Source organism: Tinamus guttatus, unplaced genomic scaffold (assembly GCF_059628265.1).
Source record: "Tinamus guttatus ecotype Peru unplaced genomic scaffold, ASM5962826v1 Tinamus_guttatus_pri_ptg000451l, whole genome shotgun sequence".
NCBI lineage: Eukaryota > Metazoa > Chordata > Aves > Tinamiformes > Tinamidae > Tinamus > Tinamus guttatus.
The window spans coordinates 3,119,075-3,407,432 of NW_028288985.1; the positions used below are offsets into that span (position 1 = coordinate 3,119,075).

Sequence of the window (288,358 nt, forward strand, 5' to 3'; positions counted from 1 at the left end):
CCAGGTGTTTCAGGGGTAGCAGAGCTGAGGCCTTTGCTGCTGTGACTTGTCCCATAGACACTGGGGTAGAAATAAGCAGTGTTCTGTGTTAGCAAAGATGCTAATTCAACTCAAGTCCAAAAAGAGTCTTCCGTGGAGCACGTCCTGTGGTCTGGCATAAGCAGGTAACCCATGATAGTGAATGCATAACGTTCTGAAGATGCACTGCATATGAGTATTCAGTGGACCAGGCTCACTTTTTAGAATCATTGACTTCTTACGATTGTTTTTGTACAACTCTATTGTAAAATCCATAAAGCAACAACTTCATTTTATTTCATCTTTATAAAACAAAAGCCTCCTATGCGAGCATTATTTCCTTTTGTTTTCAGTATTTAGGTTCTGATATGGAAGAATTTCATGGGAGAACAGTGCACGATGATGACAGCTGTCAGGTGATTCCAGTGTTGCCTCACGTGATGGTGATGTTGATTCCTGGACAGACGTTGCCTCTTCAGCTTTTTCACCCTCAAGAGGTTAGCATGGTGCGGAATTTAATTCAGAAAGACAGAACATTTGCTGTTCTTGCATACAGGTAAAATACACGAGTGGATTTACTGCTGGTATGGAACATGTATTTTTAGTGCTGATTTCTTTTGGACCCTAGATCAAAAGCAGATAGTTGCGTCCATTTTGTGGTATATAACAAAAGTTGAGGTTTGAAACTGTTAGACAAACTTCCAACGCGCAGTGAAAGGGATGTTGGGCAGCTGCATGACAGCATCAGAAAACCATTCCTTTTGTGTAGAGAAACAGTAAGTGTTGACTTGCTTTCCTTGTTCACACATCCTCTTGATTTCAGTAACTGTTTGAGTGCACTTCTGTACTTTGCTTTAAGAAAAAGCCTCAACTTGAAATACAAAAAATGAGATGTCTTGCTATGAGGACTTCATTGTCTTAAACATATATACTTGTGTATAATTTAACAAGCATAGATAACTGTTTAACATCAGAGTTGAGAGAAATGAGCTGATAGAACTGCAGAGAAAATAAAGGGTAATCTGTACCAAAAGAGGCTGGTAATGTTCTTCCTTTCTACCCCAGTTTACTACAGTTTAATTATGTGAAATATGGGAGCAGCTGTTTTTAGAAAGTCAATCTAAAGAGTTCTAGCACTTTCAGTGACTACATTTCAAATACATTTTTGATCCCTGTATTCCTAGAATCTCACTTCTACATGCTAAAATAAAACCAAATCTTCATCTTCAACAAAATAGAACTTACTTGTAAACAGGAGAAATAATGGTTGCAGTCAGTTTGAAGGTATTTAACCCAGTTTACTTTTTCAAATTGACTAAACATGGACAATTGGTGTAGGCAGAAAAACAAGTGAAATCTGAATGAACAGGGTTATTTGGAGCATAGGTAACCTGTTTTTTTTTTTTATTATTATTATTCTATTTTGCTTTAGTAATGCACGTGAAAGGGAAGCACATTTTGGAACAACAGCAGAAATATATGCATACCGAGAAGAGCAGGAATTTGGAATTGAAACTGTCAAAGTGAAAGCAATAGGGAGACAAAGGTTCAAGGTGCTTGAAATCAGACCTCAGTCAGATGGGTAAGAAAATAATTTAATTTTGCATGTTGCATATCCTGTCCTATCAGCACTTTGCATAGTAGACTGCTAAAATGTATAATACTTAATATCTTTCTGAAAATTCTGCCTTTTGTTGTTTTCACCAAGGCATTTACATTGTACTGCTTGTGAATCTACACTTTCAGTTGAACAAATGTTTAATTGGTATACTAATTATACAGTTGACCAGCAGCTCCTCTGGTTATTAAGGATTTCTGACATTTGCTCTTCTAAGACTCATATTTTAGTTGTTAGTAACTTTTCTCTAGAATTTTCTAAAGAATGTCTTCAAATGGTGTGATTTGGTGTGTGTGTGTGAGAAAACATTTGTCAGAATGAATATGTTTCTGAATAAGGCAGGAGAAAATTGTTGATTTGTGTCAAAAATTGGGAAGTTTTCTTTTAGACTCTTTCACATCCCATTTTCAATCCTGATGCGGAATGAGAGGAAGCTCCTTTATTAAGTTTATGCCTTCAACTATCTTTGTGAAAAGCCTCCCTGATACTGGCCAGATTCTGTGCCTCTGACAAACTGTAACTTGCATTTCTTTCCAGAGATGGTCTGCACTGGGCATGTACAACTTGAGCTGAGCGTGTTTATGTGCAGCTGCAGCTCTGAGCTGCTGCAGGCAAGGGGATGACACTGGAACTGTGAAAAATAAGCTTGTCCTTTTTTGTACTTTGCGAGATCTTTATCTACTGAGCCTCAGCAGTATGCAGAGGATTCAGCTGCATGGTTCAAGTACAGAAAGGATGTCATGGGGCCCCAGAGGGGTGGTGTTTTTCACAGGAAGCATTAGAAAAGTGGAGAACCGGAGACTGGTAATAATGGCAAGGAAACAAGTTACTTCTGAATTATTTTTCTTCATGAAGCTTTTCTGGTTTTTGGAGGCTAAGAGAGAGAGAGAGAACCTGAACTGGAACAGAAGTTGAAATGAGCTCATACTAAATATTGTTCAGGCTATCAAAGGCAGCTATGCCCACAGTGATAAAAGAGGGTTAGCTCTGAGATCCTTTTGAAATGGATGCTCCCTGGCTGGTGGCTGCACTAACACCCCTAGACAAAAGCATTCCAGCTTCAGTGTGGGAGCTCTTCTAAATATGAGGCATCCAAACCTCACCTGCTATTTCATCTTCCTTCTCCTGCACTGCATTTGTAATCCATGCAAGTGCTGATGAGGAGCACACAGCAATTGCATAATTCCATGTTCCCTTCTGTCGGCTGTTCTGTGCTGTGTTGCCCTTCGTTCTCTAGTGCTGGGGCAGAAAAAAAGTCTGGAAGGGATAAGAAAATAGACTGTGCATTGGTATCTAGATGGGCTTTGGTTTGCAAGGAGTAAATAAAATAAATCGACCTTCATACATGATGAGTGTAAGATGAACATAGTGTTCATGTTGAATGTGAACAGAGGAGGAGGGGAAATTTTTTCAGTATTTGTCCTTTTAGGGATTTAAATCTTTAGTATTATGTAGCAAAGATTTTTATAGTCTGTGAAGCAGACAGCTTATATATACATAAATTCCTGTTTGTCTCTCCATCCTGTTGCCCCCAGTAACCTTATGAACTTCTTGGCCTCTTTCAGCCATGTTTGACAAAACAAGATCTCAAAGATGATTAAGCTTCTACAGGGCTCATGAAAATTCATGATCGGGTCCATGGAGGAGATTAATTTAGTCTTGGAAAGACTTTCTCTGGACTTAGCTAATACTCTGGTGTGCTGCTAGTCAGTCTGGATATGTGTGGGCTGACTGGCCAGCACAAACTTGTAGCTCAAAACCAGGCACAGTATGTTCTGCTGTCACCAGCCTGTAACGAGGAGACACAGAAGGGATGCTGCTGCTGTAGAAACAGGGGAAGAAGAGAGGTTTTAAGGGGTGTTGTTAAAGGTAGGATTTTTTTACTGCCTGACTCAGTTGGCTTCCTTTTGGTGTCTTTTCCTGAGATTATTTTGCCACAAATAATAAATTCTGTTTTTTGTTTTTTAAGCACTGTTGCAGTTTTGTACACACTTACCTTCTGCAAGTCTTACCTCTTCCATTCTGACCCAGCTCTCACTGTTCACTGCTACTTATGGGCAGCTGCCACTTCTCCTCTTACTGGTTGGCAGTTCTTTTCATGCGCTTCTTACAGCAACCGCTGTCTCCAGTCAGCTTCAGTAGTAGACTTCTGCCTTGCTCCAAGCCCCCTTTCCATCTTCCAGTGTGATGCCAGTGATATGGAAGAATTTGCTAGGGGAGGCCATTACCCAGCCTCCAGGTAACTGGTGCCCTTGTCCATTATGAAAGTGAGCATGACCTTTAACAGTTAAGGATACATTTTGTCTCTGGTCATCAGGAGCTCAGCAGTCTGAACTTAGCATTTTCTTGTGTTTTAAAAACATGCAGCTAAAGAAATGAGGAATACCTGTGTTACTTTGCTATTCTTCACCATCTAACCCCTTGGTTGCATGTGACATTCTGAATTTTACAGCTGAGAAAAGCTATTGTCTGAACACAAGATGGCAGTGTTTGGATAACTACAGTAGCAGTGGCATTGTTTTTGAGAATTCAGTGTCTACAACAGTGAGATGTACTTTGCGTTTGTTCTGCTGTTAAAACATTTTATTATGACACTTTTGCATCTGCAGGCTGGGAAAGGTCACTCTTAAACAGCATGTTTGCAAGTTTCATTCACAAGTGTGGATTTTTAAATGTTTGAAGGCAGGTGGGATTTAGTTTCTAATCGAGGCAGACTGTTTTTTTTGGAATACATTAAAATACTCAACTTTCAAATATTAGACCTCTTGTGGGCCTTAAGATCTTATGATAGTGTGATTTCCAGGAGATTTAATGTAACTTTGAGGATACGTTCTACTTAGAAATATGTTTTCTACACTTAGACTGAAAATAGCTGTTTGTTTTCTATTACGATAGTGCCAAATGAAACTCTGCCAGTTGAACTTTCAAGCCATAATTAGCTATTAAAAAAGAACAAAGAAAAACAAGTCACATGAAGTAATTATCACAGACCAAAGTATTTTATTTTAGTTTTCTTTACAACGTGGTTATTCAGCTAAACATATACTTAGAAGTAAATCTGAAGGTTTTCACTCACTTGAGTAATCCTGTATGGGTTTTGGTACTTATGTATGTACTGCCTGGGTTGGGAAGCTCCTTGTCAGTAGACCTTGGAATCCCTGTGGATACTCTGTGCTTCTGTACCAACCTGCTTTACAGAACCTCCTGTCCTAGTAGTGATTAGTCAAGTTGAATCTCTTTAGTGTTCTTAGTATGCTTTGGAGACGTGAGCAGATGTTCTTCAGTTTGTCCCGAGGAAATGATCCTCTCTGCAGGTTATTAGACATTCTCCAGACTCCTGTCCTAGCAAACTAATTTTCTATCAGTGAGCTGTTTCAGGAGCCTGGTAGTGTAGCAGTTCGGTTCCACTTTTGTCCGTACGTTGGAGACGACATAAAAATCATGTTATGTTCTCTCTGTAAAAATAAAGCATTCGTGTAGAGACCCTGGTTCCGGTTTTCCTACTGCTTTTGTTAGGTGCTTTGAATACAAGTGTCACTGGTCTAGCAGACGTTTTGATAAAGAAGGAATGCCACCAATCTTCATAGCAAAAAAAAAGTTTGTCATCATTCTTGGTGTTTCTAATTACCATGTGCTTATGGCAAAGTGCAAATTTCTTATTTATAGTAAGTTAACATAGTTTAGTGACAAACTGCTTTCTGCTTTCTGGGGGCAATTGCTGGTTTCTGTCAATAAGGGTGGCTGTTTCAAAGCCCTGGTCTCAAGGCAATGTTAACTGATAGTTGTTTCATGGTCTGACTCAGGGTTTTTGATTTTTTTTTTTTTTTTTCTTCTAACTTTCTAGTGGAGATGCAGATTCTTTTGTAACGTGTTTTTTAATCCAACAGATGATAAGTTTGCCTTTCTGTGCTGCCTTACGAGTATTCCTCAGATACCTAGAAGTTGAGAGAGCACGTGCTGAAAGACATAGGCTGTGGTAATCATTCTAGTAGCAACCCAGAAGATCATCCTACTTTGGCAGTTAAGGCAAGTGGCGTAGGGAGATTCGCTTTCTGAGCACAGTGGCTTTCTATCAAAAGACAAATTACTCCCTCCTAGGCCTGCTAGGCTCTTTTTCTTCTTTCCGTATCTAAAATAATGCAAGAAGCTTACCAAAGATGTGACATCTGCCCTGACACTTTTATCAGTGGTGTCTTTGGAAGATATCAGACGTATGGGCAGAGGGGGAGAGTAGATCTCCCTCTGTCTTCACAGACATGTGATGGACAGTGACTTCTTCCACCACTCTTCTTCCCTACTCCATCTTTACTTCCCATTTTTTCAATTTTTTATGAATAGGTACTGGAATCCTCCTTTTTTGCCTAAAAGGAAAGGTGTGTAAATGCCTCTCTTGGATTTTAAATGTTTAAAGGCTTTCAGAATGCTATTTGAGACGCAGAATGGTTTTCATGTTACTATTTGGCTTCCAAGTGATACTGAGAATATTTTAGAGTTGTCTTAGCTCAGTGTTGTAGCTCATCTGTATCATCAAGATTTGTAAATGTTATTGTTACCAGGAGATTGTGAAATTAAGAGAAGTCTTGAAGTTGCAGTTTGGTTACAAAATAAATTAGGAAAGAGGTTAGCATCTAACCAGACTTTTTAGAGCCAAATTGGAATCCATATTGGCAAAAGTACAGCCGTCTCTTGAAGACCTAAAATAATGACCTGTCATATCAACCAGCTGTAGCCAAGACATTGAACATGAGATTGTGAATTTTTGCATCACAGCAAGACACCAGTTTCACAGTCTGCAGGTATGACTGAGAACAGCTGATCTGTAATCAGTCTAGAGGTATTCCTTAAAATGTATTCTTGCCTCTTCATTAATAGAAAATTAGAGAGGTGGTGTAAGAACAACTTTCCTTTCCACTTCTGTTATTGGTAGTTCTAGAAGCATAGTCACATACTTGAGAATTCTGTAGGGTTGCATGTGGGATTCAAAGTTACAGAATTATTGCTCAAAATCAGCATTCTGGGTGGTGTTCAGAACATAGAAACACTTCCCAGCATTTCTTTAAAGCAAGTTCATGCAAGTTACATTAGGGAAAGTGACCAGGGCTCGTGGGTGAGTGCCCTAAGTATCAGTGATTCAGTCAGTGTTTGAGTAGACTTAGTGATTTGTGAGCCTGATGAAGTAAGAAATGCCTGAAATTTTGCCCCAAGGAAAATGAAACCCAGGCATTTTAAATTCAGTGGTTGGGCTAATTAATTCTGATTAATTCTGTTATTTGCAAGAGTCATCTGTTAAGCATCCTACACTGTAAAAGCATTTACATAACTGCAGCCTTGTTTAGTGAAGTTTCCAAGGCTTTCTGACCTGAAACTAGTGCTATTATGAGTTTGGTTGTCAGAACCCCACAAGCTGGCAGTGAGGGCTGTTAGCATGAGCTTGTGGGCACGTTGTTTGCAGAGGGTTGAGAATACCAGGGCTTCTATAGACTGGGTTAATAGCTGTTGCCAGCAAGAATTTTAGTGTCTTGGCACATGGGCATTGCATGCATCTATAGTGAATACGAAGAGAGTGTGCTTCAAAGATCTCTGGCTACTGCAAAAAAAATCATTTTCAGTGTTAATCCTGCCTGTAAGTACACTTGCAAATTTATAAAGAGGTGTCTTAATATTTCAGGATTTCTGATTCATGATAACTGTTGAAAATGTAAACTCTTTCTTACTAGAGACAGCAGCTACTTGACTATGTGGAGTAGGTGACCTGGTTGATACTAAGAGATTAATAAACGATCAGAGTCTCTATCCTGTTTCTGCTGATTCTGAACTCAGGCTAGGCACATAAGCTTTTGTAGCTTGATGATAGCAAACTGCACTTCAGCCAGTTGTCCTTTCTGGGGGTTTGATATGTGTTAACTGGGTATTAGCTTAATACCAAAAGCAACTCGAAGAGACAAAAATCTAAAAATACAGTGCTGAGATATCAGAATATTCTGCTGTGCAGCCACTGCCTATCTGTCTTTAATTCTTTCTGCCACAATCCCAACTGATAACCTGTCTCCTAAAATATAGAGACAGCACATTGTACCCCATGGAAAAGGAAGTTAACTGTGAGAGGAAAAAACAGCCAAGTGCTTTAGGCTGAAGAAGTTAAACCAGTGATTCCTTTTAAAATTCTGTGTGCCAGTGCAAAAATACTTGGTATTGGTAAATAGATCATCCTGATTTTTAAAGGAGAATGAAAAGTAAGGCTGAAGAGTCTTTAATGTTCCTACCTTCATCTCAGGTCAGCACAAAGGCTTTCAGAATTTAGCCAGTGTCATGAGATATTCCGTATATTACAATAGTATTTGTTTTATTACAAATATACTGTATGTTTCCTGAGGTAATTTGATTTATGTTAGTACAGTTGTAAAATCTGATGAAATGGGTTCCTGTTTGAATTCCGTATCACCATGTAGCAGCTTGATCTATTGCATATGCCCATGTTTTTATAAGCAGTAAAATCCATTTTCGAAACTCGTGTGTGTGTACATCTCTCTCCTTTTTTTGTTCTTCCTTTTTTTCCGCTTTATCAGAATCCAACAGGCTAAAGTACAAATCCTTCCTGAACGGGTGCTGCCTTCAACAATGTCAGCAGTGCAGCTGCAATCTCTCAACCGATGCCACATATTTCCTTCTTCAAAACCTGCATCACGGAAGGACCGAGCTGTACATCAGTGGTGGCAGAAATATCAAAAGGTCAGAAGCTAATTGTGTTTTTTATTTTTTATTTTTGATGGTATTTCAAAAATCGATATAAAATTCCATCTGTGCATCTTTAGAGGAAGATGAACAAACTGGGATGCTAAGATGTCAGCTTCCTGCTTTTGCTGGAGTTTGTGAGATTTTTTTTGTCTGTTGCAGGTAACTGAGAAGCAAACATTTTGTTTTATGAGTTCTACTAGATTTTAATTACAGTATTTTTACTTTTTAGAGAATCAAATTGTGCATGTATATCTTACAAAACTAGTTGTAAGGTATAATGACTAAACAGGAAAATTAGAGCTGTTCTACTGTAGTTGCATGTCTTTTTCCTTTCTGAATGTGTTTATTTGGGAATATTAGTGTTTTTAAGACCAGTGAGGTTATAATGTTTGCAGATATTTATGTTGTCAGTTAAACAAACAGACTGGGAAGGCTAAAAATCTGGGTTTTAGAAAATAAATAATCTTCAGTAAATCATCAGTAAAAGATAGTCATGAGACCGTCAAAGTATTTTTATATATATAAAAACATATATCTTTATTTTTGTTTGTGTGTGTATGTATATGTGAGAGAGAGAGAGATTAAACATTATGGTTACCCAACGGTAATTGTTCAGCTCTGAGAAGTACCTTCTGGAACTCCTAACTTGTTTATATATCATTGATATTTTTAGTTAAGTTTTTAACAGATCTGTTCCCCATTTAAAAAGTGTCATTGTATGCCTTTTGAATTCATATACGTCGGCTTAAAATACCTGATCTGTCTCATTAATCTCCTTATTTTACTTATTCATTCATTTGACCAAATTGATATGAAATAACATAATCACCTTACATAATGGATGATTTTCTGTAGTTGTTGAAATAGCGACAGTTGATGGAAACTAAAGAATAGATGTGCTATTTAATACTGCTTGAATATGTGAACTGTCTAAATTTGAGATGGATGCTCTTTTGAAAGGCATAATATCTTATTATTAAACATAAATGTCCTTTTACTGCTGAGAGAGCTTTTGTGAGAAAATCTGTATGTTGTCTGTCTTACACTCTATGTATTTGCAAAGTGCTTTGGAAGCCTCCTGTGGAAGTTCCAGTTCTGATGGTGATGATGTGTTATGTCTTTAAAGAGTTGGATATCTTCTTGGTTTTATTATTTGAACAAGATCTGTGGGTAATGCCTGCCATATTTAAGAAATAAAAATGTGTTTTGGTTTTAGAGGAAGTTTCACTGTGCAAGTTTGACGTCTTGGCCTCCCTGGCTCTACTCTTTATATGACGCTGTAAGTTCATACTAAATATTACCAAGTAATCTACAATTAATTTTGTATGTTTTCGTACAAAACAAGAAATCTTTAATTTAATGGGATAGAAGGTTGTATTTTAAACAAGAGCATAGTTTTTAGTTTACTGCTAAAAGAACAGGAGAGGTTCTTCCTCTGTATAGCTGGTATAGGTGGGTAGAGGTATAGGTGTATAGGGTGGATAGAGGGGTGGATAACAGAGATTTGGGTCCTTACTGTGTCGTCTCAGAACAAAAACTTGCTCCAACTCTAGAGTTGTTTTGCTTTTAAAAAATGGTATTTATATACATACATATATATATATATATATATATATGTATGTATGCATGCAAAAGAAAGCAATTGGTGTAAGAGAGGGAGAAGTATGGAGAAGGCTAGTCCTGCTCTGGTTCACACTGTCCTGGCATTTGAACACTTGTCTGCTTATCTCAGGTGAGAATTATGACTGCCTAGCTGTTAGTTGAATCTGGCCTATTTCCCACCTTGTTTTGCATTTAGCTTAAAATACATGAATATGAGGTGAATATGTAGTTACTATAAGTTTTAAGAGCACCTAGGGCAAATAGCTTACTCTACATTTTGCTTCCTTTTTTTGTTTTTAACAAAACAGAAATACCTATGTATTTAAATAAGGCTTTTCTTCTAACAAAAGGAAACCTTGATGGAAAGAGTCAAGAGGCAGCTACACGAATGGGATGAAAATCTTAAAGATGAATCTCTGCCAACAAACCCAATAGGTATGATGTTCTTTATCTTGTGAACTTAAATTTGATTAAGAAAAGAAAAAGAACAGGTCTCCTTTTTTTAAAACAAACAAACAAAAAAAAAAACACACACAAGGCTTATTTTGTTGGTAATTCATCCCTCACTCCCAGTTTCCAATAAATTTTAATGTCTGATTTCAGCCAGATTTGACAAAAGGAAGATATATCTCTTGGAAGTCATGCAGTTCATCTGAGTTTTACGAAACATGTAGGAGAAACAGAGTCTATTGTGCTTTCTGTAGGGAGGAATACAAAGTAAATGCTTCATAAGAAAATGAACCAAAAGCATACTGGATTTTTATTATTATTAAATGAGTCCAAGTGGTTTTGCTTATGTAATCTCTTGGTGCTTACCTCTCATTACCCTTGATAAGGCATGAGAGCATTCATGAGGGAACATGGCCTCAGTAACCGGATCACAATAAAGTTTTACGTTTCAATCTGTAACTGAGTATAAGCAGTAGTTTTGATTTCTCTCTCGCATTCTAACGGGCCTGGTACTTCTTCATTTCTAGATTTTTCTTACAGAGTTGCTGCCTGCCTGCCTATTGATGATGCATTACGTATACAGTTGCTAAAAATAGGTAGTGCTGTCCAGAGACTCCGATGTGAATTAGATATTATGAACAAAGTGAGTATTTTCCTTACCTGCCGCTTACTTTGAATAGCTCTTACTGAAAAATGTGAGTGATTACAATAATTTATAACGAAAATGTTTAAAATTTGTCTATAATAGTTTTAGAGCATGAATTTGGGAATTGTTTTATTTTTTCCTTCCTCCTTTTTTTTTTTTCTGGAAATATAATGTTGCGACTAGATTTCATGTTTAACTGCAAGCAAGAAAATTAAAATAATATTTGCTTTTGTTAGAAACTGTGTTTCAACATCTTACTGCACTGTCGTAGCCAAGAGATGGTGCTAGAAGTCTTATGGAGCCTGTACTAATGTTTTAAAAATAAGGATGCCACACTGCCAGTATAATACAAAACAATCGAGTAGCATTGTACCACGAAAAATTGTGAATTTCATAGCTCATTTCTACAAAGATTTATTTTTTGCTATTGAGTATACATCTAAATAAATATTAGGCAAAATGACTTTTAATAAGACATGTATTGACTTGTTAAGTCTCTTTATGCTGATTTAAAATTTGTCTTGTCTTCCTTGAATGTTCTTCCCAAGACTCTGTAACACTCTAAATTTAGAATATTAAAATTTTATTTTCACATGGTAACATTTCTCTAAAATAAATATAGTATTACACATTGTAAATCTGATGCAATTAAGTACCAATCAATCTCCTGTTGAATAAATCTCTTCTAGGAGCAGCATTTGCTATAACATCTTGCAGCATTTCCAGTAGTGGATCAGATTGCTGCTCCCTATTTCAATTTTCAGTATGTGCTATTTGAATGGACAGATGAATGTTGCCTCAGCCCAGTCCTAGAGGGTCGTGTATTTATATCTGCAACCCTAACTGACTGTCACCTTGCTGGTTGACAGTTGCTGCTGGTTGTTGGGGATACCCCAGTCCTGCCTGGTGCTGGTGTTGTGCTTTTTTTGTTGGAGGTTTGGCAAGCCTGTGTCTGGGGAGAAGAGAGCTGGGGATTCTGTTTGATGCTTTCTCCTCTTCCCAGAGCTCTTGCACAAAAATTCCAGACGGGGATGTGCAGAGAAAAGGAGAGAGAAAAGAACTTCTCTTTCAAATTGATAAAAACAGGTGTTTTCACATGAGCATTTGTAAGCATGTTAAATTTCATTGTCATTTCACTGCTCCAAGAGCTGGGAAAAAAATAAAATTCAGATACTTCGCAGAACTGTGGCTGATCAGTATATTATGTATTTCATAATATATATTTATTATATATATATTCATATATATTTCATAAATCTCAAGGAGACCGGAACAGTTAAATTACTCTTATAAAATTTAAGGTAAAGTTGATTTTAGTCCACAACTTTTCTTTCTCTGGAAGTGTTAAAGAAGTGTTTTCTGCATCAACATGTAGTATTGTGTAAATGTTTGTTACAGTATTTAGGGAAATGTTTAGTGTAAGAATGGTAAGTACATTATATTTTAGGGAGTTTATCAACATTTAATGTGAACAAATCCACTCTTAAAAAAAAGTAAGGGGTGCTCTGGCATTCCTTTAAAATTCCTTACTTTTAGAGGAATGTGTGTCGCTCACAGGTATAACACTTCATGAATTCTGCTTGCAAGTGCTAATTGTAGTAACCAGATTTGGAAACAGAGGGATAGAATTAAGTCGCTGCCTAAATTGGATTCTGAGAGGGATATGTGAACATAAGATCACAGTCTGCAATAAGGGTGATTAAAGTGAGAGAGCAGAGATTGTAGGCATTAAAGGTCACTGCTGGGAGAGGAAGGCCAGCTGAGCTTTAGGATGGCAAGTAAAGCAAATTGGCCTATGATTAATAGTATCTGTGCACAGCACAGCACTTTTTCTTCCTTCGATCGCAAAGATCCGTAGTGAGTGTGTTGAAACTGGGGGGCAGAACCAGAGCAACCCACAAGGAAAGGAGCTGGAGGAAGCTGAAACTCAGCAACCAGAGAAGCAGAATGGAGGGAAAGAAAGGCTGGCAAATACCTGTGTAGCATCACAGTAACAGGGTAGGAGGCAGAACTCGGGAAGAATCAGGAGCACAAGCTGTGATTTATTTGAATTTTTAAAAGGAAATGTGCTCACGCAGGGATTTTTCCAAGTAAAGATCCCTGAAGCAGCATTTTCTTCCAAGATAAGGTGGATCCTTGACAGAATTTCACATGCATTATCCCTAAAAAGAGGTAGAACTATTGTACCTCCTAAGAATGTACAGTTAAGTATTCTACCAAGCTCACTTAAATATGTATTTTCTGGGTAATGTCAGTGATGATCTTTCCTACTTTCTAGAAATTGTAGGAGATAAATTTGTGTCTTATAATTCTTAAGAGAAAGATTAATACATGTTACTTAATTTTCCTGAGGAAATAAGTCACTGATGTACACTACAGAATTCCCAAACTTCAGAAGTTTCGTAAAATCATAATGATTGCATTTGTACTCATCCATCTTTTTTTCTGTTTTGTCTTAGAAGACCAACAGCTTTTAGTTTCCGAATTAGCTTTTAAAGACCTTACAAAGTTGATTCATTTATTATAGTTGTTTAATCCATACCTCTTGTTTTTGTGAATCCTTAAAAAATAATTGTAAATAAAAACTGTGTTTTTCTTTTAGAGAACAATTCATACTTAAATAAATACATAAAAAGTATGCTTTAGTATCAACAGAAGAAGTAAGTGACTACTGAACAGATTGGAAAAGGAATTGATAGAAAGTCTATTCTGAGAGAAGGAAAGAAATTTTTATTATTTGCCACTGTGCTGACAAGTGTCTGAAAATGAATGAAATTATCCTCTTTTTTTCTTTTCCAGTGTACATCTCTCTGCTGTAAGCAATGCCAAGATACAGAAATAACAACCAAGAATGAAATATTCAGGTGCGTTTAATGCTCTTGATCCTTGGGAGGTTCTTGATCAGAACTGTTGACACAGCAAACCAGATTAAGCTAGGATAGAGGTATTGCAATTTCCATGCTTTCATAAAATCTAAATACACATTTATATGGAATTTTCTTTATAAAACAAGTTTGTTTATTTAAGCTTTTTTTTTTTTGATAAAAAAGTTAGTAAATCCAAACATAACCCAAACCACATATATTGCAGTAGAAGTTAGTGTGAAAGGCTGTGTTTTGTCACCGAGTCCATGTTTCCGCTGAAGAGTTATGCACTGTTGTGGTGAGTTTTAGAATGTAAGAAGTTTGTTAGACATAAAATTCGGGTTCTTCTGAATTTGATTCAGAAATAATAGCAAAGAAAAAAAAATCATGCTGAACAGGGTGTTCCAACTTTCTATATGTCTGCAAGCTTGGACAGCAGATTAACATGTACTGATTGTGTGACTCCCAGAATACTGTTATATGAGGAAATTGGCTGTTTTTGTCCCTAAGCCTTCTGATCCCTCTCTTAATATGAGGTTATATGATTTAGTTCTAGCAGCTGTTCTGGGCAGTGTGTTCCCATGATATATTGGACCTATACAATATCCTCCATGTTAACCCGTGATAAGACGATTCGTTTTCCAAAAGATTGCTATTTCTGGCAGGCTTGTCCCCGTTTTCATCTTGAATAACTAAAATCTGGCCATCGCCTGTGTCAGTGTGAAGGTGAAAAGATGCCTTGGCTTAAGAAAGCAAGACTCCCCACAGTTTTCCTTATCAGAGTGATCAGGCCTGATGGAGTCATTAAAACTTGTTTCTTAACTTCTCCTTAAACAGTGGATTCCAGAAACCACAATTTCTCCTGCATTAATATAGTATATGTCAGCAAATGAACGAAGAGAAGTTAGTCTGGTAAATGCACGTTTTTCCTATATTAAAATCAGATTTAAGAGTAGGAATAGAGAGACTGTGCTTGTTTTTATTGGAAGCTGCTTGAATTCAGCTTGAGTTTCTTCCTGGAGCTCCCTCAGCAGTGTCGTTTCCGTGTCGCAGTTTGTCGCTGTGCGGCCCCATGGCCGCGTACGTGAATCCGCACGGATACATCCACGAAACCCTGACGGTCTACAAAGCCTGCAACCTGAACCTCAGCGGCCGACCATCCACAGAGCACAGCTGGTTTCCTGGGTAATGCCATTAAAAGAAACCTCAGTGGTAAACGACAGAAACTTAGCTGTAAAAGTATTCCTGCAACTGTAGAGTAATAAATAGATACATTTTGAAACATACACAGTCATTGAGCGCACATGAAAAAATTGAAAGTTACTGTAGACCTTCCGTTAGTACAAAATAAAATAGAAGATTGAGGTAAAACTTGCAGAATTTCCCTTGAATCTCTTAAATCTGTGAAAGCTTTAAGATTTCAAATCACAATCTGGCACCTGAAAACTATACAGAGGATGCCAATTCTCTTAGAGTTTTTTTATATTTATATAATTCACTACTCAGTTTTCATGCAGCTTTTTTTGATCAGAAAGTATTTTAAGTGCACACAGAAAAGTAATGCATAAATGCAGTTATCCTACTGAAATATCTTTTAGATCCATAACCTGACTTTCTGTTACATTTGTTTAAAATTGTTAATATTTTATTTAACTTAACTTTGATTTTAAATAGTCTTGCTGTCTGACACAATAGCAGAATTGTAAAGATATAAAAGTCTGCCTAATAATGAAAAATCTGGCATCAAAATGTCACCATCTCTGGTTGCTAAATTTTAGGTTTTGACTAGTTAAGAACGCTTCAGGCACACCTCTAAAATTTGTATATTTAATCTCTAAAAAAAATCTGAAATGTCAAATTAAATTATATTTGAATTATAGTTTCACAAAAATATTCCTTGAATATATTTATCACAGCGTTTATATTTTATATTGTCTTTTTTGTTGTTGTTCTAATGTCAGGAATTATTCTTCTGTCACACTTTACTTGCCTGTATCAGTCTGTTTGCTCTGTCCTGGTCTCTTTGCAAGCGACCAGTTCTCTCCTTACGGGTGAAGCGGTAGGTGGCTCAATGCGTGTCCGAGGTTCTTGGCTCTGCCTCCACTCGTGTGTCCTCGTGCTGGAGTGGGTTTGCCTGGACGACCCCGCAGTGCTCAGGGATGAGGCGAAGGTCAGCAGGGTGTCTGGCATCTGCCATAAGAAATGCCACGTTTAAAGACTCCCTGAAGAAAACCTGTGCCCTGTAATATCTGGAGCCCATTTGTCTTGTCCTTAAATTTCCTTAGTCCTTTTCTTCTTTAGGGTTGTTTTTTTTGGCTGAATTTTTTAGAAATCTGCAGGGTTTGTAGGTGGGAACTGGACCCCTGTCCAGCTTGTCCACCAGAAGCTGTGGTGTTCCCATCCCAGTGGCCAAGCAAACGGTGTTCTAGGGTTTACAAGATGTCATCGTGTATAAGGTGACGTGAACCCCTCGTTTTGTTTCCTCTAGGTACGCGTGGACTATAGCCCAGTGCCGAATCTGCGGGAACCACATGGGCTGGAAGTTCACAGCTACCAAGAAGGAGATGTCCCCTCAGAAGTTCTGGGGACTGACGCGCTCTGCTCTCCTGCCCCGGATCCCAGAGGGAGAGGACGAATCAGGCCACGACAGATCGCCGCTGCTCTGCTTGTAACCTCCTCAGCTGCTCTGAAACGAGCCGGGGTCTGTCTCTCGCACCCCTCTGCTCAGTTCTGCTTCTGATGCTTATTTTAAAAAACGAGATCCGCCCCCCACACGAAAAGCAAACAGCCAAGCAAGCAGGCATGGCCCCGTTCAGGCTCAGTATGCACACATTGCTGTTGTTTGAGACACACTGGGAATTGCAGGTTGAACCTTTGGAGAGGCAGCTTGGCACAGGAGGTAGCGTGAGACACCAGGAGGGGCGTCTCGCTCATCGGGACAGGCTTGACTCTGAACTTGCCACTTCCATGTGTGATTTAGGAAGGTATTTACTGCTGCTGATCTACAGTGAAAGAAGGGCAGGGGGACTAAAATTACAGTTAAGGTATGATTTATGCAATTTCTGGGTGATGATAAATCCCAGCCGTTCACTGGAATGTTTTCCCACAGTACCCTTAGTGGTGATGCAGAGAATCCATTTCTAACTGTGTGTACTGCTTCCAGTTTTATGCCCGTGCTGATTCTCAAGTATTCACTGAACGACCATCAAAGAAAGCAAAGGCTGAAATCTCTATTCCAAGGGGTATGGTCCTGATGGCAGAAGCAAGGGCTTTCTGCTGCCCGCAGCCAGAGCACTTCCATCACACAATTCCCTTTGGAAGGAAGCTCAGATGAGGTGTTCGGTCCTTGTCACCTGATGTACTTGGCATGTTTGCCTTTAGCTATCTTTTAATTTTTTAATTATTTAAACTAAATACACAGGTTGATCCCAGTACATAAGCTCTATTGTCATTGCCTGTTAATGTGTTTGCAGTAACTTTTCAAATGAGTTCTGTAAAGCCTCGTTTGCTGTGCGGCTGCCCAAGGTTGTGTGAAGTACTCTAAAATAACTGACTGCAGACTTCTCACCGCTACATAGCTTGGCAAGGTGGAGGCAACATCACCTTTACTATTCCTTTTTTCTTTCACACTTTTCATATCATAAGGTGAAATGTTGTGTTGTTACCACACTCACCTGGCAAATGGCAAAAGTTACTAAATAAAGCAGTAATAAAGGGCATTGGGGTGTTGTTTTAGCCCCCGAGGTGCTGTCTGTGCTGCAGAAAGGGGTGCCAAAAGGGGGCAGCCTTTGCTGCTAATTTTTTCTCCTCTGAATGTACTTTGCTAGAAGCTGAAGACAACAGATTTCTGCTGTATGTGTGTGTCCATACATACTTTTTTTTCTCCCTCTTTTGATGCTTTTTCATTCAGTCTGTTTCTCCACTTAAGTCTTTGAGAACTCGTGTTGTTAGAATGCCACAAAAAACACTTCAGACAAACGACTTCTTGCTCCATCCCTTCCTCATGCGAGCATCAAATGTGCTGTAGCAGGGACAGGTTTATGCAGTGAAAGGCTGAACTGGAGCATCTCTTAAAAGACAAGTAGGTGATTTAAATGGTAATGTGGTGTCTGTTGAAAGCTGAAGAAGATGCAGGTGTGAGAGGAGGCTAGAAGCTGAAAGGCTGTTTGGATACTTGTCTGTTAGATGCATAGAAACGAATGATTGTGCAACTCAGGTTTAGTTCTTTGGAGCCTTCTACCTCTGTGCTTCTGTGATAACTGCTGTTCCCTCCGTAGGCATCTTCACCACGTGTTTAATTTTGTGTGCAGTGCTCGGACTTGCCAGTGCGCTGTGAAAAGCAATACTTCTTTTAATATAATTCTGAACATGCAGAGGGTGAACGATGGCTCCTTTTCTGAAATAAAACACTCTGTATTTTGTTTATTTTTCTCTAATAAGCTTTCAGAAGACTAAGCTGATACGCAGTAGTGTGGAAGAGTGAGAGACTGTGAAACTGTAACCACTGGACGTGTTTGTGGGGCTCCCCCTCGCTCCTTGCACACGCTCATGTGCCTGCAGACACCCAACGCGGCTTGGTTGCAACTTGGTTTGTTTTCCCCCAAGATTTAGACACAAGTTCAGGTGTAGTTTGACGTTCCTCCCCTTTCCATTCATCTTACACGTTCTCTGAGGGTAGGGTGAGTGATCTGAATGTTTTCTCAGCTATCGCTGAACCTTGAGGTGTTCTGGGTTTTGGCCAGGTCTCTCAGATTGCTTTGATTAAAACTGATGTTATGGTGACGATATTTGAACACAAAATAGGCATATTTTTGTTATTGTGTACATACAGTCAAATGTAAACTAATATAATCAAGTGAGATAAGTCAGAAACGAATTTAATGCTTACTTTAGTGTTGATGATGCTTTTCCCATCTGCCTGATCCTCTGTATCGTGTTTGCCATTACAAAGTTGACGGCACTTTCTGGGTTGAAAAGCGGCGGGATTGGCGGTACCCGGATGCCCTGGAACTTCCCGCTCGGCAGCCGTGGAACAGACCCACGCGACGGGCGGCGGTGGGAAGGGCTCTGGGCATCACTCCGTGTTTCTATTCCTCTTTTTTTAAAGAGAAAACTGCTGGGATTGTTGGCATTGCTGACACGCATGGATAGCAAATGCTTCCACGGGCTGAGGACAAAGGGAACACGGGCAGTTTGTGCAAGTAACTGCTTGGGCTGCAGGTGCAGGCGGAGGTGCCGGTTGCTCCCAGCTCTTTCTCTTTTCCCTGCCCTAATCCCTGTGTCCCTGGGAGCCATGGAAGTTGCACAGACAGGTCTGGGAAGACACGCTTCTAACACACTTTCTAATATTGTACTTTTTTTTTTTTTCTTTTTTAATAATGATGTTATTTTTGTACATACTGCAGTTCTTGTTTTTTTCCCTCGTTATTTTTCCAGGTGTGTTCCAGTGCTCTGTGAAAGCTCTCCCTTTGTCCACCCCTGGAGACGACTTTGCAGAAAAAAACCCTTGATGCTTGCACATGTTTGCTAAGAATAAAACTCAGTCTGTTACCGAACTTATCCGAGCAATTTGTTCGTTTGCCAATTGTTGAGATGGGAAGAAAGGCAAGCTTTATGTTTTTTTTTTTTTCTTTTTTTTTTTGTCTTTTAATTCTGTTAGCTTCAAAAAGCAACATATGTGAAAGGAGCTTCTGCCTCTTGCATGCCGCTTGGGTACCCTTGGTGCCTGGATCTGCCCCGGTTCCAGCCTCATGGGCAAAGTTGCCTCACTGCCTGTTCCGGCCATGGCCAAACGGAGGTGGATTTGGCAAAACAGGATGCACAGAGGCCCTGGGGTTCTTAACACACCCGGAGTCCCTGCGCTGAAGCTGCACTGCTGAGAGCGCCACCGGGATATAAGGAAAGCAGGTGTCAGAGCTTTAAACCCTTGTCCCTCCGCGCGCCACAGGCCGGGCACCCTCAGTCTCGTCACCGCTACCAGCCGCGAGTCGCTATAATCCTCACGTCCCCTTGGAGCCGGGTGACACTTCTGGGAGGGGGCCCGAATCGCCACGGTCTAGCTGGAGCATTCCCCCTATTCCAGGGGGTTGGGGCTGCTTTGCTGACGGCTCATAGGAAAGGGCACCCACATGAATGAGCTCCCTGCCGGAGCGTTGGATACCCAGTGGGATCGCCCCGGGCTTTATTGCATCCATAGGGAATCACACAGGGCTCGAGTGGGTGATTGAAGTGCCGGACTCGGAGAAAGGAAATACGACTGTTAGTGCCCATGGAGAACACGTGGGGCTGAAGGCCACGTACAAAGGTGTATATATGTATACAGGGTGGAGAGACACACACACACACACACATACATGCTGTATGGTTTGTTTAGATCTTTGTATTGTGTGTGCATATATCACACACTATGTGTGATATATATCACACATGCATGGTGGGCATAGGCGGTATAAAAATGGGGGTGTGTATATATATATATACACACACTGTGGACACAAATGTGTCTATACATACATATGTGTGTATACACACCTACACATATATGTGTGTGTGTGTGTGTGTGTGTGTGTGTGTGTATATATGTACACTTAGCGCCCCGGCCCAAAGCTTATACAGGTATATGTTGTTTAGTTCCTGGTATACAGTAAAGTCTCTCTCTCCCACTCCCCCCCCACCATGATGTACATATATACAATTTGGCATACCTAGCCCTATTACCTTGCTGTATATATGAACACACACACACATATATATATGCTATACGGTATGTTTAGCCCTTTGTAGAGAGCAGCTATATGTGTGCATCTACATAAAACATATATGTAGATATTAAAAAAGCGTGTGTATATATGAGTGCATATATATATATATATATACACACATTATACATATTTTGTGTGTGTGTATATATATATATATAAAACATTTTTATATAGATACACACATATATATATGTGTATTATACATATTCATATATACATTTTTATATACATATATATAAAATCCTGGGCTCATTATGGACAAGACCTTCAAGCTCTGCCTGCTAAACCATATCCCTGCCACAGCTACAGGTTTTATACATAAATATATGTAAATGGTATGGTGTCCATATGTATATGCATGTAAATATATATGTGTTCATGTATATAGGGCTATGTGTATGTGTGAACACACACACTTGTATACCCCCCCCCCCCCCACACACCATGCTGTATGTATGCACACATATGCTGTACAGTATGTTTAGCTTGGTGTGTATGCCCATTGGTTTTGTGTGGAGACACCTCTCCCTGCCTCCTGCCACACTCACACACACGTGTGTGTGTGTGCGTGTGTGTGTGCGCGCGCGCACGTGTGTGTATACAGGGAACGTACGTGTTGGGGGGGTGGGTCCCTGTGTGCATATGTATGGATAGCTGTGTATCTATGGTCTGTATGGGGGGATATATATATATATATATATATAAATTTTTATTTTATATATATATATATATATAAAAATGTGTGTGTATGTACATACACCTATTTTGTGTGTATATTTTATATATATATATATATATATATATATATATATAATGTCTACATCAGTGTGTATGTATTTATTAAAAAAAAAAAAAAAAAAAAAAACACACCCACAACTCTGCTCCTTAAGGTTGGCCAAGCCCTTCAAGCTTACCAAGTCTAACCATACAGCTTTAAACACCCTGCCTGCTATACCATGTTCGTCAGTATCACAGTGCTGCAACACTGCTCTTCCTTGTGCATCCTTCCTGGCTTTGGCTGGAGAGAGTGCACTCCTTCTCTCTCTCTCTCACACACACACGTTTGTGTATATATGTAACTATATGCATATATATATATATATATATATATATATAATGTGTTCATGTATGTAACTATATGTATAAGCGTTCATGTATGTGTATTTATGTATATGCATGTGTGTTAACACACTAAGTACATAGTTGTCTGCCAGTCCCTATTCCTACCATGCTGTATATATATATATATATATATATATATATATATATATATATATGTGTGCACACCATATGAGATGTGTGTGTGCGCGTGCATGCATAAAATGTTTATTAAAAATCCTAGAATCATTATGGTTGGACAAGCCCTTCAAGCTCATTGAGTCGAACCTTTAAGGCCATCAACACTCTGCTTGCTAAACCATGTCCCTAAGTGCCACAGCTACAGGTTTCCTCAGCACTGCTCTTCCTTGTGAATGCCAGTGAATCCGTTGGTTTTGTGTGGCCGCACACATATACAGCTACTCATACATGCAAATACATATGTATACATGTACACCTACGTATGTATGTGCGCACGCACACACAGACACACAGAGCTGTATACCAATTCCTATGCTTACCATGCTGCATATATGAACACACACACGCGTATACACACACACACACACACACACACACACACACACACACACTATACAGTAGGTTTAGCTCCTGTTATAGAGCATGTGTGTGACTGTGTACACACACATATATATTAAAAAAAAAAAAAGTGTGTGTGTGTGTGTGTGCATATACACACACATCATATATAATATAAAGTATATATGTATATAATTAATAATTTAAAAAAAAAAAATCCTGGAATCATTATGGTTGGAGAAGCCCATCCAGCTCATCGAGTTCAACATCCTGCCTGTTAACCATGGCCCTATGGGCCTCATCTGCACATTGCCTCAACACTGCGCGGCCTTGGGAATGCCAGTGAATCCCTGTTGGTTTTGTGTGCACACACACACGCGCATGTGTACATACACGCATGTATGTATATACATGTGCATACATGTATACATATATGTGTATATGTAATCACATGTATCTATATGTGTGTGTGTGTGTATATATACATATAGCTCAGTCTAGCACACGTGCTCTACAGTTTCTCTAGGGCTTGCTCTAATGCACATGTGTGTATGCGTGCAGCCCAACCAGCCGCAGAAACCGCCTCTCTGCTCGGCCCTTGTCCCAGGCGGGATCAGCGGCCGAGGCCTCGACCCTTTTAGCGACCCTCTGGGGCAGCCCCTGCGTTTGTGTCTGCGCCAGAGCCTTCCCAGGGCCGGACTGAGCCCAAACCCGGACACGCAGCCATGCTAACGGGTCTGCAGCAGCAGCCACAGCGCCTGCCCCGTCCCCATCCCCAGCCTCGACTCTGCAAAGAGTCTCACAGGAGATCTGGGGACTTTATTTGCACATAAAGGGATAAATACCTGCTTCTTGTCTCAACTACGATTTGCTATTTCCATCATTTGCATCATACGACAAAAATGTTTGTTTGTTCAAACAGACCCTTGTCCCAAACTCAACCTTGTACTGCTTATTTAAAATAACTATTGGTTAAAAAAACTAAGAGGTATTTTAATCTGTATATTTTTACTTTTATTTCTTTCAAATATAGTAAATTAAAATACTGATTCATTACTTGGAAACTTTGACTGTACTAAGATTGTTAAAGGAGCTCTTTGAGCAGACCTGCTACCCCCCGCCGCTCCCCTCAAAACAGCGGTGTCAGCTGTTATGAAGCTTTCTGAACAATTTATTACTTTTTTTCCACAAGCTTTGAACACCATAAAGCTTTACCAGCCTGTGTGCTTAAATGCCACAAAATCCCCCCTCGAAGTAGAGCTGCTCCCTGAAAACAGCTTTGTACAACTCTAAAAGGGAGTTGCTAACATTTTAGCTTCCCTGCAGCAGCTGCTCTTTAGGATATAGTTTTGTTAAATGTTCTTTAAAAGAGAAGTCTATGTTTTAGTACTAGTTTTTTGTTAGTCCCTGTCTTCATCCAATATCAGGAATTTAAAAAAATGTTTGAGGCCGTAATTTAATTGTATAATTAAACAAAACAGTATCATATTTTTGTCAGATTTGTCTTATTAGCAGAGAGAAACGGAATTGTTTTTTCTTTCCTTGTTGTCTTCCCAAACTTGAGCATCTTCAGAGGAATTTATAAAACAGCTGTAGTAATTACTTATATGAAAATACAAAATACTTAATTTCTATGGCATTACAATGCTAGAACTGCCATCTAGTGTTGGCAAGTGACAACTACACTGAGGAACAGGGCAGCAGAATTTTATTTAGTAATTCGTGGATTCATCGGAAAGCTTAAAACTGCTGATACCTATCGAAAGAAGCTATCATTAAGAATCATTTTTTGTTGTTGTTTGATTTTTGTTTTAAAGCAAGCCAGAGCTATTAATACCTACTCATTAAGACGTGTTATCTTCCCCATTAGAACTAGCTGGTCTTCAACCAGACTATGACCATAAGATCACTTAAAACAATCCAGTAGAATTTATTTGATGCTACATGTTAGCAAACATCTTGCTCCTGTTGACTACCTCCTGAACAACGTTACCTAATAAACCCATTCCTCCTATTTTCTAAAATGTTATTGATTTATTTTTTAACCCTGAAGAGTCAAACTTCCCTTTGAACTGAATTCAGAGTGCACTTTTAAGGGTGGTAAGTTTTGGCAGACGAAAATAATAGGCAATTAACACAACTTCTATGTAACCAGGGAAGATGCTCTTCTGAGAGCAGTAAGGATATTATGGACTCCTTCCTGAAATAATCATACTAATTTCAAAAGAAAGGATGAGGAAGATGATTTTTCTAGTGCAGAGAAGTTCTTCCTGGATGCAGCAACATCACAATGAGAGAAAGCCTGGTATCACCTCTACTTGTGCTAGGTGAAGTAGTATTTCTCATCAGAAAAATATCAAAAAGAGGGAGGCTTTTGAGAATTTAGCCAATGGCATTTTACTTCAACGCAAAATTGACACTGCATTTCTACAACTTCTTATGAAGTAGTAAACAGAACCATTTACCGGAGAAGGTCTTTACAACAGGAGCTACTACATTGGTTAACACCTTAACAACATATTTACTGGTACCTTGGGTCTGTTTTGATAAGGCATAAACAATTCTCCATTATTATACAATATTACAGCTTTTTCAGACAACTTAAGAGTTCTTCCTTATCCATGTGGTATCCACTCTTCTTCCATTCTTCCCTCAACTGCTGTAAAGCTGTTCCAATTTCTTTCCCAGAAGAAACTCCCATTTTTCTTAAATCGTGGCCACTGACAGGAAAGGAGGGAATAGTCCATTGCTGTATTTCTCTTAAAAGATCTTCTTCTCCTTGGTATTTTAGAAGCTCACAGATCCTGGAATTTGTATTAGCTTCCCTAGACTAAAAGAAAATAGGAAGATTCACTATGAAACAGTAGAAAACAGACCTGAGAATTTGTGCTCAGCACTCGGTATTCCCACACCACCTTATGAAGATTAACTGGGCAACGAGTTTGAACTATGAAAGTCAGGGTAGCTTCTGCCTCGTCAGTTTAGAGACCTGCACTAACTTGGAAGCCTGAAGGGATCCTTGGAGACTTCTTGAATTCCAGGTAACAAGTGTAGCCATTTTCCTCAGCCTACAATTGGAGGGGAACAATTACCTTCCTCTGAGGGAGAGACCTTACTGGAGATCGATATCTCTCACCTTCGGTCTCGAGCACTGCAATAAAAGCGCAGAACTTCACTTAAAAACCACTTGAGCTCTGCCCTGGCAGAGCGTTGCAGTTGCCTACGAGCAGTTTTCACAGCCAGCACACACGGCTGCACCCGAGACTGCGCCGCTTCCTCTGCGCTCTTCGAGGCCTGAGATTCCACATAAAGAGCCGCAGTCTCTAGTGAACTAGCTGCTGCCTCAGCCTCATGTTTTCATGCAGGAGCTGGGACACCACAGCAAACTCTCTATCCCAAGGTGTTTTCAGGAAACTTCAATTTCAGAAGATTGAGTTCAGCCTAACTGAAGGAAAAGTAGGCTTTCAAATCCAGTCAGAAAGTTGCTCTGGAATGCAAGGTTCTCAGAACTGCATATGTTTTACACTGAAAAAGCAAGCCGCAGCATGTGTAATGATACTGTTATTTTTTGGCCCCTTTTTCAAAGTAAAGCAAAATTAAGATCCATTACAAATGTAGTTAGCTGCAACTGGTACCATTAATACAGAAAGATGTTCCAGTTCCTATAACAACACTACACTGGGAGCAGTGGTTAATACTTGTCAACAACACTTCACAGCCTTCTGATAAAAATACCATGGTCTTTAGAGATCATGGGTACAACACAAACACATGGGTGCACCCATAAACAAGCCTGCCAATGAAACATCTCTTGAAGGCTCTTTCCTGCCACTAGACATTTTCTTTGGTAATCTGTAAAAGTGCACATTCTTGGTTTACTGTAAGGAACATAGCACAGTGATATGAAATACACTCACATCCATTATGAAGTCCTGATATGGCTTAAGTGGTTCCGGACCCACAGCTTTGGTTAAGTCTTGCCGGTGCTTCACTAGAAAAAGGCCATGGTTCTTCTCCTCTTTTGAGATTTTCAGTCTCAAATCAAGATTGAGGATATCATCCTTTGTCTTTAGCAGTGATGTCAGAACTGTCATTGGTTTTGGACACAGATTTTCAACATTTTTCGCAACTCTGTCAAATTCCTCTAAATTGCCATTAAGTGGTAGTCCTAAACACACAAACATTAAAAACAAAAACACAGCATTACTAATAAGCACAGAAGTTAACAAAAGAAATAACTATTTTATTTACTGGGTGAAACAGACAAGCTTTTATCTTAGCTTGCAATGCTGTAGTTCTGTTTGATTTCCTACTCTTTGTTTCATATATAATCTTCATTTCACTTTACCTATATATTGGGCAACATCAAGCTCATACATAAGTCGAACCAAATGATTTACATGGTTTCCAAGAAGAATTTTCTTCAGTTCCACCCAAATTCTTTCTCCTGATATTCCAGCTAAACCTTTCGCATTTTCTTTAATTGCTTGCAGTGTGCTGGATTCATGATCACCAGGTTTTTCTGCAATTCTTCCATAAAACCTGCCCAAATAAATGCTTTATGTTACTGTTCAGAACAATTATTGCACCTATTGCTGCTTTCCAGAGGGTGACTATTCAGGACAGTGTTAAATGTCCTCACTTAAAATACTAGTGGAAATTTTAAAATATATGAGAAAAGGTCTGTGGCAGAGGAAAAAAAAGCTTTTTTAAAAAAAAACAAGAAATAATACAGATGTAGCATTTGTAAAATCTCTTTGGACGCTTCTGAAAATTAAGTACCAAAATGCTTTTTCAGCAACTAAATATTTTGAAGCATAACACACTATTTCACCTTTCAATAACTATACAACGTTCTTGTCTTCCGACAAGAAAAAGTCAAGTAACGCATGTTTTCAGCATATTCCTGAGGAAAAAGCATTATCTGAATTTCAATTCTATCATCTCTATGAAAGTACTTTCCTGTCCAATCTTTACCTAGAAAAGGCAAAGCCTAGTACCTGAAATATCTTAGGATTCGTAAATAGTCTTCCTGTATTCTCTCACTTGCCTGTCCTACGAATCTAATTTTTTTGTTTTTTAAGTCTTCATATCCATTAAAAAAATCATACAGCATTCCATCCAAACCTAGAAAAAGAAAAAAGAAAACCAGATTAATATAAACTTACATGTCTATATAAGATATTTGAAGGTTAGTTAATAGCAAGCCAAACGAACATGTCTCACAAAATTCAATGCAAGGCCTGGATCTAATTTGTCAGATCTTCCCTCATACCTGTACAGACCTTTCAACAAACAGCAATAAAAAAGAAAATAAAGTGGAAACGGACTGAGATAATCTATTGGCCGAACTTGAAAAATAGTGCTTCATATAAAATTTATTTTTGAAATCATTTACCTAAAAACATGGAATTGACAGTGAGATCTCTCCTTTTCGCATCCTTTTCCCAGTCAGTGGTGAATTCAACCTCTGCATGTCGTCCATCGGTGACAACATCTATTCTAAGAGTAGTTATTTCAAAATTCTGTTCATGGAGCTGCAAATTCCACAGATAGTTATTACAACAAAATAATCAACATACATGAAAACCAACACAGGATTGAAAGAATACCTAATTTTTACATTTATAGGACTTGAACATTAATTATGTGTTTATTTTCACACGGCACAAAAAAATCAAGAATATCATTACCTGAAAATATTTTTTGCATTATTAATATTCTAGAAAGTCTGCAGAAGTCTTCCTTCAGACGATGGAATAAGAGGCAAAACAGAGGAATCAAGACATGGGAATTCAGGAGTAAGAACAGGAAACACTACGATCAACTTCCCCACTTTACATGAAGATAGAAGCACCCTATATTACCTTTTCTAACAAGGTTAAGCAGCATAAAAAGGCCATACAGAGGTATGCTGCATCTTTGAACTATACAAACAACAAAGTAATCGGAAAGCATGATACACTTTAAAAGAAGGTCTTGTTTAAACTGCTGGTGTGATTTTTTGAGGAAGAACAAGCATGCGACCAGTTTTTTAGGGGGTGTACCCTGTGTTCACAGCCACATGGAGCAATCGGACAGACAAGATCCCAGTCAAACCATAGACCAACCCGAGCAGTAATGGTTCCGTGTTTCTCTCCTTTATTATTTATCAGACGAACACCTGCAGACGTGAACATCTCCTTCATCTCTGCTGGTGTGGCAGTAGTTGCAAAATCCACATCTTCTGGTTTTATCCCGCTAAGCAAATCCCTCACGGCACCTCCCGCAATCCTCAGCTCATAGTTCTTCTTCTCAAACAGTTCTGTGAAGGAAATTCATAAAACACCTTCTGAAATCAAAACATGGCAGAATATGCTGTCGACCATAACAGGTTAAGTTCATACAGGTCCTATACATATCATGGTATGCAGTAAGTGGAAAAATGTAGGTGTCTCAGAGCTTCATGGACACAGACCTGGTCCACATCTCCCAAAGGAAAACTGTTTCTCCGACACTAATTCACCTTCCCGATAGCAAAAAATGTGTATGTTTAGGGTAACTGGGCACTGGGTGGCTGGGGTAGTGGAGCATTCCCAGGAGCTAGCAACACGCCAAGGAGTTTACTGGTGCCAGGCCGCGTTTGTGCTGACAGCATCAGAAAACAAACGAACAAAAACCCTGTAAACTTAATTTACGGGGGAGCAGAGGTTTAACACAGAGGGAGACCCACCATTTTTAGGTCACTACTTTAAGGCAACAGGGAGTAAAACCCCCGCCCCCGCACGACAGCCTCGCCCGGGGCTCCCCTCATGCGCCCAACGGCCGCAACGGCCGCCCGCCCCGCGCGCCCAACGGCCGCAACGGCCGCTCACCCGCCACGCCCCGCAGCCCCGGCGTGAAGAGCGCCTGGAACTGAGGCGACTCCAGCTTCATGGCGCCGCGCGCGCGTTGCTGCCGCTGCCGGCGCGGGAGGTGCCGCAGCAGGACCGGGAACCGCAGCCGCCCCGCGCCGCGCACGAGGGGCGCCCCGGCCCACATCGGGGAGGCGGCGGCGCCCGGCGGCCTGCGCGGCGGCGCCCGCCGATGAGCTCACGGCGCTCCGCCCCGGCGCGGAGGAGGAGCGGCAGGCCCGGCCGGCCCCCATGGCCGCCCCGGGGTGCGCCCGCGCCGCCGGGGCCGCGGAGCTGCGGACGGGGCATTTAAAAACTGCAGGAAGAGCTGGTTCCGGCTCGAATCAAAGAACTAGGCTCAACAGCCGCTCCTGCTGCTCGGAGCGCGCGCGTTCCCAGGTTCACGGCCTCGCACTGCAGCTGGAGTGTCACGTTACTGTGTAATTTAGCAGGGTGTTACTCACTTCTGAGCTCGGGAAACATAGGCCACTGATAATCAAGCGTCAGGACATATACATCCGTCTATATATAATATATACACACATGGGTATGTGTATATATACATATATGTCTGCTTGCATATTACATATAATAGGCTTTTTTATATACACACACACGCAAATATGGACATATGTGTATATGTATTATATGTGTGTGTATATACATGTATTTCTTTATGAGGTGTTGGGGAGAGGATTAATTCCTGTGGAAGGTCAGGGCGGGATAACCTGTGGATAGCTTAATACACTGAATCATCAGTTTTATAACAAAAATAAACAGGACAGGGGGTAATGGGCTTTTCCGAGGAAGCTGGAAACTATTCAACTGGATTGGGTCAGTAGTGATCCACCCATGGCTAAGGAAACGAGCCAGCTGCTTTAAAAGGGTTTATATAGCCAGGATGTGTAGAGTTCACTTCAATAGTGGCTGAAATAGAGCAACCTCCCCGGTTAAACCTGACAGACAGTGAACTGGGTCCAGAAGCATCTCTTGTTTGAACATTTGGTTCAAGCTTGCTGGTCTGGTTTGATATATATTTAATATATATATTTATGTGGGGTATGCATCCAAGAACAGCTGACAAGGGAGTCCTGAAGATTTGGTACAGTTCAAGTGTCAGTCCTTCCTTCTTCACAAGTATAATTTAATTGCTGACTAATTCCATCTACTGCACAATCCTCAGGGCTCTGGAGACCTGTTCTCCTGGCACCTCCCCATGTCTGGGAAAGGGTAACTCACAAAACCTGACAATTTTGAAAGAGCAGCGCCTGGAGCAGGAACTCATCCAAATTCCAGTTAAATTGGGAGATTAATCCCCTTTGAAGTCCCAAGCCTAAACAAACCTCCATCTCAGCAAAAAGTGCAGCCTGTTTCTTTAGAACAGAGAAGAAATGCTACACTGAATCTGCCCAGCCTTTCCCACAGTTTTTAGGTAACTAACAAATTGGCACCACGCTGTGCAAAGAAGGAGGGATGCTTGCAAGCACAAAAGGTTTTCCGAGAATGACCTATTCCCTAGAACATCACAGATCTATAATAACACAGAGCCAGACTTGTGTAAAAGATAGGAACATAACCTTTTCTTACTTTCTTTTTCTGTGTTACTGCTGTTCGTTATTAAAAATCCTTCCTCTCCTTTAGAATAAATTTCTTTCTTGCAGGAACATTGCAGAATCTGTATTTAGCAATTCATTCAAAGACATCAGCTACAGAAAAGAGGGCAGGCAAGACCTTATGGGATTACCTCATTTATTTCTGTGCCCTATGGCTGGTTTGACTATGGCTCCTGGTTGTTCCTGGTGTTTGTCTGATGACATCCAGTGCTAGAGTTCTTTTTTAGTCCTCAGGCTGTTTCACACTTTGCTATGCCCGGGGGGGCACTGGGCACTGGGGATTCTAACCTGAACTTTCCTGTCACCACCTATCATTTTTAGTTGTAGCCCAAAGGCTTCTCTTCCGTGTCTTGTTTGCGATCCAGTTCTTGTGAGAGGAGCCAACAGTGAGATTGCAGCAAGGCAGTCGAGGAAGGCCTGCAAAGTCCTCAGTACCTGAGATGTTTGAGACCCAGGTCCCAATTTGCTATGCTCCAGAGTCAAAGTATCCCAAAAACACTGTGAATTGTGGTCTTGTTCAACAGTCCTTGAAGCCCCTGTTATGGACACAAAATTTGTCTCCCTTTTACTTCTGGATATGAAGGGCCAGTTTTATAAAATCCTTACGTGTTCCTGAGCTCTAATCCCTACTTTGCTTGTAATGCTAGTCCTGCTCAAATTGCCCTAGGTTGGGCAGCGTACTAAATACTTGATTATCCCTATTGCCAAACCTATCATGGGAGCCTTGGTCACATTTCTGAAAAGATGTTTTATTATTTCCTTAGTAATATCTTATTTTTAAGACTTTCTAATGGCATTCTTTGCTTTGCAGAATCCTGTATTTTCCCCAAAAAAGGCAGACAGCACCGATGTCCTGTTTCTGTAAGCAAAGTTGTTAGAGGGTCACCAGACCATGTACTGAACCCTCAGTAAGTAAAGTACACTTATTTCTAGCCTAAAGTAAGTTTTAGAATGGAGCCTTCCATCCTGTGGTTAAATCTGTAGTTCCCTTTTTCAATGCATGCTTGTCTAACTTATCATCTGCCATCATTTCTGAAGTACCTACCACATTTGTACTTAAAAGACAGCAGTTGTAAAACAAACCTGCAGGGAGATGACCCAGAGCACAGTTTAGCAAACAGATCAGACTCTTCATGGCACTTTGGAGAACCTGCTGGTAAGCTCCTGGGATATGCGTCGTGTTTGTTTCTGTTGTGTTTTGTGTTGTTTGGAAGCAGCAAAGGTCCCACTTTTCAAAGTCACATTTGCATCGCGCTGGGAAATGCATCTGGAGTCTGCTGCTGACCAGCTAACTCTGCAGCAGGGAGCATGTCAGCTCTAAGTAAGAAAATCATTACCACTTAGAGGCTATTTTCTGTGGTTTAGATTCCTGTTGTCCTTTAAGCAGCAGTATATCCTTTACTTTCTGCTCTTACTTAATGTCTTACCATATCTAACCAAAACATAATCAAGGTTTTTATTTCATCCTGAGGACCCACTCTGTCAACTGTTGCAGAAGAGCTTAATGCTGGTGTAGATTTCTAGTTAGCATCTTTACTTAAATTGCTTTACACTTGCTTTGATTCTGGTTTTAGTACTTTTATCACACAAAATCAGCAAGGTATCACAGACCACCAGGTGTTCTCTTAGTTTGTAGCTCTGGAAATATCTCAGTGCTAACATAGCTATGGAATTACCTATTCCAAAATCCAAGTTTTCAATCTTGGGCTGATAGCAAGAAAAAGTAATGTTTTTAAAAACAAAGAAAAAGAACAAGTGAAAAGATGGAAAACTAACTGCATTGCAGTTTATACCTAATTACAAACAAGCAAACTCCTGCTCAGGAATGTTTAATCTGTATATTTGCATGTTATTAGCCAGCAAAAGTGCCTTCATAAAGCTGACCCTTAGGATCTTTTCAAATGTCCGGAGCAAAGAATGTAGCCAGAAAGAATCAGAATATTTTTGAGAGCAAAGTTAAAAAGTACCTAGGTAGCTCAAACCTCTCTAAAGAAACCAGGGAGAGAAACAGCATTTTAGTTGTGATAAATGTCAGAGCCATCAGCCAATGCACTGAGATTACTCAAGTTAGTGAGAGACATGACTCTTAAGCAGTTCTAAAATGTGAGGGTTTTTTTTAGAAATGTTTTTTAAAGGCACTGAAATGGTTGCTTATAAAAGAAAATCCTTTGAGCAGTAGAACTAACGAAGCTGATTTCCCAAATTCTTGTAGTTGTGCCTGATGTTTTACTTGATTAAAGTGTTGGCTGCAGCTAGGGAATCACAACACTCCCTCTGCTATGCGAGTGGAAAGCTTATTTGGTGAGTTCTTTGGCGAGTTCTTTCTCTTTTTTAAATCCATGTACCTAGTTCACATTAGAAGAACTCAGTGTACTGGAAACTGCTTCTCAGCTGCTGATTTTTGTTGTAGGTGGCCAGCAGGAGAGCTGCAATGAACATGATGGATAATGTTGATAGATAGATAGGAATACAGAGGTGTGTGCATGCATAACAACACGTACGGGCACATCTGCAAATCTTGCAGTTGTGTTCTCCCCACAGGTGGACTAGAGTTATTGCTAGCTTTGAGAAAAGGCTAGTTTTTATTTTCAATGACATGACATTTATATATTTTTACTTTTAAATGGGAAAATAAAAAACCTTATCAATGTATTTCATAGTTTCATCAAGCAAATGAAGGATGTGTAGATTAAATCTAAAAGAACAAACTTTCCATTAATAGCAATGTGATAAGAAATAAATATTCTTGGAGGCATTCTGTAGGCATAAATGTATGCTGTGAACAGTAGTTATCCAATTCAAATGCATTTTGGAAAAAACAAAGATTTCGGTCAAAATGTCTTCCCATAAAGCCACCGTATGTGGAAATGAACCCTGACTCCCCAGGAATAATTAGAAAACCCCAGAGGCTCAGTCAGCCTCATATACATTTTGGTTAGCAAAATGCTAGATAATACAGAATATGAATATAGATAATGAGTGGATTTGGACACTGAGGAACAGTGTGTTTTATAGATTATGCCTCATTTGAATGAACTCAGCATTCATGCACCATTTTTAAAAATAGTTACTCTAAAGCATGAAGTACCCCAACTGTGATCAATTGGATTGTTTCCAGTCCTTGGGTTATTTATTGGCCGTTCAGGAAGAACTGATGGGCTAAAGATGTTTTCTCTACTCATTACCAACTGAAAATACTATTTTTCCATACAAGCAATTGCTGTAGATGCCCTAGGGAGGTAGTGTGATTGGACTGGGAGCATGCATCTCTCCTTTGCAGGAACATTTTGGAAAGCTGCCATTCAGGATCCATGTTGTTTATGTTAGGTTATACATGAATAACAACATACAGATTTTTTTTTCCCCCCAGTACTTTATGAAACAATTTCTAGGAAGCATAGGAACATGCTGTTTTAAAGCATTAAGAATAGCTGGCTATCTAAATTAGGAACAAACAAATTACTTTCTCTTATACCCTATAATTAACACTGGTGAATTGGCTTTCTTTATTAAAACTGATGTTGGAAAGAAAATTCCAGCAAGTAGTCATTTTATGGGGCAGCTAAAAATATGAATACTTCTCTTCTTGGAGCAAATGGGGCTCTGCTGAAAGCAAAAATACCTGAATCCCACTGTTCCTGCCCCTGAGGAGATGCTGTAAGTCCACAACTGCTGCTCCAAACACCCAACGGTATTGAAAAGAGTAGCCTCTTCAAGTGAGTTTCCCAAATTGAAGTGTGGTCAATGCTACTTATGCTAAATTTAGCTATGACAACATGTATTTTGCTGCAAGGGAAGGAGAAGCCTGTGCTCCGCAGAGTGGCAGTTTCATTCCTGATAATGTGGATAGACCTGTACTGTGATGCATGGTCTGTGTGCTTGGGCTTGTGCTCATTTATATCTGTCTGCCTGCGTGCTGTTACGTGGTTAAAATGATGGCATAGCATATATGTTGAGAATACGGCCTTGCTCATTTATTATCTACAGAATATGGCCACCACGAGGATTCTGATCCTCCTTTGGATAACAACGTACATGGTTCAGCCAAGCGTATTTCAAGCTGAAGGAGGTAAGGCAGCTTCTTTCCAACCAATATGTTGCTTTAGTGGGTGACAAAGACCACTCAATATATTAATGAGCTGGGCTATTCTACACAAAAATAAATCCATAAAATGAACTACAAATGACCATACTGTGCAAACCACACTTCCTGGGCTTTCTTGACATTTTCTTGCAAGCATCTCAACAGTGGACATTTCACAGAAAAGGACTTCAAGGACGTTTATGTCAGGGTGTTCTGACAGTTCATGAGACAGTTCTCCTAATGCAAGATACTTGCTTGAAAATTGAGCAAGCAGGCATTTAAGGTAGAAATTAGGGGAGAAAGAAGTGGGGAATTGGCCATATGGTTGATCGGTTCATCAGTCCCTTTTCAATACGGATGCCCGGTGATATCAGTGACTACAAGGAATGAATTGAAAGACTCAAACCTGATCTTTGTAAGCCAATGTAATTCCTCATTGCAACTTGTTGCAAAATATATATATATATATATCTTTAAAGCAATATTTTAGGTAAATGCTTATTTGATGAAGTTCTGTTTGTTATTTAAAAAATAATCTTCAAGATTAGAAGCATTTTATAAGAAGCTACTGAGAGAATATAATATTGAAATTAAATTTGTGATACTTTCCTTCTGTTACTCATTACTGGTTAACAGCTATTGCTGTGAACAATTCAATAATAAAAGTGAAATAGATTATTATCAGTGTTTTTATTTTCTGTCTTTCAGTTCAGGTTTTCCCACCTGTTAATTTCACCCTTACAGTCTCTGCATTAGCAGAAGTATTTTTGCACTGGAAACCAAATCCTAATCAAGAACCAAAAAACTACACTATTAGGTATGATGTGGAAATCATAACTCCTGTGCCTGAAGAGGTAAGTCTAAAGTAAAGCCAATATTCTAGTAATGTTACATTTCTGTTTAGTTAAATATACTGCACCAAAAAAAAAGAGCAGTAGTATTGAGTATTTGAGTATTGGCATACTCAACTAATACTAGAATAAAATATGTTAAGCACAAGATTCGCTTTCACCTATGTTTATAGGTACAGCTCTGCTGGAGCCAGGGTTAGCCCCAGAAATTGTCAGGTTCTGTAACGTTCATTTTGGAGGAGAAGTTGGGTACTGGTATTAAGTAATATTGCTCCCTGATCAAATCAGTGCATTTAATTCAGATTAATACCAGGATATCAGCAAAATATTGCACCATGTTTCATCACAATTATACATTATAGATTTTCTATAAATTTTTCATAAGGATCCTGCTGTCTTAACTGACAAACCCCAAGCACTTCTTGTGCAAATTATTTTTGCTGTCTGACTTTAGACACTTAATGTACTAGCTAAGCTACCTGGCTGGTTTGTCTCTGCTCCTTATGCAGCCAATGGAGACAGCTGGTGGGCTCTCATGGGCTACTTAAAGCACTTAATTCAAGATTTTTCTTTGAATGACTGCGGGACTCCCTCTTTGAGAGCACAGGATGGCTGTGCATCACTTGGGCAGATTAGATTAATAGTGGATGGTATGCACAGCCTTCAAGGCTGCAAGTAACCACCCAATGAAACATTTAGTTTAATGCCTGCCCTTTGTAGATCAGTTTTTGCAAAGCTTTTTTTTTTTTCTTTTTTAATGTCAAGTATGATACAAAAAAGACTCACAGTTTCCGAACAGCTGTTCTCCACAACGGTTTCTCTGCACGCGTTCGGACGTTACTTCTCATTAATGACCTTCAGATGAAAAGTGACTGGGCGAGGGGTGAGCTGAAGCCTCTGCCTGGTAAGTTGGAATAAACTCAGGGCTGAATTTTGGGTTCAGCCCTAATCACAGAACCACAGAATGGTTGAGGTTGGAAGGGACCTCTAGAGATCATCTAGTCCAACCCCCATGCTCCATTAGGGACACCTAGAGCACATGGCAGAGGGTGGCATCCAGGTGGGTTTTGAAGATCTCCAGGGAAGGAGACTCCACAGCCTCTCTGGGCAGCCTGTTCCAGGGCTCTGTCACCCTCTTCCTCACATGGAGGTGGAACTTCTTGTGCTTCAATTTATGCCCATTACCCCCTGTCCTGTCACTGGCCACCACCGAGAAGAGTTTGGCCCCATCCTCCCTACATTCTACCCTAAAGTACTTACACATATTTATCAGATCTCTTCTTAGTCTTCTCTTGTCCAGACTAAACAGGCCCAGCTTGCTTAGTCTTTCCTCATAAGATAGATGCTCCAGTCCCTTAATCATCTTCATTGCTCTAGGCTGGACCCTCTCTAGAAGCTCAATGTCCCTCTTGTCCTGGGGAGCCCTGAACTGCACCCAGTACTCCCAGGTGAGGTACTCTGGTGAGGTGCGGCCTCACCAGAGCTGAGCAGAGGGGCAGGATCCCCTCCCTCGACCTGCTGGCAACGCTTCTCCTGATGCAGCCAGGATCCCATTGGCCTTCTTGGCCATGAGGGCACATTGCTGACTCATGGTTAACTTGCTGCCAATCAGGACTCCCAAATCCCTCTCCGCAGAGCTGCTTTCCAGCAGGTCAATCCCTACTCTGTCCTGGTGCCTGGGGTTATTCCTCCCCAGGTACAGGACCCTGTACTTTCCCTTGTTGAACCCCATGAGGTTCCTCTCTGCCCAACTCTCCAACCTGTGTAGGTCCCTCTGAACGGCAGCACAGCCCTCAGGAGTGTCGGCCACTCCACTCAGTTTGGTATCGTCCACAAACTTGCTGAGGGTGCCCTCTGTGCCCTCGTCCAAGTCATTGACGAACAAAGTGAACAGTACCGGGCCCAGTACTGATCCATGGGGGACAGCACTGTGGACTAGACATGAACAGGTGGGAGGTTTAATACTTAAAAAAGAAAAAAAAAGGAAAAAAAAAAAAAAGGCATTTCCCCCTCTATCAGCAACACTGATTTTACTAAATGAATTAGTCCAGGGCCTTTTTTTTTGATGTGTGAAGCTGGGAATACAATCTGGATATACATGACAGAGAGAACCCTTGTAAAGTTTTCTGGAAGTTCCCTGCTAAAGCCAAGGTAACCTATTTTCATGCGCTCTAGGATATTAAAATATGATGTTGCCTGGAACCACGACGTGTTTATATCGTATGTAGTACCGCTGTGTGAAACGGCAGTACTGACATTACTTGGGAATCTTCTTTAGTCCTGTAACTCATAACACTATCTGATATGGAGGAAGATTAGATAGAATAGACACAGATAAAAAATGGACTATAGACAGTGCATAGATAGGAGATAGATAATAAAAGACTATAATCAAGTGTTTTAGAAATGTCAATTTCTTATGACATGCATAATAAGATTTTTTCCCCTATAATTCCTTGGCTATATAGGTGCTCCAGAGACATCAGTCACTAATTTGTCCTGTTTTAATTACATCAACATTTACAATACTGTTTCTCTCCATTGTACTTGGTTTCCTGGTAAAGGGGCACCAGAAGATACAGAATACTTTCTATTTTACAGGTTAGTGTCTCCTCCTATTTTATTAGCAATGAATTTCTTGAAGAACATCATGTCTCATGGATATTTTTATTTAGGTATAAGACCTACACTGAAGAATGTCAAGATTATATCAAGGACAAGTTGAACAGAAATATTGAGTGCAGATTTCCAAGGACACATATTGATCCTGAAGAGGCTGATGATCTCATTATAATACATATTAATGGATCTAGCAAGTACACTGCAATTAAACCTCTTCAGCAGTTATTTAACCAAAATGCCATTGGTGAGTTAAAATCCTTTTTTTTTTTTTGGTTTTAAATCAAAAAATTCTTTCCCAGAGTGAAAAGGTTGCAGGGAAACGGAAAAAAAAAGAGTTACGGGAAATCGTCCCCTAATTGTTGATCTATTTCTTTGAATGTATTCCATTTTTCAGTAACTTTTCCTGGTTATATCCATCTCTGAAAAGAATATTTTTCTGGATGGTTCTGTCATTAATTTCATGCCTTTGTAAAAAATAATTTGAAAAATACCTCTTTCCTCCTCTGTAATCTAGTTTGCCAAAGCATTCACGTGGACTTTTAAAAGCATTTTGCCTTGTTTATTTTCCCCAATATAGTTATTCCTTCAAAACCCTTATCTTTTCTAACCCAAATGTCAAGTAAATTGAAGCATTAAAACCCTACTAGGAAACAGTATCAAGTTATAAATTGCTCCATTGTTAGTATTTAAACTTTGCTCTATAAATAACTTACTGGTACTGCTTTCATTTTGTAGAGAAAGTGGATGTTCCCAGAAATGTCACGGTATTCTTAGAGCAAAATGATCTCTTGGCCAAGTGGGAAAAGCCAATTTCTTCTTTGCCTAAAGAGTGTTTTGAATATGAATTTTACCTCTGCAACTTGAAGTCAGGTAACAAGCAGGTAATTACTTTTCTTATGCCTGGGTTTTACATAGTGTTCCTCTCTCTGAGTTGACCGTCTTATTTAGCTAGAAGCTTCAGCCTGGTAAAAAGTCTTCAGATTAATGAACATGTCACAATTTAAAATGACTTAAAATCAAACCTGCTATTGCTGACTTTTTGAAACTATGCTCTTCAGTGAAAATTCTGTCCTATTAGTGACTAGGGTTCAGCAAAGACAGAGTCTCATCAAATTTCAAAATCTTTCCCCCTTTTTGGACATCTTTTCTGTCTGCAACAAAACAGAAGGACAGGGACTGGAGTTGCTCAGTTTTACGCACCCGGGTTCATGATGGAAGTAGTATAAACCTGGAGAAAATAGACAGTTCTGCAAATCCAGCATTCAGGGTCTCAGGAGGCATCTGAAAATGAGACATCTTTCAAAACTTTGCCCTGAAGCATGGTTGTGCTAGTAAGGAAATTATACCAACAAAAACACGAGTCTTACTTAAAAGCAAGACCTGATCTTTGCTGTTAATCTAGTAAAGGAGTTAAAGAAAACCTCTCTGCAGTAAACATGATTAGTGTTTTGTTTTTTTTTTAAAAAAAATTTGGTCATAAACAAACTGTACAAAACATTTTTTTTAACAGATAATGAAAGTATCATCAAATGATTTCAGATTAAGAATTGATGTTACCTGTAGATACTCCATACAGATACGAGCTAATCATTACATATGTCGTAAAAGAGGATTTTGGAGCGACTGGAGTGAAATGCTTTATGTTGGTAAGAATCATATGTCTCTGCCTTACAACAAATATTACTACATTGCTAGAAAGTAAATACTGCATGCACGACAAAAGTAACTTCAAGAGAAGAAGGGAAAATATGTATTTGAGGAAGGAAATTTACTTGTTATTGCCAAGGGTGGTTGAGTGTCTGTTCCATTACAAATAAACAAAAAAAAGCATCCCACAAACTTTTGGATGTATAGTACTTCTTTAGATAGTGTTTTGTTTTTACACGTCTATGTTTCCAGAGAATGTTTTAAACTAATTAAAATAACTACCTAAAAACACTTTGAAAGAACAAAATTATCAATGAGCACAAGCAATAAAGGTAACTATTTCTACATGCTACTGTGAACATCTCTATGTCTCTAACACTTCCAAGAAAGACCCAGAAAGGCTCAGAAATCCAAGCTGTAGACCTGGCTGGAAAGCATTAATTGAACTATAAACCAAAGTCCTTCCAAAGGACTGATTAGTCGCCCCAGAAAAGTTCATATTTTCTGGTTTTTTTTTGTATTTTGGAGCATTAGTTCCAGGCAGAGAGAGGGCTGCCACCTCCCCAGCCATTTCAAAGTACCTCTAGCTACAGCCGATTGCTCTGCTTGGTTCATGGTCTGAAACTTTTTTTTTTTAATCCTATAAGTTCTGAAAGAACTCAAAAATTGGCATAGCTTGGCTTGAGATTGTACATGAGGAAATCAACACACCTTTTTTACATGTGCTATTTCTGTGTTTCCATAATTTTACATGTGTTTCCGTGGCAAACACGGTAGAAGTTAATATGAATGGCCATGTAAAGTATTTCTTTACTGGAGCCATATGAACTCTGAAATATGGGAAAAAAACAAGATGGTCTAGTATCTTCTTCATTTTGTATTTCCTGCTTGCTGAACATGTTTTTTTTCTGGAAATAACAGTTTTCTTATCACAGCACATTATCAACTGTTTGTCCTTAGACATCCTCCCTTGTTCTTATCTTTTGAGTTTCTTCACTTCCTGGTTTGCACTAGAGAAGAAGAAGAAGAAAAAAAAGTCTAATACTGTCTCTTGTTTACTGTATTTTCCTTCTTATATGTATCTGTTCACAAGTGAATGTGATTACATCTGCCAGGACTTTGCCTCTTTAGCCCTAGTGCATCCCCTCAACCCTCCCCGCCCGCTTCATGGCACAGGCTACGACTCAGGCTGGCTAAACACATCTTATGAAAACAACTGGGGCCACTTATTAGCCTTGCTCACCTTCCTGGGAAATATTCTGGTAGGTCCAGTCTTAAAGCCATTAGTCCATTTCTGAGCCCTTATCTGGAGTAAAAATATTAGATTGTTCACCCGATAGTAGCAATCCTCTAACTTCATTAAAAATTGAAACACAATTCTGGTTCATTCCTTTGGGATTGAACCCTGTGAAATGTAACCATATGCTGCCAAAATTGGCAGTATAAAAATGCACCTTGATGCTATCCTTTCTCTAGTAAGTTGTTTAGAAGTATTATGGTCAAAGAAAGCTAGATAAAAAAATCATCACCAAAGCCAAGCACGCTGGCAATGGCCATTAACTATGCAAGACACTGGTAGGAATCAAATCTGTGGAAAAATAGTGAATAGCTGCTGCCATGGCTCATGGTTTAGAAATTCCATAAGCCAAGTCTGGGGCTGAGAAGTACCTCACAGCCATCTCTGCTTTCTCAGCACAGCTGAAACATTTGAGGAAACCTCTGTGTCAGAGCAAGCTCTTTGGGAGCTCTCTCTGCTGTGGAGTGTGGCAGTGGCTGAAGAACCTGTAAATATCTCCCTTATGGACTCCACTACTAATGCACAGCAAATGGCAAATACGGAAAATTCATTTTGATGATAAAAATAAAAAAGAAAGGTAGTTTTCTATGCACATTTACTAAAATGTCAAAGACAAGTCTAATTAGTTTTAGAAATTTTAATCTTACTTACAAAGAGTTATTTTGAATGGCTTGTTACAGCTCACTGACACAGTACAGGTTACTGTGCAAGTTGCTGGATTTCAGCAGGTATTTCCACACCTCTCGTTATCTCTGCCGTCAACCTGCTCGAGCAAGTTCATCTCTTCCCTCTGTGGGTCTTTCTTCATTGTTCAGTGTATTACACACAGATCTCTGCCACTGCCAATAAAAGGAGGAACAGCCTTAAGACTCTTCCATTTTTGCTTTGGAAAATGCAGACATTTCCCAGCCTTCATGCTAGGAAACTTAAAATTGATTTATGGGCCTTAAGTGTTTTCCACACCCAAGCCCAATGATCCTCCAGACTTAACACTGCATGTAACAGGGCAGGGTTGACAGTTACACCCCAATTCTTATTTTCTTGTAAGAAAAATGAATCCTGAAAACAATATTAACCATCTAAACCCATCTGTATCTGAAAGGTTAACCGTGCATCGCTTGCGATGGTACAAAGGCCCAGAGCTGATTCACAAAATCATTTGCTTGGGGCGTTTTGCACATTGATCTTGGTGACTGCAGTGCTACTCCAGCAGTCAATGCAGATAGGCTCAGCTCCTCATTTCCAGAAACAAATCTGACCAAAATTGAATATTGTTTTGTCTACAGCACCAATAAACCCAACACTCCTGCCGCTGCCCCATTAATGTCCTTTCAATTACCTAGTAATGGCTGTGATGACATCTTGAAATATAGAACATGCAGTTACCATAAGCACACACAGATGCAGCAACCTTTTGAAAATGCAGTTCAATGTAAATGTTTTCGTTATATGGCATAATGTGGCACAAAATGTTCGTGGTCACTAAGCATGCCTTTTGAAAGTAGAAGCACTGTCCTTGGTAAAAACACGCTTCTGCACACAGGCAGAGGCACTAGAGGAATTCTTTCTGAGGAAATATTCGCAACCAAGCAGCAGGAAAATATGGTGGTTTTAATGTCTGTTTTACAGGCAAGTTTGTTAAGCCAGACAAATCATTCTCTGGCTATAACGAATTAATAGAAATGAAGAACGATTTAATGGAAAACAAACTGTCTGTGTCTAAGATTATAAGCAAACAGTGTTTTTGCTGAGTACCAGATGTGCGTGTGTTGCATAGAATTGTATATCTCAGGGAGTTAACATACCTGATCATGTCATCCTAGCCGTGCTCACAGGCACACTTCAGGGCTTGCTTTCTCCTTCATATTGAATGAAGGAAATCTATTAATAAAAGCACATAGTCAGTGCCATGGAAACAACTCTTGAAGCTGTAAGTTTATTTTCTAATTCTAGATATGAAATGTTCATAGGTTGCTTGTTAAATTGTGATTGCTTGAATATAATCACAGAGACTAGCTGATGAAATCTTTTTTAAAAGTGTGTTTGAAATAATCTGTACTAAAAATATATATAATTTATTTTTTCTTGAAACTCAGGAGAAAACAAACAAGAAAATTCCATAGCCTGGATTCTCACTCTGCTTTGCATGTCCTCATGCTCCATAGCCTTGCTTGTTGCAATAATGTGCAAAATGTAAGTATCGGCGTCCTCCTCCTAATTACAGTCTAAGTACAAGGTGTTGAATAGATGTGGGGTGACATTAAAAGCATTGCTTAATTTCCAGAAAGGGCACTGAGTTTGGTATTCAGGCATAATTATACAAAACCAAAGTACTGAATAAATGATAAGTAGCCTCATTAATTATCAATAATAACATTCAACAAAATTGGTGGGATAAGAAGGTTTTTCTAATTAAACAACAAAATCATATACTGGGGGAGAGACGAACCTGTCAAAAAGCTTTTTGTCCTATTCTCCTTTCCTCAGTTAAATGGATATAGTTGAGCTGGTGATTTCCACACAAGAACTCCATCTTTAGCCCCAGTGAAAACTGCTAAGATCTTTCCTGACTAAAGTTTACAGGCCAATATATTCTCAGTCTTGTCTTCTTCAGCTTGCATGTCTACAGAAAGTCTGTTCCTCCGTAGCCCTTAACAGCAGCAAATGTTTGCTGTATTTATATTCTTAACTATTTATGCAGCTTATTTTTAATGACTACAGTATATGGATGCCAGGTAGTGAAAACAGATGCCATATAGCCAAGCTTCTCAAAATGTTCTGTAAAGAAATCCACATGCTTTGAATTTCTAAAGCAGTTAGTCAGATCTAAAGTGATGAATTAAAGAATCAATTATGTAATTACAAGCTTCTTCCCCAAAACATATAGCAAGCAGCAATTATCAGGTCCACAACATATCAACCCAGCTTCCAGTAATATAAGTGCTGTCCTTGAATCTACTATTTTTTTTATTAATTTATTTAAAGCTTTTAAAATTATTGGCTATAATGATGTGTCCTTAGCTGTTTTCCTTTCCTTACTAAATTTCTGTTATCAAATAAAGGAGATGTCAACATGCTGTATTAGAATAATTGTAATTAAATTTCCCTAAAGTGTCTGGTATCTGTGATAACTGCTCCTAAGTCAATTTAGTTAGCATAGCAGGTCTCAATAAATAATCCTCTTTGGAACAAAATAGACTAACTCTTTACAAGGCACTTATTCGTTATGTGCCTCATTCTAACTCATGCCTAACTAAACAGCCTTGATGGGTTAGTAGAAATCCTCAAACCACTCTTCCTTAGGTCACTGATGCCCCTATGGATTGACCCATCCTTACATCTGTAGGAGCTGACAGCACAAGGGCTCAAGTAATACTGCCAGAACGATACATACAATGTAGGAATTCCATTTTTGCCATTGAATCCATAATTTCATGGATAAAAATCCATAAATGACCTGGAAGACCAAAGCAAACATCCAAGAAACCATCAGAAGTTTCTTTGAACCTTTGTGTGCACTGACATCTTGACTAGGATATGGGTGGTCACTTACTGTCCTAAGATTCACCACGAATTTGGTTATTACACAACTACCCCATGCAAGGAGCCTGTAACAGATAAGGGGGAAGAAAAAGATACACGGGAGGAGTTTGCCCACAAACTAACTCAAAGAAACTGTACTAACACATTTGGAAACTTTATTATATTAGGCAAATTTAAATAAGCCTTTCCAGGTTCAGCTGCTTGATGGTACATTCGTTTCTTCCAGGAGCTTCGCTCTTCCTGGCTGGTATAATTCTCTAGCACCCAAAAGGCTCATTACATACCATCCTTGCCAGAGTGATTAAAATTTTATCTCTCTGTTTTAATGAATCTCATGAACTTGCTATTTTCACTCCACTCTTCCCTGCCCAGTGTCTTTGCACCCTCTTTTCTTGATCCACCCTTTCTCTAATTTGCCCCCCACGTTGGAAGGAGGTGGGAAGTATAAAAAGATGAAACACAGTGCTTGGCCTGCACATTTATTGCAGGCAATAAAAAATAAAAAGTAAAAAAAATAGAACAGGTTCCCTGGATCAGTTTCACTAATACTTTCAGTTTTTACTGCTGTTGAGAATTCATGAAGTGTATCATGTGATCCAAGCCACAGAATCATTTCAAATGGGATATGATTGGAAGGCATTATAAAGAATTTCATTACACCAAAGAGTTCTATAAATTTTTCTGTGTATTTTTTGGTGATTGCAGGCATCAGAGATAGAGACCACTGCTTTGGAAAAATACTACAAGGCAAAGTAGCCCTTTGGGACCATTTGGATTGTCATTTCCCTTAGCTTGCTTGCAGTAGCAGATGGGGATACTGCCTTGGTAACAACCACAGCTGGAAGGTTTCCTAACATACCACTGTCTTTCTGAATGAGCATCTTCTCTATCTCCTTAGGCTGTGTCTTGCAATAACGATTTCTCCTGGAGGGTGAGCCCACAGGAGAATATAGTTAGTAACTTGCTCCCAGCTGCTCTCTGCTTATTTGAAATCAGGACAATCACTCGAGAATATATCATGGAGCCCATACCTGATGGCAGCGCTGGCATCCCAGCCACCAGCAGGTCCCCCCCTCTCTCCTGTATCCCATGCAAGTTCACAGCAGAGCCATCAAACAGCCCCTGTGAGAAAGGCACCTGAAAAATGTCGCAGGGAACGTGACAAAGGGTCACAGGCATGGCCCTAAAGAGGCACTCTAAAATACTCTGAAAATAAACATATTATCAGTCTTGTCTCAGAGAATAGAAAAGGGAAAAGAAAACTTGTTCTTTAACTTACTTCTCTTTGACCCTTTTAATGTCACATTCCACGGAAAAAAATTCCAGAAGGAAAGACACAGCACAACCACTTGAGGCCCAGAAACACTGAGATAAGACATGAAGGTCCCTGGAGGGTCTCCAAAGCCTGAGGGCCCAATCAGAGCCAATAGAAAGGACCATGATCTGGGCAGTGTAGAGGCAAGCTGACCTTTTGAAACTTTGGTTTTTTTTTTGAGACAAATTATTAAATCACTTAACTCCAACTTTGCAGTGCCTGCCAAAAAGAACAGGCTCCTTCTGAGATGACCATTGTAACCAACCCCACCAAGGCCTCACAGCAGAAGCTGGCAGGTGACGGGGCAAACCACCACCAGGAATCCACGCGTGCTCCTTAGCTTGCTTCTGCCTCCCCCCGCGGGCTGTTTGTGCACCCCTCCGGCAGTGTTTCTGTTCCGGGAGTGGCATGCTACTTAGGCTTTTTGCTAACCCAGTAAATAATTTTGGTATGGCTTGATCAAGATCTTTTCATGATAAACAGCACAACTAGGAGCACAATGGTTCCAAACACGATGAAACAAAAGCAGATCTTACTGGTTGTATAACAACAACAACACAGCTTGCAATATTGCTGCTTGAATACAGCGTGCTCACATGGGATTAATGGGATGCAAAAGCCTTAACCATTAGCAGGAAGGCTGAAAAGAGCTGAAATGCTGCCAGCAGGCAGCGCGTGGTTATTCCCAGTCATTCCAGTCCTTTTCCCGGCTGCACAGCACCACGTTAGTGACCTGCTGTGCCAGGTGTGACCCCGCAGCCTGGCCTGCCCTGTGCAGCCAGGGCTCCTTAGATGACTTACAGCTTCCCCAGAATGTGTCTCTACAGCATTCCCCACATCCCCATTCCTTGCTGTGCATCTCAGTCACAAAACCTAGTCCCCAGGTAGATGTGAAGACACCTCATATTTTGCTAGGTCAGATCTATTTAGTGGGGGGTGGCAGAAAGCTTTACTTCCCTGAATAACTGTAGCTAAGCATGGATGTAACCGTGAAGGCAGCAGAGGTTCAGACGCTCAGCCAGGAAGGTTTAGCTCTTAACTCACAATCAGAAAATACTTTGAAGAAACTCTTTTGCAGAGAGGGCATAAGAGAGGGATGAATAATTTTTGTATCTCAATATGAAAGCTATGAAAAGGAATAAGTTAGTAGCAGGAATTTATTTTAGACTCCCTGCTGAGAAGGAATAATAGGATAAAAGAAAACTTGACAGAAATCAAAAAGCTTTCCAAAGAAGAATAGCCATAGCAATGTAAGCATTCAACCAGACATGAACCAGGAGAACTGCCACAAAACAAACACAGCATAGGGGCAGGTCTGACCTCGATGCCAGGCCGAAGGACGGGTGCAGCTCGTACATATTTTACTTCCTGGAAGTCAGACCAGCTACCAGAAATGCTCTGCATGCTAATGCTGGGCTAAATCTTCACTTGGGCAAATTTCCTGTTAAAAACTGGCCTCATTTGGACTTCATGCTATCCAGAGGTAAATTGTAAGCATTGGTGAATTCTAGTGATTGAAATGTGACTTCTGTGCTCTGGAACATATCAATGAAAAGACAATTTTGGCTGGACAAAGACACTTTGCTCTGCAGCACTTCACAGAACACATCTGCATAAATGTTTGAGCTGCACTAAAGACTTTTGGTCAGTGAAGGGATATTTTGAAGCACACTGGTGGCAGAGCTGTTACAGTGCTAGGGGGAGCAGCTGACTGCCAGTCATCTCTTGTCCCCTTCCTGCTTTCCTCAGTGCACGCTTATTTCCAGGATCCAGAGCGGCCTATTCAGCAAAGGCACAACTGCCCAGTCCTCAGGGCATCTCTGTGTTGCCAATATCCACTGCCTCATCTAATCCCCTTGGAACCTGCTGTTCCCATCAGCTTCCAGACACTAATTACTAAGCGACAGTGGAGCACCAGGGGCAAAGGAGTGGGGAAGACAAAGCTTAAAATCTTCCGATTCACTCAGCAATACTAAATTCTTCCCCTGGAAGGGCTAGCTTTTCTCCAGTATCTTGCAGGAGTGAGGAGATGGAGGCCAAACTGATTTTGAGTAAAGTTAATGGCAAAGCAGCCACTGGGATTAAACACGGTGTTTTTTTTTTTTTTTCTGGTAAACTGCAGTTAGAACAATTCTTTCAAATCCCTCCCCTTACTGTTTTTCACAGAAACCACGTATGGAGTAAACTGTTTCCACCAATTCCAACACCCAGAAACAAATTTAAAGATCCCTACCCAAATGGCTATCAGGTAAAAAAAAGCCTTTTATTCACTTTTTTTTTGTTTATTTTTATGAAGAGAAAGAGCACTTGTGTTTGTGTGCTGCCACTTTCCTAGAAGGTTACTGGTCGAGCACGCCACTCGTACTGCTCGAGCTGAGGCTTTGGATTTCCCTTGTTAGTTTAAATAAAGGCTACATTTTCAAATGTATCTGATGCAAAACGTGCCAGACAGGTAACTTGTGGGCGCAAGTAACACAACAAGATGCATAATCATGTGTATGAAGTACATTTAGCTGCTGGATTTGACTGTTTGTGAGGCTGTTCATGCAATCGTGGTAGCTGCAGCTCCCGTCTCTGTTGGGTCTGTGATCACCAACTCTGACAAAATTCCAGGCTGCAGTAGCTCCTCATTTGGCCTTTCTTGCCAGTTGAGCCTTTTGCAGGAATTGAAATGAAAACAACCCGAACCAGGAAAGGTTTCCTCTGGTGTGCTGGGCCGGAGGGAGGATTAAGAGCTGTTGTCTAGAGCTCCTCTAACGTGCAGCGCTCTGGGCGCGCGGTGCTGTCCCTGTATCCCTGCATCCACTGGGAATCCCGCTGTAGTGCCCCTGGCTCGGCTCCTGGAGAGCCACTTTACTCGGTGAAAGCCGACAGTGAGAAAAGCTTCACTCCTGCTGTTAAGCAGGTTTTAAGCCTTATTATGTTTGCTGTTGCTTCCTGATAAATACCTTAGCCTTACAGATAAGATAAAACTCTTCACTGTCTGCTCCCGGGAAATGCTGCTCAGTAACTTGATTCTAATTTGTCTCCTCCGAGTTGAGGTTTGATTATTTTGGTATTGTTATTATTCCATGGCCTGGTCAAGGAAACAGGCTTAAAAGATTATGATACGATGTTTCAGTTTGTTCCAATTAAAGTCATCGGTGTAAAATAACATGACTCAGGTTATCACTAACAAGAATATGAGAAATGGCAAATATTAACATGGCAGCAAAGCAGTATTTAGAAAACATGACCTTACAAAAGGCTGTTTCATATTACAAAAAGCAGCACTGCATTAAATTTAGTCATGTTATCATTAGAGTGCTGGGGCAGGTAGACGATACTGGAAACCCTGGGAGTTTTCTGGCAGCCCCAGAGCAACGGCGGGTGAACTGTCCCTGTGCCCAGCTCTGGGGGCGGCCGCGCTTTCCCAATGGGACCATCCCTGGCCCTTTTACCCTCCCAGCAGGACACCTGCGTCTGGGCCCTGTATTCCTGGGAATAACGGGGCCCCCCAGCACCCTGCTCCCCAGCCACATGGGAGCAGGGGAGGTGGCACCGCTGCACGTCCCAGTACCGCCGCTGAGGTCAACAAGAGGAGCAAAACTTAGGGCAGTTACTTAAGATCATTCACTTCCTAAATTTTTCACGTGCACACGGGGGCCGGCTGAGGAGAGCAGCCTGCCGAGCACTTCCCTGCCCGCCCGCTGGCCTTGCCCGCGCTTCCCGCAGCGCGAGGGCTCCGCGCGGCCCTGCGCTCTCCCCCTCCGCAGCCTCAGGACCCGGCTTCGCAGCTGCTCCCAGCGCTGCCCCCTCCTCCGCTCGCGTTCCCGAGAGGAGCCCGGCCGACATCCCGGCGGCACCGCGGTGGAGATGGGTCCTAGCGAGGGGCAGGAGCCGCCGGGGCTCCCAGGCCACCGCCGCTCGCTTCGCCGCAAAGCAGTGACCTCCTGGGTGACAACTGCAGCCAGAGCTGGAAATCCTGGTGAAAGCCAAGCTCTTCCACTGCATTAAAAATTCATTCTGGGCTCTTACCAAACCTCTTGGCTGATGAGCAGTGAATACCTCTTTCAGTACTAAAATTTGAAATGCCACATTTTGCAAAATATGTCAAAACTGAGGCCTTTGAAGCATTTGTTCCCTAAGCTTTAAAAGATGAGACAGTCAGCAGAGTTTAGTTGGTGACCCTGGGCTACCTCCCTGCTTGCCAGCTAAAGCAGGATCTGCTTTGCAGAGGGCACGCACCTGCACCAGCGAGACGGAGACGGAGCTGGGGAGCTTCACGGAGGATTTCTGCTCCGGCATCGCGGAGGATTCGGTGTTCTGAGGACACGGGAGACCCGTCACGCTCCTCACCCTGGCCCTTGCCAAGGGGGATGGAGGAACTGCTCCCACCAGGTGCCTCGGTGAAGTCATCGCTGCAGGGGGTATCGCACACTCTGCGAGCACTGTGGCTCTCCTGTAAAAACTGTCTTTCCTGGAAAAGAGCTTTTTTTTTTTTTTTTTCTGGCTGGCAGCTTAATTTTGGGGGTGTTGTTTTGTTTTACAAACCTCTAATGACTTCAGCATGTAAAATGTCAAGTGAGATTTTGTGCAGTCTTGTGTGTGGCAGTGCAGTACAGGGCCTGGCAGCGACCGAGATGTGCCAAATATCAGGAAAAGACTAAACCAAGCCGTACAGCATCCCTGTTCTGCCATCCCTGGAGCTGCACTGCTGTGTAAGCTGAGGAGGAGACCTGGAATCCACTGAGGGCCTTCACTTCATGAGACCACAGCGCAAACTCGCAGATCAGCTGAGTAACCTTTGTTGAAATGCCAGTCTTCAGCACAGCTTAACAGAGCACGACCATGTTCCTGTGGTTCCCTAACTTCATTTCTGTTCATTTATAAAGAGAACACTTGATTGCGCTGTGCGAGGACTATGAACAAGGCTGAGCAGGTATCAATTGGATAAAAATCATGTCTGCAGACACTGCTGATGTGCCAGAGGAGTCCAGGTTTCACTGAAGATTGTGCAGTTTTGAGTTGTTATGCAATGTCCTTGCATCCTCTCCCAAAATAAAAAAGGCTCTGTGATAATGCGCAGTTACGCAGCTTGTGATACGCGCTCCTTCATCATTCCCCTTCCAAGTGTTATTTTTAGAGCTGGAAAAAAAATGCAGTTCCATTTCAAGAACATTTGCAAAGGTTTCAGATTAGTTTTGCCAGAGGAAAATTTGCTGTCAGCTGGCGAGGGCTGGAGTCCTGGAGAAGCCCAAAGGCCAGGGCAGGAAGAGATGCTCCTGGGGGCTGGTTGGGCTCAGGCTGCGCTTCTGTCATCTCCACTGCTCCTCACACACGACTTGCCCTTCCCCAAGCCCCCTAAGGGCTCTGGCTCTTGCTTCCTCACTCATCATTCATTTCCATCACTCTTCAATCCAAATCGTTCGGATTCTTAATCCAAAACCTGCCGCAGTGTACGAGGTGGGAGAGGAAAACCCGCCTGAGCTGTCACTCGTCGTGGCTCTGCTCAGGGAGGTGTTTGATGTGCAGGAGCCCTGCGACAGCCAGCAGCAAGTCTGTGTGCAAAATCTACACAACAGCAAGTGGAGAGAGACTCTCCTCCCCGTTCTAAACCCTGAAACTGCAGCCAGACAGTTCCATTATGGGGAATGGCGTGAACGGTAAGAAAGATCTGTGGGGCCCTTGGCAGGTTATTACTTAACGAGAAACTAAACCACCTCCATTGCCTTGTACCGTGTAAAGTTACTTGCTTACATTTTGCTTTTTAAGAAGAAGTAGCACCAAGTTTTCAGGGTGGGGAAATGAGCGTCCCAATTGCAGGACTTCTACAAACCCTGAAGATCTCTTTTTTTTTTTTTTCTTTTATTTTCTGGGCTGTTTAAGTTAGGCTGTTTATGCTGTTGACATGCACTTAATGTCTTGTTATTTTTGTACATTGTCGCCATAGGCAAAACCGCTGAAATATCTCAGTTTGTTGTGCATGGCAAGTTTTCCAGGGGGGCTGGGGCTCTGCAAGAGTTCTGCAGGTTTCTTAGGGTGCCAAATGCAACCTTACAGTAAATTCACAGTGTGAGAACTGGAAAGTCTTCTGGGGAAGACTGTGAGCATTGGTTCTGCAGAGAACTTGTGGGAGTTTATAGCTCTGAAGCACTGACTTTCTGCCCACCTGAGTGCTCACCTGCCTGAGGATGGCGAGACGTAGGGGAGGCTTCTGAGCTGGCTCATTTTCAGCCCATGACTTCCTTGCAGGCTCTGGCAGCAGCGTGCAGCATCTGCAGAACGATGGGAACGGATCACTCGTGCTTCCTGGCATGAGGCACTAACACCTAAGAAAGAAAGGGAAATGGCACCGCTGCGCTCCCTCAGCAGCACCCAGCAAACATCGTTACAGAGCGATCACAGTGGAATTTGCCAAGGAACTTTTGGTGCTCTTAACGGGGCTTTCTGAGATTAAAAAAAGGCTTAGCTGCTACTTCATATTTAATTACAGCTGCTTTCAGGTAGTTCTGGGAACGTATGTCCTTACCTACGCCTGCGGTTCCACCTTAAAGGCACCGAGTTTGAGCCAGGGCTGGTTTCCTTTTGCAACCTGTGCATGATCAACCACGCAAGTTATCGAGTAAACCTGCTTCTTGGAAGCACTTGATTTGGCTGCTGACTGCAAAGCGCTTCTGTTCTTGCAGACTTTCTTTTGCTTTCCCAAAAACCTCCTATCTGAGCTACCTGGTGGTGGGGTTAAACACATTAACAAAGAACAGAAAGAGGAATTTGACCTGAGAGTCAATTGTTTGGAAAGTGCCTAATGTAATGGAGTTCCCAGGTGCTACAGACCAGAAATAATTATAATAAATGAGCCAGTTCTCATCTGGGTAAAATAACATGGCTCCATCAAAATTAATGTAGCTCATTAATGTAGCAATGTTTGTACCTCAAATGTCTCTCCTGCATTTGATTTTAATGGATTTGAGGTGCCCAAATTTAACAGCCTAAAACCAGAATTTCATTAGTAAAATCCTAAAAATGAAACTAGAACAGAATTCATTTATTGTGATGTATTTCATGTATGTCTTGCCTTCAACTATCCTAATAAATACAATTTCTAAATATACTTTCCTGCTAGTGGCTGAAAAGGTACCGTGGAGATTAATGCAGAGATTATTTATTTTGCATTTGAGCTGTATGCTGGGCTATCTGAGAGCATGCAAATGGTCTGTACTTACTGGGAGAAGTAGCCCTACAAACAGGCACTTCAAGGGTGTTTATTTGGGTAGATAGTTGGATTTTTGATTCAAAAGATGTGCGTGTTTAGAAATTGCTCTGCTACCTTGCGTATAAGAAAAATGTATCTGATAAAGTATAACATGAAGAAAAATATAAGCAGCAGTTCATTATTTGGTTCTGTTGCCCCGATTCCTGCCCTGGAACAATGAAATCCGGAGCCCAGCGTCAGGGCTGAGCAGACACCTGCAACCTCCTGCTGCGCCACAGCAGGGAATTGGCTTCCCTGCCCTGTGCCCCAGCCACCCTCTCGGCAGAGCAGGCACGATGGCCCCGGCAGCTCTGGAGCTGCTCTAGGGCTATATTTTCTATAAACGCTTTAAAAGGGCATATAAAAACAACCCAAACATAGTCGATTTGCTGCCATCAGCACGTGTCGAGCAGCTGGCCCGACAGAGGGGACGGGGACAAAGACGAGAGGTCGCGTTCAGGCTGCACGTCAGATTCGGCCTTAGCGAGGCCGGCATCGAGGCAGCCAGCACCGGCACCCCCGGACTCTTGCACAGGACTTACAGGTCTTGTGCCCACCCTGCACAGAAATAATTGCTGAGGGTTTCCCGGTTGAAACCCAGTCCACAAGCCCAGGGCACTCATTGCACTTAGCGCTTTCCTTGTGCTCTTCCAGACAGCAGCTGTTAAAACATCTCCAAGGAGAAACCCTCCTGCTAACCTCTAGAGATCACACTAATAAAGCTGTTTAAATAAATAATAATAATCATCCCCTTTAGGGAGTCAACCCCATCTCCAGCCATTGCTGTACCAAATCCAGCAGGTTTGGTGGCTTTCCCCAAATCCAACAATACTACGAGCTGTCAGCTGGCTGCATCCATCCTCAAAGACCTCAAAAGCAACAAGAAATGGCATTTACCTGGCGTGGACACTGCGCCGGGCTGGATGCTCCTGCTCCTTCCCTTCTTGCCACCTCCAGGCCAAGCCCGGGTCTTTCTATGCAGCTCCGTGGGTTCCAACATTCCTAAGGACCGTGCTGCCATTCCTGAGTTTTTCTTCTTTTTCTGCATCTAAACGAAAAACTAAAGATTCTTGAGCTGTAGAACTTCTGCCCTGACAGATCAGGAAGGCCACGGATCTGCATTAATAAATGGATTTGCCCCAAATTCATCCGCTCCAGCGCTGTTGGGGCAGTTTGGGAAGCAGAACGAGACTAAAGAGCTAAGCAGATTTTTCTGCCCCCGCAGAGTTTCGACCTCAATCCCAGGCGGTGTGTGAAATCTGTCCCTGGGCACAACGGCATGCAGAGGAAAAATGCTCCTTGAAGACAGGTATCTTTACAAATGACAGAATATTTATTACCAATACCTTTAAAAAAAGATTACATCTGCTAGATCACTGATAAATATCATTTACACTGGGGAGAAAACTACATAAGCTTTTTTTGTTCCATTTTTCTTGTTTTTGTGTTTTTTTTTTGTTGTTTTTGTCTTTTTACATAGAAGTAACCATATCAAACTAGGAAAGGAACACAGCTTGAAATACTGACAATATTTCTCTGGTCAACACCCCTGACTTCTACACAAGTGGAATCCTGATTATGAGTTACTGAATAAATATATTTAGAAGGTCTAAAAGTTAATCGTATTATCTGTAAGCAAAAAAGACAAGTTACAGGCAAGTTCAAGCTATCAGGAAAAATAAACCACTGCAGCGCATTTAAACTTGAAAATTGTATAGAAAATTCCATTGCCTTTTACTAGCATTATCCCATCTGAGTAAACTTACAAAATTACCCCATAGTAACAAACAGTCCTTCTCTTAAGAAGAATTATTTTGCTGTGGATATTGTCATTTTCCAGTGTGATCCTATTATGCCTTCCGACTTCTGTGAAAAGTTTCTATAGAAATGTAGACTTCCTAGCACAGAGCTGCTGAGAGACCGTGCCTCCCTGCAGCGGATTTGCAAATCCCTATGAGTCCCTGCACACTTCGTGTGACAGTCCCTAGAAATATGATACAGCTCATCTGATGATCTGGATTCACATCAGACTTCACAAGCATTCCCTAGAGCGGAGTCATGAAGAATCACGAGTTACGTTAAAATGCACATCGAAAATAAGTGAATGTTCAGACGATGAAACCGGCGGTATCGCAATGTCTCAAGAGCTGCTGCGTTTGGACTCCCGTGGTATAAAATCCAGACAAACGGCACCCATTTAGCTGGGATTACACCAGGGCTCTAAAGGTCACAGTCCTGATGTTCAGTTGCTCCAGAACCTGTTGCTTGTGTCACTAGAGGCAGAGATTACGTCTTTGCAGTATTGCCATTCCTACCCAATTTAATGCTAACTATGATAAAGACAAAGCTATTTCAAGACAGTAGAAATGGAACCTTACTGCATGATGTCAAAATATTAGCTACATGTCCACAAATGACCAAAAATCTGTGTACGTTTTTGAGATTACAGTGTTCTTAATCATTAATTCAAACTTGTCTTGCTTAAGTCCTCTAAAGAAAACGTGAATCACCTTGTGTGTTAAAAGCAGTTGATTTAACACAAATATCATAACCCCCATTTAAATACAGCTGCATTAAGAACCGGACTGGAAACAGTTCTGCCCTTACGTCGCCTTGCAAACCTGTACAATACAGCTGCAGCCAGGTTACTAAGAACAGCTTCGAACTCTCAGTCATAAAGGAAAAAATCCCAAACAATATTTTTATGATAATGTTCTCCATAGCATTTTATAGCAGAGGAAAAATTAATATCTACATCATATGTTAACTTTAAAAAATTCTATAAAACACTAAATATATAATAAAAAATATGCATATAAGGACATATGTAAACTGCTTTGGTAACATCATATTACAGATGTTTTCAGTGCATTGCAGAGTTTCCAAGGAAACTTCAGACAAAGCTATATTTGCTTTGAGGAAGTACTGTATAATGCCATTCCTAAAGAAGCATAAACATTTTTCCAGTAGTAAGATGTACTCAGACCACAATATTACTTAGTACTGGGTGTCTTCAAAACAGCTAGCTAAATGTTGCTTATATTATAAACAAGGAGTCCTCGATGTAATTTTTGTCATAAACTGGAGCGGGCTGTGAGCGATATCATTATTGTGCTGATGGCCGACAAGGTGCAGGCGTTGGACGTGGACGAGCCGGCTCCCCTCGCGTAGGCGTCTGCGGAGGAGAGAGAAGCCCCGGTGAGCAGAGCAGAGCAGCGCGTTGCCGCCGCCCGCTCCCGCCTCCTCGGTGTCCTGGGGCCGAGCGCCACGAGGGCGCGGGCAGGAGCAGCGCAGGGGGACGCGGAATGGGGACGGGCAGCCCCGCTCTACTGTTCTAACTGCATGTTTGGGTTTACTTAAATTCCTCTGGCATTGCTGAGGGTATATTCATAATTATGCTACTTCCTGGCCCGCTTGCTGATTTTTTTTTTTACAATTATGCTATACCCAAGCTGTTATTTATGGCCTCAGCCCGGTGTGGTTGGCGTCCTCAAGGAGCCGCATAGACGCTCTGTGTCCCACTGCGTTGAGCCAAACAGGAGCTGGCGTGTGTTCCTGCTCTGCCCTGCTCCCCCGTGCCTGCTGATTAAATTCTTCTGTATGGTTTATACAACCATAATATACATCTGTGTTGGAGATAATTCTGATCTCACCCAGATTTTTTTTTTTTACATTGCTGTAATTTTAATTTTAATGCCATATTCCTGCATTGCAGAGGAGCAGAGGATCCTGATTTAATGCAGTTTATAAACTGCAGCATTATTAATGGAAGATGGGACATAGAGATTTTGCAAAAGCAATGCTGTGTAATAAAATACTCTTTTCTGTTTGTTCTTCTGCACAACCTCATTTCCCTAAATAAATATTTATGCATCCAAAACACAATGGAATATTGCTATGCAGTAGCCTTATAAATTTAGAAGCCCCTGAACACTGTATTTTATATTTTGTTATAGCGAATTGTAGTGAAACACTGTGCTCAAAATATATGGGTATGGAAGTAAGAGAGGGGAAAGAGTCTAAAAAACATACATAGAAATAAAAGCACATTTCATGGCGTAACCTTGATTCAGGATGCAATCTACCTGCTGCTACTGGGCAGGTCTGCACGGGGACTGGCAGGGGCAGACCCGCAGCTCCAATCCCCTGGTTTAGCCCCATTGCTCAATGTGGATGTTGGGAGGAAGGGGGAGCGCGGGCGGCCCTGCTCTTACTGGACATCCTTGGAATGCGGATCTGCTCGCTGCTGCTGCCGTCGCCGCCGTCGCTGAACGGCTTGATCTCGATGATGTAGTCCTCGTCCACGGGCAGCGAGAGCTCCACCGACGTCCTGTTGGTTTCGATTACGGAGGTGCTGCTCTGCCTGTTCCATCTGTACAGGACCTGCAGGAGACAGTAGCACCACGCGCTCACTTCCAAGTTCACTTCCACAGCAGCTTCCCGAGCTCCTGCTGCCCTGATCCTGCCCCACACGCCACAGGATTTACTCTGTGACCACCAGGCTTTGAAGACGTGTTATCCTGAACAGCACCCAAGCAGCTCTCGAGGCATTTCTGGGTGCCCAGCTCTGAGCATGACAGATAAAAAATGGAAGGAGGGAGAACCTCTACCAGAAAATTAGAAAAACAAACAAAATAAGCAGGTTCTGCTATTGCTTACAACCAGAAAATGGTTGGAAATGGATCACGTCCCCACCAGGAGGTGGCTACAACCTCTGAATTCACAGATTCCCCTACAAACACTTTACATCCAGAGTATTTCCTCCCGTCTCTAGCATTAACACTCCTCAGCTTTCATCCTCTGAAAGCAAAGTGCCAAATTTCACTTTTCCTCAGGTTAGAAAGGTTCAAAAGTATCCCACCTCTATTTGGGGTACCTGAGACATCAAATTCAGCGTCTCCTTAGTCCTTACTCATAATTGAGCCCAAATAAATCCTACAGATGATTTAGTCAAAACTACCTGTTACATTTCCTCCAGCTGAGTATTTGATGTAGTGTCAAACTGGTTTCACAGGAAAATATTACTTTTTTAAATTTACCTTTTGTCTTTTTCTAAGATTGGGGAATTCTGCTAATTTAGATTATGACATAAAATACAAGGTTTCCAGGAATAAAAAGACAATGGGCATTATTTTGCTGTGACCTGGGAAGAAATGCTGCTGCATTATTCCAACACTTAGTTTCCTTTTTCAGAAACACAGTCTCCCTCACCCCCTTTAACTCACTTTTTAATTTGCATTTCAAACCTGAAATATGTAGTGAAAAGTTGGTCCAAACTGCTGAGATTCACCTGAGGGTTTGACTGAAACCCCTGAGGAATTGCTTATTTCTGACAATCCAATATAGTGCACCGAAGATAATTACAAGTTAGTGCAGAGATTCAGGAAAGCTGGCAGAGACTCCCAGAAGTGGCACAGCCAGAACTGCACACTGTGAACAATACACGAAGATTGTCCAGGTTCTTCATTGTTTCAAGTTCTGGTGGAAAATGTTGGCACAACTGAATCCTGCAGGCAAGTGCTGACAGTTGCACACTAGTATCTTCTTCAGGCCAAACTAAACCCTTGTGTAAGGTGATAGAGCACAATTCCTCCCAAGATTTCTCTCTAGGTAAATTATACCCTACTAAAGGATAGGTCCCCCTACTAAAATTACTACTAATGAGGATTCTCTTCCCTTATTTTTGGCTTTACTTTCTGAAGAAAATGGAGCTATTAAAAAAGCTTTTTATTTATCTGCAATTATTGAGCCCACCGCAGCGTTTGGAAGATTTCAACAAGAGGCAGGTGCGTCATGAGCATCCGGTAGCCCCTGCGGCTGGAAAGGAGGACGGAAGAGCTGGACAGGACGGATTTGCCACCTCCGTGGCTGAGCCACGGGGCAAGGGTGTTCAGCTGGCAACCCCTGTGGGCTGCTCTCTATTACTAGCGCTTCAACCTGGAAAACTACATCATGAAAAATCACTTAATCTGGTTTTATTTAAAAGCCCCAAGCAGGACTATTGATTCATGGGAGTGTTGGCTGAACAAGAGCCCAAGGACAGCTACAACCTAAGGAGAATTCCTTGCTGGATTGGAGTCAAGACGGTGGCAAGGCATGAAGCAGCCGCCCTCCACACCCAGGACACTCACCTTGTAGCCCTTCACCTCCGATTCGTTATCCAGGGCTTTCACTTGATCCCAGTTCAGTATAATCTTGGAGTCAGACGAATTCCATATGATGTTTCCGGGGGGCTGACTTGGTGCTGTGCCAAAACAGAGGAGACAGGACATTACTAGGGAGCACCATTTCCCTGCCTGAGCCCTCCCAGCACTGGCGGAGCTGCTGCCACCACGGCTGAGCACACACAGAGCCCTACTGCTCTTCAAAGCTAACGTGCTCTTCACTGATCTGTGTCCCCAAGGTCGCAGAGGGGCGACACAACACAGCACTCTCAATGAAAGAGACCTCAGTCACTTGCTCAGCATGCCCGAGAACAGAAGAAAAAAAGCCCTCTTGAACGTTGAGATAAATATTTAATTTTCCTGTCCAGCTGTGATTTCAGCTTTGCATGCTCTGCTTACTTAACACGGGGAAGAGCCCTATGGAAAAAGCTAGTGAACTTTGTGTGCAAAGAACTCAGCTAAAGAAAAGCCTTACAGCTCCTTCAAACTTGGAAGTGCTCAGAAGGGACAAAAAGGGGCTTGTAGGCCCCTCTGAGGCCAGACCCCTCCTTGCCACACAAATACTCACGTGGTTTTCTTGTTGTGACATTGACCGTGGCGCTGGCAGGGCCGGTGCCGGCAGTGTTGTACGCCTTGACCGCCAAGTGATACAGCGCGTTGCCGCGCAAATTGGTGACTTTTGTGGATGTTTGATTACCAACAGTTCTGATTTTTTTGGCGTTTTCTTCCTTCTCATCGTATCTCCAGTATCTAACCTGAAAAAAGAGAGCAGGTTTTGCTTCCTTAGTTCAGTAATGGACAACTTTTAACTGCTAGACCTGGGCACAGCTGCATCACTTTCTTCCAGGCCTCAAGACTGGCCACAAAAGCTCATTTTCCCTCTCAGTTGGCATCCAGAGCCTGACTCAGCCACATCTCTTTATAGTGGCAGCAAGTAAAACACTGTGTCTAAAGTTGCGGAGTTTATCCAGACAGTTAATGTGACCCTAATTACTGCTCAATGGAGAAGGCTGCAAACCCCACGAGGGCAATGTTCTACCTCATCTCTCCAAATCTGGCCATTTTCTCCATCTCTGGGAAGAGCACCATAATTAGAAATGCCAGCTTCTGTCTGTAAATTCAGGGCTTGGTGCTTCTGCTTTCGTTGGAGATGGACGAAAAAGTGACACAACTTATGGACTTCAATTTCCCACTTAACTACGAGGTCCTGCAGCACCTCCAGCCACCACCAGCATCATCCGCATCAGAAGGGAAACCTCCGAATGCTGCAGAGGAGGTGAAGCAAACATTTGGCAAGGCCACCCTGCCTCCTGGACAGGCTTTCGAGTGCCCCTGTCCCTCTTTGTACCCTCAGCAACACAGGATGTGGCCTTGTCCCTCAACAGGAGCAAGGCCACATTTATTTTCTTACCTCATATCCCTGTATCCTTCCTTTATGTGGATTGTCTCGAGGAGAAGTCCAAGAAATTTCGACGTCTGAAGCAGACAGGCTTCTGGCCAAAACACTGCCGGGAGCTCTGGTTGGTTCTGAAGAGAGGGGTTAACAACAAAATTTGAGCTTTCGATCTTACGTTCAGTTAGTCACAAACTTCAAGGGTTTTTCTTCTTACTAGAGGAAAGAGGCAAGCAACCCAAACTAACTTTGCCTTTTCGTAGCGATGTCCTGCCAGCCCCAGGCTGCACTGCCCGTCTCCTCTGCTAACAATGACCAGATGTCATTGCTAACCTCAGCCCAGAACACCACGTGCCACAATTAGGACAAGAGGGAATGTTCTCTCATCAGCGGACATTAATTCACACCAAATCTCAGTTGAATTCTTTTGAGATTACGTATTAGTTCTCCATTAATATCAAAAGATTTCATTATGATTAATGTTATTTTAATGACTATCAAAAGAATTAATCACGGCTTGCCATTTATTATAAATCAGAGCAAGGATTAGGTATCAGAGGAGATGTCGGCGCGGCCATCGAACCCCTTCCGCTGCGGTTAGCACCTGGCACGCTCCGGAAGGCCGTACCTTCCTCGGCCGAGTAGACGACGGTGACGGGGCTGAAGGAGCCCTCGCCCTTGTTGTTGTACACCCCGACCTTCACCTCGTAGGGCGAGAAGGGCGGCAGGCTCTCGTTGCGGAACACGTATCGTGAGGCGTCGGCGGAGGCCACCACGGTCTGCATCCAGCTCACCGTGCCCAAGGGACGGAAGGCCACGACGTAGCCGAAGCCGCCGCCGTTCTGCAGCTCCTCGGGCACCGTCTGCGGGCGCAGAGCACAGAGCAGCCCCGTGAGCCACGCGCGCTCCCCACGGCCGCGCTCCCGGATCTCCGTAAGCATGTGGCTCCACGAGATTGGATGCACTTTCTGAGCGTGCCCAATTTCCTCATCAGCAAGGGAGTCTACAACAGCAGCACGGCTGTTTTGGGGTACTTCAATGACAAAAAGACTGAAGTCTGGGGGGCAGATTCAGCACAGAGCTCCTGCTTTCCAAACATTGCTCCCACATCTTTGGATTCTTATGTGAAGTCCCCAAGAAGACGCTTTGAGCCCCAGGCCATTTAAGAGCAGAATCTGCTTATTTTACTGCAGTATAAATTATATTTTCTGCAAATTATGATTCAAAGTCACGGCTCATGTTCTTCTCATATGTGTTTTTGAAACACACTAAAACGTCTTTAAGAGATGCAGTGGAACTAATTAGTCCAAGGGAGAAGGAAATTTAGCACATTGGGCTGTGTGGTAAGGATAAAAAGCCATTTATAGTTTTTTAATAACCTTAAAAATATCTCTGATGATTCATTCTGTCAGCTTGGTCAACAGTCGTGCTCAGTGGAAGTGTTAGCATGTCTAGTTAAGTTCATTATTTCGCAAGACATGCCAGCTTCACCGCATCATAACATGGAAATGCGAGCAGACAAACGACTATAGTTCTAACCCTGACAGCCCCAAGGAATATTAAACATTTTCCTACTTGTATCTCTTCCTGGGGGTTTTCACCGTCATGATTTTCGCTGAATTTTAATAACAAGGCTATTTTATCATGCCACAGCAGTTTGAAATCTGCATAAGCTGCACTGAGGTCTGTGAGTGGTGGGTGCCACTGGGTGAACAGCTGCCTCTCGACCATGACCCTCCTCATTTTCTCCTTGGTTAGGATGCCACTTACCTCCCAGGTAATGACCAGCTCGGACTTGCTCCCTCCACCTCCGCTGACGTTAGCTGGGGTGACTTCAGGAACTGTAAAAGAAAAAAAAAAAAAAAGATGCAGAACAGTACATAAGCATTGAAAATTTTGATTTTGAAATCAGAAGAGTGTTGAAATGTCACAGATCCTACATACCAGCAGGATTTTTCTCACCTTCTCCTTCCGGGTACCAAAACTGTTATTAGCAAATGACTAATTTGCCATGGCAAATAGAATATTAAAAGTATGTCAATAATAGTATACTAAAACTATGTCAATTAACTTGTGTATTCAGTCACTAATTGTTTAGTTTAAACATTTATCTTTCATAAAAAGGGCTCGTTCATTTTCCTCTGATATTCTGTTCCGCTATGGGCTAACATGGCACAGAGAAGCCCCCTGCGGGGGTTTCCCCCTAACCAAGGCTCATATTCCCAGGCCAACCACACTGAGTTTGTGCCTTGCACTGATTCGCACAGTTCCCATCTCTGAGCAGTGGGTACTGGATGGCACCTCCAAAGACCTGCCCAAGTATCTTTTCCCACACAGAAAGTGATGGTTTTCTGATTCTTCCTATAATTGCCAAGAAGTAGTGGAGTCAAGAGAGCTGATGAGAGGTCCGCAAACCCTACATCATATTCCATCTCATGCGTATGAACCATGCATACAAATAACATGTCACAAGGGAGAAAAATATGGAAATCTCAACTTTCTCCCATGGAAAACATTCTTTAATGGGGACGAACCCTTTGGCCAAGATTTGACCATTTCCCACCACCACTTACGAGCTTCTTCAGTTCTTCTTTTCTCTGATGGTCTGCTTGGTTCTCCGATCCCAATAAGGTTGGCAGCCACTACTCGAAATTCATACTCAACCCAAGGGTTCAAACCCACTACTGTTGCTGTGAATGTCCGCCCATCGATGATCTCTGGAACTAAGAGACAGGAGGTCAATTAAAACCTCCTAACAGATTAAACATCACATATCTCATACCCTTAGAAATGAGGAATTAGCGTAAAGAACTGAATAAGGACCAACAAACCTTTCTCCTTTTTACTGCTTTGTTAACAGCCAAAAAAGTAAAATATGTGGCACTGAAACATGGTGATATCAGGACAGAGATCCCTGCTATTAAAAAATTCCTCCTAAATTGCCACCCTTTTAAAACAAAATGCCAAGACGACAGGCTCCAGTGTTTGTTATTTTTACTGTTATTTTTAAATGTGTTTATCCCTTATTTAATGGGTCCTGGAACCAAATTAACCTATGACAGAAGGAGCAATTACATCATGGGATTTTTCCCTCTATCAAGAAAATAATTCTAGTTAAAGACAGGCCAGATGACATGGCCTGTCCCTGAGGGATGTCTTTATAGACCACAATTACTGCTGTATATCTCCACCATAGCAACAAAAGATAGGAATTCATTCCGTTTTCCCTTAAACATTCATGAGAAAATGAATGAGTAACAGTGCTGACTGGACCCTAAATCTTCAGGTTGCCAAACCTGAATCTAGTTAAAGAGACCAGTGCTCTGCAGTCAATGAAGTTACTTTTCAGCATCTGGGTGCAGAGCCAGTTTTGCTCAGCCCACACAGGTAGGTCCTGATGGATTTGTTTATCTGCAGTGATGAGTGGAGGCCAGGTCAGCTTCTGCTGGGGATTTTGCTGCATTTACCTGTGCTCACTGCTTGCCATCCCACGGAGAAGGGGGTTCTTGCCTGCACAACGTACATGGTGATGGGGCTGTGGTTGTCTGCACCCGGCCTCCAGGACAGCTGCGCTGTGGTGTCAGTGATTTCATCGATGGTCACAGCTTCAGGTGGGCCCGGGGGACCTGGCAGAGGAATTACAGGAGAGCGATGCTCAGAGCTTTGAAGCACAGCAGTGTCCAGCCCTACTGCTCGTCTCACAAGTGCGTGGCTCATGTGCTGGCATCTTCTGCTTCATTGCTCAGGTCCTGCTGACCAGAAAGGCGCTGCGTGACGTATCTGTCTGGGTGATGACCTCCCTTGCATATCACACAACCATTGCCATCAGGACTGGTACTTGAGGAGAAATCTCCCCAGAAGGACAGTTGCACAATAGGTTCTACACTTAGAATTTGTTCTTGCACCTTTGCAGTAACATAAGTCTCACATGCTGGTATTCAGAGAGCAGACATACTTAAATGCTTAAAATACCCTGAAACCTTTCAATATCCAGTCTTCAAAAGAAAGTTTCAGCAGGTCTAGCCAGATTTAATTTCCAAGATGTTAAAATTTTAAGTAGTTTTGCTGGGGCAATGAGAGAATATTCACATAATGCAACCTTATACAGTTAGCTTGTTCGATTCCTCATCCCACATTAGATGAGAGTGTTACACTTGAGCAATGAAATTCCACTGTATCCTTCACAAATTACTCACATTGCTTGGCAGCAGTGGAAATGAACTGTCACTTTCATATTCTGGAATAACTATGGTTATTCCCGGCATTTCAAAATATCCTTGTTAGCAGAGTGCAAGGAAATATTGCTGCATGGACTCCAGAGACAATTCATGCAGACACTATCCTAAAAATCAACCAAAGGGAAAGACTCTCTGGCACCTTCATGCAATTATTACATGAGATAGAGAAGAATTATTGTCTGTGCCTCCATGCCACTGGGTGAGATTACGAGTGTGAGACCTACTGTAGAGCAAAAAAATCATCAAGTTCAGTCACCAGTTTCCCAAGTATTTTGGGGCTGCTAGCAGACATGTGACTGCCACATTAACATGCCATGACAAATGTGACCAAGCACCTGGCTTTTCCCCAAGTGGTGCCAGAGGCAACTACTTCTCTATGTTCTTTTTGATATTCCCTGACATCATGTAAATAATTGATTTTTGTCCAAGACACATAGCATCTAATATGTTCTTACTTTGACATAAGTCAAATTAAAGAAAAAAAAAACTTTTAAAACTGATTATGAAAGTTCTCTTTAGGCAGCTGCTTTCCATCTCCCTCTCTGCCATCACAGCTCACCTCAGGCCGTTTTCTTACAGGTATCACTGATATTTCCTCCTTTTTATACAGCTGGTGACAAGATGCAGCCCAGCTGTCAGCCTCAGGAAGGAAGGGAGCTGCGGGGACCACGGCTGACGTCCCTGCTGCTGCTCTGGGCAGTGACAAGATCAGTAGTTCTGCTGTCACTAACAGTCAGTCTCATGTGAGAATTGACTGTTCCTCCTGCCTGTTTACCAAACTGCTGCTAAGGAAGTTATTAAGCAACGTTCTCATCAGCAGGCTGTTTTGAAATGTTTAGGCAAAAAAACAAATTATTGCATCTGAAACAAGGCTGCGGCAAAACCACAGGAATTGATGCAACGGGGAGCGCGGGCAACACCGGGCAACACAAAGTGGCTCCCCAGCCCATGGCAGGGACCACGGCCAGGCTCTGCTCCATGTATGTTTATTAAAGGACTCAGGATGTGGTTAATTAATTGCATCTCAGCTAATGCCACACTTGCTGATCAACCTCTGTACAGTAATGCTTTGATCTTGAAACACGAGTGACGTCCCTAATTCCTGTTTGTTCTATAAAAGGAGCAGTGCTGCGAGGGAGCGAGGCAGGGAGCTCGCGGGCGCTACCCTGCCGTGCTGCGATGCAGGAAGCTCTCAGCCCGTGCAGGTTTGGCCCTGGAGACATGAACATGCACCAGTACCCGTGCTGTGCGTCTGCTGCGGAGCGTGCATATCTGACAGACACTTTACATGCACTGCTTGAAAACGTGCCATGAACCACGGCACGTACTTAGAGCTCATTTCTTAGATTAATTGCAAGATGCTGGGATTCTAATGAGTATCTCTGAGACCAGGCGTTGCCTTACCAGCCATAGAAGATAGGAAGAAAGCAATTTTATGACAATGGTGACAAAATTCAAATACCTCTTACAATGAGGTCTGCAGCAGCTGATAGCTTGTCCACACTCGTTTGCACCATGCAGACGTATGTCCCGGCATGCTTCAGCTGGATGCTTCTGATCATCAAATCACCAGCTGAATCCTGCTGATAAAGTAGGGAAAAGTGGTTACAATTACTTTTTAATGAGTGCTAAACATCATTATCACATGAAGGACACTGTGACTAATGGATTTATTTTACACTGGCTGATGAAAACATTAGTAATGCAAGCCATGGCCTATTAAAATTATGTGAGTCTGCCTCGAAGATAAGAGCAGTTGCATTTCTAAAATTATGGCTTCTGCAAGGGAAGGGGAAGATGGGTTTGGGTCAGTTAAGCAGTTTCCCCATTAAAATCAATGCAACCAAGCTCACTTAAGGCAGGTTTGCCCCAGTTCCTCCCTTCTCTCTCTGGATATTGGTATTCAGGTGTCTAAGTTCTGCCTCCATCCACTTTGCAAGGGAAAAGCAGTCCAAATTATGAGACATCTGCAAAAGCTTTGCAGCCTTGTATTACAGCCAGCATTTTGATTGCCCGGTGGTTTTGTGCTAAAGATCATGAGAACAGCACTCTCTGAGGAAATCTTGCATCACCTAACAGCGGTAATTTGTTTTCCAAACGCCAAATGCATGTCTGATTAACTGTTGAATAGAACTAATTATGCTTCCGCATGTATAGGAAGCTCAACTCTTCTGAATTTTTTCTCCAGACACAAAGCATTCGATGCAGCAGGCATCTCAGGGTAACCTTGCAACTGTGGCTTTCTGGCTGAGGAATATTAATAAAGTGTGTAAATTTGATCTTTGACGACCAACTGAGCAGAGTCGCTGGGCGCAGCTGCCGCTCCTGGGGTGCGTCCTGGGCAGAAATCCTTAAGTGCACCTTTTAATGATATCAGAGATACCAGCAAGGCTTCTAAATTCCTTTCCTCTCAGCATTAAATTTCCCTCCTGACAAGTAAACATAGACCAGGAGTCTGCCTGAACCCTATCAGGGCATGTGGCTGTGCAGAACAGTCCGCAGAGCGACCTGCGAAGCTGCTCCGTCTCCTCTTGCCGCTGGAAGTTTGATTCCTTCCCTTCTATTTATTGCTCAAAACTTATGCCACAGCAACTTCCAAAACATCTACAACTACTAAAACAGTTGAAAGGATTTGCAATGCAGGTAAAAGCAGGGCAAATCAGATCGGCACCGCAGGTCGTCTGCCTTGGAGCTCTGCAGCGTTAGCAAACGGCCATCATGGGAGCAGCTTTCAAGGAAGGTCACTAACCAACGACAACGTTTCCACATCAGCTTTAACTACAGAGTCTACCGCTAAGGAGTCTCCTGCTAAGTCAGCCAAATCCCTTCTCTTAATAGCCTCTTTCCTGCTACTTACAGCCCCGGCTGTGACTCGCAGTACAAAAGGGGAACGCTCTGGGGACATTGCTTTAGCATTGATACTTACCCCTCCAACTCTTTCAAAGTGATCCCCATCTTTTTCAAAGTCTATCAGGTGTCCATTAAATGACCAGGTAAACATAATATCTAGCGAGTGGTCGTGAGATACCTGGCAAGGCAAGACAATACTTTCGCCAACAGTGACATCCATGCTGAAAGGTGACACCATAACCCGCGTTGGATCTGCAGACAGAAAAAATTAAGAAGAAATAAGAACAAATTCTGTCTTTTTGAGGACAGAAAGATATCTGAGAGCTGAAAATAGCCACCAGCAATCCACCACAAATGCAGCATTGCTATCAAAATGTTAAAAATGTGAAAGGTTTGGCTAAGATGAGCACTCAGAGTTAGGAAGATGCTTATCACAACAGCTGAATTATCACATCTTTGGTTTTACTCAGATATCTCTCAGATCGAACACCTTTGGCACATCTTCCACCATCCTCTTCTAGTCAGCATCCAGATGAGCAGGGAAGAAAGAAAAGGCTAAAAAAGAATCAATCAGATCTGAAAGGCTGGGTTAACATTTCTGGGAGAGCCTAGAGACCAGAGTTTATTGCCATCTCTTCCCCCTTGGGATTGCTTTGCAGTCATACTTGATCCAAAACTCAGGGTTATCAAAAAATCTTTTGTTATCCCTGAATTAAATGCTGCCCTGAGAAAAAAAACTCACAATCTAAAATACCTCAAACTGACGAAGGTGGGTGCATGAAAGGCATGTGTGGTATCTGCTCGTGCCTGGATAGTAAAAGAGCAAACTTGATGGTAAGATTGCTTTTAATTTACTGAAAATTCTGTCTGCTTAGTACACTGGTTTCTGCTTTCACCCAATGGATGTTTTTACATCTTTTAAATAAAACCCGGGTGCTTTTCTGTTAGATGAGGAGGGCCCACACAAGCAATAAGCATAAATAAATGATGTCAACCAAAGCCATAGTTTGTCAACCACTAACCAGGTACTGTGGTGCTCTTACATGAGAGGACCTGGTGAACCACCACTGAGCAAGAGTTTGAGAGGGTAAAGCTGGTGGAAGATCAGAGAAGTTACTGCCCAAAACACAGTATCTACACAAAGCAAAGCAGGTCCCAAAGGCTGAGGCAGTTGGAAAGTTCATCTGCTATAAAATTGGAGCAGGAGGATGTACCAGCTCTCCCCTGGGCTCCCAAACTAAGCCTGTATCCAGGGCTGGAGCTCACGTGGTCCCATTACCACTGCTTTAATTGCCTGTTTTTCATACTGGTATGAACACGACGGTGGCACAGAAAGATGAGCCATGACACAGTGTGCAGACTTCAGCTCCCCATCCCGGGCCATGAATTCCCTTTGCCTCTCAAGTTAACATTTGTCTTTCACTTCTGTTGACAAAAATGCAGTTATTTTTTTCTACAGGGTCTCAGAGGAAATGAAAAGGAGACAAAATATTGCTTAACAATGAGTCCAAAAGTCTGAAAATCATAAACAGATAGATATTTTTGCTTATTCCAAAAGTCCATTTCACATAGCTGTCACAGTAAAATACTACGGGCATTATTCATTCTCTAGGATGTGAAACCAAAATCTCAACTACTTCAGCCAGGGACTATTGGCTGACTGCTAAATTTCCTGCTAAAACAATAAAAATATAGGGGTAAAAAAACATATGCACCAGGCAAAACTATTCACTGAAATTCAGGGAATGTGAAGCTATTCCTACATTTTCAAAGACCTTATCAGAAGTCCACAGAAGGTAGCAGAAAAGATTTCATCACCAACTTCAATAGGCGTCAGCTCAAGTCCTCAGGGACTCGACTGCGTTACCTCGGGCAAGTTTAATTCATTTGTACTTTAGTCTCACTTCTAACAGAACAGAATAATTCGTATTGTGGCCACAGTAGGTGTTATGAGGCCTAGCTAATTAATACAAGTTATTTTAAGCATTTAGCTTTTCTCAGATGAAAAGCAGCACAAATGCAGGTTGCTAAACTAATGTTTGCTGCATTTTCACCTGCCCAAATTGTGCTGATGGGCATCCAAGGAAAAAGCAAAAATCCAAAGGGAAAATCCCTTTCCTGTGCTAGTAACTCCTGGGCTCAACTGCTAGGCAAGAGGGATGGCCGAGGGAAGGGATTTTGGGCTGTCCCCTGTGCACAGGGGCCTTCCTGGGGCTGCACAGACCCTAAAGCAGGGTTGGACTGTCTGTGTCCCATCTGCCTGTTCCTGTGTGTTCCAGCGAGCGTTTTGTCTGTAGGTGTCACTGACAGCTCAGCAAAACAACCGAAGCTCCTTCCGATCCTTCCCTTGTGCCAGCGCTGAAGACCATCGCTCCCTGCCATTCCCATTCCATTCCTGTGCCTCTCTCTAATGTGATATCCAAATGCCCAGCAAAACCCAAGTTACGGCGGTGGCAGCTGGGATGCAGAAGAAAGAGTGGGTTTTGCAGTAACAAACGGTTGAACTGCAACCAGCTTCAGAGATACTGCTCCTGCTGTCAGGCTGAAATGGATGGACTCAAGCATCTCCGAGACTGATCCGAAAAATAAATAATGTCAATATGTCTGATGTTAGTTTGTGAAAGCTGCACATCTAATACTGAAATAGGTGTTTAGACATCTGTCCTGGCCCAGGAGAAGTGAGAGGAGGAAATACTCAGCATTTTGAGAAATTTATCCAGGGTTTATATGTTGAGGAAAACCAAACTCCCTCCCAAACTTTACAGTGCTTTGACAGCCGAACTCTTGTAAGAGAAATTTGACTTTGCAAAGACTTCCCCCACCACTAGCTTCCTCCCCCCACACACCTTGCCCACTTCCCTCTATTCAAGATGTGTTTGCACTTCCATGATGCCAATATTTTGGTTATAGAAGCTAATGGAAATTGTGTGGAGGATTCTCCATGGCAGGTCTGCAGCATATGTTCCTCACCCCATTCTCTTGCCTGAAAAGAGAGAGTATTTGGTAAATTCTCATGGCTGTGGAAGGGAAAATAATGTGCAAATGAACATGGATCTGCTAGCCATGACCTGCAACAGCTGCTTACGGACAGCAGGGGCAAGATTTGATGTTCGATTACTGGCTGCTTCAAACAAGGGGCTAAGGTGACACAAAGTAATGACAAGAACAGGGGCTGTACACAGCCATAGCCTTTTGTTTTTTTTTTAAAAAAAAATTCTGCACTTTTACAGAGGAATGCCCTTAACACCATGATTTTGTATCTCCACTTAGAATGAACAGTGGGAAGAAGGAGAAAAGTGAGAAAAGAAAGTACCTGGCACTGGCAAAAATGAGCAATTCATGAGAAAGGGCATGCGCGGCACTGCTGCAAGTACCATTTCAGTAAGGATTGGTACTAACACTGTACCTAGACCTGTGCTAACAGCTCCGTTATCTGCAGACTTTAAATCAAGGCTCAGTATCTTCTCAGTGGGAATATTTCAGATTAACCTCACGTTACTGGACTCGCACAGCAATCACTGGAAATTGTGCTGCTGTGAGAACAGACTCGCTAGGCACAATCACGTCTTCTAGCCTCAAAATTATGAGAGATCTTCCAGGATGAGATGGGAGAGATAACAAAAATCAATCTTGAAGACAGCATCACGAGTTTGCAACGAGCACCTGAAGAATCAAAGTCATTCAGCCCAATAGATTAATGTTCATATGTATACCAGTTTCTTCCATTTTATTTGGAAATGGGGCATTTACCTCAGACCCTAACGTCAAAAGCATCTGAGGCTTGAAGACTCACCATCAAGCTTTGGAACTCTCAAGGCATCATCAGACACCATGGAAAATGCTGAGAACAGTACAGAAAAGATTAATAACCAGTGGTAAGTAAACTAACATGTGGTATGAATTAGGATAGCAAACTACAGCTATCGCAGTGGGTCGTCTGAGCACTTCATGGGGCATAGCCAAAAGTAATATGAAAAAGAGATGGGGAAGGGCCAAGGCAAAGTCAAGTGGCAAAGCATATCCTGTGATACAGCGTCACAGAAATGAGCTGTGACAATTCCCATGTCTGCTGTCAGGAACAGGTTTGTGGTCTTTCTTGTGCCAGCAAACTTTGCTCTTCCACATGATCAGCTATTACACTCATAGGGACAGGTAACTGATTTTAAAGATTTTCATCTTAAAAGCAAATGCTGCAGCACTCAGAGGACCCTCTTGTTCATAATGTGCCTGATACAACCTCACTGGAAGTGAAGGGGACACCTATCTGTTTGGAGAAGGAAATTCAAGCTTAGGACTAAAGTCACCTTTATGATTTTAGAAATATATGTAGATCATGCTCTTGATCTTTACCACAGGCAGCAGTGATTTTTGGCAACAAAGGCAGTGACATATGGCCAGGTATTTAATAGGGATTAGGGAAAGGAGGGGTGGGAGATGTTGACCTTTCCCAGAAGAGCAGTCATTCTGATTCAGCGACACACTCGGTTTAGTTGGGCATTTAAGATGTGCTAAAATTGCTTTCCTGAAAGAGGATCCTTATCTCACCACTTATTTGGCGTAAATCTTGCCATATCAGAACTACAGTGTTACAGGCTAGGCGTAATTATTTTTAGACAGGTTCCCTTGAGTTGCCTTCTCTTAGGAAGCATCTGTTTTGTCTCACCACAGGCAAGGGCTTTTTGGAGGAATTGTTTTAGTGCTCTTCTCCGTGCCTGCCTTCCCGAGTAACTTGTTCATCGGCTTGCCGATGAACTTGCCGCTTTTAAGGATGGCAGTTTCGTACCCAGCTTCATTTAGCACAGGGCTTCAGCTGAAGAACAAGTTATTAACATATTTCTTAAGCTGACATTGAAGGAGAGCTCCCCACTGATTGAAAACTGTCTAAACTTGATGCAGGAGTCTCCCTCTCAGGAATTAATGCCTCCCACCTCCCAGGGAGGGAGCAGTCAATCGGCGGATTGCATTTCTGCATACCGAAATACGCATGCTTTGTGCAGCTGAATAATAAATGAAGGTTAATTTAAATCTGAAAACACAGTAAGAATAGAATTGCATCAAAGGGTACCGAGGAGGGATATGCCATTATAGCAAATCCAAAGACAAAACATATGAAAATATACCCATTCCACAGAGAACACGAAGTGTGTTTCTTAAATAACAAGAGGACACAATATTTTGTTTTAACCTCCATTTTACCCACTGCAATGCAATCTTATCCAATCAAGCTCTCTCCACACAATTGTGACACAGAAAATCATATATAATGGGATATGGAAATGACAATCCAATCCATCACTCATAGAAATTTGTACTTGTTCTTTATAGCAACATGCAATACTGTCTGATTACACTAAGAAACCCAAACATACCTCCTCTATCTCACTATATTTCACACTAAAATAAAAGACACTTCACTTCAGAGGTGCCTTAAATGAAATCGGTATATTTGACAAACGACCGAACCATTTGTGACACACTTTATAGATAACCTGGTGAATTCGAGGTGTCACCTTTTGTGGGCTATTGATTGAAACTAGCTGATATCCATCTTTTCAAGTATGGAATAATCTACTGCCATTACAAAAATGATGGCCATCTTACAGAGAAGGTTAATCAGATACAGGAGAAATCATATCTAATCTCTGATAAATGACCAGGCACTCAAGGATCAATCAGCGCTGCCCACGCCAGCTGCGTGCGTGCGGCACCGCGCATCCCGCGCGCGGCCACGGAGCAGGTCGCCACGCTGAGCCCCTCAGCTTGCCGACACTGTTGACTTCTGGCATCCTTAAACACATTCTGAATGGTAATGACCTCAAATAAGGAGATTGTTGCTTTAAACATTCACGAAGGCACGGTGCGGTCATAGTAGGATATGCAGGCATTCAGATTTCAAAGTTATAACCAAGCTGGCACAGTCTGCACTTTCAGGGTACAGGATGCATTTTCAGACCTTTCCTATCAGGATTGTCTATGTCTATTATTCAAATCCTCCTCAGCAGACAAGGCGTTAGGAATTCGCGGACATATGAAAACAAAACCCAGAATAAGGCTCATTAAGGGCTGATGCCCCTTCCCAATGCTCCGAATACCAGCAAAACTATGTGCTGGAGCTTCCCGCGTCCGAGCAAAGGAGCCCGAGCGCAGCCATCCTTAATGCCATTCCTAGCGAGTCTTGTAGCTGTCAGGAAAGCCTGGGATAAGCAAACATCCCAGCACAGTGATCTATCACACAGCTCAAGACACATTCAGCTTCCCAAATACTGGGGGGATGGAGCGAGCAGCCAAGGGACAGCCCTTGCTTGTTCTCTCCTCTGATAGACAGAGCTGACCGCATTCAGTTTTGCAGGAGGGTAGACTCTGTTTTCCTCCACCCAGAGAATCTCAACTTGCTCCAGAATAAGAAAGTTTTGCAGACTTCTGACTGCTGGACCTACGGGTCCCAATGGCCCCATCTTAGCAGTGGAGACTGCAGAGACTCCTGCCAAAGCCAGTACTTAAAAGGAAGGGGTAGTTATCAAAAATAAGGGTTATACTGAAATTCCCGCACAAATACTGAATCTACCTACTGTTAATTAAGTTCTGTATTGAACAGCTCTGTATTGGGCAGCTTGAATCTCTGCCAGAGCACAAAGCAACAGGAAAGACCCCCTGAGCACCACACTGGAAGCTGCAGCCATTTGTCATTAGGAGAGATGAGCGCCTCGGTTCTCGACGCGGAGCATCGCTCGCTGCTATCGCAACAGCCGATCTGCTGGTAGGGTTGTCCTACCATCCCTTCAACCCAAGCATTTCTCCAAAGCAGCATCTGCTCCTACTATTTTATAATTAGAACATAATTAGTAGAAGTGCCAGCAAATAGCTCCCATGGAGAAATGAATCTACTGCACAAAAGAAAGATCTCAAATCCCAAGCTATTTACACTCTGCACTAAAAAGAAAGCCAGGCATCGCTCTAGCAGCTCGCTAAATGACAGCCAGGCAACGAGGCACAACTAAGATGTCTTTATACACTGGGAAGGACTGGACATGAGTTAATTTGTGGCTACCCTTGCCTGCTTCCAACAGGCCCATAGGGCAATCAACTACAAAAATAACTCATTTTCTGCCAGTATCAGAAAAATTTTGCCAGCCTGAAGGTCAGTCTCAAAGAGAAAAAGTCAAACTTTTAAATAAACTGAGCAGTTAGAAAATACATTAGTCAAGGGTCAGATCTAATTTTCTTCTATTTAAGAATGCTTTAAAATACAAATAAAGTGAGTATCTAAATAGAATATTATTTCAAATAGAAAAGTCGAAGCCTCTTCAGCCCAACTTGTGGAAATTATATACTGCTAAAAAACACCTGCAAGTTCAAATCAGTTTAAGAAAGGAATTAGATCAGGTTGGCTGCAACCCTCCATAATTTGCTCCCAGACCAGAGGGAAGCAGTGGGGAAGCCAAGGCAGGAGGAGGATTTCTCTCAGCTCCTTTGGGTGCCTACTTGGAAGCGGCATATCCAACACTGCATGCCTGGGAATGGCTCCTGCTAGCGGCACGCACAGCATGGGAGCTGTGCTATTAAATAGTAGTTTGGATTTTTAGAGCTTGAATCACAACCAAATGTGAACAATTAAACAGGATTATACTGGGAAGAGAATTAAATTAGCAACAGAGGGGGAAGAGGGTTTTTCAGAGTAACTCTGCTCTGGGGAGTGAAGGGAAGCAGGAGTGCAAAGTAAAAATTCAGTTCTCCTCCCTTTCTGCCCGTCCTTCAGCAAGTCAGTGAGTCTATGCTGCTTTGTCTTCTCACACCACTGTAAACAGTAGAAATTCTAATTTAGCACTAACTTTAACTTAAAACCTTTAAACTTCTATGTTGCCAAACAAGACTCAAAAGGTTTAAAAAAAAAAAAAAGTGACAATAAGAATAGAATCCAGAAAGCAAGCCTTAAAAAAAGAACAATGACCAACCTACAAAAACTTCCAAAAAAAGTTACAAAAAACTTTCTCTTATTTGAGGAGCAAAATCTGTTTGATTCACAAAGATTTTGTCATATTCCTAGATAACTGGTTTGACTGCTACGGTTCAGAAAACATCTCCACATCTGATATTTAAACCTATTCTCATGAGTTTCTGATATTAAATTCTCTCTACCATCATGATTTGGGCTTAAGACAGAAGACATTAGCCTTCACAGCAATTTTGATGAGATTGCCCATGGTCTTACATGGGTTGTACTGCAAAAGGGGAGAGTCGGGTCCCAGGTATCTCTCTCAGTGCAAGCCCTATCTCACCAGCAAGCTGCAATGCTTGAGCTAAAACCCATCACACCTCACCTTCACCCATGGGTGCTGCTTGCTAAGATCTGCAAATGCATCTCTGGAGGCAAAGAAGTCAACTCACGTGGCAAGAAAGACTATTTCAAACCTCCAAAGTTTGGTGCTGCTAAGCTGCTTCCCAAAATGCTCCTGAGAAAATGTACCAGAAGACCGATACTTCCCCAAGTCGTGTCCCAGATTTCTTCTTTCAATGCTCTTACTTTTTTCCTCCTACTAGCAAAAAAATGTACTCTCTAAACACTTCCCTCTCTCTCTTTGATGTTAAAAACATAGCTTTCGGGCCCATCTGGTTTTAGTCACTATTTCAAGGATATGAAGCTCTGAGGGTAACAGAGTCACTTCCACTCTTACCTTTCCTCTCCCACACTTCATCTTTAAGTCCTTCATCTTTCCCTGAGAACAGAGTCTGGCAGTCATTTTCTCAATGTGGTAATATTTAGATCATTTTCCTCCCGTCTTTAGGGCACAGACTGCATTACTTAGGCAGAGGGAGATGTGGCTCCTGGGAGACCTGCTCCCATCTTCCAAGGCAGGACTGATACCATCTCTCTCCCTTGGTTTGTGGCATTCCTTCACCCCAGGTTTGGAGCGTTTCTGTGAAGCTAATGCGTGGAAGTTCACCCTATTGCCTGTGCTGGACAAACCTTTTCTTCCTTTGGGATGATAAAGATCATGCTCATAATGTTGATGACACGCTCTTGATTACAAGATACCTTCTCAAAGAAGCAAAGAAGGGAAGCGCAGCTATTACATTTGGTCCTCTAAGAATCAAAACAGCTTCATGAAACATTAAAAAACTCAAAGAGACAGATCATCCACTGCCAGAAACTCCAGGTAACACCATTAGGAAAGACAAAGTTGCAAAAACTGAGAACATGACCCCTGATGTCCAGCTGCAATTGGGCTCATTTATTCTTAAGCAGCCAATATGTGTGCTGAGCCAAGAGCACAAACCGTTAACCATCAGAGCCCACCAACACAGAGAAGGTCAATCAGTTCAACTACCTCCAACAGACTTAACCTATCGACCACTTTCCTGCTCGTTCCACGCAGGGTTAGTGCCTCATTGAGATTGTTCTCATCTGACTCTGACTCATCCCGCACAGCTCAGCTGCTCCTCGTTCCCTTAGCTCTCCAAAGCCTAAATTAATTCTTTGCAACTAATAGCTAGGGAAATGGGCAGAAAACATAAGTCAAACAGCTTCCTCTTCTTACGGATTTGTAACTGTCCCCAGCCTGACAGCAATTTCCAGTTAACAAGTCCTGGCTAGTCTTCTTTTGATACAAAATTAACCAAAAGAACTTGTTGCTTATGCTCTATCCAACTGCATGCATAAGCACACACATGTAATCAAACATCGTATTTACTCTGATTAACATACATTACAGAAGCCCTTGATCTATGTTTCATTTTAACTATGGTGAACTTTCGTGTTCAAAACCTGAAAAATACTTTAACCTTTCTGAAATGCATCTTGTTAAACTCAATTGAAGCAAGTTGATGAAAAAGTGTTAATTAACTTACTTTTGTCTCATTGAAAGTGTTTGACCTATAGGTCATCTCCTTTTTCAACTGACGCATGGATTTGAACTTCACTGATGAGCTAAACAACCCAAACCTGTACTGAGGGTAATGCTAAATGAGAACTCCTGAACCAGGAAGTCCAGGAGTTTTTTGAGGAATTATTCTAAGACTTCTTATAGCAGGAGGGATAACAATAATGCAAGGTCAGCAATATAAAATACAGAATGTAGGGTCTGCAATACCTTATTGGTTTAGGAGAGAAAAATGGGAAAGTTTCTCTCTTCCTCTCTCTCTTTTTTTTTTTTTTTAACTCTACAGGGAGGATGGATGTAATAGCTGAACTCTATTTAAAGAGAGTCCTTTTTTCCCACAATTGTGCACCAAACAGAAACACTTACAAACATCAGCCATTTGCTCTTGTCTCAACTTCCTTATTTATCTGTGTAATTATCTGTTTTAAACCACCAATGTGACCGAGAGGTGACTAGGGGCCATGGGGACCAGAGGAGAACAGGGAAGGTCATGGGGTGGGAGGCAGGAGAAGACTATTCTGCACTTACGGTCACCCAGAGCAAACAACTGCCTCTCTCTAAATCAGACTTTGATAAGCAAAGTACCTGGAGAAGCGGCTCTCTGGGAGTCAGTATATTTTTATTTCTGCTTTTAAAAATATAACTCTAATAATGCTGGAGTTAAGTCCAAAATTGGCAAGAGAGATGGGTTAGAGATCTATGCTTTTTAATATCAAGCTCTTCACCAGGAAGGCTTTTATCACATTAATGGCTAAATCACACTGATTGTAACACTGCCGAAATGAGGCAATTAGTAAGGCCTGTGACAGCCCCAGAAAATGAAATGCAGAAAGTTTCCGATGCAAGCCAGATGGATAGCTTCAATATATTTCTTATTGTCTGTTCATGGTAATATGTTCAATTAAACAGAATCAGTACTGCAGAAGACCATTTGAATTGCCTGAAAAAATTAATTGTCTGCTGCAAATTTAATGAAGCTAAACAGTCGTATTATGTTTACAAGTTTTATTTGTTATGATCAGTAAGTGTTTACAAGAAAAAAACTAATCTCCTCCACTCAACCAGCCCCAAGAGCAGCCCACTGCTGTTTTACAGTTTATTTCACCTACATCTTTCTTTGCCGTTTTCCGCTTTTGTCCTTACAAGCTGACCTATTTTTTTGCCCTCCCAAATAGGATGCCGTCAGTTCTCATAGCCTGCTCAGGCTCTAGCTGAGTTAAAAACATCTTCTGGTTGCAAAAAGGCAGCGTCTGGACATGCAGCAAGGCAAAAAAACTAGAAATTATCCTATTAAAATTGGAGAGTATAATTTTAGGTAGGCATGACACAGTTATTGTAGTTTGCAGCTGGAAATAAGCATGCAAGATGCCTGAAGCACTGAAATACTTGTATTTTAAGCACAATATGAACTTATCAGTTGCAAGATGCCAAGGTCCTCTCTCTGCTGGGACACCAGCCATTTCCAGTGGCCATCACCATGTTCTAGTTGGAGGTTTTACCCCCAGGATCAGTGCAGACCTAGCAAACCACCGTGGCAGCTTTGGGGCTGGGCAGTGGGAGGTATGAACAGGGTTCTCAGCTACCACTGTGCCTCTCGTGCAGGCCTTTGGGCCACAATTTTACTTCAGCCTAGTAAGGCATCCCTAGTTGTATCCTAGGAATAATTGGTTTCACTGGAAATAGTCCAATTAGAGCTGAAAATATTCATTTGAAATTTTATAGCCAAAAAAGATTACTGCTTTTATTGTCAAGTGTTAAAATTTAGCATTTGCTACTGATTGTAAGATTTCCAAAGTTAGAAATAAGTTTCATTTCACAAACACAAGAAAACAAGAACTCAAGAATAAATCCCTGCTTTCCCTTTTCTCTTATAAAACCCTGAGCTAGAGATCCTGGATTTGCTCACGTACAGGAACAGCAGCTTGCATGCTAAAATGGACTTTTTCTCTCTGAAATTATTTTAGAACAATGTGGGTCTGATAAGGATTATTCATAGTTTGACTATATATAAAAAGTGTGTCCAGACGCTACTTAAAAAAAACTCTAACCATGATAAAACCTCTTTTGACTTTTGCAGAGCTATTTCAGAGTCTTTGAAAACTGTAGAAAACGTCCCTGACGCCAGCCAAACACGCACTTACACTATCAAACGTAATTCTAAAAAGGCCATAAAATATGGGCAGCCCTAAACCACTAAATGCCTGATCCAGGGCAGGTGGGAAGGAGAACACCTGCATCCCAGGACAGCTGTGCTTGTGAGCAAAGAAGCAGAATATATTTGACAGGGGAACATTCAAGGAGCTATAGAGAGAGTTTCTGGCACTTAAACGGGTCAACAGAGTAAAGTATCTACTGCATTTTTCCCCTAGTTAATGTAAAAAAAAAAAAATCTTAATGGAAGGTTTATGCTTCCCCTGGGGGAAAAGTGATACCCCCTCCAGCACCAGATACAGCCAGTGACTCGGAAGCGGTCGAGTCACAGCTGAAAACAAAGCTGGTAAAATAAATGCTGCTGGACTTACTCATGTTCACTGATTTAAAAAGGACGGGTGCAAGGAGGACAGACCTTCTGCTCATCAACCCCGAGCCTCTGCACGGGCAGGTAGGTCTATTTCCAAAAGCTTCACTTATTTTTGACTAACAGCCAGTGCAGTTGGGGCACTGCAGCTGTTGCAGGCAAGCCCCACATTTGCTGGTCCATGTGGTCAAACATGTAGATTTAAGACCCTGAAGCCAAATCACACACTTAGTCAGCAAACACTACTTGCAGAACTGAACTCTTTCCAAGCCTTTCTACCTAGCATCATGCTCAATCTCTGAAGATGACAAATAGTTATTCCTCATCTTCTAGGGGAACTTATAGTGGTACAAATTCATGGATTTTACCCCATGGATTTAAGGCAAACACAACACATTTTCTGAAGAAGTCTCTGAAAAGTTACCTGACGCAAACCAAAGTTTACGCTCTAATCAATCTTTCCAATTTTAAATGTAATACATCAATTCAGTGTTCACATGAAGGAATAGGCCCAGAATAGAAAATAGGCAATTTCATCGAAAATAATTTGGATCAGTGTGCTGGACAAAATCAAGACCATCAGTCTATTGAAGTGTGAGGAAAAAATAACCTACTGACATTATCCTTGTATTCTTTTCGTGCTCAAAGGCTACAGATACAGCTAGTCTGGATATGTGTAATAAAAACGCTCTTGCTTTGCCTGCCCTGGCACAACAGTACGTCTGAGGCGGGCTAACGGCAGGATGAAAAGTTAAACGTCCATCCCAGTGAAATGGGCAAATAAACAACATCATCAGGCCTTGCCCTCCTCGGAGCCGCAACAGCCCATCCAGAATTGCTGCAATTTTCTGCAAGTCCACGAATTCACGGATTCCCCTCAAAATGGGGGGTGCCGCTTCTGTCTTTGAAAGCTGAGAGCATCTTCGCAACCAAGGGAACATTTAGTCTCAAGTACAGTCAAAACAAGGAAAAAGAGATGGAAAATTTGTATTTATGTACTTCACGTAAATACATGCTGTGTCCTTCCTAGCTCGGAGCACTGCCTGCTGAATTCTTCACTCCCCTTTTAAATTCAATCCTTATAAATTCGATCCTATTTTTTAATTTAAAGGTCAAACCACACACGCAAGTTTGCAAGATTTTGGGTCTCAAAGGCCAGGAAAGTTCTCGATTAGGACTAACCAACACAACAAACCCCGAACATTATCCTACTGGTTTGGAAAACCACCGAGGTTCAACATTTCTGACAACAGCATATTAATAAACAGTCCTATGGGCACCCGTCAGGATTTCGTATTTTTAAGCTGTCTACTCATGCATAATATGAATATTTATTCATCCCTTTCTGGTTGTTTGCCAGAGATTTATTTTAAGCTCCCTGGTTCTGGTGTAACAGCTACTCTCCTCCTCCTCCTCTCTGTTGCCTACACTGTCTTTGACACTGTCAGCATCTCTCCCTGAGAGAGAGAAAAAAAATAATAACAAAAAAAAACACGAAAAAACCAAAACAAAAAAAATAGAGAGAGCCTGCAATGTTAATGGAAGAACACAGAAAGGTTAGGAAGAATATCTTCTGACCTTCACGGTTTCTTACTCAATGGCATATGAATCAGATAAAAAAGAATATAAGCATACTTTAAGGTCAGAAAACTCATCAGCTGATAAATTAGTCTTTTTGTACATCACAAAGTTGAGTTAAAATAAGGTGTTCAGTCATATTTCCATCAAAAGTCCTCTGCGTTTTACTCAGGGCAGAGAAACTCAAGCATTTCAGTATAAAATACAGTGTTTTACACAGTTCATTTGGAGTTCAGAATAGTTTCTGCTCTTTTATACTTTTTATGGGCTAGACTTCGAAATTGCATTTCTCAGTTTGCTGTTAATATCCACATCTTGGGCTTAAGAGTTTATTCTCTGCTTCATGCACTTGTGTCACTCCCATTAATGCTAATGGAATCGTGATAAAACAGAGCACTGAGGGGGAAACCCGTGCTTGCTAATTCTCTGCAGCGCAGAGAAGGGTGCTTTGTAACCCGTGTCATCCCCAAAAGCAGGCATGGCAGCTACCAACTCTTGTATTCCAAGTTTGTGGATACCCCTGGGGTACTAATAATAAGAAAGAATATGCCACGAGTTACAAAAGCATGACTGTTCAATAACAGGAGCGAAATAAGGCAATAAAATGTGATTTTAGCGAATGGCTTTTTTATGGCAGTGGAAGCTGTCCCTGCACTGGAGGTGTCACGGACCCGAATTCAACAGTGGCTGAGAGCAGAGAGGCACAAACCTGCGAGGCTTCATGGCTTTACTTACAGACACACCAACAGCACTGGTATAGTCTTTTTGTCGTGATGCACAGTCCTGCATATACATATCCCAAATATTAAAATAAATTCTGCTCTGAAAAAAAAACCCCTGCTGCTTAATTTGGGCATAACTTGCTGCAATATGCTCCGACCATAAAAGCCACAGATTTAAACTTTTATTGAAATATTTTAAGGTATTCCCTGTACACCACAGAAATAATTGATAGGGAAAGCCTCTAACCGAATGCTATCCATCAATGACAATATGTGGGAGAATTAAAACTGACAGCATTAGAGCTCTGTGATTGATTTATTGCTTTGTAATCAATCTTTCCTGATTTGTTATCCAATATAGGATTTTCCCCAAATAAGAGAGAGATGCAGAGTGATTATAAGTGTAATAATCTATATACTCGTTGCCTACAATAATTCTTCAGACAAAGGACTACTCATATGCGGGGCAAAAATTAATTTAAAGCATTTGTCAGTGTCACTCAGTGTGTTTAACAAATTATTACTTTAAATATCTTTGTCAAACATGAAAGCTTTTACTTTTGAAAAAAGATGTTGATATGGAAGTTCTGAATATACACAAATATATCCTTGGAATTCTTGCTATGTGGAAACTCAATTCTGGATAAGAATTAACAAAATTAAATCAGATTTGTGTGTATTTTAGAAAAGTATGTATTGCAAAAGCATTGTGAAGTTGAACCCCTCATATTATTTTGCAACAAGATGAAACAGATTAAAGAGTTTAGTAGGATTTTTAAAAGAATTATAGAAATTTAAGAATAACACGGATAAATGAACTATTTAAGATAAACACTTATAAAGGACACCAACTCATCTTCACGTATTTTCTCACAGATACACCTTAGGTTTAAGCATGCCCTTTGCAGAACTGCAGTCTGAGTATGCACCAGACTACTTAACTTGGCATCACAATTCCCATATTGCATTCAGAATAATTTTATTTCCACGTGAGAACACATGCAGCAACTTGCTGCAAGTAGTATTATTTAGTGTGACCACGAGTACATTTGTGCCGTGAGCGTTGACACTTAAAGCTCAGCAAATTTGTGATGTACAAGAGAGCCTGACTGCGAAAGACACTTCAGTTCCCATGGGGTCCAGTCACATCAGCATCAAAGAAAAGAGCAGTGGCATGTGCATGGCTTCTGCTGACTCGCTCAGAAATTAAGATGGAGTATCGGTTATATGTAGTAAAATTTGTCATTACCTTTCACAAGCAAACTGCCAGTGCTGCTGGCTGTCCCAAAGTGGTTTGTGGCTATACAGGTATAGCTCCCAGCGTCCGACTTGGTCACGTTGACAATTCGGAGGCTCCCATCATCCAGCACCGTGATCCTGGCAAGACATTAAATATATTTCAAGCTAGTGTAAAATTCTTCTGAGCCGCATTAATTATTTACAGTTTGAACAACAGTCTGCTGACAGTCCGAGGGCGTTTTGTTGACACACATCTCTTCAGACGCAATTCATAAATAGTGGATGCACCGTTTTACATGAGTTGCCTGTGTCTTTACTCGAGGGCAACGTTAATTTACCTGTGAGCAGCTCGCATGGGCTTACCTGGAGCTGCACTTTGATATTCAGTGCTCACCATTCATGTTCAACCCTGGGCTGAATCCTCTCCCCTTCTCCCACACCTCTTGCTCTGGCACTGCCCAGTGCCCATATTCAGGATTTCTTGGTCCTCATGGATAACTCTGTCTCCTATTGCACTTTCTCTCTGCTCTACATGAAGGAAAACTAGGAACAACAATCTGGGTAAAGACCTTAAATAAGGGCTGAGTATTTGACTAGCAGCACCAAAATGCGAGTCCCCTGCACCTGAGTGGCATCGGGCACATCTGCCACCCCTCTCGCGCCGGGTTTGGAACAGCAGCTGGCATGGCAGCTCTGCCAGATCCAAGCTCTTCACAGGTGTCAAGCAGTTCCTGTCACTTTGCATCTCCTCAACGGACTCATTTCCTCATCCAATGATTTGCTCTGTGCAAGTTCAGGCACAGCCTTATTCTCCTGGTTCCTGCTTCAAGCAGTGTCCTATACCAAGTCTTTCTTTTACATTACTTTGTCACAGTTAAAAATAACTGCAACAGAAACAAAAGCATTTTGTTCCAGGTGAAACAAAACATTTTGTTTACATTATTTTCCCCCTTAACTCATTTTTTGGCAAGAAAAAAAATATGTCACATTTAATTTCTGTTTGGGCTGAAGGAATTCTTTTCCCTTCTCCCTGACATTTCTGGTTCAGTGCAGAAGTAATTATTTGCTTGCAACAGGGTCCTTTTCCCTGGCGACAAGGCAGAAGATGCACAGGAGCAGCAAAAGAGCTTGAGTCACCATGAGGATTTTAGGTATTACTCGTTGCAAAACCCTTATATATTCTCAAGGAAAGCCCAGAATCACAAGTGGCATCCGGTCAACATGGGCTTTACACTTGATTATTACGCTCCTAAACAACTGGGATTTTAAGTGCATAAAAATAATCTTAGTCTAGTAGCTTTTTGTGAGCTCCCTGGCTTGGCACTGCAGTGGGAGACACACTTGATGATAACATTGCTGTGCTGATGCCAGCCAGGGAGGAGGGATTAGCCAAGGTCCCATCATGCTAAGAAAACCTAGTTTTCTTAAAGGCAACATAAACACAGGACAGGTCCCTGGAAGGTCACTGAGTTACTTCACTAATTCTTGTTGGATGCAACCACAACACACCATCCCCAACAGCCACCTATTGAGGTCTACTTTAAAACTGCCTCATCTTTAAATGCTCCTGGGGCTCTCCCAGAACCTCTCTAATCCTGTTCTTTGCAGCCTTCTGAATTTCAACCAGAACTAACGCCTGGGGCTCTAAGCCATTTTTCCTGCGTGAGTTATGCCCTCTAGCCTAAACAGCTCATCTCCTTCCCTGCTGCATACGCGGATTCCTCCACAAGAAGGAAACATCCCCCTCTGGACCTCGTTTTGTTCACCACATATTTCTTGCTCCTTTAGTTTGTCCTTGTACAGCAGGTTCTCAGTTTGCTTGCCCATCCTTTAGCCTTGTGTGCATCTCTGCTGCTTTAAATTCCTTTGCCTTCAATAGGGATGGCAGTAAGTGAACAGGATAATAGATGAAGTATCAATAGTGCTTATACCATGGTATTAAAACTTCCTTTTCTGTCCTGTCTGCTCTCTTCACACTAGCAGTTTTTAACCATCCTGTGTCAAGGTATCCTGTAATCAGCCATCTTTGAAACGACCCCAAAATATTTTATGGGAACTCCAGCCCAGCCTCATGTCTTCTAGCAAAATATTTGGTTGCTCATTTGATATCCAGTTTTATAGCACAAGCTGCAGTCTGTCCTTCGATCCATTTCATACCTGCATTGAAAATCTTGTATTAATTCCTGCCTTCTCCTGCTCAGTTATATTTAATTTGACTAATGTGAAAGAAAATGAAGAAGTCCTCCTGCATTCTTAACAGCAATCAAGCTCTGGGCAAGCAGACTGAGAAAAAAGGATGAGAAATTATTTAGCAAACAATACTTGCATGCATGTTACAGCATGAGTGAACATTGCCCTAAGAAGTGCCTATGAGTTTGAGTTTCCTTCCAGCGACAGCACCATTGAGGACAGTACAGGATGCTGTGACAGCAGCCACCCAACCTCGGCTCCAGCTGGGCTATCTGCAGCGGTGCCACAACAGGGAGGCCAGCGAGGACAGGACAGGGACAAAGGTTACATTTCACCTGTCAATAGTAGTGATATTAATAGAAGTTTCGCAGCTGCCTTACAGGTCTCCAAATTGCTGCAGTCAGTAACGTTCACGATTGTAATTTATTTTTTGCAGAAGTCCGGTGCCATATATTTGCTTCTGCAGCAGTTGCTCCAGCTCAATAACTGGAAGAGAGCAGAATATTGCTGCTTGTCCCTTGCCTGCACCACTGTGCTGGCACAGATCAATGTCTGCGTGACATTAAATGGCACTGGGATGCGGGACTTGCCACACTGGCCTCTCATGTGCAGCAGCCGGGACAGCGGCAGCACCAGGAGTTTCCAAAGGGTCACTTATTGCTGTTATAGATTTCAGCTGCTCAGAAACAACAGCACCTTTCTGCAAGCTGAAGGTGCCCTTGGCACATTAAAATTCAAATCAATATACAGGACAACGACAAGCTCAGCAATATGCACTGGCTCGGGGGGAGCACCCGGCCGCGGCGCTGCGCTCACACCGCGCAGCACACGCACTCCCTGAGCCCTCCGACCACCCCGAAAACCCAGGAAAAGTGAGGATCTGATCAAATTATTATTGACTTTTAGAACCTAAAGAAATGGACCATGGAAAGTTTATATAAAATCACATTTTTCTTAAACAATAACTGAATTTTTTTTTTAATCTATATTGTATCTATATAGAGAAATGATATATACACATATATAATAAAAACATAGAAGACATTATATATATATATATATATATATATAAAATAAATACATGGAAGATGCTTTCTGATACTCGGGAAAGGCATAACTTTCAAAGATGAGTTTCTTAAAACTCCTTTACCTGTAATATAGAAGTGGTCCATACAACCAAGATGGAAGTAGTTTTCTTTTTACTATCTTCTTTTCAATATTTAATATGGAAAAGACTATGATACAGGTGGACTTAAAGTATTAAATAATTTCTACTGAATCTTAGTACAAATAAATGTATTTCTGATGTTATTTCAGTATTTTATTTCTGTTGATCTTATTTCTTTCTATTTCTATATGGTTGAAAACTATTTGTTGCAGGATCTTTTCCATGGGTGATGCATTTCAATTATGTCTCTTATCAAGCCAAGATAAAATTCAAATGTTAGTGGGTTTTCTGTCTCTGTGTTTCCAACGCTATTACTGGTTGCCTTCTCAGTTGTCTCCATTTCGATGTGGAATTAGTTTGTGGCAAGCGTGGAATGGATCACTCCAGAGACCTTCTCTCGATGAGGTCAGTAAATCAGCTTTGGGCACATCTCAGGGAGTTAATGCTTTCTCTGTTTTCTAAACTGAAAGCCATACGTGGCTGGCTTTAACATCTGAGCACATGGACATCTTTTAACTCTGATAATGTGTGGCATAGAGCTCAACAGGGGTTGGCATAGAGGTCCCTCAACCCTATCCCCGGAGCTTCTCCAAGAACCTTTCATTCCCTGCTGGCACCTCAGTAAATAATTCCCTGCACATTCCTCTAAGAGACTAGCACTAAAATGCACAGATAACTGGGAAGTTAACTGATTTTTAAAAAAATACATCAGACCATTAAAATCTTACTGTGACTCATTGATTAGGAGCCTTATGGTTATGCAGCTCTTTCTGCTGAAGGTGCTTTTCCACACTGAGTGTTTTGTCCTTTAATTTGGATCCAATGTGTTAGAAGGTAACAAGTAATTATTTTAACACTTTGAAATTTGTTACAGTTAGTTGACAAAGTAGGAACGACTTTCACCGATTTTGCTACTTCACAAATTTTCTTTGTAGACATATCTGCATTAAACAAGAGGAAAGGCTCATTTTAGCCCACTGAAGGATCTCAAACTGCTAATTGGGTTGAAAGCAAACATCCCTTGATCAACCACTTTAAGCAGCTTGGTTGAAAAAGTTCTTTCAAGATACAAAGTTCAAATTAAAAGAAACACTTTCTTCTTCTTCTGAAGTATATTCCCAAAATACTTTCTAATAAGATGCCTAGGAAGACATAAAAGTAAAACCACATTTCCCATATTGCTTGAGAATAACATGTCATGCTGGAAGACACAGCCCTTCAAATCACTACAAACCCAAAATGAGCTATTAACTTTATAGTGGATGTTCCCCGGCACCACTAACCACGACACTGGTGGGAAGAATTAAAAGTGCAACTCTGCTCCCACACAGACTAGTGCAACTGAGCTACTCGTAAGGCAGCATGTAGTCACTCAACGAAATAAAATAAAAGTACCTATTTGGAAAATAAAGATGATATAAGATATCCTTATATAAAGAATCCTTACATAAAGAAAGGTCATCTATTTTAAACACACTGCATCTTTTATAAGAAAGGATTGGTTGGTTTTGGTTGCCAACAGGAGACTTTGTATCCACAGAGACTAGAAACATATTTGAAATTAGGAGATAAAAGGATTGCTTGTTTCTTAAAAGGAAGCTTTGGGTTCTACCCAAGGAAGAGTTGACCTTGTCATTTTTTGATCAAAAATCTTCTGGGGACAAAGGACCTTTAAAAATGCTGAAAACAATTCTCCCTGGCTTTCCCCAGCCACTTTCTGCTGCTGCAGCAGCACATGAGACGAGCTGCAAGGCAAACACTTCCTATCAGGCACCCTGAAGAATTCTGTCCTTCTCAAACTGCTAGGTGCTCAGCTGTGGTGACAGCTTCTCGCTGGCGCTGCAGGACACGAGCCTCGTCGGGCATTTGCTCGCTTGGTGGAAGTCTTGAAAACCGTGATGGGGAAAGATGCACCGAGACATTGTTAGGGAAGAAAAGTACCTATGTGCATGTTGCGTTGAGCCGAGCGGCGCCATCCAAAGGCACCCCAACTAGAGCAGCAGGCACACGGCAGTAGCACGACCACATATGGCAGGGCAGGTGTGTGACACTTGGGGTGACCTTCCTTGGGGACACAGCTCGTGGGTGGCCAAAGAGCCCTCGCATGGCCCACTAGAACCCAATGTCTCTTTGGAGCAAAGCACTCGTAGCTGCAAAGGGACTTCCTTTTTTTTTTTTTTTTTTTCCCTTTCAAATGGTCTTATTAGTACACTACAATGAAACAAGGTACATTGCTTCTTATTTGATAATTTTAGCATTTTAATTTATGAAATACAAGCATAAACTCTACTTGCTTTCACTGTTGATTAAACATAAACATCAGAAATATTTCATGCTTAGCCAAGTGAATATTTTTAATTTTTGTTCCCAGGGAAACAATGCTTAGGATGTCTGATCCTTTTGCTGTTGCGAGGAGAAAAGAAGTCTTAAGAGTGAGCATTTAAATGAATGTCAGCTGGAAGAAACACACACTGAGCGCAATTTCAGATAAAACTCTCATTGATCCCTTCGTGTACAGCCTTTGTGGCAGTAGTTGACGTGGCTATTGAAAAGAGGCAGCGGTGCCAGAGCTCTGCTAAGAGATAATCTGTCTTCCGAGAGAAGGAGAAAAACAGGGTATTTTGGGCTCCACAGTGAACGGGGTGCTGCCCATCCAGCAGCACCCGAGTGGAGGCCAGCCAGACTTCCGGACTGTTGGTATTCCCAACCAGACATTTGCTCTGGCTTTACTCATAACTCGCAGGCAGCAATATCCAGAGCAATTCTCCCCGAACAAGAACTTTGCTCTCCGACACAACTCTACTGTAAATGTAAAATATTCTGGGCAATTGTGTTATTTATCAAATTATTTCTATCTCATGTCTTCGTAGCAGTTTATTACCCTTTTCATAATGCTTCCTGGGCAATGAGGCAAGCGCGGGGATTATTACAATGATCTCGTAAAAGCAGTACTGGCCATTAGGCTATTTCAGGAAAATACAGAGAGATTCAGAAACGCTTGCAGCTCTGAAGGCACAGGCTCTCTACGCCCTCGTCCCCAGGGACACCGAGCCCTGGTCCCCAGCACTGGGTCGTGGTCTACATGTGTGACTACATATAAACAAAGCACAGCAAGGCTAAAGGTAGCAGATTTCAGCACTCGTCCCCACGCTGCAGCCAAGGAGGCAGCTCCCATAGCCAAGACCCATTGGCTTTGGACAACCCACGGCCAAGACCCATTGGCTTTGGACAACCCATGGCCATGCTGCTCCTCTTCCTCCAAAACCCATTGGCTTAGATTTGGACAACCTCCTCCAGCCACCCCTGCCGCAGCACTTGGCCCTAGCTGTCCCCTCTCCATGATTCGCAGAAAAGCCAGACCTCATTTAGAGCCTCAGCCTAAGTCTATTAATCCAGGACATGTCTTTCTTCTGCTGAAAGATGGCACAAGATAAGGCCTTGCTTGTCCATGGCAACTGGCAGATCTCTTAACTGTAAATTCACTGCAATTAGCTTTCAGGTAAGAACTATATTTGCCCACAATAAATGGCTGTTGGATTCTGTTCCATTGAGCAAAACAGCAAAATTCCTGCAAGCTTTGCTGGCAATGGATTTTAAAAGGTGTTACAGAGAAAAGCAATATAAATATTGTTTGAGAGAGAAAAATAAAACTGTTTTTACTCAGATCAGTATTTCTAAGGAAAAAGTAGGGGCCCCTTTTGCAAGCACAAGCTCCACCAAATTCAGTACCTGTTTATACCAGTGGAGAGTATTGCCTTGGAGCCTCCTCACATAAATTTACCTCTCAACCAGCTGTTAATCTGCATTGAAGGAGCAATCCACACAAATAAGTCTGCATTAATGCCGGCAAACACAGAAGTTGTGTTTTGCCATCAGCCTCTCTTTTGCCTGGCAATTTTTAAGACAAGGATGAAACTGATGCAACCTCATCCTGGCGGAGCCGGCTGGCAGAAGGAGAGAGGGGAGCATTTACAGCTATTAAAGATTTCATGTAAATTGTTTAAAGATGCCTTGGGTCATAATTCAAATATATAAATATCTCTAGGTTATCTAAGAACAACAGCTTATCTTTCTTAAGGGAGGCTGATAACAGGGAGAAACAAATGGAAATCAAACACAAATGCTGCTAGGAGCCCTGAAGGAAGAGTGGGGGCTGCAGTGCATTTCAAGTAATAGAAAATCTTTTGTCTCCTGTTTCCGCTCAGCTTTCACAACACACAAAATTAAGTAAATACTCTAAGAAAGACCATGTCGTGAAAATAAATATTTGAGGGAGCAAATTTCAGTACAGCAGGGGAAAGCTCATTTTTATGGCTTTCATTCCTTAGACATGAAGCAATGATATTTGAGCTATATGGGAAGATTTTTTTGAGTCTGGAAGGGTCACACAGTGCAAAAGACTAATTTCTCATTGATTTTTGCAGGGAATGGAGATGACCCCTTCTGGGACAGGGCCTTTTTGCCACCATTCTTCAACCTCGCTGCGTATTTTTGCCGATGGATCTGGCGATCCACCACAAAGCCTCAAAGGCCTGGGGAAGAACGCACCGGAGAATCGCAGTGTCAATCCTAGGAACCAAATGGTGCATGACCACCTCCATCCAGTGTCCCCAATTACTTAGTACACAGAGGGGACAAGTCACCTGCCCACCTAGAACAAGCGCTTTGGAAGTCGGAAGAACCTGGGCTTTAAACAAACCTCCTCTGTGGCTCAGAAACATCATCTTCTTATGCGGGAAAATCCATGCAAGCCCTCGGATTTTCTGTGAATCAGCTGCTGACACAAACCGTTTTTGGAAGGATTCATGAGATTCAAGCTGAAGCACTAAATGCACTCTCAGCTTGTTTGTTCCAGCTGATACCATCTGAATAGGAGCCCAAAGGCACGGTCCTTCAAAGATAAGACATCTTTTCCTCTGGTTTCAACAAAAAAATGCCCATGGTTCAAAGAGAAATTACCCGCTTCACTTGTAATTGACATTAACAGAGATTTGAAAGATTCAAAAGTGAATTTACACCACTTAAAATGATTAAATAATTATCAAAAATATCACTGAGTCTGGTAGAGCCTCAAAAAAGTTCATTAGAAATCCCTTTTTTCCCTTAGACATTTAATTATTTCCTCGGATTTTAAACTCATTACTTGAGTTCCTTAGATGGCAGCCCAAACTGCAAAATCATTATCTCCTTGTTTTTAATTATGAAATGATTCAAGAGAAGAAATATTTGATATGAAATTTTCTTCTTCAAAATATCTTCTACTTTAGAGACATAAAATAAAATGGCATCAAATCTGGAATCTAGGTGATTCTCTAACCCTGCTCAGTTAACATTTCTGTAGAAGCATCTGCTCAAGAAGACAGGGAGAAGGCAGTGCAGTGACAGCTGCGGATTACCAATAACCACCAACTGAGGGAAGCCAAAACCATCAGAAAGGTGGTGAACACAGCAGATGGGCACCTTATATTTGCAGGATTATGCACACAAACCTGCATACAACAGCCCAGGACATGGGCTTCTCCAGGTCCCTGGTCATCAAATCAAGGGGTTACTTTGCTCTTTTCAGGTCTCTTTTGGAGAAAACTGATTAAAAGAAGTTGACGTGGCAGCTGTTTCAGATGCTTCACTGAAGTAGAGCCATCTTGCGCAAACTGTCTCTGAAAACTAAGATGAATGCAGCATTGTCAATTCAAACCTCAAAAAGCTATTTGCAGAGTGTCATTTTTCATTTTGCCCAGGCAGCAGGTAATGAAAAACCAACAAGTTATTGATGATTTGGTTACCTGTCTGCCTTAAAGAAATTGTGCAGGTGCTTTACTTAAGAAAAAAAAAAAAAAAAGGAAAAAGTCAACACAATTAATGCAAAACAATGATAGGGAGCATCCTTTGAGATTCTATTTTCTGCTGAATGTCACTGAGCTGCATGTCGAAAAGCACGTGCTGACTATTCATTTTCCAAGTAATCAGTACAAAAATATGATCATGGTTTGCACATTGGCACCAGACTGGAAAAGATGCGCTGTCTGTCCCATTGCCATTTTCTTTCTGGCTGTTTAAAGCAATTAACTACTAATTAAGGAGTTTGCGGCAATAAATAAGAAGTTGGAATTTATACAACTTTTAGAATTCAAGATGCACTGAAAGGGGCAGAGAAAAACTACTTGCCTTTCATTTCTTGTCTGATTTCACTATTTTTCCTGCTCAAAATGGCACAGTACCAAAGTGAACATACTGTTAAAATCTCAGTTACAGAAACAATTCGCAGACTGAGCGGACTGCAACTCAGCAGTCCTCGTGTGGGGTCCTTAGCATCTCATCTTCCCAGGGGAGAGGAGCTCTGCAAACCACTTACACACGCAGGAGGCGAAAAAATAATTTCAGTGAGACCTTTCTGGCTTTCCTTTACCACCAAATCACTTCAACTCATGCAAACAACTAGAAACTCAGCTAAGTATAGATTTAAAAATTTGGAATAAATTGTCGATGCCTTCATAACTCCGATTGAATATAACTCATTTTACAACCCGTGATGGTTTATAACCCAATGCAACTCACTCATATCAATGGCACACACATTCTGGCTCACACAACTGCGAACAAATACTCCGTAAATCCAGAAATACAAATGAAAAAAGAAAAATTAGGCAGTTTCGGCTAACTATCTCCTTTTGGGGAGCAGTGACTGCCAGTCTGGGCTTTCCCTTTTAGGTTCTCCCTGCTTTTTAGGATAAGGAAGGGGCAGGCCATGATTTTCCAGTTTGGAAAGGCACCAACTCCTGCCAGGGCACGTTGTCTTGGTGATGCTGTGAGGGGTTTGCACCTCTGCTCTCCCTCCTCGTCTCCCATCTGCCCTCCTAAATGTCGCATTTCTGTGCTTTTATTGGTTTTCACTTAAAAAAATGCTCCTGCCTCAAGCAGCATGGCTTTACCTGCGCACGAGCGTGCTTATAGATCACGGAGCTTGTCAAGACCGCACGGTAATGGGACCAACTGGGACAATATCCATGAGGATAGTGAGCGTGCCTGGAGTATCTAGGTCAGCTCTTGCTCTAACAAAGTGCACTATGAGGGTCCTTTTATATAGAAACTTGGTTAATTAAGATAACAGATGTTGCTATTATACAAGTCCTACTGCTTGGCTGTTTAATTGGACACTTTCGTATTCTTTGCTACCAACACAGAACATCATTTGTTTTTCTATGATTTTTCCCTTACAATTAAACTGAATAAACAATGCATGCACTGTGCATTCATAGAAAAGAGACAGCTCTAATGATGCAAGGGCTCAACAAGGATGAGAGAACAGTAATTTGTTTTTCAACTTAGAAGTGCAATTATTTTTCTCTTCTGGACTGAGCACGTATTTGGTAGTAGGCAAACGTGACATCCAAGAGCTTCCAGAGAACATCGGGATTGAAGAGCATAGTACATATACTTCAAATATTCATTATTTCCAGGGACTAGGCGTTTGATTTTGGCATGTACAAGTTCTTAGCGAGTACACAAGGTAAGTGACAACAAGACCCGGAGCCATAAGCAACCAGGAGACTTGGTGGGAAAGGAGAAATACCTGGTTGTGAATGCAAGAACTAGTCACACGAGATCCCGTCATTTGATCCTTCAGACTAAAGGCTCTCAGCTAAACCTGTCAGCAGCATTCTGCGACAGTAATGCCCCAGCAAACCACAGGCATGGCAGATTATTTCCCTGAAAATGAGCTCTCCCGTGCTTGCTGTACATCACTCACGTGCCTTGGAGCAAGGAGCCCAGCAAGAAGGAGCACGGCGGGAAGAAATTATTCCCCAAGAGTAAATGCAATTATTACCAAAGCCCTGCACAGCAAGCAGGGCTGGCAAAGCTCCCGGGGCTGCGCTCGCAAAGCTGCTCTGCAGCAGCAGCGACGACACGGAGCTCTGCACCACTTCAGTCAGGAGTTTGCTTAGGACATCACACCTAAGCAACTGCCCTCGGGGTACGTTACTAACAGGTAGTGCTGCCTGTACAACAAGGTGACAAAACACCCCAGTCTGTTAAGATTACAGCATCAGTCTGAGCTTAATCCTGAAACACACAAGAACATCTAAAATGCCAGGGCTGCAATGCTATTTACATGATAAAACCATAGGAAAATGAAGGGCAATTTAATCATTTTAAAATTCAGAGTGATTTAACTGTTTTTAATTATTTTTAAAATGCTTCTTGCTACCTGGTTCAAAGGAAATTAGAGTTCACTGCCAGGACACTCCTCTAACGCTGAGAGTGCGGGAGCAGCTGGGAGAGAAGGTTATTTTGATTTCAGTTGGCAGCGCTCTGCGTAGCTCTAGGATTTTTCTCTAATCAGGCACAGCCTGATTCTGTCTCCTGGACCCGTAAATCAGAACGAACTATGCAACAGCTAGAGTGACTTCTGAGTTTCACTAGGGCAAGGATGAACTACCTGCACTTACAGCCGAGTACAATCCTCTGCGGGAGCTGCGCTCTAATTATGAAGAAATCAAAAGCTTCCCATAATAAGATCACCTGAAAATAAAGGTTTTAAAACACAAGGTTTAGTAACAAATTTATATAACGCTGTAGCATTAGATGTAATTGAATTATTACGAGAGGATTAAGAAAATCCTGCAGGAACAATCTGCTGCTGTGACTTCCCCTCCTACCACTGCTGATGAATAGTGTATGCAATTTAATGCTAGGAAATAATTAGCACAAATGGGAAAGACGGTGAAACCTAAGATGCTTGATCTGTGACATGCATTAGGAGTTCAGCAGTTTAAAGGAAAGGCTCTCCAATAAGGAAATGACTTGTCTCACTCACACCAGTACTATACAGGGTTGTTGTTAAAGAGGAGCTTTTCCAGAATGACAGGTAACTATAATTGTGGTTTATATTGGTAAAATTACCCTCTGTGGTAAGACTGTGCAAGTCCCTTGGCATCCGGCGCTCCAGAACCTCTATGCTCCCACTAATGATTCAGAACACAGAGATCAGAGGCCAAGCATATTTGGAAATATGAATATAAAAGAACCAAATGGTGATCAAAACCATTATGAAACCTCCCCAAATTTTCTTTCGGATGGAATGATCTGATGCAGCCCCAAAAACACAAGTAGCAGTTCTTATAAGATACCTCAGCCTTGCTATCGTGGAGCTTCCTGCAATGATGCCACTGTTAACGTTACAGAGGGTATCTACAGGACCAACTGTTTCATCCATGTGTGCAATACAAAAAAAGCTGATTTCAGACTTGCTATTTCAGACTCAGTGAGTGCACATCCCTTGCTGGAGATGACACTGTGAAGCCTAGACACTATTTTAACACCAGTATCGGGGCGTGATGATTTTTCACAGGTCCAAGTTTGTCTCAGCAAGCGACCTGCAATCTGCAGAAACACAAGTAGCAGCAGAAAAATCAGTAGCAATTGTCCTTGCACACACAGACTGAGGCCAGTCTCTGCTGAGCAGAAACGTCAACAAGCACACGTCTCTCCCCAAGCTTGGAGGGCTTCTTGTCCAACTGCTTGACCTCCACATCTGCCCCAGCTCTTCAGCTTTTATGCAAAGCAGTGAACATTGAAAGGGTAAAACTATCAATACTCGTGCAGCGTGCAAGTGGGTCCTACCATTATTTTTATAGTATTTTCTCATGATGCAGCCTGAACAGCTTCATGGTGACTATTTTTGCCAGATGTTCCTGCAGAAGAAGGTGTTTTGTGGACTTGAGCTCGGTTTGTCCCACAGGAGATGGTTTCTGGTGACGGCTCGTATGCCCGTGGTGTGCGAGATGGGACTTACTGCATGATTAGCAGACTCGCCTGCTGTTCTGCTGTCAACGGCCACGTCAGCCCGACGAGGCTGCTTGTGCAGGGTCACATTAATAAGAATGAAGACCTTTCCCCTAGACTGTAACAGCCTTTTTGCAAGGAAGTGTGAAGGGAACACCAGGGATAGATAACGAACTCCGTGTCTTTATCCATATAGAAATAGTCTTTATTTCCAGGGCACAATTTGCAATATATCTATATCTTGGCTATAACTGTATCTATATATACTATACCTTCCAGAGTTGGGCTGCTAACATTACTTTGACTCAGTTAGGCCTCCAAGGCAGGATTTCCATTATTATGGAGATGAACTACCTTTAATGACTGCAATAATGTAATTGTACCCCAGGGCGGAATTCCTAATAACATGACTGTATAATTTGCAAGCACCAGCAAGAGATACCTCGAGGGCAGGTTACTCATTAGGGGTGCAGAGCCACTCGCGCAGCCTCCAGAGAGGAATAGGAAACCTAGAGCAACACAGCTCTTTTCTCCACGATAGACTCTGCCTTCTGGGCAAATATCCAACAACACACATCGCTTTGCCTCCTGGACAGCTGTAGCCTCCAGACAGGAATCCTAGCAGCAGAATCTAATGCATGTTATTTCTGTCTCCAGAAAGTCGACCCTGATATTACACTCAAGCCTGAAAAGCCCCAAGAGCAAGGCTCGGGTGATTGCCCCTGTGTAAATCAAGGGAGGACACACATCAGAGCCCAGCACGAGAGCTGACACATTAATGTCATTTTGAAGACCCTCTGGAACGGGGAGACTCTCTACCCTGATTAACCTGCACGTGCCCAAATTTGGTCTGGAAAAGTATTCGGATGTGCAAGAGCTTCTATGAAGCTCAAAGGAACCTTTTAAGGTCAGTCAAGTTGGAGACTTCATTTAAGTAGCTTCACTCACACCTACTGCAAGCTTTAGCTTTCTGCCCTATGTGAAAAGACTCCAGCAACAGGTGTGTTTTTTTTTCTTTTTAATCTCTTTCCATCTTTTTTCACATGTTTCAAGAGATCTTTCCAACAGCAAATGAAGTTGCCCGTTGAAGCCCACACCAAGGATGGCAGCGAGAAACCAGGACCACAGCAATGCAAAGTGGACCAGAAGCCACTCAGCTTCTTCCGTCCCTGCCAATCCAGACATAGAGCTGCTGAAGCCACGCCACAGGACAACAGAATTCCTGAATTCCATGTTTCCTACCATCTCCAGCTGCAGATTCCACAGATGGCACAGCTAATAGCATTGATGAAGAAGACCGAACACACTCACCCACCCGCACGTAAGAGTTAAACAGGCCCAACTGCCACATCCAGCGGGTTCATTAAGACATTTACCCAGATAGGTCTTGCAGGATTAACCCCTAGGGCTGGGCGAGCACAAGATTTCACTCCTGGAGCCCTGATGTGCTCGGCACGAGTGGGAAGGGGAGAGTGGCAGCCAGCCTGCTGCTGCCACCGGGGCAAAAACACTGGGCGTTCCCGAATTGCACATCTGAGCTCACTTGAGGGACCAGTCAATATGTGCCCAACACATATCTAGGCATGGGGAGTAGGATAAGCCCCCAACCACACACACAGTTTAGAAAACTGCATGAAAAATCAATACTTTTTCCCAACTACTGCTTCACCAGGAAAACCAACACATATTTTCTGCCCATGTAAGAGGATCTAGATTGTTTTCCTTCAGATTTCGCATTATTTAACATGTTTTTATCATTGTACCTGCTTCTTGCTTTCATGTCTCAGGTCGTAGCTTAGGTCACCGACTTGCAGTGAATGCAACACCAGGATTTTCTAATGCTCTGCGAGTCAGTAGTTAGCACAGAATAGTGAATTGTGCCTCAAAATGATTTCACGGCATGAGTGCGCCTGGGGATATGCTCCGGTGGGGATTCTGTCAGCTCTGTCTAATGTGACTGTCTCAGCAAGGGGAACTAATATCTCCTGTGCCCAGCTGCCTGCTTCCACAAAGCTTTGAAGAAACCTGTTAATTTTTAGGTGCATCTTTTCCTCTCCTAACTTTTGTGGAAATTGGTCAAAACATCAATAACCAGTTCAAAAGTTACTTGGAAGGATAGACACAGGCAAATAGAACTCCCTAGACTTAAAGCCTGACTGCATTCCCTAGGGAAGACAGGATACAGTAGTTTCCACTCAAGCCAAACTTTAAAGAAGTTTGTGGGTGAAAGAATGGAGCTAGAAAAAAAAAAATCACTTCACAGTCAGCATTACGTAATGGTGATAAAGCAAGAAACAGTTTACTTTTTTTCCTTTCTCAGTTCCTTGCTTAAACAAACTAATCCTTCATCTCCCACCCCTAAATGAAAACGAGAAGAAAAAAAATAAACATTTATATCATGCTTCGGAACTTCAGGGAAAAGAGCAAATTCCAGCTGCAAACTTTGTTATGAGGTCTAGGAGAGTTGGGAACTCCCAGAAGAGACATTCTGAGAATCCCATTTTTTATACTTCCCTCTACTTTCACAATCTTTACCACAAGAACAAGCTATTTTAGTTCTAAAAATCAATGTATTTTGATATATTATAACTTTACCCTTGCACTACTCAGTACCCTGCTGGTAAAAGAAGTTCTGCATAACTTGTCAACAGACTCTTTTTATCCCAAGAGGTAAAGTCACATAGTCCATACACAACAGCTTCTCGAAGGCGGGATGACAGAAGCTATATAAATCACAAATATGTTCATTGTTTTACTTATCTGGCTCCAAATGAACTGCAGCTTTTCACATACTCTATCATCATGCTAAAAATTTCAGGATGCATTATAAGCAGGCAAGCTTGATGGAACAAGACTCAATTTTCCAATATGAAAACCAGACCTGGTTTAAGCTTTTAAAAACAGCAGTTTTCTGTAATTCCTGCCTCTTTGGCCTTTACTAGCAGGACAGGATCTTTTCCATTATCCTGTGGCAATAAAGGGTGTACATTGCATTTGAGAGGGGCTGCAGAGAACGATCCAAGCAAACTCTCCAGTGTTTGTTCTACAGATGTTACCCAAGCCAGGCAGGTAAGATAAACTTCTCTACCCAGCAACAACCAAAATTAGCTCTCCATGCTAATTTAAATGGGATATTCATATTTCTAATGAGGGTCTCTCTTGAATTAAAGAGAAAAAAAAAAAAAAAAAAAAGATTTGGCCAGTCTGGCAAAGTAGTCTCCAAATTAGGCATCATGGCTGCCAAATTAATTACTGGCCCCAAATAACTCCTGTTTGCTGGGACATGGACTAATTTACCAGGGCAGTGTAATTTGCAGTGCAGACTTTCAGGAATATTATCTCCTGGGAAATTTTTCGAAAAACAACAGATATTTCAAGCCATCCAGAGATAAAATATTTGCTTTTTAGAATGTATCTTCATCAGCTTCTTGGCAGAAATACTTTAGAAGCACACAGAGCCTGGGATGAACACACTGGGAGCAGAAATGCACCTCGGCTCCTTGAGATCGAATGCTAGCTGTTTTCACATTTATTTGCAAGTCAATTTTGGAAACCTATTAATGACAAATCTGGCTTTCATTTCTGAAAGCCCCTGGGTTGGCGCAAGCTAATGAAAGAAACGGTTGCTTTAAGACATTACCTTTCATTTTCTCGTAGGATATCTTTTCCTTTCTTCCAAGAATAAGTAGGTCTGGGGGAAGCTTTTGGCTTACACTCTATGATCACTTCACCGCCCACTTTAACAAGAGTTAACTTCTTCACGAGGGTTTTGGAAAAGTCTGGGCTGACAGCTGAAAGAAAGAAAAGCAGGTTAGCATTACCTCCAGAGAAACAAAGTCTAGCTCTTTTAAGCATTCAAATGTTCCAGTTTTACGCCTGTGTAAAAGTGGGAGACCTTGAAGCATCCAGGGCCTGAACAAAGCATGAGAAGGCGGAATGTGAAAAACAGAAAATAATCCTAACACTGACATTGGGATGGGGCATAGGATCTCAGATATCTTGTCCCATCTCTCAGGTCTATGAATCAGAGGTTGCTTGTCTCTGAGCTGGCTGGTTGCCTATGTCCAACCACAGATGCTCCTGGTACTAGAAGAGTTGTTATTTGTACTGTATGCTTACAATTTATACATTATTACTTTTGGAAATAAATTTTATATGATTCTCTGTTCAAAAACACTGTGTAAAATATTTTTGAAAAATCTTGACATTTGCATCTCTGCAAAAAAGTGTTTAGACTGCCTTTTGGGGCCCTTTAGGGGCTTTTTCTATGAGACATGGGCTGCAGGATATGGGCCCTGCTTGGTAAGGGGTGGTGAGTACAGCACTTACTGGGGGATCAGAATTCATGAAATCTGGTGGCAGGAGGAAAATCTAACGTTAAATGTGCAAGATGTTGAAGCACTCAGCCATGGGCTGAATCATCAGTAGAAAACAAGAAAAAATCTACAGGAATTGCAACCAACTGAGGAATTGCACCTCACTGCGGGGGCAGCACAGCTAACGTTCTCACCGCTGCTTTACAAAATGAGGGGTTTCATTATTCTTTTTCCACTCAAGTCTTCCCTCCCCTCCTTTTTTTTTTTTTTTTGGCATTCAGTCTGAAAACTCTTCAAGGCAACGAATGCACCTTCCTCCACGGTTTTAAAATGCCCAGCACAACGGGATCCTGATGTTAGCTGAAGACTCCAGGCAATATAGTTGTTAACAGTGATAGGAGAGAATCATTCTGAGAAAAGCTCTGACTAATTTCCCATTTTTCTTTTTCACTTAATTTTGCTATAAGTCTCATTGCTATTAGTGGTGTTTAATCATATCAAGCGCTAAATTCAGGACCTTTTAAAATAACCATTTTTATACTTAGATCTTTTTAAAAGCCAATAGTTCTCAGCAAGAGCTCAGAATATTGAACTGCTTTGAAAGCGCTGGCAAAATGCAAAACAGAGCTGTTGCTCTTTAAAAACATGCCAAATTAAGTCAGAGAGCCATAGAAATAAATCTATAGCACACCATTCTGGTACTCCTCATGTGACATAGAGAAGCAAAATTACATAACCCAAATGAGAAGCTAGCCAAATATAGTTTATTTGGCAGGCTTTGAAGACTAGGCTCTCTGCATTCTTTGCTTCTGTGCATAAATAAACACAGAATTTTCCCCCTCTCACCTTGATAGCATTGTGAAGGTAGAAACCAAATTCCTTACAAGTGTGCATGCCCTCTTGGTTTGCAGTTATTCTGTATGGGGATTTAATGTGGAATCAGTGTGGAGAGAGGGTGCTACGGTGTGAGCGAGCGGAACGATGGCAGGACTCATCCTACGATGATCTGCAAGGTGCTGTTCTCAAGCATGTGCATTTTCTTCACGTGTCAGAGCAACGTGCATCCGAGTGGGACACTGGCACCAACCGTCTCACTTTGGATGTGCATCTGCTTTGGTGTTTCTTGGCGGGCTTTGCTGCCGCGCTCTCGCTTTGGCCCTCGGGTTTTGCAAGCAGATATGTGAAATTGCTGCTCTGCAGCCGTCCTGCTGCCCGCCCCAGGGCTCAGCCGAGCGCCCTTTCAACTGCAAGCAACAACTACAGCTGAAAGAATGGCTTTGGTCTCTTTCTTGCAGTGGGTAACATTCTGGAGGTCCTCAGAACCTCCAAAATGGTGCAATGAAAGATGCGAAGCCTTTCTCTGCCATGAAGATCTGCCTTCCCAACAAAGACTTGTTTTCATAGGGGTTTTTTAACAGACAGGAAAGGCACCAGTGGGCTTATCTGCATTTCTTTCATACAGTAAACACACCCAATAAGTCTTAGCACTATGAAGCCTAATTTATTGAAGATTATTACACTTTTCCTGAGCAGCAACAATAATATTTTTTCAAATGATTTTTTTTTCTAGGCAGACATCTATGACTATTGATAAAAATGACCATTGTTGAAAACACCATAATTAGAAAACACCTCATGCTTTTTTCTTCAAGATAAAGCAGGGAACAATGCTATTGAGCATTCTCTTTGAAAACAACTAAACCAACACTTTTTAATCACAAACTGCATTCAACCTAAGAAACTACATCTGCATTCTGACAAACATCTGTGTTGGCTCCAGGCCTGTTACTTATAGAAGAGCTTTAAGAGAAGCATTTAGGAGTAAAGCAACTGAATCCCAGAGCTTCTGAGGTGGGTAGGGACCTCTAGAAATCATTTGGACCAAGCTCCTCCTCAAGCAGGGGCAGCTTAGCAGGTTGCCCAAGGCTGTGTCCAGATAAATGTTGAGTATCTCCACGGATGGAGATCCCACAGCCTCCCTGGGCGACTTGCTCCAGCGCTCAGTCATCCTCAACAGTTAAAAAGCATTTTTTCTCATGTTTAAGTGGAATTTCCTGTGGTTGATTGGGCCCATTGCCTCTTGTCCTCTGGCTGGGTACCACGGAGAAGGTCTGGCTCTGTGGTTTCTGCACCACCAGCAGAACAGATGAGGCAGAAGTTGTTTTTCTTGGTGAGAGTGTGGGACTGAAGTGCTGTGATTGTCATTTGAATGGCGAAAAGCCCACTCAAATGGCAGGTCTTCTGACATTTCCTCAAGAGAGTCAGTGTCTGCAGTCAGTAGGGAGGCAGTTACTGTCCAATATGTTTTTGAAATGGGGCAATACTCAGGTTTCTCCATAGCATGTTTCTAATCATCAAGAGATGCACGAGCTTGCCAGCTCTCGGTGCTCAGTTACCTGGATGAATACGAGAAGATGGGATGATGTAAATAAAATCTGTTCTCTGCATAACCGCTTTGTCAAGTTTTCATTTTACGCATCCCTTAAAATAAGCCAAAACCTGTAAAAGATGCTCAAGAGCACTTCTTGTGATACTGCAACTTGGCACAACCAGCTGTGGTTAAGGCTTTGCTGCTTGTAGAAAGTTTGCACTGTTCAGGAAATTAAACTTACCTATGACACTCAGTTCTGCACTGGCAAAAATAACACCGTGTCTGTTTTCTGCTACGCACTGATACATGCCGGCATCTGCCAAGCTCACATTTGTGATTGTAAGTGACCCCTGCTCTATCCGAATTCTCCCCTATAAAACACAAAATGAAATAAGTAAGTAAACCAGGAGCCCCCTCATTGGAGCACACACCCAGCAGGAGTTATGTCATATCATGGTTGATCAAAAATGAAAGAAAAAAAAGAGTAGTAATACAAGGAATTTGCATGCTACAATCTATTTGTCTGTCAACTGAATTTATGTCAGGTCAGATACTAAATGGAAAAAACAATACAGTAGTTTGTAAATGCAATTTAAATTGGAGGATTTTTCCTTGAGTTGATTTAATACCCAAACCATTTAGATTAATATCACCTTCAAGTAGACAAACTTAAATCTGAAAATGCACTTTTTTTCTATGGTGGTGTATCATTGCCAAATGTATTCTTTAAAACATGTTATTAGCATAAATGGCCATTGAGACTACTAAGAATAGTAGTAAGCTGGTCCAGAAAGAAATATTTAAAATCCACTGCAGTTTACTGAAAAAGAATACATGTAATATACTTTAATAATTTAATGATCTTTTTCTTCATATCTGCCACAATCATGATTTAAGTACAAGACCATCTGCTATTGACCAGCATGAAGCAAGTAAAATTAGTGTGTGGAACCAAGGACCATGCTATCATTTGTCAGCCTAAGGATATGGAAGTCATGTTATCAATTTTAATAAGTACAACAAAGTGTTCCCTCCCTCCCTCCCCAGGAGTTTTGCCATTAAAAAAATTATTTATATATATATGTGTGTGATATATATATATATATAAAATACAAAAAGAGCTATTGGCTTTCTACTTGGCTGTAGGGTGGGAATTTAATGTTTGTGCAATCTTTACTAGGGTTTCATCAATCAAGGCAACAAAACGGGGAGTGGGAGGAACGCAGGGCCATGGTTTCGTGGCCTCGGGCTCCACGTGCCTCAGGCACCGCTGCGCGCTGCCCGCGCGCTCACCTGGGCCCGCAGGGGCTCGCCGTCCTTCAGCCAGCTGTAGGAGGGCTTGGGGCGCCCGCTGGCCCGGCATTCCCACTCCGCCGTCTCCTCCATGGCCGCGCGAGCGTCGCTGATCTTCTGGATCCAGCTGGGCTGAGCTGCAAGGCAGAACAGCGAGTTGGAGCCGAGCGCTGCCTTGCTGCCCCGGGGAGCGAGCGGCGACGCTGAGGCCCAGCCCCTGTGGTGAGGGAGGCTTCCTCCTTCCGCGTCCTTCAAAGCTCTCCGCTTTAGCAACCACCTTCAAAAACTGCAATTTACCACCTTCTCCACACTGAAATGAAGGTTAAATTCTGTACTTTAGATTATTTAGCTATACGCACTATTTCAGGTCAAAATCCTACCTTCTCCTCTTTCTAGTTTACAGCCAGTTCTACAAAGTACTGCCATATGCAAGAGAAGTCTGTGAAGTCAACAACTGTATCAACAACATACAACTCTGGAACATTAGAGAACAGGCAGATACTGGAGCTACATTTTGATAGATTTTGGTGAAAACGATCATCACCTGTTCTCAGGCACTTATGATTACATAATTATGTTTTTAGTTGTTTCATGTATATCTTTTTTTTTCCTTTTTAACCATACAGCTGAAGTTTGCAGAGAATATTTCAGCTAAAACTGCTGAGTGTTTCTGAAGACCATACAAAACCCTGAGGTTTTTATAATACCTTCTCAAACCCCATCTGTCCAGATTTATCTCCAATACTTCTCAGAAAGTCCCACGAAAAGACAGTTTTACTGGTCATTTGCCCCATTTTGACATCAGAAAACCTGAGAGACTTGGCAGAAAGCTAGTGCCAGCAGAGGTCTCCAAGAACCTGGTTAAATGCTGTTCCCATATAATCAGATAAAGACACATCTAAGACAACTCAAACAACGACAACAAATTTGTGTCTCCTTTGGATAGGGAGAGGAGTCAGAGAAAGGTCTGAAAGGATAAATTTAAAAATACTCTACAAAAATGGTAAGTTGAGCATAGATTTGGTATGGCTATACCTGAAACTCTGATATTTTAGGTATAGATATTCTAAAATACTCTACAAATACTTTAAGTCCTGTGGACTCTACTGTAAGGCTCTGCCCAGGGTATGGCAGATGCATGCTGAGTCCCGCAGCTCCCGTGGAGAGTATTGCCCTGACCACAATATCTGCAAACAACGAAGCACAGACAAGAGCTACAGAAATTTGCACAGAATCTTAAATATGGCACGGGCAGAGCTCCAAGGGGCTGCCAGGAAAGCACCAGCAGCAGCAGGAGCCTGCAAACGCCGCACGAGCTGCTGAGCACAAGGGGCATGCGGTGCTCACTGCCCTGACTGCCCCTCCTGACCCTGCAATATTTTAAGCTTGTTTATTATCTGTACCTAAGGAGATACGAAAAGAAAAGTGTTTAAACATAGCAGGATGAAAGTCAATTTGTCATTTGGAATAAGAGCCTGAAGGATTGCACTGAACCGCGACTCTCCTTCCTCAGCTGCAGCGGCTCCCCGGCTCAAGGACATGTGCAAATCACCTGCACGTTCCCACAACTTCAGACTCATCATTTGGGATGTAGGCACCCTCCAGAGCCAGCATGACAGCCCAGGACTAAATCCCACCCAAACCCGGCAGAGCCCATTGCTTCCCAGGAACGTCTCCAGCTCTGCTTCTTTTCGGGAGACATCTCTAACTAGGTCAAGCTCTCCTTCCAACAGTTCATTTGTGACACCACCAGGCATGCTCCCCACTTAATCTTGGAGCAATACACCAGGGCTGGTTCATGCAGCAAATCCGCCTGAGCCACCGAAGGAGAGCTGCCATAATATAATGAAATTTGACAGCCCCCCATTGGGGCTCCTAGCAAGGCAGGGGAAAGTGACACAAGATTTCAAGCAGGATAATTAAAAGAATTAAAACAAGGATATAAAACCAGCCCTATGCGACAATATTTTTGGGTACAGCTACATTGCTCAATACGATGACGAGGTCTAATTGGTGACTGGTAGCGCTCTCCTGGAAAAAAGTCCTTCGTGCTACTGCAGTGGGGCTGAGAAAACAGCAAATCTGTTGTGTGATGGGACTGGAAACATTTTGACCTTGCAAGGAAAATTTTGACATTACTGGCTTTGATTGGAAACATCATGAAGGAAAGATGTGTCTGTCAAGAAAGAAAAATACAGAGAAGCTCATAAAGAATTTATGTGAGTTGCAAAAACAATCATATGCTAATTGTACAAAGAGGAAGAGTTTAGAAATATAACGATGACCCATATACCTTTTTTTAAAGAAAGAAATATTTTTCCAAGTTCATGAGAAAAATCTTGAATTCATACTCAGGTGGACAGAAGAAAAAAATGATGGCACAGGTTAGAAAAATATCTTTTAACCTTTTATCACCTGACAGTCTTCACAAATGCAAAGTGGGGCATTTTAGACCAGGTATTAAGAAAGTTTACCCAAACATACTGTTAACTCCTAAAAAAAAAAAAAAAAGAAGTCTAGAATGTGTCTGTATGTGTTGTATAATTTGAAAGGCAAAAGCAGACACTGGAAAGCTGGAGCAGAAATATATCCTAAAAGGCATTTGAAAATGAAATGACACAGCCAATGATGATGCATCACATCAGAAATAAGTAACAAAAACGAAGAATTATGGGAGCAATGTGAAAAATAAAACAGTAATAAATCTGTATCTTTGTATTCCTCTGCGAGTTCAGAACAGCCAAAAAGGCCAAAGCAAATGAGGTTCTAATACATATACAGAATCCAATTCTGTGTTGGTGTATATTGATTTCAGTGCTCCTAAGCCAATTTATAGTGGCTGATGACCTGGCACAGGCTGCGTAATTCATCATTAGGAGGGAAGGCTCGATGACCATTCGTCACGACACCTGCTCAAAGGATGCGGAGATGGGCCCGGACCCCAAAAAAGCCTGAAGACCAGAAAGCCAAGCAGAAGAAACAAGCAAAACAGATTAGGAAAATACACACGTAATTAAAACTCAAGAAAGCAGGCACAGCATAAATTTTGTGCAGATAAGCACACACATCATCCTGGTCCAAACAGGGACCCGTCCCCTGTTCGTTAGCGCTCCTAATGATGGCAGGGACCTGCTTTCCTCGCAGTCACTGATGCTCTAGACGCAGCCACCCTGGGGGGCTGTGATCTGTCTGGGGATTAGGAGTTCCCTTCACAACTTTATTTCTTCACTTTATTTCTAATTTCGCTTCTCCTGGCAAAGAGCTATTTTTACAAAGCAAAATGACAATAATTGGAATCCTTTTTCTGATCCATTTAAAAATTGCTTTCTTTATATGCAGTTTCCCTTGGAAAGGAAAAAGAGGGCAGAAAACCACATGTTTAAGTGGTAGCTAAACAAGAGGTAAATTTACACAATATTTGGAAACCATGCAAGATTGGAGAACATTAAATAAAATTAAGATGGAGATGCTTGAAGGAAAGAACGTAATTGTCAGTGTAGCTACATAGCAGGTAACGAACTGGATTTTCTACTGAGGTATGCAAATTATAATTAATAATATTATATACTCATGCTATTTATGTTAATTTTCTTGTATTTTTATCAGCCCAATGGCTCATTTTGTTTCAAGTGTTTTAAATTTTCCGCAAATGGTTTGTGATGTGAGGCGGAACCGGAGCCGAGGCATACGACTCCCTGACTCACACTTATGCAAATCTCTTTTTTATACCTCAAACAATAATAAAGAGCATAATATGATTTACATTCCAGGTTGTTTTATGCTGGTCTACAGAGTGGCATAAAGCTCTAGCACGCACAAAAAGGCGGCGCCACTGATGAAAGTGGGTCTCTCTTCTCTCTGAAATCAAGGAACTTTATAAAATACTAGTGGGACCTTGATTGGGAACGTGTTTAACCTGACAAACGGCACAGCTGCCTAAACGAGTTCTACTGAATATTTTACAAAACGCTGCAAAGAATCATAATTAGTTACAAACAAGTCTGTTTCTTTGCTAATACAGATGCTGCCATGCCGACAGTTTTAGCAATCATTTCAGCCATAATCTTCTTCTCATCTTGTCTGTGGGAAACAGGCTCTGCAGGGACCTGCCGGTGCAGGAAAGAGGAAGGATGCCTGGGATGACATTGGCCACCTGAGTCTGCACAGGGTCTGCGCTGCGGCATCATGGAGATGATCTCTCTTAGAGAGATTTTTCATCTTTGATTTGGCCGGGAACATAGATCTCAAAACGCATCGTTCTGGCTGCAGCAGCAGCAGGTACCTACAGCCGTGCAGTTCCAGCATGGACTAGGGCCACCGCAGGAACGATGTGCATCCGTCCAGCTTCATGTCTTCCAGGCAAGGAAATGAGAGTTATCAGAGCGTTTCATCTCTTTACAGGGCTGCATTTTCTTCAGTGACGCACGGTCCACACAGAAAAGCCGCTGAAGTGGAGCCGAAGTGGCCACTTTGTGCAGAAAAATTTGTATAAAAAAAAGCAGCACTGCAACTTGCAACAGAGGCACGGCCCGGCGAGCCGGCTGCGCGCCTGCCAGTGCTCAGCCCGCGCTTTGGAAAACCTCGGCCTGGCACCGGCCCACCAAGCAGGATCTCCCTGAATCTCCATCCAAAAGAAGGGTTTCCAGACTCAACACCAAGGAGACAACATCCCCAGAGGTAACAAAAAAGCCTCTCCTTGACACTGTTTTTTCAGAAAGAAAAAACATTTCTTTTCTAAAATTAGCTAGGGAAGGCAATCTTGCTTACTGCACTTCTGCCCAAAACGGCTGTTTCCTTTTCACTTAGGGTATAAATTCTTGCCTCACACAGGGTTCTGAAGTTTAAAATGTACAAGCAGTTAGATTAAAAATAGCAGCAGGACAACAGGGGCTTCTGGAAGGGCGTGTGTTGAAACGCGGATCTCACAGTGCTGCAGCCCAGACCCCCAGCGCAATGAGGAACCCAAAGGCAGAGCAATCGCACTATCCCACTTACAGGTACAATAATCAAGAAAACAGGTATTTGTCACTGTAAATGTATTAACATTAGCACATTTTCTATCGTGTAGAACTATCTATCAAGTAGGACATCCGGCGCTCAGAACATGTGCCGCTGGAAAACACTCTCTCATCAGGGCGCAAGGCACAGAAACCGGAGGAGGAAAGGATCTCTCACATTTAATTAACCTTTCCCGCTGCAACGAGAACATCAAACAACTCCAGTGTTACTGATATGCTAACAGAGGGAAAAAAATAAACATTGATACAAGAACAGAATACAACAAAAATCAACCTTTCCTGACAACCTCCAGGAGCCCTGGAAGACGCTGACAACGGAGGCACGGCTGGGTTATCTGCAGCAAGCAGGCAAATGCGAATTTCATTTTATTTTTCTTCCCCCTTTTTTTTTTGCACTATGCATAGAGGCAGATAACTCCATTTAAAAGAGGAGCACGGTCAGAGGCAGATCATAATCTCCAGGGCGCGCGCTGTGATGGAGCATTTCACTGAGTAATGCAGCAAGTAAGTGACAAGTCTGATTTTCTGTATCAAATCCTCTGGAGTGTTCCCTTCTCCGGACGTGAACCCCTGACCTCCGAAAACAACCTGAAAAGCCTCACCAGCATTACAATTATATTTTAGCAAAGATACAGTATTTCTCAGCTTTACAAAGAAAAACGATTAAAGGAAGATATTTTTGTTCAGCTTGAGCTATTCATATAAAATGTTGGTAGGAAGTTGTTTTCCACAGAAATTTCCAGCACTGCATTAAACTTGAATCCAGTTGCAGAAGGTAGGTTTTAAAAAACAATCCATTTGCAATACTAAATTCTTGCCAAACACAAGTTATCCTTGAAAAATGAGACACTTACAGACTAGGAACTCATCACCATGAAGGTCACAGCAGCGAAGACAAAATTGGAATCTATTATCTTAAAAAATATTAACTGGTACAGGTTACAGGCTAACAGCTCCAAAGTCCCCTGCTCACCTGAGGAAAAGTGGATGCAAAGATAGTTCCCAACCTTACAAGTACTCACTATTCTTTCCATAAAATCCTTAGCTGCTTTGCAGAAATTACCTGTATGTGTGCAAATTGGCAATAGCCATGCTAGTGGCTGTGCTCTAGCAATGGCATCCCGGCTGGTTGCTTAGGCTATAATCCAGCATATGCTCCGGTGGTCGTATAGCAAAGGCTTGATTTGCTGTCTTGTGCAGAAGGCAGTTTCGATGCTGGGATACACAGAACAATATGAAAGAGAACTCTTCTCATCTAGTTTCCACTTGGGAAAAATCGGGACAAAAGTGCAGTTTGTGGTGGCAAGAAACAAAAAATTTGCAATTCTTTTAATATAAAAAAAAAGAAAATATTTTGCTTTGTTCCCAAATTCTCCTCTTTACATAAAAGATTTCACTTTGGTTTTATGGTATTTAACCCTTTTTTATGTTCCCTCATTTTATATTTTAGTAATTTTTAAAGAAAAAACCCTGCTATTTTGAAATGGAACAATCAAAACCCCAGAAGACTAAAACATTTCTCTATAATACATTAGGAGAGGGGAGGTGGCACTGCTCATCCTATTCAAACCAATTTAGTGAAGTGTGTGCTGAAACTTCTTTTTTCAGTAGCAAATTTACTACAAACCAAAAAACATTTTTCCTATCTCTGGCGTTCAACCCAACCTTCCCAGCTAACAGAAGTTGGGCCCTTAAGAACATTCTTAGTAAGGGAAAACACTGAATTTCTCACTGTTGTGTCCAATACAGAATGACATTGCATTGACGGTCCTGAAGCTAATAACATGGTAGCAACAAAACAAATATTCTTGCAATTGTGGGGAGGTCTTCAGAGGCACAAATGTGGGGCCAGTGCATAATCTGTAGCCTTCTCCTCTCCAAAAAACATCAGTCTGAAACTATATACCAAAGCAAAGCCCATCCTTACCTCTAAGGAAACTTTCTGTGCCTCAGCACAGCTCCAACTTGGCTCCTGCCAGCTCAATCCATTTCCCCCAAGCTAATACGATGTGAGAGATGGGGCTGTTTCCAACAGAAGATTGTGGGTGAGCAGACAATTCTATTAGGACTGAGAGGCACCAACACAAGTTTAAAATAGAAGGCCCACAGAGCTGAGGTTTTACATTTATATTGTGCTTGGATCGATGCCTGTGATCCGATCGCATCGGGAGCAATGTGGAGTCTCCAGGTGGGAAGGATTCTGCAGGTTAAATCCTGCCTTCTTCAGCATGGGCAGCAGTTACTGCTGACCCCTCTTGAAAGCAGTCCCGAGCCACATAAAAGCAACTACCATTTATTAACACAACCTGGAAATGATACCTATAGCGTGGGGCAACTACTATGTAATAAATCACAAGCTGCAACAACCATCAAAATGCTGCACCAGAACCAGTTTTACATTTGCTGCTAGAAAGAAGCAAATAAGCTCGTGCTTTCTGCACGTTACCATGCCAATGTCCTTCCAGCAATATATTTGTGTTTTCCAACAGATCGGAGCCTCAATCAATATGCACCATTCAGGCTTTATTTCAAATTACACCCTTTCTGAGAAGTACTGTTTGTAAAGCAAGTAATTTAAAAAATATCCCCCCCAAATGACTTGCTCACAAAATATTTACTGCATATTGCATTTCATGCTATAAAACCCTCTGGATGCAAGCAGTCTGCTTACCATAAAATGTCAGCTGTCCTCGTGCCACGTTCTTCCCTCTCACATTTTCAGCTATGCACTCATAGAGTCCAGCATCTTCCTGCTGAAAATTGGGGATTTCGAGGACTCCACTTGATCTGTGTCTCCTGGCTTTTCGGGGTATTTGCTTCCCATCTGCTCTCCTCCAGCTAATGGTCGGAACTGGGCTAAATGGGAAGAATACGGCAAAATAAGACTCAGAGTAAAAACTGTGTCCTCTTACTGACTACTACCTCATACTTACAGAAGCAGAAAAATAGCTTCCAAGGATAAGTAGACTTTGATCCCGTGAATTCATCCTGCAAAAAGCAAACTCGGGCTCTAGACAAACTGAGGTTTCACTTGGAGATCTGGGCTCTAATCCTGGTCCAGCAGCAAAGCCAACCTCAACTACTGCTTAAGATGAAGTAGACCCTGTGGATCACAGTGACCCTTGCATATCTCCTTGCATTCTCCATATCCTTGGGCTTATCTGGAGTGAAATACATCATGAATCTATTTGGGCCACAGCTTAGGGTCTTATCCTGATGCTTGCCTGATCAACTTGATTCCATTTCATGGCTGAGAATGCTGGAAGCATGGTGAGGCTAAATTCTCGGCCAAGATTCAGGACAGTTTTATTCGAGGTCGTATGTGTGTGTGTATATATAGATAAAATAAATTAAAATACGCATTTATACAGTGGTGCCTCACTCACATAGTGCCAAAAGCAGGAGATGCTACATTATAAACACACTGTTTCCACAATGTTTTAAGTTTGGTAGCTGCTGGTACCAAAGCAATCCATTTTCCTGACAGTCCTGTATGTGCATCTTAACAGTGTTGGAGATACTTACTACAATTGAGACTGACCTGTTTTAAGTGCTCCTTGGAACAGAAGAGACTCACATACATCTTAACAGAGAAAGTCATGACTCTTCTCCTTGAGAGATTAAACTTTGGAGCCAAGTGAGCAAAAGTTCCCACTCCCCAAGTGACAAATGCTAGAAAATATTGCACCTTTTGAGTAAGGTGAGCAATCAGTGCAACCTGTGAATGCCACAATACAACAGGATAAAACTGAGCAAGTGGAGGCAGCGATACTGGATGAGAACTTACTTCCCCAAGGCAAAGCACTCCAGCTTCACTGTTGTTCCTTTCGCGGAGGGAACCGTTTCTGGGAACTGCACCTCTATTTTTGGCTCATACTCTCCCATCACGCCTGTGAATGTAAAATAGATGCTAAGGCTTGGCTGAATTTTTGCAATAAATTCGCAAGTGTTCCTGCACTAATGCGGAGCTGTTCCATACATCATTACTTGCCCAATTAATCCATTCATTTTAAGCACAGCCTGTTGCTAACAGCCATGTACTGTAAGCTCTTTTCCCATTTACTGCCAGAGGAAAATTTGAACCACTACTCCATACCATCTGCCGAAGATTAAAATTTCTTCATGGCTCTGTTACTTTTTGTTTTTGAATATTTGGGATTTTTGCAGGTAACTTGTAAAATAAGGAAAACAATAAGAAGTCAGGTTCACTGCCTTTTAAAAAATGAAATGCGGAACAAATAACCATTAGAAAAAGTTTTAAAAGCATTGGAGCTAATCAAGCTTTCTATTAGCTTCAAGAATTTAGATGCTCAGAGATCATATACTCTTTGGCTAATTTCTTTATCTTTTACTATCCTAGTAAATCATGCTTTGTGGCGGTCTCTTTATGAAATTGTGTTTAAAAATTTGTGCACATAAAAAGGCCATTATACTCATGATAAATTGCTACACTTCTAGTCACTGCGCTGTCTTAAAAGTGGTACATGTAATTCCACCAATAGTGATTACGGGCTAATTGATGACTGCAGTTGAGGCCCTCGGCGCTGCTGGAGCCTTGCCCAGCGAGCTGGCGGCCGCGAGGGCTGCAGCGCTGCCACCCGCACGAAGGCCCGAGCGGCACCGCGCTTCTTATCCGAAAACGCGGTGCCTTTAGAGAGCATCTGGCCACGGGTGCTCTGTGCTGCCCACTGCGGTCCAAAAAGCACTGCGTGATTTGCACTTTTAGAGGTGGCATGAAAAGCCTTTTTGCTTTGCTTTTTTCTCAGTCAGGGACCTTTGCAGCTAAAAGTGCTCGGTATGATGCTCACACCAGATCTATCTTTACTTGCTGACCTCGACATTACCTGCTCTGCTGCAATACGTCACTGTTCCTCAGCACGTGGCTGTCAAATAAGCACTGCTGCCGTGCTCCGTGAGAGCAGCTGCTCCCTCATCCAAAGGAGATGTGTTCGTTAAGGACACTGATACTCTCTCTCCGTACGTGTCCTGGCAAGCATGCTCGCCAGGAACCCCATTCGCCAGCATCCTGGAGTGTCATGCAAAGAACAACTGCAGTATTCCTCAGCTCTCTGCACGTGCACGCTGCAGTCTGCAAGGGCTGCTCATGCCACTTGCCATCAGGCTAAGAGAACTTGCCAACTCTTCGATGTACATATCTGAAGTGCATTGTGGAGAGCTTTACTTTTTGTGGCTACCATTGCAAATCCAAGTTGCACAGATTATTTAAACTGGGCCAGGTGAAATGCATTTGTGGGAGGGAATTTTTAAGATGGACAAAGGAAAGGCATCTTTTTTTCCTAGCTCCTAATGCACTTTGCATGCTATATCCTCATCAGATAAGCTCTGGCTGAGAGGCAGAGCAGGGTGTAATACCAAGTGAGGCGCCTGCCTCCACCTATAGTCCCCCAGAGATTTATGGCCTCCCAGAGAAAAAATAGTCTGGGGAAAAGTAATGGGATAAGAGGCACCTTCTATTTCCACAATATAGCAACAGGAAAGGAAACCTGATTTCTGCCACCAGGAGAATGCACTATCGGTTGCAAAAAGCCACTGCAAATAACATTAGGTGATCTATAACTCAAGAGCTAAGCCATGAAGCACAGGTGAGCAGTGCAATAAGCCCAAGGAATGGGATGTGCTCTGCACACCTGCATCTTTCCCTCCACACAGTACAGCACCAGAGGCTGGTGTTTTGAAGCAAGCAGTGCTTTAAAAAAAAAAAAAAAAAAAAAAAAAGGCATTTTTTCAGAATGATTCCATGCAAGTAAACCTGTGACAAGGGTGGCAGATACTCAACATCAAAAGTCAAAGTGATTCATGACTCAATCTAAAAAAACAACTGCCGTTAAGTTTAAAAAGAAATGCAAAAATCCCCTTGCCCGACTCTCCTAGAGGAGAACAGAGTGTGCGGACTTCAGAAAAAAAAATTAAATTTGGCTGGCAGGGCCAAACTTACTTTAAATTAAACTACAGATTTAGTGTGTTTAGTTTACCAGAGCTGGAAAAGGGGCCACAAGACGATCCCTATGCCAAGAAGGAGGAATTTTGTAAAATGCCCAGGGGTGACAACGGATCATTGCCTGGAATATAGCCCAATACTGGATTTCTATTATTGGAACAAACGTCTTAAAAGTTATCCTTTAAACAGACACTGCACATTAACATGCAAATATACTTTTCTACTCAAAAGGGAGTATGATACAAATCAATTCTCTGTATAAATTTAGAAATTCTCTTTTGGCTTTTTTCTACTTCTTTGTACTATTGCACAGACTACTAAAAATAGCATTAACTCTGCTGGGAAATGCAATCCGTGCTAATAGTTACTGAAACAACAAAGCGCTTTGGTTCACTTTTGGGCTGCATAAAATAAGCAAAACTAGAATCTAAATTCTAAATTCTAAAATGCACTTGGATCCTGAACGTGGATCTCTTGTCCGTGCCTTGGTTCCGCACCTACCGTCGTTCCTGAGCAGCAGCGGCGTGGGCGGCCCCAGCGCGCGGCTGTTGGTCACCGCGTTGGTCACCACGCACGTGTAGTTGCCTGCGTCTGACGCCTCCACCTTGGCGATGTAGAGGTTGCCGGTGTCCTGCGAGACGAAGCGCCGCTGGTCCTGCTGCACGAACGACGGGTACTCGTTGAAGATCCACGCGTAGGTGAGCTCTGCAAACACACGGGGCAAGGCGTGAGTGCCAAAACCGCCTGGCTTTGCCCGGGTCCCATCACTGTGGCTATAGAAACACACTTCCGAGCCTGCACATGGATCCAACACTTCCACCAAACCCCGTGGAAAAAATGAATAACCTTACCACCCTACCACAAGCATTTCACCCTTTCTCCCTTTTTCCATTTCTTTCCTTCCCTGTTGAAGGCTCTTTGGAGGGGGATCCTCCAAGCCACATTATCACACCCTCAGCATTTTATTCCCTTGGAATTCCCCAAACAGTAAAACCCTAAATGAAGTAGCTGCAATATTCTATGTGACTAATTAGATAATATTCCATGTTTTATAACAGCTCTTTGAAAGATATTTGAGCAATAAGAAATGACAGACACATCCATGCCGCAAGTGGTTGCAGAGTTTCTAAGTGAGGTTAATGCAATATAACCCTGTTATATTTGCCTAGGACGAAAGCCCAAACACACTAAAAACACTTGAAGAACTACAAGATTGCTGTAGTTTTCTAAGGGAATGCTAATTATCCTAAAAAGCATTTTCACAGTTAAATACTCTAATGAGTCGTAACTGTAATTGACCTCAACTACCATTAGATACTTTTGAAAATATATTCTGCCCTCATGTCCCACTGTTTACACATATAAGAGGCTGAATGCAGATTGTTGGCTTTTATTTCTTTAACAACAGGATTATAAAATGTCTGCTTCGACTTTTAGGAAGATATGATAATTATGTTTATGTGGGAATATCTAATCATGATATTTACACATGTGCATCGAATTATAAGTAACCTCATGCTGATGTCAAGAGGATACTCAGCACAAACAACGTAGCACTTCTTAGCTAGCTTATTATTTTGTGGAAGTAGTTTTTTTTTTTTTTTTTAATTTACTATTGGTGAACAATTAACTTGAAGTTCCAGAAACATCCAGTGATAGGCAAACAACCATTCCTGCTCTGGAATACCTTTATATATGACTGCATCCTCACACAACAAGTTCATATTAAAACCCCCCAAACTCTCTAATACTACTGTGTTTTGCCTCGAAAGTATAAGGGGGAACTAACCATGATTCCCAATAAAAACACAGGCATGAGCTTGCATAATGTCATTAATAAAGATATTTCAGAATAAGCAAGTTTTTTGACTCTTGTTTTTCTGCCGGAAATTAGTGTTACCTTAATCATTAAGGACCCTCTGATATACAGGGTAAGTATTTTCATTTCTGGTTTATACCCATGTGTTTCTGAGCTGAAAATGCCTTTAGCTTGCAGAGCTCCTGTCTCTTTGCCGGCGAGCAATCGCGAGCTCTGTGCAAACTCCACTTCGTCAGCTCCTCTCTCCTCACTTTTAAGACCTTCCAGCCCTGTCATTATACATCACATTGAGAAGGACACAATCATTTGTATCCTTGACGAGGCTGGAAAGCCTGGACAAGCATGTCACAAAAACAGAAGCACACATGAAGTGTGCAACACAGGGAAGACAGATCATCAGGAGCATGACAAGGTTGGGATCCTGGATTTCTCCACACAGAAGAGTCCAGGCCAGGCAGATCTAAAGTGCCCCATTTTTGGACTGCAAAACTTCAAAACCTTCCCCAAAGCCCTCTTCAAATTATACTAATTTTAGCTACACAAAGTGAGGAACCTCAGGGTCAAAATCTTGAACATAATAAAGAACCGATGTTAAACAGCTCTGCTTTCCCTCCACTGTAGCAACGCAATTTCCCACAAAGATACAACTGCCTGATTCACACAGCCTTAGATATATTATACATTATTGTGATATATTTTAAACTGGCTAATTCTCTATCGTGGGACTTATGAAATGCAGAGTATGAGAAATGAAGCAGACTGGAATATCTAGAAGTGCATTTGCTTGTGTAGCAGCATGTAAATAAATACTGTATCAGACTCACTTTGATTTCCTTAGAGATCTTAGTGCAATATTTATGGCTTTTCAAACTTGACGGATTTCTTTTGATAAGGTTTCACATACTAATTGCTCTGTAAGTGATAGACAGTTCACATCCCATAGACAATTTGTAACCACTCTGTAAACAGACACTTAAAATACAGTCGGAGATGGCTTTTGGTGACTTGGAGTGATTGAAATGTTTACAGAAGTTATCAACAAGGAAACTTGCAGCACAAAGAATGAGGAGCAACAAAACAATTTATGATTCTCAAATTATGCATTAAACTATGCAACCTTGAGGAGCGTATTGCAAACTTCCTTCCAATTTTGGTCCCTTTTCATGCAATTTTACTTAATTTATGACGCTTTTAATTTCCCCTTTAAAAGGCACATGACCAGGCCTCTCCAACACAGAATATTGCACACACATTTCTGAGCCATATCCACAGCTAGAAAAAACAAGCACAGACTCCAGCAGGCCCAGTCCCATGGACAACAGTAACAACCCTGACGTGTCACCCACCACAAAGCTGTCCCTTATACTTCTACACACACCTCGCTGTTCTCGTGGGCCAAATTTTCATGCTATCTCAGGATGTGAAGACTTGGGAGGTAGATCTTCACTTCTGTAATGAGCATCAGAAAGGATGGGAGGACAAGGTGAAGGGTTGTTGGTACGGGATTCACCTGTCATCTCTGTACCTGTGTTGTGGAACCACCCGTCCCATTACCAGATGATAGAATCATAGAACCATTATGGTTGGAAAAGACCTTCAAAATCATGAAGGACACCAAACCCCAATGACTACATGGATCACAGAGTGGTTAAGGTTGGAAGGGATCTCTAGAGATTATCTCGTCCAACCCCTCCCTGCTCCAGCAGGGGCAGCTAGAGCGCATGGCAGAGGGTGGCATCCAGATGGGGTTTGAAGATCTCCAGAGAAGGAGACCGCACAACCTCTCTGGGCAGCCTGTTCCAGGGCTCTGTCACCCTCACAGTAAAGAAGCTCTTCCTCAAATGGAGGTGGAACTTCCTGTACTTCAATTTGTACCCATTACCCGCTGTCCTGTCACTGGCCACCACCGAGGAGAGTTTGGCCCTCTCCTCCACGTATTCTCCCTTCAGGTACTTATACATATTGATCAGATCTCCTCTCAGTCTTCTCTCCTCTAGGCTAAACAGGCCCAGCTCACTCAGTCTTCCCTCATATAATAGATGCTCCAGTGCCTTAATCATCTTTGTTGCTCTACACTGGACCCTCTCTAGAAGTTCCACATCCCCCTTATACTGCGGAGCCCAGTACTCCAGGTGCAGCCTCACCAGAGCTGAGGAGAGGGGCAGGATCCCCTTCCTTGACCTGCTGGCGACACTGCTCCTGATGCAGCCAGGATCCCATTGGTCTTCTTGTCCACAAGGGCACATTGCTGACCCATGGTCAAGCCCTAATCTGTCCTGGTGCCTCCTCAGGTACAGGACCCTGCACTTGTCCTTGTTGAACCTCATGAGGTTCCTCTCTGCCCAACTCTCCAACCTGTGTAGGTCCCTCTGAACGGCAGCACAGCCCTGGGGAGTGTTGGCCACTCCACTCAGTTTGGTATCGTCCACAAACTTGCTGAGGGTGCCCTCTGTGCCCTCGTCCAAGTCACTGACAAACAAAGTGAACAGTACCGGGCCCAGTACTGATCCATGGGGGACAGCACTGGCCACAGACCTTCAACTAGACTGAGCCCCATTTATCACAACCCTCTGAGCTCTGCCATCCAGCCAGTTCTCAATCCACCTCACTGTCCACTCATCTAACCCACATTTCCTGAGCTTCCCCATGAGGATATTATGGGAGACACTGCTGAAAGCCTTGCTAGAGGCTTCTAATGAAGAGGTGCCTTTGTCTATCCAAACCCTTGCTGATGGGTTACACACACACTCCTAGTACAAACACAGCATGACCATTGTTGGAAGTAGGAAAGTTGATTTCTTTTTGCCGAAAGAACGCAAGAATCCATACCCAGGATGCTAGGAATTGCTCTAAGTGTCTAGAGCAATGAAGGCGAGAGGACAAGGATCGGGAAGAGCATGATAGACCTGCTCATCACTTGCACATGGCAAGGAAGCCCATGGAAAAGTCCCGTTGGCCTCGAGCGAGGTGAGATGAAGGTGGAGAGCACATCATGCAGGTGTCACAAGCTGAACGTCAACGGTTTCACTCAACGCAACGGCGCAGAACGGGCGACGAGAGAAGCAGTGCTCTGCTCCCGCATGGGTTCTGTCTGGCAGAGACACCCAGACCTCCTGCCTTTGCATTTCCACATTCTGATTACTTCATTTTTCTTAAGTATTTTATGAAAAACTCCACTGAAGTCCTCCAAATTCAGCTCCCAGAATACTTTCTGCTCAAGCCGAGAAAAACAGTCAAAACAGCACAAATTTTGAACCTTAAATGACACCATGTTGTGAAAAAAAAAAAGTTACTGAAAATTGAACAGAAAATCTACTATGAGTAATTATTATGATTAGACCCTATGATGTGCAAAAATAATACTCGCTGGTATCTTTTTTTGTCACACTATTTTGTCTTCACCTTGCCTTTGCTTTAAAGAACAAGAATTTTTTTTTTACTCTATTTTTTTTAAACTCTCTTCCATAGAGACAGGACTGCCACTTAAAAACGTCTCTGTAGCTATTATGGGAAAAGCCATTAAAACATCATGATTATGGTTACCATAAAACTGAATGGAATAGTGAAATTCTGAAATTAATATTATCAAAAAATGGGGATCATTTATCATTTTTAATAAGAACAGTGTGCTACAATACACTATATTAGTTTTTACAGGCTTTACTGAAAGTTACAGAGATTAATCCAATCATTAATGATTCCTATAATTTATGTATTATTACCTACTATGTCATTCTCAACAAGCTGAGCAGGCGAGAACCGTTATTCAGGGCGAAACAAAAGAACTGCAGCATTTCCTGTAAATTTTGATGTGCAAGAAATATGCTTCATTACACATGGCAAGAAGCAGATAGGAAATTAAAGTTATAGATTAAAAAAAAAAAATTCCTTCAGTCCAAAGCAATGCTAATGATAATTGTAGTAGTACAGCATTTTGGAACAGCAGCAAGCAATTCCGAGGCATTTTGAAATGAAAGGTGGAGTTCAGGCCAATAGGTTAAAAAAAATGACAATTTCAATTCAGATATGGTGAATACTGCTCTGGGATTGAGGCTGCACCATTCTCCATTATGTACTTTCACAAAACTATCATTGCTATTTTATTTTGCAAACACGATTTTATTTTAAATGTGGGAATTGCTCAGGTTTTCCTCTCTGTTTAATTCCATATCTCTGCTTTCACCTGTCACAGATGAGCTGCTTGATGTACAAGGGAGAGCAACAACAAAGTTGTGAAAAAGCATTTTTTTGGGAAAAGCTATTTGCTTCAGCCCCCAGCTACTGCAGCACCACTGAGGCTAGCACTGGTGGTAGCAAGGAAATGAATTCAGCATTATGTTTTTATATGGTTTAGCATTAATACATGTTTCTTGGCCCTCTAAGCATTAACGGGCACTGCATTTTGGGTTTCCAGTAGAAAGGATGAAGCTGCCCCAGCTGCATCTGCTGAGCTCCACGCTTGGACCTGCTCAATGGTTCTTTAGCACTCAGACGCCACGATAATTACTTGCAGTATGAAATGCTGAATGTAGCTCATAACTCCTGCAGCCCCATCAGTTCATCATCCCATACAGCTGGGGCCATGCACACTGCAGGACTACACATGCTGCAGGGCCGTGCATGTTGGGAGCTGGACTCCTCATGTATCAGCTGCAAATGCAGCAACCTCCTCTGCCAGCTCTGGCAGAAGGAGACAGCTTTTTACCCGTCTTCATCATAGCCTGAAATCTCTTTCATCTTTGAAAAGTAGGCTAAGTCTCAGAGCTGTGGAACAGCTTGCCTGCACGAGCACGCAATCAAACTGAGTTGGCAAAATCAATTAATGCATTTATCCCTTTGGAAAATTCCCTGGACTGGAGCCGTGGCATGAGTGACACAGGATGACTCGTGGCTCCACCAGGGCTCCTGCAAGGAGCTGGCCTGGCTCGAGCACACGGGGCCAGGCAGGAGCTGTTGCTGCAGCCCTGGTCCCCCTAACGTGCATCTCACCCTTGAACCAGACACACACCTAAGAATGCTCTGGTGATAGCACTGTTGTATAAACTCCAGAAAGACTCATTTTGCTGAACAGCCTGTCAGCTTGTTTTTTTTTTTTTTTTTTTTTTAAACTCTGATTGCTTGCAATTCTTAGTGTTCAAATTTCTCAAGAGGTGCTAATAGATTATTTTGATAACTTCCGCAAATTCAGGCAATGATAAAGTGTAACTGATGATGTGATGGACATCCTGTGAGTTCATTTGGTATTCTTCTCTTGCTTACTAAATTCTGCTGACTGCTTGTAGGGGACGCTCATAATTTCACAATTTCACTGGGATTTGATTGCTTAATCAACCTCCTTTAGCCCCATGAATAACATTAAAGGAGCTGGAACTAAGGCTTAATGCATGACAACATAGTGTCCGAGTGCAGTGAGAAAGGGAAAACAAAGTATTACCATGGAAATGCGAATCTCCAGCGTTACATACATTCTTTGCCTTACCTGTAACCCTTAAGTTCCCTTCCACCGATCCCAATAGCTTATCTCCAGCTCAGCAGTGCAATCTTTGGCATTTCCTTGAAATTTTTGCATTCTTTCCTAGCTTTATTGCAATAGCAAAACTGCATGAATAATGTAGGGTACACATTAGTTTTGAGCCTAGCCTATGTCATTGCCCAAGCAGTACTTTGAATCAATTTATTTTCTTTTCTTTAATATTTGCAAAAGAATGTAAAAGAATTAACCTGGAAGGAAAAATTACTCAGGAATTCTTCCCCTTGACTCTTTGCTCTGCACTCTCCATCTCACAAGGCTGGTCAGCTAAGCAGCGTCACTGTTTGATGAGAGAAATGCAAGGCATATTTAGGACTTTTGCTTGCAACTCAATTAGTAGCTGTTATGGGAAATATCACTCCCACGTACCATACTCTCTGGAACCAATACAACCAACCAGATCAGAATCCAAAAAGGATTCAGGAGGACTTAAGGCAATAAGCTAAGTGGGGTAATGTCCTTCCAGCAAGGATGCGAGGGGGTGGTGGTGGGCACTTCCCGGGTTCCCTGCCCTGCTCCCCAAGGGACCCACTGCAGAGAGCTCAGCACAGGGGCAATCCCACAGGTTGCAGGTCCTCACTACCTGAGGTCCCATCAATAAGCACCTGTATCTGCTGCATCTCCATTTTCCTGTACGTCTAAAATAGTTAAATATTGGATGGCTGCACATAATTGATCCAGCTTATCTCTCGCAGGCAGAGCCCATGCCCATCGATGAGTGGCTTTGCCAGCTGCTATAGCAACGGCAAACGTTAGTGACGCCGGCACCGTGCCACCGGGATGCTGACAAATCCGCACCGCTTCCCTCGGGGAGGGAGACCAGCAGCAGCCCTCAGTTCCCACCCAACGGAAAATATCATGCGATGGAGAGTCCCGTGTCCCTGCAGTTATCATACACACGTAAACATGTAAACATGCATCGCTATTTCTAAAGCTTCTGAGGCCTTCCTGCCCCCACACCAACCTTGCATATAAGCTGACAGGTCTTGGAAGAAACTGCATTTTTTTGTCAGACAAAGTTCATAAATTGATCTACAAAAATGTATATCTTAGTCAATAGAAACCCCTAGCCCCCCAAACCAACAGTGACGCGAGCCCTGCGCACAATTGTCAAGGAGCTTCAGGAGCTGCTGAAGCAGGGAGCCTCCCCAGGCTGGCATTTCACATCACTCCAGGTCACGCACTTCTGTTATAGCTGAATATAAACCTGCTATAAACGTGAATTTTTGGAGTTAGACTCAATCCAGTGTAACTGCTCCTCAATCAACAGATCTGGGGGGTGATCGAGTTCAGCCCAACCTCAGGGGCAACTTGCACTGGACCCAGGGAGAGCAACGCACTGCAAACGCAGAGATGGATGGGCCGGGGACTCACTGGCACTCGGAAGAAGGGAGTTCAGAATTAAAACTTATGTCCAGCAAGGAACTTGCTGGGAAACTGCCCCACAAAGCCATGCTGGAAGGAAACACCACTTGCACTGGCATAAATGTGTAAACTCTTCCCCTGCACAACTGTGGCTTACGGTGAAATAAAGATTACGGGAACGTCTTACCCAGTCTGCAATGTAGCATGCTATGTGACTGTGTCTAGGCAGCTTCAGAAAGCAGCAGTGCACAAAGCACTCATGAGTGGATAAATAACTATATATTTGCTCTAACCTTTACCTCTCGCAATCATGTAATGCCGCACTTCTGGGAGCCCGGAGTCACGCTCTTGCTCTCCCGCGACACTGAATGAGTCAAGACAATTTCACAGCTTTCCCCACTGAGCAATGTATAGAGCTGTATGATGCTCTCTGCTTCTAAGCTGATGTCAACAAGGAAGATAAGGTAAAAAAGAATACGAGGTTGATGGGGTCCACAGAGCAGCACCAACATCCTCATGGAGAACCAGCTCATTTCACCCACCAGCCAGGGGTGAGCGAGAGAAGATGGGCTAGAACAGAAGGGCTTGCTGCTAATTACTGAGGGCCCAACATCAAACGGCAATAAATACGCTTCAAGCTAGCTATGTATATAAATGACACTTAAACTGATTTTTAGTTCTGCCCTGTGTTTTTGTACTGCAAGATTTAATCATTACTTCTATTTTCCAAGCCTGCAACACATAAAATGCTACACATATCACCTGAAGGAATGATTCAGATTTAATCTGTCAGTTTGTTTTCCTTTTAAAGTCAAGACAGAGTTAGTCTAAAAATCTTTTTTTTTTTGTATGCTTGCTTCAGCAAAGCTAATGGTCCCTGGGCTTGTTTTAAAACATATTTCAATGTGACCTAGTTAATCCTTTAATACCAGCTTTCACTACCTTTGATCAGCCTCTTACTGTAGCTATAAGAGATTAGATCAAACCTTTAAAAAAAACGAAGGTTGGTTGTGCAGAATTTTCTTACTGTAGTACATTAATATTATGAACAACTCCAAGGTTGAAATACCTAGCAAATACGTAAGGGTAGCCTATCCTTCAGGGGAGATCTCTGCCCAGATAGGCATTTGCAGGTACTACTATTTAATGCTGTATGACCCTCGTGTAGTATCTAGTTAGTTTAAAAAAGCCTTTTGGCTTATATATTCCATAGATAAACAATGCTTTGATATACACTGTCTTTAAATGATGTTACATTGCTAGGCTGTAATACTTCTCCTTTTCTCTTCCTTGATGATTAAAATCCCCCCAAACTTCCCATAAGTTGAACTCTTCTACAGTTCTGTTTTATCTCAAAGACAGATTTTTTTTTTCTTTCAAATAAGAGAGAGATTGTGGAATTATTTTCATATAACATTACAGCTGCATATGTGGACATATGTACCAGATAACAGAAAATGTCAAAGCTAAGGTTTTCATAGTAACCATGGTTTTGGGGGTTTTTTTTGGAGAATAAAATAGTACCTCACCAGGAACGCATGATGGTGTAATCAGGATGACTGACTTAAAGGAAGCTGTACATACATCCAGGCATCTGGAGAAACAAATCTGATTGCAGCAGTGGAGCTATATTAATATTGTATCAGTGTCAATAACTTACTTTCTATGATGATGTTCTTAGGAGACTCACGAGTACATCAGGCTCCCCAGCAGCTCTGCTTGAAACAGCCAGGTACAGTTTGGGGATAAGTATTGTGGCAATAGGTTTAGAAGATGACTGAGAGCTAGGCTCCCATCTCCAATTATTTTATAGAGGTATCACAAGATGCCGCAATTTTTGACAACCGCCTGTTGACTGAGCTCTGTCAGATGAGGAATTTCACCCACTGCCCACCACCCTCTGGCTACTCCACTCCTTCCAATACCATTTCCATTGGTGCCTCACAGTGACTGCATCGTAGAGAATGAGCCACATGACGAGTTTGTGGATTGCCCCTTTGCAAACATGTTGCAGGCTGACACTGACAAATGAAAAAAAATCCAGTAATGTCATGTTCCCTGTTATTTCAGTACTTCCAAAGGCTTTATTTGAAAAACAAGCCTCTTCTCTTGGAAGTGGAGGGTGCACTGCAGGTGCAGGCATTCCCACCTTGCTGACAGCAAATGTTATTGCAAATCTTTCTAATTCCATAAAGCTCCAAATTAAAACACATCCTATGTCCTCTGTGTTCCCAACCTGGGGTCTGTCCATCTGACCCCAAAGCGGAGGCACCAGGGAGCTACCAGAGAATATCGCCCACCCAAGTGAGGGAAGAATTTATCTCCCTCCCTTAGCCCCGAGTATGCTGATAAACTCGTACACATACTGAATCAGCATTTTTAAAGAAAAGGATTATGTCAGATTAATTTTAATCTAATCCATTTCTATCTCCTGAGAAGCTTTTTACTTCTTGCTCTTAATAATTTAAACAGTGACTGTAGTGTAATATAAAAAATAAATGACTGGCGATGCACTTCAAAATGGAAGTTACAGCTCCCAGTCACTTCTTATTGAAACAAGGGCTTCATGTGCCTGGGTCTAAGCTGAACGTGCCCTGCTCCTGCCCCTCTCTCCTGTACAAAGTTTCCTGCACCGCTACTGCTGGACGCACAGATACTGGAGCATCACTGCTTAGTGCTGATGCAAAATAGCTCTAGCAAGGGCACCTTTCCTCTTTTTTTTTCCCCCCCCCTCAAATCCCAGGCACCAGGAACAGCTCAGCTGCTCCCATTTCCACCCTGGCCTCTGGGGCGGCTCACGAAAGGCTGCTCAGTGACCCAGTATTTGGGCGAAGAGCTGAGCCAACGAAAGAGCACTTGCCCCCAGCTTAGCAGGGTTTCTGCTTAGTTTCCTGGAGAAATGAAACTTCTACAGCTGTGTTGTCTATCCACCTGTCACAACCTCCAAGCTAAATGAACTTCTCACTAACCTAAAGCAAATCTGAGCAAGCAGTAAAGACATACAAAGACGTTAAGGTAGGAAAGTTCCCCCAGTGTTCATCATAAGATGAAAGAGGACAAGCTGTGACTGCCATAGTAAGGAGAAGGCAGAGATGACAGGGCTCTTCTGCAGTTTCCTGGGCTGAGATGTGAAAATGACTGATAATTTTTTTTTCCTCCCTTCTGTGCTGTTTTACTTGGTTTTGCCACTTTTTTCACCTTCTCCTTATGTTATGCAGCTGGAGCTACTATAAGCAAGTAAGAATACAAGACCTGAATTATGTGCTAGATTAAGAAACAAAACCCTCAAACCATCCAACCCATATTTTGGGCCATCAGCCACACTTATAGCCAAAACATCTGCACTGTTTGCAGTCCATGAAGTGCCCATCATTGCTTAAAAAACAGTAGGGGGAGAAATTGAATGAGAATCCCTGCACTAGTCACTTCTCTGCAGAGCTCAGAGGGGGTCTCTCAGCTCCCCTGCAATCAGGAAAGTGCTTTCTGAAAACACTTCACTACCTACCATGCAGCAGGAACGGCCGAGACTGAGACGAAATCAGAATTGCCATCTCTCCTGTCAAATACCAAAATTTAGTTAGTTCTACTTGATTAAGCTGTGCAGCAGAACTAAAAGTTCTCTGGGCTATCGGAAAAAAAGGCAAAAGAGAACAGGGGAAAAAACCAAAGCTCCAACCTTTAATAGTGCATCTCTTGTGTGAAAAGATGTGGAAAATAATTCCCTGTCAAGACTGCAGCTCCCAGAGATGCACTCTGTGGGGCTAGTTCCAATAGGAGTAACAGCAGGACATTATTGATTGGAGGAAAAAATAGGAAAGAACAAGAGGAAATAAAGGTTGAGGACCAGAAATTGGGAAAATTCAGGTCCCAGGTCATCGGGACTTCTGCGGGGACCCTAGGCATGATGCCAGGAGGAGATGGGTCCTCTGGAAACATCAGCAGGTTTCCATCTGCATCGTAAAGCACTTAGCTACCTCCAAAGGTCAAAGCTTACTGCTTTCTTCCAGAGTTTATGAAGATAAACTAGGAGAAGTGACAATAAATACATTACAGATGTGATGAGCAGCGAAAAGGACAAGCAGAATAAGACTCTTCCACTGGTTCTCTGCATAAATCCATTGCTTCTCCCAGTGCTTGGAAGGCGAAGCTTTCACTCTATGGGATTTTCCCACAGGGGCAGAGGCAAATGTCATGAGAATGTAACTCCTTCTGCAACGATGGGCCAAGCGAAGCCTGACGGAGAGCCCTCCCAAGTGAAATCCGCACTTATCTTCCCAAAGGGGGAACGTCACGTAATTTATTTTAGGGAGGGATTTACAAGCTTGGGTGTTCTCCATGTTTATGGTTGTGCTGCCAATCCCCACAAGGAAAAGCTGCATACGTTTATACAATGGTATTTTTTTAATCTCTAAACTCACAGTGAAAGATTGGGGATATTAGAAGATACTTGAAAACTGTAATAGCTAAATAATTAACTAACCTGCCCTGGACACCAAATAAATCTAGTTAAGGTGGCAGCCACATGACCCAGTTTCCTTAGCTTAAATAACTATTTATTTTATTTTAGAGATAAATTTAAAAGGACAGTGACCTCAGCATATCTTTTATGGAATACAACATATATTCAGAGCCCTGAAAAATACAAATGATTACTTTTTGTTTTTTTGGCAGGATTTTTTTTTTTACTATCTTGCCAAATCTGATTATCTATAGTGGAAAAAGCAAACAAGAGAAGCTAAACTATACCTCCCTCTCAAAAGAAACAATGTTTTGACCAAGAGCTTTAAATTAAATGATGTTTTATATTTTGAAATGATTGTTTCTAAATATACCTAAATGTAATAAAAAGGCTTAAAAAACCCAAAATGGAATGGCACACTTCAGACAACTCAAAGTTATTTGTTGTAGTCTTCTTTTTTTCCCCCTTTTGGCCAGCAAGTCCCCCCCAAATCAATTATTCATACAGCTCTTCTGAAAGGAGACAGCAGATGGTATTGATCTAACAGTGCTTTGAAAATGTAAAGCCATATAGCATTGTTTTTATGGCATCCAAATTAGAGAGCTCATCTCAGAAATGCTGAGCCACCACAACGGGTCTCATCAAAAGAAGGCATGGAAAGCTTGTGATGTTCCTCACCGTCCAGAAAGAGCCACAGTGATGCGAATATCTAATACAAGGAGAGCGTCCAGGCCACAGGTTAACACTAAGCCCCTAAATCTATGCTTTTAGATACATAATTCTTATTTACAGTTCTCAGCTGTCCTCTCCTGTCTGCCATGTCAATAAGGTGATCACTGAAACCTCTGCTTGACCTGCTCCTCTTGCTGCTCTACGTGCACTTTACATGATGTTCCCTTACCATTGTTTTTATTGCCACTGTGGGGCTCAGAGCTAACATGGTCCATCCAAGACCATCCTTAGGCTTTTTAATTAAAAAAAAAAATCCGAAACAGTAGAAATAATGTTGGAAAACCCTATATGTTCAGGGTAGTTATTTCAGGAAAATGCCTACAAGTCAGGTACTTTTCACTACTTCTCTATTTTGTACTGAATTTATACGGATAAGTGAACGCACAGGGAAGGGGGAAAAAAGAAAATTGAAACTTTTTGCAAAGCAGGTGCTGTAAATACCTGCAGGATGGGCATCACAGGCTCCGCCAGTGACAGGGCCAAGAGAAGATGACGTGATAAAAGCAAATGTTTGACTCTGCATCCTGGGTTTTATTCCAGTGGCTTCCTGAGCTCCAGATGAACATTTACCTCCCCAGTTTTCAGCACTCCATCATATCAGCACCCGCATCATTAACAAAATGTAACACCACAATGCACAGAGCTGCCAAAACGGAGCCTCCCTGCTGGAAATGCGCTGCAAGAAATACCCAGTTCTTCTTCATCAAAGGGGAGGAGGTGGGGGAGAAACTGCTAGGCTCATTTGGTGAATCTCCCATCAATATTAACATAAGAATTGTGAAAATACATGGAGATGGCCCAATTATTCTCTGCAATCTGTGTTTAGTCCATTTTGTTATGCTGAAAATACTTGTTAATCATTTGGACTCATTTTTAGGAAGAATTGCTGGTAACATTTAAATAGTGGAGAGCTCTTTATTTAGCATCATTAAGAGAAAAAAAAAAAACTCAACAACTAATGTGTGTGGGCCAAAATAATTCCACTCTTAGCTGCAGCCACTCTTACTGGGTTGAAAAGCTTCCCTTGCTTTTAAGGATGCCTTTTTCGATGCAGAACAAAAACTGAAGTCACAAATTGAAAACCATAGGTAAAGCCCTAATGCAGATGTCTTTCACAGACACTCACAGTCTTCAGCACTGGTCATTAAACGTCCCCAGGCACTTTTTGTGAGGCTGATGAAGTTAGGTTAGCTATTATAACCACATTCCCAAATAAGTAATTGCGTTTTCTCTATCTTAATGCCACTTGCACTTTCAACTAGATACATTATTTTGCGCTCCTAACGTGAATGTTTTTTTCCTGGTGCAGGACAACATTAACTAGTTGCAGCGTTATATCCCAGAGGTGACATATCATGGGCTGGGAAGGAAGGGATCGCCACAGCTTTAGTTTGCAAACACTCCAAGGACCCCTTGGGATGGGAGCTGCTGATGAAACGCTCGGGTTTTCCGACATGCAGTTACTTCCCTGATACCCGATATTCTCGTTTGAATCTCCATCTACCTCGCACTAAACAGGAAGTCACTGCGGCCACGGCAGGGACCATGAGCAAGCAGCTCCTGCGACGTGTCCTGGGCTAAGCGGAATGTCATTCACAGGGCCGAAAAGCATCAGCTTTGCAGTTTTCAGCTGTAAAACTCACCCTTTCCAGGCATTTCTGGATTTGGCAGGAAAGAAAAGAGGAGGAGGAAGGAAAAGAAAAAGAAAAAAAAGATTTGTTTCTACTGAGAAAATTAATTCCCGCAGAACAAGGGGCTCAATCTGAATCAATTGGAACTGTTTTGACTTTCCACTAAATGCTTTATGCAAAACAGAAACAACCACCAGTGTGCTGCAGTCCAGCTCAGTTACAAAACTGCAACAGTACCAATTTAGACTAATTGTGGATCTGGCTTGATATAATTAAGATCATTTTCTAGCTGGAAGAGGGCAGATCGTAGATGGCGGCGGTGCAGGCAGTCACCTCCCATCCAAATGATACAAGGAACTAATTTCCCTTCAGCTTCTGCCTCGCTGGGCACCAGCAAAGCGCGGAGCTCACCGCCACTGGAGGCACTTCCTTGTACCCAGCCTGCAAATGGGAATAAATTCAGCACCTTTCCAAATGTTTTTGTATCACCAGTGAGCACATGCCCACTAAAACATTTCTCTGAATTACTTAAGCAAATGTAACACAGTTTTCAAAGCTCAATTTTATCTCAACAAATTTATCCATGGAAATGTAAACTGGAAAGAAAGGCTGGAATTCACTCTCCTTCCCACTGCTCGCACAGAGTGTGCCCAGATCTTGCTAACACTGCATGGGCTTCTCATGGCTCCCAGAAAAAAAAATAAAATAAAAAAAATAAAGAAAGCTTTGTGGAGGAGGTAAACACAAATTTTCCTGATTTCTGCCCTCTCTGTCTCCTGCTTGCTAGGCCCACTGCATGGGCACTTATCACCATTTTTTGCGACAAATGGCAATAAAATTCCCCAGGTTTCACACATGCACACGTATGAAACAGGGGTAGCTGAAAAGCCAGAGCGCTCTTGGCACTGTAAAAACTCTTCACTGATTTGCATGGCCAGCGGAGGCCTCCCGAAGAGGCTCTATCCCCAGTCAAAGCTTTCAGCGATGTCTCCCTGCGAATACTCAGAATTAAAAGCTCTCTTGATTTGGAAGCGCTCGCAGAGCTCACAGGTCATTACGCTCGCGGACCCGGGGACCTCCAACTCTTCTCTAATTCTGCTGCGTCTCAGCAGCAGCCGCGCGGGGCCGGCGCGGCCGCGTCCTGCCAGCTGCTCGGGGTGGAAGGGGCTCTGCGAGCGCTCGTCTCAGTGCTCTGGGCAGGGAAAGCAGAATCACAGCAAGCCACTTGCTAGGCAATTTTCAAAGCGATGAGCAAGGGCTCCGAGGACAGGCAGACTTCAAAGCAGGGCTGCGGATTCCTCTAAAAGGGAAAATGATCTTAAGGGGGTGAGTGCTTGTCTGCGACTTAAAGAAAGCAGCAAGCTTTTTGTTGGCCTTTATTTCTTTAACTACCATTAATATAAATTTCTTGTTAGCCCCCTCACCTGAGCACCAGAATCAATGACGCTGGCTCTAGTCAGGGAACAGCTTTGATGGATGTTACATGTGTCAGAGGGGAACAAATCACTTCAGGACCTGCAATGGCAGCAGCTATTGCAGTGTGTTCTCTCTGCATGTCCTCGTTAGCTGCTACTTAACAGAAAGGATTATATTTAGAAGCTAGAGAACACCATATATGTCAGTGTTAAAATTCAGGGTTTACAGGAGGATGATATAGGGCTTTGTTATATTTAAAGACAACCTATGAAAGAGACAAATTTACCCCAGATTAGAAGGTGGCAAACACCTCTGATGTCAAGGAGGGCCGACTCCTCTCTCTCTTCCGTTTCTCCCTCTCCTAGGCTCTAAATTCAGCTCGCTGTGTCATTAACTCTCCATCACTTAGGCTAACGAAGGTTAGGACACTTTGCTATTACAAACGCTCAGGGAATACAAAAGTGTGTGACGCAAATGCACTGAACCAGGCAACGTTTGGTTTGGCCTGATCGGAAACTTATAACCCTCGCTGAACCCCACACGATGCTCCATGGGCATTCCTGTGTCTGGAGCACATCCTCCAGATCCCACCTGCTCCAGCACAGCGATTCCTCCACGCTGCACAGTGCAATGCAAAGATCTATGTATGTGGCCCGCAGGTACGGCGTGAGCGCCAGGCAGGGCCACTGCCACGCTACCGTTGCTGACATACACACCATTTCCACTATTATAGTCGGTATAAAACATGGCAGATATAAAGAGAATAATTTAGTGAGGTTTTAAGAGAGGATCAATCATTTTGGGACACAACTATAGTTTACAAGAGCACATGCCCATAAAGCCATTCTAAAAATTCAGAATTCTTCAGTCTGTCTGCTATTACAACTTTCTGTTTCTCCAAAAAAGCCACAAATCTTTCTGAAATGTTAGAGATAACAGTGACTGCTATGAAAAGAGAGGTTGAATCATTTCCTGAACAGAGTCTGTATCTTTGGACATTCAATGAGCCTTGAGCTACAGTCACTATCATTCTGTATTATAATTCTAATGGATTTAAATATATCATCAGACACATAAATGATAATGAAGAATGGGAAGTTTTTAGAGACTTCAGGTAGCAGAGTTTCTCCATCATTCTATCTGGAGCTTCAAGTTATGATTTCCAGAAAGATAGATACAGACATAAACAACAACACAGAAAACAGTGGTGAGCATCTTCCAGATCGCTATGTAATCTGATGGCACATGATTTTCTTCTCTCCCTTGCTTCTCCCTCCCACAAAAAGAGAGGGAAGAACATGCACTACCATTCCAAAAATAAAACTACGTATGAGAGCTGGATAACCAGTAATCAAGTCTGAGTGTACAGGAGACAAACTAATAGTGACGATGAGCATTTGTAAAATTAAAGTAATACAGAAAATAATACACCGAAGTGGCTCTATCAGCAATCTTTCATCTTTTTGTAGAACTCACATAGGCCATTTACAGAATGAGTTCTGAAAGTTCAATGTTGGTCATATCTTCTACGTATGAATGTGTTAGTTTGCACCATTTCACCTCCTAAATGCATACTTGTGTGCATGTGCAAACATGTTCTCTACATCTATATCCAATAGAGGTCTACCACACATTTAGATCGTCAACAGAACCACTTAAAATGAACCATTTTGTCAGGCTGGCCCAATCACAGTGTTCAGCTTTAAAGTTTACCATTTAAAAACTTTCTGAAACATATTCTGAGAATAAAACCCTTGCATATTGCCCAAAATACAGAAAGCATATAGAAGAAAACAGATTTACCTCCAGAATGCGGTGGTGGTCCACAGAGCAGCACCATCCCCTGACCTTGGCGGACTGACACTGTACTTCTTGTCCGTGTTTTGAAGTTTTCAAGATCTGCCAAGAAAGAAAGATTGCATTTAAAGAGAATTGTTCTTTTCTTAATGAGAATGGTTGCCTGTTCATTAGGATTTTGCTGTCAGAGAGATACAAAATGAACATTGACTTGGAAGAGATGCTGGTGGAAATCTGACTGGACTGCACAGAGGAGCAAGATGATGCCTATGGATGCAGAAAACTGGCAGAAGCAGCTACATTCCTCCTTCCTCTCCCTTCCTTTTGCTTTCCTTCAGGGGCTGTGCAGAAATGCATCTCTCTTGCTCCCTCCTTTCATCCTTAGTCTGAGGAACTTGCTGTTGCGACTGGTGTGCCCACACTGGGCCCCAGCTGAGGTGCCACACACTGAGCCACCCTTGAGCTGTACCTGGCACGGCAATTTCTGTTTTTTTTTTTCCTGCTTTTAATACAGCTGAGTCAGTGTTTGGCAATTGCAGACCTACTGTTCAGTATTGTTGGGAACCAAATAAAACACACAGGTGATAAATATTTAACAGAAGGAAGCACTGGGAATGCCATTATAATGTTACAAGGATGAAAGATTAAGGCTTAATTTTCGTGCCTCCTTGAACATGCTTTCCTGGAAGCTGCGGTGTGCGCACAGCCCGTCACAAACCCCAATGCAAGGGCTTCCTCCTGGCCAATTCCCTCACCAGGACTGAACTCGGGAGCAGCCGCTCCTCACCAGAGACATCACTCAAGTTCCCACAACTGAGTGAGCAAGAAACACTAAGAGCTCCCAGTGACTGAGGAGAGAATTGAGAGTATAAAAATGAACGCCCAAAATGCTGGTTTTATTAGTACAGTAGGAAGATTCTCACTACAGGCAAATCTAAAGCAAGAAAAGGTATGAAGAAAAATGTCATCTACTTATGAAATGATCTTGTGGAATAAACAACAAGTGTTGAATGCACAGAGGGATGTAGGTAAAGGGGGCGGAATCGACAGAGCCGAGTAACAGAGAGACCCAGTGGGACTATGCAAGGCCTCCACGAAGCCATCCTCACTCGCACTCGATAAGCAAATACAGCACTGCTGTCTGGGCTTTCCGGACAGGAGAAGTCCGGGAAGGACAACAGGAAGCAGGGTGGGAAGGCGAAACTGCCTCCGAGGCAAAGCGACGTCCAAGGAGCATTCACCTGCACAAGGAGCAGTGGCTGTGCATCGGGAGCTCAGCAGGAACACGGAGCACTCAGACCCTCCGTTAAGAACAAGGAGCAATCTTCCTTCTGAGTGTTCGGAAGGCCTCAGCTGGAGGCCTGTTTTGCCTGGTTTTGGACCATCGGTTAAGGAAGAGGAGGGACCAACTAGAGAGAAAGCACTGGATGGTAATCTGAGCAACTTCAAATTTACATATGAGGCTTACAAGAAGAAGAAAAGTGAACAAATTAGGGTTATTTAGTTTGGAGAAAAGATGTAGGGAAGATGTAACAACTGTCTTCAATGCGGCAAAGTTTGCTGCAAAGAGAAAGGGACAAATATATCCTCTGTGTGGGTGAGATGGGGCTTAATTTGCAACCAGGGAGACTCAGGTCACACATTGGGAATGTTTTTCTGTAACTGTGCAGAGCTGAGCATAAAATTAAGAGTTGTCACCACTGTCATCAAAAACAGGTTAGACAAAAAGCTGTCAAGAATACCAAAGGTGCAGCTATCTCGCCCGGAGGCCGGACCAAATAGCTTATTGCCATTTTCAGCTTTATCTTCTCTGGCACTCCAGCACTTAATGACAGATTGGTGGTGGCTGTTCACTACGATAACACTAAAACCCTGGCTGGCACGTGGTCATAAGTCTGACCTGTACTGGAAACAAAAATGGAAGGCACTAGCATTTTGCTTCATATTTTATCTTAAAAGGTAATTTACTTCATTTAAATTGCAAATGCTCTCATGCAAGAAAGGGTAGAGCTCCCTATGTGTTAGCACAGCAACTTTCCAGGCTCAAGAACTGAAATCACATGAAATGATTGAAATAAAAAAAACATTAAGCATCATGCAAATATACAGATATGATTAGCAACCTTGCAGCACTTGTAGGCGGCTGTCAGTGACATATCATTCAATTATTTGGCCTTCATTTACTGCAGCAGCATTATAACTTAATCAACTACCAATCATTACATTGAGAACTAAGTTATACAGCAAGACTACAAAGGCTTATATCAGTTTTCTACCAGAAACTGGCCTCAGCACTGCATGATACAAATATCCTGTGAATTTTTAATGATTTTAACAACGTATTTAAAGAGGAGGAGTAAAGGCCTAGGCAGGCCTACTTTCTCCTGCACACAGTGCCGATGAGATCACTACCTCCTGATAGACCCATGTTTGGGGAAGAAAACTGCTGAGCACAAAAAGAGAAGAAAACCATTTGCGATCAGGGGGAGGGGAGGTTGGCAATGAAAACGGCCTGGTTTATGTGCAGAAATATCTCCTCAAGGAAACAACACCATCTGTTAAAGTGCCTGCTAACCTCCTGGGGGAGGAGGGAACCAATACGAGTGGTGGGAAGCAAAAACTGTAGAAACTGAGACATGAGACGCTGCGAGCGAAGAGGATCTGCTACAGGAATGAACTGCAAGGGCGAGCAGGGGGTCACCACCTTTGGTGCTTGCCCATCAGGACCACCTTTCTAGAAGATGTGCAAGCACAAGCCACACTTCAGTAGCTGGGCTCAATTAGGGATAAATTGGTGAAAACATGGCGAGTAACAAACAGAGGGTATTGTGTCCATCTTGCGTCAAGGCACCTGAAGCACAGTGCTGGAGGAGAAGGACAGGAGGGCAGCGCGACAGCCCCAGCCTGATGCCACCACGACACCCCAGAGCCCCCGAGACATGCTCGCTGGGACCTGCCAACACAGCACGTGAGAAACCTGACAATAACCACATCATCATCAGCTGTTTTACAGTTCCCCGCAGGGTGCTAAACACTTTATAATAGATAGAAAAGAAAGGTATTTTAAGAGTTTACTGTTAAATGTTAGATATAATGCAACAAGGATTTAATAAACAAAAAGAGAGCACAAGATGAGGCACAGCAATGACTGGAAGTAATAAGATGGGAAGTTCATTAACTTTCATCATGCAGGCATCTTTGTGGCTTAATTAATTTTTTTTAGGGTGGGAATTACTTCAATTAGAATGATCTACCACGGCAGGGATCAAAAATAGAAAGCAGCATACATAAAAATATTATAAATGAAACAAAACATGAGAGGACTGCTAATGCAATTTGAAACTTCTTGCTGGGGCCGCTAGCCCTGCCTGGGCTCGTGGGGAAAGGACACCCATTTGCCTTGGATATTTTTGTGGCTCTAAGGTAATAAATATCTCAGCATTAAGAAATAACTGTTTCTACTGACAAAAAGAAATTACACAGTGTAGCTGATGCAAGGGGGATGCAAAGATGCCCTAACTACTCAGGGCAGCATAAAACTGTATGAAAAAGCCTAGATCACTTGCATGAGCAAAAAGTACATTTTATGCTACAAAAAAGAATAGTGTATTTTTTTTTCAAAAGAAAATCATTTAAATGGCAGCAAAATACTGATTGCCTATGATGACTCTCTCTTCATACATATAAAAAAACATTTTTTGCACATTATTACTAAATGGTTACTTTTTAATAAAATAAAAGGAAAAACAATTAAAAGATACTATATATGATAAAAATATGATGCTATCATTAAAATACAGAAATGAAGAAATCTCTCTCAAGTAGGTACATAAAATCTGCATAAGTTGTTCTCTATGCAAATTTGTATGGCTTTTGAGCTGCAAGAATTGTGCAGTCTTGTTTCATAAGTCGTGATTATTAATGATTGAAAAAGAAAAGAGACGCATCAATTAATAGCTCAGACCAGAATTTTGTTTTAGAACCATGATTTCAAGTAATTAAGATTAGATAGCTGCATGATTGTTACAAAAATATATCTGCATATGCATTTTTGCTCTATTTGAATGTTCTATTTAGCAAGCATTTGTCAAATTGATTAAGACAAATTACCATGGAAGAAAACAGTAACAAATTAACAATTGCGGTGGTTAATATCTTCCAAAAGTTACCGGGAGCACACAGTTCTATGCAAAGGACTCCCCTGAAAAATTAAACAACCTAAAATATTTTATAAGCTACCAGCGCTCTGCTGTACATAAAAGAGAGATTAACAATGTTTTCAGTGGAAACAGGAGGCTGTAACAGGGAGATGCAGCAGAAATGCAGCAGGTCCTGTCTAGTCGCACTTACTCAGGACCTGAGGGCAGGAGCAAGGATGCTCTCCAGACTTGATCTTCTCTACAGAACCAACACAAAATCAGGCTGCACAGACCCCATGGGCATATAAAGCTACACGCACTTAATCTCTGCAAAATTACATTGATTTGTGCCACTGACTCTGTGCCAACAATTGTGTGACCTTGGGAAAGTCATTTAAATTTTCTCTGTTGAAGTTTGCACATCTCTGCGGCTGAACACTTAAACCATCTATCTCAAAAGAGACAGAAACAGCTAACATTTGCACAAAAATCTGACATCGAATGTTGAAAGGCCCTGGATGAGCACCGTGCGTTACTAGCACGGGCATACTAGCACCTGTCCTTTAATATAATGTCCTTTATTGTATTACTAGATTTCTGCGACCTTCATAAAACCTCTGCCTCACCATTTAGTAATAAAACTTATGCTGGTACAAGACAGTGACGCCAGGCTGATCTAGGTGCTTATTCCTCAGAAATATTCAAGAGGGCAGAAGTCACCAGCGGCAGCTGTTCACACACCTAACCTCAGCACCAATCCGTTTTGCGTAGGCTATTGAATCATCTCCTTCCAAAACCTCCACGGTGGCTTAATACAAGTTTAAAAAATGTGAAATGATCCAAAGCCTCTCAAGACTTGGTAGTTTGTCTCAGTAAACGGCATATGGAAATTTTAATCAGAGACATATGGCTTTTCATACTTACAATTATCCAACTTTGGCTGGAGTAATTAAAAATTTCCCCAAGTTTTTAAGTACAAAAATCAGTCTTTATAGCAAGGAAAATTGAATTATAAGCAAAATGGAGTTATAGTTTTTACCTTTTATTAGGGCCTACTTGGGCTTGTACTTTATTTATGAAATTAAAGTAACAAGAAATTGGGTAATTTTTTCTCAATCACTACGTAAGCCTTGCAAAAAAGGCTGCCTGTTGAAAGCAAAATTTCATAGGTTAAATCAAAGTTCCAGCAAGAAAGCAAGCCTCGATTAGCTCCATTCCCTGACTGGTCCTGGGCATCCAGGGCAGCACTCAGCAGGATAATATTTGACCTCTGCTGTGAGGATTTATAAGCGTTTTCACTCATAGCTCCACTGATTGCTGCGTTTTTAAGATCTCAAGCAGAGTGTTTACAGTGCCCGTGTGCAGGTCCACTTGGTTCCTGTTATTGGCTGCAATGTGGAAATAATTCAGTGCTGAACTCGGTGTGCCCTGGAAACACGACCGAAACAAGGAGACTTCCCTTAGGAGGCTGCAAGTCTCAGGTCATTGGTGATTTGACAGAGAAAGTCCTATTTTTATGAAAGCTGAGCTCTGCTTTAGCTCGCTCTCCTTGTTTGCCAGAAGAGCATTTCCATGTTTCTTCTTAAGCTTGCTTATTTTTTTTTTTTCCCCCTAATGCATAACAGATTTTTGGAATCCAGAATGATTTCGTAATTATGCAAGTTCTCAAATTAAGAGAGAAATCTAGATAGAGGAGGGCTATTTTAGAACTACCAAAATGTTGCAGAAAATTACGCGAGCGATAAATGATTCAAATCCATGGTGACAGGTGTCTGCTTGTCCTTTGGAAAGCCAATTTCTGGGACTCTGCCATGTAGAAAACAGCACTGCTGTACATTTGGCTGAATGACACACTGTCAAAAACTCACACACCATTAGTGAGCCCTTTGTCATTACATTTAACATTTTTCCTACTGATTAGGAAAGCAGTGTCAAAGCTATTTTTTAAATCTATTATCCTTATGCTTGTTTAACTGATACGAAAGAATTCCTTTTTTCAATACTCTGCCGAAAACATTCATCCATCAAGCACTTCTTTATACATCACTGAATCTTAATTTCCAAAAGCAAATATGACTAATATTCAGGCATAGAGAAAAAATATTAGTTGCTGCTATACTGCTATATTTTACTTAAAGTCTATCTCTAGAGACTGCTGTAAAGGGAATCTGATGACACATCAGTGCTACTGTTGTAGGGAATGAATGTTAATACCAAGTGGGTAGCAAAGCATAATGCCTATGTCTATCAAAAGTGTCAGATGGTTTGTTCCTTTTACAGAGGGAGCTATTTAATGAACTTCTATAAAGGGTGTATTTGGCGGAAGGAAAATGAAGTGACCATAACCTGGGCACTAGCACCAACTGACAGCAGAGGAGGACTGAAAACAAACCTCAAAGCTGTAAATCCGTCCTCAGTTACTCTTAACAATTAAAGTTTGGGATGGAGCAAATGTGGTTTTGAGTATGACAAAGGGAACCAAGAACAAGAATACAACATATGTAAAACATATATAGTAAAACTCAGATATAACAGATTTCAGGATCAATGAAGAAAGAGCAAGCAAGCTGGCTGTACTGGAAATGTATGATGTTATCCCTAGGCAGGTCCAAAAAGAGCAAAGAAATGTCACCATCCCCCCAGACAAGCACCCAACCACTGTGAAATGTGGGGAATAAAGTAATGACGCAGGGAAAGGGCAGCTACCTCTTTAAGTACGAAAGAAACCTAAAATCCACTTAAGTATATATATTCAGCCAAGAAAACGAAAGTCAATTTTCAATCACCACCTAAAGAGATTTACAGAGCATAATTCTCATACCCTTGATGTAATTTTAAGATGATCCCGGGAGTCTAAAATTTCAAATGATGTTTAAGGTCATGTTTAGTCCTTGAATCAAAGTCAATGGGAATTTTTTGATTAAAGACCACATGATTTCATCTCAAGGGGATTCTGAACAGGCTGGGAATGACATTTTGTTGAATGAAAGCATGGGCCAAGTCTTCCTACTTTCAACTGACTGAAGAACAGGCTATCAAGGCAGGGCTCGTCTGCCGTCTTCCAAATTGCTTCCATCAGATTTGCATTAACTCTGATACAGACAACAGAGAATGCTTTCATATCCTGGACAAAAATACACAAACAGATGGAAAAAGAAGTAATTTGCATCACTGCCCATGGAATAATACGACTTCATTGGATGTAGACTATAAACTATGCTAATTTGGGCCATAAAAAAAGTCTTAAAGATGAGATTCCAGTGCATCTCAATCAATTACAGACTTTAGAGGACATTGCTTTGAAGAAATCATAGCCTGTCTATATGAAGGCAGCCTGAAAGCACTTTAACTGATGACTAGCACCCACAAAAGCATTAGAGCTCTTTGCTCTCGAAGCACTTGACAAGATTTGCCTCCTGATATTTATGGCTCTAATATCTCTAAACACTGTCTCTATAAAACCTGTGCCTGACTTTTTAAAAGCAGGGTTTTATGTCATCCCTTTCACAAATACACAAAGATTAAGTTCTTCTGCCTGTGTCCTTGCTGCTGCGTCAAGCCCACGGAGATGACTGTGTATCCCCAAATAAAAGCTCCTTTGATACAGAGCTTAATAGGATTTTAGTTTAAGAGCTGGTGTTCTAATGAATAATTTTTAGAGTCACTGATTTGAGAAACAGTTTACAAGTCCGGGGATGAGTGCTGTTTAATTTGACCTTTAGAACAGAAATTTCACTGGGATTTCTATTTAATTGAAGAAAAAAAAAAATCTGAGAGGCAAACCTCCTGTCATTCTCACAGCCCATCTCCTCCCCTGGAAATGCTCCGCTTGGACCTTACTTCGGTGCTGTGACCCTGGGCATTGGTTAGTGCCACAGGCAGGATCATGAACTCAACCTGCACCTTTGCCAACACACTGGCCCCAGTCTGGATGTGGGATTCACTCTCATGTGGGACTTTTGTCCTGAAAGCTGAATCAATTTGTGCAATGAGAACAGACGTTCACCTGGAAGACTCGCATGACCTCCAAGGGCTTCATGCTCCTGTCTCTCAGAGCCTCCTGTCATCTCCAACCACAATATCTCTACCTGGCTTCTCATAGGAACATTATGCTTAAACCTTGCCAAGTCTTTCTGACTTGGCAATCCACCCAAACCTGGCTCATTTGCCTACCTGCATGGCTAAAACTGCTCCTCAGGCTTTGCATCTTACCTGGACAGAGGAAGTCTCCTAACACCTGCAACATACGGCACTGTTTTCCCCCCAAATCAAACTATTCTTTTCTGTGAAGTTACCAAAAGCAACAAAAATACCCTCATTGCCTTTGTATTCCACTTGATAAGAATCACACATCTTTCAACAAGAAATATTTCAAAAAGTTTATTTTGAAGCAAGCTTTTTGCTTGAGACAAAATGCTGAAGACTCAGAAAATTTTATTATCTTAATCTAGAAAATCTGGGCAGACATCTTCCCTTGGGTTGGCTTCAATGGAATTACTTCCCTCTCTGTTTTTTTTTTATTTTTTTACTAAAACAATGCATTATTTTGACACTTTACTACCGCACAGCAGACGCCGTAGCAGCCATAGCACAGGGGCTCCAGCCGTGGCGGGCAGCGCTGCGCAGGGCTCTCTCCCACGTGGTGCCCAGGCACGAGCGTGGCTGATACCCTGAGCTCTCTCCTGGACTGCCCTGCCACCCTCCTGACTTTGTGCAACGGAAGGAACGCAAAGGCAGACCCCAGGTCGGGTGAAATGATGCGACACACTCGCTGAGCTGGAATTTCCCAAGAACAATTTCCCTTTTCTTGATGGAAAGGCAAACGGAAAACACCCCACAGAGGTCATGGTCCTCAGAAGTTATCTGGTGACTCTGCTCACCTATGAAAATGTAGATTATCATGCAGCCCGGCACTATGCAGAGGGAGATATTTGTTCATTCTGTTCACAGCTCAGCTCTAATGAGTTATAAAACGTGGTCACATCAGCTACAGACAGGCACACTAGCACGAGACAGTATTTGAAATCCCTGTCCTTTACATGTAGCCACTTACAATTCCCTTCTCTTTCCTTTTCAGAAAGAAAATATGAAACAAAAGAATGAAAAAGCAGCCACTAAGATAAAATTGATGCATATTGGCCTTGCATGCCATCTATAGGAACTGATTCTGCTACAAAAGCGCAGGCAGCCTCCAGTCTTCAGACACACTGTGCGCTGGGCTCAGCAGCTCTGGGAGCCCTGCTGCCTCCCAGACACCTGCAAACATCACCCTGCCACGCAGACAATCTATAATTCCTTCTATATAGGTAAATTGTATTATTCTGTTTGACAGATGAGGGGATTCAGAGCCAAAAGGGGAGATGTTACAAGAAATCATTTTAATAATTGAGAAAATAACAGAGACCTCCTGATCCTGTGCCCAGTTGTCTGTCTGCGGTCCACAGTGGAAAAGTGATTAGAAGTTGCCACAAACAGGAATGTCCACAGCTCCTATGAAACTCTAGGATTGTTGTAAGATTGCTCTGGAAATTATCTACCTACAAAAGAACCAAAAGCTTAGATGTTTCAAAATAATTGGGAAGAGCTTGAGCCTAAAGAAGCCCTAGCTGAAAGCACAGATGTTTGCTGGCTCCGAGGCGCATCGCACCTCGCGTGGACAGCACGGTTCTGCTAATGCTCCTCATGGGAGAGACTGGCTATGATGACAGTGACCAGCATTCAGATTTTAAGGATAAAAGGTAGCTCTCACTACAGGAAATCACAAGGAGAAACTCTGCACAAGACTTTTAATGGGATTTTTAATCACAATTTCAAGACATTAATGGAAGGAGATATCCTTACAAACTCTAAAATTATCTGTAAAACAACAGGGAAAGATTTCTATCAAACGTACAGGTTTTGAGTTGGTCACATCTCATTTTGTCTTTTCAGGAAAATATCAGTCACTCTTCTACTCAATAAGCAGGTTTCCTGCAGGGTCACTGCAATCCTGAAGGTACTGCTTTATGTTTCCAGGCTATTCCATTTATTGTGAAAACAATAACTTAAATTTATGGTGTATTTCCACCTTTTATTTTTGTATCCTTCTATCTGAAGGATGGTCAGAATAAACTGAACATTAGTGATGTGCAGAGGTGAGGTTGTGCTCAGTGAAGATAGCTGGGCTGTATGCTGAGGTAACACCAAAATAAAACTCTAATATCAGCTACGTAGTTATTCATTTGCTATCTACCTGGATTTTCATTTAAGACAAAGTGCTCCAGAATATATTCCATAAATATATTGACACTCAGAGGATAAACACTACTGCTAAGGACGTATTAATAGTCACAACTGACTTCTTTAACATGCTCTTTTTTATTATCCTCTTTTAGTTTTCAAAGAATGGGTCAGATTTCAGTTGAAGTCCGCTGATTCTCTAATACCCTCGTGGCAAACAGCCAAATGGGCCATGAGCAGGAGCTCACTCGGTGGTAATACATGAGCTTGTGAAGGCTTCAGGATTGCAATAAAAGAGAGCAGGAAATTTTGCTGATAAATAGATCAGTAGCAAATTCTGCACCTAACTAAGGGGAGAGCAGGAAAACAAAGACAAAATCTTGATCTCTTCTTAGACGGACTGCAGGAACTTTACGTGGTAGTATTAAGCAGTATTAAGTTAAACAGAGAAAAAGTTGGAATGACTGATTAAGCCTTGTATCAAAAGGTCTTTAAATATACAGATATCTGTTCTATTTTTAAAGTGAAATTGTCCCAAATTTCTGAGATTAGAACCCAAACATTTAGTGTATCATTCAGAAACAACAGGAAAAAAAGGGGGAAATCTTTATATTATTCTGACCTCAACCCGAGCTTTTCATAACCCCTTGCCACAGTTTGGCTCTTTTCCAGAGTTTCTGTCCTGGCTGGTTGCACTAAAGGTTATGGCAATTACTATAGCTAGAATGGCTATTATTAATTAAAGGACGGTGAACAGTGTCTCCGCCCCTTGCCAGATGTTCTCCTGCAGCCCAGCAAAAGGGCTGCTATGGCAAAAATGTCTAAAATTGGAGGTGTTTCCACACTGGCATGCAGGGCGGGCACCCAGGGCTGCTCGCCTAGCCCCACCAGCACCGCACGCAGCTCTGCTCTGCTCTTGAAGAGCCTGCTTATCCCCAAAGAATACACTGTCACTGTATGCTATCACTTATTTTGCATATTAAAGGCAAAATTACTGAATATGGATAGAGACAGGGCAGCAATATCAGCTGCGCACTCCTGTTAGCTGAATCCAGGAGTTCAAAGGCAGTGGAGGCAGCAGCTCACTGCGGCGCAGGGGGGACACTGATGACAGCCACCCGCTGGGATGGGGTTGCCTGGCCTGAGGGCATCCTAAAAATCCTACAAATAAGAGACTTGCGAGACTCTTGCCTGGGCACTGATTATTAACAAATACCCTGCGATGGTTTAAGTAATAATCTGTACACTTTATTTATAACTCTGGCGTGGAAACACGCCCGGTATAAATCCTACATCACTGCTCTTTGTAAGTTCGGGGCCATTCCATCACAGAAGGAACTAGGTTATACATCTGTCTGCTGGTGCACACTCCCCATCGGTCTTACTCATCAAAGAAAAGGAAAAAAGAAGAAAAGGCTGCATGCGACTTAACCTAGTTTTCCAGCCAGGAGAGACCGTGGCAGAGGGGCAGGGTTGGGAGCTGCTTCCTCAGTGGTGAAAACCACATGCTGAACAGACCAGGGATATATAGCAAAGGAGAGAAACATTGGGAATTACCTGCAGGTATTAAAAAAAGAAAATCCAATAAATTAGGTTGTTCTCTATTAAAGAATAGACCTTGTATCATGTCAAACCCAATTGCTGTGAGACCAAACAGAAAGAATGCCTGATTTTGGGTAAGACTTTTGGGCTGTCTGTGGATAGAAATGCTGTTTTTCCTAGCTGGGGAAAAAGGGACTCTGTTTGTGCTCAGCAGGAAGGGACAAGCCTGAACCAAACGTGGAGTAACGAGCCCTTGGCATCCCTCTTAGCAGAGACTTCCTCTCTTTCTGCGGGAAAACGGATTTTTCACTTTCCTTCATCTTTCCCGAGCACCCTGGCACTAGCAATCACTGCGGAAATGATTTAATTTGTGTCTCAAATGTTGCATTCAGCTTAAAAGAGCGGCATCACTTCACCAATCAATCGGTGCGCCCGTTGGTGCGCTGGTTTGTTTCGTCGGGAAGAGGCAGCTCCTTTGGTGGGTTTCTGAAAATGTTTTCACTGTTAATTGTTTTTGAAAGAATTACTTCACTGATCATTTAATCTCCACAAAGAAAATGAATGCACTTCAGGGCAATAAGAGGTACAACAGTAAGGAATCTGAGCAGCAATTATAATTTGTTTCTTAGCAACTAATAGCAAAAATTATGGGATTTGCTCTGGTACAAGATATAGGAGGAATCACTCTAGCAATGGGAATATCGAAAAAAAATCCTTTTCAGTATAATGTTGGGAGTAATTTTCTTTTCCTACCATCATAGTGAAATTATTCTGGGATGGTAGGTCAAAGCCCCAAAGTATTCTCATTACCACCACATTATTATTGTATTTTCTGCTGCCATTTGCACTGCACAGTGCTGAGTTCTATCTGCTAATTCATGCATAACAATTATTTCTGCAGACACATTTCTATAAAACAAATTCCTCCCAGAGTGTGGGAGAAACAGCTTGCTGAAACAATAGTTTGATTCCCCGCAGTTAAAAATATGCCCATAGTGGAAAAAAAAAAAAAAGGAAAAAGGAAAACGAAATGAGGGGGTTAAGGGGGAAAGGAAAAAGTCAGCATTTCTATAAATGATTTTAACAATTCAACAGCAAATTTAAACAGAGGGATGTGCTCCATCCCCGGCATCCACTAGGAGCTCGATGCTGAGCAACTCAAGCGGCATCACATCACGGACTAAACAGCAGGAAACCATGGACCTACGTATCCAATAACATCTATGTGTAATTCAACTTGTGCACAAAGTTCCCCCACTTTCTGAAAATAGATTTCAGAGACCCCTGGCATTGCCAAAAAAAGAAAGGAAAGTCTGAACGTCAACGAGTTGCTGCAAAGCACATACTGCAGGGAAATATTAGCACTTCTGCCATAATGAGTTTGTAACCTAAATACATATTTCAGGGATTAAATTTGCCGACCTCCCCGACCTCAAGCTACGCCACAGTTTAATCTGCAGTAAAAGACTAGCTAGAGGAGAATCACACAGCTCTCCCAGGAAGAGCAGGCACATTTTAGTGATGCCCCAGGATTCAGAGCTTAACTCTGGGAGAAACGAAGCCTCCCAAAAGCAGGCATCAAAGCAGGCCTCCCAAAAGCAGTCTGCCAGGAATGGGCAGTAATTACTTTGCCCATGAACAAAAAAGAGACAGTGACCAAGCACAGGCTGAAGCAAAGGCTTGGCCATGTAAAGAGGATGGGGGTGACACACAAATCAAGGAGGTGACACAGTCCCAACTCGGCCGCAGATGCAAACAAGCCAGAGAAAGGCAGCCAGGCTGGGGCAGGATTGGTAGGATCCCAGATTTCCAAATCCCAGGCATCCATCCGGGTCACTCACACACAACCCACCCAAAACGGGCAACACTGCAAATAAAAGCATTAATGGGCAAGTGATTCTAACACATAGTGCTGCTTCATCTCAAGGTTCAGGATGAAAGGTTGATAAACAATTATTACTAGTACAGATACACGTTTTTATTGGGTCCTGGAGACAAGACTTGTGCAATAAACATAAACCAAGCTGCATTTCCCTCCATCCCCCCAGCTAATTTCGCTGGCAATCCCTTTGATTACACAACTTCCAATGACTTAACTGGTTGGTGGAAGCCCAGAGCCGAGCTTGATAAATGCTAATGCCTTTTCATTTATCCTAATGTCTCTAATCTGATTATGCAGTTTCCCTAATCTAAAATAAATTTTAATAACCTAAAATAATAAATTTATTCCATTCATCATTAACTGACCCCCCTACTTCGTTTTTGAATTCAGTCCTCTTAATGAAGAATGATTTAAATGAAACTTCTATTTGGTCAACTACAAAACTTGCAAGGTTATTGCCAGATGTATTATTTATTAAGATAGAAGAGAGATTCAGAATGGAATAAACATTCTGCATTTGTAGCAAAGATGAAGTGTGAAATTTGGCTATTGTCTTCTTTTTTTTTAAAAATAGAATTCTCTGTGTTTGCAGGGTACCGGGTAACTAATAAATAATGATTTAAACATGCAAAGAAGCTGATTTATCTCCCCTCAGGTGGTCAGTGGCAGCTGAATTTGCTAGCATCAGCATTTTCCCTTCTACTTTCATATCTGAATTTTTAAGCTGGCTACCAGTGCCTGGTATCAAACCTGTCCTTAAACGACTGACTTTTGTAAATAGTTTGACCACAGCAAAAGCAGTGTTGAAACGCTTAGCGATGAATAATGATGCTTCCAAGGCTTAACCTGATAGATCACAGAAGGCCATGATTTGTAAGATTGGGCTTGCTGAGATACAGGTGATCTTCAGAGAAGAAGCAGAATAAAGCAATATTTATGAAGCAATTGCCTTGACATACTGAAATCTGGAGTTATTAGATGGGTCTTGAGGAAGCTGTTCATTACCCATCTACAGTGAAAATGCATCTTCAGTCACGGAAAAACACAAGCAGGTCATAAGCAAACTGATAATATATTGTAAACTACTCTGGGGGACGGAGGACTTGACTTCGCTCACAGTAATATTTCTCATTACAAATCACCTTCCTGAACTGTGTGAACTTGGCATTTATTGGCATCTTTACCTTTATATTTTTGTAGCTGGAGCACATAAGCTCTTCTTACCAGGTAGTCAGACAAAAACATTTTTCATTAAACTCTACAGAAAGCCTAGCTACCCATTTCTTGGCAGCCTGCACGTGTTTAGGAACTGTGCTCCTTGAACTCCTGTCCCTGCATGCAAAGGCATCTCAGAGCACATCCTACTGTAATTACTACATACACCCTTCCAGGGTAACACCACAGAACAGTCACAAACACGATGGACAACAGCTTATCCTAATGTCATATACTGCTGATTCACATCCACAATGATATATTTTGTTCTCTTTATCTGATGAAGAAGTTGCATTTCTGAGCTTACCCCAATGTAAGCACAAAGCAGCTACTAATTTCCCTTTTACACCTGGAGTTACAAAATGTCATCCATACCTGATTGCACTTCTACCTAAACAACAGAACTTGAGAGTTAGGAAAACTGTCACTGTGGACTTGCTCATTATAGAGAGCGTGTAGCTTCAAACACATTGAAGCTTTAATTCTCAAAGGAAGGAAAACATCACAGGTGAGATCCTGTTTGCCAGGTACTTTTCCCAGGAGATCTCTCTCTTGAGAAAGAGACATATTTGCACTGAACACTCTGCATCATTTTAGCTAAATAATCAAAACAAGACATATTTTTCTCATTCAAATTTGCCCTGTAAATCAAGATGTTTTCTCAACAACACAAACAGCTCAGAGAATAATATGTAACAAACTGCAATAGTTTTCTAATTGCTGTTACATCACACTGCTCCTCCAGCCTTCCTAGCAGGCTGTAAGGAGGCGGAGATGCGGTTACTTACAGGCAAACTGAAGCTTTGCTTCTCTGCTAACGATTGTTCCGAAGGGGTTTGTTGCTACACATTGGTACGTTCCAGTGTCTTGGGTTTTATTGGGGTTATTGATCAACAGGTTGCCTTCCACCACGCTGTAGCGGTAATCCATACCGATGTCAATACCGGTGCCATTTAACTTCCACCTACAGCACAAAACACCACAGTTATATTCTACTAATATTAATGAATACTCTTGCATATTTCAAAACATAACATGAAGTAAATAAAAAGAAACTAAAATACCTTTCGCTTCTTATTCATAACTCACTATGAAAATGCATGCTTCCTTCACAGAATGGAAATATTCTACTGTTTCACTGAAAGAGCAATATCCTTGACATATATTTCAGTCTCTGATATGATTAATGCTTGTATTGTTATTGCTAGTGCTGTTGGTCTTTGAAATTAATCATTTTGCATGGGGAAGTCCCAGAAACAGAATCTTTAAACCATTCAAGTCCATAGTGGCTTCTTTTTCTCTCCTGTCTTAGCCGTCTGTTTGTTTTTAAATTTAAGAAAACTCACAGCAGATGTTTTCACAAACTGGAGCACTGAGGGTTTCTAACACCACATTGCCCCAATTACAGCAACTGTTATCCCTACCAGCCCTCGCTGGAGCATGCAAGGGAGCTGCAGCCTCAAATCAGTTCCCTTTATCAGAAAGTACAGAGAAAATATTTGAATATGTTTGCATGAATGAATGAATCAACAGTCTACTGCATTAAATAAAGGAGTGTCAGAAGACAGCACAAGGGTTGAGGTTGCATGACTCTAATCTGTTTCAAAGTGTTATTTACTTTGGTGAACAAAATGAGAAATGCACAGAATTAAAAAAAAATCAGTCTAAATTATTTACATCAGCTAGGATGGATGTTTGTAACAGCAGTAGCAGCACAACAACGTCGTATCTTTTTATTCAAGGATCTCAAAGCACTTTATAAAGCTGAACACAGTTGAGAGCTTTGTCCCAATTTATGGAAAGGGTAGTTAAAGGGGGAGAGCTTAGCAGACTTTGGTGGTCCAAAGACTATGTGTGGAAAAGTCCCTGGGGCACACGAAGGAAGGGAACACTCCTGCATGGAGAAACCTTGGTGCAAGCCAGGCAGAGGGTGGCATGGATGGCAGATATACCAAGATCATGGTGGCACTGCAATTTTAGCTATGCCAAAAACCAAGAAGGCCAAAAGGGCACGTGCTGATAACTTAGTGCTCACCCTCAGTGTCTTCCCTGCCTGCCAACCCTTTCCTGCTCCACGTGCAGCCTCTCTGCCTTGCTAAGCCGGGGCTGCCTTTGCCTTCCCTCCTGCTGCTTTCCTCCCAGTGAGATCTGTGGGTTAGAGAGGGGTGGGAGCAAATAAACCTCTAGGACTATGTATAGTCCACCCATAAACCTTTTAAACTTTGGTCAAAATCTTGTGAGGGTGTTTCAATACGTGGTGGTCTCTCCATGCCTTTTTGGGGGGCATACAACACTAAAGAACAGCTAAGCAGTTAACAAACCCGATGGTTGGTCTGGGATTTCCTTTGACTTCACAGTTCAACTTCACTTTCTTCTCCTCGGAATCCAAGGGAAAGATCACACTGGTCGGCTCCTGAAGGAATACGGGCCCATGCGGCATGTTGTCATCTATGGGAAAGGGAGGAAAATCACAACACTTATTGATGGAAGCCCCATATATTAGTTGCAAAAAATTTAAAGAAAGAGGCTATATATTATTCACCCTGGAAAAGATGTGATAACTGCACTTTTCTTTACAAAGACAACTGATTTTTCAAAAGCCATTGAACCCCCATGAGTGCAAAATTCACTAAAAAGTTTGTTCACTCAGTAGAGCATGGATTTAAATTTTACATCAGACTCAAATGAATGGGAACAGGCATGACCCTGTTCTCCTAATACAGCTCAGTTAAAATCAGAATGCTTAGTTTCACCTTCACAAATTGGAATATTATCTCTGTAAGTTAAAAAGCCCTTATTAAATACAATGGAGCAATAACACAAGCAGGAAGTCCGCTGGCATTTACAGCTCCTGCAAAACCCCTCCACTACTGCGGCCCCGACATCCCCCGCCGAAGCGAAACCCCGGGGCAGCCGCGAGCCTGAGCAGAGCAGTAGCACTTCAGATCATGCACCACACGTAGCCGTTTTACAGAGTTTGTAGCTGGCAATAGCAAATATTTCTTTTTCTTGTGTACCAGACCTGCAATTTCTCTTTCATTATGCCTGGGACTAAAGGTAAGCGTCGCTTAATGGAAAAGGTAGATTGGTTTGATGAAAATTACAATAATAAAAAAAACAATAAAAATTCACCTGAAACTGGAAAGACTTAAAAAGAAAATTTAAATTTAATTCTTCATCTCCTGTCATCTTTGACATCTCCCCAGGCTGAGCATAGCACCGAGGCAGCAGGGTCTCCACGGCAAGAGGCAGCCTGAGCAGATGCTGTTTCTGAGCCCCACGACGCTGGGAAGCACCAAAACTTGACCAAAGCCCCTCTTTGCAGGAACCCCAAGGCAATTTTTTCCTCAGACTGAAAGAGCTGTCCTAGGGGGTTCCCCCAAAAGGGAGCACCCCAAGCACACAGCCCCATCACTTGGGCTTATTCTTAAGGATATGTTACTGATATGTGACTCTGACATATCTATTCTTCCAAATGCATTTTGCATAATCTCTATCTTTAACTTATACCTATGTGCAACTTGCTGATACAGAAAAAAATAGAAAAATAATAGTAATAATAATAATGCTAATGAGCAATGACTTCTTCCCTCTTCCACTGGTTAACAAGTTAAAAAAAAAAAAAAATTCTAAGACCAGCACTTAGCGCTCCAGAAACCGGCATTAGTTGAGATAGGGATAAACTCTGAGAGCAGCCGCCAGCACCGAGAGGAACAGAAGAGGAACAAACCCTGCAACAGGGTGCAGATAAAATTACTTGGAGTGCCTGTTCTTTCTTCTTTCTGTTATTGCTGCCTGTGTGTAACCAAGATAAGCAAGTCGAAACTATTTAATCTTCAGCCTGTAGAGTCCTGTTGCTACAGCCTGATGCGTGATTGAAATCACTGCAGACCAGGTCCCACCTAACACAGTGTGCAACAGAAGTAGAACCACAGTACTTTGTAGCACACGAGAATTTGATCCAAAGAACAGCAAATGTATATTCAGTAATAAATAAATTGTCAACTAGCTTCTTCCAGAAACTAAAAGTATCTGCACCATAAATAGTGTGCTTTCAACTAATTTACAATGCTGTGGGGTATAAAACAGATCTAACATGTTTCACTCAGCATCACCAAATGCTTTTTGCTATATCCCAGAGTCTGGTTTTGTGAGAACAAACTTTTGCTATCCCGACAACTTCTAACCATGAACTGTAAGCATTTTTTATAAAAGCAGGAGCTTCCTTTCTCTTGCAATAATGCTCAGGAGTTGCAATCATGGAGCAGCAACAACACGTTTTTGCTTATTCTCACCGAACGCTATTCACAATCTGGCAGTGCCATCCAGAGCCTCTCCCATAGTCCGAGGGCTCTCTGCTTGCCCTCTCTGCACTGCATTCACCACTCGCTTTCAGACAAGCTAATGGTGGGATACTCACTTGGTGATGGGATTTCCCAAAGTTTCATTCCTCGAGCTCATGGAGGAGACCAGTGGACCCAGTGCAAACGTTTTGCTGCCCTGAGTTTAGGACAAACTGCAAGCGAGACTGCTTCCTAGAAGGAGCTTTTACCCCCTGTCACTTGAAACCAACTCTTTACTGCTCAGGTTCAGCCTCCCTAGAGATGTGCATTTCTTTCCCGAAGATTTCCCAGGAAATTTCAGTAGATTTCAGCACATTTCAGTGCAGTATGCGGTGTATTACACCGTGATAGTAGATCGTTGAGAAGAACCCTCTTCTATTCCAGCTTCTCCTGATACTGCAACATTTATTATAAAATAATTTCAGTGTGGTCCAAATGGTGAGTGCACATGCTGCACCCCCAGCACCATGACACCAACATGCACAGCCTCAGCCAAGGTTAATTCCGACGGGCAGGTGAAACAGCTCCTGTTCCTGCCGAACATCAGCCCCTGTGATGAATATCGTTAGCTAAATAGAACTGCTTTAATTTTCATTGAAAGTTATGGCCAATTTGAGAGAAGGCTTAATTGAATATTCCACACTGTGGGGAAAGCTAATAACTGAGCTGGAGAGAGGATTCTTGGAAGATATCCAGGATAAATGATAAAAATCCTCCCTGTTTGCTGCTGCAGAATTAGTTTCTGCCGCGTACACTGGCACATCTTCCTCCAGCGTCACAAGTCAGTATTTCTTCAAGACAAAATTTCACCTTGGGAAGTGCAGCTCTTCAGGAAACTAAAAATGAAATAGATAGGACAGCTCAAGGGCGCCCCTGATTAAAATAGCCTAATGCTGTCCAAGGTTGCTCAGCTGTATTTTGTCTTCTTGAGTACAGAAGGGCTAAATTGGCTGGCTCTTTATTTGTATTTGTTGCCCATTGCTTCTATTAACATCGGTATATCAACTGCACACACAAGTGGTGCTAATAGCTTGATAAGAAACAAGTCTTTATGCCAGATATTTGTACTACAAAAAATCTTGCAAACTTGTTAGCGAGTGAGATGTGCTTGAGGCACTTCCAACGCAAACGCAGACTGTGTTTCCAAAGAGGAAAGCAGCCTTCCTCTGCTCCTGCCATGGTCAACCTGTGTCTGCAAGGAAAAATGCTCACAAAACTACTAATTACTTCTATATGTGTATATACATATGTATATGTGTATATATATATATATATATTCATTCCTCCACCATGCAACACAGCCAGAAAGCCCCCGTACCAAAAGCGATGCAGGTTGATCACCAAGGGGATCCTTCCTTCCCAGCACCCAACCCCACCTAGCACAAAAGGTAAGAAGAAAATCTTCACCCTAGCAAATTTAGGCATGAAGAGCTGCAAGATTTCAAACAGCGGCAGTGTCTGACATGGACTGGCTAGCCCACTGATGAGTGAGCCACGTGTCTGCGGCATTTTGCATTAAAGACAAGGTTAAGCACATCCATCCATCCCAACACGAGTGCGTCCTGACCTTGCAGGAGCGCCTAGAGCCTATCAATTACGGGAGGTCAGGAATGGGCCCCGGCCGTCGCCTCTGCCGGGATCTGAGAGCAGAAATAAATGTGCGAAAGCCGCGCGCGGTCGGGCTCCCGCCGGCAGAGCTCGTCTTTGAAGCCTCTCCTTCCGCCTGACGGCTCTACCGTGCAGCAGCCCGATTTCCCCTACTGAAATGCCGCCTGATTAATTACGGCAAATGTTAACAAGCCAGCACTTCTCTCATAAAATGTCGTTACCTGATCGGTACACGCAAAAGCAAGAAAGTTTGGCTTTTGCTTAGTCTTCTGGGTCTAGACAACGGGGGAGGAGGTAATTCACGATGCAGCATAATGAATGACTTGTCCTATGACAAAAACTTCATTTAACAGAACGTAATTTGTGTTATCATCTTTGTAAGTCAACACTATGATTATGATCACAGATGTTCCCTTCTATACACGATAAAAGCACATTTCTCTCCATTACTGCAGAAAATCACCCGTTTCTTCACCAAGCAACCATCTCCCTGAGTCATCACAGCTGACATCAGAAAATATACAGATACACTCAGACTGCTAAGGATGATAGCCCAGGCTGGAGCTTGGGGAATAGCAATAACGACTGCAAAGAAAGAATAAAGGGGACTGGGGGACCTTCAGGTCCTTCGACACATGATCAGTTACAAAAGGTCACAGAGAACCTGCTGCATGCTCATACCAACTATGTAATGTGTTGATTTCCAGCTCTGAAATAGTAGAAACGGCCAAAGGGACATTTCTGAAAGATACTTTTAAATAACAAATCAAAGCCCAATTTCTTCTGATGTCTTATTAGTTAAGTTTTAGCCCTGAGGAAATCTTGGAGAGGAGGTATAGAGCCAACTTCCAAGGAGTACAATAGGAAATTAAAATTGTGTCCTAACTAACACTACTACAAATGTTAACCTTGGGTACTAATCAAAAAATCGCATACATATTCTTATTCTTGAAATAACAGAAATAACTATAAACTCTTCTTTCAGGAGATGAACAGTATCAGTTTCAATGGGGTTCTTGAAAGCTGACAGACAACAAAGCAGAATCCACTCCATCAGCGGGCATAAGAACACCAAACCCAAACCTGCTAAAAACCTGCCATAAACATCTCTTTCTCAAAAAATAACTGCCATATCTAAGCATTTCAAATGATCATTTCTTCGCTTTGTTGCTCACCTGCAACTTTTGTGGATTTGAGCTGTGCCTAGAAATACAAAGGCCAGAAGGCACAAGCATGTTGCCAAAGCAACCTTAAGGCAAAATCAAAGACTTGGCTCTTCAGTTCTTTGACACATATTTATCTTCCCCTAACACTATTGCTATAAAGACTCAAGCTATTATATCATTGTGTAATTGGTCAAATCTGCTATTGTAACAGCAGAGAAAAAAATCACTCTGTTGCCCGAGCTCAGCTTCCTTTGGATTCAACAGTGCACACAGGCAAAGTGAACATGACCCTAGCACCCAAGCACTGAGGCTACTAGGACTTCTGAAAAGTGGGAACCAACAGCTATGTTTGCATGGCCCGGAAGGGCTGTGCTCATCCATACACCTTGATGGATACCAAGTTGCGCTCAGCCACCTTAGACCTGCACCCTGAGGCTGCAGATTCCTCTGATGCTGAATGGTCTCCTGCAAAACGTATTTGTAGATCAGGTATCATAAATGTTTCAGAGGTCTGTACTAATTAACTATTGATTTATAGCAAAATTTAAGGTGTTGAGATAATTGCCTCCTTCCAAGCAGGACGAGTATCAATATTACAAGATTTTCACTTATCAGAGGTATGGTAGATACTATAAGCTGAATACAAAAATAAAATAGCTGAATTAATATATCTCTGTGCATTTTTTTGTTCACATAAAACATATTCATGTACTTCCTATGCACGGCATTTCCCTGAATTTCAGTTCATTGAAAGCTGGTAACGGAGGCACGATCCTGGTGTGGAGTATGAGCGCCCGGCCAGCAATGCTCCTTGCCCCCATAGCAGAGACAGTACAAGGTTATGAAGCAGTCATGTTGAAACACCCTTTTGCTTTAAAATCCTGGAGTCTTGGTACAGAAAAAGAGATCTGGAAATAACCCACGATCCCTGTACCATCTACTGCTTGAAAAACAAAGACAACTCCAGCAACGTGTATGGGCTCCACACTGACTGTGAGACCAACTCTTCAGCAATCCTCAAGGTGACAGCAACTTTCTGTGGTGAGCTACTTCAAGGAGAAGCCTGGGGTGTTGTTTTCGGGTTAGAGTACACTAGCCACTGTCAGAAGCGAAGCTGAGTCCTGCCAACTCTTTATCCTGCTATTTACAGAAAGGTTTAGGCAATGGATTTCTTTCTCAAATATTTGTGAATAAGCAGATAGAATTACCCGTGCCTCGCGAGTAAGGCGATATCTTGCTAGGGTAGGGGTGAGTAATGGATGATCAGCCTGGCACGCTCCTTCCAAGCGCAGAACCAGGAACTACCTCATACGGTGTCACTGGACAGCAAACGCTGGTGCCCTGTCCCTGCTCATTAGTGCAGCACTGCAGATCCATTTGCTCTGGATCCTGGGCACGCACCTTGCAGTGATGACAGGAAACCACAACACGATGCAAGAAGACAGAATGACCTACCACAAATTCAACATTTACCACAAATACATTGCGACGCTTCATGTATGAGGCCATGAGCCCATACTCAGTAAGGAATGATAAGAAGCATGGATGGAAGCAGTTACCTGGGAAGCTGCACAGGAATGAGCAAGGTGAGCACATTCATTTGGGTCTCTTCTATAAAATATTATAGGCAGAGGCAGCTTCTAGGCAACTGCGTCGTGACCAGCCTTCCTGTGGCATATTACACTTCAATCTGTGCATTTTTCTCTTTGATACTATTTCTAGCAAGTTCAGCCTGTTGTCAACATAACAGATTTCAGTGCAACCGAAAATGGAAAGGGAGGGAAACCTGGTGTTTATAACACGTTATGTATTTTTACTTTTGGTGCAACACTGTTAGCAGCAGCCTGCAGTTATCTCCAGCTGCCTGGGAAGGAATCTGATGCCACCCCAGGTATTCAGAGTTTTAAAAGAACTGACTTATGAAAGAAAATAACCTCCCCTATAAAACCATGGAAAAAGGTAAATCCAAACCATTCTTTCAGTCCTTGCTGCCCTACATCTCCTCTTGAGACACGCCAGGCTTTGCACTGCACAGCACCGCGATCCTGAGCTGCTTCCTGCATGGGAGAGCTCCGCCAGCTCTTTCCACTGCTGCCGAATCAAGAAAGTGCTTAATCCTCTCAACAGGACCCAAGACTATAATCCCCAGGTGCCTACGTTACATAAATGGATTTAAGGCATTTGAAGCACGCTGCTGGGACACTGGGCTGGCACCCCAGTTAGCGCACAGCTCCATAACTTCATTGAAGTCAGTGGAATTGCATCAATACAGGGTACTCAGGAGTTGTCTCTGTTTATGTTAGCGAAACCCTGCCCCTCGTCTTCCATCAGGGGATGCATCCAGCATCGACCAAGGTCACTGCTGCTGACCACCAAGGTGCAAGAGAAGATCCTGGAGTGCATTCGGGGAAGTCTTAGGAGTCCTGAGGGACGACTTGCCCAGCCTGCCACTGTATCACATGTGTCCCTTTAATTTTTAAAGAATGTTGGGAATTTCACGTACTTTCCTCATCTATACAGACCAAAGGCTTTTCATGCTGAGGAACTCCATACCCGGAGCACAGACTGCGCTCAGTGCAATCCTGCACAGACCTAGACATGGCTTTGCAGGAGGCCCCAAATTTAAAACTAATAAAAAGAATACAAACCTATTTTTTTAAAAAAATTAAAAATATAAATCAATTTATTTTATTGCTCAGTAACAAACTGTTTTGCTGAGCTGATGTGATCTAATAGCAGTTGCCTTATAAACAAGACCCATGTAGGACCAGCCAGCCGGCCACAGAAACTTCAAGGCAAATCAGATATCAGAAACCTGGTGCAAGTTAATAAACGTTAGTTTTGCAGTGTTTTGCTATAATTAACATAAAATCTATGGAAGATGCTGAAATAGGACTTGACATACTCACACTACTAGTGCGGACACCGTAACCATTTGTGGCGCTTTGGCACCTGGACGAGCACCAGCTCCAGGATGGAATTTTGTTTTCTTTCCTTGTTTTAATAAATTACAAACCAGAAATTAAAAGCAAGAAAGTTAAAGAAAAACATTTAATTTCACTCTAGTGAGGAGAAGGCTTAATGGGTAGGCAAAATAATCTGCACTGCTTCAACATTTTTTTCATTGCAATTAAAAGAACTAATGGATTCCTCAGCTTTCACATTTAAGGATTATCCTGGATTGAGGATGGCATGATAAAGAACGTACTGACAATTTTTCAGATCCCTCCAAGACAAGCAAGCCCATGTCTAAGCACTCTTTTCTTTAGAACTAAGGGCTTTGGCTTAACATAAAGCCATACTGCCCTGGTGAGGAATAAGCAGGTAGGGTAATTGAAGCAAGAGCAACTCTTTCTGGATTGTTGTTGTAGAATCCAAGGCACATGGGATGTCCCCTCTTGCCCTGCCAATCCGCAGGCCCCTGCAAGGGGGTCTGGCTGCCGGCACCCTGCAACAACTGGGGAACTTTGGGAGAGCATCCAGGAGAGAGCCCAAAATAGTGCAAAGACAGGAAAAAGCCTTTCTAAAAACTGTCATTGCTCAGGTATGCAGGATGTGGAAAAGAGCTTTCCTGGCCCCATTGCTGCACCCCCACAACATTAGATACATGCCCACTCTCCAGCCTTTACCCTTCCCAGACAGAAGATCTTGAGTGGATGAAGCCTCTGCCTAGGAACTGGACTTAAGCATCTCAGTGGCAATTTTTCCATTCCTATCATCACCTTTGGTTTAGAAAAACAGAGTAGATTTCAGTCGCAACCAACCTGTTGACTGAAGATCGTGTGTCTAAAATTAAGCTTTGCAATTCAAAGGATGTATCTGAGCTGTACAATAAGAAAATAACACTATTCTATAAATAATTACAACCATTTGCAGCCCATTAAAACAGCTATGCCATGGTGCTACAAGAATGAAAATATACTCCAATAACTACAGCAGGAATTAGCTGCAAAAGTCAGGCTGCTGAAGTCATGTGTTAAACGCTGACTTTGCTGACACTTCGACGTGTTTCTGGGCCTTGCACTCACATACTACAATTAAGCAGATCTGTCCCTAAATTAAGCACCAATTAATTACTATATCCTCCAACAAGATTTAAATGCTGATAAGAAATTTCCATTTTGAGTTCTTTGTCCTTTGAACTTCTGGAGAGCGTTACGCACCCAGCGCTCGGAGCCGGGCCGGCGCGGCACTCCGCATGCCTCTTCCCACTTCCAATTCACAAAAGCAAAACCTCTTTAGAACCAAAATAAATACTCATCTTAAATTCAATGTACCCTGACAGCAAATAAGTTTGCTGTGCTTACTTCAGCATGAATAAAAAGCCCGCAAGGAGACTCCTACATAAGAGTATATTTACAAGTTCCATTACCCACTGGAGAGATTGATGTAATAAACCCATAATAAAAAGCCTCATGTTATGGATTTCTCTAATGTTTCTTATCAAACAGCCTGTATTATCTCAGCTGATGTATTCAATTTAAGATAGGTTTTCAATAAGTGCCTCTGAGGTTGTTCTCCCAGGGCTTTTCGGCCATTCCCGAGTTGCCACCCCGGGGCTGTGCACAGACATCTTGGACATGGGAGCCCCATGGTGGCCTGTGCACCCATCCCGACCTCCTGGCTATGGGCACGGCTCACGGCAGCACGAGCCCTGCTGCCTCCTGTATTTTTAATATTAGGTATGAGCAAACTGTTCCACACCACATGAAGCAAGTACATGGAAACTGCTGTGTACCTCTCCGAGCTGCCTCCTATTTTCAGCATATTTTTAGGTACCCAAGATAAATGGTATTAATACAGTAATATAGTAATATGTAGTAAATGGTATTATATCGGTGCAAGTGAAGATAATATTTTTTGTCTTCACAAAGTAATTCATTGATTTAAAGCTAGTCAGAGGAAACCATTCTTGTTTTCACAATGCTTTGACCTTAACAGAAAGCTGAAGTTAGAAAGAAGGTAAAACAAGGGCTTTATAACAACATTAAAAATAAATAAATAAATGAGTTCGCAGTGTGAACAGGGTGACGGGCTGCTGCTGCGATTCTACACCTGGCTTTTCAGCAGTAATAGCCACAACAGCCAAAATGACAAGCAGAGGGAGTTAGGAGAAGATGCTCCTATTTCAGCTCAAGTTTTCAGGACTTTGACAGGTAAAGTTAGAAGCGTCAAACCGAACACTCACCAACTTGCAGCTATCTGGCGAGTGAGACTGTACACAGCGTTCAGCCTGCACAGCAACATGCTGAAACAGCCCAAATTCACCATGTATTGGCTCTGGTCAGCTAGATGAGACCATCCTTTCTGTTTTGCAACACGTTAGTTGCCTTTTGAGTACTTTTTTTTCTGTATTATTTGATAGCCTCTAAAAGGAAAAGGATGCTCAGGACCAAGATTTCATGCAACATCTTGAAGAAATTATAGTAAAGAAAAAAGAAAAAAAGTGTCCTTGATGATTTTGGTGTTATTTTTGCTCCTAATGTGAATCCAACCCTAGCAAATTAAAACAGGAAGAATTAATTGGATATGCAAATGAGATTATTCAGTATATAAATCTAATTACATACCAATTTGCTTTAACAGCATGAAGAAGAAAAAAAATGTTCTTTATAAATGGATTGTTTTAAATAACCACCTGTAGCACAACAAAGCGCCCTGCAAAGGCTGCGTCTTCAAGGTGCTCGTCGTTCATGTCAGTAGGACAGGGGAAACTTCATTTCCAGCCTGTTGCAACCAAGAACCAAATGACACAGAGTCAATTTATGCCTTTGAATAACTACTTGCCAGTAAGAGTAAAAATTGTCAATGAGATTACTGGACATCACGAGGCTACAGAAGAGCTGTTATGGTCATTAATATCCCTGTGCACCTGCCTGTAGAGGATCCCAACCCCAGTTTCCTGAAGCACACGCTGCATCCTGCCCATCAACCACCCAGTGACCTTTGTCACCTACCTCTGCTTCTCGGGTCAAACAGCAGGTATGGAAAAATCACCCTCCGTAAACACGGTTAAAAATATGCTCCAAAGTATAAGAAAAGGAGTATTATCTTTACGTTGGTAGGACACTTACCAAGAATGTTACTATTACGAAGACTTTGAACCATATAAAATCTGTACTCAGAATGGGATACGTTCTTTAAATATTGTAAAAAACAAACAAACAAAGTTATGGTGATAAACAGACAAAGGAAGCAGGAGTTCTCTGGAAAAAAGCCCCTTGCACATCAGGGTCGTGCTGGCGAGCAAAGAACGGCCACACATGCCCACGGCAGCGTTTCTCCGGGAGAGATCCGATGCTCCGATGCGCTCCGCGCACGGCCGAGCCTCTCGCGGAGGACGCAGAGCGCCGAGCGCTGCAGCTGTGTCACTCTATCATGGCTTCTTTAGGGAAATCAGACAGCTTTCTAATTCACCAGCCCACATGCACGCACCCCGACGCTCCTGCTCCAAATGCAAGAGCTCAACCATAGGTGCTTAATTCTGAAGTGTCTTATCGGCAGGTTCTGGCTATGCTCCTCCTCACACGTGTGCTTGGCGCTTCCCACAACACCACAAAAGGATACTGGTTTACTGACATGCACCTTTTTATTGCTCACATCGCTGGAGTGAGCGCTCTGAAGATCCCTGTAGTCTTTCTTTCTTAAGACTTGTAGTCTTAAAATGCACCCCACTGCATTTTAAAGGATTTCATGGTGCTCCAAAAGATAATTTAAAAAAAATCACCACTTTTGCAATACCTTCTCTCTGCAATTTTTCTACTGCAGAAAAAAATCTGTCTCATTTTTCATGGAAATGCTGAGATTCACCAAATAGCTGCTGTTGCACAGGGTTTCTCTTTGGCTGCCCCCAGGTGGGTATGGAAATACAGTGATTTTTTTATTTTATTTTTTAAAAAGAAAAGCATTTGAACCTGGCTTGGAAGCAGGAAGCCTTGTGTAAACTTGCAGAATAAGTGCTTGTGTTCTTAGTTTTCCAACTATTTTACTTAGTTTGATCTTGGACTTACTACATCTCACTCCAACCCAGCCCATGGCTGCAACCTGTAGCCTCTTCTAATGCTTCTTGCTCACAGCATCAGTGTAGTGTGAGAAACACAAATATTGCTGTTTTCTTATTCAGTGGAACCTCCTTTTTCTGTGTTATCTTGCAGCTGTATCCTCATAAATCTCGATCTAACAGTTTAAAGAAGGACCTCGCATCCTTTGGCATCTTCCCTTAGGGAATTTTGTCATTTGCCCTTGCTACTATTTTCTCATTGGATTTTACTCTTTGTTGTTTTTGGATGGGTAATGAACACAAGTCCAAACAAGCAAATATTTGTACATAAACATTGCTGTGACCATAAGACAGAGCAAAATAAACACAAAAATGCTTCTTTAGCCCCAAGAGCACAGTCCCCAGCAAACAAACCTGGCTCTTACCCGTGAGAACATCCCTGAGGCGTTATCTGTAATGCTGCTGGCCTCAGGGATCACTATTTTATGACTTGAGATGAGTATTAAAACTAAAAGCACAAATGTGGTGTGCACTGAGTTCTTTTGTCACTTAAAAATCTCTGCAAGCAGTGTATCTGCAGCATTTATTGTATATTTTAGGTTGTATTAATAATGAAGGGTGGCTCCAGTTAAGTGCTACACAGACTCCGGTAATACCTTCGCATGGTTTAGCTAACACATTTCTCATTTATGTATGGACTGGATACAAGTACATTTGTATAGTGAAACTAATACATTTTTTATTAGTTTAAAGGCTATGTGGGCAGCTGCACAGTTACTAATGAATTTACATGAGATCTTCCCAAGTCTTTAGAACAATTTAAATAGTTTGCAAACTCTCCTCGCCTGCTCACTCTCACCAACAGCACTTGTAAGGGAGAGCAGGGATGAGCTGCAGAACAGCAGCAGGTCCCTGTTTCTCCATGGCATCAAGGATAACTAAGACAAGCCTACGAAAACATCCTGCAAATTATTAAGTATAGGACGATATTAACTCTGGAAATTTCACTGATTTGCCAGTCACATTTTATCAGCTGATGGATATTAAAAATTCTTCTTCTTCTTTTTTTTTTTTAAAGATAGGATATCTACCAAACTACATAACATTGCAGTGGTTACCATGGTTTTTAACTGCTATATTTTCACTTATCTTCTCCTGTCTATTTCTACAAGGAAGCAGGAAAACGCCACCGGATTTCTACAGTTAGAATAAGGGATCGTTACATTTAACCAGTAATTGGATGTTACAATGAAGAAAAGTTAAGCTGAAAAAGGAGAGAGAAAAAAAAAAAAAAAAGGCTAAAAGCCTCTGTCATCACTGTAGTTGCAGCAGCTCAGAGAGCCGCGGAGGCTGCTGCTGACTCACACGTGTCAGACCTAGCAGGTTAGCAGCCCTTCGCGCCTCCAAAACACGGGCAAACACACTCAGCTTGCACCGCCGTGAAAAAACCACAAAGCCACCAGCACGTTTATACACAGCGTGCATGTTTTAACAACAGCCAGTGGCTAAACAGGAACACGACTCGAGCCAGTTGTGAGAATGAACCGAAATCACAACTTCTAATAAAAATTTCAAAAGTTTGATTCGGAAACACACAAAAAAGTAACAGGAAACACGCTTCACTGCTTGCAATGACCCCATTAGAATATCCTTTTGCTAGGAGCAACCACCAGTGTTGTAGGCGAAAGATAAGATTTCTTTTCCCCAAATTCACAGGCTGTATTCTTGTCTCCTGTGGTGTTTTTATCCTGTTTTTCCCCCATTCTCAAAGGGTCCGAGCACAGCTGCCACATCTGGATTTCTTGCCCCAGCGGTGTGGCTGACGCGTGCAGATGTTGGCAGCTATGGGCTGATAGGGGCAAAGCACCACTGCAGCCCCAAGTTGCACTGAACTTGCTCAGAATGGCCCCAAACTTCCAGCAACACTGACCTGCTCTCTCGTTGTGCTCGACCTAATTCCCGAGGACACTTGCAGAGGAAGACAGGTTTTGTTTGTTTATAAAGCAGGATCTCATTGATTTTCAATGTCATTTCTTTTCCAGAAATGCATGCACTATTTGGGGATGAGAAGCATTACCACATCTTGACCCACAAATTCAGGGTGGGGATGATGCAGAAGGACAATTCCTGGTGTCAGCTCCCACTGACAAGGTGGTTTTGTCACACAAATGAGCTCTAATCCTTCCTCAATGTAGCATCCAAGGGACCCTCATCCCAGAACCCTGCAGTGTCTTAATTAATGTGACTAATACCTGTCAGATTTGGTTCTTTAGCTATGAGTGAATAGTACACCATGTCTCACAGAGAGATCCTGTTCTTAATATCCATTGCATGCGTTTACAATAAAAAGAGTCGGAACAAACCACCTTGTTGCTTTAAACACAGTCTAGATAACAATCCAGCAGCTACCACTGTGCACATTGGCTTCTTCTGGTCCAAACGTGTGCACCAACTCCATTACATACATTGGTACAGATGCTTTGCATTTACCTGTGTGTCCGGAGCTCTGACAAATTATTTGTAACAACTCACACTACAAAGCCACTTCCGAGAAGCTTGCAAGACAGACGTATTAAATGAGCAATAAAACACAACTTAATAGGGTCGATGTTAAATTAGTTTCAATTATCAAACCCCATTCTAACCAAATGCCTGCCTGGCTCACATCCAGCATTCACGTAATTTACATAGCAAAGTGGTTCACTCTCTCTCTTCTAACTGACACCATGTCTCTACCTCCCCCTTATTGGGGAGCAACTTTTGTATCTTGTCCTAAGTACACGAGTACCTTTTCGCTGCCGTGCTCTGGGCATCACGTTTGCATTGCACATTCAAGCAGAGCCCAAAAGCCATGCCAAACTCACGAGGAATTTTAGTTATTGCCATAGCCCAGACTTCAGCAGTGATGCTCAGAATCACATTATAGTTCCTAATTCCCCTACAAGGCACCTTAAAAAGAGCAGACCATCTTCGTAAGTAGACTATTTGGCACAAGGAGCTCAGAAGCAATTTCTGAGCGGCTGAAGCAGCGCGGCCTCATCCCCATTCCGGCAGCGCATCCACCTCCCCTGCTCCATTTCATCTCGCTCCATCTCCAGCATCCTCCCCGTCGGCAGAGCTCCGAGCCCCCCGTCTGCCCGCCTGCTTTCAAGTCCTGCTTCAAATGGCTTCTGGTGAAGCCCACAGTATGAACCTACAGAAAATACCTCTTCACATAGGCGACACTTTCCAGCGATGCTGTAGGAATGAGGCTTGATCCGGATCGCAGGGAGTGTTTCATGTTGGCTGTGTACCCAGAGAGCAAGGTTGTGGGGGCAGGAATTACCTGTTCTTCTAAGTTTCACAGAGCACCCTCTATATTATCGGCTTTTCACAAGCAAAAATGGCGATAAAAATATCCTAAAGTTTGTTAGTGATCTACTTTGTGTCACTGAAATGCTTATAAGGAATTATACAGCAGATAAGGTGCACATGATAAAGAGAAATCTGTCTAAATTTATGCTGTACCCAATACAGCAGACTTAAGAGTTCAAACAAAGCCTTCTAACGGCTACTATACATTGTTAAACCAAGTATGCAATATGGACCTGGGATGTTTTATTAATGGCATTTTCCCTTAAAAAAACATGTAATCTTTGTACCTTTAAACTCAGAAGAATGGAATTAAGACACATCAACATATTAAGACAGATATATTTTTCATACTTTCACTGGCACCTGGAAAGTTTAATTAAGTTGAAAGTCACCAACTTCAGCTGAAGATGCTGACTGCTGCCTGGCTAATTAGTTGCCTGTCTCATTGATTAGCAACTTCTGCAGCACTCGATTACAAATGGCTGTAATGCTTGCCTTGCTTCACAGTCTAATTAATATGATATAGACTATTTAACAATTGCATCCTGGTTTGATTTATGAAGCTACATCTGTATATTTTATTGCTAAATACAAATTTCAAATGCAGAAGGAAAAACAAATTGAAGCTCCCAAGTGATAATTTAGAAGTTTGGCCTTTTTCATCATAATTTGTAAGGAAACTTTTTTAGCACTTGCCACAGGGAGCCCGTTCTAGCAGCCACAAGAGTGACAGCGCTCGGCAAATGCTCCAATAAACCAGCACTAAATTCTGTTCCAAGGAACGAGCCGCGCTCCTTGGGAAGGGCACCTCGCCTGCCGCACACTGATGCGAAAGCAAACTGAATTCCCCTCTATGCAGCGCACTAGCACAGTTGTTATCACTTCCATGATATTCCAGCCTGGCAGTTCACAGCCTGACGTTTTCTAAGAAACATGCAATATTTTTCCTACAAGGCAACACTCATGACCTCAACTTTTGCCATAAAAAATTGTTCTTATTGCCAATAAAGAAGTATTTTGGATGTACATTCTCCCTAATTTGAGATGCTTGGAAGAGTAGATATTTTTGTAATTCCCTAAATGAGATTTAATTTCAATACCTACATGCAAATTTAAATGCAAAGAAGCTAAATTGAAAAGAGGCATCACATAAAATGCACGGGGGATCAATACACAGCCAGATAGTTGGAACATCTGCTTATAAAAATGTCTCTATATTCTTTATCTGTTTTATTTAAAGTACACCATCTTACCTCAGTAATATTACTCAGAGAAAGATGTAATTAAACTTGCCCAGGTGGACTCAGGAGCTAAACATAACATACCCAATCTTTCACATGAAGAGGAGAAGAAAATTACTCTGATATTGCCTCTAACTGTAATTCTGTAAATTATGGCCTAAATCACCGACAGGTTGCATCTATCTTGGGCTTCACTGCTGACAGATCAGGAACGTAAAACAAGTATGGACTTCTTGAGTTAGTTCTCTGGAGTAGCAGCAAAATTTGTTGCATAATCCCTAAATAAGCATAAATTACACATAATCACAAACGTTTTCTCATCTGCACTTTAGAATTGAATACATCCGAGTGATGCTGCAGGACCCCATTTTGATGGCTAAAAATCTGCTTACGACTTCAATAGATTGTTTCTCACTTCAGATTTAATTACTCTTAGCACCAAACTCTTAGCTCAAATAATTCTTTCTCTCTGAAGCCTATTTTCTGCTATATTTCTGCTCTCTGTTTTCCTAGTTCGAACCAAGCCCATCTCCAGTTTTCCCTGTGATACAAGAAGTTCGTTCTCTCCTCATTCCAGCTGGAACCCCCCAGCGTGGATGTCCAGAATTGCCCAAAGGATTCCAAAAGGCCAGTTCTCACGTTCACCTTATTTGGTGCAGGTTTCCTGGGGGAGTCAGCCCCCAGCTGCAGCGGTGCTGGCATCGTGCCGGAGAGCAGCAGGTGCCGAAAACAGCCTGGCACGTGGAGACGGCCCCGCTGCTCTCCTAGAGACCGGCACCGCTCAACGGAGCCACCCGTGGAGCTTTACGGAGACGCGTGGCCCACGCACGTGGTGATGGTCCTGGGACCAGGCCTGGAGCAGGAGATGTTTCACACTTACATCACGCTTCTGTGCTGTAATGCACAGTAAAATGGTAATTAGCGTTATTACCTATCGCGGTGCCTGCAATTCGGCTGATATAATCATTTATACTAAGGACGCACCTTCCATCTTCAGGGACGGTCTAAACTTGCCCAGGTTGCACAGCAAGCTGCATTACAAGAGGAGATGAAATGGCCAAGGAAAACTTCCACGAGGGCTTTCACTGTACCAGCTAATATCCACACCAGCTAATGCCCATACCAGCTGGAAGGGCCCAGTACAGCAGATGACACAAGTGACCCAGATGGAGATGACAACAGCCCCACACCTTTGAGTCTTTATCCCAAATTGAAATAGAAATTAACTGTATGAAGCTTAATGGTTTACATAGCTTTTCTCTTATTTACAGGAATCTTTCTGGTTGTGGCATGAGGTCAAGGCATCTGAATTCTAATCAGCAACAAAGAGCACACAAAGCAGATGAATAACAAGACTTCTCGCTAGGGATTTGTTAGCCAGTTCTGAAGATCCAGGAGGCCCAGCAAGGATTTTATAGATCTGGGGCAATTACTTTCTGCAGTGCCAAAACATTTTGATACCTTCCCATCTCTTTCCTTATTAATAGAGATCAGAGAGACTTTCTTCTACCTGTTCTCAGAAATAAGATGAACACAAGTCGTTTTACACATGGAGGTCACAAAGAAGGGCATATTCTCTCCACTGGTACCTCATAGAGAAATGAAATGCTACGTTATAGAGAAATAAAATTTGGAACGTAAGTTTTACAGGAAAATTCTCATCTGAAAGTAAATGTGGAGGAACTGAAGATTTGTATCATGTAATTTTAATAGGCATAATTAAACTTCTTATATTACGACCCACATTTACCCCCAAAAATGAAATTGTGGGGGGGAGGGGGACAGAAGGCCTGTATGCTCTTCTCTAACTGTTGGGGCACTGACTTCTGCTGCTGCAGCCACTGGGAGCTTTGTGATCTCAAACCACTAAATATTATCAATGGCAAATCCTAACGTTGACTTTCTTTCCTTGATCACTTACAGCTGTTCTTGCCACAAAAGCAATTACTTTTATAGCAGCACGTCCCATTAACACCACAAGCATTCTCAGCTATGACAAAATTGTCCCTTGACATGGCGAAAAACATCAATTTAACCCTACTCAACAGGCAGTAACAGTGTTTGGAATACAGGTTCTCGCACCTTTCTGGAAGAGTGGGGAACTTGGGGCAACGATCTCTAGGAGTTCGACTCTCTCACAGCCTGGTTTCAGGCCGAATGCTGACAAGGATGAATTTTTAGTGGAAAAATGATATTCACAGATTTGCTGAAGTTGGTGCTATGTCACTGAGCTCTGTAAAACTGCATGCATCAGTGTACAACTTATTCCTAAAATTCTGAAAATACTGGAGCTGAAGAGAACAAAAATCACCAAATAACTCAGGGGAAAAAAAAAAAGAAAAAAAAAAAAAAAAGAAAAGAAACAACCCGAAGTATTAGTGAAAAAGCTGTCCTGAGCTGCAGTGGCATCTCCTGTGAACTCCAGGGTGTGCCAAAACCCAGCACTGTGTCTGTTTGAGAAGTGATGGTGTTAATAGGAGTCATTCAGTGTTTATCCGTTCAAAGTGCTAGGCAAACATTAATTAGGCAGTCAGGTATAGAAATGCAAAGTGCTGCAGAATTGACCAAAACATAAATAAATTAATTATAGCACTGCAACAGATTAATCGTTTTCTAGCTACCCACTACCAACAAAGCACCACACATAGCACTATACAGGACTAGCAAAAATGCTGAACAAATTGAATTGCTGCATCATTTGAAGAAGACCATAATTTAACATGTACAACAGTACTTCTTGGTTTAATTATTTATATTCAGACATGGAATTAGCACTATTTCCCTTTTATATTTAACCTACATCTACTTGGACAAAAGCATGAATTCAAATAGGCTTCTGAATATTCATCTTTGAATCATCTTTTACATCATTTCTGTATTTAAATTTTTAAGAGATGACTATCCACGTTTTATTGAAATTCACTAGGCACTAGTGAACAAACTTTTATGTTTTCTGACAACACTCCTGCTTTAGTTGTCAGAGACTGGCATTAGTGACTACTTGTTACTGTATGCTTAGCTCTTATATAGGACATAACAAATAAAAATAGACACTAATTTAAGCCTTATGTTATTTTGAACTAACTGAAAGACAAAAAATATTCTATCAGATCCATATCTTTTCTAAATAGTGCAATATATTTTTAAATTCTGATGTATGTATACAGTCACCTAAGTGAAATTATTGCTTTTAGTTAACCTTGCAGCAGGTTTTCTAATGTGCACACCTACTTACCAAAGGGAAAACCAGGTCAGAGAAACCATACGAATCTCAATTATAGTGATTTTTTGTGTAGCAATAGGAAACACTTGAAAATATATACATATATATATATATATATATACACACACACACACACACACCTTTCCCTTCAGGAAATATATAAATATATGGGCATGCTTTAAATATTGTGGTCTGAATAACTACTGAGGTATTTGGTTATGCTGTATCACCACACAACAGAAGGAGAAAGAATGCCTGAACAGATATTTCTAAGCATATTTTCATGTTTTTAAAAAAAGTACCCAAAACATATGATCCTCAGAGAAGTTTCTCTTCTTTTTCCTGACTTCTGTTCTCAAGTGCATAGTTCTAGATTAGAAATGTATATTCTTCAACAGATAAAAGGTGAAATAAGGCTTTTCTTTTTGCCTTAATGAAAATTAAATAATTTATAGGAACACCTGTGGAGTCAATGCAGATGCTCCTAACTTTTGCAGATCGCTGCAATTTCCCTGAGCCGTCCCTGCGGTCCCCGCGGAGGCTCCGCAGCTCGCAGGCTGCGCCGGGCTGCCAGGAGAGCCCTCACCAGCAGAGCCGCTACCCCAGCTGCTGCATGTTAGTTTTCATAGACTATTCTGCCTCTTGTCTTACTCTCCCCTTTTTTTTTTTTTTTTTTTTAAACCATCATCCCCACTGCTGCTGAAATAATTTGACAGCCCTAGCAAATCAGAGTTATTTGACACCAAAATACTATGGGAATCATTTGCAGTACTGCTTCCCAAATCTGAAATCCGAACTAAAGGCTCTTGAAAATATACCAGGAATACCTAAATTGATATATATCAACCATCGAGCCTGCAGAAAGCATCATTTTTATAGGGATAGGACTGCTGCAATGCACATGACATGGCATTGCAGACCTGCTTGCAAGCAATTCTCTGCCAGCTTAGAACCTGTCAAAGCACATTTAAAATGGCTGGGAACCAAAATTTAAGAATAAGTACCAGTAAGCACCAGAATAAAGAGGCTTTGTGTCTAGCTAAGCAGAAGAAAGTCAACACTATTCTCTGTGGTTCACTATTACCCAAAATGCTGAAAAAGTACCCTGGCAATAAACATGCATAAAAGGCAGGAAAGGACAAGTTATTAAAGAAAACAGTAGCAAAAATTCTGAGAGTCAACCAGCAAATAAACTAGAGTAATAGAGAGGAACACTGTGATGACATAAACATGCATTAGAAAACTAACAGTCCCTATTCAGAACAAATTACACGTGAAGGAATAAAAATGCCTTTCAAGGAGAAAATTAGTGTGCCCAGAGCAGGAGAAATTGGCATCCAGGTCCACTGGGGCCTAGGAACTGTTTCAGGAAAGGGTAAAAAAATCTTATTTTGCCCAGAATCTCTGCATGGCTGAGGTGACCTCTGGAGACCGTCTAGTCCAAGCCCCTGTTCAGCTTTGGGGGTTTGATCATCCTCACAGTAAAAAAATATTTGCTCTGGAAGTTCAACCAGAACTGCTGGTGTTTCACTTGGTGCCTGTTGCCTCAGTCCCATTGCTGAGAGGAGTTTGGCTCTATCACCTTTTTGGTAATTCTATAGTTAAATAAGGACATTTACCGAAGATGGTTATAATGCTGAAATATGTTACTCTAATTATTTGTTAAATGAAGCAAGGTCCTAGATGTGCCGCTCCTCACAATATCCTTTTAATCGAATTTGAAGCTATATTCTATGTAGGCTTAATTGAGCATTGAAATACTTAGCACCAAACACGGGAAAACAACTTTCATCAACAGCAACTTTGAATTAAAAATGCGTTAACGCAGATCTTCGAAACATCAAGCGTTTGCTGTGCAGACACTAATCCATATTAAAGGAGCTCATTAAGAACTTCAGTTTGATCTATTCAGCAACCTTTGCTAAGGCCATTTATGGAGCAGAGACTTATTTTGCCACTTTATCGCTAGCATATGAAGTACGGTGCACTCTTGCAATTGTGTTCAACGCGGTAGCACTTCTGCATCAGTTTTCAAAGGACACTTTACCTGCCAGGCACACCATGAGCGACTGCAGCACCAGCAGCTCCCATAGCACCCTCATCTTCAGGATCCAGGTCAAGGCAGGCTCGAGGCTAGTAACTGGAGGGCAGAATAGGGCTCCTTCCAAATTTTTATGCAACCTCTAATCTGTAAAAGACAAAAGAGAAATTATTATTACACTTGGGATTGCAACTTCTCCTGTTCGTTCACAATCTTTCTCTCCAGCACACTCGCATCTGAAGATAAACTAAAAGTTTTTGAAGCATTAAAATTAGAATCATTTGGAGAGGAGTAAACAAGCAGATTATTAGTGGAGATGTCAGGAAAGTTGCAGAGGGAACCAACTTTGCAGAAGCAATGACCTGAGTATGGCAAGCAGGAGAGGCTCCACCGCAGCTGGATCTTCCACCAGGCTGGTTAGACATCGCTCAGTTCTCCCAGCAGTAGGTTCAGACATTGCAGTAACCCAGAGTATAACTAGGTAACTCCGCAAATTGCAGGTAAGAACAAAGTTACAGCAACAGGAAATTTACAGGCCAAGCAAAAGCAGCAAGACATAAGGCTCTGCTTATCCCTGCACTATATCCCCCCGCTGCATTAGAAAAAGAGAGAAACGGCACCGCTTACGAAAGGAACCTTTTCCAGAGCAGGCATTTAAATATTAAAAAATAAATAAATCAAGTCAGACACACATTCTTATAATTTATTCATATCACTTAGGGCTGGAAGTTAAGGGGTTTTCAAGCTTACAAGATAAACCGCATGACTAATAGCATGTGAAGGGGTAGCATCAGAGGTCTATGCTTGCTTTTGTGAATTAAAATTGGTAAGATCCTTCTAATAAAGTTAAGCCCAATACACTAGGAGGGCTAAAAATCTGTATCTTCTGATCTGAAGATGCAGTCTTTATGGGGGTAGAGATTAACTGAATATACTCATCCCTGCTCACACACTGATTAGGCTAGCTAGGGATAAGCAGGAAGGGTTGATCAATGAAAACTAATAACATCTTATGTGAATTATTAAAGTATTAATTATTAATTTTTGTAGAAAATATCATCATAGGCCTCTCTATTGATCTACCCAGTAAAGCAGCTACTGCCTTCCGTGCTTGTAAACACTTCCAATGGTACGAAAGTTAAAAATGTAGGTCCAGGGAAACCGGAATCTGCCCAAATCATGTGCAACACCTCTATTTACTGCACAGGCTTTGACGACCCGGCTGACAGGAGGATGAGGAGCAAAAGGCTTCATGAAATGCCATGGAAATGGCAGTTCCATCTCATGTTCAGCTTTCTCATTTCTCAGCAGTGTTCCCTATTTCACATTAGATCTTGAAAATGCTCCCTTAGAAACATAGCTGCTGCTCCAGCTGCTTGTTCGCAGCCATGTACAGACTGTGGAAACACGCTGCCTTTTTACGGCAACAACTTCAGAAGAGGCAACATTTGTGCTGGAGCAAAAGATACATAATTGAAAAGCTCCTGCCCATTTCTAAATGTTTTCTGACTATAAAATCCCAGGGGGAGTGCTGCTTCTGAAGAATATAAGATGCCTGAAAACTTGTAAAACGTATTATTTTATTTCCAGAAGGGCTTATCTATGTAGCTTCAGCACTATATATTTTTTAAACATGAAAATGCGAGCGCAGCGCGTTAGACTGGAAGAGCATCCCATTGGGAAACCTCCCGGCACCGTGTGCGCAGGTCCGTTTAACTTCCCTTTTGGCAGCGTGGTCGCAGCAAATGCACCTGAAAGGCACCTTTGTTTGTAATTGGATTTTGACAAAGAAACTTGACTTGAGGAGCTTTGACTGTAATTGAGAGGGGGGAGAAAAAAAAAAAGAAGAAAGAAAAAAAGAAAAAGAGGCAGCAAAGCATTGCCGGAATATTTGCGGTGGGATTTTCTAAGCTAGCAGGCATGGTGTTTTGTCAGTAATTCCATTCGATTTTTAAAGCTTAACACTTCTGGAAAAAACAAGCACCACAGAAATAAAACACAGAGCTCACACTATATGGATGCATTCAAAACACGGACACAACTGCCATAGATGAAATTCTTTTTTCCTCCTCCTGCCATAGCCACTGTTTCCACTATCCGAGCTCTCCATTCTGCAGGTATTCTGTGGGAAAACTCGCAGGGATGTCCAAGGCCCCGGTGCCGATGGCAGCAGCGAGGCCGGTGCCTTGGCACCCACCTCACGTCCTGCTCGTGCCCACCAGAGCGCTGCGCGGTGCCAGGCCTGCCGTGCTCCCCAATAAATCACCGCTAATGAAGCATGCTGCACATGCCGACAGCAACAGGCATCTTCTAAGGGTCCAAACGCAAGGAGAGCTAAAGGTGGAAAGAGCTAAAATAGTGAAATCTATCAAGCTTCTGGTTTCTGACCTCTCCTGTCCACAGCCAAAGGAAACACTGCTACCAGTGCCAGGGGAGCAGTGCTTGGGTACTGTACGGAGGAGACCCGAGGGCCTAGCAGCTTCAGCGCCAGGGTGTCACATTCTGCTAAACATCTGTTTTCCAGTCCCGACAGAAACACTGCCCCTCCAGAGTGGCTCTTTTGCATGATGAACAAGAGGGAACTGAAGGACGATGGCAGGGGGAGTGAAGGGCGCCCAGGGCTCCCACCCCTGAGCTCTCCTCACTCCCAGCACGTCCTTCAGATCCTGACAAAGATCACATTTCTTTGCTGAAATGATCCCCTCCTGAGTTGCATTTATATAATGCATAACTCTCATATTATGAAATATAGATGGGCATATTGTGCCCTATGAAGCAAATGACACAGATGCAATGCGTTTCTGAGAGGGGCTTATAACAGCAACAGAACATGTCAAAGAGTGAATCATCTAAAAATAAGACTGAAAAGGTAATGTCAATTTTTACATTTTGCTTCCTTTGGACATTTGTTCATGCTCATTGGATAGAGATTTGATCACACTTTATCCAGGGAATTTTAACACCTCTAACAAGTGGAAGTGCCCACCTCACTTCACTCAGTTCCTTTCTCAATATATCTGTGTTCTATCTTTATATGTAATAGCTTAAACTAGAAGCTCTAACTTATGCCAGGATGCTCAGATAACAACTGTCACATGTCCTTGCACCATGCCACCCTATTGCACTAATTCCCCGGAAACCCTCATCACTAAGAAAAACAACTCGATGGAGACAACCACCCATCTCCACGCTGCTATTCCCCTCGCAGAGCCATGTGCTGCTGGGGAAGCCTAGATTAAGGCTTCTGGTGTTAACTGAAGGACAGGCTTTGTCCCCTAATTTTGCCTTTCCACCACCAGGGATACATTGAAAAAACTCACCCGAGGTGACACCTATTCAATATCATCCAGACTTTCTTAACGTGGAGGAAAAGCAACTTTCCTGTTAGGAGGAACACACACCCAAGAAGGGCTCAAACCAGAGCTAACATCATCACAATAAAACCTGCAAGTGCTGAAGCTTCCCAGCCCAGCACTCTCTATAAATTAGTATTTCCTCTCTTTGGAAAATGCACTTTTCTTACTAGCAGCTATTTACCTTAAAAAACAGTATTTTAAAAACAATTCCCAAATTCACACACAGTAAGATCTGCAATATAGCACTTTGCAGGTTTAAAATAAATGGCTATTGTGTATATCCCAGGAAAACGAAATAACCTCTGGCACAGAGGGAGCAGACCCGGCTTCTCCAACCCGCGGGTGCAGGGACAACTTGCTTTGGAGCCAGCAAGTCCCAGCTCTCCCAGCCTTGCCAGGGATTTGCCATTGATGGTCATAGCTCAAAAAGGCTTTAATGCTAGGGGCACTTTGCTGGTAGTGAAGGAGCCCCCCAGGATCCCCGGGCAAGCTCCAGCTCAGCTATCCCCATGCGACACGGGCAGCTCTGGGAACGGGGTGAAAAAGGCAGCTTGGAAAGAAACACCACCCTGCAAGGTGATTGCAGGGTGATTCCTCTGAGGATCCTGCATCCCCAGGTGCACCAGTTCAAAACAACAGCTCCCAGGTCACCCATTACCACACAAGACTTCAAACCTCGATAATTGGGGTGCTTGGGCAGAGAAATAGCTGTCACTGCTTTGTAAAACTCCAGAATCTGTTAGGGAAGGAGCAAAAACACATTTTGATAACCCTGTTATTTTATTATTTACTATTTTGTTTTCCCAAAGTTTACTTTAAAAGGCTGCCCTGAGTTTGAGTGTTTAAGAGAAACACTGCTGCTTTCGCCCAATGGCTTTTTTAGATGTAAGGTTAGGAGCCTGGCACTTTATTCCCGCTGTGATGTCATTAAAGTTCTACCCTTTTGGACTAAAATACATCCTCTCTTATTTTTCCAACTAATGGCATCCAGAGAGCCATAGGTATTTTCTCTTACTGACAAAAATAGGTTTCCTAGAGCAACTGGGAGCAAAAGCATAGACGGTGGGTTTGTTTCTCAGCATTTGCTGGCATATTGAGACCTAAACTGTAGCTCTAATGCAACCTTCCAAAAAAATCAACATGATTCAAATTTAGGGCTGAATAAATAGTGACAAAGAGATTAACGGTTTTTGTAGTTTTGTGATTTCTGTGGGTTTGTACCGCAGGTGCTCAGTATTCCATCTATCCCCAAGTCTGTGACAATCCGGTCGGGAACGCTCCAGGACTCGGCACTCACATGAGGGCACCCGCTGGCCTCTGTGTTTCTACCTTATTTAATATTAGAGCACTTTGTATCCTTCTGGCAATATTTACGACATAAGTCATCTAAATGGTACAGAGCAAATCAGTACAACAGGTTTTTCATAGCATGAAATGATTTTGCTGACCTCGGATTACAACTATTTGGGCCTCAATTTTTGCAGTGTTCAACACGCCCGGGAGAATCCCCATTTCCATTCGGAGGCAGTAGTTTTGTTTCATGTTACACATGGTTAGGAGCCAAAATTGGAGCCGGCTGAAACCTTTTCCCCATCCCCCTGCTTCTTGTCTAAGCAGCTGAACTCCAAAAACCCTCTCAATTCCTATGCTGTGACAAATTCAGCTGCAGAAAACATTTCTCACGGATTTTAGTTACTTACATTGTTTTTGTATTAAATATTTAAAATACACATTAGCCCTGGGCTTAGAAAACTCTAATAAAGTTCTATAAACATCCACCAGCCTTATTTTAAGAGAATCTCATTTTTCACATTTTTCTTTTTTTCATTCTTTCACAGAAGCTCTATTTTTAAAAGGCCTGTTTAGTAAATCACTAGTGTTTAGCATTACCTACGTACTTTTATTCATGCTGCAGTAGGATATAAATCAAGAATGGGCAAAATCTATTTTTTGGTAATTAATGGCAAAAGCCAGAATCGACCAACTAAAATCTCTGCACCCGAGTCTTGGAGGCTGAAATGCGTAGGAAATAATGGTTATCTTTGAACTCAGATGAAAAGATGTTCTTCTTTGCCACTTAAAGCTTTTCAGTATTTTCTGCTGCCAAACTTTAAAGCAAAAATACTAAAGTCTGTATAGAATAGTTATGTAGATACAATAAATATATTCCACAGTGTTAAGTCCAGGCTGGTCTCCTCTGCCCCGGGGACCCTTCACCCACATGGAGAGGACACGGTCACCACAAATATTAATGCAACGTGTACAGAATTGTGCAATTTTAAGCTGTGTTTTTCCATTGGTGAGTAAAAAAAAAAAAAAAAAAAAAAAAAAAAAAACACCTTATTTTTGGGGAGGATGCTGTGGTGCCCCAACCCTGCTGCGTGCCCAGGCACAGCAAGCCTCTCTGCACCGTAACACCATCCTCTCCCTCTGACTTAATCATGAAACATAAAAGAAAAAAACTCCAGAAGGCAAACACAGAGATTGCCCCGCACCTACTGCACAGGAGCCATTCCTCCGGCGAGCGCCGTAAAGCCTGTGTGTCTACGGGCTGAAAACACTCCCGCTCGCCTACATCCACTATGCACATTATGGGATATTACCACTTTTTTCTGCCTCTGTCACTTTTCACAGAGGAAACATATTTGTTTAAAGCCATTCTGGTACTAAAGCATTAGCTGCTGCTCGGAGCAGAACAAGGAGGACTCTGCACTCAGCATAGCCAGGGGCTGGCATCGCCACCGGCTGAGCAGCGAGCACCGCTCCGCTTCCTGTGTCGGAATATCGGCTATTGGGAAAGCAGCCCCTCGGCCAGATGAAACACGCAGCCTCTCTGCAGTTGATAACTGTGTCAAATGATCTGAGCTGCACGGCATTTCAGGGAGGGCTGCACGGTAGCACGAGGATTTATTGAGATATCACACTAATCCCTTGGTTTTCTTGTCATATGAAACAGATGAAAGGAAATAAGGTTTGCAAACTTGACTGCGGCATTGATTTATGTATAGCAGCTTCAAAATGCATGAGCGAAAATATGTGTTCCTGTTATCCCTAGCTTAGGGCTCTATGTACCTTCCACTCCTGCAAACGGTGGCTCCCTGAGTTATCCAGCCAGCAATGCAACTCGCTCCTGTTTCCCTTGGGATCTGCCACCCGCCCCGAGCTCCCAAGGCTCCAGCCTGCTCTGTCCAGAGCATGGGGAGATGCTCAAGCCACCCCAGAGCACCCCACCAAATCCTCCCATCTCATACTGAATCCGCATGGAAAAAACATGTGTACAAGCACAATTTTGCTCCCAAATTCAGCCTATTCTCTGTAGAGCCAGCAACGGCTCCTTTCTTGCCTCCTTCAAGGTAGGCCCACCTCTCTATAGTGAATAAACCTAAACCAAGTGCCCCAGCACTCTGTCAAAACATCTTTTTTTACTGCCTATTAAAAATCTATTTTAATATCTTGTAGCGTGCTAATTGTCAATGTTTCAACCTTCATTCGAGGCTCGTCTTTGCCAACTCATTTCCAGTCTCAGTCAATACTTCTCCCTTCCCAGCTTGCACAGACACATTTTCCACCCCAAATTTAATACATTCAATATCTGACAAATTATCTCAGCAATATCTGGGACAACTTCTTTCAAAGGTTTTAACACATCTTGAACTTAAAAAATTAAAAAGAAATGTTACCTTATAGGAGGCTTAGGGATAGGAAACACCAAGTATGGAGTCAGGAGACTGAGAAAGGGACAGAAAACATGTCCGAGCAAAAATAGCATCCACTTCCACTTGGTAGGTTTGAGGTCAGAAATCTGGGTGTGTTGAGGTTGCCCCCTTAATCATTTCCCTAAACCCGTGCAGAAGAGGGACAGGAGCTCAGCCTCCTGTCTAGCGCTCTTCTATGTCACTTTTTCTAAAATATCATCATAAAAGTGGGATTATTTTACAGCTGGAGGGTGTTTTTTGGGTCTTAATGCATGACTTCTTTTGTGACACTGAAGGCTTGGAGTAAGACTTCTGACACAGTTTTGTGTCTCCTTGCAAAAACTCAGGGAGCTGAAGAACCCTTCGCTGTCAGAGTGACCGTCAGCAGGGCCCAACGTGGTCAGGGCTTCCATGGGGATGCCGAGGGGAACTGTCCCACGGAGAACGGGGAAAGGGACACGCTTACACACAGGAGGACTTGAACATTTGCTTGCAGGATGCAAATACAACTTAGTGACTGCACTGGAGTAATTAAAGGGGTCTTCTCAACAGCTAAATTTATAGGCATCTAATAAAATTTAAACTCTACGATTTAAATTACAGCACTACTATGTTATTTTATCTCCTGCTAAGGCAGTTAAGACAACCATAAGTATCTGTAGCCAGTGAGCAGAACTAGCCCATTTGATGGCCTGACTTCAGAGATCTCTGATGCTAACAGAAGCCTATTAGCACCAATGGGTTTCGGATGGGTCCACAGTGGAAATAATACCAAGAAAGACATTTGATGGCAGAAATACTGCAGCGTGATAAATAATTGTATCACAGATTTTGTCAGTTAAATCTCCTGGCATCTGCAGGGAGGAAGGAGTGCGGGGAAAGCGGCTACCCCAAAAATATGTGACAGGAGACAAAGAAGTCAGACTGATGGTTGTAAACACAGCAGGAAAAAATCACATTTCTTCATTCTTCTAGTCACTATGCATGAGAAGGGAAAGCCACAGGAAGACACAGCAGGCATCTCTGCTGAGTGCTAATCATGGGACTTGACTATGTCAAGTCTGCATATGCACAAACCCTCATTTTCCTCTACAAAGACATTAGTTTATCTTAGTTTATCTGTATCTGTATCTGTCTGCTCGATTTTGCAGCATTCCTCAAGCCAAGTTGCCTCAGACTTTCAGATTTGTAAAAATACTAAGCTCTATGCAAAGACAAATTAACCCTGCTGAGCTACGCCTGCTTTTCACATGTGAAACCACTGCTTTTGATAACGAAGGACACATGATCCTTAGCTGCTCTCATCTTTCATTCGGGTAATGTTTGTTCAGCTAACTACAAAGTTCAGAAAGCAAACAAACAAAAAGTCACACAGAAGATAATTTAAATGCCTTTAAAAATTCAGGTAGCTTCCACAAAACCTGACCTAGTTTTTAGATTTATTACACTAATTAGCAGCAGGAAACTTCCTTTCGCCTGGAACCTGTACTGCAGCTGCTCCACACTTGCTGCTTCATGCACATGGGCTTGCCAAAGCACCCCGCTCTTACATACCAACCTGCTCTACTGGTATTTTTCAGTGCCATAAAGACAGAGCAGCTGCAAGGGAATAGGGATGAGCTGGAGACGTGTCCCGGGCCTTTCTCTAGCCCATGAGCCAACACAAGGAATACAGGTACAATAAATGATCGGAATTTCACCCTTGGCTGGGAGTTCAAATTATCATATTGATTATCTTTGCCACAAGGTAGGAAATATTAACAAAATAGGCTTTCAACAATAACACTTGTCCCCTTTGTAGATGCAGAGCGTCACCGCAGGGGAGAGCTAATTGGCTGGCACCAAACCGGTGGCTCAACAAAAGCCAAGCACAAAGAAAAGCACGTCCTCAAAGTATTCTGCTATAGTATGTTGAGTAATATTGACCCACTTAATCTTCCACAGCTCACTTAAGAAACGTGCCCTCAAACCTCATAGACAGAAAGTCAATTCTGCCAATTCCCTTTCCAGGGACACAGGAATGTTTATTGGTGACAGACTGCATGCACCGGCACACAAAATGAAGAGGTGATCCAAAATGGGTGAAAGTTTTGTGGGATTTTATTATTATTTTTAACAAAACCTCCAGGATCAGCCCACGCAGAGAGAGGTTTCACACAATCCACTCCTAAGCACAACCCAAGGGTGAACAAAGCAAGCACAAATGGAAATCTACTGGTTACCTCTAGACACCCAGCTCTGTTTTAGGTGCGAAGCTAAACCCTGCAAAATTTTGGAGAGGGAAAAACAACAAACACACACACTGAAACACACACTACTTCCATGACACTGGAGGCTGTACTGGATACAAATCCACATCACATTTCATTTGAAGTTCTGGGAAACGGCAAGCCTCAAGCCAGGTTTGCCTAACTCGACAAGTTGGCAAAAAAAAACTTAATGCACAAATTTTACATCTTCAGCTGTGATGGAATGTGAGAAATCACAGCTCCCAAACCTGACATTACTTTAAGGCTGAGTATCTGTGTTCCCTGATGAAATATCTTTTGTCTATTTGCTTTTCATACTGTTGATTCATTTCTAAGAAAAAGGTATATTTGGGGAAAAAAGGATTCCTTCCCTCCCCCCACCCCCCGGTATATTAAAAAAGATGATGTTTTGGGCTGTTTACAGGTTTGGACATAGGAGGCAGCAGAAATGATGGATTAGTGAGCAGACTGCAGGTAAAGCGGTCTAAGTTAGGTGGCAAAGATGCTCTTATCACAGGACACGAGCAGCTTCCTGACACGTCTTTCACGCAGCTTTCGTATCTATATGCCATTTGTGGTACTGGCTTTTCCAGCACTTTTCACTGCAGCCCATCTCCTGTTTTAAAAACAAACTGCTGTAGAAAGTAGTTCTTCCTTTTCTGGCTTTCCTCAGTTCTTCTCCTCCAAATCTTCCCTTTCTGGAATACTTGCAAGCCTCCAAGAGGTGAAATTCAGCCTGATGCTTCACGCATCCCGTGGCAGGACCGAGTCCTCCATCCCCAGCAGTGCACAAAACTTAAGAGTGTTGTAAGGGGCAGGGCCAAACTGAATTCAGAGAGATTTGAAGAATTTGATTTTTTTTTTATTATTATTATTTTTCAAGAGCTCAGCTTTCAGAGGGTGGGTGAAAAGCAGCCCATTTACAGAATATTTCAATGCTTGGCTGTAACCAATTCGGTACACTTGAGTGTAAAGACACTTCTCTGCTTGCAGTGCTGGAGGCAAGGCTAATGCAGTAACTTTCTGAAGTCCTGGCTGCTCTGATAACAATGTTACATACGTAATTTTGTGACTAAGAAGATGTAATTATGCTTACGCGTAACCTAACAGATGAAATTCCCAGTCAATATATGAAAAGAAACAGCACTTAAGGGAATAACAGGCGGTACATTGGCCATATGTTAATACACAGCACAAAGATCACCAGATCATTCTGTAGATATCTTGTGGGAGAGCTAGACTAAGCCCTAATATTGATGTGAAGTTAAAAGATATTCTAAATCAATTGTTATTTAAGACTGTACCATTTGTTAGCGTCTCTCGAAAATGCAACAACCTTGTTAACACTCATTTATGGATCTTTAGCTTTAAAAAACTATATCAATTTGATACTAGGGACAAGACATTTAGTATAATCAGGAGTTTTTAAGCTACTAAGAAACAAACAGTCAAATTTCTTTTTAAGTAATACAGGCTAGATGCCCAACTTGTATAAACAAACCTATTTCTGTTAATGCCAACGGAGTATGTCGACACCAGCAGAGACTCCAACTCTGTCGGGACAGAAGCCATCTGGGGAAGCACAGAGCGAGTTTGCCCAGCTTCATTCTGTTTCATCTTGCTTGTTTGTTTGGATCATGAACGCTCACACTTGCCTGGAAACGCCCTCCCACAGGGCTGGGATGCCAGCAGGGAAATCACTGTAGTTCATGGCAAAACAGCCTGAAGGAGAAGGGAGGTCAGCACGGTCAGTGCAGAAGGTCCTTTCCCCAGCTCTAATGTTTTGCACTGTCCTGTCCCTTGTACTGTCTCTGGTGGGTAGGGAAGGGGAGGATGTTCGTCCCCCAGCCCTCGGCCTCCTCCATCCACCACTGCCTCGACCCAGCGGGGCTTGGCCTGCTCCTGCTCAGCCTCTCCTCTACCAGTTGGGCACCGCCTTACCCGTAGGCCTTTTAAAGGCATTTTCTCTTCCTCTGTTCCATCGCGTCTCTCCTCCCGCCACCATCTTGGCTGTTGTTGAATCTGGGGTTTGTTTAAGCTTTCCAGGCTATCAAGAATGCTAAAAAGAGGAGATCATTTCCTGTTTCTTCTATTTAGGATGTGGTTACCCGGTCGTCCAAGATGCTTCCACTCCAGTGGATACCATTATGGTTTAATGACCCTCCATCATCCCTCCCCTGGGAGCAGATGGAGAGTACACGCACACAGAGGCAGCTGAGGATATCCACCGTCATCAGATCTGCACAGATCCATAATTTATACCCGGGAAATTCACCAAACATCTAAACTGATTAGGCTCTCATGCCCCACTTGCAAAATATACAGAGACACTTCTGGAATAATTCATAAAATCAGTGAGACAGGAGCCAGATAGGCAAGTTCTTCCAAACCTGTGTATGAAAGTAATGCCCATGAAGTGAACCCACAGGTGCTGCAAACTCTTAGAGCTGTGCCTTAGTCTCCTTCAACAGTAGGAACATTTTTCTCATTAGCATGTTAAACCTTCAAGTTTCACTGATTGCTTTTATGCAAGTTTTTCCAAATTGGGTTTTGAAAAAAATCCTTGTCTTTCTAGAAACTAATCCTTTAACTTTAAGGAAGATTTGTGCAAAGTTTCAACTTTACAGTTTGAGGACTGTAACAAACACATGTAAAGCCATGACAGTATCACAACAATTCAACCAGGTCTCTCCCATCTTTCAAGCGAGAGCAGAAACTTGGGTGTGTGAATCCAAAAATACGCTTGCCAGGATGAGAAGATAAATTAAACTTTGCATGTTTAAACACACAAGCTGCACATACAATGCACACGAGGACCACCTAAATTTCACAATTCACAGCATATTTTTCAATCACTTATAAAAAGTAATACTATTGCCTAACATAGGTGTACTTTGTACTGTGTTCCCTCTAAACAAAAGCCCTGCACAAACGGGCAAGCAGTGCAATACCCTAGCACATGGGCAAGGCAATGTTGCATGTTTTGCACAACTCAGCAGTCATGTCCCCAGGGCCATCTCCGTTCCTGGACAGTTGTGGGATGACCCACCAGCTCTTCATTAACTGCCAGGGCAGCTCATGATTTTTGCTTGAACAAAGAATTGGGAAAACTTCACAGCCTTTGGATTTTCAAGCAGGACATCAAGATTTTCCTATGAACAACTTAAAAGTCAACAACTTCAAATACTCTGGATGCAATCTTCTCACAAAGTCTAGGCTGGTGCATTTCACTGCGTTGTGGAGCTGCTTGGGTACCTTGCAAGCTGCAAATCCCCAAAGGAGGTAAATGACCACAACAGAGCTGGTCTCCCCAGAGGGCTTCAGCCTCTCTGAGCATCACATCTTCCCTTTGCAATAAACAGAGCAGGAGTTCAGACAAACAACTAGAAGACTTCAACACATCAGGTTTGCTTTTGGAGCATCTATCAAAAAATCCACATTAGAGAAACTGCCTTCAACAGCCCTGCTCTGAGACCTGTCTCAAAGAGCTCTTTTTCAGAGAACCGGTCTTATGTACTTTGTCCATATAATTTCTTGTAACTTACGGTCGTCTTATCAAGCAAATGCCTCCATACAAAAGAGCAAAGAGAGTGTACTTCAAAAGCCAAATCCTAGCATGCTGTTGCCACTTACTAGGAAATAGTGCTATTTGCTCTTCGTTTTCCTTTAGCTTACTCAGATATTTTATTAACATGTTTAGGCATCAAAAAGGAGCAAAAGGCAATTACCTTCCAAACATCCCTGCACACCATAAGCTATTCCCATTTCATCATTTATACAACTACTTACCAGCACACGTAACAGCTGCTGCTGAATCTCTCCCCGTGGTCTTACCCTTGATATTCTTTCATACACGACACATCTTCCCTCCTCAGCTTGAAACTGTTTCCCCACGTTTCATTTGACCACAGTTCTCGACGACTTCTGTTGCCTTATTTACATTTGCTTCGCAGGGCACTTGAATTTCTCTCCCTTGATATAGGGTTTCCTTCTGGCGAGCCTTAAATCTGCCTCCTTTAGTCTGCCTGCCAACTGCCTGGGATAGTCAGCGTCTCTAAATCCTGCCACCTCCTTTAAAATCTACAACGCTGCACTTTATACCTTGCCATAAGATTTACTTTATTTCTTTGCTGTCCTTCTGATGCTTTCCTCTTAATATTAAATCAGTGGCTTTCTTTGCTGAAAACTTGGCTGATTTCAGCACAGCCCTTTGCTTTATGAGCAAAACTAGTCTATAGGTTCCTTGAGAATATGTACCTTTTAATTGTAGTGAAACAGCAGCCTACCAAAGGCTTTCTAGGCAATAAATACCAGCAGGTCTTACCTATGATTTATAGCGTGCCTCCCACCGCACAATAAAACTGTCTGGTGCTCCATTGGAACTATTAACTAAGCAGTATTGAGCTGAGCATTCAAAACCTTCTGATTCATTGGTTCAAACCCAAATGCATGAGGTTGCTGAAGTCAATGCGGCGGAGGAATTAGCAGCTTAAAGAAAGCAAAAATCCCTGCCCTTTCTATAGTCTGCGCAACACTGATTGGAGAGCTAGAAATGCACCTTGCTTCAACACAGACACACACTGCAGAGCGAGAACAGAGTGGAAAGAAGGGCAGATCTTGCATCAGTGCTTTCTCCTAATTAGGTCTGCTCTGCTCAGCTAGTATATTGATACTTCTGAAACCCAAAAGCAATAGGATTTTCATTGCATTCATAAAAAAAATAACTATTTCTTGGCTCAATATGTTATTCCACATATCTTTAATCAGAAACAACATTAGCAGAACTAAATTAAAGCAGAGAAAAGATGAACTGATAGATATCACTCTCAGCAGTAGAGAGATTTAAATCATGTGCAAGAAAGCATTTAAAACATACAGAAAATCTGTTCCTTTATATTATAAAAGGTATAAAGGTATATGTGTTGCTTCTCAGCAGCTTAAAGTTTGCTTGTGCCCCTTGCACAGGACAGAGATCATTTACCAGTATCTCAAGTGGTGCTTTCTGTAAAGCTGGACTGCTTAGCGCGGGCGCAGGAATGAAACTGAATACTACTACAGCTGAACACTCCATAAACAACAGCACAAGTCTGCTAATATTCAATGTTTTTGTAATAAAACCATTACCAGTAATGGAGGCAACCAGCCATAGCTCATTCCACCATCACGATCATTAACTTGGACTCTCTATTTAAAGACAGCTAAGTAACAGATATAAAAATACTATTTAGAGAATTCACACTGTTTATAGCAGAAAAATAATATACATTTTGCTTAATTGCTCAAGGTAAAGCTGGCAATAGGATCAAGTTTCAGCAAGAAGATAAAAAAACTCTCCAAGCAAAAGCTTGACAAGATTTAGACCTAAGCATGGGGTTATTTATTTATGCTTTTAAAGGAAAATGTATATATTTGCAAAAGCCTAGCAGATTACTAAGTATACTGCTTTCTGCTAATGTAATGTATGCTCAAGCAGTACCACATTCTTTGCTGCATCTGCTTATAATCATTACAGAAATGCTGAAATTACAACATTCCTAAGAAAATAAATTATCATCATAATATTCACATCAGCCCTTTTACAACCGGTGCTCATTGGGGATGCCTTTTATTCTGAAACGAGGGCAAGTTCTCCTTTCAATTAGTAAAAAAATGCTGAAAACAACAAACCTGCAATATATTCATCCTGCACGCTCTACTCAGACTCACTGTTTTCCTCGGAAGCAGAGTGCTCCATAACAAAATCCCAGTGCACCTTTGGAGGGCAGGATTTGTACAGGCTCAGAGATGTACCTCATACTGCATCTCTGCTCGCTAAATGTTACATTTGCCTTAGCCTGTCCCCGTGGGCTCCTTGTACCTAGGAATATCTGTACTCTATAGGTAACCAGTTATCGCTGCTCTTCCTATGCTATTCGCCTCAACCAAATCTAATGAGAGCATAGTCGGCTCTTACTAGCCGGGCACTTTCACACTTCATAGCCTGTGGTTTTCTCTGCTTTGAGACTTATTGCCTATTTGAGAAAAACGTATTTGCTCTCCTGCGTGCAGCTCCTGTGCAGCAGGACTTCATTCCAGCCATGCAACTACTCTGGCTCTCCAAATGCAAACACTGCCCGGACCACCAAGCATCCCTGAGGTTTGGGACCAGGGGAGAGAGTCCAGAGACAGGACTCTATAAAAATGCACACAGGCAGAAAACAACACTTATACTAACATCGTGCAGTGCCAAGAGAACCCATATACCCAGATGGATCCTGTTATCAATCTGAAGAACTGCTATCAACAGTTGCCCAGAGTTTGCAACGCTGGGGTCGTTTATGCACCTAGGATTTCTACGAATAAGAGCAAACACCTAGCACAGGTTCCAGCCATTTCACATCCAGTTCCAATTTCCAGCTTCAAGCTTCCAGTTGCTTCTAGTAACACTGCTCTTCTTACCTCACTCATAACTTTTAGGTGACACAAACTGATGCTGCAGCTTGAACAAGGAAGGCTGTTCCAGAGACGTACCAGACCTAAGGGAGTAAACTGCCACCAAGAGCCCATGCCCAGGCAGAAAACAGCCAGGAATTATGGCAACCGCATTGAAATGGCACCAGGCATCCACTGGAACTATGGTAACTGTGCTTACATACTTGTGAGCGCGCAGAAACGCCCCAGAATGAGAGAAATAGTTACAGAAAGAAGTAGCGAGAGCAAACCTGGGTGTACGGACCCCTCCAGAGCAGGATTTGAAACATGGGCCCTGGAGGGAGCCTGCAGGGCCCCCATCGGGACCGCGGCGCGGGCACTCGCGGAGCTCCTCACACGGAGCAGCCTCCTTGCGACACTCACAACCCTCCTTCGCCGGCACGAGGCCCGAGCCCGGCTCGGATGCTACATAGTTCTGCACTTGCTTACTAGAAAGCAAATATTATATTATTCCACTAAAAAGCAAATATAATATTATTCCATTAAAGTGTAATACTTAGAAACCAAACATAACTTAATGTGAATTGGCATAGATCCAATGAATTAACGTAATTCCCATTTATACAAAGGTCTGGTCCAATAACTCAGAAGGTGCGATTCTGGAACGTTTTTTACTTGACCAGTGCTTACAAATCTGTCCTTTTTTACTACTGTTACATAAATTTCAGTACACATATTTCCCAGATGCTTTGAGTTGTGCATAAAAACAGGTTAATTAAGGAGTTCTTGTATATCCCAGCTATATTAATAAGCAGAGGCCATAAGCAAATAAAAAGTGGCACAAATGAAAACATTCTTAAGTAGTTATTCCATAATAAAATGGAAATAAAGAGTTTAATTGGTTTCAAGTTCAATTCAGTCTTTGTTTGCTTAGTAATTATTTAATTCATTTTTTATTATTCTTTGTGTTGGAGTCACCATGGTGCTGTGACTTGTACATGTTTCTAAGCACAGGTGATAAGTGGTAAACACAATTCCACTGGGGTATATTCACCTGGGATGAACAGAGTCTCAAAAAATAAGAAAGCTCATAAGTCCTTAAGTTCTATGATATCACAACAACTCATTTAAATTAGAGTATATTAGCAATAAATTAACTAACAAGTTACTCAAGAGAAAGGATGCATTGTTAAATTATCCTGTATGCATGGAATGACCAGCAAAACTGGAGCAGACGGCTCCTGTGTGCTAGGACACTATTGGAGGAAAAAAGACTAAAAATGAAGAGCGAGTGTTTTAAGTTCGATAAATCAAACACAGCGACCTCACCTGAGGATGATGCTCTAAATCCCCTGCTTTGCTGGGCTGCCCAACACAGCGAACGTTTCCTCTCTGGCAGGACCGTGGCTGCACCCAGGACGCTCCAATGAAAGCCGGCACCGAGGGACGTTCCGGTGGGCACGGGGAGGCTTGCAGGACCCTTCCAGGAGCAAGGTGCACCCGTGTGCGCGCTCACCCGCGCGGCCACCGCTCTGCTCCCCAGCGCGCTCTGCTAGTGCAGCGCCCGCTCCCGAAGGGACTGAGCTCCTGTCTGAAGGTGGAGCCTTCCCCTGCACGAAACTCTGCATCCAGGAAACTTGGGCCTGCTCTTCAAAGCCCTTCCCTGCTGTCACTTCAGGGCACAATCAGTTTCACAATAAACATATGTTTTGAGGCTCCGATGAAGCCACTAGATGAGCACTAGCTCCTGTCAGAAAACTCAGCATTGTGCTGAAACCTCCAGGAAGTTTTAAAACAAAATCATATTTATTTATTTATTCAGTCATTCTAATGGTTTCTTTCTCACGTGCCCCATGCCAGGGAATTGCTTTGCTCTCTCCAAGAGGGGATGACTCGCTGCATCCTGCCTCATCCCATGGAAGGTGGTAAGAAAGCAAAGCTGCAGAATATGCAGAAAAGATGATGAGACACAGAAAGAAGCTGGAAGAATTCCATCTTTTTATGGCAAAATTAGATGTAAAGTAAGATTTTAAAAGCAAAGAGAGACAGAGAAGCTTTGGGCAATAATATTATAAACCAGCACTTGCTGGTGTATAAATGTATATATATACACCATATACATATGTATGTATTCTCTAACAGAAAGATCTATAACTTATTCTTTTAGCTTGGGGAAACCAAGGATATGGAAAATGGAATAGTTAAATCAATGCAAATGTCAGATTCCTTTCCAGAATGTTTTTTTGTTCTACATGCCATTAAGGAGTTATTAGTTAGGAGCAACGTGTATAGAAAAACATCCTGAAGTACAATGTTTACTGCTTTTATGATTCAGCTAAGTCATCCACAGCCAAAAGGAGAAGTCACAAATAACATTAACTACTGAAAATCCAGCAAACTCCCCTGTAGAAGATAAGAGTTACCAACTAAAAGGATATACTGTACAAGCGAAAAACAAAACAAAAAAGCACAAACACTGAAGGAATCGCAAAAATAACATGAGTTTAGAATAAGAAAATTATCCTATGTATTATTCTAGACCATATAAAGAACGTGCTTGTGAAAAGGTACGATTATTTGCTCACATCTTTGATGACTTACTACATGGATGCAAATCATCATGGTGTCTTGCAGCAAAGTTTATTCTTTTAATGCTACTTGTTTTTCTTCCATTAAGACATGAACAAATATCTCTGAGTATCAGTGAACTACAAACTGTTAAGACAACCAGTTCATCACTCCAGGAAATTCACGTGCTTTTTAGATCTACAAATGTTTCATATCATAATGCAAAAGTAACACGTAACATAAAACAAGGGTGCATGCCAAAGAAAAGCTGATGCAAGTCAGCAAGCCTCAACGCAGCAACGCTATGGTGAACGCTTTGCCTCTTTTGCATTATTTATTGTACCTTTTTATCTATGAATTCCAAACTGTCTGTTACTAGAAATGGCTCCTACACTAAATTTAAATAATATTGTGACAGTCAGATGCTTCCATCATTCCTAAAAGCCACTTCAACTGAAGTTGATGCTAATGCATTAATACCATAGCGAGGCTTGTGCTGCTCCCAGACATCCTGTAGCAGTGCAGGAAAGGAAGTCAGGGGGGTAGAGAACTCCTTTTCTCACTTTCTGAAGCAAGATAGTACCTGGAATTGCTAACTGGTAGCACTCTGCCTTTTAGACCATTGTGGACTGCTGCATTTGAAGTGTGAGCAACTGCAAAATGCACTGTTTGGCCAATACTCACAAAGCTAACGTGATACCACGGACAATTACAGTCTGCTTAATTGCTTTTGGTACTTTAATTGGCAAATCACATGATGATGAGAGAGCGGATGAAACTAAAAGGGTCTGCTAAGCCACGCTGGCCCCAGGATTGCAGAACTGACCCTCTGCATTTTGGGTTTGTTCTTCAGGAACCAGAGTAGGACCAGAGTTATTAGTGAAATGTAACGCTCAGTAAATGTGTTACATCAGCATGTGTGAAAATGAGAGTCCTCTTTTACGTCCAAGAGGAGAATGTGCAGAATTCCTTCGTTCTGCCGTGCTTAGCTATCTCAATTCTGTCTCACTTGGTTCCTTCCCCTTTAGTGGCTAAATGGTGGCACTTTGTGATGCCTCCTGCTAATAAAATATCTTGCTGGACTTCTGAAGTGGAGTGGAAATTTGACACTGAAGGAAAGGAAAGGGCATCTGCCTCCAAAGCCAAGAGTCTGAAGGACGCCTTCCCACTGCACTGCTGAGTAATGGACCATTTTGTAAAAAAATATTGGTGCCTAAGTTAAAATAACTATTAAAAAACCCTCATGATTTCAACTTACAAGTATTTTCCCATCATTTGTTTTCAGGTTGCCATTAATTACAATATAGAGGCACCAATAAAAATAATCACAGCACTCATCTGCACTGCACAGTGTCCAGTGTTGAGACTTAAAATGAAGGAATTAGGGCAGATGAAAACCTCAGCAACTACAGAGTGGCAGTGTTTATTTTAATATACACTTTTATATATACACAAGTGTACACACACATAATATACATACATGTTCTAAAGCTTATATAGCATACATACACATATATGTATATATATAAACTGCCATATAGATGTAATGACAAGGGGCAGCAGGTCAACATTTTCTTGTTCCATGTCTTAGCCGAGGTCTCATTAAGGAGCATACTGGCTTTCCATGGACCCTCTAACCATCAGTATTGCTGGGAACATGAAACGCCTTCCTCATTTCTCCACATTCACCTCCATATTCCTAGTTGTTCACAGAACTATTTTCGTGGACTGGCTGCTTGGGTGGCCCACCAAGTTGCTACGGAGCCCTGCGGGGCATTTTCTAATGTGGGAGATGTGGTTTGAGTTATAATAGTATAACCCCCCTAACACAACAATGCATTTTATATTCATAAGATATATTATTACCATATATTCAGTTATAGCAGAGAGGAGTCACACTAGGAGAGGACAGGACTAAGGAGAAGACACTGCCAAGATCATTATCAAGCAGGAATAATGGTCAGTTTCTACTGCACAAATCGCGGCCTTACAGCATGCTGCGACATTTGATTAAAGGATGCCTGTTTTAATGACTCTGACATTCAACTAGCTGCTACAGTGCAACTCTAAGGCCACCTTTGGAGCACACTTCCTTAGATATGTTTTCTGTCAGAATTTTGGCCATATAAATGCTGGCATGCATCAGAAATGTCTATTTGTTCAAAACTTCCAAGGGGATATTTCTATTTAACCAATAGATGGTTTAATCACATCATCCCTGATTGCACTTAAAAAGATGCTTGCGTTGTTCAAAATAAGCCAGTTCTCTAATTCTTACATTTGCTACTGACATTTCTATACTTTGCAGAGTTTCTAACACAGGATCACTGTAATTGTGTCCAGAGCTCTGACATTAAAATAGCTTTTCTCCAGGAAGACCTAAGGGATGTTGCAGTTTGTGGTCCTGAAGCAATGAAAACTACATATATATATATATATATATATATTTTTTTTTTAACAAGTTGGGCCTCTGTAACTTTTTCTCCTTCTACCAAATTGACTCATCCACCAGACTGCTGCAACATTTAATTCTAGCATCTGTACATTTAGAAAGCTTGAGGTATTTGGAGCACTCTTAGACAATTATAACTTGGCAAGTCCTGAGCTAGACAAAACACCTACCAAAAAGAAAAAAAACTTCCTGATATTAGAGCAATTCCTGTAGAACAGTGTTAAACCTCAGTGAAATATAACTCTTTTATAATTAGCTAAAAGCTACAAAATTCAAAATAGTGCAAGAGCTGCCCATAGAAAAGAGAAGCAGAGAGGCCACAAGGCTCTGGGCTACGGCTCCAGCAGGTCCCCCGCTCATGTGGACAGGTCTTCTTCATTCCTTATTTGCCTGGTGACTTAGTACCACTCTTACGGAAGGGGCAGGAGGATGAGGATCAGCAGCAACAGCTCTGCTGCAGCAGCTGCCTCCAATTGCAGAACCACATGTTAGAGAAGCCCCATAAGATACATTAATACTGAAGGCCCAGGATGGGAGAGCTTGAAATTATAATAGTCATCGCTATGCACTTCCGATGAGTCAAAGGAATTTTGAAATATTCTGGGAAGAAAAACATCAAAGAAAGTGGAACAAAGCAGAGTTGTCCTACTTTAAAAAAATCCTAGGAGACTCTAAAATACAGCAAATTTATCATATTTTTCAAATCACTGCTCCTCAAATGCCTAAATTATCTCCAGCTACGATGAATTATATCTTCTTTCCATTCTTTCATGGAGAATATCCAAGCAAAGGACCTGTCATTACCTCCCCCAGGAACATATCCTGCAGTTCTGTAAATCTCATTCTCAGGAAATTTTCTCTTCTGTAATGTTTTCTTAATTATGTTTCACCTTTCACTCCATGAAAAGCCACTTTGCACAAGTCTAAACGGACACTTTTACAACTTGCAGCTTTCTCCTGAAATGCTCAGACAACTCACCCTTTTTCATTGTCAGAGGCTGCTGTTGCCTCCTCGGCTTGGCTGGTAAAGCCTGGGAGATCACGGGGTTGTACAGGTGTAACGAAGCAGAATTTGTCCTGCAGGCTCTTTCATTACCGATGGAAATGCGCAACCCGCGAAGATCACAGCTTGAGCCTCTGAACTCATGGAGCGCTGGCAAAGCTGGCAGTCAGGAGAATGAAAAATGCCTCTTTCCCTATACACCGAGCACACTGAGGCACAACAAAGCATGAAGCCACACACTGCCTGGATTTCACCCTTTGCCGTCCCAGGACCAGCAGCTTGTCCACACAAGCAGAAAGCATAGTCTAAATGCAGCATATTTCAGGTACATATCGGCTGCTTTTGCTGTGAATTTTCACATCTTCCTTTCCAATACACTCACTCTAAACACCACCTACTTTCCACCCCCACCAAAACTCACCTTCCTCTTCACACGCTGTCGGAGGACTGCTGGAGACTGGGAAGATCCAGCAAGAGACCCTTGCAAGCTTTAATATAAACCTTAGTGGCAGCCAGGAATTAGCCAAGGCCCATGGTTATGCAAAGGGCAATGAGAATTAACCCTCTGCTGCTTGCCAGGAAAGCCGCCTCCAACGCTCCCCCCCCTCCATTGCTAAGAGGGCCACAAGCACCAGTACGAGCTCTGCAATTGCTTCAGTAACGAGGCCGTTCAAACGGCAATTAGCTATAAAAGAGAGCAGAGCTGACACCACATTAACCACATTTACCCCATGCTGGCAGCACAGTGTAGTCCATTTAGGGTAGTTTTACTAGATGGCTGATTTCTTCTGTTGGAATCCAGAGGACTCTGAAATGATGTATTTGTGACCAGGGCATTTCCTACTGCAACGCAGCCACGCGGCTACACAGCCCTGGTCCTGCCAAAGCAGGAACCACCTTCCATTTCCCCACTTTGAGGGTGAAGATCCTGTGCCCAGCTGAAAGGATTCTGAGTCTCAGCAAAGATTCAAGCATAGTTAATGAAGACTTCTCAGGCAACGGATTTAGCAAGCACAACTCTAAGGCAATCCCGAAAGTGCAATTCCAACTCTGCTGTTAACTACTAGGTTATCTAAATGGTAAAATATAAAAGAATGGCCAAGTTAGGGCACTGAATAGATTGCAACATATAGATAGATTATGTCCCATGTCCTGTCTATGATCTATTACAACATAAAGGAAATATGGCTGTTAATTTACCTAAGTTATGTTCTGCTTATAATGGAGAAAAACCATAGTAATTCACTATACTGTGTTTGAACTGATGGCATCAACAGGATGGAAAATGCGATATCAACTGCATATGGAAATTAAAAATATTCTGAAAAATATAAATTGCAGTTTGAGGTGAGAGTTCGCCTCTGAAGACACTGGCTATCAGATGAAAGAGCAGTTCTCAAAGGCAAGACGCAGGGTTGATGCCCAGCGGAGAGACCCGAGCAGCAAAGGGCTCCGTTGGCAGCCGTGCCCTAGGCATCACAGCGCGCGAACTCTCCTCTGGATGCTGGAAGTACAAAGCTCTTTTACTTGAAAATTAATTCCCTTCAAGTAAAACATTTTACAACTCAAGAGAGTTTTTTTTTTCCTCCCATCTGCAATCTCTATAGCAGATAAAATAGCAGAGCAGGACTACGAAGGAAGGAGAGAGAGGTTTTGCAGCAAATAAGTAGAGGATAAGAATGGCAAAAACACAACCTCAATTATTCTCTTACTGTCCCCCATAAAATCACTCACTGCAAGAGCCCCAAAACTCGTGGTCCTAGATATGTACGTAGAACTTAGCACACTAAATGCTCTCAGAAAATTACACGGGCAAGACCAAGCAACAAGGGTGGGTGGGAAGGAACGCGCGCAGAGCTGATGAAGGATGGATGCCTGCTCAACAGCAGGAGAGTATTTTTTGCAAAACAGCTCCTCAACCTTTTCTAACCTTTCAGTCTTGATCCTTACAGGAGAACTGAAAATGCCTTCTGAAAGACTGTGCTGTGGGCTACAATTCACGAGTTTTAAGGACTCAAACTGCTTTATGGCAGCATGTGCATCTTCCCTTGCAGCTCTCACGCTGCTCCAACAAAGGCCGTGGTCTCTTCCCTCTTACCAACACTTCCCTCTTGCTCCTGTGCTTCAAAGGAGATTTTCTTTCCAACTTCTCATCAAGCAAAGTCAACCTGAACACTCATGTGTGACCTGTACTTGGCTTGAAGGTTGCTGTTTTCAAGCCTAAGGAACCAACAAAAACTCTCTTTTTTTTCTTATTTCAGTTGCTCTAATGAAAGCTGTTGCTGCTGCTAACAAACCGCATCTAGTATCTACATAAAAACCTTCACTGTCTGCTAAAAACGCGGACTGTCTAATACTTGCAGAGAACAGTGTATATGGTATGTACCTTAATGTCTTAATTGGCACAACATTTCTGTTTTGAAACACAATGAACTACTCTGGGAATTTTAGAACTAGTTCGAAAACAAAGTCAAGTTGGATTGACTTAGAAATACCGCAAATGTCTGAAACAGACATTTGTTTCATTTTGGCAAACAATGTCTACAGGAATAGAAGTAGAAAAAGATGCAAGATCACAGAAATGGTGAGGCTTGCACCTCCTCAGAGATCTGTACACTTGTACCACTGTGTACAAGTTTGAAGAAGCATCTACAAAGAGGAGCAATTTAAGCAGCTTCGGGTAAATGAAAGTGAGCACCATGCAAAAAAAGGACAATTGTTGAACTGTGATCATCAGCTCTGCAAGCTGAGAGGCTGAGGCACAACCAACTCAAAGATGAAGCCTCAGATGTGGTGAAAAGCTGATGATTATTTAAATCAAGGTGACAAGACAGGAAATCATAAAGCTGAGCACAACATTTCTGTTTGTAAGCAGGGCTGATGAGAGGAAATGAGAACAAACTCTACCATAGAGAAGGATGCAATATTAAACCAGAACAGCCAGCAAAGCACTGGGAAAGGCTCGCACAATTTTACTACTAAGCAGTGCAAGCGTGGAGTACGACTGGTTGGGCAGGTCAAATTCAAGATATTTCAAAGATAACACAAACATTCAGTGCTCAAAGATCTATGGGACATGTTAGTTTACTTAATTTACTGTTAGGTAAAGAAACGGTTTGAGAGACCTCTTGTGTCTTAAGACTGAGCTAAGCAGGGGCAAAATCAGTCAGCAGAGAAAAAGGTAATGACAGAGAGGTGCCCCTCCATGTAACAGGAAAGTAAGAAGAAATATAACAGAAGAGAAAAAAATTACAGAAAGGAAATGCAGAAAAGCATTTTTCCTTTTTTTTTTTTTTTTTTTTTTTTTAAAAAAGGCCAAACAAAACATACATGCAAAAAAGCCTAAAAAAATTGATTCAGAGAGGCTTACACAAAAGTTAGAGACCCAAAAGTAACAGATAACAGGAAAATACAGAATAAAGGAATTAAGAAAGGTAAAACACCGCAAAGAAAAAGAACAGAGTGAAGAGATGCAGATAAAACCAAAACCGATAAACAAACTCCAGCTTAAAAAAGTACCTGCAGGCCTAGCCAGCTATCTGGGTAATGTGGTAAGGAACAGTATGTGTGTCACCTTTCCCAAGGGGGTACATTCCCTAAAGGATAAGGATGAAGAAAATCACTTAAGAAAACGGGAGGAGTAAGTCTGGTTTCTTCTTCATTCTGAAATAATAAAGTACCTGCATCAGCAGCAACAGAAGCACAGCAAACTTCTGAATATGTGAGGAGTAACATCTATGAGTGGATCCCAGTCTTCATCTTAGCACGAGAAGTGATTGCAGGGAATGAAGCATCACATTTTGGTGTGTTGGAAATTACTCAATTATTGCTTGTATTTGCACAGAACTTACAGCCTGCACTAAGCGGCTAAGCTGGCCAAGGTGCAAACACGGTGGTGCAGGCAGCCACTTCCCTGAAGAAGGGTCAATGAACTCTTGAGAGGGGACAACAAAAAACAGACACACAGGCAGAACTTTCCAAGGAACCACAAAACAGATTTTGTCAGTACAACAGGAGCCCTTTGCACAGAATGTAAAATTCACCATTAAGCTGCATAATATATGAACCAAATACAATTGCTCACATTATTATGTAAATAATAATTATAAAGAGAGCAAAAAAAAAAAAGGCATCAACATTTCAAATAATAGATTTTTCAAGTGACTCATCTGAAGTCATGCAATACTAGCAGAAAGAAACAAGAATCTAATGCTCTGCCATGCACCAAGTACATCTATGTCCTCTTAACAGTCAAGCACCTCAACAGTCTGGCTAGAGCAAAGGAAACTCAAGGGGCCACTTGCCATTTTAGCTCTCCTTGCTTCACTATTCCGGTAACACCTGCAGCCAGAATTCCTAATGCACATACCTGTGCAATCCGGAGACCCAAGGCCAGCAATCACAGGCCACGAATGAAGAAAACAGCAAGACTTATTTCCCACACAAGGAAAATAAAAATCAACAGCAACCAGCTGCTCCAGACCCTAACGCTGTGCCTTGTTTCCTCTTGTCTCACAGAGCTTTCATTCTCTTGCCTTTATGTAAACTAATCATCTCCTATCACTGCGATGAAGTTGACTTTATATTTGGAGTGATACAAATTCCAACCAACTTCAAAGCCAAGGCCTCCAGATGTCCACTTCCTTCCTTCCCTTATAATGCTGCCTGCTATGGTCTGTAATTCATCTGAACAACAAATATTAACAGATTTCAGCATTGCTTGCTGGAACTTTTTGTGGTTCCCAGTTGCATCACTGTTTATGAGAATCCCTTTGCTAGTTTTTTTTTTTTTTTTTTAAATATACTTTCCCTAAAGTCACACAAGGTGTTGGAATGTCCAAACGTGCTTTATTAATAGAAAAATCTCTAAGAAGATTCAAGTCGATCAGCCGAGGCCCATGCGATGCGGGCACGCCGCAGCTGCTGTAATTACCTCCGCAAGCTCCGCGGGCCTTTTCCACGCTCCGACGGCTTCGCTGCGTTGCTTTAGTGCATCCAAGTGCACGGAACAGCCGGAGCTCCCTGGTGCTTCCTGCTGGCAGCCGATTACAAGTGCCCTGCACACTGGATGGTGCTGACCTTGCCCACCTCGGCACCCCAGCGGATGCTCCGAGGCACTTCCCAGTGACAGAACCTTTCCATGCCAAACCAAACACCCCATCCTTTGAACGTTAAATGGTAAAGAGCATTAGGAAATTTACAGTAGGATTATTTTAAATAATCTCTTAAACCTATACTGTTTACTTCAAATCCCTCTATCCCACTTACCCTTGCTCCATGGGAAAGCAGAAATCAGGGTGAGAAGGTTCCATAACCATTTTCTTTGAAAGTTCAGGAGAAAAAAAAAAAAAAAGCTTACTACAAAACAAATTACTTTATAAACTAAAATTTTTGCATCTCCAAGTACTTGCATTCATCCTCAGTGCCAATCTATACCTACAGCTCCAGACTGGACTGGACCAAAATAGACTCGCTCACCAACCACATTTCTGACTGAGGACAGTTCAGCAGCCTGTTTTTTGTTATTAATGTCTAATGCACACTGTGCTTCTGTTCAAAAGTAAATGCAAGGTATGTGGGCTGCTCAAATTTCTTTCAATATACCGTCTCAGAGTCCTTCATTAGCTTTAGGACCAAGTATTTAAAACCCAGCTTTCAGAGCTAGAGAAAGAAAATATGCTATTTTTATCTGTTTTATACCAGCTTCTGTGTTTGAGTGCCATCCCCATATCAGACGTCTATTCTGCTCATATTTATTACATGAATTGAAATGTTGCTGTTGAAAGCATTCTCTCCTACTTTTCATTTTTCTCCTATCAAAGGTCTTCTAAATGGAAGTTTTTTGCTACATAATTTGTAACTTCTAAAAGTCCTCAAGGCAAGTAGGAAAAAAAAATTCTGTTTAAATTTGTGCCTTAGCTAAGCCTGTCTCCTGAGGATAGCATTTCTAGGGAGCCTATCTATAAATAATATAACAAAACTGCCCATCAATGCATGATCCAACTGCAGTTGGGCTTCTCAAAACACAAGATGACTGCAGGAGGGGGTTTAAGCAAGAATAAGTGAGCATTGCTTCTATCCCTAAAAATCATGTATCACAAGAAAGAGGCATATTTACATATCTGTCTATATTGATTTGAGGGCTAATCCTCTAAATTCCATACTTAGCTGCTATTAGAGGCTTTCTGAAGGAAAATAAACATCTTGTACAGCCTCAGTCTTAGCCTTGGGCCTTCATCTCGCAGGAAGCAGCTTGCAGTACAACCCAGCACAGAACAGATCCCAGTGTTTCTTGGCACACCCTTAAAAATTCCTATGAAAACAACATTTCTTCCCCTGTGAAGGCCAAAGGATGTCACTCATGCAATGGGTTCAGGGGCACCAGCTGCCCCAGCCTCAGCCTATCAGCACCTTGGCCATTCCTCTTCGCGTTCACTGCTCTAGTTTGGGCTGGGAAAACCGTATCCTAAATTATTCTCCCCTGAGGACAAACAGAACCTCATACCAGCCCACTGGATACTGACGAGCATCCAATTTACACCCCACAAGTCACTATGCAAATATCCGAGAAAAATGCATATTTACCAAGAGATGCCGTTACCACACACAATCCAGGGGGTTTTGCACATCCTATGTTTGGCTGAGCAGAAACGCTGATTAAAAACTGTTATTTTTTCCTACCTAACAGGAAAGTGTTAACACTCCTTTTCCGTAAATAATAATCCTCCTTGTAGATTCTTTTGCTGAGATGGCAACTCACTTGCCTCAGGTATTAAGCCTCTGTAATTTTCTTAACCATGGGGTATCCATTTATCAGATTTGATGCTGATACCTTTTAGTTGCTTCAGCTGGAAAAAAGGGCTCTTTGAGAAAAAGGTTATTTAAATGTGACTATGAATAACCAGAAGAAAAGCCACCTAGAGCTATCGATAGATCTAGTGCAATAAAATTCAGTGACATCTGGAAATACATTAGGCTAAGTCAATAGCCTCAAACAAGGCATTATTAGCTGTATCCAGCAATTCATGCTAGTCCTCATTACTTTATTTGCAATCATTTAGTAGAGACTCATATGGAAAAAGGCCAGAAGAGAAGCACTTTTAATTCCACAAAATAAAGTCAAGAAAGTTGTTATACTTTCTTTTATTCCTAGTCCACGTAACATAATTGCTAGTGTTTATAGATCCTGCCTTAGCACAGAAAATTAATTTGTAGGAAATTCATTACCAAACTGCATTGGTTTGCTAGTCCCCTGCAAATGACCACCATGGACTGCTAGTAAAAGGCGAAAAAGATAATGGCCAAATAAAATCCTAAGATTTAATGAAACCATCAAATTTAAGACCATGTATTTGACTATTAAGTTTTTCTAATTTTAACTGTAAAATAAGCAGCTTGTGGAAGTTAAAGTGAAAACCTCCACACAGGGAAGACCGTGCCAGACATTGGACTAGTTCAGCCCTAGTGTAATACCCCTTGTCCTTCACCTGAGCTTACTTTAACAGACATTTGCCCTTAGCAAAACATTCTGTAAATCAAATTCTTGATAGTAAGGGTATTTCACATTTCCATGCATCTACCAACATGTGGCAATTAACTGTAATTAGTATGGTTAGGTTACCACTTGGATGAAAAAACAACTCTCCCTCTCTTCATGGCTAGTGGAAGAGCCCGTCCTTGTGCCTGGGAGCAGGGACACTGGGGACATGATGGGGGACACTGGTCAACAGAGCGTCGCGACTCCAGTGAGGCAGCCCTGCCACTGGAAACTCTGTTTCTGGTCTTGGAGAAGTTGATTTAGAACAGAAATTAAACTATTCCAAGAAATGAAGAAATAACAATGGCAAAATGGGTCAGACCATGGTAGAAAATGGCTCTAAATGACTTCAAACTTGAGGAATCCTGCCCAGAATCTCTATGAACTTGAGCGTTGGAGCAAAACAACATTTGGGGCAAGGAAATGAATGGTCATTCCTTGTTGTAAAGCAAGCATCTATTGCAAACACTTTCAGTTATCTTGCCAGCTTCCAAAGATGTAATATAAATATAAATTATTCAGCATATGCATATTCGGCTATGCTATAGCAGGCTCAGGTTGTGCCCATAGAAGAGATCCAAGAGGGAAGGGGGCAGCATCCTTTGTCATCTCGCATTTACCAAGGTCTCTGGGACAGGCGCATTTTAGCACTTCTGTTGCTGATTCAGTTTAATATTACTGCTCTCTAAATACACAATGGATGCTATGAATGTTAATTTGAATATTAAAACCCATTTACCTCCAATATCTTCTTTTTGTATTTATTTTCTATGCACCTGTATGAAACCTAAGCCTATTAATGTAAACTGTCACCAAAAATATATTTTAAAAATACACTCTCAAAAAGGGATTTTCAGCACATCTTTATGCTGCCCTTTTTTTTTTTTTTTTTTTTTGCATTAGTGATTGTTCAAACTGTGTAACCCTCTGAAAAGATAAAACAAGAATAAGTGATATAGAAAGAGGGGCCAGTGGATCAGTCTGAAGCAGCACACTGAAGGAGTTGTGGTGTGCTTTGAAGGTGTTCCTCAGGAAAGAGGAAAACTTAATCAGATGCACTGAATTAGGAATTATAAACTCAGCTCTACTAAGTAGCAAGCAGAAAAGGTTTTCGGGATGAACAATGCTTTTAGAAATTCGACTACCTGCAGATGAAATGTCTTTGCTTTAGGAACACTTTGGGAACGCTTAGGAAGCGGCACAGGACATCTGTGGCCGGAGCTTCCACGCAAGTGATGGGGATAGAGGCACGAACCTGTCTGCTCACAACCTATCCAGGCTTTCAATGAGAAAAGAGGATGTAAAGCAACATCCAGGCATCCTTGGAGATGCAGGCAACAGACAGCAGGACGCCCTTCACGGCCTCGAGCGGTTGGGAGCACTCGGTGTAACGCGGTCCTTGCCGCCGACCCGCTCGCTTCCTGTGCGAACGGGGCCCACGCCATCTCCCGTGACACCGGGGATAGCGCAAGCGCTTCATGCAAGACTTTAGTAATGAATTCCCTGGCAAGGCCACGCTGCACGTGGCACCATGCCGAAACGACTCGCTAGGCACGTTATCGCAGCCTCAAGCAAAATCAATAGCGCTGAGTGAGTAATGGGTGTCACTGGATGATGATTTTTCCTTGCTAATAAATAGTTACCATGTCATTTCTCGAGCCACTTGTCCAGCTCCATTCACAGACCGAGGAATGGAGCACTTCGGCCTTAAACAGCAAGGATGTGAATGGTCTCCCTATCTCCCTAATTCTGTAATTCATCCTCTCCATCAAGTTTAGCTTTTGGCTTGCAGTTGCCAACAGATGTACTGCATCTAGTACCCAGCCCTCCTTCTTGCACTGTGCCATGTGTGCCCGGCAGCAAACGTGCCTTTCATCTTCCTCCTTCAAAGCCTCGACAATTCCTTACATGTCAGACACACTTTCCCTGCCCATTTCCTAGTTAGCACTAATAGCAAGTAATTGAGCTGTTGCCCTCTGAATTTTCATCTTAATTTTCAGCGCCGAATTCCCGGGTAGAGTTCAGGGGAGGTAATAGAGCAGTTTCGCAGCACTCAAGGCTATTGCGAAACTTGCAGTGATTTGTTATATTGTTTGATGATTCTGACATGATTGATTTTGTTCTTGGCGAGTTAATCATATAATTACAAATTAGTGAATTATTTTATACTAGAAGATTGTTTCATAAATTAGGTCACTGTCATTTATCATTATCCTTTCTTTAACTAACACATCTGATGCTTTGATCCGTTAACATTTTTACCCTGCAACGCTCTTTCCTGTTAATGTACATTCTCAATAGTCACAGCCACGCAAGGAAGAACCGAGAGCACCAGATTTCAAAGCGTGGAAAACGCCTTTCTTTCCTTTTCTCATCGGAAAGCACACAAGGACAGCTGATAGCCAGCACCAACCCTTTCTGCATTGTTTCTGAACACAGATTGTGCTCTCAGAAATCACAATTTGCAGCTTGCAACTGACTTCTGCCCATATGCCTTTAGGCAAAGAGAGTGCTCTTTTATGCCCCTTGGTATTGTAACACATTAAGAAAGATTGGGACAGGACATTACAGAAAAAAGGGCTGCAAGCTACTGCAAGAAAATCATGGAGATCTTCCTCAACCTGGGATCAGCCACATCTATGTCATTCCTGAAAGGTGTCCATTAAAATATTCCTTGAAAATTACAATCCTTACCTAAGACCTTACCACCCAGACTTGTCTCACATAATTTCAGATTTAGAAAATGTTTCCTGCAGCCTGATCGGTCTCCACTTCTCCAGCCATTCTTCCTGAATCAGGTTCACTAGATTTTTGATCTAGTTCCTAGGCCTGCAAAGTGCCCATTCTCCTTGCCCTGTATCTGTCACATACCTCTTAGTCATGTTCCACTAGCAATAAATCGTATTTTGAAGGCAGTGCTCATCTAATCAAAGAAAATAACCCTGGGCTGATACAGACATCTAGTGAAAACCAAGTTCATCCTACAGACAAGCAGATTTTACAGGACAAGGATTATTCCGTATTTATTTAGAGAACACTTCTGAAGTGCATTCCCTGTTGCACCCAGTTGGCCCATGTCACCTGCTCGGTTCTAGGTGCCAGCAAACACAGCAATTCCAGGAAAACTGTTAAAGTCAGAAGAAGTTATAAACATGCAGATGTGGACTAAACTGAGGATAGAAAAATCTCATGCACTTAAAACTAATTCAGACAGTTTTTTATATACGAAATCATACTACTATCTCAGAGAAACACGATCGCACAAATGAAGCATCACACCCGATTTCGAAGCAGAAAGCACCGACCCAGGCACAGCAGATTTTGCTAAGGAGAGCAATGACTCCCTCATTTCCCAGACCTCACAGTTGCACACTTTCTGCCAAACAGTGACAGTGAAATCTGGAGTGAACTTAGGAGGAGGAGAAACCAAAAACCTACTCCTGAAAAGCTTTTAAAAATACTTCCAGAAAGCATTTGTCTTCCCAGGCTTGAACATGCTCTGTACAAGCCAGGTTACAAGGATAACAAGCAGTCATGATTGCACTTACTTATTTTGTGGGAAAGGCTCAGGAATTTCAAATAGCGTGGTAGACCAAATACCTCATTTTCAGTTTCTTTTCAGAACCTAATGAAATGAAATGGATGAAGTTTGCTGGCATTGCCACTGAATTAGATAATCCTAGAGAAGACATTAACGGCTGCTCTAAAAATCTAATTAAATTTTAGAGCACTAGTAATGCAGCCATAAGGCCCATGTAAGCCATTATCTACATTAATAAAAATTAAAGTCAAACAATATCTATATAGCAATAACATATCTGGATTCAAGGTCACCAATTCCTTTAATATTTTTCTTTATTGTTGCCCTATTATTTTTGAATGTGATTTTCCAGTTTGTGTACATTTGCTACCCTGAACTGTTCTCCCAATGCAAAGTATTTTGATAGAAATTAAGGTAGTTTTTCTTAACTGCTTATTTTCTTGCCTTCACCATAGTACCTGTTACCAGCATATTATAAGGGTTGGCACCCACGGTGGTGCTATTGGGGCATTAGCAGAGCCGGGAAGGAAGGGAAGCTGCGGCAGCCTGCTCCGTTGGCAAATAAATCCCAGGCAGGGAATGAGAGCAGAGCCGTTAGGCGAAAATCAGGATCTACTGCACGTTTTCAGCCAGCAATGCGAAGTAATAATTCCTATAAAATAACACTTCCTCCAGCTGGGAATGCTTGTAGCTGATGGGAAAATAACCACTGCAGTGCATTTTGCACTTACAGGCGTGCTTAAATACACGGTGTTTATGAAAAGGAGTTGGTTTTGCAGTGCAGGTCTTGTCTTTTGCAAAGTGCAGCTGGATTATGTGCTCTTACATGAGCAAACACGGAGCTAGAGAGGCTTCTGCCATGGGCATGGCAAAACTCTGCACGAGCTGCTCCACTGGAATGCAAAGCCACTGCAAGGGAGTGAAAGGGAGTGAACATCGGGGTTATTTTGTCAGACAGTTTAAGATTTTTCTACCTGCCTGAGACAAACTCTTTCTACAGCTGGGGCTTGCCCATGATGCTAGGTCATTCCAGCTACATCTTGCTTTATTTCTATCCAGTGTGCCTCCTCTATAAGCTCGGACAAGTGGATTTCCTCCCCAGGCCCGTTTTAAATGGCAAGGTTTATTGAGCATTTAAACTATTTCCCTAGCTGCCACGGTGTTTTCTAAACCAATGGCAAAACAAACTGCAGAGGTAATTTTGGTGTAATATCTTGGAGACTGAGGATTTAGGTCACTAAAACTTCCTTTGAGTTTCTTTGTAGGAATAAAGGAAGGCTTGAACACCAGAGCTGGTAATTCTGAAGCAGGATGCCCGCCTTGAACCTTCTCCTTTTAGTGACCGACTGGGGCATTTTCTGTCATGGTTCAACCTGCACAGATGCCGATTCCAAGGACTAATTCCAAGCCGATTCCAAGCTAATCCCCAGTTTTAAGTACGTTCACAATCATAGGCACAAGCTCAATATCAGCTACTGAAAAAGCTCAAAGAAAGCAAGGAAGAGGGGAGGATAACACAGGGCAGTGCAGGCAGATCTCCAATCCTTGTGAAAGGGAAGGGAAGAAAGGTTTCACCTGGCATAAATAATGTGCAAATATTTCCGATATTATTTTCTTATTTCTAATTCTAATCTTGGCCAGCATCTGAGGAGAATTAAAAATAAAACCTGCCTCGGATTTATTCCCCCGAGAACCTCACCTGTGCATCCACAGCAAAACTCCAGGGAATGAGGCAACAGCAAGCAAAAGATGAAGGCAGAAGAGAGCAGGTTTCTCAGGAGAAGTCCATGCAGTTCTGGTAAACATGCCATTTTGCACATTGATTTATAACTACTTTTCAAGATATGCATAGCATCCAGCCTACACATCCAAATATACCCGTGTTCCCTGGCATGTCTCCTTCCTGCTTTGCTTTTCAAACGTGGCAGCGCAGAAGCTCACGCACGCGAGAGGCAGCAGCTCACCAGGGAAAGGATATTCTGTGCTTTACTTTTCTAGCTAGTTTAGAGACAATTAGAGATGGGACAGTCAGCAACAGGGACGGTCGGCAGCTGAGAGGAGCTGCAGTTACAAATTAGATAGATTATTTCTTGCACCACATACCCCCATCTTCAGGATGGGGGTTGCTTGCAAAGGGCCAGTGAATCAGTCGCAGGGAGCAGAGAGGTGCCCAAAACAGCACAGACCAGCCGTCTGCCATTTATGTTCCCACTTCAAACTACTGGGTAACTTGCTTAATAAATTACTTCCGTAACTCAGTGGAAGAAAATGTTTAAATAAAACCAGTTTCTCTCACTCTGTGCCTGCGCTTTTGCTTATCCTTGCAGCACAGCTGAAGTTTCGTTTCTGAATCCCATTTGCAAATTAAAAAACAAAAAAAAAAAACAAAAAACAAAAAACAAAAAAAAACACACACAGAAAGCAACCCCTGCCTGTTTGTGCCGCAAAAACAAGAATCACAGGCTGGGAACGGAGGGATTTGCAGACATTATTAGGGACGTTCAATAAAAGGGACCTTCAATAAACCAGCATATTTCAAGGCAACGCAGTATCACTAATGCTAATGCAATATCACAACGCTCGTCTTTTTAGTGCTATTCCGAAGAAGGTTATCACCATCATCTAGTTTGAAAAGCCAACTCCAAATTACCTGTTAAACACAAAGTCATGGAAAGATCTAACCCATAAAGAAGCAATACCAATTCTGGATGAATTACACCTTGGTACCCACCAGCAACTCCACGGTGCCCTTGCAGGCACAAAAGCTCATGCTCTGCGTCCGTAAAACACGTGGTTATTTTATTTACTTTTATTAAATAAATTCCCAGCTTTGTATCTACTGAAAGATAATATTCTCTACTTGAAAAAGATAAAAGGAACATACAAATGGGAATTCTGAGTGTTTCAGATATGGATCGTTTTCCTTTTTACCAAATGTAGAGCTCTCCTCAAAAACAACAACAAAACCCACAGCGCTCTCAAGATCTGAGCTTCTCTCTACCTGAGCTGGTGAATGGCTATGCTTTCCCTAGACGCCACAAGAAGAGAAGCAATATTCTTATTTCTAAGCCATCCTCTTCCTTTCCTGCATTCATACCGCTGGTGCTGGACTCACCGCGCGCCCTGTGCAGGGTCCTGCTGCCCCTCGGGGCAGCAGCGGGTCCCGCATGGGCACTTCTCACCTGCCACAGATCTCCTCTTTTCTTTAGGCTCTCCCAAGAGCTGCGCTGACTCCCGCAGGAACAAGGCGCAGGGAATTAGGAGGCAGAGGCTACAGCCGGCTGCAAACTCCTCGCCGTGACTCACACGACCGCGTCTCCAGGCTGACATGCTCTGCTTCATCTGCTGCCGTCACTGCTGTTCGCATCCCCGGGCTCCTTCGCAGCCCTCTATTAGTCAGATAAGAAATGAAACATGTTCTATATTATGTACCCCCCGCCTCAGCACACACACTTAATTTGCTGTTCAACTCTCCCTAAGATTCCTGAATTTCACACGCAACCAAGGCTGCAGGTGAGTTTCTCCGCACTCCGCAGGTCCCACATTATAATGGCTGGCAAAGTTTTTTTTAAAAAACCTTCACCATTCAAATATTATTCAATATTTGACTTAGCTTTACTGTGTATTTACTCAATCATTTACTTGCTGCTAGAGGCTCTTACTCTAAAGTCTTCTTCTCTCTCACCCTAACACAGGCCTGGAAGAGGTGACCCCCAGGCTCATTCTCACATCCAGCTTGTGCAAAAGGGCACACTGAGGTGAGATGTGTGTGCAAGGTCTGTGAGATCTTTCCTCAGGCTGCACTTGAACCGGAAACCTCTGGCTGCAGAAACTGAAGATTGTAAGGAGAAACCTTTAAGAATCAAAATATTTTAATATTTGTGTGTTTTACTGCCTTCTTTCTTGACTTGACAGGCTCACCTACCCACTGCCATAGGCTTTCTCTGCTAGTGATTGATCTCTGTCTTTCTTCCAACCTTATGAGGAAATTTGGAACGCTGGACCAGAATATATGCTTTTATTTTATATAATAACAAGGCTTACTGTACGAGAGCCTGCCATGTGTTGAGCTCTCCATATGTGACTTGACTCATTTATTGATGCTTAATATTCTCCTCTGCCTCTCACTGTAACAATTGAAGGAATTTGAAACTGCAGAAAAGCAGAATACAAAACACAGCCGCTGTCAATCCAAGCCCTGTAGGGTCTTCAGGGATGACAAAAAAGCTAATCACTTCCACGGGCACAGAATACCCAACACAGCCACGATCCCTGGCTGTCCGGTTGGTGGGATTTTACTTTTAACCGCTGACTTTGATATTCCCTGCTAAGTAGTGGTTCCAAAAGGATCACCTTTTAATTTGCAAATAGCACAACAAGAGAGAGCAAAGTGACCACAAAGGCAGTAACTATCATTTGTAAAGTGCAGCAAAGCAAGATGCAGGCAAGCTGCATGCAGCTCTACTTGAGGCTACATACAACACGTGTTTTAAGAGACATAAAAATATATCAAGACACTAAACAGAACTTCACATGTAGCAGCAGGAAAGGAGTAAAGAAAAGAAATGCTCAAGTACAAGAAGGAAAAGGATATTATGAAGTCTAGCTTCCTCAAGCAGGTGTGATGCTGTGTTGGCGGGTTAGGACTTCCTGGCCATCCCTGCTCCCTCGCTGGCCACCCCAGAGCTCACCACACGCGTTGTCACCCTCCGAGTACACGCGGGATGCAATATCACAACCCATGGCAGCGACTACTGCTTCTCCTGCTGCTACCAAACCACTGCATGAATTCATTAACTGATAAATTACTTACATTAACTCCGTCTCAACGATTATCCATTTCTTTCTCAAAACTTATTTAACACCCTGTCCTGGCGTGGTTCACTTAATACTTTAATTACAAAGACAGAAATACAAGATGCTGTTTAGACTGAGACCTATGCTGGATCTGCAACTATAATATTGAACACGTCTGTAAAAGTGGATTTCTTGCTGAATATTTGGGGTTATAAGGTGAAATTCTCCTCTTATACAAGCAGTTTGGGGATATAAGGGAAAATTCTCCTCTTACACAAACAGTTCCATAAAGGCCATAAAAAACAACTTGCAATCCCCGGCACAGAGAGGACAGCAGCAAACATGGGTTCAATTTGAAGCCTTGCTCACAAAATGCAGCTTCAGCTTCTCCACCACCAGCTTCAAATATGAGACGTGAGCCCAATCCCTCACAACCCGGCTAGGAGCACTAACCTTTGCTCAGCACAAGGGAGACATTTCAGAGAGTGGCAGACGAGAATCGCTCTAACACACAACTGGAGGTTGGAAGAAGCTGTTTCTATCACAGCTAAGGGGGGAGAAATCTATTAAAAAAGACAAGACTACTACTCTTCCACATTTGTGTGATGAGAATTTCTCCTTTTCCCAGCCTGGACAGATGGACAAAGTCTTGAAAGGTTAATGGCCTTTTGTTCAGAAAATGCTCCCTGGCTTCAGGGAATCACAAACCAAAAAATGTTCTCAACTAAATGCATTGCAAAAGCATATTTTCTGCTTTAGCCTATGCTTGTGTGAAATATCAGAGACAGACTCTCTACTAAGAAGAAAAACCTTCTGAGGTTTTCAGGAACCAAAAGAAAATAAAAAGAAAAAAAGAGAAAAAAGAAAAAAGCCCCACCCAAAAAATCCTGTTCTCTTGCTGAAATTCTGGTCAAAGACACCTGGCCCTCCTCCTGGCCATGAAGGCACCTTCTGAAATGGGCTGCTTTCTCCACTTTGCTCGTTGCAATGAAAGCCTGGAAAGACTCTAGTCCTGCAGTGCATTGGGACATGACAAATGGATACTGTGAAGCATTTCAAAACCAAGGAAAAGCTGAACCTAATTCTGAAAGACCTTTCTCAAGAGCTCCTTAGAAAATTGTGCTGGCTATGGAGACTTCAAGCTGATGTTATGAAACATTCAAAAGAGGAGAATATCCGTGGGCAACTTGTCAAGTTTTATAACCACAAGGATTTTAAAACATATTTATTCTCAATTAACTTACTTAAAAATTGTCAGAATTTTCACTGGTTTACTCTCAAGAGGCAGTTTAAATCATAAAAAAATAATTTCTTCAAGGAAATACAACAAAATTCAAATTACTTATAATGATAACACTTATCATACTAAAAATACTAGATGCTGTCAGTGAGAGGTTAGATAATTAGGAATATCCTCTGGCTGCTCTCTCCAAACTCAAAGTGAAGTCAAATACAAAAGGTTATCGTTAAAACATTTCTAAAAGAAAGCTAAAGTATACTGCATTCAGGGTTTAGTCTCTGAGTAAATGAAGCCACCTACACCTTTATGTTTCTGTCTTCAGACAGGCCTGTCACTTGGCACGTGCAAGCTCCGCACCTTTCAGGATCAGGATGTAAACCACATCCATAAGTGGCTCCTAACCCAGTGCAATGAGATCTATTCTGGCTCTAGGGACCCATGGACTTGCTTCTGCTGACAAATGCAGAGCCAGCAAATCAACTTACTTGGGTGCAGCCTTTGAGTCGTGGAGTTAAAGATTATTTTTATTAGATCAATGCACAAACTCTTTTCCTCCTTCTACAGACATGCAGTTTCTTTCAATCATAAAACTTGCATGAAATCTGTTAAGACAGACAACATTTATGTGTCTGTGATACAGAAAAGAATTTAACCACTCCAATGCATTCTACAATACCTACATCTCCATTAAATACATTTCCTGAAACAAGCCATGCAGAAGTGGATGGATAATAAAACGAACTTAGGGGTACAGCATTTCTAGATAAAATAACCAACTCCTTCTCAAAGGGCTTCCTGCAAGATATTAGTTGTTTCCCCAAAGACATCAGGGACCTCCTCATCGTGCCGCAGGTCCCCTGCACACATCTCTCGGGGCAGATACAGCAAAGTCAGCACATCCTGAGCAGGGCATGAGGAAATTGCCCTTAAAGGAGGGTATAACTGCATATGCTCTGCATTTGCCTCCTCCAGGCACTCAGTGCTTTGAGGTAGAAGCTCCACAGATCCACGAATCTCGGCACAAGTTTGAAGCTGCTAAGACGCAGCATCCACCCAAACGCGCCGTGAGAACAGCTACTTCCCCACAGCTGCATGAGGAGCCAGAGAAGTGTTTGTTTTGCCTAAATGTGATATAAGGGACTAATTAAATATAACTTTAAGCTACCAAAGATAGTTTTTCTTTGGAACTACATCTCTTCAATGTCTCTGATTAAAAAAAAAAAAAAAATCACTAAGCTCTGAAATTTCAATGGGTTTTACCAAGATGACCAAAGTCAAGCCATAAACCTTTTCTCTCTTCATAATCATTTTTTTTTCCAGAGATGCAAATTATGGTAAGACATATTTACATAGAAGTTTTGGAAAAGGAGAACGATCATTTCAGCTTCAGCCTAAAGACTCTAAAATAAAAATAAAAAGGAAAAAGTTCCTACTGTGTTTTTGACGATTGCTCCCAACGCCTCTATTCGGATACATGTCTGGGGTACACGATGAGCAGCCATTAGAAGCTGTAAGTGACAGGTACAAAAACTGGCACTCGGCGGCCGCAGCGTCGCTCCCACAGCTGTAAGGAATAAATGGAGCATGTGCTTCCAAATGCAGCTGACACTATCCATAACTCTGTATTTGACACTTGACTGCCTTTAGGAGGGAACTGTTTTTCAAAAAGTGGTTGATTTGCAGAAAAAAAAGAAAAAATAATCGAAATAATCCTCTTGATAGGAAGGCTTTGAAATGCAGTTATAAAAGAAATGCCAGAAAGAAAAGTCCTTCCAAGTAGTACTAGTTCCGTTGTTGACAGTAGTTTGGTGTATGGACTGGGAGCTATTACCATGTAAGTTCATTTTAAATGCTCTATAAGCACACAGGTATGCCCCTCCTGAAGGGAGCATTAGGAGCCAGACAGGCTGATGCTGATGCAGCTGCAGACGCTGCCAGCAAGAGGTTAGATAATTGGGAATATCCTCTGGCTGCTATCCCCAAATTCAAAGCAAATTCAAATACAAAAGGCTCCCATTTTCCCCAAGAAAACCCTACTAGGCCACTTCCCATTTCAGGCAGTAACCCCTTGCAGTGAGTTTTTGGCTGTTTTCCTTGGGTATCTTTTTCCCCTTCTCTTTTATTGCACTGAAACCACAACCAAGGAAGGGTAGGGAAATCACAGCAGCTCACAGTGGGCACAGGGGCTTAGAAGAACTCAAAGAATCAGAGGGAATTTCTCCAATATCAGCTTCAGCTACCACATCCTCTCCAAGATACATTTCTAGTAAAATTGAATTAAATCAAAGCAAATCAAAACACGTACCAACAAATTTTGTCTGGCTACTCCTACATGACAAATCAGTGCAAACGCGCATGAAATCTGGCTACAGTTTTTCACTGCACAAAACCAAATGGGCAAAAAATAACTACCATTTTGCATTTGTGAAGAAAGTCCCAATCAAAAGAATAAAATGTGCGATTTAAATATGCTGTTCAAAAAAAAATGAAAAATAATACTAGCATCTTAGAGCCTATATATACTAGCATCTGCACTGCGCATTTAGGTCAAGACACAGCAAGGCTCTATGTCTACACACATGATGGGAAAGCCCAGTTCCTTTCTTGCCTTAGGTGTATTACAAAAACCAGCAAATCTGAAATGCACCTCTCCTCCTTGTAGCAACAGGGATAAAATGGAAAAGATTTGTCATTTTCAACCCTTTGGAAGATTATCCGTGCATGTTATTCGCAGAGGTTGTTTTGAGGCAGCAGTTCACAATAATCTGCATTCTCCCTGCGTTCAGGCATCCCTTCCTGGCTCCCATCTCATCACATCGATCAGCAGCTAAAGACGGTGATTACTAGTGATGGACAAACCCAAACGGTTCAGCTAGAGCTCACATGAAGTCACCAAACCTCCAGGTCTGCAAATCGGGCTTGTGAATGTTGTGAGATTTGGCTCCTTGGAGATTTCCCTGTTTTCCCTAGGTTTCTGAACCCCAGGAATGCAACGAGACAGACCGCTTTCCTGCTGCAGCACCAGGAGACTCAGGCCTGGACAGACACCCACCAGTGTGATGTGCAGTCCTGGGGTTTTAAAAGAAATAAAAATCAATTTTCTTTGCTTTTCATTTCATGACTTTACTCATTTTCTTAGTAAATTACAAATAGTGTCAAAAATAATAATAAGTAAAATACTTAATCATCTGCAAGCATCTTATATTATTTAATTGTTGCTTTTTTGTGTATCTTTAAAGATGGATATCCAATGTTTTTGATAAGCTTAGAAATAATTTAAGTGCCTGACACCTGCACATAAACTGATTAAACTGAGCAGTTACTGTGAATTACTGTAAAGCTTAACCCTAACTCTGCCCCCACATAACAACTAAGAGGCACAAACTGTTCTGATGACTTTCAGATTTATCCCAATATCTGCATGCAGCTTCGTTACTCTAAATCCTGATGTGAGAACATGCTGAAATATTCCACATCACACGGTAAAGCGTGTGAAGATCATGGAATAGTCGGACGATGAATAAGTGACAAAAAGGTTCCAGATAAGCACGCCGAACAAATTACACCATACCCAACAGCAGATAAAAACCCACACCTCCAACGCTAGCACAACAGCTGGCAATAACTAATAACATGCAAGCATTTTAATGTAATTATTTTTATATAATTAGAATCAATGTTTATGGAGCAATAACTACTAAGTAATACTCAGGAGAAGTCTGAGAAGCCTAAAATCCAGCAACTTTGTGTATCAAAACCCAAGCACAAGCAGCTAGAGAAAATTATTTATACCATTTTGAGGACTTGAGAAAAAAGGCAAACCAAAAAATACCACGTACAGATCGTTGGCGTAAGCTGATCTCATAAAAAAGCGGGTTAGCACATATAAGGGTAGCCAAATACTCCATGTCGGACTGTAATTCCACTTAAACCTTCAATACACCAATGCTATTTTAATTTTATACTCATTTTATTAGTCACACTAAAAATAAATCCCCCACCGCAGAATCAAAAATAACCGGCCTCCTAACAGAAGTGCCGCGAAAACTGCCTATGATAACCCAGCATATAAATGTGTAGTGCACATCTCACCTCTTGGAAGAACGGGAGTAAATTCCAAATTCCTCAAGCCACTTCTCATAAATAAATAAATAAAAGTTAAAGCTTAAACTCTTCCTAGCCCCAAGGCCCAGCCATGTGCACTAGGACCCCGGGCACCATCATCTCTATTTATTACCCAAAGCCACAGCGAGGCTTTAAGGGGCCTTTGCACTGCGCTTCCATTAGCGCAGGCTTGGCCGGGTTCCTTCCCCCAGCCCCTAGTGACAATTATAAAATATGCCCCCAACCACTTCTGTTTCTTCAAGTACATTTCCCTAATATTTAATTTATAAATCATTTCCCACATGTATTAGCAATAAAAGTTTAAAGGCGGCAGACAGGAATACAACAGGAAAGCATAATGCTTGCTGTTTACTAGGAGGCCTCATTAAAAAGGCATCAAGAGCAAGGAAAATAAAAACAACCTTGTGAACCTTTGTAATTGGCCTCCAGAGAAACGCAGCCCTGAGGACACGGACGAGCCCCAGCCCGTTCTAGCGCCTGGGATTGAACCAAACCAAAAATCTTCTGTCACACTCTGCAGCCCTTAACAGTGTTTTTTTAAGTCTGAACACGCCTTTTTTTTTTCTTAAATAATTTTCTTACATCAATAATGTTTCTACAGGTCATATTTGAGTTGCTATGATATGCAGAAACATACTAGTTAAAGTCACCACTACTTTTTTTCTCCTATTTTGAGTAGAATAAAGACAGGCATTTTCATTTAGTTGAAACTTTCTCTACGTTCTGCTGTCGCTCACTTGGTTCTCTATCTGTGTGCTGTCTGGCACAGTTTGTTCTGTACTATTTATTGTTTCACCTATATATATTTGATCTCTTATTTCAGTAATTACATAGTAGGTAAGTGCATAATTTTAACTTGCTATTTTTAGAATGCACTGGATAAAGAATCACCATTTTTAGACAATTTCAGCAAGAATGAATCCATCTTCAAAATGAATAGTTAATTGGAATAGCCTTTCCCTTTGCCAACTGACTTCCATTTAAACATAGTTGTCACTTGCAAAGCTTAATTTTCAAACCAAATGGATCATACTATTTATTACTGAGCAGACTTCAAAATTCATATTTAAACCCAACAGGTCCCAGAGGCTCCTCGGATATTTCTGGGCTTCCCAGAAGACCCATGAAAGTTGATTAAAATTAAAATTGCATTTCATTTTTGTGTTTTGTTTGCACTTAAATAGAGGAATTTGCAGCTGGATAATAGCCATATATTTTCTCATGTACTTTCATTGCGGCAATAAACATTTTGTCATGTTTTTCGTCACCCAAAGTATATAAATTTTATTGCTTCTCTGAACACAGAGTAAGACTTTTTCTTTGATAAAACTACACAGCAGAAACCTGAACCAGTCATTCCTAATGGGTTTAATGTGTGAGATTCAAAAGCCACAATTATTTGTAACATTTTCACTTGAAGCCTTACTTCAACCCATGATAATTTGCCTTGAAAAAACTAATTTGATGTTTTACAGAGCTAAACCTGTGGCTTCATATTTATTGCATTTCTTCTCCAAAGACAACCAATTAACCTGCACGCAGCCAATTACTGGAATTACCCCTAGGAACGCAGACATGCTGGAAAAGCTCTGCCAGAGCTGCAGCTCCTGCCATTCCCATAACTCTGTGTTTGCACCATAGTAGTGCCCAGAAGCTCCAGGTTTGCAAACCTAGAAGATGTTGAGTTCACTTGGTGACTCTGGGAATGCTGCAGTCACTCCAGTACAAGTCTGAACAAAATATGGAGCTTTTCCAGCTGTTTGCCAGGAATCTGGTTGAAATGCCACATTGTTTCCAGCAGAGACCGCAAAACACACGGCAGGGGACACGGTAGCTCTGGATTCCTACTGCTGCACAGGACCTTCAAAGTACAGGTATTAAGTAGGAAAGAGTAAAAATAAACGGGGAAGTTTTCCCCGCTTCGCAGTGATGCCTGGAAAACTAAATGCCTCTTAAGGTGAATGTGCTTGTGCATTATGCTTGGCAATGTCTTGCTGCACAGCTTTCTACAGCTCACAGGTGGTGCCACTGTCCATTAGTATAATGATTCAGACAATAAAAATACTCTTTGCCAAAGTTTACCCTGCAATTATTTCATCAGAAGATCAAATAATTTAGTTGAGGCCAATGGAGAAGAACAAAACAGCCCATAAATCAACCCTGGCAGATGTTACTTGGCACAAGAGAATTTGAACATATCTTAAATTCTGAGACCTTTTAAGAAAAATCCTTTTTACCCCTACAAACATCTATGAGAAAGCTGCCCCAGTTTGTTCTCATCCATCTAAAACTTTAGTGTCATTTATTGGCAGCTCATGTTTTGAAGAGGCTCGATGCCTAAAGCAGGGATTCATGGGGCAAAAGAGAACACGTACAAGGACTTTCGCACCCCAAGTGACTTTGGTTGACGCTGATCTTGGTCACTGTGAAGAGGGCCCTCTCTCCCCGCAGACCCTGCTCTTCGCCCCATGTGCCACTCCACGCAGCGCACGACCCTCCAGACCTTCAGCGGAGCCGAAATGCATGCCGTAAAAATAGTTTAAATTCATCAAGAAACGCTGCTCGGGTGTCTTTGTCACATTAAATTACGTAAGGCACAGAAACGCAGCTCACCTGGGAGGCTCTATAATTAACACAGTGCCTCTTCCCACTGGCTGCAGATGAAGAAAAACGCAGATATTATTTTCACGTTAGCTGTCATCAGAGCATGATTAGGTGGTTAATAATGAAGGAAATGATTTCTCGCACCAAACAAAGCAAACTTTGCTTCCTTTCCTCCTTCAAACAACATCTTACACGTCACACAATTTTATCCGCGTGCTCCCAATTACCTTTACTTCTTTGTAAGTGGATGAGGTTCCCAGCAATAATCCAGACTGTCTCAAAGTAACTCTGAAATAAGGTGCCCCTCAGTAGGAAAGGTGCATGGGAAGACGACCGATTCTGCTGGTTCATGCACCTTTTTCACCCTGAGGATTGAGCAGTGACATCTTCAACATACATTGTCACTATAGTGACAGTGAAATGAGGCTGTGGCATCTGTTTGAACAAAAACCCTATGAAGAATAACACTCATCGGACCTCTGAGCGTTGGAGGGTTTGCAAGGGGAAGAGCACTCTTTCCTGGGGACAGGCACGGCCAGGAACGGCTGCTCCGGACCGCAAAGCGTGTGGAAGTGTCCCATCAGGGAAGATCCCATATCGAAAATGGAACTGAAATTACCTGCTGCAGATTTGGTGGGGTGCACATCTGCTCAGGACTTTTACCCATCAGATTTCTCCAAATTTGCAGCGCATGAAAGAAAAACAGCAATAAAAGACCAGCTACCTGTACACACCTCATTTGCACCTGCTCAGAATAGTTGCTTTGATGCTTCCCACACCAAAAGAGCACTCAGAGCAATGCCTCAACACCAGGGAGAAGATGCTGTAGAATTAGGGGAACCTTGCAGTGACTGTAAGCAAAAATGAAAATTGTTCCAAGATCAAGTTATTAAACTTGCCAATACAAGCAAGTTAAGTATTAACTTAAAAGAAACACGCAAGAGAAAGTTGTTAATAATTTCCCAGGGGAAATCAGTAATTTGTATATTGAAAATTCAAGTAAGATCTACAACAAATAGGAATATGAAAATTAAAGACTTCCAGTTTTATGTTGCAGAACCACCTACCAAATCCCTCGGTATAATACACAGCCATTAAGAAAATGCATACAAGTAGGGTAGGAACTTACACGGTTCCTTTAAAATTTATTGCAGACTAATTAATTTTCTGCAAACCAGTATTAACAGGCCCTCTTTTGTCACTGATCAAATGCTCTTTAATAATCTTGCCTGAACTCCCTGTATCAACAGATGGAAGCAAAATGGCTTCTGTAAATCAGAAACAAGTGACAGTAACTAGATCGTTTTCACAGCGGCCAAGAAACAATCTCAGGTAAAATTCACATTAGAATTTCATTAGCGTTTCTCCCTGAAATATTGCTTTACATAAGTTTTGCAATATAGCGATTAATATTCACAATGCAAAAAGTGATCTAATCAGTTAATATCCTCTCCAAAGCTGTTTCTGAACTAAAACTCTTTAAAAACAGGTTATATTTCACAGGAAAGACTTTTTCCTTATTATAACTTCTTTTTAGGTATGGAGAACAGTACAGCAAAAGCATTAAAATGCTCAAATGAAATTTTAGAATTAGAAACATGAATGCTGAGGTATTTAATTTTTCCATTACACTTAAATTTTGCAAGATGATATTCAATTAATCAGTGGCTTCACTCAGCTTTGGAAGTGCCAAAGGCAGCTCACATCCAAAAAAGACAAAGTTTTTGTATAGACCTAAGGGTTTGCTTCAGACACAGAAATCATTTAAGAAACAAATTTCTTTTTCCCCTCTTTTCCCCCCCCCCCCCAGATCCCTTAAATCGGGACTACATGTTCTCTGAGCTTCCAATACTGCTAACAGAAAAGCTACCACAAATCTGACACCAGATATGCACAGTACTACAGTGTTAGAGAAGGAAAAGTTTACTTACGATGCCAGATGCATTTGTGTTTGTAATTGTTCTTCATCTATTTTAGCTTATTGCCAAGTCTCGCAAGGCAGATCTCTTCTTTCCACCCAACGCGAGCAGGGAGAGTCTCTGCTCCGCAGCCCTCCTCGTTCGGCAGCCGCTCTCTCCTCCGCTGCCGCCTCACAAAAGGAAGAGCTTCACCGTCTCCCCAAGTCCAAACCCCCGAGAAACCCTGATGTATCCGTTTCTTTGAAATTATTTCAGCGGCAAGGAGAAGAAGAAAAAAAAGCCCACTTCCTTACTTTGTGTTATATTTCAGAAAGTTTAAATGGTCTAATATCCTATTCCTTTTCAACATACCACAAAGTGCTAAATGGTAAGAATTACATTACTGCCATGGCTTAGATTCTGACTGATAAGGTGAGCCTCTCCCGGACTTCTGAAAGAGCTGTTGCTATCCTGGTCTAGCAATTAATAATTCATGGCGCCAAATTACAGCTCTAGAAGGATACAGCCATTTTTACTGGTTCTTTCATATTCTTCTGATTTATGTATGACTAAGTAGGAGACTGAGCAAAGGAAAAAATTAAAACTTAACACTTCAGGTTTAAAATTAAATCACTTATTCCACACTCGCAGAGGACGGAAGGGGCTACATAGAGCAATACTTCTTCTGAGACAAGCACATGTACAAAATTTCTCCACACACATCCATTTTACTACATAAAAATAGCTTTTGCAGCTACTAAAACTGTGCATATTTAAAGTTGATAGTATTTAACTGCTAACAAGACTTATGGCATCATGAGAGCAATGCACAATACATTAATATTTCTACCACCTTCACAACATTCCTTCTTTTGGGCCATTTGGAATGAATTCACTGTGTTCTCTCCTCATTAAAGGGACATTTTCATTGATAGATCTAGATTCATCTAAAGACAAGGATCAGTACGGGAATTTATTCCATTTTTTTTTCTCCCAGAAATAAAGAGGATTATTCATAAACACTCCATCTCTACCTCTAAGCTGACATTTTCAGAACTGTCCAAGTTCCATTTTTGGAAGACTAAAGACACAAACCTTGGTATTACAAAAAAACGCAGCTGTCCAAAGCCGCAGGCAGCTGGTAGCATTTTTAGAACTTAGTTCTTCTAATTGCTGGTCCAAGGAGACTTTTCTGATGGGCACACTGGCCTCCCGTTTAAACCACTGCAAACAAAGCCTGCCTAGAAGAGCTATGCTAGTTTTGTCTGCATTTCCTGTTGCACAATTTCTACTTTTAAGCTCTGTTATTCCCACTTATAAGAATAATTACCATCACTTAATGGTTTGCTAAACAGCTGCATGCACACAGCACTATAGCTTCAGACACATACCTAGAGCTCCTAGCAAGACTCTCCTAAATTTCTGCATATTCTCCTATTCTGCTCTCCAGGTTGTTCTCTTATCTTCCTCAGCACACTTGCTCCAGTTATTTGCTGTTTTATCTGAATAGATGCAGGTCTAACATCATGGTTGTAATGCTGCCATCGCGTCCACTGTTACACTACATATGCTGAAATTAAATTCTTAGGCTAAAATGCTTCTCTGTTATGGTTTAGCTACTGGAAGCCTGTAAGAAACCTGGTTTGGGAGCTAAAGGCCAGATAACAGACATTAGAGTTTGATTAGCTACATTTTCCAAAGCTACAAAACATCCTGAAACAATGATGCATCTTCAGTGAAAACATAACATTTCTGGGAACTCTTATTGTTTACGAGATTCATTTGAAGTACAAGATTTGGCAACACTACACGGTCTTTTAATTTCTAAAAGGTGCCTCACTGCTTATACTCCTGGCTATTTGTTCAGCCTTCATTTTGCATATCAGAAATAAAAATCTTAGAAAACCTAATTAACACAGCCAGACTGTTTAATGTGTTAAGAACAGAACAACAATGAACAAACTGGTGCCAGGAAGAAGCCTCTTTCTTCGGTTTTAAGGAAACTACATAAGGACAAAGTTTTCATAAGGTTTTAAATAATTAGGGTATTAAATTGAAATTTAGCTTCCTAAGTGCCCAAGTTGCTTCAAAAGCTGCTCATTCCATATCATACAGGATTATCTAAGCACTTCACATTACCACTATTTAGATCTTGTATTTTGTGCTCCTGTTGTATTCTGTGCTATTCAAGAGGAAAACGCACAGTACCATAGTTGCCATGTGTGCCCATGTTGCACAGGAATATTTACATCCACAAGCACACTCGGATGCATGCAGCAGCAAAAAGGAGCTTACTTGCTTTGCAGTAGACCGTTCTACTGAAATATCAAATGGTCCAAAAAACCTCACACCAAATAATCTCACCAAACTGCTGGAAAACCACCAGAAACCAGCATCCACTGAAGACACCTGCCAGACATATTATCTGTAACATTAACTAGTAATTTATTTCATTCTACACCAAAGAGAATTATATTTTGAGCATTCGCACAGGTTCTCCCTTGTCAAGGGCATCCAAACTGCCCTCTGGATAACTCCATTTTGTTCAGACACTTCTCTCCTTTACAACACTCATTTTGCATATCACAAATGAAAACCTCGGAAAACTTAATTGCTGCTGCTAGACTGATTAATATTTCTATATTTATCCAGGAGCTTATTTTTATATTAAGCCTGCAGAAAACAAGTCTGCCAGGACCCTATGACATTCAACAAAAGCAAATGCAAATTCCCACATTTGGGAAGGAATGATCCTGGCTAGAAGGGGGCTGTGGGCCAGGAAGGTCCTGGGGCAGCTTGGTCCTGACCTGCTTGGACCTGCTCCGAGCAGGGGATGGAGGAGACAACCTCCAGATTCCCAACAACCCAAACTGCTCCTGTTTTACCTGCAAACTGGAAGCGGCAGAGCTTGGGACTGGGGCTGAGCAGAAATTGGAAGCTCCCAGTCACATCTAGGCATGTATAAGAAAAAGGCGGCGACACTCACTGCCGAGCAGTTCAAAGAAATTGAGTTCTCTCCTAACTGCATCTATTATTTTGATATAAAATAACAATTTGATTTGTTACTAACAGCTATCTTTTACCAGACCGATGGATAATTCAGCGTGAGAGGCGCTTGTTGACATTAACAGGAGTCAATGATGCTCAGCACATGGAAATATTCTGCACCCTGGGGCACTTTTCAGAACTTCAACCAAGCTTTTAAATCCAATTCTGGCACAGCGGTTGGCAAGTATCTGTCTGATCTGATCGCTCTGTAAAGTGACTACTGAGAAGTAGCAGGTTAGTGTTAATTTGTCGCAATTCAGTTTTTAAATCAGTACAGTTTGCATTAGTTTTGAGCAATCTGAAACATTATTTTTGTCTTCTGGAAAGGCTCAGAGTGCAATATAATTTGAGAGCTATCAAGACTAATAGAAAAAAATGGTAGGGGATAGTTTGGGAGGAGTATCCTATCTTTTTGTAAAGTAGAAGCATCACAAAATCTTTTGCAAGAGTGACCTTATCCTCAAAGAATCTAATTCAAGGTGAATTTGGATGCATAAGTTCATCAAAGACTCTCTCTTCAGTGACAATTTTGTTTATATCTCCTTTTTCTCCTGCAGATTTAGTACTGTTCACATCTAAGCGTGCGCTGCATCTAGCATGTGCAGAGGGCAGCCTCACTTTTCAATTCACACATCCTCACAATTAGAGCTTTGCACCTGTGCTTAGCTCCACTTACTGTGATGAAGGATGCAGATGTCCTTTTAGAGAGCCCCTGATAAACATTCATTTTCATCAGCCTGCACGAATACCCTGAAACTTGTACTGTGTACCATTTCTTTACCCGCTAAGTTTCAAGACTTCTAAAGCCTGAGATTTCTAGATCATGTAGAACACCGGGGCGCAAACTGTAAAAAATTCAATAGTGAAGATCATATTTTCCAAGCCTCTCACCATGAAAAACTTGGATCTTAAATATATATGTGTGTGTGTGTATATATATATATATATATATATGCATGCAAATTCATCACCTAAATAAGCTAGTAGCTACAGTATAACAATACTATACCAGAAAACTGCAGCATAAAATAAACATTTCTGAAAATAGTAGCTTTGTAAAGTTAGGACAATTTTTTTATTATTTTAATGCAAGAATGATTTAAATGGCTTTCCATTATTCAAATCCTAAATTAACAATAAGAACCGTCTATTGTATTGGCTAAGTAAATCAACACAGTGGAAAATGGAAATAATACTCACTTTCAGTGAGAAGGTGAGAGCAAGGTCAAGACAGAAATGACAGGAAATAATCAAAGATTTGCATTTTAAAACACAGCTAGTATTCTGAAAACCACTTAAACATGATTTTGCCTTTTCCTTTGACAAGGATCATTGTTCCCCACCAATACCAGAGTTACAAACCACTGCCTTAGCCTCCTAGCTACAAAATACCATCTTGCAGAAAACGCTAGAGAACACGGGAGGAGATCTGTACAGCCCATTAAGCTCGCTCATACCTCTAGCTCATCTAACTACACAAAAGGAATGAATCACTCTTCGTATCTCAGGTATCCTTATAAACAAACACATGGGTGCCACATACCTCTCCACCTCTAATCTGTAACTGGAGTTGCCATTCTGTAGTCATAACACTGCAAAAGCCATTTCCAACCATAAACGTGAAGGAGCCAGCCCATACTTACAGGTACGTATGCACGCATAGGTAGTACCCGCGTGCGGAGGGACTGAAACGATGTCTTGTGAGCACAAAAAGTTTAATTTCATCTAATGCATTCAGTGCATTGAGAATGCTGAACTATACTTGGACTAAAACATTGTTCAAGATGCTATGTTTCCACCAAGGTGTAAATTAAATTTGAAAGAAAAACAAAGGTAAAAAATAAAGCTGAAAAAAAGCTGTTTCTACAGCAAGGATATGCAGGAGGGCACATCTGCTTATGCAGTACTGTAGCTCAGAGATAGATCTGAGCTTTTAACCTTTTCATCATAATTTTTAAATTGGTAACAATCATTTATAACTGCTGATAATTTCCATTCAGTCTTGTCTTTGATGCACGTAAAGAGCAGACTGCAGCATCTCCATTATTAACTCTTAAATATAGGCAGGGTTGGCTGTCAGCTGACCCCAGTATTGCTAAGGGAGCATTAGGCAGACTGGCAAAAAGCCACATCCAGTTTGAAATGAGTACTGAAAATTTCCTCTGTCAGATGAATTTTTAATCTGTTTATAATCTGTTGCCTCTAAACAGCATCCCATTTCTTACCTTGTATCATTTTCCACATCGATGCCACGCCACGGAGCTAAAAAACATATGTCCAAGAAGAATGGATTTTTCTAACTGAAATGTCTAAGAAATTGACCTGTTTATAATTCAATCTACTGTTTTTCTTACCAGAAAAGCTCCAAAGCAATTCCTCACTGCCCAGGGAAACCAAGCACTGCAAAAAGAAACAAGAAAACCTACCTCAACCCACAAGTCTTTCTCCCCAAAATCATTACAAAATGGAGTGCTGATCTATTCAAAAGGACTCTTTTTACTCCAAGCAATACCTGAACGGATGCATACAGACTTGGAAATATTTGGCATGGCAGCAGTCTATTTGAAACAGGAAGAAAAAAGGGTGTTATGGAGGCAGAGGCAGCTCCCCACTCCCGTACCCTCCTAGCAGTCCTCGAGCGTATCAGATATGCAGAAATTAGGTTTCCTTCCACATCCCTTACCATGTCTGGCAGGCTACAACATAAGCAAATTAGCAACAAACAATTTAGCCACTACAAAGAGCTTTGCAATAACTGTCTTACTCTTGTATTACAAAGTACACAGTATTTATTTTCTTTCAAAAGCTACAAAAGCTAGAAAAGAAGATATGTGCTTAGGTTTCATTATGATTATTTATGACCTATTTTAAGGATCTGATTATGCACCACTCACAGGAGTCAGATTTAAGTCAAGTTTCTCATACTGTATGCTCATTCAGGAGGAGAGAGGCGAGATTTTAGCTCCCATTTGAGCTGTATATGCCACATGATCGGAATTCTTCAACTGAACCTTGAGTTGCTGGTAGCATTAACAGAGAGAGATTTTGTATCAGGACACCAAGGACACCAGCCTGACCCTTCTCATCACGCAGCCAGGGAGAAACCTGCAAGCCGGCACAGCGAAACGCATCCAGCGGCCACGAGCGCAGGCGGAACGGAGGCTCTGCTCAACTTCCTCTTAATGTAGTCTACATTAAGGCACAACTTGGTATTTATGTCACTGATGCTCAGATAGGGAACTACCCAATCCATTTGGCACCTATCAGATGGCAGGGCTATCAGTGTGAAATCTTGATCTGCTCCATGTAACACCCCTGGATAGAATAGCGAGAATTCAAGCACCGCAGCAGCACTTTTCTATTTTAGTTACTTCAGTGGTGCAACAACCTTCTATCAGCATTTAGCCTAGACGAAATGCAAAGAGCAAACAAGGCAAACAGCTCAGCACCAAGTAGGCAGGTGAGACATTACAGGGCTGGGCCTCCAAAATCTTCTGGTGACAGATGCAAGTTAGGAAGAGAGGAGAGGATACAGCTCTGATGAGAAAGGAGCACCCAAGAAACAACGTAAGTCTCTACACTGCTGCCAAACTGAAGACCTGCTTCCCTGTTGATATTCATCACTCAGCGCGGCTCCCAATACATGATTATTTTGTTATTATCTTTCTTATTGTAGGTCACATTCTCATTGCATTTAAAGATGCTCTCTAAAAGATGCTGAATGGAAGTCTATTAATGCACAGTTATTTAAATGTTTTGGCATCAATGCTGCACGACCCAGGTACAGGCTCAACGAGGAGAACCAACGAGGTACCAATAGAGTAAAATTCTGACTGTGCAAGAGAAAAGTCTTTTTTTCCTCTGCTGCACCTAGGCCAGACAGCACTACAGCTCACTAGATCTAGATACCAAAGCATTTAATACGTCCAAGAAACACAGTGATACGAGTGATATACTCATGTTTTACAGTATGTCATCTCGTTTTATAGAATTTGGAGAATAGCATAAACTTTCTGCTATTTTTAACAATGTTAAAGACTGCTAAAAAAATGAACAAATAAGTCAGAGCTACATTGTCAGCAGGCTAAGTTTTGATTCAAAGATAAGATACTTTCCTTGGAAAGGTCCGGTGCTATTTTTCTGAAGCTTGTGGTTCATTCCTCACTAGAAATGCTTCAGGTCTGGCTCTGAGCCTTGAAATAACATCAGATTCACTGGAATAATCAAATCTAATAGGCATCTCAACCCCAAACATGTCCCTTAAAAAAAATGATAAAGATGTAAGGCTGGAACCTTCCACATCCTTTCAGGTAACTCAAGGTCTTGCCCTTTCCAAAGTCATCCTGCACGATGACAAGAGTTCAATTCTGTCATTTTTATAACTGCTCTAATCTTTTCTTAGTTGTGTAAAATTTGACAGTATTCTCATCCGAATGAGAAAGAAAAGGGCTGGCAGAAATATCCAAATATTGAACTTTAAAAAGCACACTAAAATCAATTTGCTTATCACTTTGATATTCTTACAGAAACTCAGGTTTAGATCTTTATTTGTGGGAGTCTTTCAGGGCAACACCTCATGAAATTTAGTCTTTGAACTTAAACATATCTGCAAAAAAGTCTTTTGTTCCTGTACAACAGGAATCAAAACCAGACACACAAAATAATGTGATTGTTATGAGTCTAGGCAATTGTATTTCCTAGGCAAAATAATCCTTCTTACGTAAAAATATTAATTATTTTGCATCAGGAAAAATGAATCTTGTTCTAATTGTAGCAAAAAACAACATCATTATTGACTAAAATGTCATTTTAAGTAAGACATTATGGAACCAAGAGATCATTTCTGCATTTTTCCATATTAAGCTCAAATTTTAAACTGCAAGTAAAACGCCATATAATGCATCGAAATTAATTTCCAATAATAGTAACTACTTTATATTGGTACAAACAAACTTTGTCTTAATTAGATTGACCTTTAAAAAGCTTCTCAGGCATTTCAGAAATGTAAATACTTCAGAGTATGATTCACTCACATTCCTGTTTGCAAAGATATAGCTATAAAAGCTTTAAAGCACAGGATTTGGGTCAATCCCACCCCTTCAGCGGTTCCGAACAGCTCCATGCAGCTGGGTCCAGTAGAGATTTGATTCCTTCTTATTGCACAAGAGCACAGGAGCAATTTGGACACTGTATTTGCATCTGCAAGACTATGAAATGCAGCAAGAACTGCAGGCAACAGGTACCTGCTGCATGAACAAGCTCTCAACGAGGGTAAGATGAAGCCGCTCCGCTGATTTGGGAGACAGTTCATGTTATTTGTCACAAACCATGAATGATCTTAAGATTTCTTGTCTTCAGCATGAATAGACACTGTGACACGTCTTTTCCTACATAAATGTTCCATGTAGACTATCCTGATGCTTTCAGGTGTGTGGTAACTTATAAAAGGTTCCACACCTAAGACTCACATCCACACGGATATCATGAAGGTTCTGACTCAAAACTCCTCTTTTCCTTCACTGGTGCTGTTTACTTCAAGGAGGAGGTGATGTTGATACAAAGGAATTTATTTCCCTGGTTTATGATGCTCTGTCGCAGTATGTGAACCTCTGACATCAGAGCACAAAGGAGCTCACGTTCTAGTGTGCAGACTCGTACATCATGCCTTCTTTCTGCCTCCTCTTCTAGTGACCGCTGCAATGGTCACTGTGGGGGTCTCTGCCTCTTCTTCTATCGACCACTTGAGACTAGCAAAGGAATAACTAATAGATGATCTTATCCAGCAAGTGGCTATACACAGAAGAGCTGTAGAGTTTGGCACAAGAATGAACAGCAATAAAAAGAGCAACAAGACTTTGCTTGAAAACAAGAATGACAGGGAATGAACTACCTGTGAGTGATGTATTACCAAGGAGTAGGAAAAACAGTGTATGATCCTTCAAATCACTACTTGAACACCATGCATACTGTTGCAAAACCCAAGATGGTCATCTTAATATTCCTACCCAGGTTGTCTGGCATGTGCAACTCTCCCTCCAAAGGCAATTCACACCCAAAAACACCTCCAAAAACAGCATAATCCACCAAGATGCAGCACTCATCATGACTTGCTTTGACCCAGCCCCACCGAAAGGCCCATTCTGCCTCCTCCTCACAAGAAGCTCATCCAAAATTGCCCGTTTAAAGCACTGCTCTTACAGACTTCATCTCTAATCAGCCTACAGCAACTGTGGATGTTCCTGGGGAAAAAAGGGAATTGAACATTGCTACGGACCAGCATCATCAAAACAACAGTCTGTAACTGAGCAGCCTACACAGCTGCTAAAGAGAAACAAGCAGGTCAAGCAGTTGGGAAGCAGAGGAAGTGACCTCAAGACCATCCCATCCTGGGCTGCTGGGTGTCTGATCAGCACCCAGCTCCTCAGCACAGTCTGCGGGAGGACACGCAGAGCCTGGAACAGCGAGGAGGAGCAGGAGCAGTGCAGAGAAGCATCCTTCATGCTTCAGACAGAGGGGCTGGAAGCCAGAGCCTCTTCCAGCTTTTTTACAAGTCCTCTGGTCCGTGACCCATCCATTAATATATTTTGAGTGGCGCATATGATCTTTAAGAAGAAAGATTAGTGCCTTACAAAGCAAACAGCTGTGCCAGAGGGTGCCGCTGCCGCTGTGTATTCCTGGTGCAAGCGGAGCTTCGGAGGGGATTTTCCACATTGCTCAGGTGACTTTGGTGCTCAATGACTTTCAGTGAGCATCAGACACAGCTGCCTTTTATGGCGCTGAAAATCTCCTTCCTGCTTGTAGGCTTTTCAAGACAGACTGTGGTTTCTTAGGTGTTATACAGCACATAGGGCATTTGGGTGTTGCTGCAGCACAAAATGCTATTGAAAATTGGTTCTTTTTTGTCATCCAGCTTTTCCAGCAAGTTTTTACAGCATTTTTTTTTAAATAATGAAAAAGGATTTGAGGGGAAAAATAAAGGAATACACATGCCCTGCCTTTATACATGCTTACAGGTTTTAGAGGTTATCAGTGAGAAATTGAAAACCTCTAGGCTTTTTGGACCCCTCCTTCAGAACCCAAGGCAAAGCCACATAGTATGGAAGCTTGGGAAAAAGCTTCTTCCCAGAACTCTGCATCCTCACAAGGACACCTATCAGCCACTTGCATCTCCATAAGCAACATCTATTTATAGGGACACAGCATGTTTCTCGGCAGAGACTCAGATGCTAAGGTAGCACTTGTCTGGCAGCAACAGAATTTCAGTTTCTAATTTCCATCACTAGCTTGCTGCAACGGATTCATAATGTGACAATAATAATAGCAATAAAATGATTAAAGATACATGATGAGAACTTCCTCATAGTTCAAATCTTGCTGTACAGGGAGTAAACAGCAACAGAAACACCAGCAATGCTCTTTGCCTTCAAATGTGTTTAACTGGTCTCCATGCTCTGGCATAAACTCAGACTAGTATTGGGGTGCACATGCATACAGTTATCCACATATTAAATTCTTTTCCCCAGATACTCCTTCTCAATGACAAAAAACACACATGATTTTCAACAAGGAAAGCACTCATTTCTTAAGAGAATGCCTGCCCTAGGTAAAATAAATATGCAAAGCAAGCCAGAATCAGATATTCTGATTCTTACCAGGAAGATTCCCTTTGACCCCTCTCAAATTGAAGAGGAAGATAAACTGAAGGAGGTAAGCCTGTATCTGCCTTGATATGCCACCCTATCATAGGAATCCTCACAGCAGGCAGCACTTTTCAGTGTCGTTAAACCTAGCTATATTGAAAAACACCTTAAGACCACAGGTGTGGTGTTCCCGACCCATGGCATTTAGGTCTTGCAAAAGACCTCACCAGGATGCTATAGAAGTGTGGGCAGCACATGGACACACAAGGCTGCCCCAGACAAGGTGATGAAGTCCTCGACCCTCATCAGCCTTAGAGTGATGAAGATGCTCCGCAATGCTCCGTATCCAGACCCTACCAGATAAAAGGGAGAGTCCAGTTTAGCTCCAGACACTGCAGCAGCCTTCTCCCACACAACTTAACTTCTTATTAAAGTTAGCAGAAAGCTTTCCTTGAAAGATACTTTGAGTAAGACCTGTGTTAAATCCACTCCCCTCTTTTCCATATCAACAACAAACAAACAGTTAAGTGAAACCCTCACTCGTCCTACTCCTCAGAGCTCAAACAAAAATCTATAGACTGAAATCTGGTTAAAAACTCCAAGAAAATATTGCTAAGCTGTTTCTCCTATGGAAATGTGCATAAAATCCATGATGGACTTGCTCTGTCCAAAATCCCACTGCCCCTCCAAGTACAGTAGCACCTACCTCTACATGCACTGCTGTTCACCCAGCCCATGCTTTGAAGGCTAGAAGCTCTGTGAGGTCTCCAGCTGCTGTTCTGGTAATGTCTGCCGCACTTTCTAGAAGCTTAGTAGAGATGTGAGAGATATGAGATCCCTGAGGTTTTAGAAAAACCAAAGGAAATCCATGTGATCATTAATATATTGATTCTTTGATTCTTCTTGTCACATTGTGATGGCTTTGGAAAGGACCAATCACCATTTTAACAGATCAGCTCTGGCAGTTCAAGAACACGCACTAGCGCCTGAAGTTTTTGAGAAGTCTAACTTTGCAAATGGAAACCAATAAATATCAAGAAATGCTAGCTTCAGTGAAGAATCCCTATGTATTTCTTTTTTATATACTTAGCTAATTTGTTTTAGGTACTATCAGTTCTGATTAATGTGTATGACGCTGAAGAAAATGCCAGCTTGACTGCATTAGGCTGCTGTGAATCACTCATCCTACATCTTTATGGGGCTCTAGCAGAAGAGCTCACGCAATTGAGAATTGCTCATGCAACTGAGGAAAACAAGAGTGAAAACCTGCAGAAAACCATGGGCAATGCAGCAGTACAGCAGCATCACTCAAAGCAGAGAGCCTGTGGAGGGTTTCAGGTGGATTTTCAGTGTGCTGTCCCCTCAGTTCCACTCTACCAGCTTCCAGACTGGGACATAGATGATACGTGCAAACACAAAACATCATGGCGCAAGAGCACAGTGCATACCTAGCTCAAATTCGCACCAACAATCTCCAGCTGACAACTGTTTTTGACTTGGTCTTGTATCCTTCTGTGCAACTTTTTCCAAAATAGCACGTGTGGGCAGCATAACACAAGATGAATCCACAAGCCATCAGCTGTGCAAGACGCATGGCACGATGTACTTCATTAGCCACACATCCCATTGGGTTATTATTGCTAAATAATAATTCCTGCACCTGCAACTCATTTAAAAACAGATACAGAGAATTGCCAAAGCAGAATATACAGGGCCCCCTGACTCCATACTGTGGTAAATTACTAGCACTGAGAATGATCTAGAAATCACCTTCTCGTACTTGAGCTATTCTCCACTCCCCTGCCAGAAACGGCCGCTCTGCTCTCCATCTCATGGGCTCTCCATGAGACTGCAAATTGCCAGGACCAGCTGCTGAATGACGATGGGAACAACCCAGTTAGGTCACCCACATCCCTTCCATAGGCCTAGGCCAGCAAACACACATGCCATTTTCTTAAAGCACGTGACACTACTGCTGAGTCACTTGGGACTGCCCAGGTTATATGTGCATTAAGATTAAAATGCAGGAAGGTAAAAAGCTCAGAATTAGCTGTTTGCATGATCACACAGCAGCCTTTGCTTGAGGAGCATAGCTACAAGGCTGGGGGACCTCAACTGTCTGTTTCTGCACCATGCCCACCACAACTTTCTTAGAAGCCACAAGGACAAGAAAAACACCTCACTTTTAGTGTTCCAGGAAGTGTTTTACTACATACACAGGTGACATTTAGTAGGTATTTTACAGGCTACTTAAGCTTCTTTATTTGCTTGTGAAGACTCAAAAAGGCTCAAAATAGCCCATCACTTTTGGAAGAACCCAAAGCTCAGACAGTTGAGAAAGCTAAATGCTGGAAAGATTTAAAATAGGGTAAGTTTACAAAATATTATCACTGCAATTCAAATATGGGAACATAGTCTGCAAGAAAGCCTATTATCACTAAATTCTGCTTCAAGTGCACCAAAACATCAATTTAGGCTGAATTTTCAGCTGGTGCAAAAAGTACAAAAAAGATTCAATTCCTCGCTGCTTTAAACTCAAACAAAGCTAAGGCTTATATAAGCTAATCACAAGGCAAGATTACTCAAACATTTCACATTTGCGTAATAGTTTTTGTCCAAAGACTTCTTGAAGAACTCATCAAGCAATATATGAAATATAAAACTTGAGTTAAACTTAACTCCAGACTAGAATAGTAATTACATAGTAAGTTTATTAGCATCATCTTATCCCTACACAGAATGAATATTAAGACACTGGACTCTATAATAGAAAACCCAGTAAACAAAGAGAAATAGACACAAAGAGAACAGAAAACCCAGTAAAACAGAAGCCTTTGCAAATTCCAGCAGAAGAGACTGTGTTCATGAGCATTCCTACCTGTTCGGATAATAGAGGCTCGCTGTAAATTATTGGTTATTGTCAAATTAAATGGTACAGAACTGATTGCTTCTGGGTGCAGTATCAGACTTCACACTGCTATTTAACCCCATTCTCCTAGATTCCAAGACAGGGTGGAATAAATTGCTCATGCGGTGCTGAAAAGAAAATATATGCTTTGGTGTTACCAAAGAAGAGAGATCACCTGCAGGAGAGGAAAGCAATTGCACGTTTTTTGGATGATGAAAAGGAAGAAAGAGACAACAGCTCGAGTACCCACGGAGGCAGCAGCACCTCTGCACTTCTCCATGAAAGCAGACTTGTTTGGGAGGACCGGCATTTGTAAGGGACAGAAATCCAAGGCCTCACTTACTGAAACCATCCCAGCATGTGATCCATCCAGATGCTGCTGCTGTTTCACACAGCAGGGTCATTCATGTTTATAAACTCCATAAATATGGCCTATGGCCACACGCAGGGAAAAGATGACAACATCTCATCTTGTTGGGATTCTCTAGATTCACCTTTTAACAAGGGCCATGTAAGGTAGAACTGTCTAAAATGCAAAAGTGAAAAAGCTACTTCAACATGGCCAAAATCCTCACTTAGGCAGTGGCTCACTAGCACCCTTATATATTCTGAAATAGCACATACGGAAAATGAATCAAAACCCACTGAAATTAATGGAAAAACTCCCACATACTACTCTGCCATTTGAATGCAATTTTGGAATTCTCCAAGTCCTTTATAAATAAAAATTAATGGCTCTTTTGCATCCAATGCACTTCCACCACTGTGGAACTGAAAGAGATGACCAATTTTGTGAGAGACTGTAGACATGCAAGTATTTTTACCTGATAGTATTAAGTCTCTGGTTGACTTTTCCCATTAGGCTCATCTTTTCTTTTATGCCATCTTGGTCCTTTACCATATAATAAAGATTAATTTTGAGTTTCTGCTGATCGTATGATCTTGGATTTCATGAGCAAAAGTTTCTTTTATGGAATACATTAATATTCACACAGGCAATCCTTAACATCCAACTTTCAGAAAGGTTTAATAATTTTCTAAACCCTCTTGATTTTGTCACAATGAGTTGTATTCAGGATAACATATCTACTTGTCTTGGACTGTCACTTACCTTGAACTTCGCCTATATAATAATCACTAGTTGAGTCTCTTATTCATTATGTCACTATTGCAATTTCTTTTCCTACTTTTTGTAGCAGAAAACTTCCAATTGTGCAGACCAAAAACACAGGACAGGAAAGAAGTGGTATGAAAACACTGTCTTCCCCATTTGGAAGTTTCCATGTAGTCCATTACCTTTCATCAAACAGTGAACTTTATAAGTAGAGAAAGTGAATTAGGAACCTGTTATTTCAAGCTTTTCACAACTTGGAATTTCACCCACTTCCGAGGGGGACAGATTTCCCTCAGAGGGTCAGAGAGGAGTAGCAATACTGAATTCTGAACACAAATTACTTTCTATGAAGCTCTGATCCATTCGCCAAACCAGTTAGTGTTCCTCCCTCCCAAAGCATAGATGCAGACAACCCCACTTCCAGGGAGGGCTCCCCACAGCAGGAATCCAAGGGAAGTTTCAATAAAAAGCTTCTGAGATTAAAATGTCTCATTTAAACATGTCCTAAGAGTTTGAAGGCAAGAAAAATTAAATTGGAATATGTATCAATGATCAGGTCCCTCAAATGAGGTCAGAAAAAAATATTTTTAGAGATGATTTTTTTTCTTGGCAAAGTTTAGAAAAGGTAATTTGGGCCTGGAGGAAAGAAATTGTTCAAAGGTAAATAACAGTAGCTTTCTCCAGCTGCTAAAATTAGATTAAAAATAATCTATTTAACTGAACAGCCTGAAGACTGCAGTGCATGGTGCAGAATTGACATGAGGGTCTCCTACCTTCCGAATGGTAAGCCTAGCCAGAAGAGCACAAAATCAGGGATATCTGAGCATCACAGCCAGATGTCCTTCCCAACAACTCAAATTGGTCACTCTGAAGATAACATAATGCTGCACAGGATACTAAAACCCATACTTCTTTAGCCCCTTTTTCTCAAGGTTTGTTGAACAGCAACGGAATTAGCTGTTCTCCAGATCATGCTCTGAATGTCAAGTCTCTGGTGATTCCGTACAGATAAAAATGCTTTGAAGCATGTTATAAATATTTTGTTCCTTAAAATATTTAATAATCTGCTAATTTTTTATTCTGCACTGATCAAGAGATTTCAGAGAATCACACAGTAGCATTTCTGTAACAAAGTTGTTAGTATGGGGCAGAGTTAACTTGGAGCCGGGCAGCCGTGCTGGCTTTGATCTCCCTTTTGTTTCATTGCCATTAGCAATGCAAGACTCTTTTTGCCCTGGTTGAGTATTGATGAGGTTAAGAGGATTATTCCATAGCTGCATCCTACCACCTGCTCTCCTGATCCTTGGCTTGCACGGCTTTTAGGGCATTGTACACACACCCTGGGCTCAGTTATTACAAACAATGATAATCTTTCACTTCCTCAAGGCTTGTTTCCATCTTATTTGAAGATGGCTGTAATTACTCATCTTCTTTTAAGCTCTAATTTCTTTTTAGTTAAAGTCAACTTTCATCTCATTAGTAATCTTTCTTTTATTTCAGAGGAGACTCTAAAGTTAATGAGTGAGCAATGATATCTGTGAAAAATATTTAATTGCCTTTTTTTTTTGCATGAAAAGTTCGAAAGATCCTGTCTCTTTGTACCATTTTATTTTCCTAGCATTTCCCTTCCCAGTTTCCCAGTACTGCTGCAGATCATTGACAACTGTTTATTCCACCCTGCACAGTTTGCAGGGCTGGGACACTGGACTCACCATCTCTAGCAAAGAAGATTTCTCTCTAAAGATTTCTTCTGCAGAGAATTGAGATGCCTTAGTGGCTTTTTGTCCTCCTGTTCTTATGACTCAGTATCTAGCTCTGCCTTCATGATACAGATGAATACTGAGCTCACCAGCTTTCACACAGCCTCCTGACAATTATTTGCACAGCAGTTACATAAGTTACATATTGGCAGGTTAAGTATGTAATCAATGAATCAGCAGTTAACTTTAAGGCTGAAGCTGCCTGACTTTCAGCCATTTTTGTTGCACTTGCAGCAAATAAGACCATGGATGTGGAATGAAAGTCTCACCTCTACTGGGATCCACCTGCCCCACATCTCCTCCCAAGGCCTGAACCCCCGTCTTACCCCGGCACATCTCCAGAGGCTAGAGGCAAAACTCATCTCACCTAATTTTAGAGAGCTAAGATGGCTCCACAGGCTCTAAATACTCCCAATGGAGCAAGAGAGGCTCCTGCAGACCTGCTGTCACCCGCAAGTACATGAGAATGAACCACATCTGGAGGTGTCTGCACCACTGCCTACGGAAAGCTATAAATACCCACAGCGAGCCACTCACCTAAGCTAGGGATGGGCAAAGGTAAATGAGAAAAATGCTGCATCAAGACAAAAATACATCATAAAGGCTGACTACAATGTACTGTAACTTAAATGAGAGTGTGTACATGGCCAGAAAAGCCTTTCTATTCTCGAAATTAACCTTTAGAAACAAAGATGTGAAGAAATAGGCTTGCCACAAGAAAACCACAACTCACTCTATATAGAGTAACACAATTTGATTAAAATAAAACATATTGCATCTATGCAATACTAACACCTAGATTGAAATGTAGTTGCAAATTCCCTCTGCCCTAATTCATCACCTTTAATGAAGCTCTCTGCTTCATCAGGAAAACGTTCTGCATCCCCCTCCATATCATTTCTTATGTTTCAATCTTCTGTAAGATTAAATGTTCCACATCAAAAATTACCACTGACCTGAAGTTGACTGGTTATCTGCTAGAAAGGTGGTGTTTTAATTACCAATTTAATTATCATCTCCATGGAACACAATTTCCTAACTTGGTGCAGTTGTAAAGCAGGAAATGAAAAGTGGAGGCAGCGCAGAATCCACACAGTCTGCACAAAGGCTTCTGCGTGACTAATTGGTTTGAAATTTAATCAGTTAATCTTATCAAAAAACATGAAACAAATATTATCTTAATTAACTTTTACAGCATCTAAAAAGGAGAAAAAATCTGCTAAAGGGGAAAACAAATTCATAACTAAAAGGACAAAGGAAAGTGGGGTGGGATACAAATGCGCTCATTAAGCTGTACGAAGCTCAGCTTCCAGACCCTCTGAAGTGATCTAAAGTTTCCTAATAGTCATGAATGTACCAAACTTTTCAGAAACTGGAGCTTATGACTGATGACATTATACTTTTTTTCAGTCTTTATCTTTAAAGGTCTTCACCTCTGAGCTGATTATGCAAAACCCTGTCAAAAGGAGGACGAGGATTGTATATGCCATCAACACTGCCCTTCCAAGGCACTAATATTTCTCAGAACTATTTTCACAGTGGAGAATTCAGTGTCCTGTTTCCCTGAGTGTGCAGGAAGCTTTGAAAGGCCTCTGTACATTAAGCCCTCTTTTTACAAAGCCAACTGCTCGACAAGGTTCTGAGTAAAGAAGTAAACACTTTAAAATCAGATATCAACTCTGGTGTTGAAGCCAAATCAAGTTACTTACGGATAAAGTAAAAGCTGTTCATTTTTGTTTTGACAGAAGGGTTTCCAATGTTTCCAAACATAACTTTTGATAAGGATATAATTTCTATGAAATTAGAAGTTAAAATTAAAGTTTGTACTTATTTTGTTGCAATTATGTCACGATTGCATTTTCATAAAATAAAACCTCGCTTTGATTCCTCCTAAGTACAATACAACTTCAAAATACAAGGCTTCATTATCCAAATGAAAAAGAAAAAAATCTCATATTTTTGTATCAACTTGAAATCTCCCATGTAAGAATAATTTGTGGTTTAGTTTCTTTTAGCATAAAAGCAACATTTTGGAGTGCCAGAACTTCCCCCTCATCAGAAATTTGTTTTTCCAGGTAATTCTGACATTGGTACTCTTTTAGACAAATAGTGTTTATTTCTGTTTGTTCAGCACTACCACAGGTCCCAGTGTTACCCGCTGACTTGCACAGTACAAACACAAAACGTTTAGAGCAGTGGGATGATGTTTCTCACAAACAGGAGACAAAAAGCAAACGATGAAAATTGTGCTAGAGAAGACCCTGAAGTCAAAGGGCTGTTTTCAGCCTGGCTGTGCCTGGCTGCTGAGTGACATCCCAGCTTTCCAAAACGACCTGAAGAATCTGAACTCACTGCAGCTTAATTACCACAGATTCAACAAGTGCAAGATGGAAATGCATTGTGATCCCCAAAAGAAAGAAATGCTTTGTGATCCCAAACTTTTGGTCTTTCCACCTTAGAAAGTAAAGAAAGAAGAGACTTTGGAAGTGTTAGAGTCTAGTATTCATTCAAGAATTTTTAACTGAAGCCTGGACCTTGAGCCTCATTCTCCTCAGGTGAATTTGAGTCACTATGATAAACACTGCACACAGAGACAGGCTATGGATGGAAGGCAGCCTGTAAATGAATCAGGTACTATTACTATAGCTAAATGCCTTAAAGTTGGCAATACCACTGTTTTCTGCAAGAGCTCTAAGCAATTTTGATTCTCCAGACACGTAACAGACAGGAGTTATGCATTAATTACCATGCAACAGTCTTAATCAACAGAGTACAAAATTCTTAGTAAAGCTCTTGATCACGAGCTTAATCATGTCTAGCCCAAACCAATTCACCTAGAGTAAGCTTCATTAAAAGAGGTTCTGCTATCACATTATTAGATGCTTTTAAAATACACATTTTTAAGTGACAAACAAAATCTAGTTGTAGGGAAAGGGGCATAATTTTGATCACTTGATATCTGAAAGGATGAAATCACTATTACTGAATCAATCAAGATGCACAGGCAAGCAGTCAAATATTGGAATGGGAAGACAGTAAGGCACTTTTTTTTTTTTTTTTTTTTTTAAATCAAAAGTAGTTGCATAGCCCTTCCTGTTGGGCAGCTTGGAAACCCAGGCTGATGGCTCTGTAAATCAGCACGACTTATAAGATAAGGCAAGCACTGCAACAGATTAGTACTTAAAACATTGTTTTTTATACAGAGCAAGAAGAGACAAAACGGAATCAGAAAAATATCACAATATGTTGACAAGCAAGAAATCCACGTTTATCCAACACATGATATGCTCTAAATAAAACTGAATTCCTTCACCAATTACAGGCAAGTGGTGACTATCTGAGAAACAGTATCTTTTTAACATTCATTAGAAGGTTTATACCACTCAGAAGCCGTGGTACAAAAGGAATTTGCAGTCTTTGAAAATTAAATGCAAGCTTGTACCTGATTTACTACAGAGATGTTATAATCAATAATAGAACTGAAGCTTAAAAGCATACATCTCATCTGACAGAACAGCACCTTCTTTATCTGGCCTCCCTGCAACAGCCAACTTCTGATCCACAGTAATAAGAACTGCTTTCTGCCAAAGAGATGTCTTAGTTCCTATCAAAGATTTTTTTTTTCCCCTCTTAACTGAATACCTCGGTAGATTTAACAGTGCTCTTTCACCCCATTTCCTGTGTGTGCAGAATCTAATCTCAATTTCTGAGCTGAATCTTTGAGAAACGGTTCCTCCAGCAACAGGAGCTAAAGCCTCACCTTCAAAATCCGGCCTGCACGAGTGCCCTCGCCTAATGAGCCGAACCAGGGCCCTTCTCCATCCACAGCGGGAGCATCTGGCAGGTCCCAAACAGATGGATGCTCACCATGGTGTTGTTATTAAGGCATCCTATTGGGAGAGTCTCACAAAGAATTGGGGTCTTCAAGCTAAGAATCTCTTTTCTTTGAATGGTTACATCTACGTGCCGTTCCCTGTGTCCTCCACTTCCCGATCTCCACGCACATCTCCACAGAGGGCAATAACATTGTGTGGAATACGAGCTAAAAGGAAGAAGCCCAGTGCAGGGACTTGCCGAGAAAGCAGCTGGCACTTTCCTTTCTGCAAACCGGGCCGGAACGGGATCGCCCACCCATGTGCTGACCCCCAGCACAAGGCCACAGCTCAGCGGACAACACGTGCACTAGCTAAAGGGTCCCATGAACAAAAAGAAGGGGTGCAGAAGGGATCATTCCTCTTTCCTGAACAGGAAGACCAAAACAGCAGTTCCTTTTACAGCTTGCACTAGCAGAGATCTAGAAATTGAATCTCGAGAAAAAAAAAAAAAAAAAAAAGTCACCTAAAAGACAATACTTAAGAGGAAATCTTTAAATTGTGTGTGGAATAAGTTTTATGGAAAAATAAACTTATTCTTAAGAGTAAAATGAAATCACCACTGCACTTCCCTCCTCCAAACCGCGTTCTCTAAGTGGACACAGTGGACTGTGGTTGAAACTGCCTCACTGCAGAACTTCGTACCATTCAAATATATTTTACATAAATTATGTATGCAAAATACATACACTGTAAGTTAAATTCACTGCTGGCACTCAACCTTGCAACGTTTCTGTGTGCCACAAAGGTGCACAGCGCACAGAACGATCCTCCAAAGCAGCATCGCGTTTCCAAACGTGCGACTCCATGGACAGCCCCGTGCTCAGACCCAATGCTGGGGACGAGGCTTTACCCCAGCCCTACTTAGCCTTTGATGGGCAGCCCATGCTGATCCATCCTGCCACATTAACACTGTTTATAATCCGCGTGGTCTTTTTCTTCTAAAACACATGTCTAATTCCTCCCTAAAAAACATTAATGGGCACAGCTTCTATTGTAACTCTGCCAATATGCAGCAATTAGCCTGGGTATTTTCTCTGCTGTTTTGGGCCCCACCTCTTCTTGGCTTCAACTAACTTCTCCCACGGAGTTATGTAAGATATGAAACACTTAATCCAATTTAGCTCCATGCACAAATTAAGTACTAGGGTAACAAAACATACAATAAAAATAAAAACAGAATTAGGATGCTGGGTCAAATTCTCATTCCCTTTAAATTCACTTTATTGCAAAGCAGAATTTGACCCCAAGTAATTAACAGTGTGCCAGCAAATTCAGTGCCTGCAGAAGGATTTCTCAATAAATCTGCTTTCGAGGATTTTAACATTATAAAAATAGCAGTGCTCATACTTATAAAGTCATTAATTTTTGAAAAAAATTATATATGTTCATCACACACCTATAATACTTATACCAGTCACAATCTTCCTATTGATATGCCAATTTGCATTTTCAAAGATATCTGAAAACACACTTAAACATTTTACTCAAATATACAGTGGTGTTTTCCAGATCCTCTTCAATGTCAGACCTGCCAAACTTTGCATTTTATCAAGAGCATAAAACATTTATGGCCAAAATCTTCCTACAGAGTATTTAATAAAATTTGCGAGTCTGAATCACTTTGCTCCACCATTCCCCAAAAGTCCTAGCTGCATGGCCCTCCCGCAGCAGACCAGAATTTTAAGGCAACGCACAGATTTGCTCTGCCAGTCCAGCAGAAGCACAGATGAAAATAAGTTTTTTCCTCTGCCCAATTCCAGTTTAGGAAATCACCTATTACCAGACCATTTTGCACACTGCAATTATCAATATGCACGTTCAGTTCAGAGCAGCTTGCTCTTTTATTGAAAACCAGTCTTTTAGCTTAGGTACCTTTAATCTTGTTAAAAGATTGTATTAGCAACTGAGGAATTCCAGGTACCTTCAGAAATTTCAATGATCTCATATATGGTTAAAGAATCAATGTACATTTTCTGTAGGAAGGTCATTTAGATATGAATGGCTGTTTCTAGAACTTATATTAACTCAGCCTTTTTAAAACTGAGCAGTGAAAGCTATTGAAAGAGAAAAGGAAGATTCCATTTAAATACATTTACTTCTCTGCAAAAGCCAATCTAATACGTATTTGGCTTCTGATTACGCTGCCTGACACCAGCAAGCGAATGGTGGCTTTATTCCTTTATGATTATCACAATGAATAAAATCGACCTCAGAGACTACAAACGCTTTTCCTACTGTAAGTAAACAACAAAGCGTAGCAGGCTATAGAGTTATCAGCAGATAATCACATCCTTGGGACATTTACTGGGCATGATAAGTACCACTGCCAGAATATGATTATCTTCTGATAACAAGAATCCCTGGGAGTTTTCACGCTGCTGTAGAAAAACTCATTACCGGGATGAGAACCGGTATTTATTGTTCTTGCGCGGAAAGCTGGCAGCCAAGAGCGATGCGCAGCCGTTATCCCGGAGCACTTCATTTCACGGAGCCGGCTCTCCAGGTGACCACCCAGATGCTAAGGCAGCTTCTTGGTTATTCTCAGATAAAACTGCGTAGGATACCTAGTGCCATGCACAGCGTTAACCTCCTCCCACAGAGCCCAACTGATAGATTGAGATGCAGCCACTTCTGGAGAGAATAAAGTTGTACATGAGCAAAATAAATAAATAAGTGAAAATCCACCTCCCCAAAGAAATCAGTAGAGGATGCTACTGTGGATAATGAATCAAGTCATGGCAAATTCTATAATTTTATCTGCCCCAGAGGCCTTAGGAAGGAACATGCAATCTTTCTCCATTGCCTTATAACCAGGGTGTAAGTAATGAGCCTGTATGCTAAATGCTCCTCCTCTCCTGCCAACGCTTGTCTCAGTTCCACAAATAAATCTGTCTCCTGCCAGCACATTCTAGGCTACAGAAATAAAGCCAGTTTGTTCTGGGACAAGCTCCCTGTGCCGAGGACGCTTTGCAGGGAAGGTGAGCTGCAGAGCTGCTCGCTCGCGCGGCTGAGGTCAGGCTCGCAGAGCTTCACTGGCGAGGAACCCCGACAAAACACTGCCGGGCCAGAGACCATTCCTACCTCTCTCACCCTATTTGTAGTACATGGCTGTGTGTATAAACACCTCACGGAGGGCAACACTGACAACGGAGCCACTGCGAAGGTGACCGAGCACCCGAACAAGCTGCCCAGAGAGGCTCTGGCATCTCCATCCTCAGAGATGCTCAACACCCAACTGGGCAACCTGCCCTCACTGCCCCTGCCTGAGTAGCAGGTTGGACCACACCAACCTTCTCCAGAGGTCCCTGCCAACCACAGCCATTCTTTGATACCCATAAAGAAGTTTTTTTTTTTCCTCCACTGAAAGCAGAAAATTTCCAATCAGTGCTACTTTGCTAACTGTACTTCACTCAGCAAAAACATCAAGTGTATATAACTGGACTAGAATTTTTTTTTTTTTAACATGATAATCTTTTCTTGCAAGTACTTGAAGGCAAGGGACTTGGGACTTGAACTACACACTCAATGCATGAACTTTCTTGCAGAGAAAGAAATGCCCTCTCTGCTCAGTCCCAAGAAGGTTTCTTCTTCTGAGTCCCCATGCAACACCCTGGCATGAACTCTGTGGTAAACAGGAAGAAAGGTTTGAATTACTCATAGGGTACAGGAACAACCCCCAAAATATCTCTGTATCATTATGCATAATAGACAGCAATGTTAGTTCATGGGTCATGGGTCTGCATCTCCTGTGCAGGGAAAGGGAGGAAAGCAAGTCCCTAGTTTCACCACAAGCTGAAAATGCTCCTACCTTTGATAATGCAACTAAGAATAAGCAATTGTTTTCAAACTAATATCAGAAGTTTTACATAAGGAACTCAGATTAGAGAAAGGAAAAAATAAGAACTGACATGCAGAAAGCTACCTTCAAATTTAGGCTGGCACAGATTTAGCGCTAAAAATAATTGACAGCCAAATTGCTGAAAAACTAATAAAATGTTCACGTTGCTTTTCTAATACAAGAGCAAACTCTCCCAGATTTTTACCTCCAGCACTACTTTTTTTTTTTTTAAAAAATATTAAAAACATAAAACCTGGTTTTAGAAGTGGGACATCATTACACCTCCGGCATTATTAGCTGAAAGCATTTCTGCATTTCTGGAAGTTCAGACACATCTCACAAGGGCCTGATGCTGTTTATACTGAAGACACATTGTCTAGAGTAGCTTTATTCCTGATTGATAAGGGAATAAACAGACCATTTTTTTCTGCCGGTAGGTATAAGCACTACACTTAATATAAATGCTATTGTTATTGTAAATATTACGATCAAGTCCATGTTGAAAACTTGCCTGCTGTACTTTCATTGCCCTCCACATGAGAATTATGGCTATCCAAGCAGGAAAACCAAATACTTTCAAAGGGCGTAAAACATTATTTAACAATAAATCAACAAAAAACTTTAATATAGAGCTCTGATTATAACTTCAGATTTTCAAGGTATACTCATTTGGGACAGGAACTACAGAAGTCAAAATGGAAAAAGGTGTTTTTTTCTATTCCTGTAAAATATTTTTTCAGATTCCAAGTGAATTATAATGATCACCATGGAGAACACATAAACAGCTAAATATCTCCGCCTGTTTGCAGAAAGCTTACTGCGCTAATCCAAATGACAAATGAAAGTTTGCTACAATAGTTTAAGAAGATAATTGTGCCATCTGGGAAGCCATGTCACAGCTGTACAAAAGCAAGGAGGTCCCAAGATGTGTTACAACTTCTGTACTGAGTTAATTTCTGCTGAATTAATATATTAGATCAATTTTCCCCCCCACAAAATATCATGGGACTTGTGTATTCAGACAGCCCTGCTCAAATGCCACATCAAATGAGTTTGCTAAAATTGGAAAATATAAACACTACAATCCCAGCACCAACCTGATTTCTGAGAGGACAAAAGTACTTAATTACATTTGCACATCCTTTTGGGGGTCTTAGACAAATCAAGGAAAGAGTCGAGGGCACCACAGTTGCCAAAAGGAATACAGCAAGGAAGGATCTCCTCAAATGTTGCATCCAGCCCAACTCCACAGATAAAATTCCCATGGCACATACGTTTTACAGTAAATATCTCCGTATGTCCTCAAAAGAGCAAGAGTGTTACTGGATAGCTACAAAATACAAACTGGTGCCATCGGTACCAGCTTTACTTCCACAGCCCATGCTCTAACCTTTGTAAGAGGAAAAACAAAAGAATACAGGGTACACAGCTATTTCACAGGCAAAGTATATGGACTATTACACAGGGATGTACTATCAATGAGAATAATTCTGTATTTGGGTAGACTTCAACAAAAACATGCATATCAGCTAAGTCAGAGTCAAAAAAGCCTGCAACTGAAAAAAGTCCTAACATTTCTTGATCAACTTCTAACAAATCTATTGCCATGTTGAAGGGCAAAATTAACATTTTCATTAAAGCTTGAGTGATATAATTCTTCAAAAAGACACTCTCAAAACTATGAGGGACTCCATGGCAGAACTAAACGCACAGCCTACATCCAGTCATCTTTAGGATAAGATTGTCTGAGCATGTTTAACACTTAACACTACCATGAACAATAGATCTACCAAAACCACTACTCTCCAAAAAGTTATTTGGAAGGCCTGTAGCAAGACACTTGTTTTATGGAAAGAAATATATGAAAATTATTGAAGTTAATTATTTTTCTACTTATACTTTCAGTGTATGTTTCAGAAACAAAATTTGCAAATGATATTAATCTAACACTCCTGTAACACATTATAAGCCACAATTTATTTCTGAAAAAATCCTCACATTTGCACAGGATTAAGTAGTTGCTGTTATTCCCAGAAAATGCATACTTAGAGCATCAGCAGCTTCAGAAAGACTTCTAGGATCAGTGAAGCCATAAATAGGGCTCTGCATTTTCTCCCAAAGAAAATACGTGGAGAAGATTCATCAGTGGCACTGGAGCAGACTCTATCCAACCAGACCAACAAAGGAAGGACACTGGAAGGGGACCACAACTGTACAACAAGAATCCTGAATCGGGGCACCACGGTTAGCTGGGTGCTCTAGCTATTCATTGTGCGCCAGAAAAATGTGGTGTGGATGTCAAAAGGGACCTCTCTGAAGAGCTGGACCTCATCTTCATCATTTCCTATCAATACAGAAGGAAAACCTGAAGGCCAGTAAGTACTTAGTCAAGTAAGACTGCATTAGCAGTTATAAAGCACAGACAGTTCAGAGATGATTCACAGGCCACTGGAGCCCTTGAGAAACAGGGCATGCTGTAATACAAACAGTGCCAATACTGCTGAGAAATCCAGAATTCAGAATTTACAAAAAAACACACACATATCATGGAAAGCAGTTCAGGGCTGCAGCTAAACAGTAACACGTGCACAATGCCATCTGCTTTCAACAACGGAAGTTTCATTATATTAATTTCCCAAGAAATACATGGTGAAGTCTTTTCAGCAGTTTATCAAAATAGCACAAGCAGCTGGATTCCAAGGCAAGACCTAGGCTCCCTACCTAGTTCTGGGGCCAGGCTATACACACTGAAATGAAAAGCATCCAAATAAGCACAGACATTTAGAAGCTGAAAACACAGCTACGACAGCAGGGCCCTGGGTGGCCCTTGCAGGAACTTGCTTAAGGCGTCAAAGAACTGCCTCAAATGAGAAATCCATGGAAAACAAGTAATTGAAGATGATATCATTTTGCAAAAGTACACTGCAAGTGTAATTAAATTGTATAAGTAAAATTTCTAACTTTCTAAAACTCTATTTTGGCTTTACAAATCCTTAACTTATTATAACATTTCTTTGTGCATGTATAATACCTTAACGGAGAGAAAAAATAATAATTCGTGCAGAACAAGTACGTAGGTAATGTTCTTATCTAGTCAGTAGAAATGTTTAGTACCTTTTTATAAAAACATGCTCAGAACATCCCACAGAAAGGACCAATTAACTGCAGATTTGTGCATTTGTTCTGAGCAGCAGCATTAATAATCTGGAAACACAGCAGTACGCACAGAGCCAAATTCATATTGATAATTGCCTCAGTGTAATTTATGTCAGCAGCTACTACACAAGGAGTGTGCTATACTAGTAGATAATACAGTAAATTAAAAAGAATTTGCATAAAATTAATGTGCCATTAAATCTGGCTATATCAATAAAAAGTACTTTGTGAAGGTCAGCTCCAGGAAGAAGCAGAGTTCCTGAATAGCGATCAAGTTAGTGGCACACGAGGAGTCATCTTCAGAGCAGAGAGCAGTAGTCACAGGGCAGGAGGCACCCTCAGCCTTGGATATTTCCATCGTCTTTAGAGAAACGGCATCGGGGCCCCGAGTCTGCAAAACAAGCTGAACAACGCGCGGTACTTGCTGCTCCCATTGCCTTGTTTTCATGAGGTGAGAGCAGATCTTACAGGTCTTTTCAATTCAGAAGCATTAAAAAGAAAACGTGTTTATTAACCTGCAATGCAGCAAAGGGTAAAACCCCTGCAGGATAAAACATCTTTGCACTGTTGCACATTTTTCCATATGCAAGTGTACTGAGATATGCTCTGAAAAGTTTTTCTTAAATATTCTTTATTTTTTCATTATTTACGTGGACGCACGAGTGGCCTTCACACTGCTCTGCTAAACCACTTAAACACTGCCTGTGTGAAGTGTTTCAGTTATGGTTCACTATCATTTCCTGGTTTCTTTCTGGAAAAAGCAAATGTTATACCAGCAAATGCAGACTGAACAGGAGAAAGTCCACAAAGCAAACTTGAAATACTGAAGTTGAAATTCACAGTCACTTTTATTGAAAAAGCAACCATCAAAAATGAAGAACATTGAGATCTCCACAGTGCAAGTAGTTTCTTCACAGCAAGTTATAAAAATGTTTTCATAAATGTGAAAATTTCAGCCTGTTCTTTCAAAAGAAGTGAATGAGAATAGTAGAGGAAGCCTAAATACACTAAATTTAGTGTATTTAAATCTAATCTAAATATATTACTCACGACACTCTGCAACATATGCGCAGCCATATACTTTATTTTCTCTATTTTTGATAAAATGGGAATTGTGAACAGAGGCAACCATATCCAACCCACGACATGTAATGATTATGGATAATGATTTTTCTAATAACTGAGGAGTTTTACAACTTTATAGGTTGTTTTGCCTCTGAAGACTATGGTAGCCTACACCCACTGTCATCTGATCTCTAATATTGTCACTATAAATCAGAATTTCTCACTGAAGAACATTCCTCACTGAGGAAATCCCATTAGGGCCATCAAATTAACCAGCTTCTTCCTATAGAAGATTTCTGTTATTCATAAGTATTGTAAGGCTAGGTGTAATCATAAAAAAATACTGCAGAGATCAATTAGCATCGTTATTTTTGAAGCTACACACCATGTTCAAACAGAAGAGTTTGACTTGCATTATCAGATCCAAGTGGGGCCAGGTACAGAGCGGATAATCACTAAAAACAAGAAACTGGGTGAAAGCCTCTGAGCACAGCCTGGGAGTTTATTTAATAGGCAGCAAGGAAACGTCAAAACAAATGAAAGCAAAACATTTAAACAATACTATCCTTTCTGATGAGGTGCCATGACAGCTCACTAGGATACAGAATCACAGTGCTGGAACATCAGCAATTTTGAAGAAATTACTGGCATGCTGTGTTTGGTTTACTGTCTCCCACCTTGCATTTTACAAACTGTATCAAAGCACATAGTATAACAGCTCCAATTTCTCTCAGAGCAGCTACAGCATGTGAGGAAAATTGACAGATTAAACAGAATGTAACTGCCAGAACAACGGTGAACTAGAGCTGCCCAAGAGAAGATACTTCTGTTCCTTCGAATAGCACGTTAAAGAGCACTTTTGTGATCAAATGCAACAAGAGTCCATTATATTATAATGCTCCTGGAAGGGAAAAGATAAATGAATAAATAAAATAAAGCCTTTCTTCACCTCTTCCAGGAGCACAGAACATTCCTGCAGCTCATGTAACCTCTGATCTACTACTCAACAGCCTCTTCAGATAGTAAGTGGATAGTTCTTCCCCTACAGGAAGAAATACAAATATATATACACATATATATATATATATATATATATATATATGTGAATTTTCTCTCCACGTTCAGTCTTATTTTGATGGACTGTCCAAGATATCCTACTTCAAGTAGGAAGGAAAAAGATCTGATCCTAACAGAAATTGATGCCACTCCATTAATTCCCCCCCGTGTTGCTTCACGAGGAGACAGGTGTGAATCTGGTCCAACCACGGGCATTTCAGAGTCCTGTCACCGCAGCCCTGCACACACCTAAGTGCCAGTGACATATGCAAACACGCGTTATTTATCTTGCTCTGCAGTCATTAAGCAGACAAATTGCTATCTCAAGCATTTTAAACTCGAGCTTTCTTCTCAAAGTACAAGCCCACAGTGAAGCATTTCAGCTCCAGAGGTCTCATGCAATGCCAGTCTTATAGGACAGACAAGACACAGAGATAAAATAATGAACAATATCATAATGAAGCTTATTTCAACTAGTATCACATACTTTCCATCAGAGAGCTGCCAGGTAGGAGCGCTTTACTATGTTACAGGGAAACATTAGAAATGTTTATTCAATAGATGATGAATCTGTCACAGGGACAAAACAGACAATAAGGCATTTTGAGACTATGCACACCTAGATATGTTCCTATTAAATGTATCAGTGAGTGCAAACTGTCCCACCTACCCTCCCTCAGCTCTCCACACAGGTAGCTGAGAAAGGGGAGAACCTCCAGAACATACTCCAGAATGTACATAAACCATGGCCACCAAGAAGGGCACCGGTCACAAAACACCTATGTGCTTAATTTAAACATATCAGTTAGGTGCATGAGCTAAACAGGACATAATTCCTCATCAGTCACTCCATGACCAGCTGCCAATCTGGACATATAAATTGTGCACTACATACCACGAAATTTATTAGCTGAAGCATCTGTGCCACCTGGCTCAGGCCTCCCTGAGTTTTAGGCATCATTTAAAATGAAAAAAGGGACTATTTAAAAGGAGAAAAGAGCCAGCTTCCAGTTGCACGATGCAGCAGCACGGTGCCCGCGCAGCCTTCGGAGCAGCTGCTGCTTCCAGCTCTGCCTTCGGCACCGCTGGAGGGGCCGTGCACAGCACAGCATGTGAACTGCATGTCAAAAACACTAACTTAACCCAGCAATTCTCTCTCCAGAGTCTGTTTTGCTAGAGTTCTGCAAATTATTTATATATTAACCACTGAATTTTCTTCATTATAAATCTAGGAGAATTGACTAGGTTAGTAAACAAAACAGCACAGGAAGATTTTCCTTTTTCTCCCCTAGAATTCAGGATCTTGAATTATTGCCTTGTCACTATTTTTACCTCACGTACAAATCTCTGTACCTCTAAAATAGATCCTTATACCATCCTACACCAAAGTTCTTAGCCACCTGCACTGGTCAAACTAACACAAATTCTCACAATCCAAATGTGGGAAGAAAATTCAGGTACTTCCCTTGTCTAAACTTTGTTTTAAAAGATACTTTGGAAGACAGTAAACAGACACAGTAGCAGTTATATAGCTTCTTTACAGGTATTGACAGCTCAAGCTAATACTACTTAATGTGATATCCACAACAGAAACAATTTACAAACAGTAACATTTTTAAACATACCTGTAAGACACATTAAATCATGTAAGGGCATAAAGCACTGGAAAATACCATGAAAACAATCACTTCTAGACAGTGTTTTGGACTAATCCAAAACATTTTTGTTTTCAAGTATTGCAAATACCTGGTAGGAGCTTAAATTTAGATAATTTACGAAAAAAAATGATGTGGAGACTAGGATAGTATACTGTGGGCTTCTCTGAATAAATATGCTGTGATTTCTGTCCTCACTGAAGAGGAACAGGCACCGTATTGAATTCCTCCCAGTAGTTTATCTACCAACAGTAAGTAGTTGAGGCAAGCAGCCCATTTTACATAAGAGAAATTATTTACAGTAATAGTTATCAGTGATGATAAACATGGATCCAAAGATACACATCTGCAGTTCATAAAATACCACCATAGATTATCCAAATCAAACTGCTTCCCCTCAGAGGTTTTGATTTTCATATTGAAATGGTATTTTTCATAAGCATCTTGTATGAAAATATAATAGTATTGAAGGCCAGTCTACAGGAGAATTTAAAGAACAGCTCAATTCTAGGTGACTTTCATGCATGCAAGGCTGCTGCTATGATTTCTCCTTGAAATTTAAGTTTAGGGAATAGCCCTCACTTTACAGTCAAGTGCATCTCATATAATGAAACAGCCTAGCAATAAAACTTGGTGGAATCTATCCTGATTGAAACAAAAAACAGTTTCACAAACCACTGGGAAGTAAAATCATTGACAGATAAGAATGGTCATTCCTTGCAGCAGTTCTCCATGGAAATTGGACACCGATATTTGGCTGAGAGTTATCCAAAAGACTATTTAAATACCTCCAGGGCAATCTCATTTCAAGACTAGCATACGCATGCATACAAAGCAAAATGCCTTTACAGCAGCTCTGCCTTGTATTTTCTCTTTGAATAAGCACTGGAATATGTAAATGCTTTGAAGGTATGTTGCTTTCAGCACAGAAGTGACTTCACTGAACAGCAAAGTTAGGAGAAAAAAAGGAATGAAGATTTTAGGTAGGTCTTGCCAGTCATTACTCCAAAAAATAAAATGACAAAAAAATGAAAGCACGACAAGAAAATGCAGTGGGTGCTTGGTTTCTGGGGCAATGCACTAAGCAAGTGGTCAATGCTGACTCTCTTTTTGAGAAACAATGTCCACATAAAAAAAAGCATCTTAAATCACAGAGGCCATTATTCACAGTAATACTGAATGATGGACATTTTACAGTACTCCAGAAATGAAGGTCATTTCTTTCCTGAACTAGTCTGCTGAAAAGCAAGAGAGTTTTAAAAATATGCTCGTCACACCTACAGCACGTGCAAGAAGAAACAAAACAGCCACAGGGTCATATATGCCCACCAGAAACCAACAAATATCCTGAACATGTCTCTTGTCAGTAAACCCCTCCTTTAACTACAAACATTTTGGAAAGAAAACGTATGTCACCATCAGTGGTATCTGCCTACCAAGCCTTCTTGGTTATGTTCACCATTCATTACAAATTATCTGAAGAGCAACAGCTTCCCCCCCACCATCTTCACATGTACATGTATACGTGACAAGACTACTACTGTGAGGGTGATTCTTGAAATTCGATAAAAATCCAAGTCTAACAGAGAATTATATAACGGAAAACCTTTTTAACTACAAACAAGGGATACTGAATATATTCAAGTTCTCCTGTTAGATTCATTTGAAAGATTTCCAGCGCAATAACCCTACAAATTCACATGAGGAGCAGTGGCAATGCATCAAGCAACAGCCTAGCCCAAGGCGCCCTGAGCCCTCCTTTGTGGCTCCCATTCAAACATCAGCCAGAAGTGCCTCAGCTCCACTTCGCTTTGACATGGTAGTGGCCCAGGGTGATGTGGCTCCTGGCCAGGGCCTGCACCAGCTGAGCTACCTCACAGCTGAAGCAAACACAGACAAGCTGCTGTTTGAGAAAACAGCTAAGATTCACCAGCAAAAAGAGTGCAAGAGATCCTTCTGTGTAATAACCATAAACCATTCTCACACATACATTTCTGGCAGCTAAGCAGGGACTTTATATATTTAAACGCTCTGAAGAAGGGACATTCATTAGGGAAAGGTGCCATTATTGAGAGCTTTCGATGTTTTTAGGTGACCTTTTCATTCAAAAATTGATTTCCAGTATTCCAATATCCAATACTCCCAAGCTTAAAAACAAACAAACCCTTTCCCGACACTTTCCTTTCCACAGGGGATGGGAGATGCTCCCCTCCACTGTCAGGTGTCTTGCTCACTCCTGATCCACCCTGACACCTTCACAAATGTGTGATGAGCTCCGTGGGTCTCAGCAACTTGAGATCCTCTAACGAGGATGCTGCATAAACCCTTATTACCCACACCAGGAATTCATTTAAACATTCAGCTCAGCCTTGCACTGTTGAAGCAGATACTTGAAGCTGACCTGGTGCTTCAGTATCACTCTGAAACTAAGACTCCTGCAAGCTTTCCCTAGAAATTGCAAAAGGAATCACAGAAATTTGCTGAACTAAATCTGAGCTGCTGTTGAAGAACATGTTTATAATTTGCAGCTAAATTTGTGTTCTCTGCTACAAGAGCTTTTCATCTTTATTTACCTAATAGGAAGTTTTTCCTTCCTTCCGCAGCAAGAAATGATTATGCACATAAGGTGCAATTGAGAACTAGTTAGTTCACTCTCTTCACTGTGAAAGATGCTCCACCAATTTCAGCTTCAAGACAGTCACCACAAAAACAAGTGGCTTATCTGATATTGAAAATCTTGTACTTCATTAACTCAGAAAAAAAAAACTGCACTCACTGGAAACAGTGTTCTCTGGAAACAGCTTTTCCTTTCTCATATACACATTGGAAAAATACACTTAAATAGGAATGTGAATATTATAAACAGCTGAAAAGATCTAAAAGCTCAGCGCTGTATGACAGGCATAAGAAAGGACCATTAATGGGACAACATGAACTTTTATATATGTATATTTAGAAACCAAGAAGCTTTACCCAAAAAAGTGTTTCTTGGAGTATCCACAGCAAATCACTCGTGTCCTCTAGTTTGCAAAGGTAGAAAGAAACTCTTGTCTTTAAGAAACTCGTCTTATAGAATTAAGACTTCTTTCATGCTCAGGGGAAACAATCTGAGTTTGATTGTAGCAACTGAAACAACAGAAGGAAAATTTCTGTGTGAGTTTTGAGAAAGCATTTTGCCAGATGCTTGGAATCAGGATGGAAGAATTTCAGCATCCTCCGAACTCTCCATCTAACAGGACCCGTATCACCCTATAGGCAGCTCACCTTCTGTCGCTGTGGTTATGGCTTATGCTCAAGGCAGATAATCACATTTCTATAGATTCAAAAAGAATAAAACATAGGTGAAGCTGTTAAAAAATAGCCATCAACAAAAAGGTCAGGGCCTCTGGCAAGGAAAGAAAAAAATTACTCCCCTAGTCTTCAAAAGATTTATTTGTGATATGGAGCAGGACCATTTACAGCTGGGCAAAATTTTAGAAGTGGTAGTAAAGCACATTATAAGCTGTCCTAATTCAATTTTCTTTGGCATTTATCATGGTTAATAAAATATCTAAATGTCAATTGGATTTATAAAAATGTATTTATAGCTTAATAAATGCATAAACTGGATTATTCACAGAAATAGCTTATAAAAATCCTAATAATTGATGGAAATTTTGCTTTTGTTTCCTTTTGTCAGAGGCAATTCGAGTTTGTTAACAAAGTTTTTACTTTATAGAGGCAGGCACTATAAGAAAAGCAATTGGTTATTTGCACTATTCTGAGGGGGGCTACCTTCCCTATGAATTTCTATGAATTTCTCACCTACCTGGACAAATCTCAAAAGAAAGGCACCTCGAAACATCCTCTCTGCAAACCAGCTCCCCCACGAATGCAGCCTCACTCTTACAAAAATGAGCAGGAAGTGAATTATCAACCTGCAAGTTAGATCTTAATTCGAAGGAAATTAACCTGTCTTGCTTTCAGACTTTGATGTTTAAGAATTTATGACAAGATAGACACATTGACACTAGGTCTGACTCAATTTTTAGGGTTTTTAAAACACACTGAACATCTTTCTTATGCATTTTACTTTTAAATAGTCTACCTGGCTATTTCCCTTCCTTATCTACTTGTTCATATAAACACAGACGCACTACCTAGAGCACCAGAATGGCCAACACAACTTTTGTATTACTATTATGAAACATAAAAATGTAAAAATTGAAAAAGGGCAGCGGCCCTTTCTCACTGCACAGTAAGTACTGCAGAGCAATCTTGGGGCCTATGAACTGGAAAATAAAAGCTACATGTCACGCTACAAACGCACGTATATAAAACCCCTCTTTGATATGCAAGTTAAAATTTAATGTGAAGGAGAAAATCAGGACATTTGTGGCAGAGGTCACAAATCTCCTGGGCAAGTCGTGTATTTCAAAACCTTTACGGATAGCGCCAGACCAACCCCATGTAGCAAAAACATGCTATTTTTAATGAATTTGGCTTACCTGGAAGAGCCTCACATACTACATCGTAACATGAAGATTTCCCTGGTCTAGAGCAATAATAAAAATTCACTTAATTTGGGAAAGTATCTGGGAATTTAAGTTCCTGAAATTCAAAGTTTGGCAAGTTTGGCTATTCAGACAGTGGCCCGTTCCCAGAGCCCGTGGGCCTGCGCTGCCGCGGCCACAAGCCCTCCCGACAGAACGCTGCCCACCACCCACACCTGCATCTTCCCTCCCTCCATCCCCTGCACTCAGTTCAGCTTTTACATTCCTACTTTCAGTACCTGTCTTATTATAGCAGAGCCAGAACTTACTCCAAACAAACATTAATGCTTCTTACATCCATGCTCAAGATGACGAAGATTATCAGGAATCATCTCTTCTTAACAAGTACTTGAATATTTAGCATAAGCAAAGCTTTTATATGTAATTAGTGCTCTGAGTTGAATTCTGGTACAATACCATTTATATCCAATTTATTTCTAATTTGGATACACAGATAGAGGACTACAGGTTTAAAAGTATTATTATATTAATATTTTATTTTAAAACCATCCAAAATGCATTTCTGTACCTAATAAAAACAAAAAAAATAAAGTAATTGCTAAGGCAATTGCCTAAAAAGATTATTTTATAACTTTTAAAGCACTGAACAAAGTTTCTTGCTGGTTAGTACAAAATTCCAAGACTGATTTACGAACAGAATTAGATTTACTTTCCAAAGAGAACAGAGATAAAGGATGCATATATATAAATAACATAAACCATTTCTAATTTATGGGTGTATGCACAGCCTTTTAAGCCCTGAAAAGACAAATAGTTCCAAGGCACTTATCCTTTCTAAAGGGTGTTTGGTATTATGTGAAAGCATTGAGTTTTCCAGAAAGCTTTTATATACTGGTCTTTTTCATTGCAAATGAACCCCAAGACCTCACAAATACAGAAAGTTATAAAATTTCTTGGTAATACTGCTCTTTTTCCAGGAGCTGCCATTTTCAAAATGAACACTTCTGTATTTTAAATATATCAAGACAGTGGCCAAAGACTGACAAGTTGGTTTTTTTTTTTTTTTTTTTTTCCTTTCTCTCCTTCAGATACCTCAGTATTTCCTTGAAATTTATCAGTGAATTAAACAGACATTTCCAGGCATTTGTATTCAAAGATGTTAGCAAAGAAATATCTTAGCCCTTAAATACTACTCAAGTTTTGGCAGACATTGTGCCCTCCAACACCAAAAACAAAACACATAATGGCTAAAATTTTCTAATACTGCCATTAAAAATAAACCCAATGGTAACACTAGGTCAGTTAGAAACTTGGTCTATTTCCTGTCCACTAGCGCAGTCCAAAGCTATTGACCAAGGGCAACAGCCTCGGTCCTATGGAGCCTGGCACCTTCCTTATAGATAAAAATACATCAGATTTTATTTTTACATTAAGCAAAAAGTTGCAGTAAGGATTTTCCAATATTTAAAAATTTGTGAACCATTTTTCCAGAGAATTTAATAGTGTTTAATCAATATTTAATTACTTTTTTACTTCTTAAGATCTCCAGAGGATTAAATGATGAAAAAATATTACACCTTGGCTTGTCAGAAAACAAGGCATTAATGCAACTTTCAAATAGACATAAAAATGAATCTAATGACAAAAAAGATAAAATCATAAAAAGAACATTAAAAACAGAACAGATTTGCAACTGTTTTACAGTACCAATTGCAAAAAGATGCAAAAAGCACTTGTCTTCCATAATTTCCACCTTTATTGCTTTACAGTATAAAGTAACACTTCAAAATTTATCACCCTATTACATACCTAAACAACAGCATACGGTACAAACCCCACTGCCTTTTCATCAACTTTGTTGGGGTCTGGAACAGTCCCAAAGTGACTTGATTTCAGCAAACCTAAGCAATTTTGACTAATGTATCATTGTTAGATGAAGATTTAACCAAATGGTACAAATTAAGCTGTCAGAGGAAAAGAAAAAATAAACTATGCACACAAACTTTATTGTTAGAGTGCTCCTATATCCTTGTAAAGCCAAAGAAAAGTTACATTTGAAGTTGATTTTGTAGAATCTAACAGCATCTTCATTGCATATTTTTGTCCAAGGATGACGCTTATCCATTAGTCTGCCAAAACCAATACCTATACTCAACTTGCACAAGCTTTTATTAGGAGCAAATCGATGTACAACTGATAAGCAGTAGCATCCTTTGCTACGTAACCTCAGTATCTACGCACCTTATTTGCTCACCTTTCATACCATAGTCCAGCTCTCTCCAGTGAATTTCTGTCAAGCCAATGAAGGTCTGTCAGCGTTGCAAGCCAATTGCAATAAAATCAAGGCCTATTGCAAATCCTACCATGGTTTAGCTGCACTAGGTTTCACGCTTACAGGACAATGGCCCATTAAGTTGGGATAAGAGAAGTCCGATAACACAAAAAGCAAGAGCTGGTCTTGCTGGAGCTTGGTAAGGTGAAGACTCGGTACTTGAGATTTTCTAGTCCATTTAAGCTTAAAAACACGGAGCTCAATAATAAACGAGCTGCTTCTCCTAAATTTAACAGTAAAAATGTTCTGCAAAATCTATTTTCTTTCATCATTATATAAACATCAGGACAAACAAAAAAGCTGCGCACCATTAAAAAAACTTGCAAAACACAGGACATCATCACAGCGCCCACTCGCCTTTGCTAGGCATGCCTGAGATGGCAGCTGAGGTCCCTTACCAGCACTATCACCTCTCCTGTCACAACAAACAGAGCCCTTGTGGCTTTAGATTACTTATGTAACAGGGATACGGCTTCCACCCGGAGCACTCCCACAAAATCCCACTCCAAGATGAAGCTACAGAGCTATGCTAGTGAATTCTCTGGTATTTAACAAATTACTTTTCATATACATTTTATATGGCTTTTATATTAGCTTTTGGAAGTAGACCTCCTTTACTACCCCAAATGAATAAACTTCCAAACACACATGCACAAAAGTGTGAATCTCCCAATTAGTTGTACATAATTCACAGGCACAGTTTACACATCTGGTTCGGTAGCTCTACTGCACGCACACAAGACTGTATTCAAAAACAAAAAACCCACTAAGTTCCACATCTTGATCCAAAGACCACTGGATCCAGGGGAAAAATATGCTTTTGATGGAGGTCTAAGAATGATTTGCGTTATTTTTTTTGAAAGATTATCATAGAGCAAAGATTCTGAAACACTTAAGAAGTCTAAAGTACCACTTGAGACCCAGGCTCAAAGGCCTTATGCAGGCAAAATTCTCATTACAATCAGCAGGGGGGTGCTTTTATAATGAATATTTGAGTCAACTGATTGGAGTGCTCAACTTCTGTGATGGTTGGAGCATAAGATATTCTTGACTGTATGATTTTTCTGCAATGCTACATAATATACAGCTTTCACTTCCCAGAAGCAAGCAACTTTGATAGGACGGAGGTGGGGTGCAACTGGGTAGTTTGCTTAAGTATTTCGAGTTACTATGCAAAGTTCATACTTAACTGAGAAAGCTCAGATTTTCCTTCATGAAAATCACTTAACTATTAGTAATTCTTTGAATATAACAATCAGGCCCGAATTCCTCCCCCTCAAGCAAAAGCACTCGGATAAAATATTTTTAAGGAGTTTTCAGTCCTCTAAATCTAAATTCACAAGATAAGTGAACTCTGCCATATATAAAACAGCAATCAAGGAAGTCGAGTTAGTTTGTATTGTCATTACCCCATACTGAAAGTTCTTACAGTTATGCCATTCTTAATGGATCATAGGTTTTTCATCTTCAGATTTTAATTATGATTTTAAACTAAGAACAAATTACAATTGTCCAGTGAAAGCATATTTAAAAATCAATGCCATCTACATTCATATCTGTCCTAAAATTCTCAGCATAACAGAGAGGTGCACAGAACAATTTTAGTACATCACTGCAATAAATTTAACCGTTGCAAAAATCATCAGAGTTGAGTATTACTTTAGAGGCCTAAATTTTCTGCATTCAAATGATCTAGAACTTTCAATCACATGCACTGTGCACTGTATCAGCATGTCTCCATAGAAGTCCCTTTACTCCTATGGGGTTACAGCATGGTAAAGAACGAGGGTCGGACCTCAGAGGTTCATACCATATTTTAACACAAAGTGCTCAATCCAGACTAGCAGGGAACACACGGTGCCTGGCTTCTTTACCCTGGATTTTCATGCTACACTAATTTTGCCACCAAAGCCAATGTAAAATATTCCTGCCTTCTTCCTTCCTTGCTTCCTTCCTGCTCCTCAGACCACAGTTTGCATCCTATTTCCCTAAGGAAGCTTGCAGGGCTATGCTGTCAACTGGATCACTGAAAGCAACATTTTTATAATTTAAGTTTAGACTAATACCCTGAACTAAAACCCACAGTGAGGATTACTGAGGGAAGGGCCAAGATTTAGGACAGTCCCCCACCTATATCAGGGCATCAAAAATCCAAATTCTTAAGCACACATAGAATTAAAGATTTTTGATGCCTGGAAAAATCCCACCATCAACTTCAACGATCGGTTTTATTTAGGGTGCAGCTGTGTTTTTATACATGGTCTGTAACAGCAAGTCTATCCATAACTAGAAGAAAACTTACAGGACAATTCTTTACGGCAACGTGGTCTCTAACATACAGAGATGGCAAACAACCAAGCATGGGTTCGCTATTTCTCACTTAAGAGTTGTGCACTTAGTTTTGAAAAACAATACTTCACAAAAAAAAGAAAAAAAAAAGGAAAAAAAAGAAAAAAACTCATCAACTCTCCTATTTCTTCCCATTTTTCCTGGTATATTACCATATTTAAAGAAACACAGTGGATAATGTATTCAGTCTCCAGAAAGCTGCAAGTTCTGTCTAGCAGGAAATGGGCATGAAATCTGCTATTTCTCCATACACCATCATCATTATGGATGTTATCAAGGGAGTATATGCAAGTGGCAAACCAATACCTCAGAGAACTAAATCAGTTCCCTTTCCAATCTCATTTATGCCGCTGTACACTCAGTACAGGCACAGTGAACAACTCTTCCAGTTGGTTGGGAAGGACAGAATACTGGAGCCACCGCCTGATGTGCAAATCAAAATGGAAAGATCTTTACTCTAAAATAGCTCTAACATGATAACTATATAAGAAAAGTAATAAAACAGCTCCCAGCCAGACGAGCGTTCAATAAACCCAATGCATCAAGAACACCAACCAGTTCCTGCAGCGAAGTTACACCACTTGTGCTTTTGGACCAGTGTTACTCATTAATCAGCTTTATATTGGCTGCGGTTTTTGCCTTGGGTCTGACGACATGAACTCGGGGACCACTTACATTTTTACTGCATATTGCCATGTCACCAAGCTGCTTAGATTTGCTCTGCTGGGAGGCTGTCTCATTCCAGGAATAGAAATTAATTAATCAGTATATTTTCCGCCCCCGTGCCAGGAAAAACATCTCTGATTAAAATGGTGTACTAAAGTTTTTGCAATCACTGCCGACATGACTATTGATTAAATGAAAGCCTTGTGAGCACTTACTCATCTTGTAGGTGTATTTATTTCATTGCTCTCAAGATCCTTTGTTTTAATTAAAGGGTATATTCTAGACACTCCATGATTATTTTATATTAAAAATAAAGGTTGCAAATCTAAGATTTTTTTAAGCAAAAATGCTTCAGCAATTGTGTGATGCAAGTGCTTAACTTCAGAATTTAGATCCTTGAAACTACAGCACAGTGAAAAGCTAAAAGCTTTGAGGTAATACTGAAGTTTCATGTTGAAGCTCCTGAACCATCTAAAGAACCATATTAGTTAAGCTTTCAGAAAAACATAGTGATAAAAGTTGAGCCAGTAACACATCCAATCTGCGGGCAACACCAAGTCCTTCCAGTTTAAAGGTATTAAAGTCCCTATTTCCACATTACAGAGGAATGTCCAATATTAAATTTTATTCCTTCCAACTGCTGTAACCCAAAAGGGCTTCAACAAATGAAAGCTGAGCAGGGTCACACACGTACTGTTCACCGTGCTATACTGCTAAATGTCACACTGGCCAAGTGGTGAGAAAACTCTTCCTGCAACTGGAAAGCTTGGCTGCATTTATATATTTTATCTAATGTCTTTTAAATAGGCTGTAGCCTGCTTTAAAGAAGACAGACACCACAGCAGGAGAGGGGAAAAAGTAGTACAAAAATCTTTTACATCACTGAAGTAGAAATTAGAAAGACACTATATTTCATCCAAAACATTCATGGACAGTGTTCCACTTATGCTACTGCACTTGAATTCCAATACCATTTCTGTACTTCAAAGCATTTCTGATTGAACTTCAATCACGCCGTAAGCACTTCTCAGCTGATTTGTGCAAAACCTACTGCCTTTCCTTCAAGGCACTACCTCACTCGCAGCATTTCTTTTCAGCTTTTGTTTCTACCCTCATCATCACAAAGCAGGTGAAGTAGATAACGGCAGGGGCCTTAAGAAGGCAGGACTTTAGGGGACCTGAAATCATCTGTTGCCTGGAAGAAGATATCCAATAATGTTTGGCCACTGAAACATTACTCCCATGTTTGCTCCATCAAACATAGAACATCCATATGTCAACAGTGACTCCCAATACTTCTTGCTGAGGTTTCTCCTAACACCTAATCTGAATTTATCTTGGTGCAAATGTTTGACTTACGTACGTTTTGCTCCTGGAAACTGAACTCCAAGGCTTTCCACATTTCCTAAGCGAGAGATCTAGAAAATGGCAACTTTCACATTGCTCTCTGCTGCACACTCCTGGCAGTCCACAGTGCTCAAATAACGGGCTCACTTAGACCATCAGAGATCAACTTTTGATACATTATGTTTGATGCATCTTTGGTATATTCCATATGCCAGGAAATCAGGAAGGATCCTGTTTAAACAGAGCCTGTAACCAAGGATCTGCTTGGGCAGACTCCCACACAACAGAATTCAGGACTTGCTCCTGTCTAGGGTATCTTCCTATGCTTTTTAGGAAAATATATTCCCTTTGTCACTTCTCTGCTTCCTACTTCTTACCAAAGTAAGGACTGCAGTCCCTGGGTGAGATTATAACAGAAATGAACCAGCGACCTTCCGCCCTTTCTTCCACTCCTTTGGGCGCCTAGGACCATGTGACACTCGGCTAACTCCAGTGATGATAAAACCTGCTACATAACTCAGGCAGTGTTTCCCAATTATTACTATTAAAAAATTATGACCTCACGCTTGTCCGTATCTTTCATGTTACACTGCATTTCTGTGCATCTCTATCGAGATAATGTTCACTGTTTCATTTTGAAAGTGGAAGATAAGAGGTATTATTATCACACATTCTGCCATAAAAAAGTTACATTAAATTAGTTCAATAATCACAAGCTGTGGATTGTCTGGACAGGTCTGATAAACACGAGACAACAAGAAGGTTTGGACACACTTGATAGTGTGCACTGCACCACATTCTAACTATTGCACATTCGCATGCATATGTTTCGGGAAGAATCTCCATACACATCTATTTCTTCAGCCCTTTTGCCTTTTTGTTAAGTTACCAAAATTGCATGGCATCTCCTCTAAAGAAGCCTAGAACATCCACAAAACTTAAAGTGCATAAATTAGTGGCACTGTGCAAGACAACCCTAATTTATGCACTCACTATGGACCCAATTAGTTCTTCTGTAACAGAATGCCAAACAGATTTTCTTAATAAAGCAGAACATATCACATCCAATATTTAGAATATGCAGAGTTTTAACTCTGTCACTTCATGTTACTAACCTCAGACTTCAAAAACAGGATTCAGAAATTGGCTTTTTCCATGAGGCACTGCTGACAGAACATAGGACAGTTGATCAGGTTGGACAGATCAACATCCTTTGAGCACAGCTAATTGGGTGACATGGATTTACACTGGCTGAATGCATCACATGTCTGGATACTACAAAACAGCAAGACCCCAGAGTACTGCAGGAGGCAGAACCACGTAGGGGAGGGCTCCCTAGAACCTTAAGCTCCCCATCTGGATCAAATGATTCCTGGCCATATCAACAGGCATGGGAACACACCTCAACCAGCAGCTGCCAGCTCTAAGGCACTTGGTACCTTGAGGATAGTCTTGTTAACCCTTTTCTTCTCTCCCAAGTCACATAACTTAATACTTTGCTTAGGTGGAGACATGACCGAGCTCACCAGGCTCTATCAGGGTTGAGAAAGAAGTGATGAGACACAGCACTACCTACCAGGCTGCCACGCTCTACCTATGGCTATTACACATTAATACATGTTGCTCTCTTTTAAATTTAAAGTGCTATTATTGCAGAAACTACAATTCTGGGCCTACTACTGCTGTGAGCTGTAACAGAACCTGACTGGTCTCTTCAGCTTCTTTTTACTGGGATTATGTGGCAAGTCAGTGTGGTGACTCATGTTCTTTAATTCCTAACCTTTAAATATGGATATTTAAAGAATTTAAATGAGAATATACACTGTCTTTAAAAAAAAAAAAAAAAAAAACACCACCACCCACACCACCACAGAAGCATCACTATTATAAACTTATAACAAACTGGCAAAGAAAGTAAGAGTTAAATTGATTTATTTTTGCCTTATTGAAGTAAGATTTCCCCAATGCAAATAGCAACACAAACCATGCAAGACAGCACTCACATTGGCTGAAACTTGGGGCAGAGTATTGGAAGAGGACTCAAGTTTGCTCAATTAAAACTAAAGCAAGAACACAAGAAAAACATGCTATATAGATAAGAAGCTGGGCACAGAAAAGGAGAAAGAGCAAGTGCAGTGGAGGACTGGACGACTACTCTACATTCTGTCTGAAAATGATAATTCTTCACTGGTTATTTCCATCCCATATGACATACACTTCCAGTGTTTAGGAGCAAAACTAACAGGACTAACACACAATGGCAGAATCGAGTGCACGAGGTCACATCATATGAGAAGCAAATAACTACTGCCTTTTGTGATTTATTTCAAAAAGACTAATCAAGATGACTCTTTTATATTCATGTATATGCAAATTAGCTTCATTCTTTTGCCGAATGACCTCTCAGTCAGGATTCTTTCAACAGACTAAAAACTATATTATGTGACTATTTTGGGGTAGAAGTTTCATATTATTTTCATACCCCTCAAAATCCTACAGCAGGACAGAACTAGTTTTGACATAACATATTCAGTTAGTACTCAGGGCTTTGCAGTCCACAAATACCAAAGATGCAGCCTTTTATATCTAAAGATCTGGAATACTTGGAGAAAATGCACATGTCTAAAGACTTTACTTTTTGCTCATGTATATTTTATTCAAGTATGCAACTACACAATGAAGTTTGGCATTTCTTAAGCAGAGGGCAGTATTACCTCGGTAAACTGTTATTAAAGTTACCTAATCTACAGTAGGTGAAATTGCGTTTCTGCAACATAAGGAAACATATTCCAGCCAACTGGCTTCAAATACATAGCTTCAAGAATCAAAACTACATTTATGTTGCCACAGAGAAATAATAAATAGGAAAGCATCCCACTTTCCTCCCCCTGTCAGCAAGGAAAACATTTCCTTGGCACTTTACCTCTCTGCCAAGACTTTTTCTGAACTTGTTTCTTAAACTTAATCCCCAAAGGTTACTCTCCTCCTTAGTGAATGTCACAATTACCAGCTCATTAAATATGGATGTGCAAGGTACTCTGTCCACTATTGTTTTCTAAAAGCGAACATTCACTTGCTCCTTTAGGACCTGGCACTGAAACCCACTAACAAGAATAACTACTCGGAGCTTCCCTTGGATTCCTTGATGCTTTGGTCCTTTTGGGTCCTGTAATCCCGCAGCACTCTTTGGACACGGCCCCTCTTAATGGAAAAGTTGGTGCTGAAAACCCTACTGAGAGATAACGTGCACCAGCAAAAGCTCCATCCTGAAACTTCCCTAGTAGTTTGACATTTATATAACATTCAGAAGCCGCTTGATCATACAGCAAAGAAGCTCACATGGAAAGTATTATCTATTCCTAACTGACATCTTTCATTAAACAGAACATTTAATTAATTTGGTCTTAGGCCAGTCTGATCTTTTTCTTGCATGAAAATGAGTGACTTTTTAAACTCTTTGGCACTGTTTCTCCTCTGCCTCCCCCTCTTTAAGAAGAACTTTAGTTGTTTGCAAAAATAATACAAGAAAATCCAAGTCGGTATGGTGACACATCATTAGTTAAAAATATACCACAGCATAAAGAGTTTTAGTGTAGAAATAGCACTAGAATTTGGAATTGCATGAACATGACTTAGGAAAGAAAATGAAAATCATCTGGAAATCAGGCAGTTTTAGGCTATTGACTGTAGGATCAGAACAAAAATAATGCAATCACTATAGAAAATGATACACAGTTTTCTACAATTAACTGATTTGAAAGTAGAGTGTAAGGGGTTATAAAAACACTTGAAACTTATCTATAAAATGCAGATAATAAGCACAGTACATGAAAAATAATCTCAAAAGACAGAAAGCAAATCCAAAAGCCTACAAAAACATAAAGACTGTACACCACTGACCAGAGATAGAGTTACATAATGAGCAAAGAAAATGTGATTTGTGAGTTACAGTATGTTGTAGAAAACACAAAAAATAAAGAAATGAAAATCCAATGAAGATGAGAGCATCTTTTTGGAGATTCACTGTGCAAAAATTTAAGTTACTTGGCATGCATTTCACATGTACTGTCAGGTAGATTTATGTGATGTGTTCTGACAACAACCAAAAGACAGTATAAAATGGCATAAAATACTCGGATTTACTCCAGATCTACATTTGAAGCAACTTCTGAGGAGTGTACTGAAGAGATCTAGCACATCTCCTGTTTGAAGTAATTTGCAATGCTGCGTAATGACTTCCAGCTGTTGCAGGTTGTCTCTCAGCAGCTGAGCAAGCCAAAGCCTGCATTTCTTTGACAAAAGACAGATTTGGCCAGAGGCCTTTATAAAAAGAACATTTACACCTGCTCAGAAATATGAAGCTCATATGAATGGAATCGAGTCTAAAATAAAATCTCACAGACAAGTGTTAATAAGGTACCACCCATCCATGCTACATGTGCCATAACCACAAGTTCTATTGGCTTGGCGCACATCACATGCATCAGCCAGGATCCTGGAAGGAACAGCTGGGGCTTGAGGGACTGTGTATGACCACATCCAGACCCAGAATACACGGCAGCTTAACTTGACAGAACCTGTAATTAGGGCACCATGTGGAAGCCTAACAGATGCCGAAGAAAAAAAAAAAAAATACTGCTACATATCAGTATGTCTCACACTGACACTCGTACTCTGCTTCTTGGGACATCTCAGTGGAGCAGTCATTCCCTTTCATTATCATTCTAGTTCTAAAAGAATCAATATAATCCTCATTACAAATTGATAAGCAAGAATGTAGCTGTCTATAAAATAGTAGGTGAAGTAACAACAGGAACTGACAATAAGCAAAAGAGAAAAAAAATAAAAATAAAGAACCCACACTAAAATAAAGGAGAAGCAAGGATAGGCTTTCCCTTGCATACGCTTCCCTGAAAGCCTGGAGTAGCTCCAGCATCTCCATTCAAGTTTGCACTGAGGCTAGAATGAACACAAACCAACCCAAAGGCCAAACAAGCAGTTTAGGATACTTGAACATCAAAGGTAGAAAAGCTTTCTATGAAGAATATGAGCAATATATGCTGTAGCAATTAGAAATAGAAATAAATTAGACTGTCAGTAGTGACAGATAAAATTTGCATTGAAACGACAACTAGTATATTATAGCTACAATACTGTATACATTTTGAGAAAGCCATCTAGAAGAGAGGTCAAAAACACAGCTGCCTTTTTATAGGTGAGGGAATAAGAGGTACCTCAAACCATCAATCTCTGAATTTGGGAGTGTTAATTCTAGAATAACAGGCTGTGGCAAAGCCAGAAAAAAAAAATATGTAGGACATATCTTCAGCAAGAGAGGTTTCTTCTGCTGAAGTATCTCAGATATCAAGGAATAAGGTGAAGCACAATTGTGATAATTCTTGATGAACAAGAGGAACGAAGAATGAGAGAAAAAAAATGAGGAAGAAGATCTTTGAACTGCTTTGAAGCAGAGCAGCATAAAGCTGCCAAAATAATTCTGAAGTTATGGGGAATTTTAAAATATAGTTTACACTCCGTATGATTCCATTTAAGGAAATAATGCTGGAGAGTTAAGCTATTGAATAAGTATGCTGACAACTAGTACGTATCTTTGCATATCTGTAACTGGTAACGAGCCAGAAAAACAGCAAAAAGAAGAGCTAAGTATCAATGAGAAAGACCTATCTCATGTGAAAAGAAAATGGAGAGTGTGAGACTATAGCGATAGTTTCGAAAGTGCCAAGGCAAGCGAAGGAGACAAAACAAGTGGAAACAACTACACATAACAGGAAAAGACTTGTGCTCCGATGCTGTCTTTATGCCACGTGGCACGCTGAGGTCGGGGGGACACGCATGGTTTCTGCCACCACTCAAGTTAAGTACCAAACTAACAGCACTGCAACAGGTCTAGTTGGGTAGAGTTGCCACCCGTTTCAGTCTTACAATGCTCTAACACTCTGAACTTGAGTGAAGACCTTGCATACGCTGGTACAATATCAAAGCCTGGTTCTGATCGTTTCATACTTTATAATTTCAGCAGTGATACCATTATGTTTGCTGATTTGAAGGTTTTTTTGCCTTATGAATATTTGGGTTAAGGGGCATGTGAATACCAAGATGGTGCACTTCATTTGCATTCCTAAAGTAAATGTTTAATATTCTGGTATACTGGAATGAATGTCCTAAATGTTAATTGATGCTATTGCAAATTACTAGGGGCATTGTCAAGGTGGTTCAAACAACTGAGATTTGAAGGTTTACTAGCTGGTCAGAAAATCATTTGCCATTTCTGCTGTCCCACCTGTAACAAGAACTCTTTATCCTTTCTATTTCTTACTGAAAACCTAGTAAAAATGATGTGATTTAACACAGCAAAAAGCGTATATTCTCCTCACAAACCTAAATTCCGCTCTTCATTTGAAGATGAGGCTAAAGAAGCTAAAGAAAGTAAATATAAAAATAGAGCCATTTAAACAATTAATATATCCTGCTTGCTCGTGCCAAATAATGCACGAGAACAAGACAGTCATACAAGACAGTTACTCACAGAAAACTTGCATGACAAAACGAGAGAATCTGTTCATATTTGCAAGCCAGACTGCATAACATGCAGCAAATTTCACTATACATTCACAATCCGTTCATCCCCTGGCACATCCATTTTCTCTTTGATTCCCCCTTCCTCCTCCTCTGCAAACAGTCAGGAGCTCGCTGCTCCTCTTTCTTCCAAGCCTTCTTTTCACTCCTCTCCGACAAGGTATGGAAAGCTGGGTTAAAAAGAAAGATCAAGGCTTCTTTCTACAACCTTATTTAATGCTTATTGCATATGTATGTGTTGTCATTGTGTTATAATTTGGGAAGGAAGGATCACTATAGCTGTCACGGTAAAGCTGTGGCTTACCTTCTTATCCTTTCATTTCTTTGTGCTGCTTACCTTCAAGGAGATTGCCTCCAACAGCTCTCTCCCTCACATTAAAGTCTGAGAGAATAACTTTCAGATTTATAATTACAACAGCCATTGCTTCAGCCAAAGAGGAGACTCTGCTTTTAAACTTTGCAGCATCACACAGGGCTCTTGCACGGTTGTTTTCAGACCCTCTCTCTCACACCTGAGAAAAGCTCTTTCATGTTCATTTTAATGCTGGATTCTGATCAAGCTGCTTGAGCTGAAGAAATTCTCAGAAAAGGGCTTTATAGATTACTAACACTTTTCTCCCCAGTTAACTATGAAACATTGAGTAGAGAGACATGGAGGGTCTGAGTATCAAGATAAAAAAACAGAAAGGGAAGTTTCAGTTCTTCAGTCCCAATAAAGCTCATACGCTCTTTCACACACACAGACCAGACAGCTGATAGCTCCTTGCAGTCTATTAAATCCATGCATTCTAGCACAGCAGAGACCATTCTAACACAAATTGTTTCTTAAAAGGAAATTAGGAGGGGTTTAATGGTGCTTATGATTTTAAAAGTTCAGCCTGTATCTACAAACTTCTCAAACACTAAATATCATAAATCTATCCTATTGAATTCAGCTATTCAAGACTTATTAGCAACTGATTGCCCAAGCACGCAGTGTTCCTTTTCCAGTTTGTAGAGGAAAATGTAATTCCCAATTCAGATTAACAATCCACCAGAAAAATGTTCACAGTCAAAGATGAATAGGTGTGTTAGGCAAAAACACGCATGGCCATGGGTAAACAGAGAATCATCTGGTCCAGAACTGTCACTCCAGCATTTTCTAGGAGTACTAAATTCACTTAAGTATCCCTTGAGGCATCAACCATCACAGACTACATGATGATGGATGCACAATCTCAACCAAATGCTACTGTGATTTTAATCAAATTACAGTGGACGTTTTATTTTTTGCAGAGCCTCCAGACTCTGCCTTGCTTACTGGCTTCCAGTGATTCAGCACTTTATTTCTCAACCCAATAATGCCTCTAAGACAGTTTTTCATTCCTTTCAGGTAGTGCTTTGGACAGCACCACCTACCCGTATCTTTGTTGTTTAAGGCTCTCCCCCTGCACTGTCGTCTTTTTTTCTATTTTTTTTTCTTTCTTTCTTTTTTTTTTTTTTTAATTAAATACAAGTACTTTCCCTTGGACATATTCCCTTTGCTTTCAGACTCAACCACTTCAACATCCGCTAGAAGACTTCATCTTTCACAGCCTTTTAAGAGTCCAGGAAGCATCCTCACAATATATCTTTCCTCAAAGCTTTTAAACTTGACCTGGCTACACTACTGCAGAATGTAAAAGGGGAGAGAGAGAGAGAGAGAGAGAATACACAAGAAAGGAAGCATAAAAGCTCAGAGGATACAGGCAGGCAGTGACCTCTGCCTACAAGTCAGCTGCGAAACCTTCTTTCCTGTATCAGAAAAATACATATTTATTCAGGTATTTACAGGGACTTCCTCAACAAAACTGCCAACTGTCTCTTTTTGTAATTCATCTAAAAACAGTGCAGAAAGTTCAGCTAGTTGCTGAACAGGTTTGATAAATTGGCATGGAATATATTAGCTAAAAATGTAGGATGTAAAGTTGGAGAACTTAGATTACTAATGCTTGCCATATGCATATGAACAGGATGAGCCTTAACATAACAATAAAGAAGAAAAAAATGTGTTGGAATTAGATTTAGCCAGAGTTTGATACTTAAAACAGGCAAAAGTAGCTGTCAGGACTTGCTCGTTTAGGGAGTGGAGGGAAAGAAATACATTACATTTTTTTGTTTGGTTTAGGGGCTATTTATGATAGTAATGAACAATAAAAATAGCATATTCATTCCCTTTTCTCATGACCACCCAGCAGCCATTAGCTGTTTGTCTTAGAAAAATAATCCTTGAAATCCTTGGGCCCACTAGCATCCAAAATATGCCATCCATCATGTAGAGTGATAAATTATTACAAGCTCATGTGTAGCAGCAGGGCCACTTCTAGTGATGTTTTATCATCAGAGATAATTTCCTCTTACTTGTAAGACTTGCGCCACAAAAAATACAGAGTACATCAGAATCAGAAATTAGGAACCTTGAGAAGGTTGGAAAATAACAATCTGCACACAAAAACACAAGGTCTGGAATTGCCATCTTACCCCAGCTACAAGGAACCGTAAAAGCACTTTTGTCAGAACATATTTACAACATCCTAATCTTCTTGTAAAACCACGATAATCTCTTTACAACATCCACCAAGTGCAGAAGAGTAGATTTGCTTTAATACATAAATAATCTTTGTATCAGATTTCAAGAACACAATGACATTGCTGACTTCCAAGTTATTCTTCAGCAGTGTCATTTTCAGCCCCATACACACAGGGAACACAGACAATAAATATCTCCAGCTCAGACACATTCTGGAAGACATTTTTACTCAAGAGTTTTACACAACTGTAAAGTAATATCTCAACAAACTGAGGTAAACATCTAATATTTAGACACCTTCCAAAACTTGCTTGCGAGATACTTTTCTTGCAAGGGCAGGTGCCCATGCTTTGTAACATACTTTCATAATAAATTTTGTTCAAATATCTGATTGGCACTTTAGTGTTCATTTTGTTCTCATGAGTAAAAGTCAAACCATGAGTACTCCATCATAAATACTGTTTTTATATAATGGAAAATGAAAAATGGCTCAAATTAATTGCTTTCCTGCAATATCTAAGGATGATCTAAATAATATGTACCAAAAATTGTCATTTCATTTTGCTGTAAAATTAGTGAACCATCTCTAAGGCGCAACTTCCAGAAAAGCAGAGGCTGCCTGTATTCTAAAAGACATATACCACTAAATCCACCATAAATAGCAATTTTGCTCATTTATTTTTGAAATTACTGAAGAACAACTGATTTAGTCCCAGCTGTTTAGGTTTTCCATGTTTAGAGAAGGATTGGTGGCACTGTGCTTCAGAGTCCAGTCGTCAGCATCTTCAAGACATCCATACACACGGCAGCCGGGAAACTACCCCTTTCATATGAAAGGCCAATGAGATAAAAACCCTACAGTTTCAAACCATGTTGTAATTAACTGCTATGCAGACTATAAAGCACAAAACATACCCATTATAATTTCCTTTCCTAGAGCTATTGTCCAACACAGTCAGTATTCCCATGCAGAAAATGACACTCAAACACAACTGTGCAGTGTGTCTGCCGGTAACATTTCTAATTAAAATTGCACTGTATTGTCTGATCACTGAATGCAAAGCACAGATGCTACAAGCTTTCTGGGATGACTGTTAGCCTGTAGCTGTTTTAATTACCTTGACAAGTAATAAAATAGCATTTTATAGTTATACCATTAAAATGCACAAATATTTTGTTTCAAATCTGTACTTACCGAGCGACTTCAGGAAACAAAACAGGTATTATTTACCTAATGGGCCAGACATAGAAACCTCTACTATCACACCAAAAGATCTATAAAATGTCATACTTAACTATGGAAATATATAAAGGAGCCCAAGAGTGCATAAGCTTTAAGTAAAAATAAAAAGATATATATATGTAAGCTTATGAGGCACCCAACAGAAGGTTTTAGTAGAATTTAAATCTTCAAATAAACAAACCTGAGGCTCTCAGACCACCCTGTTTCATACTAGAACTGCACAGAGCTCTCCACCTTCCTGCACAGAAAGGAGACAGGAGAACCAGGTTGCTCTTCTGACTCTTCTTCCCATAAGCACACAGAGAAAACAGTTCTGGTTCACACTGCTGTAATCTCAACACGGCACACTGCATCACCTAACTTCTCAGCACTGGCATTCTCCGGGTACTTATTCACAATTTCTTTTCTAATACCACTTCCCTGAAAATGCCACACAGGTTTGTATCAGAACTGAGGTATTTAACACAGAGGCTGATTACAGTCTTATTGATGCTAGTGTTTACCAAATACCAAACTGTTCTGCAAACAGAAAACTATTTCTGTGCTTCTGCCTCACGCTCTAGCAGTGCTGACAAGGCAGCAGCACATGCTGATATCTGCCTAGGGTCGTGCACATCCACTCTCCGACCAGCATGCAAGGACTGGGAACAAAGCAGGAGACAACAGTTTGCAGCCAGAAATAACATCCCTTCATTCCAATCCTGCAGCTCTTGCTCAGGCAGCGGGAATCAAGGTCACCCAACTCGTCAGGAGTGCTCTCCATTTGCAGCTCAAAAACATGAAACAGGGATCAGCAGCACTTGTTACTGAGGGAAACTTGAGGAGCCACCTGAGAAGTTTGCAGGTTAGCATGGGAGTGCTTGCCAAACGCAGCCCAAATCCCTTATTCAAAGTTATCTTTTGTATTAAGAAATAAGCTTTTCCTTTCATACCCATAGAAAGTGGTATATCACAAAATTCATCATACAGCCTTTGTAAACCTCAGAGATAGCTTTTCTAATTTCAGAACATCCAAGCTGAATAATATTAGTCTCCTTAATGTAAAACAGTAATTCAGTTGGCATTTTAAAACACCCACCACTAAGGAGAAACTTTTGAATTACTCAAAGAAAAAAAAACAATTAAGAAATTAAATATTTTGATGACAAGCTGTCTATAACCTCTCAGAACAGATAAGTCTAAGACTAAGAAAGAAGACACAAGGGAAGCATTTTTAAAAGATTAATTCATTCCCACACTTATTTCTACATATTTCATTCTAAGCTCTGAAGAGGTTTTGTACAGTTTCCTTCAGATCCTTTCAAGAAGGCAGAATATAATTCCCACTCTGAAGTCTATTCTTCAGCAGCAGTTTTATCTGTGGAGACTGGCTACATGAGTCAAGTCTGGTGAACGGCAGTTATCAAACAGGTCAAAGGCAGCACTACAGGGAGGCAAAGCAAACTGCGGCAAGAAAAGCACATCCTTCTGCTCTAACTATCCTGCAGTTATGTTTGTCACTATATTGGCTTCTATCCCATAAGAACTTTTTTAAAAATAAAAATAATAAAAAAATGAGTTATACAGGAAGAAACCTTCCCATCAGCAATATTCACTCCTTTAGACTTTAAAACTTAGATGCTATGCATAAATCTAATTTTCAGAAGCCCCTCAGTATACACTTGAATTATCAATTTAAGAGTTGATCTTTCAATGATTAACTAAACATCAACATTGAAAACCACAAAAAGGCCAGTCAAAACACACTAAAAACATCTATCCATAGCATTCTGCAAAAGGTTCATTCACTGCATATATTGTTTTAAACCAACGACCTTTTTACAAAATGACCATTACGGCTGTGGGTTTTATTGTATAAAATGCAATATACATTATGGAACTTAAATGCAGATTGACACACTTTCAGTTCAAGAAAGAAATAAAACCTGCTGCCAGTGCAAAGAATGTATAGATAGTTAGTGGAATGATTTAAAATTGTGATTTAAAAAGTACCAATGGACAAATCAAAATCAAGGAAGTATTACATACCCCAGTGCATATGCGGTCTTCAGTCAAATTTCCAATACCTGAAAGAATACATAAAGTCAGTTACCTTGCTATTTTAAGGCACTAAATTCATTCTTATGCACCCTAGCTTACTTTGCAAAGAAAGAGAAGCCGTCTTTGATTATTCTTAGGTTGGTATTTTCAAAGTTGCCCTCCAATGTCACAACCTCAGCACAACTGTCACCAAACAGGCTACCCAACAAAGCTAAACCCAAGAAATAACTGAGACAAGCTTGTGTCTCAAAAAGGGCAATGGAACAATTACGTGACCCAAGCCACTCGGCTAAGCAAATTCTGGAAAGTTGAAATACAATAGGAAGCAATAGGCATTGTTATCATATAGATTCACACATTCAGCTGCTGGTTACATTGTGGCATAGGCAGAAATGTGTGTTTATGAAACGAGAACGAGATGAGCACAATCATGCAGAAGTACCGGGGAAAAGAAAGCAAAAGACAACACGGTGTTTTCTGTATCTACTATCACAATTATAAACACAGTCCAGTCAGAAATTCCTATTTCCTTTGACTATTCAAGTTATCAGGCTGGTCATAGAAAGCTTAGGAGAACCATTTATACAAGTTAAGAAATGTAAATGTTCTTATATCACTATTCCTACACACTTTTAAGCACCTAAGGACACATCCCTTGTTACTGGAGGGAGAGGGGAAAAAAAATGTTTCAGCATTTGAAATGAAGCAAACGAGTTTAATCAGGAATAAAAGGACAAGGATATTTAAAATTCCATTTATTTCATTTCAAAATTGGCCGAAACACTGGGGCAGGGGTATAAACACTGCCATGCACAACAGCAGGGCAGGGCTGGGGGGATGAGGTGGCTCCCGGGGACTCTGGATCACATCATCTTTTTTATCTTCTCCTACCACTTCATCACATGCACTTCCCACTAGCCTAGTGCTGCTTATTGGACCTGCTCACGAATGCAATGCCCCCTCCAATTCAATGCCCACCAAATGCTATGGCCACTGAACAGTTCTGGAGCAAAAGGAAAAGGAGACGGGCTTAAAAATAGTTACATTAAAACTTGTCCAACAAGCAGATAAAACCAGCAGTATGTACTTATTCCAGGGCCTTGAGAGTTCACAGCTTCCAACGGCAGCAATGTGCACAGGCAATTCCTGCATTGTTCGAGAGGTACTGACAGGAAAAAAGAGGAAAGAGGCAAATGCAGAATGTTTTACTTTCAGTACAGGATTTCATCCCAACCATAACCGCAGAGAGCTGAATATCGCTCTTTGTAGTCAGGTGTTTGAGATGGTCATTAAAGTAATTGCAGTCTAGCCTCACAAGCTGCATTGAACCTGGATTTCCAACCTTGAAAAGCTGATGCCTCTAAACTACATTACCACCAAGCATTCAGCAGCACCCAAGCAATTTTCCTAAACAAAAGACCTCCCAATTGCTTGCAGGAATTGGTCATAACTGCCAATCAGTTCAAACCTGCACATTTTTTACCCAGGTAAAGAACATACCAGAACTCCTGCCAGAGCAAAACAAAATGGTGCTCTCCCAGGTAACATCATGTAATGCATCATTGCAGAAACTCAGCTGAGGAGCTGCAGTATTTTTGCAGACCTTCTCAAGAAACTTGTAACACAGGTGTGAAGTCATCTCTGAAGGTGGAGACACCAACACTTTCATATTATGCCAGTTGCTCTCTCAGCTAAAACTGATTTTTTGCAAGTTCTAAGTGACACTCACTTAACATAAAATAGCAGCACATTTTTCAAGTAAAAAAAAAGTCACTTGAGGGCAAAAACAAGAAAACGTTTCAGAGAAATGTGGGCTTAATGAAACAAAAAGCTAAAAGCTGAAGACAATTCTTTGGGAGTTGGCCACCTCTACTAGTGATAAGAGCTTGAAGAACATTCGATCTAGTCTGCTGCCAGCAGAAGCCCCTATGCTTCTCTCCAAGTTCATCTTGATACACTAATGCAGACCAAGCAGAAAGAAGCCATCCCATAGAAACTTCAGCTGCATTCTGCATCCTGGAAATCTATGGAGCCTCAATTAGTAAAACATACAAATAGTTATATCCCTAATGCATTATCCTCTAAGCAGGACTTAACTGTCTGCACAGCAAGGCTAATGCTATCCCCCTGTACCCAGTTTCATCAAGGCTCATATCCTCCATCGAGTCAATGAATCTAAACATGGCCAATGTCCTGGTAAGTAGATGGCTACAAAGTGTGTCTGCTTTCCTCATTCTTACAGAAATATCACCAAAAACAAGTCAAGGACACCTTTAAAATGGGCAAACAGAAGCACAACTGTTTGATGGCACAGATATCACTGCTGCATCAGGCCCTGAAGCTCCCAAATGAGATCCCACTTTGATTTCCGTGGGTTGGTTTCATGTTTCCCCTTCTCTAGAGCTCTGTTCTGGACCCCATGTGCACTCAGCCTCTCTGCACTGCTCTGCATGGTCTGCAGAACTGTGATCTGATTTGCTGTCTTCCAAATGCTTCCAAAGAAAGCTTAAATCAGAAATCTTTAGGAATCTTTTATCTACGTTTCACTCCAATCTTCAATTAACCATCCCAGAAGCCCTCCGAGTAAAGATTCATCTTTATCTGAAATTTTCTATAAATTGTTGAACAGTTTCTTTGGTTTTGATACAAACTTCAACATTTCTTCAAACATTTCTCTCTTTATAAATGCAATATCCTTCACCTAACAGTAAGCTGAGGAATAGCGAGTCTGCTAGCCTGTAGGCTTCTTAATATCAGTTATTAAACAATCTAGTGCTTCTGAACCCACTCTTGCTCATTTTCATTTTCAGCAGTCCTACCAGCCTTCACGAAGAAGGATGTTCACTGATTTACTCCTACTGCTTTCTGCATTTCTGCTCCAGGAGAACATTTACCAGAGCAAACTCCATGCCCACCTGCCTGTCTTTTCCCTTGTCCCAGCTGAGCTCCCTTTTTGAGAAAGAAACAAGAGGACACTTAACTCCGAAGCATCACCCAATTTTACTACTTATGTGAATAGGTGAACAGCAAGTGGTCCAGCAAAGAGGATGGACCACAGCACTGACCGCACTTCCTCGGAGAGGCGCATCTCGCACAACAGGGAAACCACATTTTATTCATCCTCTTCTGCCAGCTGCAGCAGATATATTGTGCAGCCCTTCCCCAGTAACACGTGAATCCTTGGCTTCCCTCCTATTCATGAATTCAAACATTATTATTAACACAATAGATGGATGATGGAAGCTAAATAGAAGAGCTAACATTTTCAGAAACTGAAATATAAATCCAGAGTATATTTGTCACAGACATTTCCTGTACATTTAAGCATTGTTTAGCGAGTCAGCCAACAGTTGACTTTTTAAGTGTAATCTCTCTCCTGTAAAAAAGCACTCACAAAGCCTAATCACCAACACAGCTCTCCCAGGGCTTACTTGGTTTTAACTTCAAGGTAAAATGTTGCCAAAATAGAGATCTCATGTGGCTTACTGCAACAAAAAAAAAAAAAGTGAAAACTAAATATATCAGTATTATTTTGAGGTAGCAAAGTATCTTGGTCTCATCAAGTGAGAAAGAGCATTACACATTTATATTGGATTTTTAAGGCTTTATAATGCAATTTGTTTGATGTCATTTACTTCACAAATGGAAAGAACATTGACCCGCATGACTGCATATTGATAATAAAATGATCTTTAGACACCAGAATCCTTTGGAGAGATTGCAAAAGAAATCTGGAAATGATTCACCAGTTAGTTCATAAATTGAACCTCTAAGCCACATAATCCTTAAAATTGTCTTCTATTACTTAAAATAGGCTTTCCTGCTCTATCAGAACAGGCTCAAAATACACTGCTTACCAAATATACATAGAGAAGGGGTACAAACTTGAAAGAGATGCTCTTCAGAAGCTCTTTTTCCGTTGTAAGACTACAAATGAATACTCAATATATTGGCAAAAATCCCAAAGTAACTACAGGTAACAGCTTCTGGAGGGGACGATGTTCCTCACCTTTCTCCTTTAAAGGCAAAGCAGTGAACCGCACTCAGCTGCTCTGCATTGGCTGTGAACGATCCTCCAGCTCTTTGATTTGCTGATTAAAAGATCCTGCGCTCATCTGCATCCAGAACATCCACCCAGGCACTTATCACGAGAGGTTATTTAACAGAACATGCCAGGCTCCAATGACATAAATGCAAAATGCACTGCGAATAGTCACTTCTGTTTTGCTTCTGTGAGCTTTTTCATTATCAAGATATTTAACTTCATTTTTGCAGCTTGTCTTCCTAGCAACAAAAGGGAATGGGTCATACCAGCTCCTCACCAAGGAAAACAACAACCCAAAACAAACAAAAAACACCAAAATAAAAAACCCATCGCCAAAAAAAAAAACAAACCACCAAAGCCAGAAAAAAACACCAAAAACACCCACACCCCACATTTTATTCACCACCACTAAACTACTAATTTATAATCATCGTGGTTTTTAATGAGCTGTCAAAAGCACACGTAGGAGTTCTAATGCTGTAGGAAACCCGAGTTTAACTCTTCACCCTGATCTTTCACTCTGAACAACAGCTGTTGTTCAACACACAACTACCAGGCAATGAGCCCCTTCACCTGCAGGCATCTAAAAGAGCAATTTGGTCCCAAAATCCAAACCAACAGTTTCTTAAACACCAATTTCTCCCCTTAAGGGAAAAGCCTGCCCAATATGGGTTTTTACAAAACTAACACTTCTGTATTTCTGTACTTTTCAAATTCCCATTTGGTGGTTCAGACTCCCTTTGCCAAAAGCCTTCAGCAGCTGGAGGACACAGCACAAAGGATGTGGTTTAAGGTCCCACCCGAGTGATTTCAGGTCCCTCCAATTCTGGTTCCATCATTCTTTGTTATATTAAATCTTTTATTACTGGGACCAAAATGCCAGAAGTCAAAATCATATGTCCAATCAGAAAAAAATCTAATCACTTGCAGCCAGTTACAAAACAGTAAACTACATGAATGACAAAAAAATAAATAAACCCCCTAAAAATGGCCAGCAAGTAATTAATTTCTACTTTGCAAGTTATAGCATTTGGGTCTTATCTGAGATGACAATTTAGCGTGTATTTGTAAGCTAAGGTATGCAGTCATGCAGCTCTGTTCGCTATAAATGAATTCCTGCAATATTTACTGCTTGCAAACATTTTAAACTTTAAGCAAAATTATCTTTCTAATACTCAGCAATGTAAGATTTTGTGACCTTTTGGGCTGAGAAATTATCTTCTGTAAAAGATAAAATGGAAGCACGCCTACGCTCCATCCTTGCTGCAGCTACAGCTCCATCACCGTGAGATTGTTTGTTTTCAATTTGTTCCCCGTCCTTACAAACCAGGTGACATTTCAGATTGCCCACATATTCCCTCAACACCCTGTTCTCCAAAAACAAGCTCTCTTACTTTCTAAGCGAGTGCTTGCAAAAATTGCTAACTTACATAACTAGGTGACAGTGCACATGTATACAGAGCCGTCAGATGATCTGCGAGTTAAACATGGGCAGATCAAACAAAGTGTGCGCCCGCCAGCGCTTCGCTCGCAACCTTTTATGATGAAGTAGGAGCAGGAAGATGACACCTGGCTTTACATTGCTCTATTTGGCTAACTTGGATCGAGGTTAGAGGCAGGGGAGATGATTTCAGCCGCACTTTCATGTTTCTAGTTCAAGTCTGGAAATTAGGCTAGAAAAATAACTACAGCAACAAGTATAGACCTCAACAGGCACCCCCACAAGTGCACCCAATGTTTGTGGGGCTTGTTTAGAGCAGAAAACCCACAGTCGAGGCGAACCTGGGTGCGCCAAAGCAGCAAGTCAAAGACTATTCTTTAAAAATCCCTCTTCTCTGTGAAGAGGAAGGATGACAAAGCTTTGATAGCCCATGCACAGCTGTATTTCATTTATTAATGTCTTGAAGAGTAATGGAGTCATATTGGTGCGCCGCTCCTTTTCTTGGGGACTCGCTGCCACCACCATGTCTGCAGGTGGAGGGAAGATCGCGGCAATTACAGCGATTAAAGTTACAGAAACCAGGGAAGAAGGAACCTAGTTTTGTCCTAGGCAGAGCACTCGGCCGAGAGGCAGCGATTGCTGACGGCTGCTTCTACTGCCTGGAGGAAAACGGGGCTTCTAAAAACGCTGACCCGGGAACAATCTGTTGCATAATCCATCATTGGGATGAGCAATTTAGCAGCTAGCTACCCACTGGGAAAAATATCAACAATACTAATAAAAGCTACCCTGACCTTAAAACAGCCAAAAGAAATGTTTATATACAGTATTTGGAGGAGAGAAACTCATACCATTTGCAACCTTAACATTCAGAGAACTATCCAAATACTTTTTTTTTAAAAACCAAATTCAGTATGTTCTAAGCAGTGCATAGGAAAGAAGGGAATGAAAAGGTAATAAAATTGTTATTGCACACTGCGATAGCAGATACCTCACAAAAGTTTCCAAACTGCAGAAGAATGTCAGTAGTAACTGAATGACATTGTCACTGATTTGACCCCGAATGTGTCTGTCTTCTCATGACACAGCACTCGGGATTTGTTGTTCTCTGCAATTTCAACACTAAACAGAAAATCATGTCACAAAGTCATAGTCAGAGGTTTCTTCCCAAGTATTCATGAAATACTGACAAAGAGCAAACTGATCTTGGATAAGTAGCTTTTTAAAATAGCTTTTTGTTTCAAATTCTTCGCAAATGATCAGTTTCTAGATCAAAGTAATCAAAATACCCAAAAAATCTCAAGAATTGACCAGCAGCAAAGAGCGAATAAAATCAAGCACAATCTAGAAAACTAAGACCAGCAACAAAGCCAGACAGGACAAAGGAAATAACAGAAATAAACCTTCCTATCTGAAATAATTTGTAAGACTGCAAGTCATTCAAATGGGAGTGATGAGCCTGGCCCCATCTGAGACATCTGGGGTGCTACAAAGTTAAGGGATATAGAAAACCCATGCACTTAGTTTGATAGCTTCCGTTCAGTAAATAACAAGTTAAATATTTTATTTTAAAAGTACAAAAAAAGTAGGCAAGGCCTGGACAAGTACTAAGACTAAAATATTTTGAAGCAAAAGATGCAGGTGAAGCCACATCCACCCTTATTAACAGTAAGGATCGTAAGGAAGTTTAACATGCAGCAGCAAATTGTCAACTTTAGTCTTCAAGTAACTTTAAAACGGAATTTCCTAAATCTAAATGGACACAATAACAGACACACCGAATACAGCTCCTACATTAACACCATGCAAAGGACTGGGAATATTTCATTTTATTCCCTCTAGAGTCACTAGGTCGTACAGGGGCGGGAGGGAAGTCCTGCAGAGCAATGTATGCACACTGGGAAGCGCACGGAGCTGTTGGGCTGCATCCCAGCCCTTTTCCTGCTAACTGCAGGACAAGCTACGCTGCTCAAAGCGGAGCAGGTCTCAGGGAGCCATTCATACAGTTTATTCCCTCCCCACCCCAATAACAAGTGTTTGGTGAGTTTCAGGGAGAATTAAGAGAAAGAACTGTAACAGCCTCAGGATTTGCTGAAAGCCCTTCATATATCTGCATGTATAAAAGTGTTTGCATGTATAAAGCTTTCATGGATTGCTAGAGTTTTCTATGCCTTCAAACTTACCACTTGAGCACTTTCCTCCTGTTTCTCATTCACCTGTGTTACCAGGTTGCTTGTTCAGCTTCACCAGGCAAAGAGCTCAACAACAGCTAAGAGACATGTAGGGTGCACAGGAAAAACCAAGCAAAACAAAAAAGTATGCAACTCTCCTTGCTCCTCACACTGGGCAACCTAAAAATAGAGATTTGTTTGGCTAAATTCATTAATATGTCAACACTAGGTTGTACCGTGGTGTCGCAAGCAAAACAGTCTCAACTCAGGGAATTTCACTTAAATCAGTGCCAATTAACAAGCTCTTAATTACTGATATGGGCATTGAGGAACAAAGACAGCAATTAAGCACTTGGGGAAACTTGCAATTTGTGCCAGGGTAAGATGGGGCCCAGGGTTGCTCCTCTGCGAGGAACAAAGCCAGAGGAAGGAGAGCAGCTCCAGCAGCTCCTTGGCGATTGCCAGGATCCCAGGGAACCTTGCGAGAGGATTTTGGAGCAGTTTGGAGCAGTATCTGATATCCCCCCTGCAGCTCTTCTCCCGCAGCGGCCGCAACCGGCAGAACAGCCGGGCGCTTCATGACATCGTGTCGCCAAACGCTTGTTTTGATTAAGGCAGATTTGTTGTGGCTGCTGTGGCATGAGCGGGTACATGAAAATATGTTCTGTTCTCATGGAAAAAGGGAGAGCATCGACCTGCCCCCTAATATGGAAAATTCACCAGATAAGGAGAGATGGCATCTAAGGTCACAGATGCTAAAATGCAAAGGTATCCATAGAGTGTAATATAGTATCTAAAATTACCTAGGTATGCGTATTAGTATACATCATAAAAATGAGATTTCTATAAGATAGTCTATATTTTGCATATCTTTATGTATTCCCCACAAAATCTGCAGAGCGAGTCAGCCTCCAAGACAAGCTGTTACACATTTGAAATTTTCACAAATTAAAATATTTACAAAACTTCAATTTTGTTCTGTTGCACACTGCACTTTCAAACAGAGTATTTAACTAAAGCCTTGGATTAAGTGCAGCTCAAAGGTAAAACAAATAGAACTTGTGGCAAAACAGAGCTTTACTACTTTAATTTAAAAAATCAGATTTTCTCTCTGAAGTCTCTGTATAACTGCAATTAAGTCAGCTAGCAAGCGTTTGAGGGAGATTAAAATTAGACTGCTCAGGAATTTTCTATAAATATTTTAAGCAGTACTGGTCTTTCCACAGAAATTCTGCTTTTGTGAAGAATATTTTTGTGTTGCTATGCTTTTGTTCTTAAATGGAAAGTTTAAGTATTCAGCAGGAAAACCCATTTCTGACCAGCTCTACCAAAAATATACTTGGCAATTTAAAATTCAGATCAATGTCAAAATCAATGGCATCTCCTGCTTTTAATTTTATTGCTGAAAGATGACATGTAACATCAGGGATCACCTTATATCGTAATGGGACCCAAGCGAAGCTGATTCATCTCTTGCTCCCGCCTCCTGCACGGGGTTACGGCCGCTATCCGCATCTTCGGAGTCATCCCTCTGCCAACATGCTGAATAATTTAGTGGGCAGCTGTTTGACTTGACATTTTTATACAGGTCATAAACTTACTAATACCCCGCAACCTCTGCCTTAACTGCTGTTTCCACATGGTAAAGTAGCTCAGGGAGCAGGCTGCACACTCGCTGCTCACAGGTACATGCCACAAGCCTGCTGGAGCTCACCTGCCGTTCTAGTTACTTTGTGCCTATTTTTTGTGCCTAAAAACACAAACCATAACTTTTGATGCACTTCAGACTTAACTGACCACTATACACCATGCACAGCTTGCAACCATGATGTGCACGTGAAAATCAAGTAAGCTGCTAAAATACTCCCAAACGCATAAGCAACAGCCCAGCTTCTAGATGGCTTTGATTATAAGTTAACACTATTAATCCTTATTCATGTCTGTGAGAAAAGCAGCAGAAATTAGAGACCAACTTTCCAAGGTTAGGAACATGTAAAACACGTCCCAGTAGTCTCATTAGCTACTGAAGGGCCAACTATTCCCATCAACACACTTTTCACCTGAAGACCTTTTCAGCATCTTATATCTTTTTGTCTTCTCACCAGCCCTACAGTGCAGGTATTAGGACTTAATTTTTTTATACATGTATAAAGATACCTTGTTTTAAGGACACTGAGCAATAAGTCAGAAACCAACTCCAGGCAAAATACTTGTATCTTCTCCAAGTCCAAGCACCACCTACATAATTGCTTTCCTAGCAGAGTGGTGTAGGCAAAGCCCTGCTACGGGGCATCGGTATCTAGGTGAAAACACTGCAACAAGGAAACTGGGTTCGGGGAATTGCTACGTGAGAAAGAAGGGTCAAGCTTCACCACGGCCTGGGTGCCACCTGCAATGCAGACAGGCAGAGCAGAGCGGTACCTCTCGGAGCTTCTCCACCAGCCCAATAACAAAACAACTGCAATGCCCCAAAACTTCCAGACCACACAGACCTGATGGAGACACGGCTGGCAGCTATTCTGCCAAATGCAAAAGCAGCAGTGAGAGGCTGAAAAGACGCTCTCCCTTGAGCAGGAAGAAAATCCTTACTGAACTCAGGTGTCTAACCAGCAAAGCAGAGAAAAATCCATCATTATCAAGGCACCCAACAGGTCCAGCCCAACAGGAGATGCAGGCTATCGTGCTGGATAATACCATCCTTCGTGCCACTCCAAGTTGTTTTGTGCATCCCAAACATTCTGCCAGCATTTAGCCTTCAGATTAGAGATATGCAAATCCTAATGAACTGGCCTCCAGCCAGCAGCAGCCTGGCAGAGCAGGACACGAGCAGCGGTGTCGAGCATCCCCCATCTCCATCAAAACCTCTCACAGCAGAGGACATTCAGCACTCACAGCCAGCACCTTGCAGGAGTCATAATGAAGGAAAAACTTTTCACAGAGCTCTTAAAAATTCAAAAATATCATTCCTGTTACAAGTGTAAAGGGGGCAAAGCTACTAGATCTCGGCGATCCTCAATAATTCTTAGAAAAGACAGTGCTACTTTTAAAAGCACAAGTACTCTAGAGGATGGGGGACAGGAAATGCACTAGGACCGTCAACTCTTGTATCAGAGTAAGTTAAAGAGGGGCAATGGAGGAGTGAGCAAGTGAAGACAGCAGGGAGGGGGATAAAATTATCATTAGAAGTAGTGGACGTGAAAGCCACGACGGCCCTTGATGGCATTCATAACGTGCACCCTTTGTAGCTATTACTGTAATAGAGTAATATTTTTTGTTATAGCTGCTACAAGGAAAGCGTTCATCCATGCCAAGAACAGAGGTGGCCATCTCACTGCTTCCTCATAGCCTACGCTGGAATTTCTATTAGATCCAGCAGTCTCTCCTACTGCAAATTCTCTTCCCAAGGAGGAAGGGAAGGTTAGTACTAGGAGAAAGAAAACATTGTGAAAATGAAAAATGAACACAACTCAAGAGCAACATGCAATTCTGCATGCCTCAGCTTGTGGAAACCTAGCCTAACCCATCCAAAGGAGCCCTAGCTTTAGGATGTCACCATCTAGACAACTGAAATTTTGGCTGTGGAAATTGTTTGGCACACTGAGAAAGAAAAGTCAAAAGATTTATAGACAATGCTTTTAACCGCAATTATTTTAACTACGTATAAAATGCATCACTGTCTTTACAAGGTATAAATAAGTATGTGCAATTATGTGCTAATTACTTACAATTAAATTACAGTGCAAATACAGCAATGCACCAAGATAATCAGATGGTTACTTATACAATGGAAATTAATTGATAACAGGAGATTTGCAACTGCAAATTAGAGTGATTACATTTTGAGTAATATGTTAGGTATAATACACCGTTAATGACATTGCAGCTTCCCCTCCCCAACATGATAAAATTATGCCTCACACGTGGCAGTGGGTACCCCTCTCTGGGGTGACAGAGTGAGGAAGGAGGTGACAAGTTTTTGAATCAGCATGTATGCCCTTTGCTGTTATTTCCAACATAATTATCCTACATAATTTCCATCATTATCTTATCTGAAACATTCTCCATGCTGCTGGCAATAGGACACTTGGTTCTGATTAGCTTTAGAGAGAGAAATTTCTACAACCTTATCTTTCCCGTGCATTTCAGATTCAGATTCCCTTCCCTCTTAGCTCCATCCGGCACTTAGTTTCACTTGTGTGGCCGTCTACAGCTATAAACATAAATTGTCTGCAATTTTACGCCTTCAAAATGCTGACATTTTTTCATTATTTCACCAACACGCAGAAGGCAAATCTACGATCTATTCATAAAATAATGGCAGAGGGTGTTTTTGCTGCTTACTGGAATTTGTTTGTCCTTTTCTTAAAGGTTGTGTCTGTGTTGACAGCATTACTCAGAACATCTGCATGTTGGGCCTGACTCTTGCTAGAGAGAGAGGATGTGCCTGCAGTAGCTGCTCGTTGATTTTCTATTGACTTCTGTTTGAGGCTGATGCTATTTCTTATTACCCATTATTAATACCAAGAGTATATCAGTTTGGCTATGCTGACCTTGTAATGATCTTTATTTCTTCTTGTGTTAGTGCCTGCGTGCATAGTTTTTGTTAACTCTGTGCCTGTGTTTAGCCGATTGGATCACATGAAGCAGCCTGTGTGTTTGGGACAGTCTGTATTGGTTCAGTATGG

The 288,358-nt window shown here is 41.4% G+C and overlaps 4 protein-coding genes across 6 annotated transcripts in view; 2 read left to right on the top strand and 2 right to left on the bottom strand.

Annotated features, from left to right (window-relative positions):
- CRBN (cereblon) overlaps positions 1-17,146 on the top strand; it is a 19,735-nt gene extending 2,589 nt beyond the window's left edge. For both annotated transcript variants that reach the window (XM_088532064.1, XM_088532065.1), the window contains exons 3-11: positions 372-574; positions 1,451-1,600; positions 8,203-8,365; positions 9,588-9,650; positions 10,324-10,408; positions 10,951-11,066; positions 13,869-13,933; positions 14,987-15,118; positions 16,422-17,146. In XM_088532064.1, the coding sequence (XP_088388190.1) occupies positions 372-574; positions 1,451-1,600; positions 8,203-8,365; positions 9,588-9,650; positions 10,324-10,408; positions 10,951-11,066; positions 13,869-13,933; positions 14,987-15,118; positions 16,422-16,605 (1,161 nt within the window). In that variant the 3' untranslated portion in view covers positions 16,606-17,146. The remainder of the gene's footprint in view (positions 1-371; positions 575-1,450; positions 1,601-8,202; positions 8,366-9,587; positions 9,651-10,323; positions 10,409-10,950; positions 11,067-13,868; positions 13,934-14,986; positions 15,119-16,421) is intronic.
- A 7,683-nt stretch (positions 17,147-24,829) lies between these two features.
- Positions 24,830-29,352, bottom strand: TRNT1 (tRNA nucleotidyl transferase 1). Its single transcript, XM_088532067.1, has 7 exons — positions 29,187-29,352; positions 28,443-28,636; positions 27,731-27,869; positions 27,333-27,459; positions 26,681-26,874; positions 26,250-26,500; positions 24,830-25,162 (listed from the first exon to the last, which is right to left on the bottom strand). The coding sequence occupies exons 1-7, from the start codon at positions 29,350-29,352 to the stop codon at positions 24,914-24,916; spliced, it is 1,320 nt and encodes a 439-aa protein (XP_088388193.1). The 3' UTR covers positions 24,830-24,913.
- A 2,593-nt stretch (positions 29,353-31,945) lies between these two features.
- Positions 31,946-50,485, top strand: IL5RA (interleukin 5 receptor subunit alpha). The gene is made up of 11 exons (XM_010219272.2): positions 31,946-31,973; positions 34,805-34,886; positions 35,610-35,755; positions 36,518-36,656; positions 38,221-38,353; positions 38,428-38,618; positions 39,110-39,255; positions 39,885-40,020; positions 43,415-43,511; positions 48,343-48,424; positions 50,393-50,485. The coding sequence occupies exons 2-11, from the start codon at positions 34,808-34,810 to the stop codon at positions 50,483-50,485; spliced, it is 1,242 nt and encodes a 413-aa protein (XP_010217574.2). The 5' UTR covers positions 31,946-31,973; positions 34,805-34,807.
- A 4,237-nt stretch (positions 50,486-54,722) lies between these two features.
- Positions 54,723-173,927, bottom strand: LOC104572130 (contactin-4). Of its 2 annotated transcripts, none has more exons than XM_088532076.1 (22): positions 173,817-173,927; positions 152,156-152,282; positions 150,623-150,798; positions 134,844-134,939; positions 116,590-116,793; positions 113,917-114,019; positions 112,801-112,985; positions 105,112-105,248; positions 104,060-104,189; positions 100,772-100,922; positions 84,001-84,128; positions 68,132-68,307; positions 66,668-66,785; positions 64,435-64,593; positions 63,541-63,690; positions 62,738-62,808; positions 61,596-61,830; positions 60,986-61,101; positions 60,143-60,329; positions 59,542-59,654; positions 57,625-57,793; positions 54,723-56,585 (listed from the first exon to the last, which is right to left on the bottom strand). In XM_088532076.1, exons 1-22 carry the CDS (start codon positions 173,869-173,871, stop codon positions 56,485-56,487), a joined length of 3,087 nt encoding a protein of 1,028 aa, XP_088388202.1. In that variant the 5' UTR covers positions 173,872-173,927; the 3' UTR covers positions 54,723-56,484. The 2 variants fall into 2 exon arrangements, with proteins under 2 accessions (XP_088388202.1, XP_088388200.1); XM_088532074.1 differs by having other exon boundaries at positions 66,668-66,788.
- Between the last annotated feature and the right edge of the window lie 114,431 nt (positions 173,928-288,358).

Excerpts from the sequence above, each read along its gene's own strand:
- TRNT1 (XM_088532067.1), bottom strand. The coding sequence starts at position 29,352 with ATGTGGGCCGGGGCGCCCCTCGTGCGCGGCGCGGGGCGGCTGCGGTTC. Across the intron at positions 27,870-28,442 it reads ACGGAACCATTACTGCTCGG|CTCCATGAACAGAATTTTGA; the intron begins GTTGGTCTATGG and ends TGGAATTTGCAG. Across the intron at positions 26,875-27,332 it reads CGAATCCTAAGATATTTCAG|GTTTTATGGAAGAATTGCAG; the intron begins GTACTAGGCTTT and ends TTATTTGGGCAG.
- IL5RA (XM_010219272.2), top strand. The coding sequence starts at position 34,808 with ATGGCCACCACGAGGATTCTGATCCTCCTTTGGATAACAACGTACATG. Across the intron at positions 34,887-35,609 it reads CGTATTTCAAGCTGAAGGAG|TTCAGGTTTTCCCACCTGTT; the intron begins GTAAGGCAGCTT and ends TCTGTCTTTCAG. Across the intron at positions 40,021-43,414 it reads GAGTGAAATGCTTTATGTTG|GAGAAAACAAACAAGAAAAT; the intron begins GTAAGAATCATA and ends CTTGAAACTCAG.
- LOC104572130 (XM_088532074.1), bottom strand. The coding sequence starts at position 173,871 with ATGAGGGTGCTATGGGAGCTGCTGGTGCTGCAGTCGCTCATGGTGTGC. Across the intron at positions 116,794-134,843 it reads ACCACCACCGCATTCTGGAG|AGCTCACCTACGCGTGGATC; the intron begins GTAAATCTGTTT and ends GTGTGTTTGCAG. Across the intron at positions 104,190-105,111 it reads GCGAGCCCCTGCGGGCCCAG|GGGAGAATTCGGATAGAGCA; the intron begins GTGAGCGCGCGG and ends TGTGTTTTATAG.